The sequence below is a fragment of the Bos mutus genome, chromosome 21 (assembly GCF_027580195.1).
Source record: "Bos mutus isolate GX-2022 chromosome 21, NWIPB_WYAK_1.1, whole genome shotgun sequence".
Taxonomy (NCBI): domain Eukaryota; kingdom Metazoa; phylum Chordata; class Mammalia; order Artiodactyla; family Bovidae; genus Bos; species Bos mutus.
Genome location: NC_091637.1, coordinates 56,360,586 through 56,648,943, shown reverse-complemented (window position 1 = coordinate 56,648,943; position 288,358 = coordinate 56,360,586). Strand labels below are relative to the sequence as shown.

The following is a 288,358-nucleotide window of genomic DNA, read 5'->3' as shown; positions in this document are numbered from 1 at the left end:
GATTCAAGGGATCAGATCTGATAGACAGAGTGCCTGAAGAACTATGGACAGAGGTTCGTGACATTGTACAGGAGACAGGAATCAAGACCATCCCCAAGAAAAAGAAATTCAAAAGCAAAATGGCTGTCTGAGGAGGCCTTACAAATAGTTATGAAAAGAAGAGAAGCAAAAAACAAAGGAGAAAAAGAAAGATATACCTATTTGAATGCAGAGTTCCAAAGACTAGCAAGGAGAGATAAGAAAGCCTTCCTCAGTGATTAATGCAAAGAAATAGTGGAAAACGATAGAATGGGAAAGACTAGAGATCTCTTCAAGAAAATTAGAGATACCAAGGGAACATTTCATGCAAAGATGGGCTCAATAAAGGACAGAAATGGTATGCACCTAACAGAAGCAGATATTAAGAAGAGGTGGCAGGAATACACAGAAGAACTGTACAAAAAAGATCTTCACGACCCAGATAATCATGATGGTGTGATCACTCACCTAGAGCCAGACATCCTGGAATGTGAAGTCAAATGGGCCTTAGGAAGCATCACTACAAACAAAGCTAGTGGAGGTGATGGAATTCCAGTTGAGCTATTTCAAATCCTGAAAGATGATGCTGTGAGAGTGTTACACTCAATATGCCAGCAAATTTGGAAAACTCAGCAGTGGCTACAGGACTGGAAAAGGTCAGTTTTCGTTCCAGTCCCAAAGAGAGGCAATGCCAAAGAATACTCAAAGAACCACAAAATTGTACTCATCTCACATGCTAGTAAAGTAATGCTCAAAATTCTCCAAGCCAGGCTTCAATAGTATGTGAACTGTGAACTTCCTGATGTTCAAGCTGGTTTTAGAAAAGGCAGAGGAACACAGATCAAATTGCCAACATCCTTTGGATCATCGAAAAAACAAAAGAGTTCCAGAAAAACATCTATTTCTGCTTTATTGACTATGCCAAAGCCTTTGACTGTGTGGATCACAATAAACTGTGGGAAATTCTGAAAGAGATGGGAATACCAGACCACCTGAATTGCCTCTTGAGAAATCTGTATGCAGGTCAGGAAACAACAGTTAGAACTGGATTTGGAACAACAGACTGGTTCCAAATAGGGAAAACAGTACATCAAAGCTGTATATTGTCACCCTGTTTATTTAACTTATATGCAGAAATATCATGCATGAGAAACACTGGGCTGAACAAAGCACAAGCTGGAATCAAGATTGCCTGGAGAAATATCAATAACCTCAGATATGCAGAAGACACCACCCTTATGGCAGAAAATGAAGAACTAAACAGCCTCTTAATGAAAGTGAAAGAGAAGAGTGAAAAAAATTGGCTTAAAACTCAACATTCAGAAAACTAAGATCATGGCATCTGGTCCCATCACTTCACAGCAAATAGATGGGGAAACGGTGGAAACAGTGACAGATTTTATTTATTTGGGCTCCCAAATCACTGCAGATGGTGACTGCAGCCATGAAATTAAAAGACACTTGCTCCTTGGAAGAAAAGTTATGACCAACCTAGACAGCATATTAAAAAGCAGAGACATTACCAACAGAGGTCCATCTAGTCAAAGCTATGGTTTTTCCACTAGTCATGTATGGATGTGAGAGTTGGACTATAAAGAAAGCTGAGCACTGAAGAATTGATGCTTTTGAACTGTGGTGTTGGAGAAAACTTTTTTTTTTTATTTTAATTGGAGGCTAATTACTTTACAATATTGTATTGGTTTTGCCATACATCAACATGCATCTGCCACGGGTGTACACGGCGGATGTTCCCCATCCTGAACCCCCCTCCCACCTCCCTCCCCATACCATCCCTCTGGGTCATCCCAGTGCCCCAGCACTGAGCATCCTGTATCATGCATCGAACCTGGACTGGCGATTCGTTTCACGTATGATATTATACATGTTTCAATGCCATTCTCCCAAATCATCCCAGCCTCTCCATCTCCCACAGAGTCCAAAAGACTGTTCTATACATCTGTCTCTTTTGCTGTCTTGCATACAGGGTTATTGTTACCATCTTTTTAAATTCCATATATATGCATTAATATACTGTATTGGTGTTTATCTTTCTGGCTTACTTCACTCTGTGTAATAGGCTCCAGTTTCATCCACCTCATTGGAACTGATTCAAATGTATTCTTTTTAATGGCTTAGTAATATTCCATTGTGTAGATGTACCACAGCTTTCTTATCCATTTGTTTGCTGATGGACATCTAGGTTGCTTCCATGTCCTGGCTATTATAAACAGTGCTGCAATGAACATTGGGGTACATGTATCTTTTTCAATTCTGGTTTCCTCGGTGTGAATACCCAGCAGTAGGATTGCTGGGTCATATGGCAGTTCTATTTCCAGTTTTTTAAGGAATCTCCTCACTGTTCTCCATAGTGGCTGTACTAGTTTGCATTCCCACCAACAGTGTAAGAGAGTTCCCTTTTCTCCACACCCTCTCCAGCATTTATTGCTTGTAGATTTTTGGATAGCAGCCATTCTGACTGGCATGAAATGGTACCTCATTGTGGTTTTGATTTGCATTTCTCCGATAATGAGTGATGTTGAGCGTCTTTTCATGTGTTTGTTAGCCATCTGTATGTCTTCTTTGGAGAAATGTCTATTTAGTTCTTTGGCCCATTTTTTTATTTTTCTGGAATTGAGCTGCAGGAGTTGCTTGTATATTTTTGAGATTAATTTTTTGTCCGTTGCTTCATTTGCTATTATTTTCTCCCATTCTGAAGGCTGTCTTTTCACCTTGCTTAGAGTTTACTTTGTTGTGCAGAAGCTTTTAAGTTTAATTAGGTCCCATTTGTTTATTTTTGCTTTTATTTCCAATATTCTGGGAGGTGGGTCATAGAGGATCCTGCTGCGATTTATGTCAGAGAGTGTTTTGCCTATGTTCTCCTCTAGGAGTTTTATAGTTTCTGGTCTTACATTTAGATCTTTAATCCATTTTGAGTTTATTTTTTGTGTATGGTGTTAGAAAGTGTTCTAATTTCATTCTTTTATAAGTGGTTGACCAGTTTTCCCAGCACCACTTGCTAAAGATACTGTCTTTTCTTCATTGTATATTTTTGCCTCCTTTGTCAAAGATAAGGTGTCCATAGGTGTGTGGATTTATCTCTGGGCTTTCTATTTTGTTCCATTGATCTATATTTCTTCTTTGTGCCAGTACCATACTGTCTTGATGACTGTGGCTTTGTAATAGAGCCTGAAGTCAGGCAGGTTGATTCCTCCAGTTCCATTCTTCTTTCTCAAGATTGCTTTGGCTATTAGAGTTTTTTTGTATTTCCATACAAATTGTGAAATTATTTGTTCTAGCCCTGTGAAAATATCGTTGGTAGCTTGATAGGGGTTGCACTGAATCTATAGATTGTTTTGGGTAGTATACTCATTTTCACTATATTGATTCTTCCAATCCATGGACACGGTATATTTCTCTATCTATTGGTGTCCTCATGAGAAATGCTGGACTGGAAGAAACACAAGCTGGAATCAAGATTGCCAGGAGAAATATCAATAACCTCAGATATGCAGATGACACCACCCTTATGGCAGAAAGTGAAGAGGAACTCAAAAGCCTCTTGATGAAAGTGAAAGTGGAGACTGAAAAAGTTGGCTTAAAGCTCAACATTCAGAAAACAAAGATCATGGCATCCGGTCCCACCGCTTCATGGGAAATAGATGGGGAAACAGTGGAAACAGTGTCAGACTTTATTTTTCTGGGCTCCAAAATCACTACAGATGGTGACTGCAGCCATGAAATTAAAAGATGCTTACTCCTTGGAAGGAAAGTTATGACCAACCTAGATAGCATATTCAAAAGCAGAGACATTACTTTGCCAACAAAGGTCCGTCTAGTCAAGGCTATGGTTTTTCCTGTGGTCATGTATGGATGTGAGAGTTGGACTGTGAAGAAGGCTGAGCACCAAATAATTGATGCTTTTGAACTGTGGTGTTGGAGAAGACCCTTGGGAGTCCCTTGGACTGCAAGGAGATCCAACCAGTGCATTCTGAAGGAGATCAGCCCTGGGATTTCTTTGGAAGGGATGATGCTAAAGCTGAAACTCCAGTACTTTGGCTACCTCATGCAAAGAGTTGACTCATTGGAAAAGACTCTGATGCTGGGAGGGATTGGGGGCAAGAGGAGAAGGGGACGACAGAGGACGAGATGGCTGGATGGCATCACTGAATCGATGGACGTGAGTTTGAGTGAACTCCGGGAGTTGGTGATGGACAGGGAAGCCTGGCGTGCTGCGATTCTTGGGGTCGCAAAGAGTCAGACATGACTGAGCGACTGATCTGATCTGATCTGATTAGTGTCCTCTTTGATTTCTTTCACCAGTGTTTTATAGTTTTCTATATATAGGTCTTTTGTTTCTTTGGGTAGATATATTCCTAAGCATTTTATTCTTTTCGTTGCAATGGTGAATGGAATTGTATCCTTAATTTCTCTATTTTCTCATTATTAGTGTATAGGAATGCAAAGGATTTCTGTGTGTTGATTTTACATCCTGCAACTTTACTATATTTATTGATTAGCTCTAGTAATTTTCTGGTGGAGTCTTTAGGGTTTTCTATGTAGAAGCTGAAGCTGAAACTCCAATACTTTGGCCACCTGATGCGAAGAACTAACTCTTTTGAAGAGACCCTGATGCTGGGAAAGATTGAAAGTGGGACAAGAAGGGGTCGACAAAGGATGAGATACTTGGATGGCATCACCGACTCAACGGACATGAGTTCAAGTAAACTCCGGGAGTTGGTGATGGACAGGGATGCCTGAGTGCTGCAGTCCATGGGGTGGCAAAGGGTCAGACATGACTGAGCAACTGAACTGAACTGAACTGAAGGATATATAAAGAGCTCCAGGATCTTAACAACACATGATGTTTAAGAAAAAAAAAAGAAGTTAAAAAAATGGTGTTTGTATGTTATCATTTGTGTAGAAATATCTTTTATGAGTAAAATCTCTTTCTTTGCCTCCTTGGAAAACTTGGCTGGGCAACACACGGGAGAGGGTGGTTTTTTCTTCAATGAATCCTCTTTGGGATGCGCCCTTTGAACACTGTACCATAAGAATGTATTTTTTTTAATATTAAAGCAATTCTTAACTTTGAACATCCTTGGAGGCCTAATGCACTCCCCATGTCTTCATAGCCCTGCCTCTCAGTACCTCCTGACACCCTTCGTTTATGTGTCCTGCCCAGCCCAGCAGGCTTTCTCCAGGGATTTTGTGACCCTCATTAGAAGGTTCCTATATTCCTTCAACACCAGGTTTTTATGATTCTACTCCTTGTTAAGCAGCTCTGAAGGACGAAATTGTGAACCTCTTTGTGCATTTCTATCTTCCAGCAGCAGGAGGCACTTAATACTTAAAAATATGTACATGCATATCATATTTGGATTAACAAGTAAAATGAGGATTGGTGGACTGTTTTGTTTATAGAGCACAGAATGTAATATTTCCATAAATCTGCCCTAGATGACACCCAGGAATTTCATATTCCTGTACCTGTTTGGGAGTTCCTCCAGCTTGACAGGCCATTTCTGGCGAATTCGGTGTCATCTGGAATGCTAAGACGCTCCTGGAGATGAGTCCCTCTGCCATGGCACTCCTGATGAAACCTCCTAGGCCCCCATTTACCCCTCATTCTCAGAGTGTCATGAGCATTTTCTGCTCAGAAGCCTCCCACCCCCATTTGACCCTATGTGGGCAGCAGGGCTGGTTGGAGAAGAGGCTTTGAATTTTCCTGGAAATAACACGTGCCTGAGAGTCAACAAACAGCATGCTGTGCCTTGTTTTGGTGTCATAACAACTCCCTTTCTCTCTCAGGGCCTCAGTTTCCTCATCTGTAAAATGGGTGGTTAGTGGTTTTGAAGGTGTATATGAGTGATTTTTATACCATGGTGTTCTTTCAAGGACATCTTATGTCTATGCCTCATACATAAAGTGCATCCAAGTGAAGCACTCCTGATTAAAGACTGTAGATGAAGAGGGTGAAGATGGGGAAGAGGATATGCAGATCCCCTTTCCAGTGTTTCCCATGCCCCACCAAGAAGCCAAGAAGCTCCTGATGTAGCTTCTAGGGAGTTCAAAATGTCTCTGCACCTGTACTGGGTGTTTTTTTTTTTTTTTTGCCATGCCGTAAGGCTTGTGGGATCTTAGTTCCCTGACCAGGGATTGAACCTGATCTGTCAGTGAGAGTGTCAAGTCTCAACCACTGGACCACTAAGGGGTTCCCTGGGTGTTCTTTAAGAGCCTCACTTTGAGGTTCTGGGGTTCTGTGGAAGACTAGTCCTGCTTGGGTGCAGGGAAGGGACCTACATCTTATCTTCTTTGTGCCATGAACCCTTTTGCAGAATTGTGTGGCTATCTTTTTTTTTTTTTTATAATTTTTTTCTATTTTTAAATTTTTATTATTTATAATTGAGGGCAGGAGGAGAAGAGGGCAACAGAGGATAAGATGGTTGGATAGCCTCACCAACTCAATGGACATGAGTTTGAGGAAACTCCGGGAGATGGTGAAGGACAGGGAAGCCTGGTGTGCTGCAGTCCATGGGGTTGCAGAGTTGTACACGACTTAGCAACTGGGAAACAACGATGGCTGTGCTGAGTCTTTGTTGCTGCACACAAGAGGGCTTTCTCTAGTGGTGAGTGGGGAATACTCTCTAGTTGCAGTGTGCAGGCTTCTCCTTGCAGTGGCATCTCGTTGCGGAGCACAGAATGCGGGGTGTGTGCAATTCACTAGTTGTGGCATATGGATTTCGATGCCCTGCAGCATGTGGAATCTTCCCAGACCGGGGACTGAACCCATGTCCCCTGCATTGGCAGGAGGATTTTCAACCACTGGACCACCAGGGAAGTCTTCGTTGTTTTATTTTTAACAAGTTCATCATTTAAGAAGTCTGAATTCATTCTCATCACATGATATTATACACAGTCATCTGCTGAAACAATTCTTTTTAACAGATCACAGTTTTAAAAAGTCATAGGTATTGTAAGTTCTGTATAAACTAGTGGATAGTAAGTTGATTCCTTTGTTCTGATTTATAAGCCTCAACTTCACTATTGAATAAAGAAAGTAAAGCAAAGAAAGCATAATTGGTCACTTGTTTAGAACAGCATTATTTCTGTAATTTGAAGCTTTCTAAATGGACAGGTTCAGACCTGGTGTAACAGGATTACTTAATGAATAGGCTATAGTGAAATTGTACAAAAGGTTATTAACTTTAATCATTAATAGCTTAAGGAACACTATGTTACTAATTGCTATTCAAATTCAAAAACCTATTTTTGAATCCTCAGGAAGTAGCTTGTGTACACAATTAAGCCACCTTATACTCAGAGGAGTGTCAATATGTAGACACTCAATGTTCAACAAAAGCTTTGGCTTTAGGGAAGACAGAAACATTTAAAATAATGACTTTAATCATCATTTTAAGTATATGATAGGGCTTCCCTGGTAGCTCAGTGGTAAAGAATCCGCCTGCAGGATTTGCATGCAGGACACGCGGGGGGTTTGATTCCTGGGCTGGGAAGATTCCCTGGAGAAGGAAATGGCAACCCACTTTAGTATTCTTGCCTGAAAAACCCCATGGACAGAGGAACCTGGTGGGCTACAGTTCATGGGGTCGCAAAAGAGCTGGACATGACTTAGCAACTAATCAACAACAACAAGGGAAAGTGTGCTTTAATTAAATACATATCATACCAGTGATGCTGGCAAGGTTGAAAGTTACTCCCAACTTGGACAGCTATAAAAATGTGTGTACATGATAAGACAGTAAGATAAAAAGCAATCCTTTTGAAACAAAGGTTTAAAAATATTTTGTTCACAGCGGTTTGTATCAACAGTATGCATTTTATGATGATAACTTGTACAGATAGAGCACCCTAGGGCTCTCTTTATATCTTAAAGAAAACGAACATTCACATTATTCATGGGTTGTAGTGAATTTAAAACAGATCAGTTGTACACTTACCTCCTAGACAGGATAAACTGTCCCGAGACTTTCAGCTTTAATACCATCATTAAAGTTGTTTGCAAAAGGAACAGAGAATTAAAAAACAAAACAAAACTGTACAAAAATAAAACATTTTTTTCCTGGGTGTGGAGAGTTTCCTATTTGCTGTTATAACAAGCAAATATCATTCATTAAGTCAAAAATGGGAGGAGCAGGCTCACCAACACTATTTGAGCAAGCTGGACAATCCACATAATTTAAAAAATGAAGGTTGTACACTCTATATCACAAGTTCCAATTAAGCAGTGTCAAAATGACACCCATTTCTTTGCTTGCTTTGTGGTCACACCCCTTGGGGATGTTAATGGATCTCCTGGCATTCAGCTTCTTTTTCTCTGCAAGTTTTGAAATCTGAAAAAGACTTTGTCCACACTTAGCGTGGTATCTCCATTGTCAAACTCTCCACAATAATTGGATGCAGACAACAGAGTGATCGAATGCTTCTTGGCAAAAAATTCATACCCTTCTTCTACCACCTTATAGGCTCTACATATAAGACCCAAATCATACTTATGGAGAAGGCAATGGCATCCCACTCCAGTACTCTTGCCTGGAAAATCCCATGGATGGAGGAGCCTGGTAGGCTGCTGTCCATGGGGTCGCGAAGACTCGGATACGACTGAGGGACTTCACTTTCACTTTTCACTTTCATGCATTGGAGAAGGAAATGGCAACCCACTCCAGTGTTCTTGCCTGGAGAATCCAAGGGAGGTGGGAGCCTGGTGGGCTGCCATCCATTGGGTCACACAGAGTCGGACACGACTGAAGCGACTTAGCAGCAGCAGCAGCAGCGTGGTATCTCCATTGTCAAACTCTCCACAATAATTGGGTGCAGACAACAGAGTGATCGAATGTTTCTTGGCAAAAAATTCATACCCATCTTCTACCACCTTATAGGCTCTACATATAAGACCCAAATCATACTTATGGAGAAATTTGCCAACCACTTCTGCACCAAGTGTGAAGGACACTCCTCTGTCATTTTTATCCTAAGACAACTTTACCCAGGTCACACCGCAAAAGGTCACAAAGAAGACCTTGATCTGGTACATCAGAGGGTCACATAGTTTTCCAAATCTGCTCCATAGATTGAGGATCTGGTGACAAACCTCTAGGACAGCAGAGTATTTTCTTGACCAAGAAGGCTGCTACTGGTAAACAGGTAAAGCAGTCTGTGAAACATGTTTTCCATAATGTAACTTTATATCTTTTACATTCTTCACAAAATCCATACATTCTATTGATAATGGCACATTTGTGGTTTCTTCTGAGAAGAAAAAAGTCTCTGGATAATCAATTTTTTTCTTTAGCCAATAAAAGGCAGATAGTCTCCAAAGTCTGTGTCGGCCACTATAGTTTGCTTCCTAGTGGGAAACCACCACACTCCAAAAGTTGAGACAAATCCAAGTATTGCCTGTGGGTATCATCACTATTTTGAGCAATGCTTCAAGTTCTAGTAGGATGGGCTGACTCAGAAAGATTTGGCAGAACTTTAAGCACAGTTCTCTTTTTTTGTTTTCCTTGTAGCCAGACATCCTTGTGTGGCTTAGACCCTCTCATTTGCAGCAGTCATTGGTTGAGGCTGTTGATGTTGAGTTTATCTGTATCTGCCATCACCTACTCACAGTTGACCCTCCTGCAGGCGTGGGCTCACACCTGGGGATTTATACCTCCTTTCCCAAGGCCAGGAGCACAGAGGTGGCTGTGGTGGTGGTGGAGGTGATGACAGAAGCCACAGTGGGTCCCCTCCTTTGGCCTCATTCCCTGCATCCTCTTTCTCTCCTTATTGGAATCCTGAGGCAGAATTGTGTTTTTCGATGCATAAAATAATATGCACAGGATGATAAAAGAAACTAGATTGGAAATTATTAAAATACAGTTATCAAAAATTTTTAGATTATGTGATTCAATAATCTATGTACTTTTAAAATAACACATCAAATAACAGTGTGTAAAATGAAACCCAGCCTCCCTACTCTGGCCCACAAGGTGTCGCTGAAAATCTCGGCTCTCTATGCACCCATGCCAAATGGAAATACGGAGACAGAGGTTTGGAGGAAAGAGAAGGCGTAGCTTTATTTCTTTGCCAGGCAAAGAGGAGACACAGTAGGCTAGTGGCTCCAGAACTGTGCCTGCCCTGGAGGAGTTAGCGAGAAATTTTATAGTCAGGGCTGGCAGTCTGGAGAAGGAAATAAGGCTCAAGGCAGTGACAGGCTCGCATTCTTGTTTCTTTTGCAAAATTTCAAAACAGCCACAGCTGGCATCAGGCATAACTGGGGTTGGTCCTCTCTGCAGTGATCTGTTCGTGACGTTCCTTCTGAAGGTGTGGGGGAAAAGAACGCCAAGTGCAGGATAGAATTCACAGACTCTGAGAGTGATTAGCTTGGTGAAGGAGCAGTCTGGCTACGTGTGTTTGTTAGTAGTAACAGCGAAAGAGTAACCAAGGTTGCTTAACTCTTTTGGTCCTGTTTAAGCTGTTTCTCCAGCCTGTTCACTGTTCTCTTATTCCCTTATTTATGAGAAAAGTCTCATTTCTATTTCTCCTGCAGCAAAGGCCTTGCAGGATCTGGCCCAAGTTGCCCCTGCCATCTCCATCTAGAACTGCTCTTCCTTAGACTCACAGCGTCCGGCCATCCTACCCTCAAGAACACTGGCTTTGATGTTCCCACTGCCTGGAAATTTCCTCTCCACATGTCCCCTGTTCTCCCACTACCCACAGTTACCACTTCATATTGCCGGTTCCCTCCCATCCTTCAGGTCTTGGTATAAAATTCTCCCCTTCTGGAGGCTTCCCTGGCCACTCGGGGTCAGTTAGCTGCTGTTCTCCACATGGTACCTCATTCTTTCCCTTTATAATATTTATGCTAATTTCATTGTGTATAATTTGTACAATTATAATTATGCAAATTTATAATAATTTGTATAGTGTGTATATATGCCCAGTTGTTTATTTACTTAGTGTCCATCTCCCCTCCATGAAGGCATAGACCACATCTGTCTTTCTCTGTGTACCTAATATCTGGGACAGGGCTTTCTACTTGGTAGATGCTTCTTTCTCTGCTCTGCGTGTGCATGCTCAGTCATGGCCGACTCTTTGCAACCCCATGGACCGTAGCCCACCAGGCTCCTCTGTCCATGGGATTTCCTAGGCAAGAATACCGGAGTGGGCTGCGATTTTCTTCTCCAGGGAATCCCCCTGACCCATAGATCGAACCCGTGTCTCTTGCATCTCAAGCAGGAAGAGCATTGGCAGGCAGATTCTCTACCACTGTGCCACCCAGGAAGTCCTTGGTAGGTGCTTTCATACTTGTTAAATGAATGAATGCAGTGGTCCCACCCTGTGGATTAGAGGCGCTGGTTCCATGAGATAGGCAGATATCTCAGACAGAATCTATTGCATATGTAAGCATCCAGTATAATGCCTGGCGCACAACAAGGACTTAATAAATGGTAAGCATGATTTTTATGTCCTTCTGAGTTTTCCCCTGCATGGCCTTCTACTTATTCTTCTCCATCCACAGTCCACATCTAAAGTCCTAGTTCCATCCAGAATGAAGATGTGGGCCTTGCCATGGTCTCCCTTTCCCCTCCATGCCAGCCTGCCTAAACCACAAGGCCTATCTACCACCTTCCTTCCCACACTCATCTCAAGTAGCTACCCAACGTGGTTTTCCAGGACCCCAGGGACATGGAGGTGGTAGCTTCTGCTGCAGTGCTGGAGGCATTCCTGACATACAAGCATAGAAAAGCCTGGTGGAGTTCCCTAGGTCTGAGAGGAGGGGTCTTTACCACTCTGCGGGGGAGACATCACCTTTGCAATTGAGTGCGAATTTGGTGGAGTGACCGAGGGGCAGGACCAGCGCAGCCCCCTTGCCTCAGGAGCCAGGAGGCTGAGATGGAGGTGACGGTCTCAGGATGGAGGGATAGTGAGTGGGGGTCCCTGGTCACAGAGGGCAGAGGAAGAGAGAAGGATGCCCGAGCCTCGTGATGGTGCCCAGGAAGGGGGCACAGCTGGTCCTTGATACCATTTCCTTGTAAACTGACTGTTAGTCACGATTTGGGGATTTGCCATCTGAACACAAGTGGGGTAGCCAAATAAATGTTTCCTGTTTCAACTCATGTCCCTCTCAACTGGCTTATTCTCCCATAATTAGGGAACGCAGCAGCCTAGCAGGGACTCAGTGCCCGGATTCCCTCACCCAATGTTATTTCCCCAGTAGATACCCTCTGCTCTGTCCAGACAGGTGTCCCCACCGTTCTGAAGACAAGCCTTGTGAACGCCCCAGCTTCTGGCCTTCTTTCACTCTGCCCACTGTCTTTCATTCACCCACCCATTCCATCTTTGTTGAGTTGTCTAGTCTACGCCAGGCACAGCGAGGCATTAAGGAGACATGACATCTGCTCTCAAGGAGCTCAAAGTCTGTGTGGATAGATAAGGTAACTGACAGTTATAAACAGGGAGACCTGAGGAATGACTAAATTGGTGAGTTAATGAGTAAGTCTGGGTGTGTGAACACACCTCAATCTACTCAGTCCTGTGGCCCCCACTGCCTCAAACCACCCACCCTGGCCAGGCATGATAGTAACCACTTGCATGACTTATCTTACAACAGGAGATCCTGGGTAAGGAATGCGGATCTAACAACCAGAAGAATTTGGGAAGGGTCCTAAGGAGAAAGGAGACACAGACACCAATTGATATGTCCTACCAACCTCCCAGAATCCTCCTTGCTGGAATCCATCTTGGCTGAGAGATGCTCGCACCACCAGGAAGGACCCTGAGTCAGAATGATTGGCCAGAGACAACCCAGAAATGAATCCCATCACCGAAAACCCAAGACTGCAAGCCACATGGCAGAGCAGTTCTCCTGGCTTCCCTTACCCTGCTGTTTTCCACCCCAGGCACCGCTTCCCCGTAAAGTCTCTCACCAGCACATGTGTCTCCATGGACAATTCATTCCTGAGTGTTAGACAGGAGTCCACTCTTGGGCCCTAGGAAAGGTCTCCCTTCCTGCAACAGTGTGACCATCCATGGACAATTCATTCCCGAGTGTTAGACTAGAGTCCACTCTTGGGCCCTAGGAAAGGTCTCCCTTCCTGCAACAGTGTGACCAGTCTTATGTCCATCTTATCGGTGGGTAGGAGCACACACAGGTCTGGGACTGAATTCACAAGATAGTGCCATTCTCTTACAAGAATACATGTGGGGTTTCTAAGGCAGAGACTTAGAAGTGGAATTCTTGAAAGTTTCTCCTTTCTATGAACAATAAGAAATTTTTCTCTTGGTCAGTACAAACTCCTTTTCTTTCTTGAAACTAGCTTTTGGAAAATTCATTCACTGATTCAACAAATATTTATTGAGCATTAAGGGAGACCAATCCTGAATTTCACTGGAAGGTCTGATGCTAAAGCTGAAGCTCCAGTATTTTGGTCATCTGATGCACACAGACAACTCATTGGAAAAGTCTCTGATGCCGGGAAAGATCGAGGGCAGAAGGAGAAGAGGGCATCAGAGGATGAGATGGCTGGATGGCATCACCGATGCAATGAACATGAACTTGGGCAAACTCCAGGAGATGGTGAGGGACAGGGAGGCCTAGCATGCTGCAGTCCATAGGGTCGCAAAGAGTCAGACACAACTGAAGCGACTAACATTCTCACATGCGCTTAGTACAAATGTAGTTGCTGGGGATAGGAACCAAAGAGACCAAGGTTATATTCTAATGAGAGAAGACAGTCAAATTCTGGCATCTGAGACAGTGATAAGTTCTATGGAGGAATACAGAGCAGGGAAGGAGGGGGTGGTGTTTGGAACGGAAGTTGCAATTTTGAATAGGATGGTCAGGGAAGGCTGAATGAGGTGACAGCTCTGTTAAGACCTGAAGGAGATAAAGAAGTGAGCCCAGAGGATACAGAGTGGGAAAAAGAAGAGTGTTGCAGCCAGAAGGGAGAGTGAGTATCGAGACATGGGTCAGGGGCAAAGGGAGCCAGGACTGCAGGGGCATAAGGGGCAGAGATGCTGGAGGTGAGGGTGGAGAGGCAGGCAGGGCTCAGATAATACAGGTCCTTCTAGGCCATGTGAGAATTCTGCATTTTATCTTAAAAGCATTAGGAAGCCCTTAGAGAATCTTAAGCAGAGAAATGCTTTAACTTGTTTAGCAATTCAGTGTGCATTTTATGTGTCCACATGACTGGGTTAGGGCACGCCCAGATACCTGGCTCAACATTATGTCTGAGTGTGTCTGGGAGGGTGTTTCCAGATGCAGTTAGCATTTGAAAAGCTGACTGACTTTCCTGGGTGTCAACTTGAAGACAACCGATCACGGCACTTCAAGCCTTCATAACTGCATGAATTAATTCCATATCTTTATCATACATACATACATACTGTTTCTCTGGAGAACCCTGACCAATACAACCAGGGTCCCTCTGGATGATGTGTTGAGAATGGATTGACATGGACCAAGGACAGGAGCAGGACAACAGTTTCTGGGTAACCGTAACAACCCTGGTGAGAAAGGAGAGCACCCACCCCGGAATGATAGCTGTGGGGGTGACAAGAAGTGGTCAGATTCTAGAGCTGTTCTGAAGAGAATCAGTAGGATTTTGCTGACAGATCATGTAGGGAATAAAAGAGAAGGGACTTCTCTTTCTGGGGGTCCAGTGGTTAACAATCCACATGCTAATGCAGGGGACACAGGTTCGATCCCTGGTCTGGGAAGATCCCACATGCCACGGAACAACTAAGCCCATGTGCCTAGAGCCAGTGGTCAGCAACAAGAGAAGCCACTGCAGTGAGAAGCCCATGCACCAAACGAAGAGTAGCCCCTGCTCGCTGCAACTAGAGAAAGCCCATGCCCAGCATCAAAGACCCAGCACAGCCTAAATAAATAAATAATATACATTTTTTAAGGAAAGAAAGAGAAGTGTCAAGGATGAAGGCTGTAAGGTTTTCTGCTGGAGGACTTCGAAGAAGGACTTGACATGAATCGGAAGAGTAGGCTTGGTGGGGAACGTCAGGGGCTCAGTCTTGATCCGGACAAGTGTGACAGGCCAAGTGGAGAGGTGTCAAGTAGACAATAGGATGTGTGAGTCTGGAGTTCTGCGGAGAGTCCTGGCTGGAGAGACATGGATGGAACTTAAAACCATGATGAGTCAGTCAGGGACTAAGTAGGGACAGAGACAAGGAGAGGTATCGGGCTCTGGACCTCCAATGTTCAGAGATCAGGGTAAGGAAAACCAGGAAGCATGGGGATCCTAGCAGCCTCATGAAGAAAATGTTTAAAGGAAGAGGAAGTGATCGGCTGCATCAAATTGTGGGGAAAGAGCATGATGGCATATATACAAAATACGCAGAGCAGGTAAATAAAGACAAAGAGCAGATGGGTGGGGAGTGGGGAATGAGCATTGATTTGGGAAGAGGGTTTTCTTTTGGGGTGGTGAAAATGTCTTGAAACTCCACAGAGATGTGCTTGTACAACATTATGTGTATTAAATGCCATGAATTTTACTTTAAAATTATTAGTTTTATGTTATGTGAATTTCACATCAAAAAAATTTCTGTGAGCAATCAAGCATGATGAGCATGATAAGATAAGCAATCAAGCATGATAGATCTTGAAAATGACTAATGGATTTAGAAGTGTGGAGGTCTCTGGTGAGCTGGACAGAAGTTGTTTTGGGCAGGGGGGTGGCATAGAGCAAAAACTTTAAGGAAGCCCCATGAGGGCTGCCACAGGCTGCAGTTCTCCCAGGATCTTTTTATCTCTCTGCCCAGAGCATGTTTTCTTTCTGTCAGTTTTAGTCATTAACCTCAAGGCTCATTCGCCTCTCGAATCTGGTTTTGACCTTGCCATCAGCAGATTTCTTACACTTTAAAAAATTTTTTTAAATTCCTTTTTGTATTTAAAATGATGGTTTTGTCCAACCTCACAAATTTTGTCAATTTGGCGGGTGTCTAATGGTGCCTCCCTGTGGTTTTTATTATGTGAACATGTATTGTATGCGTACATCTTGATATTGTCAATCACAAGTTGGCACTTGCCGTGGGCACTCGCTGCCTACTTCCGTAAGGATTAAATCATGTGCTGCTGCAGCTGCTGACTTTTAACACCCCCTGAAAGGAGTTCAGGCCAGAAATGAGGCACTCTGTGCTCAGGGAGAAAAACTGAAGACAGATCTTCAGATAGATATTTTCAGGGGACGATTTTATGAGTCCAATTCTTGTATCTCTTCATATCTAGAAAAACACTGAAATCCTTCATGGTGATGTCCGCTCCTTGTGACTAGCAGGAAAAAGCAGCTCTGTATCCCCTCTTTCTTTTTTGTATAAAAAGGGCGTGGTCTTCTAGGCCTTTCTTGAGTTCCAAAGAGCAGACTTAAGCAGTTACTAATTAGGGAAGTGAAGGGATGCAGAAACAAAGGGAAAACAATCAAGAAACAATAGTTCAGCAATAGCAATGAGACAGTGTTAGTTCCTCCTCAAGGGATACGTATATAAAACAATCTGACACATATCTTTGAGCTGTTCTGCAGAAATGAAGAGCCCACCCCACCACACCCCCACCCACTCTTCCCCCGTTCAACATACTGATGGTGACCACATGCTGACCATAGCATGTTGACCCCAGACTGGTTTGAACCAGAAGGTGGATGATTAAGACTCTTGCAACACCACCCTCACCAGCACCAATCAGAAAAACATCATACACCCTGCAGCCCTCACGCCAAAAGTTGCCTTTAAAACCCCTTCCCTGGAAGCCACGGAGGAGTTTGAGTCTTTCGAGCATGAGCTTGGCCCTGGGCCCTGCAATAAATGCTGACTTTGCTTCACTATAACCTGCTGTCAGTCAGTACATCGGCCATGCTGCATAGTGGGCGAGCAGATGCAAGTTAGGTTTGGTAATACCGTACGCAGTTCTCCATCTGGTTTTTCCCGAGTTGCACCCTTTCACGATAAACTAGTGATCTAGTAAGTAACATGTCTCTCTGTGGGCCATTCTGTAAGGGGAAACACTGACTGAAGTTGCCCACCCTGGCCAGGCACCATAGTAACCGTCTGCATGAATTATTTTGCGACAGGAGGTCCTGGTAAGGAACACAGAATCAACAAGCCACCACCAACCAGAAGAACTTGGGAAAGGTCAAAAGAAGACACAAGGCTTCCCTGGTGGCTCAGGTGATAGAGTCTGCCCACAGTGCGGGAGACCTGACCCAGGTTTGATCTCTGGGTCTGGAAGATCACCTGGAGAAGGAAAGAGCAACCCACTCTAGTACTCTTGCCTGGAAAATCCCATGGATGGAGGAACCTGGCAGGCTACAGTCCATGGGATCTCAAAGAGTCAGACAGGACTGAGCAAATTTACTTTCACTTTCTTTCTTTCAAAAGAAGACACCAGTCCATATGTCCTACCAACATCCCAGAATTCTTCTTGCTAGAATCCATCTTGGCTGAGCAATGCGTACCCAACCAGGAAGGACTGAGTCAGAGTGATTGACCAGAGACAACACAGAAAATAATCCCATCACCATAAAACCCCAGACTGTGAGCCACATGGCAGAGCAGTTCTCCTGGGTTCCCTTACCCTGCTGCTCTCTGCCCAGGCACCCCTTCCCAATAAAGTCTCTTTGTCAGCATGTGTGTCTCCTCGAACAACTCATTTCTCAGTGTTAGACAAGAGCCCACTTTTGGGCCCTGGAAGGGGTTCCTCTTTTTGCTACAATTCTAGCAAATTTATCAAGGAGTGCATTTTGAAAACCTCTGATTTGTTGTCAGTTTCCTAAGAAGTCCACTTAACAACCTGGACTTGCAACTAGCATCTGAAATCCATGAAAGGGTGTTGGAAGCTCCAGTCTTTAGCTGGCTGGTCAGAAGAAGCTAAGACAGATAAGAACTTGGACTTGTGACTGGTCTCTGAAGTCGGGGGCTGAAGTGCGTGAAGGGCAGTCTTGTAGGACTGAAGTCTTGACCAGTGGAGTCTGATGCTGTCTTCAGGTAGACAGTGCCAGAATTGAGTTGAATTCCAGGACACCCAGTGAGTGTTTGAGAACCGTCTGTTACACGGGGAATACCTGCTCCCATGTTGGTGTAGAAAAAGGAACAGACTGTCACCCATCCTCCAGTTATACAAAGAGTTAATTCACAGCCCACTGTGGGCACTCACTGACTGTGCACCCTGAGGGGAATCAGAATGGAAAAGCAGGTGAGGCATCCAAGGCTTTGGATAAACAGGATGAGGTTCCAGATAGTTAAGAACAGGCCCCTGTGTAGTCAAGACACATAGCTCAGGAAAAACTTCAGTGACCACAGATTCTTGCATCTTCTCATACATAGAAAAGCACTAAAATCATTAACTTGAGATTCCTGTTCTTTTTGATGAGCAGTAATCCTTCACCAAGATGTTTGCTTGACTTCAGTTTTTCCTAGACAAAAAAAAATTCATATATACACTGGCCCCTATCTTTGCAGAGCAGATCCTCAGAGATATCAAGAGGGTGTTTCTCAGGCTACCATCCTCAGTGAAACCCTGAATGAAACCCAGCTCACAGCTCTTAGGTTGTGTGTGTGTGTGTGTGTGTGTGTGTGTGTGTGTGTGTTTTCCATAGGCACTGGAAATTGGGTCTCAGAACACCAAAGAAAGGTCTATCCCCTGTCACCTACAAATTGGCACTGGCCATCTACCCTTACAAGGATTAAAATTATGAGCCTCTGCACCTGCTGACTTCAGGACCTCGCAAAATGAGTTCAGGGTAGAGAGCAAAAATGAGGTACTCTATCTTATAGAAAAAACTAGCAGAACAGGTCTTCAGATAGATATTTTCAGATATTTCAATTTTATTAATTAAAATGAGCCAAGTTTTGTCAAAATTGTCTCAAATATGGGGCAATTTTATTAATATGAGCCTGATTCTTGTACCTCCTGATATCTAGAAAAGCACTGAAATCCTTCATGGTGATGTCTGCTTCTTGTGACTAGCAGTAACCTTCTGCAAAAAATATGTGCTCGATTGCATGTACTTCCCCTTCACCCAAATCACATGTATACTGACCTTCCCCTGTTTCTCTTTGGAGAAGTTTCTCAGAGCTATATGAAATGCTGTCTCACAGGCTATAGTCATCATTTTCCCCCAAATAAAACTTAATGCATAACTTGCACACTGTGCTTTTTTTTTTTTTTCAGTTGGCACCCTTAAATTTGCATTGCTATACCACTCAAAATTTTCCAAGCCAGGCTTCAGCAATATGTGAACCCTGAACTTCCAGATATTCAAGCTGGTTTTAGAAAAGGCAGGGGAACCAGAGATCAAATGATCAACATCTGCTGGATCATTGAAAAAGAAAGAGAGTTCCAGAAAAACATCTATTTCTGCTTTATTGACTATGCCAAAGCTTTTGACTGTGTGGATCACAATAAACTGTGGAAAATTCTGAAAGAGATGGGAATACCAGACCACCTGACTTGCCTCTTGAGAAACCTATATGCAGGTCAGGAAGCAACAGTTAGAACTGGACATGGAACAACAGACTGGTTCCAAATAGGAAAAGGAATACGTCACGGCTGTATATTGTCACCCTGCTTATTTAACTTCTATGCAGAGTACATCATGAGAAACGCTGGGCTGGGAGAAGCTGGAATCAAGATTGCCGGGAGAAATATTAATAACCTCAGATATGCAGATGACACCACCCTTATGTCAGAAAGTGAAGAAGAACTAAAAAGCCTCTTGATGAAATTGAAAGAGGAGAGTGAAAAAGTTGGCTTAAAGCTCAACATTCAGAAAACAAAGATCATGGCATCTGGTTCCATCACTTCATGGGAAATAGATGGGGAAACAGTGGAAACAGTGTCAGACTTTATTTGGGGGGGCTCCAAAAGGCTTCCCTGGTGGCTCAGAGGTTAAAGCATCTGCCTGGAATGCAGGAGACCCAGGTTCGATCCCTGGGTTGGGAAGATCCCCTGGAGAAGGAAATGGCAACCCACTCCAGTACTCTTGCCTGGAGAATCCCATGGAGGGAGGAGCCTGGTGGGCTACAGTCCATGGGGTCACAAAGAGTCGGACACGACTGAGAGACTTCACTTCACTTAAAATCACTGCAGATGGTGACTGCAGCCATGAAATTAAAAGACGCTTACTCCTTGGAAGGAAAGTTATGATCAACCTAGATAGCATATTCAAAAGCAGAGACATTACTTTGCCAACAAAGGTCCGTCTAGTCAAGGCTATGGTTTTTCCAGTGGTCATGTATGGATGTGAAAGTTGGACTGTGAAGAAAGCTGAGCGCCGAAGAATTGATGCTTTTGAACTGTGGTGTTGGAGAAGACTCTTGAGAGTCCCTTGGACTGCAAGGAGATCCAACCAGTCCATTCTGAAGGAGATCAGTCCTGGGTGTTCTTTGGAAGGACTGATGTTGAGGCTGAAACTCCAGTACTTTGGCCACCTCATGCAAAGAGTTGACTCATTGGAAAAGACCCTGATGCTGGGAGGGATTGGGGGCAGGTGGAGAAGGGGATGACAGAAGACGAGATGGCTGAATGGCATCACCGACTAGATGGACATGAGTTTGAGTGAACTCTGGGAGATGGTGATGGACAGGGAGGCCTGGCATGCTGCGATTCATAGGGTCGCAAGGAGTCGGACACGACTCAGCGACTGAACTGAACTGAACCATCTAGTTTAATTTTGTTTGTTTATGAACTTTACATCCACGGAGTCTTTGTGTATGCTTTCTCCTGTATCTGGCTCATTTTGTCAACATAAGGTGTAATATTTAGCCACATTGTTCCATGAGGAAATTTCATTATTTTATGGTATTCCATTGTACCTATCTATTATCTATCTATCTAGAAAGAAATTGGGGGGTCATGGGAAATTGGAAAGAATGAGTCTGATCATTCTTCTAAGGAATTTTGTTGTCAAGGAAAAGAAAAATGGGCAGCTTCTACAGGGGATGGTGGGGTCAAGAGATGATTTTTTTTCTTTCCCTGCTTTTCTTTTTTTAGATTGGAGAAAAAACAGATCTTTCTCTTTTCCAAGAAAACTCCAAAGGAGGAAGAAAAAATGATAATCCAAAAGAGAGAGGGAAGTTGAAGCCATGCCCTTGATTTGCTGAGAGGGGATGGTACACATAAGGCATGCGGGGGTCGGGGGGTGGAATGGATGCCTTAGCTAGGAACATGAACAATCTGTCCACCTGTCAACTGAAAGAAAAATGCAGTGTGAGGGCTGTGAGTCAAGTTTTATTCAGGTTTTACTAAGGACTGTAGCCTGGGAGACAGCCTCTTGGATAGCTCTGAGTAACTGCTCCAAAGAGGCAGGAGGGGACTTCCTCGTGGTTCGGTGTCTAAGACTCTTCGATCTCAATGCAGGAGGCTCAGGATTGATCCCTCGTCAGGAAACTAGATCCCACATGCTGCAACGAAGATCAAAGATCCCAGGAGCCACAACTAAGACACAGTCAGATCAGATCAGTTCAGTCACTCAGTCGTGTCTGACTCTTCGCGACCCCATGAATCACAGCACTCCAGGCCTCCCTGTCCATCACCAACTCCCGGAGTTCACTCAGACTCACGTCCATCGAGTCAGTGATGCCATCCAGCCATCTCATCCTCTGTCGTCCCCTTCTCCTCCTGCCCCCAATCCCTCCCAGCATCAGAGTCTTTTCCAATGAGTCAACTCTTCGCATGAGGTGGCCAAAGTACTGGAGTTTCAGCTTTAGTATCATTGCTTCCAAAGAAATCCCAGGGCTGATCTCCTTCAGAATGGACTGGTTGGATCTCCTTGCAGTCCAAGGGACTCTCAAGAGTCTTCTCCAACACCACAATTCAAAAGCATCAATTCTTCGGCGCTCAGCCTTCTTCACAGTCCAACTCTCACATCCATACATGACCACAGGAAAAACCATAGCCTTGACTAGACGAACCTTTGTTGGCAAAGTAATGTCTGCTTTTGAATATGCTATCTAGGTTGGTCATAACTTTCCTTCCAAGGAGTAAGTGTCTTTTAATTTCATGGCTGTAGTTACCATCTGCAGTGATTTTGGAGCCCAGAAAAATGAAGTCTGACACTGTTTCCACTGTTTCCCCATCTATTTCCCATGAATTGGTGGGACCGGATGCCATGATCATCGTTTTCTGAATGTTGAGCTTTAAGCCAACTTTTTCACTCTCTACTTTCACTTTCATCAAGAGGCTTTTTAGTTTCTCTTCACTCTCTGCCATAAGGGTGGTGTCATCTGCATATCTGAGGTTATTGATATTTCTCCCAGCAATCTTGATTCCAGCTTGTGTTTCTTCCAGTCCAGCATTTCTCATGATGTACTCTGCATAGAAGTTAAATAAACAGGGTGACAATATACAGCGTTGACGAACTCCTTTTCCTATTTGGAACCAGTCTGTTGTTCCATGTCCAGTTCTAACTGTTGCTTCCTGACTTGCATACAAATTTCTCAAGAGGCAGATCAGGTGTTCTGGTATTCCCATCTCTTTCAGAATTTTCCTCAGTTTATTGTGATCCACACAGTCAAAGGCTTTGGCATAGTCAATAAAGCAGAAATAGATGTTTTTCTGGAACTCTCTTGCTTTTTCTATGATCCAGCGGATGTTGGCCATTTGATCTCTGGTTCCTCTGCCTTTTCTAAAACCAGCTTGAACATCAGGAAGTTCACGGTTCACATATTGCTGAAGCCTGGCTTGGAGAATTTTGAGCATTACTTTACTAGCGTGTGAGATGAGTGCAATTGTGCAGTAGTTTGAGCATTCTTTGGCATTGCCTTTCTTTGGGATTGGAATGAAAACTGACCTTTTCCAGTCCTGTGGCCACTGCTGAGTTTTCCAAATGTGCTGGCATATTGAGTGCAGCACTTTCACAGCATCATCTTTCAGGATTTGGAATAGCTGAACTGGAATTCCATCACCTCCACTAGCTTTGTTTGTAGTGATGCTTTCTAAGGCCCACTTGACTTCACATTCCAGGATGTCTGGCTCTAGATCAGTGATCACACCATCGTGATTATCTGGGTTGTGAAGATGTTTTTTGTACAGTTCTTCTGTGTATTCTTGCCATCTCTTCTTAATATCTTCTGCTTCTGTTAGGTCCATACTATTTCTGTCCTTTATCGAGCTCATCTTTGCATGAAATGTTCCTTTGGTATCTCTGATTTTCTTGAAGAGATCCCTAGTCTTTCCCATTCTGTTGTTTTCCTCTATTTATTTGCATTGATCTCTGAAGAAGGCTTTCTTATCTCTTCTTGCTATTCTTTGGAACTCTGCATTCAGATGTTTATATCTTTCCTTTTCTCCTTTGCTTTTCGCTTCTCTTCTTTTCACAGCTATTTGTAAGGCCTCCCCAGACAGCCATTTTGCTTTTTTGCATTTCTTTTCCATGGGAATGGTCTTGATCCCTGTCTCCTGTACAATGTCATGAACCTCATTCCATAGTTCATCAGGCACACTATCTTTCAGATCTAGGCCCTTAAATCTATTTCTCACTTCCACTGTATAATCATAAGGGATTTGATTTAGGTCTTACCTGAATGGTCTAGTGGTTTTCCCCACTTTCTTCAATTTAAGTCTGAATTTGGCAATAAGGAGTTCATGGTCTGAGCCACAGTCAGCTCCTGGTCTTGTTTTTGCTGACTGTATAGAGCTTCTCCATCTTTGGCTGCAAAGAATATAATCAATCTGATTTCAGTGTTGACCATCTGGTGATGTCCATGTATAGAGTCTTCTCTTGTGTTGTTGGAAGAGGGTGTTTGTTATGACCAGTGCATTTTCTTGGCAAAACTCTATCAGTCTTTGCCCGGCTTCATTCCGTATTCCAAGGCCAAATTTGCCTGTTACTCCAGGTGTTTCTTGACTTCCTACTTTTGCATTCCAGTCCCCTATAATGAAAAGGACATCTTTTTTGGGTGTTAGTTCTAAAAGGTCTCGTAGGTCTTCATAGAACCATTCAACTTCAGCTTCTTCAGCGTTACTGGTTGGGGTATAGACTTGGATTACTGTGATATTGAATGGTTTGCCTTGGAAACGAACAGAGATCATTCTGTCATTTTTGAGATTGCATCTAAGTACTGCATTTCGGACTCTTTTGTTGACCATGATGGCCACTCCATTTCTTCTGAGGGATTCCTGCCCACAGTAGTAGATATAATGGTCATCTGAGTTAAGTTCACCCATTCGAGTCCATTTCAGTTCGCTGATTCCTAGAATGTCGACATTCACTCTTGCCATCTCTTATTTGAGCACTTCCAATTTGCCTTGATTCATGGACCTGACATTCCAGGTTCCTATGCAATATTGCTCTTTACAGCATCAGACCTTGCTTCTATCACCAGTCACATCCACAGCTGGGTATTGTTTTTGCTTTGGCTCCATCCCTTCATTCTTTCTGGAGTTATTTCTCCATTGATCTCCAGTAGCATATTGGGCACCTACTGACCTGGGGAGTTTCTCTTTCGGTATCCTATCATTTTGCCTTTTCATACTGTTCATGGGGTTCTCAAGGCAAGAATAGTGAAGTGGTTTGCCATTCCCTTCTCCAGTGGACCACATTCTGTCAAATCTCTCCACCATGACCAGCCCATCTTGGGTTGCCCCACGGGCATGACTTCATTTCATTGAGTTAGACAAGGCTGTGGTCCTAGTGTGATTAGATTGACTAGTTTTCTGTGAGTATGGTTTCAGTGTGTTTGCCCTCTGATGCCTTCTTGCAACACCTACCGTCTTACTTGGGTTTCTCTTACCTTGGGCGTGGGGTATCTCTTCATTGCTGCTCCAGCAAAGTGCAGCAATTGCTCCTTACCTTGGATGAGGGGTATCTCCTCACCGACGCCCTTCCTGACTTTCAACATGGGATAGCTCCTCTAGGACCTCCTGCGCCCGCGCAGCCACGGCTCCTTGGACGTGGGGTTGGTCCTCCCGGCCACCGCCCCTGGCCTCGGGCTTAGGGGCATGGGGTATCTCCTCCCGGCCACCGCCCCTGACCTCAGACGCGGGGTAACTCCTCTTGTTGCTGCCCCTGACCTCGGACGCTAAGTAATTTTTAACAGAAGCAAGGCAAAGCTAGTTTTTATGTGATTTTTGTTGTGAGGGAATACACTCAGTCAGCATACATCTTGGCAAAATGTTACTGCTAGTCAAAAAGAACAGGTATCTCAAGTTAATGGTTATGAGCCTTTCTATGTACAAAAGGTGTAAGAGGCGGGGTTCATAAGAATTCTCCCTGAAATGCATCAGACCATCTAAGGACCTGTTTGTCCAAAGCACAGAGCAGCCTGTTGTCATCTTTAATTTCCTCTGTCTGCAGCACAGAGTGCTTCATCCTGTTATTGCCATCATCTCTTTGTCTGAAGTACAAGTGCCCTGTTAGCTAGCAGCTGCTGCGGGTTAATGTTGGTAAATTTAAATGGAGGGTGAGATGCTGTTTGCTCTTGCTTTGTTTGCACGTCCTAACAGGAAGCAAAGCAGACTGTGCAATCATAGATGTAGGTAGCAGGGTGGATGTGCTGGGGATGCTTGCAGAAGTTCTTTTCACAGGGATTCACTTTTCTCAGAAAAATAGGAAATGAGATTACCAACTGAAGATGATTGCGGAGGAGGTCATGGGGTTTTAGGAGTGAGAGAATGTGAAAGCACCACTTGGCAGACTGGAAACTTAAATATCAGAATTTGGGTGATTTCTGGACAATCTCCAGGGCCCACTTACAGTTGGAGGTCGTGAATTTATAGCAGCCTGGTTACAGAATGCCCTGCAGTGACCTTCTGCCTCATAAGCCCTGGGCCAAGCAGGGGAAACAATGGATTAGCCATGTTCAGCTAAGCAAACGTGAGGAAGTGAAAGAGCCTATGAAAGTGGTCATGGAATTTAAAGTGGTTTAATGGGTGTGAGGGCACGAGGTAAGTAGCAGACAGGGAAACATGGTGAGTGAAATGGATTGTAGAGTCTGGAGGGTTACAAGGATGGTGAGGGCTGAGGTCCTGGAGAGAATGAAGTGGAAGGTAGGAAGAAGTGGTGGAGAAAGGGATGCTTGACATTGAGGTTGTGGAGGATTGGGAGTTTCTGGTTGCTATGAATTGTGTCCCCACCACCCCAACTCATGTATTGAAGCCCTTATCCACAATGTGATTATATTTGGACATAGGGCCTGTAAGGAGTTACTTTGGGTTAAATGAGGTCATACAGGTGGGCCCTGATGATAAAGGATTAGTATCCTTATAAGAAAAGAAACTAGAGAGTGCTCTTTCTTCCTCCCCACCCTACGTCACCACCCAGTGAGGATAGGGTGAGATGGTTGCAAGCCAGAAGGAACGCTTTCACCAGAAAACAAATCAGCTGGTACCTTGATCTCAAACTTCTAGCCTTCAGAACTATGAGAAAATAAACTTTTATTGCTTAAACTACTCTGTGTATGATATTTTGTTGTAGCAGCTTGAGCAGACTGATACGCTGGTAATGACACAATCTTCTTTAGGATATGACATAGAAATATGGGTTCAGGATGTTTGTTGGAAGGACTAGCAATGGGTATACTGGAATTATTGAGAATCATGACAGGCATTTGTGCCGGAGAAACTGACAATGAGTCAGGAGCAAGGAGTTTGGTTCTGATGTCAGTAAAGACCGTAATGGGGAGAGATGGTGGTTGTTGACTCAGTGATGGATGTTGTTAGGGAACACAAGGCAGAACAAGAAGGCTCTAAAGACGAGTTGTAGAGTAGAAATCTCATCCAAACCCTGGTTGAAATCCCAGTACAGACCCAGCTCTGTCTCCTATTCCCTGGGTTCCTGCCTTCCCAGGCTTGCTGAAGGGGTGAGTGAGTCAGTGCTGGGAAAGAATTCTGAGCATGCTGGAGGAATCATAATCTTGGCTGAGGAGCCACGGAACAGGCATTGAGCAGACAAGAAGCATCTTGTTCACCTTATGAAGGGTCCGGTTTCATCCCTGGATGGTTTGTGAAATCCCATGAAAATGCACTTGGTGAAGGGAGCTCTTCAGGGAAAAATGTACTGGATCCACAGGCTGCAAGCAACCTCCACCAATAGCAGAGCCTCAGCTGATTTCATTGCCTCTTCCATAGAGGAGAGTAAAGTACAAAGTTCACTCCCACCTTAGGGCCTTTGCACTTGTTCCCTCTGCCTGGAGATGTTCACAGAATCTGCTGAATTCATTCAGCCTCCATATCCTGATGGTCCAGTCACCAATCACTCACCATTCCCTTATTCTGCTATTTCCATGTCAACACTAGAAGGCAAGCCCCATGGCAGCAAGAAATTTGCTTTCTTATTCATTTCCAAACTCAAAAGCACCTAGAGCAATGCTCAATAAATTAAAAAAAAAAAAAAAAAATGAATCATCTTAATCCTAAGCAAAGTTATCTGGGTGGGGTCCTGAAGTCAAATTACCTTGCAAAAACAATGCCCAGAGAAAAATACAAAAGGAGACGTATACAAGAATATTCATTGCAAATTATTTATGATAGGAAAAGACTGTAAACCACCCAAAAGGCCATCAGCTGGGTAGCTGAGAAAGTTGAGCTCCATTCTCATAGTGAAAGACAATGTTCTCTGCTAAGATCCTCCATCATGAAGTTACTTGTTTTTCCTTTAGAATAAATAATTATTTTGTGGGGAGGTACTTCAAGACTATGTAAATATCCTATGTAAATTTCTCAACCCATGTTCATCTGCTAGATTTAACATTCATTGAACTCCAGGAGTTGGTGATGGACAGGGAAGCCTGGTGTGCTGCAATTCATGGGGTCACAAAGAGTCGGACACGACTGAGCGACTGAACTGAACTGAACTGATGTGTCTTACATAAATTGATTATTATTATTGCTGCTGTTTAGTCACTATGCTGTGTCCAACTATTTTGCAACCCCATGGACTGTAGTCTGCCAGGCTCCTCTGTTCATGGGATCTCCCAGGCAAGAATACGGGCTGCTGCTGCTGCTAAGTCACTTCAGTCATGTCCGACTCTGTGCAACCCCACAGACGGCAGCCCACCAGGCTCCCCCGTCCCTGGGATTCTCCAGGCAAGAACACTGGAGTGGGGTGCCATTGCCTTCTCCAAGAATACCAGAGTGAGTAGCAATGGACTGCAGCCCACCAGGCTTCTGTCCATGGGATTTTCAGGAAAGAGGATCTTGCCTTCTCCAAGAATAGCAATTTCCTTCTCCAGAGGATCTTCCCAACCTCATCTCCTGCTTGGCAGGCAGATTATTTACCACTGAACCACCTGGGAAGCCCCAATTATTGCTATGATGATCGCCAAATAATGATTTTCTGATTATTCCATTATTCCTTCTACATTTATTAGTTAGCATTCTACTGTAAGTGCTTTCTTTTCACTTCATTCTTTTATTGATATCAATGTAGAAGCATAGATTCCTGTTTTATTCAATGTAATATAATCTGCCACTCTTATTAACTGTATTGATGTTCAAATTGGCCAAGAATCTGACTTTTTTGTCCTTTGCAATGTCTCTATAAATTTTAGAGCATCTCTTTTCTTTCTGGAGCCACAAAATGTTTCAGGCTCATTTTATACTCTCTGCGCCCTTCTAAAATCAGTAATTTTTCATTTTTCTAGAAAAAATAGGATTTAGAAACCAAGATCTGGGGATGAGGTGTGTTCATTGTTACTTGCTATTTACTTCTACATATTTGTATTTTGAAAACCATCAGTTGACACCAATACCTCCAATTCCAATCCATCAGCATAAGGTTCATTCTAAACTTCCCATTTTCATATTTCTAATTCTCCCCTCTGACAGTGAGAAACCTGCCTTCCCTTATGTATTATCCTCAATATACTTACGTATTTGCTCAATCCCACTTTACATAAGTAATCTCCCAACCCTGCTTTGTCACTGCCCAGTTCGGCCACTTTCTTTGCCAAAGACTCCACTGCCAGGGCACTGACCTGCTGGGCCCATAATCTTTTAAAATATATTTATTCATTCATTTGGCTGCATGAAGTCTTGGTCGCAGCATGAGGGATCTTTGTTGCATCATGTGATCTTTCGTTGCAATGCATGGATTCTCTACTTGTGCTGCATGGGCTCTGGAGCACGCAGGCCCAGTGGTTGTGGTGTGTGGGCTTAGGTGCCCCAAGGCATGTGGGATCTCAGTTATCCAACCATGGATCCAACCTACATCCCCTGCATTGCAAGACAGATTTTTAACCACTGGGCTACCAGGGAAGTCCTGGGCCTATAGTCTTATATGAACCCTGATCCCTGTTAAGGCACCTCCAAACTTGGCTCCCTTCCTCACTTGGACCTGTTCAGTCACTTCTCAGCTGGGTTATTAAGTAAGGAAGCAAAAAAGGTAGGCAGGAAATCCATATGAATATTTCACATAAATATAAAACAAAATTGTTTAAAAATAAATCCCCCATACCAAAGGAAAAAAAAAATACATCTATACATTGAGTTGTGGCATAAGCACTCAAACAGAAACTATATCAAGTCACTTTAATGCAAAGTAATTTGACAGCACATTCCCACAGAAGAACAAAAAGAGCTACAAGAGGGAATTCCTTGGAGGTCCAGTGGTTAGAATTCCACATTCTCATTATCCACGGCCCAAGTTCATTCCCTGGTTGGGGAACTAAGATTACACAAGCCATATGGAGCAGTCAGAAAAAAAGAAAAAGAGCTACAAGAAAACTAAATGGGTTTCGATAATAACCCAGAAATTCCACTCCTCAGTGTACAAATAAGAGTAATGAAAATGTGTTTCCACAAACAAACTTGTACATGACTGTTCATCACAGCACTACCTATAAGAGACAAGTGGAAACTACCAAAATGTCCATCAACCATTGAAAGGATTTTAAAACGTGGCATATCCATGCAATTGAATGTTATTCAGCCATAATAATGAATGCAGTACGAATACATGCTACATGGGAAGGAACTTTGAAAATATGCTAAGTGCTTAAAGAATCCAGTCAAAAAGAACACATATTGCATGATTCCATTATATGATGTATATAGGCAATTTTACAGAGACAGTAAGCAGATTCAGTTCAGTTCAATTCAGTTCAGTCACTCAGTCATGTCAGACTCTTTGTGACCCCATAGACTGCAGCACACCAAGCCTCCCTGTCCATCACCAACTCCTGGAGTTTACTCAAACTCATGTCCATTGAGTCAGTGATGGCATCCAACCATCTCATCCTCGGTCGTCCCCTTCTCCTCCTGCCTTCAATCTTTACCAGAATCAGGGTCTTTTCAAATGAGTCAACTCTTTGCATCAGGTAGCTAAAATATTGGAATTTCAGCTTCAGTCCTTCAGTCCTTAAAATGAATATTCAGGACTGATTTCCTTTAGGATAGATTGGTTGGATCTCTTTGCAGTCCAAGGGACTCTCAAGAGTCTTTCCCAACACCCCAGTTCAAAAGCATCAATTCTTCAGTGCTCAGCTTTCTTCATAGTCCAACTCTCACATCCATACATGACTACTGGAAAAACCATAGCCTTGATTAGATGGACCTTTGTTGGCAAAGTAATGTCTCTGCTTTTTAATATGCTGTCTAGGTTGGTCATAACTTTCCTTCCAAGGAGCAAGCGTCTTTTAATTTTATGGCTGCATCACCATCTGCAGTGATTTTGGAGCCCAGAAAAATAAAGTCTGACACTGTTTTCACTGTTTTCCCACCTATTTGCCATGAAGTAATGGGACCGGATGCCATGATCTTTGTTTTCTGAATGTTGAGCTTTAAGCCAACTTTTTCACTCTCCTCTTTCACTTGCATCAAGAGGCTCTTTAGTTCTTCTTCACTTTCTGCCATAAGGGTGGTATCATCTGCATATTTGAAGTTATTGATATTTCTCCCGGCAATCTTGATTCCAGCTTGTGCTTCTTCCTGCCCAACATTTCTCATGATGTACTCTGCATAGAAGTTAAATAAGCAGGGTGACAATATACAGCCTTGATGTACTCCTTTTCCTATTTGGAACTAGTCTGTTGTTCCATGTCCAGTTCTAACTGTTGCTTCCTGACCTGCATACAGATTTCTCAAGAGGCAGCTCAGGTGGTCTGGTATTTCCATCTCTTTCAGAATTTTCCTCAGTTTATTGTGATCCACACAGTCAAAGGCTTTGGCATAGTCAATAAAGCAGAAATAGATGTTTTTCTGGAACTCTCTTGCTTTTTCCATGATCCAGCAGATGTTGGCCATTTGATCTCTGGTTCCTCTGCCTTTTCTAAAACCAGCTTGAACATCTGGAAGTTCACGGTTCACGTATTGCTGAAGCCTGGCTTGGAGAATTTTGAGCATTACTTTGCTAGCATGCGAGATGAGTGCAATTGTGCTGTAGTTTGAGCATTCTTTGGCATTGCCTTTCTTTGGGATTGGAATGAAAATTGACCTTTTCCAGTCCTGTGGCCACAGTTGAGTTTTCCAAATTTGCTGGCATATTGAGTGCACCACTTTCACAGCATCATCTTTTAGGATTTGAAATGACTCAACTGGAATTCCATCACCTCCACTAGGTTTGTTCATAGTGATGCTTCCTAAGACCCACTTGACTTCACATTTGAGTATGTCTGGCTCTAGGTGAGTGATCACACCATCATGATTATCTGGGTTGTGAAGATCTTTTTTGTATAGTTCTTCTGTGTATTCTTGTCACCTCTTCTTAATATCTTCTGCTTCTGTTAGGTCCAGATTGGTGTATCACTGCTATGCAATGTGTTAAGTTTGTGCTGTACAACAAAGTGAATCAGTTATATACATACATATAACCCTTCTCTCCTTACTTTACCTGCCTCCTGAGAAACCTGTGTGCGGGTCAAGAAGTAACAGTTAGAACCAAACAACAGACTAGTTCAAAGTTGCAAAAGGAGTGCGTCAAAGTTGAATATTGTCACCCTGTTTATTTAAAGTATATGCAGAGTACATCATGCAAAATGCTAGGCTGGATGAAGCACAAGTTAGAATCAAGATTGTCGAGAGAAATATCAATAACCTCAGATATGCAGATGACACCACTCTTATGGCAGAAAGCAACGAGAAACTAAAGAGCCTCTTGAGGAAGGTGAAAGAGGAGAATGAAAAAGCTGGCTTAAAACTCAACATTCAAAAAACGAAGATCATGGTATCAGGTCTCATCGTTTCATGGCAAATAGTTGGGGAAACAATGGAAACAGTGACAGACTTTATTTTCTTGGGCTCCAAAATCACTGCAGATGGTGACTGCAGCCATGAAATTAAAAGATGCTTGCTCTTTGGAAGTGAAGCTATGACAAATCTAGACAGTGTATTAAAAAGCAGAGACATTACTCTGCCAACGAAGGTCAAAGCTATGGTTTTTCCAGTAGTTGTATATGGATGTAAGAGTTGGACCATAAAGAAGGCTTAGCTCTGAAGAATTGATGCTTTTGAACTGTGGTGTTGGAGAAGACTCTTGAGAGTCCCTTGGACTGCAGGAGATCAAACCAGTCAATCCTAAAGGAAATCAACCCTGAATGTTCATTGGAAAGACTGATGCTAAAGCTGAAACTGCAATACTTTGGCCACCTGATGAGAAGCACTGACTCATTAGAAAAGTCCCTGATGCTGGGAATGATTACAGGAAGAGAAGGGGACCACAGAGGAAGAGATGGTTGGATGGCATCACCGACTCAATGGACATGAGTTTGAGCAAGCTCCAGGAGATGGTAAAGGTCTTGGAAGCCTGGCATGCTGCAGTCTATAGGGTTGCAAAGAGTTAGACATGACTGAGCAACTAGACAACAACAATCCCCTCCCTCCCGAGCCTCCCTCCCACCCCACCACCACTGCATCCATCAAGGTCACCACAGAGCACTGAGCTGAATTCCTGCAATATGATACATATATACAATGGAATATTACTCAGCCATCAAAAGGAATGAATTTGAGTCATTTGTAAAAAGACTTTTATCTTTTTAGAGCAGGTTTAGGGTTATAACAACATTGAGAGGAAGGCAGAGATTTCCCATATACCCCCTGTCCCCACACATACATAACTTCCCCCATTATCAGTCACCAGAAGAGTACATTTTTATCAAGGATGAACCTACACCGACACATCATAATCACTGAAAATCTAGAGTTCACCATAAGATTCACTTTTGTTGTTGTATAGTCTATGGATTTGAACAAAAGCATGATGACCTAAAACCATCATACAGTATCATCCAGAGTATTTCTCTGCCTTAAAAAATCCTCTATGCTTCTGCATTTTCACCTCCCCCAACCCCACCCTGGCAACCATTGATATTTTGATTGTCTCCATATCTTTGTTTTTTTCCAGAATGACTTACGATAGCTCAGTCAGTAAAGAACTTGCCTGCAGTGCAGGAGACCCAGGTTCAATCCCTGGGTTGGGAAGATCCCCTGGAGAAGGAAATGGCAAACTACTCTAGCATTGTCGCCTGGAAAATCCCATGGATAGAGGAGCCTAACAGGCTACAGTCCATGGGATTGTAAGAGTTGGACATGACTTAGTGACTAAACCACAGAATGTCTTATAGTTAAAATCATACAGTATGTAGACATTTCAGTTTGGCTGCTTTCACATAATATGCATTTGTTTTCTTCATTCTTTTAATCATACTTTTTATGGATGTATACATGCCTATCAAGAGTACAAAAGTTTACAGGAATAATAAACATTAAGTTATAACAGTAGTTACTTCTGGGCTGAGGAAGCAGGTACAGAGGGGCCTTCAGATACAAGTTTTTTTAAGAGTCAGAACAAATATGACATGATGTTATCATTTGTTAAGGCTGGAATGTGGATATATGGGCATTTGTTATTGTACAGTCTTGTCTTACATTTGAAATATTTCAAAATAACAAAGTGAATTATGTTTTCAAAAAGCCAGGATACTCACTGCTATTTAATATTGTACTAAAATTCCTAGTCAGTGTAACTAAATAAGATCCAAATATATGCCAGAGTGCTTGAAATGGGGAGATCTTTGAGTGGACTTGGGTAAAGAATTTTTTTTTTTTGTAACAAAAGAGCATTTGTTCAGGAGCAGAACTAGTATGAAGATACCAGAGGTCTTTCTCTGAATGGATAAAGGAAGGGCTTCCCTGGTAGTTCAGTGGTAAAGAATCCGCCTGCCAAGCAGGTTATGTGGGTTCGATGCCTGGGTCAGGAAGATCCTCTGAGGAAGGAAACAGCAATTGACTTCAGTATTCTTGCCTGGGAAATCCCATAGACAGACAGGCTATAATCCATGGGGTCTCAAAGAATTAGACACGACTTAGCAACTAAACAAGAAGAAGCCCTGGGAGTTTATGAACATAAAGCATCTCTAAGCAGATGAGTGTTGAATCTATTCACAACTCTGCAATACTTTCCATCGATTCAGGGTATGTTCACTCATTTATGAAAGCATGAACTTCTTTGGTAGTCTTTTGTTGAGTACAAAGCTTTGTTAGCCATTTACTGCTTCTTTTTTTAATTTCCTCACTCAGCAATCTCACTTTTAACCAAATGCTTTGTTATAGAGAAAGAAGAAAAAGAGGAACCCTGGTTAACTATTTTTACTTTTGAAATCATGTTAATTACTATCTGTGTGCTTTGCTGAACGTCACAAGCAGGTCTCACTATTTATGCAATTCATCTTTAGTTTGGGGAAATCACGAGTTCTGGGATACAGGCCAAAGATAACACTGACTTTTGCCAATGTCTTTTCATGCTCATTGGGACTGTATAAAGATGTAAGGAGAGAAAATATTGATAGCATTTCTTTTATTTACTGAACACCAAAATTGGAGAAGAATTTTTATTTGGGAAAGAAAGTATAAGAAAATGAGACACTATGATACCAGGAACTTGATTTAACAAGTGGTTTTCAGGGCTGGCTGGAGATCAGCCCAGATTCAGACCCAAATCTTATACTCTGATGTGTAACATCTGGAGAGGCATCTGGACTAGAAACCAGAAGAGCTATGTTCAAGATTGCTTCGCAGCTAACCTGCTGTACAATCTTAGCTGCCATGTTTCCTTTAGTATCTCAGTCTCTTCATTGGCAAAATCAGGGCCCTGGGCTTTATCACCTCCAAAGTTATTCTACATCCAAAAGTCAGAAAGGGATTTCACTTATTCTAGAAAGAATTTCACCAGAAGTAGAAACCATAGATTTCTTATGCTCAACTCTCATGCATTCATTTGGTATTCAGCCAAAATTTGCAAACTGTTCACAATGTTTTGAGGGACTGGATAAAAACACATAACAGCTAGTTGTCCGTGGACCAAGCAGGGATTTCTGAGCAAGATGTGGTGGAGGGAACCAGCTCTGCCAAGAACATCTTGGTAGAACGTCATTGTCTTCTTCAGTTAGGAGGCCGGACAAAGCTGTCTCAAAAATAATTTTCCAGGGAGGGGACTTTCTTGAAACTATTATCTTCACTCTAGGGGAAACCTGATCTTAAGAACTTTGAGGTTTTGGTGCGGGGGAGACAGTTTTTTGAAAGGTTTAAGCAAATTTTTGGTTTCATTTCTGGGACAGGCTATAGCTGGTCCTTTGTTCTGGGAAGACAATGTAAATAATGATAATAGAAAATAATTCTGTATATACCATATACCAGGTACTGTACTAAGTCCCAGTCATTTAATCCTCATAACAGACTGTAAGAAAGGTGCTATTATTAACCTCACTTTGTAGATGGGGAAACTGAGGAACAGGAAAGTTAAGAAAACTCACTCAAGATCACATACAGTGGTGATTCCCTGGTGGCTCAGTGGTAAAGAATCCACCTGCCAATATAGGAGGCACAGGTTTGGTCCCTGATCTAGGAAGATCCCACATGCTCCAGAGGAGCTAAGCCTGTGCCCCACAACTACGGAGCTGGTGCTCCTGAGCCCACGTGCAGCGACTACTGAAGCCCGCTCGCCCTAGAGCCTGTGCTCCACAAGAGAAGCCACCGCAGTGAGAAACCTGCGTACGACTAGAGAGCCCCTGCTCTCCGCAACTAGAGAAAAAGCCTGTGAAGCAACAAGACTCCACACAGCCAAGAATAAATTAATTAAATTTTATTATGTTTTAAAAAGATCACATCAAGTAAGTAGTCGAGTTGGAACATGAACCCACACATCTGGCAAATCGTGCTCTTAATTCCAACCACCAATATCTCCCTGTTGCTGCTACCAAGACACTTCTGTCATGTCCGACTCTATGTGACCCCATAGAAGGCAGCCCACCAGGCTCCCCCGTCCCTGGGATTCTCCAGGCAAGAACACTGGAGTGGGTTGCCATTTCCTTCTCCAATGCATGAAAGTGAAAAGTGAAAGGGAAGTCGCTCAGTCATGTCCGACTCTTAGCGACCCCATGGACTGCAGCCCACCAGGTTCCTCTATCCATGGGATTTTCCAGGCAAGAGTACTGGAGTGGGGTGCCATCGCCTTCTCTGAATATCTCCCTAAATTAGTCTGTTAGTGATGTAAAACTAGAGCTGTGCTATGCTTAGTCATCAGAGAAGGCAATGGCACCCCACTCCAGTACTTGTGCCTAGAAAATCCCATGGACTGGGAAGCCTGGTGGGCTGCCATCTATAGGGTTGCACAGAGTCGGATACGACTGAAGCGACTTAGCAGCAGCAGCAGCAGCATGCTTAGTCATTCAATTGTGTCCGACTCTTTGTGACCCCATGGACTGTAGCCCCACAGGCTCATCTGCCCATGGGGATTCTCCAGGCAAGAACACCGGAGTGGGTAGCCATGCCCTCCTCCAGGGCAGCTTCCCAACCCAGAGATTGAACCCAGATCTCCCGCATTGCAGGTGGATTCTTTACTGTCTGAGCCATCAGGAAAGCCCAAAACTAGAGCTAGGATTAGCTTATGATCTACTGTATTAGTTTCCTGTGGCTGCTGCTGCTGCTAAGTCGCTTCAGTTGTGTCCAACTCCGTGCGACCCCATAGATGACAGCCCACCAGGCTCCCCCATCCCTGGGATTCTCCAGGCAAGAACACTGGAGTGGGTTGCCATTTCCTTCTCCAATGCATGAAAGTGAAAAGTGAAAGTGAAGGCGCTCAGTCGTGTCCGACTCCTAGCGACCCCATGGACTGCAGCCTACCAGGCTCCTCCATCCACGGGATTTTCCAGGCAAGAGTACTGGAGTGGGGTGCCATTGCCTTCCTGTGGCTGCTGTAACAAATTACCACTAACTTTGTAGCTTAAAACAACACAAATGTATTCTTTTATAGTCCTGGTGGTCAAAAGTCCAAAACAGGTCTCACTTATCTAAAATCAAGGTGTTGCCAGGCTACATTCCTTCTGGAGGCTCTAGGGGTGATCTGTTTCGTTGATTTTTCAGAGGCTGCCTGGCTTTCTTGGGTTGCGGACTCTTCCATCTTCAAAGTTATCAATGGCCAGATGAGTCTTTCGTATGCTATGAGTCTTTCGTATGCTCTGACACTGTCTCTTTTACCTCCCTCTTTCCTTTATATGACCCTTGTGATTATATTGGGCCCACTTTGATAATCCAAGGTAATTTCCCCATCTCAAGATCCTTCATCACCTCTGTAAAATCTATTCTGCCACGTAAGGAAACATGTTCACTGATTCCAGGGATCAGGACATAGACATCTTTGGAGGACAACTATTCTGCCTATTAAAGCTGAAACTCCAATACTTTGGCCACCTGACGTGAAGAAGTGACTCGTTTGAAAAGACCCTGATGCTGGTAAAGATTAAAGGTGGGAGGAGAAGGGGACGACAGAGGATGAGATGGTTGGATGGCATCACCAACTCAATGGACATCAGTTTGAGTAAACTCTGGGAGTTGGTGATGGACAGGGGGGCCTGGTGAGCTGCAGTCCATGGGGTCACAAAGAGTCAGATACGCCTGAGCAACTGAACTGACTGATTCTGCCTACTGGAGCTTCCCAGGTCGTGCTAGCAGTAAAGAACCCACCTGCCAATGCAGGAGATGTAAGAGACAAAGGTTTAGTCCCCGGGTTGGGAAAATCCTCTGGAGGAGGGCATGGAAACCCACTCCAGTATTCTTGTCTGGAGAATACCATGGACAGAGAAGCCTGGCAGGCTACAGTCCATGGGGTCGTAAAGAATTGGACACGACTGAGCGACTTGGCACACACATGTGCACTCTGCTCATCACATCTAGTAATTCCACTTGTCGGTTTGTTTATACCCAAGAGAACTGCAAACATATGTTCACACAAAAACTCATATACGAATGGTCATAGCAGAACTATTCATAATAACCAACAAGTGGAAACAACCCAATGTCCAAAACTGATAAACGGACAAACAAAATGTGTATATATCCTCATAACACATACTGTATTATATTATAAAGGAATATTATATTATTGAGCCACAAAAAACAATGGAGTACTGGGATATACTACAACATGATGGACTGTTAAAACATTATGTTGAATGAAAGAAGCCAGAAATATCCAGAAAAGGCAAATCTATAGAGACAGAAAGTATATTTGTGGTTGCTAAGCCCTGGTCCTGTGAACAGAGAATGACTGCAAATAGGCATAAGGATGATGGAAATGTTCTAAAATTAGATTGTGGGCATGGTTGCACAGCTCTCTACATTTACTGTAAGTTATTGAGTTGTCCATTTAGAATGAATGAATTGTATGACATGTAGATATCTCGATAAAGCTGTTTTTTAGAACAAGAAAGACATAAAGAGTACACAGTGCACATGTTGAGGCAAAGCTGTCAGTCCCCTTCCTTAACAAAGACTCTTTTATTCTGAGATTATTTACTTCTCACTATTTTTTTTTTTAATTTATATATCCTTTCTTTCTGGAAGTGATGTGATAGAAAATGGCAGTAATTGTAGTTGGTTTTTTATTGTCCTTCCTTGGTAAGCAGTAAGTAAACATCCTGTGTCATTTCTGGAAAGTCTGCGGGAAATGTAATGATCTGTGAAATCCAAGAGTTTGGAAACGGTATACCAGCTAATCAGTATAGCTGCAAGAGGTCTTAGGGATCCCTGAGTCAGCCCTCTCATTTTCATGATGAAAAAGGGCTAGAGGCCTATGGCACTGGGACTATCATTTAAGATTGCCTAGCCAGAGTCCCTTGGACTGCAAGGAGATCCAACCAGTCCATCCTAAAGGAGATCAGTCCTGGGTGTTCATTGAAGGGACTGATGTTGAAGCTGAAACTCCAATACTTCGGCCACCTGATGTGAAGAGCTGACGCATTTGAAAAGACCCTGATGCTGGGAAAGATTGAGGGCAGGAGAAGAAGGGGACGACGGAGGATGAGATGGTTGGATGGCATCACCGACTCAACGTACGTGAGTTTGGGTAAACTCCAGGAGTTGGCAATGGACAGGGAGGCCTGGCGTGCTGCGGTTCATGGAGTTGCAGAGTCGGACATGACTGAGGGACTGAACTGAACTGAACTGAACGGAGCCAGTCTCTAGGTAGTTCATTTTGTTTCTACTCTCACTATCTCCTCCAAGGCCCCTTCTGATTCTAGGAAGTGAAGAATTTATCTATCTTCCCATCAGTGCAAACCAAGGTATGACGTTCTTGGCAGGTCAAAACATTAAGAGGTTTCAACCAGGACATAGTTCCAGGCAAAATGCCTGGCTCCACTGAGCTCAGTTAGTCTGGATCAGTGACGTGACCCAGATTAGCCCACACTGTCACATGACAGTCAAAGTCAGTGAAGTGCATCTGCCAAATGACTAAGAAGGGCTTATTGGCCAAAGGAGATGTTGACCATTTGTGCTGGTAAAGAAGGGTACTTCCCCAAGACTCAGCTGAATGAACCTGTGACTTGCAACCCCTAGGGCTGGACCTCAGCACCACAGTCTCAGTTTTACTCTTGCTGCTGAAAATATACTGCAAAGGCACTTGTGAAAATGTCCAGACCCTCAAAGATCAAGCAGTCAAAGAATGCAAAGATGAATCAGGCATTGTCTTTCTTTATTTACGTCTAGTCTTAATTCCAGAAAGGATGGAAGGTAGCTTTTAAGGATGCATAAAATCAGAGAATGTAAATTAAAAGAAAAGTGATACAGAAGAAACTGAAGTGTCCATCAACAGATGAATGAAGAAAGATGTGTGGGTGTGGGTGTGTGTGTGTGTGTGTGTGTGTGTGTGTGTATGCACACACCTTTGCAGCTGAAGATGGAGAAGCTCTATACAGTTTGCAAAAACAGGACCAGGAGCTGACTGTGGCTCAGATGATGAACTACTTATTACAAATTCAGACTTAAATAGGCCATTCAGGTATGCTATATGGTGTGCGTAGTCACTCACTTGTGTCCGACTCTCTGCGACTGCATGGAGCGTACCCCAGGCTCCTCTGTCCATGGGGATTCTCCAGGTAAGAACACTGAAGTGGGTTGCTGAAGAACTATGGATGTATATTCATAACATTTTATAGGAGGCAGTGATCAAAATCATCCCCAAGAAAAAGAAACACAAAAAGGCAAAATGGTTGTCTGAGGAGGCCTTACAAATAGCTAAGAAAAGATGAGAAGTGAAAGGCAAAGGAGAAAAGGAAAGATATACTCATCTGAATGCAGAGTTTCAAAGAATAGCAAGGAGAGATAAGAAAGCCTTAAGTGAACAATGCAAAGAAATAGTGGAAAACAATAGAATGGAAAAGACTAGAGATCTCTTCAAGAAAATTAGAGATACCAAGGGAACATTTTATGCAAAGGTGGGCACAATAAAGGACAGAAACTGTATGGACCTAAGAGAAGCAGAAGATATTAAGAAGAGGTGGCAAGAATACACAGAAGAACTGTACAAAAAGATCTTAATGACCCAGATAACCACGATGGTGTGATCTCTCACCTAGAGCCAGACATCTTGGAATACGAAGTCAAGTGGGCCTTAGGAAGCATCACTACAAACAAAGCTAGTAGATGTGATGGAATTCCAGCTGAGCTACTTTTAAATCCTAAAAGATGATGCTGTTAAAATGCTGCACTCAATATACCAGCAAATTTTGAAAACTCAGCAGTGGCCACAGGACTGGAAAAGGTCAGTTTTCATTCCAGTCCCAAAGAAGGGCATTGCCAAAGAATGTTCAAACTACCACACAATTGCACTTATTTCACATGCTAGCAAAGTAATGCTCAAAATTCTCCGAGTGAGGTTTCAACGGTACGTGAACTGAGAACTTTCAGATGTTCAATCTGGATTTAGAAAAGGCAGAGGACCCAGAGATAAAATTGCCAACATCTGCTGAATCATAGAAAAAGCAAGAGAATTCCAGAAAAAGCATCTACTTCTGCTTCATTGACTATGCTAAAGCCTTTGACTGTGTGGATCACAACAAACTGTGGAGAATTCTTAAGGAGATAGGAATACCAGACCACTTTACCTCCCTCCTGAGAAACCTGTATGCAGGTCAAGAAGCAATAGTTAGAACCAGACATGAAACAATGGACTGGTTCAAAATTGGGAAAGCAGCACGTCAAGGCTGTATATTGTCACCCTGCTTATTTAACTTCTATGCAGAGTACATCATGAGAAATGTTGGGCAGGAAGAAGCACAGGCTGGAATCAAGATTGCCGGGAGAAATATCAATAACTTCAAATATGCAGATGATACCACCCTTATGGCAGAAAGCGAAGAGGAATTAAAGAACCTCTTGATGAAAGTGAAAGAGGAGAGTGAAAAATTTGGCTTAAAGCTCAACATTCAGAAAACTAAGATCATGGCATCTGGTCCCATCCCTTCATGGCAAATAGATGGGGAAACAATGAAAACAGTGACAGACTTTATTTTCTTGGGCTCCAAAATCACTGCAGATGGTGCTGCAGCCATGAAATTAAGAGATGCTTGGTCCTTGGAAGAAAAGCTATGACCAACCTAGACAACAGACTAAAAAGCAGAGACATTACTTTGTCAACAAGGTCTGTCTAGTCAAAGCTATGGTTTTTCCAGTAGTCATGTATGGATGTGAGAGTTGGACTATAAAGAAAGCTGAGCACCAAAGATTTGATGCTTTTGAACTGTGGTGTTGGAGGAGACTCTTGAGAGTCCCTTGGACTGCAAGGAGATCCAACCAGTCATTCCTAAAGGAAATCAATCCTGAATATTCATTGGAAGGACTGATGTTGAAGCTGAAGCTCCAATACTCTGGCTACCTGATGCAAAAAGCTGACTCATTGGAAAAGACCCTGACACTGGGAAAGATTGAAGGCAGGAGGATAAGGGGGCAACAGAGGGTGAGATAGTTAGATGACATCACCAACTCGATGGACATGAGTTTGAGAAACCACCGGGAGATGGTGAGTGACAGGAAGCCTGGTATGCTGCAGTCCCTGGGGTCACAAAGAGTTGGACACAACTAAGCAACCAAACAACAACACACACACACACACATATATATAACATATATAATAAATAACAAAAACATATATATGTATGGAATACTACTCAGCCTTAAAAAAAGAATGAAATTTTGTCATTTGCAATAACATAGATGGACTCAGAGGGTATTATGCTAAGTGAAATAAGTCAGGTAAAGACAAATTTGGTATGATATCACTTACATGTGGAATCTAAAAAATACAACAAACTAGTGAATACAACAAAAAAGAATGAGACTCACAGATACAGAGAACAAACTAGTGGTTGCCCGTGGAAAGAAGGAAAGTGAGAGGGGCAGTATAAGCAAAGAGGATTAAAAGGTACAAACTGTTTTGCATAAAATAAGCTATAAGGATCTACTGTACAGCACAGGGAATCGAGCCAATATTTTATAATAACTATAAATGGAGTATAACCTTCAAAAATTGTGACTCACTATACTGTACACCTATAACTTATATAATACTGTATGTTCTTGCCTGGAAACACCAGGGACAGAGGAGCCTGGTAGACTCCAGTTCATGGGGTCGCATAGAGCTGGACATGACTGAGTGACTAATACTCATTTTATCGTGTACACCTGTCACTTATATAATATTATCCAGCAACTATACTTCAATTTTAAAAAAGTTTAAAAAGAGGGAGAGGGACACTAAAGTTATGTAAGTATGGAAGTCATGTTCTGACCTGAAACCCAACATTTTGTTATAAATGACTATAAAAATACTCGATTAAAATTTTTATACCTCTTAGGTCTAGAACACAAATTTTTAAAAACTTTATTGTGATATATATCACATATTATAAAATTTACTCTTTTAAACTGTACAATTCAAACTTGTACAAAGTTTTTTGATTTTGTTTTGGTTTTGATTTTGGTTGTGCGGTACAGCTAGGAGGATCCTAGCTCCCCAACCAGGGATCGAATCCTTGCCCTCAGCAGTGAAGGGGAAGAGTCCTAACCACTGTACTGCCAGAGAATTCCCAAAATTAGATATCTGGTTTTTTAAGATTTATTTATTTGACTGCACAGGGTCTTAGTTGTGGCATGCAGGATCTTTTGTCATTCAAACTCTTAGTTGCTGCATGTGGGATCTAGTTCCCTGACCAGGGATTGAACCTTGGCCCCTTACACTGGGAGCTTAACGTTTTATCCACTGGACCACCTGGGAAGTCCCTCTTTTTTTTTTTTTTTTTGCCATGCCTGGTGGCTCAGAGGGTAAAAGCATCTGTATGCAATGCAGGAGACCTGGGTTCAATCCCTGGGTCGGGAAGATCCCCTGGAGAAGGAAATGGCAACCCACTCCAGTACTCCTGTCTGGAAAATCCCATGGACGGAAAAGCCTGATAGGCTACAGTCCAAGGGGTCGCAAAGAGTCAGACATGACTGAGCAACTTCACTTTTACGGCTTGTGGGTCTTATTACTCAACCAGGGATTGACTCCATGACCCCTGCAATGGAAGGGTGGAATCCTAACCACTGGACCACTAGGGAATTCCCTCAGTGGTTTTTAATATACTCACAGTTGTGTACCTATCACCAATATCTAATTTAAGAACATTTTTGTCACGCCAAAGAGAAAACTCTGTACCTGTTAGCAGTCGTTCCCCATTCTATTCCAATCCCTGGCTGGGAGAAAATATTTGCAAAAGACATATCTGATAAAGAGGATAATAGTCTTCATCAAATATCTATATAACTCTTTATTAGTATATAGATATAGATATTTCTTAAAGCTTAGCAATAGAAAATTAACAATCCAGTTTTAAAATGGGCAAAAGACCTGAACAGACAGTTCACCGAAGAGGATATAAAGATAACGTGTAAATATGTGAATAGATGCTCAACATCATGTGTCACTAAGGAATTTCAGATTAAAACAACAATGAGATATCACTACTCACTTATTGGGATGGCCAACATCCCAAACACTAAGATACCAAAAGTTGATGAGAATGTAGAATAAGGACTCTTGTTCATCACTGGGGAGAATGCAAAATGGTACAGGCATAGCTACTTTGCAAGACAATTTGGCAGTTTTTCACAGAAATAAACATACTTGCTCCGTGTGGTGCTGCAATTGCACTCCTTCATATTTATCCAAGTGAGTGAAAACTTATGTCCACACAAAGTCTGCACATGGATGTCTACAGTAGTTTTACTTACAACTGCCAAAATTTGGAAATAACTAAAATGTCCTCCAGTAGATGAACAGATAAATAAACTGTGGTACATTCAGACAATGGAATATTATCCAGGGCTAAAATGAAATGAACTCTCAAGCCATGAAAAGATATGGGGAAAAAAGCATATTACTAAGTGAAAGAAACCAATATTTCTTTCACTACATAGTGAAAGAAGGCTACATAGTATAGGAATCCAACGAAATGACATTCTAGAAAAGTCAAAACCATGGAGACTATAAACAAAGATCAGTGGTCGCCAAGGGTTGAGGGGAGGGAGAGATGAACAGGCAGGGCACAGAGAATTTTTAGGGCAGTGAAACCATTGTGTATGGTTTCAGTATGATACTGTAATGGTAGATTGATATCACCACACATATGTCAAAATCCATAGACCGCACAACACCAAGAGTAAACCCTAATGTAAATTATGGACTTTGGGTGATAATGATGTGTCAATGTAGGTTCATTGGTTGTCATAAAGCACTACTCTGGTGCAGGATGTTGATTGTTGGGGTATACGGAATTTTCTGTACTTTTTTCTCAATTTTGCTGTGAACCTAAAACTACTCTAAAAAGTAAAGTTTACCAAAAATAACCAAAATAGGGGCTTCCCTGGTGGTTCAGTGGCAAAGAATCCACCTGCCAATGCAGGAGACATGGGTTCGATCCCTAATCAGGGAAGATCCCACATGCCATGGAGCAACTAAGCCCATGCCCCACAACTACTGAGCCTGTGCTCTAGGGCTGGTGCCCCACAACTACTGAGCCTGTGTGCCTGGAGCCTGTGCTCCACAAAAAAGGAAGCCACAGCCATGAGAAGGTCGTGTAATGCAACTGGAGAATAACCTCACTTGCTGCAAGTAGAGAAAAATCCCGTGCAGCAAGGAAGACCCAGCACAGCCTAATACTAGTAAGTAGATAAATTAATATTATTTTTAAAAAGATACAACACATTTAAAAAAAATAACCTAAATAAATAAGTAAACAGAATAGCACACCGAGAGACTGTCATATATACCTGACTTAAGTATTATGCATAAGCTGTGACAGTTTCAAGTGTAGGGCTCCTGTTGCCCTGCCTAGGATCCCCTCACTCAGCCAATGAGCTCCCAGGTGTTGGCTGCTAAGAACTCACTCTGCATCTTTCTTAGGTTGGTTCCTACTCTGCCTTTGGTGAAGGGAAGCTGTCCCCCATCAGGAGATGCCCAGGAGTTTATACTCTTCTTCATGACCGACAATTGGCCAATGTGGGCACATAACAGCTCAGCCCACTTGCCTCTGGGTGGGACAACCTTTCTGGCACCAAGTGTGCTTCAGAGATCCCCATGGGATCAGGCTGAAGATCACCTCTTCGTGAACCCACATCTGTGTGGAGTTCCTTCCTTTGCCCTGTCCCTTTCCCCCACTCCCCCCAGGTTCCTCCTGAGAACACGTCTTGAACAACGCACTTGCACAAGGATTGCTTCTCAGGCTTTGCTCTGGGGAACCGATCTATGACAGTTGCTACGGACTGTCCCTGTCTTCGAAGTATATCCTGATTTGTTTTGCAAAATATTATATGGAAAGTCATCTTTAAAGGGTCAGGTGATTCACTGTCCACAGCATTGCTTTGATACAAAGGATCTTTACATATTTGTTTCCGCATTGGTGGTCTGAGACACATCGCATTGCTCTTGAATCTGACTCCACAAAACCAAGATTTTTCCTCCCATGCACATGTTTTTACATTAAAAGAGTGATTTTAGAGAAGAAAAAAAAAGTGGAAGTGAAAAAAAAAAAAGGACTATGGTGGTGATATGGTGGTGATATGATGGTGACATACAATGTGGCCAGAAATGAGTCTGAAAAACTGTGGGTTTCCCTTGGGTGGGTCACAGATTTCACAATAAGCCTTGTGTTTACTAGCACACATACACGCACATGTTCATTTATATAATTCAGTATTTCCCCTTAAAGAACCTACTCTATTAAAGTCAGTCAGGGGACTTCCCTGGTGGTCCAGTGGCTAAGAATCCCCCTGCCAATGCATGCAATGCGAGTTCAATCCCCGCTGGTGAACTACGATCCCACTTGTCAGCATTTAAGCCTGCACACCGCAACTACTGAGCCCATGGGCACAACTAAGACCTAGGGCAGCCAAAAAAAAAAAAAAAAAGAACAGTCAGAATTCCTACCTTGTTGCTGTGGTTTGGTCGCTCAGTCATGTCTGACTCTGCAACCCCATGGACTGCAGCACGCCAGGTTTCCCTGTCCTTCACTATCTCCCAGAGTTTGCTCAAACTCATGTCCATCAAGTTGGTGATGCCATCTAATCATCTCATCCTCTGTTGCCCCCTTCTCCTCCTGCCTTCAATGTTTCCCAGCATCAGGGTCTTTTCCAATGAGTTGGCTCTTCCCATCAGGTGGCCAAAGTATTGGAGTTTCAGCTTCAGCATTAGTCCCTCCAATAAATATTCAGGGTTGATTTCCTTTAGGTTGACTGGCTTGATCTTGCAGCCCAGGGGACTCTCAAGAGTCTTCTCCAACACCACGGTTCAAAAGCATCAATTCTTCAGAGGTTAGCCTTCTTTGCGGTCCAACTCTCACGTCCCTACATTACTACTGGAAAAACCATAGCTTTGACTATACAAACCTCTGTTGGCAAAGTGACGTCTCTGCTTTTTAATATGCTGTCTAGGTTTATCATAGCTCTTCTTCCAAGAAGCAAACATATTTTAATTTCATGGCTGCAGTCACTGTCCACAGAGATTTTGGAACCCAAGAAAATAAAGTCTGTCATCATTTCCATTTCTCCCCCAACTATTTGTCATGAAGTGATGGGACTGGATGCCATGATCTTAGTTTTCTGAATGTTGAGTTTTAAGCCAGCTTTTCCACTCTCCTCTTTCACCTTCATCAAGAGGCATTCCTACCTTGGTCCTTCTGAAAAGCATACCCCACCAGGTAATGAAGATAACCTTGATACATCCTTGGAGGAGAAAAGCCCCAGATCAGCTTGATTCCTAACCCCTGCTCTCCAGGTTAAACTCCCTTATAGACTTTGGGCCATTTATTTAATTTTTCTGAGCCTTCACTTTTTCATTTGTAAAATGGAAATAGTTACAGCCTCTACTCCATAGATTTTATTAGTTAATTAATCCTTTAAAGGGCACTAAATGATAAACTCTGTTAACAGGTCCTGTTGTTGCTGTTAGTTGCTAAATCATGTCTGACTCTTTTGCAACCCCATGGACATAGCCCACCAGGCTCCTCTGTCCATGGGATTTCTCAGGCAAGAACACTGGAGTGGGTTGCATTTCCTTCTCCAGGGTATCTTCTCCACCCAGGGATCGAACCCACATCTCTACTTCCTCCAACTGGATCTTTGTCAGGAGAAAGGGCAAGGGATGGCTTAAAGTTGCCAGTTAGAGGCTTCTCAGATTTGATCCTCTCTGGTTTAAGTCACTTTCCTTCAGATTGTGGGGGGGAAACTGATTAGTTTCTCAGGCTGTCTTCTTGGCAGAAATGGCTGGATATCCCCAAATACCCATTTTCTCTTACTTCCTGCAATAGAACTCTTGAATTTTAGCCAGGTTCGTGGCTACCCAACTAAAGACTGCATTTCCAAGCCTCCCTTGAAGCCAGGTATGACCATGTGCCTCAGCTCTGGCCAATGTACATGTACATTTTCCAGCCAGGTGCCTGGAATATGACATGGTGTGGAGCCACTTTGGACCAGATAAAGTCAACAACCCAGGAATGGAAATGCTCAAGACAGAAGGAAATTGGGTCCCTAACACCAGGCAATCTATCAGCCCTGGACTTCCAACACTTGTGTTTCACAAGACAAACCTATCTTGTTAGTGTCACTGTCACTTTGGTCTTTGTCATAGGAGCTGACTCTGCATTCTAATTAACAAACTTTTTATTCCCTCCTCTCTTTCTCAAACAGTGTCTGGAAAAGGGCAAACTTATGTAGCCTCGTGGCCATCAGCAGTGAGCTCCATTTGGTTCTCCACTTGGAGTCTCACAGGCTGAAATCAAGATGTCGGTTGGTGTGAATGCCTACCTGGAGGCTCTGGGGAAGAATCCACTTCCGAGCTTATTCAGTTGGTTGACGGAATTATATTCCTTGTGGTTGTAGGAATGCTGTCCTCATTCCTTTGCTGGCTGTCAGCTGGAGACCACTCTCAGCTCCTCAACCTGCCTGAATGCTGGTGGCCCTTCCACCTTCAAGCCAACAACTTTCTCTAGCACTGCTGCTGCTGCTGCTGCCAAGTCACTTCAGTAGTGTCCGACTCTTTGCGACCCCATGGACTGCAGCCTACCAGGCTCCTCCGTCCGTGGGATTTTCCAGGCACTAGCCAGACCAAATTCTGCTTTTAAAGGGCTCCTACACATCTATGCTCATATGCCCAGATAATCTCCTTTTTGCCATATAACATAATCACAGGAATAATATCTCATCATATTCAGAGGTTTCACACATACTTAAGGAGGAGCAGATTAGACTTAAATGAGGGTCATTCTTAGACTACTGCCTATCATACAGGTAAATAAATGCTTATTGTTTGAGTGGAAATCCTTAAAAAAAAACAACCAAGAAGAGACAGGGCCTCCCCTGAGTAAAGGAGCACAGCAAACAGCACTTATCTGTATCATTTAATTTAATTGATAAGTTAAATTAATTTATCATTTAATTCAGTTGATTAAATTGTCATTTAATTGTCATTTAACTGTCATTTAATTCAATTGATAAATTTATTTAATGAGTATCTATTACATGACAGCTTATGCTTTTAGGCACTGTGGATATAGAAATAAATAAGATAGACTGGGTCTTGCTTTCAAGCAGCTTGTGTATTTATTTTAAAATATTTATTTCTTTGGTTGTACCAGGTCTTAGCTGTGACACTTGGGGTCTAGTTTCCTGACCAAGGATTGAACCCGGGCGCCCTGAATTGGGAGCATGGAAGCCTCGCCACTGGGCCACTAGGGAAGTCCCTCAAGCAGTTTAAATTTTACTGGAGTCACAGGAAATTTACTAACAAATATATAAAGTGAGATTGTAAAGCAAAGTAAAAGGCTAGGGAATGGTGGAGGTTTGTGTGACTATTATAGGTCTGCGGGCCCAGGATGGCATCTCTGAGGAGGTGGTGCTATTTAAGCAGAAGCTAGCTATATGTCTGGAAGGGGAAGGGCATTCCAGGAAGAGGGAGCTGCATACACAAAGGTAAGAAAGTCATTAGGCTGGAGAGGAGTAACTCATGTGGCAGGTAATGAGGTCATGGGGACAGGTAAGAGTAAGGCCATGCGAGCCAGTGGAATTTTGTTCTGGAAGGATGGGATGGTTTTTAAGCTGAAAATCAAGATGAAAAGTTTTGCAAATAGAGAGTAGTGAGGGTTGCATGCAACGTAAAGGTAATTAATGCCCCTGAACTGCACATATGAAAATGGTTAAAATAAGCACATTTTATGTTATATATGTTTTACTACAATAAAAAAAAATGGAAAAAAAAAGAATAAACAGTACTTGGTCAGAGTAAAAACAAGAGTCAGGAGCCAGAGGGAACAGCATAATTACCTGCTTAGGGGAGGCACTTCCCTGACGGTCCAGTGGTTAAGACTCAGAGCCTCCAATGCAGGGGGCACAGGTTTGATCCCTTGTCAGGGAACTAGACCTCTACATGCTATGCAGCACAGTCAAAAAATAAAAACAAACAAACAAAATTAGGTTGTTACCAAAAAAAAAAAAAATGCTTAGGGGAAGGGAGGGTATGGACCATTAAAAAAAAAAAAAAAAGACCATCTGAAGAAGGCCTAAGGGTGTCTTCTAGGGTGTTGGCCAAGCTCAGGTTTTCATCCAGGGGCTGGTTACCTGGATGTATTTGCTCTGTGAAAATGTACGGAGCTGTACATTTATAATTTGTGCATTTTCCTCTATGCATGTTATACTTTCATTGAAATATTTAAGTTTAAAACAAGTCCAGTTTGTTTGTGGTGGGAGGAATTGAATGTAGGGACCCTCGGGGCTCAGGCTAGGGCCCAGGACTTATCATGTACTCAGTGAATAGCTGACACTTGGCTGGAATCGGAACTAAGTTTTTTCATTAGCTGGCACTAGTGATAAAGAACCCATCTGACAATGCAGGAGATAAGAGACGAAGGCTGAATCCCTGGGTCAGGAAGATGCCCTGGAGGAGGGCATGGCAACCCATTCCAGTATTCCTGCTTGGAGAATCCCATGGACAGAGAAGCCTGGCGGGCCACAGTCCATAGGGTCGAAAAGAGTCAGACATGACAGAAGAGACTGAGCACACAGCACATGTTATTTCATTCTATCTTTACCACAGCTCTACGAAGCACAAAGAAGTGAAGCACTTGTCTAGGATCACACAGTCAGGAAGTGGTGGAGAGGGAACTGAAACCCAGGTGGTCTGGATTCACCATCTAGGCCTTTAGCCATCACATGCAATGGAATGAGTGAATGCTATATGCAGCTCGCTCTCTCTCTAAACTAGAGGTTCTCAACATGGGGGAAACGTTGGGCAAAGTCTGGACACATCTTTGGCTGCCACAACTTGAGAGAGGGGTGCTGCTAGCATTGGGTAGGTAGTGGTCAGCGATGCTGCTAAACATCTTAAAATGTGCAGGACAAGCCCACCTTCCCACCAACAAAAAATAACTGGGCCTCAAATATGTTAATGCTGAGAAGCATTGACAAATTTGCTCTCAGTTCAGTTCAGTTCAGTCGCTCAGTCATGTCCGACTCTTTGTGACCCCATGAATCACAGCACGCCAGGCCTCCCTGTCTATCACCAACTCCTGGAGTTCACTCAAACTCATGTCCATCGAGTTGGTGATGCCATCCAGCCATCTCATCCTCTGTTGTCCCCTTCTCCTCCTGCCCCCAATCCCTCCCAGCATCAGAGTCTTTTCCAATGAGTTAACTCTTCGCACAAGGTGGCCAAAGTACTGGAGTTTCAGCTTTAGCATCATTCCTTCCAAAGAACACCCAGGGCTGATCTCCTTTAGAATGGACTGATTGGATCTCCTTGCAGTCCAAGGGGCTCTCAAGAGTCTTCTCCAACACTACAGTTCAAAAGCATCAATTCTTTGGCAATCAGCCTTCTTCACAGTCCAACTCTCACATCCATACATAACCACTGGAAAAACCATAGCCTTGACTAGACAGACTTTTGTTGGCAAAGTAATGTCTCTGCTTTTGAATATGCTATCTAGGTTGGTCATAACTTTCCTTCCAAGGAGTAAGCATCTTTTAATTTCATGGCTGCAGTCACCATCTGTAGTGATTTTGGAGCCCAAAAAAATAAAGTCTGACACTGTTTCCACTGTTTCCCCATCAATTTCCCATGAAGTGATGGGACCGGACGCCATGATCTTCGTTTTCTGAATGTTGAGCTTTAAGCCAACTTTTTCACTCTCCACTTTCACTTTCATCAAGAGGCTTTTTAGTTCCTCTTCACTTTCTGCCATAAGGGTGGTGTCATCTGCATATCTGAGGTTATTGATATTTCTCCCGGCAATCTTGATTCCAGCTTGTGTTTCTTCCAGTCCAGCGTTTCTCATAATGTACTCTGCATATAAGTTAAATAAGCAGGGTGTCAATATACAGCCTTGACAAAACTTGCTCTAGACCTAACCGATTACTTTCACACTGTCCCCAGCTCTTGTTGTTTTATAATCATAATCTCTTACTTAATCTCCCATCATTAGATAAGAAAAGACTTTGAACCTGCCGTGGTTCCTCATGGTTCTTATCTGTGGTGACAGTTATCCACCACATCCATATCCGGCTGAGCCTCATTAACCTCTGCTTATATGGAATGGTGGCAAGAGTCCCCTGATGGTGACTTTTCCCGTGATAATTTGGCCAGGGGCATTTGATGGGGAGATCCCCATGCCCATGTGTCCACAGGGGGCCTGCCATCTTCCTGCCGCCTGTGTGCTGTTTCAGCACTGACCTCTGCTCCTGGTGCTTCCCATTGGCAGAGCACACCCCCTACCTAGGTGACATTCTGTGAGGGGGTACAGGAGCCCAGGCAGTGCTGAAATTCAGATCCCCATCTTCTTTTCCTCATTGGGAGTCTTAATTCATAGCTCAGCAGCCACAGGCATCTTATTAACACAGTGAGTAGCTAATATTAATAGGACATTTACTTGGTGCTAAGTACTGGATTAATAAATTTAATTCTCAGAAAGACCTTATGAAGTAGGTACTGTTTATTCTTTCTTTTTTTTTAAAAAAAAATTCTTTTATTTATTTATTTGGCTGTACCGGGCCTTAGTTGCATCATGTGGGATTCAGTTTCCTGACCAAGGATGGAACTTGGCCCTCTGCATTGGGAGACTGGGAGTGTGAAATCTTAGCTCCTGGACCTCCAGGGAAGTCTGGGTGCTTTCTTCCCCACCTCCCCCTGCCCCCTGCCCTGCCGTTTGACAGTTGAAGAAACCCAGGCACTGAGAAGTTAAGTGACTTGCATAGGTCACACAGCTTATAAGTGGTAACACTGGAATTTGGATCCAGATAACTTGATGAGAGAGCACACCATGTACAAGTTCCCATGCCAAGCCTCTTGCATCTCAGCCTCCTCCCCATAGCTGGCCTAGGTTAGCCACCTTACAGCATCTTCTGAGGCTCATCTGACCAACACCAGGGATCCCTCAATTTTCAGTCACCTTCTCTTGTTTCAACTCTGAGCTCTGAGCCCACACTGCTGCTGAGGAAGACTGGGGGGACTACCCTGGGCCCTTTGTTTGCCTAAACATGCCTGGCACCAAGCCACCACATTCATTCCATTTCAAGTGTGAAAACGTAACCAGCCGGAGGTCGCCATTTATTCTGGGTGAACAGAGGGAGTGGTTACGGATGCTCTGCCTCTCTTACTAGACAGTAAGTTCTCAAGTGTAAGGAACAGATTCCTATTTCTCTCCATGCTCAGTTACATCTGAGAAATGGAATATTTCCTGACACAACACATCGGTAAATATGGATGTCACGTCACCAGCAATTGCAGCTACTACATATGGTGAGCTGGTGAGCCCTGAGGGAACCCAGGAAGGAAAAAATACCTGCCATCTAGCAGACATCAGACAGCAGCTACTCCCTATGCTGAGCCCCGAGGAAGCTCAGGATGTAAAAACAGTATACTGTGCTGAGTGAGGTGCAACATCAAAGGATTGATTTCAGTGAGTCTAGATGCTTGCATCTTCCCATACCTAGTAAAGTGCTAAATTCCTTAACTTGGGTTATCTGGTTTTCTTTAACAATAACCTTTTTATGTTCAGACTACTTGTCCTTTATTGCAAAACTTCTATATAGCCTGGCTCCTCCTTGGAGCAGTTCTCTCAGGGTTACTTGAGATGCTATCCCCCGGACTCGAAGTATTAAAAATTCCCACTGAATAAAGCATAATCTTCAACTTTTAGGTTGTGAATGTTTCTAAAGCCCGCACACCTGGCACATAACATTTATGCTCCTAGAACTGGACATGGAACAACAGACTGGTTCCAAATAGGAAAAGGAGTTCGTGAAGGCTGTATATTGTCACCCTGTTTATTTAACTTATATGCAGAGTACATCATGAGAAACGCTGGACTGGAAGAAACACAAACTGGAATCAAGATTGCTGGGAGAAATATCAATAACCTCAGACATGCAGATGACACCACCCTTATGGCAGAAAGTGAAGAGGAACTCAAAAGCCTCTTGATGAAAGTGAAAGTGGAGAGTGAAAAAGTTGGCTTAAAGCTCAACATTCAGAAAACGAAGATCATGGCATCTGGTCCCATCACTTCATGGGAAATAGATGGGGAAACAGTGGAAACAGTGTCAGACTTTATTTTCTACACCATCACTACAGATGGTGACTGCAGCCATGAAATTAAAAGATGCTTACTCCTTGGAAGGAAAGTTATGACCAACCTAGACAGCATATTCAAAAGCAGAGACATTACTTTGCCAGCAAAGGTTCGTCTAGTCAAGGCTATGGTTTTTCCTGTGGTCATGTATGGATATGAGAGTTGGACTGTGAAGAAGGCTGAGCGCCGAAGAATTAATGCTTTTGAACTGTAGTGTTGGAGAAGACTCTTGAGAGTCCCTTGGACTGCAAGGAGATCCAACCAGTCCATTCTGAAGGAGATCAGCCCTGGGATTTCTTTGGAAGGAATGATGCTAAAGCTGAAACTCCAGTACTTTGGCCACCTCATGTGAAGAGTTGACTCATTGGAAAAGACTCTGATGCTGGGAGGGACTGGGGGCAGGAGGAGAAGGGGACGACAGAGGATGAGATGGCTGGATGGCATCACTGACTCGATGGATGTGAGTCTGAGTGAACTCCGGGAGTTGGTGATGGACAGGGAGGCCTGGCGTGCTGCGATTCATGGGGTCGCAAAGAGTCGGACACGACAGAGTGACTGATCTGATCTGATCTGATCTGACTGAGGAAGACTGTGAAAGCACAGTGGTCATGAGAACTGACTTTGGGCTTGGACAGACCTGAACTTGAAGCCCTGGTCACTTCCAAGCTGTGATCTTGGGCCAAGTACTTAACTCAGGGTGGGTAAGCTTTTTCTGTAAATGGTCACACAGTATACAGATTCTTTGGTGGGCCACATGGTCTCTCCTATAATAGCTCATCTCTGCCTTGTTCTCCCAAAGAGTCATACCTAAACCAATGGGTGTGGCTGTGTTCCTCTAGACTTTTATCCACAAAATAGGCAGTAGGCCCAGGGTAGTACACAGACCCAAGATTTGCAGTTTAAAAAAATATATATATATATAAAAGGATATCAGGGAGTTCCTTGGTGGTCCGGTGGTTAGGACTCTGCTTTCACTGCTGAGGGCCTAAGTTAAACTGTGGTGGTGTTAGGGGAATCACACTGATTGAAACTGCCCACCCTGGCCAGGCACCATAGAAACTATTTGCATAATTTGTTTTACGACAGGAGGTCCTAGTAAGGAACATGGAACTAATAAGCCTCCACCAACCAGAAGAGTTTTTCTGGAACTCTCTTGCTTTTTCCATGATCCAGCGGATATTGGCAATTTTATCTCTGATTCCTCTGCCTTTTCTAAAACCAGCTTGAATATCAGGAAGTTCACAGTTCACATATTGCTGAAGCCTGGCTTGGAGACTTTTGAGCATTACTTTACTAGCATGTGAGATGAGTGCAATTGTGCGGTAGTTTGAGCATTCTTTGGCATTGCCTTTCTTTGGGATCAGAATGAAAACTGACCTTTTCCAGTCCTGTGGCCACTGCTGAGTTTTCCAAATTTGCTGGCATATTGACTGCAGCACTTTCACAGCATCATCTTTCAGTATTTGAAATAGCTCAAGTGGAATTCCATCACCTCCACTAGCTTTGTTCGTAGTGATGCTTTCTAAGGCCTACTTGACTTCACATTCCAGGATGTCTGGCTCTAGGTCAGTGATCACACCAAGTTCCAGAAAAACATCCGACACGACTGAGCAACTGAACTGAACTGAACTGAACTGAACCGGAAGAGTTCGGGAAAGGTCAAAAGGAGACACCACATGTCCACCTCCCAAAATCTTTCTCTCTGGCATCCATCTTGGCTAAACAAGGTGTGCACCGCCAGGAAGGACTGAGTCAGAATGATTGGCTAAAGATGACCCAGAAACTAATCCCATCACCATAAAACCCGAGACTGCAAGCCATGTGACAGAGCTGTTCTCCTGGGTTCCCTTACCCTACTGCTCTCCAACCGGGTGCCCTGTCCCAATAAAATCTCTTGCTTTGTCAGCAGACGTGTTTCCTCGGACAATTCATTTCCGAGTGTTAGGCAAGAGCCCAGTTTCGGGCCCTGGAAGGGGTCCCCTTTCCTGCAACAGTGGTGGAACTAATTTTACACAAGCCAACACAGCCAAGAGAGTTCCAGAAAAACATCTATTTCTGCTTTATTGACTATGCCAAAGTCTTTGACTGTGTGGATCACAATAAACTGTGGAAAATTCTGAAAGAGATGGGAATACCAGACCACCTGACCTGCCTCTTGAGAAACCTATAGGCAGGTCAGGAAGCAAGTTAGAACTGGACATGGAACAATAGGCTGGTTCCAAATAGGAAAAGGAGTACGTCAGGCCTGTATATTGTCACCCTGCTTATTTAACTTCTATGCAGAGTACATCATGAGAAACGCTGGGCTGGAAGAAACACAAGCTGGAATCAAGATTGCCAGGAGAAATATCAATAACCTCAGATATGCTGATGACACCACCCTTATGGCAGAAAGTAAAGAGGAACTATAAAGCCTCTTGATGAAAGTGAAAGTGGAGAGTGAAAAAGTTGGCTTAAAGCTGAACATTCAGAAAACGAAGATCATGGCATCTGGTCCCATCACTTCATGGGAAATAGATGGGGAAACAGTGGAAACAGTGTCAGACTTTATTTTTCTGGGCTCCAAAATCACTGCAGATGGTGACTGCAGCCATGAAATTAAGACGCTTACTCCTTGGAAGGAAAGTTATGACCAACCTAGATAGCATATTCAAAAGCAGAGACATTACTTTGCCAACAAAGGGTCTGTCTAGTCAAGGCTATGGTTTTTCCAGTGGTCATGTATGGATGTGAGAGTTGGACTGTGAAGAAAGCTGATTGCCAAAGAATTGATGCTTTTGAACTGTGGTGTTGGAGAAGACTCTTGAGAGTCCCTTGGACTATAAGGAGATCCAACCAGTCCATTCTAAAGGAGATGAGTCCTGGGTGTTCTTTGGAAGGACTGATGCTAAAGCTGAAACCCCAATACTTTGGCCACTTCATGTGAAGAGTTGACTCATTGGAAAAGACTCAGATGCTGGGAGGGATTGGGGGCAGGAGGAGGAGGGGACGACAGAGGATGAGATGGCTGGATGGCATCACCAACTCGATGGACATGAGTTTGAGTGAACCCAGGGAGTTGGTGATGGACAGGGAGGCCTGGCATGCTGCAATTCATGGCGTCTCAAAGAGTCAGACACGACTGAGCGACTGACCTGAACTGAACTGAACACAGTCACAACAAAAAAGATGAAATGAGAGAACCCATGAATGTAAGTCTCAATATCTTGTGCTCGATGTCCTTGGGCAGTACTGGACTTATAGTAACTCCATTCAACTCAACTTTCTGAGCTCCACACCGTGGTACTTGTATGTATAGTATTTTACTTTTCTCTCCCTGTGAGACAATACCAAACGTTTGAGAAGTAGCATATGGATAAAAAGCACCGGATTCTGGAAGTTGACTGCCTGGCTCCGAATTCTGGCTCTGCCACTTCAGAGGTATGTGATCTTCCGAAAATTAACCTCCCTGACATAACTTTCCTTAGTTGCCCGTGTGTAAAGCTGGGATGACATTAACAGTGCCTCCCTCTCCTAGGGTTGTTACCAGGATGAAACGGATCTGCACATCCCATCACCTGGGTTTCTTTAAAGACTCCAAAACCCAGGCCACACAGGCAGACCAAAATCTTTAGGGAGAGGCGGAGGCATCAGTACCTACGAAGCTACTACGCTATGTGGTTCTAATTTGTGTACAAGTTTAGAAGCGGAGTGTTAAACGGCTTAGGGCGCTGGGGATCGATCCTTCCGGGGAATCACTGCGCCCCTGGTTCCACACACGTCAGAACCACCCTCCCACCCTCACCCCATCCCGCCCTAATTCTCTGGATACCGTCCTCCCTGCGTTCCTTTGCTTTCTGGGATCAGAAGGCCCCGCGAGGGCTCGCTGGGACTTGTAGTTCCTGCGACTCTCCGGTCTCGTTCTCGCCTCCCATTGGCTTTCGAAGACGCTCCTCCCCGAAGCTCGGCCAATCGCCGCGGCGCAGCCAACCCTCAAAGCAAGGAGCTAGGACCCTGCTCAGCAATCTCTGCAGGGAGGACGCCGGCAGCTCACTTATTTGAGGCTGCGCACCGCGAGGAGTTCCCACGGTCCCGCAGCAGGTAATCAATATCCCTGGCAGGGGACTGGGGCCCGGCCCAACGCCCCACACCAGGGTCGCCCATCGGCCGCAGATCTTGGCTTCATGTCTGGGATTTTCAGTTTCCCCGGCCTTTTTTTTTTTTTTTTTTTTTGTAAATCCATTTCTCATCGGGAGAAAGGGAGTTTTCGGCAAACGATGACTTCCGATGACCTCTCTCAGCCTTGCATCCCGTGGGGTTGGTGAGTTGGGGCTCCTTTTGTTGAGCGAGCTCTGGCTGGAAGCCCAGGCTCCTCCAAGAGCAGAGAGAAACAGGCGCGAGCTGAGAGCACATTTGCTAAGGTCCTATAGCCAGGGAATGCCAGGAGGGGGTCTCTTGTGTACTGTCTTAACAATCTAGAAACAACTCAGGTTGTTGAGGTTTGTAATGCTGAGGTTTCATCTGTTTCCAGTTAGTTCTTGGTAGCCTAAGGGGGAAGGGGTTATGTTAACCACAACAGCAAATATACCCAAAGGTATAAAAACATCCCTTCTGAGAAATCATAAAAGCTCCACTTCTCACAGGTTTGAGCTGGTGGGAGTTAACAGGATGATTCACATGAACCATGGAAGTGAAAGTTAGCAGGATTTGATCCCCTACTTCTATTAGAGTTGAGGTTTTACCCACGTGGTATTCAGTGCCAAGAATCTAGGGGCTGGGAGAAAGAAATTTTGTGAAAATAAATGTCCATGGTTTGAGACTTGCCCTGTGGTATGTAGTGAGTGGCATGGCCCAGCTGTCTTTGCTCCAGACAGTAATGTCTTTACTGCATTAGTTCGCAAACATTGGTTGAGCCTTACTAAGTTTTTTAAGCAGGGATTATTTCATAAAGGGGAGAGGCAGTTTATCGTGAACCATTCCAGTGTTCCAGGGGCAGCATCTAACCCTGCTTGTGGGAAGACGTAAGACTTTGCAGAGAAGGGAATAATTGAATGGAGTTTGAGGGATGGGCAGGAGCTAGCGCGATGAAAGAGAAGAGCCTTTCGCCTGGAAAATAGCATGATGAAGGCAGGAAAAGAGCACTGATTTTGGACCCGGAGTCCTGAGCCTGGTTGGAGCAAGGGATTTCATGTGGATAGTGGAAAACAGAGGCGCATCTTGCAAGCTTATAAGAGACTTGGATTTTGCCCTGAAAGCCCTAGAAACCGAATTTAGTAGATGTGTATCTTTGTTGTTGCTATTGTTTAGTTGCTAAGTTGTGTTGGACTCTTTTGTGACCCCATGGCCTGTAGCCAGGCTCCTCTGTCCATGGGATTTCCCAAGGGAGAATACTGGAGTGGGTTGCCATTTCCTTCTCCAGGGGATCTTTCCAACCCAGGGGAAGAACTTGAGTCTCCTGCATTGGCGGGCAGGTTCATTACCAGTTAGCCACGAGGGAAGCCCAGTGTGTATCTTAGATACTCTCTAATGTGGAAAAGTGTTGGAAAGAGGCCACACCAGGGAGCTCATTGCAGTAATTCCCAGGGGAATTGCTGAGGATTTTAAAGACAATTGCATTTGAATGAGAGGAGAGATGAGTAAAAGGTTGTAAACTCTTAAGTAAGTGAACACCATCCGTAGTATTGTTCATTAAAAATATATTGAGGTGAATGCTGTCTCTTGAATTTTCCACCTATGACTATCTTTTTTAAGGAAATGACCAGCCTTTTTTTTTTTTTCTTTCTTTAAACCACAGACATTGCTTTAGGCCAAAATTTGAGTCCCATTTTATGAAGAGGAAATCATCACAAATGTTAAGGATATTGAAATCTGGATGATTAGACATATGACTCAAATTATCTTGTAATCCAGGAGATAGAGATCAAACCCATAATTCAGTTCAGTTCAGTTCAGTCGCTCAGTCGTGTCTGACTCTTTTCGACCCCATGAGTTGCAGCACGCCAGGCATCCCTGTCCATCACCAACTCCTGGAGTTCACTCAGATTCACGTTCATCGAGTCAGTGATGCCATCCAGCCATCTCATCCTCTGTCGTCCCCTTCTCCTCCTGCCCCTAATCCCTCCCAGCATCAGAGTCTTTTCCAATGAGTCAACTCATAATTAGATCACTTTATATCTATCAGAGTAGAAATTATGAACTTTGTTACTCTCAAGAGTATCAATTGTTTGAAAGATATCAGATATTTGGAAGTATATCTTAGGATAGTACTGCTGCTGCTAAGTTGCTTCAGTCGTGTCCGACTCTGTGCGACCCCAGAGACGGCAGCCCACCAGGCTGCCCCGTCCCTGGGATTCTCCAGGCAAGAACACTGGAGTGGGTTGCCATTTCCTTCTCCAATGCATGAAAGTGAAAAGTCAAAGTGAAGTTGCTCAGTCGTGTCCAACTCTTAGCAACCCCATGGACTGCAGCCTTCCAGGCTCCTCCAACCATGGGATTTTCAAGGCAAGAGTACTGGAGTGGGGTGCCATTGCCTTCTCCATAGGACAGTACAGCTGCTAGCAAAATAGGTATATCTTAAGACTCAGTGGTTCTATTCCTAAAGTACCAGAGAGACATTTGCTTACAAGGCAATGAGTATAAGAATGCTTTTGCAACATTTTAATAGTTAAAAAAAAAAAAGGTAACAACCTACATGTTTGTTAGTAGGAGAATTTTTATAAAGTGGATATATGTATTTTAAAGTATAATAAATTGATTGGAATGAAATAATTTACAATAGTGGTTACCTTGTGGTATGCGGAGAATGGGACAGGACAATGGGGGACTGTTTTATCTGTAGTGTTTTATTTGTTTATGGGGAAAGAGGGTTAACAGATTTACAAAATATTAACAGTTGATCTGTATAACGGTAACAGGTATTTTATATTATATTTGTACATTTCTGTAGTTTAACGTGTATCCTTCAATTTCTTAAAATATAAGTTGTAACAAAATTAAAATTAAGAATTTACATCTAGTTATAAAAGTCATGCTCATTCATTTGGGGAAAGACTACAAACTATTATTAATCCTAGATTTCCAAAAAATAGTAATTTGGGAGAAACTTAAAGAAATTCAAATGCCAAATAAGCAGTGAAAATAAAAATGTAGAAAAACCATTAACCAAAAATCAAATTCTTCTAGACATTAGTAAATTAAAAAAATCTTTCTTGACTATGTGTATTTTGAAATATGTTATAGCTGCTTGTACATTTTGAAATGTTAAAAGATAATTTTTTAAAAGTGAAGGGGGCGACAGAGGATGAGCTGGTTGGATGGCTTCCCTGACTCAGTGGACAAGAGTTTGAGCAAACTCTGGGAGATAGTGAAGGACAGGGAAGCCTGGCAAGCTGCAGTCCATGGGGTTGCAGAGTCGGACGTGACTTAGTGACTGAACAACAACATCACTCTGTATATATTACTGTCAGTTGAAAGGAGATTCCAAGTACAAAGTACATTTGTAGATTAGAAATACTGAAACGTGCAACGGACAACCTGGCTTCTTTCTTTCAAAGGGGGAGTCACTTGCACCTCCACTTAATAGAATGCATTTGCGTGTTTTTAGACAATAATTATTTTCATTTCTAGTATCTACAGTTTACAGAGTTGTGGGGGAAAAAAGTTCCATAGAATCATTGCAGGTAGATTCTTTGCCAACTGAGCCACCAGGGAAGTCCTCCATAGCATCAGAATTAGGTAACTTTGAAGGACATGCTCTTATCTAGAATGTGCTTTGCTACTGAATCATACATGTTCCCTATGAAAAAACATTGATTCTCTCACTTGGACAAAATCAATTTTTTTTTTTGAGATTTGAGATCAGACTACTTGGATTTTCTTTTCTTTCTCTCTCGCTCTCTTTTTTTTTTTTCCATTTTACTCTTGAAACAGAAAATCAAAGGATATGGGAACTGAATGGGCCCTTAATAATTTAGTTCTATCATCCCGTTTGACAGATGAACAATTAAGGTGAGGCAGGGTCTCCCTGGACTTAGGAACTTAGTCCAGTAGTAACTTAGGAACTGTCCTGTATTAAAGAGAAATTTCACCTGGCATTTGTTAAAAATGACAAGACGGGGACTTCCTTGGTGGTCTAATAGTTAGGACTTTGTCCTTCCAGTGCATGGGGCACAGGTTTGATCCCTGGTTGGAGAACTAAAATCCCACGTGCCATGTAATGTAACCTTTTTTTTTTTTTAATGAGAAGATGGATTTTATTCTAGCTGTTGTATTAGAGGAGAAAGACTTCCATATAGAACTGAGCTCAACTCCAAATACGTCAAGGACAACTGAGATTTATTGTCAGTAGGCAGAGTGGGAGGGTCAATGGCTGAAAAATTGCTAAGAGGAGCTTGATTAGAGGCCAAAGATGGGAGATCCTTGCAGGATTCTTGCTAAACCTGGGCTCAGTGGGCCAAAGTCTTGTCGGGCGGAGGGCTCAGAGGAACTTGACTTTAGTTCGGTAAAAGAGGGCTCCTTGTCTCCTGTCCTTGTCTCTTTTGCATGTTATCAGCCAGGGACCACTTGCATGATGATTTTGTTGTATGCCCACAAAGAACAGAGGGCAAGATCTTAAAACCTGTAGGTTTGGAAGTCTCTTTACAGATGTCATTGTCTGCCCAGCTGCTTTGCTTGGCTTTAATGGTTCGCTGTCTCTAACCCAGAGCAAGTAGCAAGTACAGGGCTGATGTGGGAGGTCACGGGGGTGGTTAAGGTCTGGGCTTTGGTGTCAGACTTGGATTTGAATTTGATCCTGCTATTTAGATGGTCCTCTAACTGTAGCCTTGTTACTTCTATTGCTGCTGACAGTTGATCTAGTGTGTGCACTTGGGTCTGTCCCAAACCTCCCCTATTGGATCTGACCCCATTTGATGGTACTGCCTGAAGTGGAGTCCTTCAGTTGAATCAGTGACTTCATGTAGCCCTGTAACATGAGAGGGTCGCTGGACCAGTGGGAGCAGCGAGGACTTGGCATTGGAGACTGGTGACATTCATTTGTAAAGGCTTGTCCATTGACAAACCACTTTGTGTGGTTCAAGTTCTCTTTTGATGGGCTCTTGTCCAACCAGTTTGTGTGGTTCAAATTCTCCTTTGATGGGCTCTTCTTCTAAGACCTTTTTATAACCAATTACCCATAAGTGTCTTAAAATAGTGGGGTGATGAAGAGCAGGCATGTTGGGTATCCTGCTGCTGGAGGAAACTTGGAGGCCCCAGAGTGTGGGGTGTAGCCCTCCCACCTATGGTTACAGGGCCTCTGAGATACTCACAAAAACAATGCTTTTTTGGTGTGACAAGTGAGGTGGTGTAATAGAAGAAGCAATCTTTGGAAGCAGATCAGTGTGTCACCCGGCAGTACCACTTTCCACCAAGTTTCTCTACCTCTGCTAGTCTGTCTCAGCTGAAGCGGGTAATGAGCCTGCTCACAGGCTGTTGTGAGGATGGGAAAGTGTCTTGCACACTCCATGGTTCAGAGATACCGACCCATATCCCGCCCTCCCTGTGCGGCATAGCAACAACAGAACACTCCTGGGGACTTTCCTCTCTCCCCTGGTTAGAGCAACAGCTCCCTGGGTCATTTTCTCCCTGCAAATGGTTAGCAGACTAAACACATACCCCTGAGCATCCTCTCAGAGGCCTTCCCACTCTCGGCACTTTTAAGAACTACCTTTTTCTTTTAAAGTTGTCACTGTATCCCATTATAAGGATGTATTATATTTGATTTAGGGCTTCCCTGGTGGCTCAGATGGTAAAGAGTCTGCCTGCAATGCAGGAGACCCAGGTTCGACTCCTAGATTGGGACGATCCCCTGGAGAAGGGAACGGCAACCCGCTCCAGTATTCTTGCCTGAAAAATCCCATGGACGGAGGAGCCTGGTGGGCTACAGTCCATGGGGTCGCAAAGGGTTGGACATGACTGAACTGCACACACACACACACACACACACACACACATAATTGATTTGCTAAATAGTACCCTATTTGATAAAAGCCCCTGATGTTGGAAAAGACTGAAGGCAAAAGGAGAAGGGGGTGGCAGAGGATGAGATGGTTAGATAGGATTATCAACTCAGTAGACATGAATTTGCACAAACTCTGGGAGATAGTGGAGGACAGAGGATCCTGGTATGCTACAGTCCATGGGGTTGCAAAGAGATGGACATGACTTAGCGACTGGACAACAACAGACAACCCCCGTAAATGACCATTTATGTTGCCTCTGGGGTTTTCCTGCTACAAGTGGGTGAGCTCCTTCACCTTCTTAAAATCTTCCCTTTTTGAAAAAACGATACTCGACACTCCCACCAGGACTTCCTCTTCTGCTTTTATTCCTTCCCCAGCTCTCATGACCACCGCACAACCTGTCTCTTCCTGCTAGAATGTCAGCTCTGCGAAGGGTTTCGCCAGTTTGGCTCCCTGTTCAGTCTCTGTGAGCACCTGGTGGGTGTTCAGGCCCTGTGTGTTGGACGGATGAGCAGACAGGAAGAAGTAGAAGGCGGCGCCCGTGTGACTGGGGCCGTGGAGCGCCATGGGCAAGAAATAGCGGTCTTCCTGGGCCAGTTTGGCAGGGATCATTTACTTTTTTTTTTTGGCTGCGCTGGGTCTTCATTGAGGTGCTTATCTAGTTGCAGCCTGTGGACTAAGTTACCCTGCAGCGTATGGGATCCTCGTTCCCCAACCGGGGATCACATCTGCGTCCCTTGCATTGGAAGGCAGGTTCTTAACCACTGAGCCATCAGGGAGGTCCCAGAGATCCTTGTTTACTTTTTATTCATGAACTTTTCACTCTGCTGAAACAAGAATCATAGATATGCCGCAAGATGATTTGTGACTTTGTTTTCCTGCTCTCGACTTTGTCAAGAATAGTGCTGACCAGGAAATTGCTATCTGAAACGTGCTGTTTTGAGACGTGTTCATTGCTAAGGGTGATGGAAGGATTGTATTACTTCACATCTTTCCTTCGCCCCTGGCCCCATACTGTTCCCACGGTATTAATGCACGTGTTTTTTAAGTGGCATTTCCCAATCGGTGTCACATGGTGAGGGTTGTAACTTGGCGTCGTATTCAAGGAACCACAACTCTGTGTTAATAATTTTAAAAAAAGACAAGAATATTGCCAAATGTTAACTCTGAAAATGTCCCCTGTGTATGAATAAGAGTAACTTGCTAGTGTTTTAGAAGAATGAAAAGTAAACTGGAATTTGTAAAAATACCCTGGTGGTGTTTTTTGCTTGCGGATTTAGGCAGTTGAGCTGGTGGCGTCTATTCTGTTGCTCAGGCAGCCCAACCATTCGACTCTAGTATATTTTATTTAAATATGAAAGGGGGAATTCCCTGGCAGTCCAATGACTAAAACTCTGAGCCTCCACTTCTGGGGGGCACAGGTTTGACCCCTGGTCAGGGGAACTAAGATCCCACATGCCATGAGGCCCAACAGAAAAAAGAAAAGAAAAGAGAAAGACAGAAAAGAAGAAGTCAGGCACTAGAGCCTCCGGACAGATCAGCCTCTTCAGGACTGAGTCACGTGATAGAGACTCAGAAAGCGTGGTATGCAAACCAGGGAGCCTATTTTATGATTGTTGATGAAAGATAATAAAAACCCCAGACTGTACCTGTCCTGTGGGCTGAGAACACATTCTGGCTCCTGAGGGCGGGCCACAGAGACCGCCTGTTTCAGTTGCATTGAAATGTAGCCGTGTTCACTGGTTTCTGTACCGTCTTTGGCTGCTTTGTGATGCAGTGGGAGAACTGAAGAGTTGTAATGGGGATGACTTGACCTGCAGAGCTGAAAATACCTACTTTCCAGCCCTTTACAGAGACTTTGCTGACCCCTGCCCCAAGAGAAGGCTTCCTGGGAGGCTTGCCTGCAGCCAGGAGGCTGCTGGTTGCATGACCTCCAGTATCACTGGCTCACCTTCCCCTCCAGTGTGGGGGCCACTGCAGAACTCTGGGGGTGGGAGCTTGACAGTCTCTTGCCTGACCTCACTGCTGCTGATTCATACCTTTGTATCACTTCCCCTTTTATTATCCCTCGGTGAGCCCTGGGCAGGTCAAGTGGACATGAGAAAACATCGTCTCATACACACGGACATATTAATAGACCAGCGGGTTCCGGGGCTGGGTGGCCTGGGAAGTCCACTGCCCTCATCTGTGACTCATCTTGACCATTTCAAGGCAATCTTGAATCAAATCTGGGGCACATCATTGTAGTTGCCCATGCATCCATGACTTTGTAGTGGAGCTAAAGAAACCTGGATCTAGCACCAACTCAGATTCTATCTTGTTGTTATCTGGCCATGCTGTGTACCACGCAGGATCCTAGTTCCCTGACAGAACTGAGCCCCTGCCACCTGCATGGGAAGCTCAGAATCTCAACCACTGGACTGCCAGGGAAGTCCTCCCGCCTCAGATTCTTAAGTCTTACATGTGAAAAATTGAGTTCCTGGGAGAAGTCTTGCGGGGATAGAGTAGTACGGTTTCTTGACTAGGAAGCTGGGCTTCTGGGCAGAGCTGACTAGAGTGTAGTCCTGGGCATCACCCAGAGCTTGTCAGAAATGCAGAGTCTCAGGCCCTGCCCATGCCTACTGAGTCAGACTCTGCCTTCTAACAAGCCCCCCAGGCGATCTGGGCGTATAGTTGGAGAAGTGCTGGCCCAAAGTGCCTTTACTTTTTAAAACTTGTACCAGACTCAGGGCTTCCTGTTTTTTCACTTGGGAGGAAATCCCATCATTTTGAGGTTTAGCACAGTCTTAGGCACAGATGCTGAGGATGGTTTCCTAGACTTTGAGGTGTTTCGTGCCTTAGCTGGCTCTGCAGTCCTTGAGGACAGAGGCTTCGTCCTGTCCCTACTGCGTTCCCAGCCCCCAGCACTTTTTCTGGCAGGGTCAGAGCTCAGGAGACTCTGACTGAGTAGGTGAATGAATGAGTGAATACATTAATGAGTGAGTAAATGAGCACTGTTTTGTCAAAAAGCATCAGAGGCAGAGGTTAGCCTTGGAACTGTTCTGTTCCGAGTTCCTATGTCTCAACGACTGTTTTTCCTCTTATCTCAGAATGGCAGGCCTGGCTTCTGCCATAGGAAGGCTTTTTTAAAAATGACATAGTCAGAACACAGGGCATTAAAACAGCATACTTGTCTGAGTAATTTCAGGGTGGCCAGGACTCGGCCTTAGTTCTGCCTTTTGTGCTTTAAAACTCTCTTTAAAGTTTTGGCCGTGAAGTGTAAGATTGGGCGTGTAGTTCATTAAGAATAAAGTCTTGAGATGCAGAACCATGTAGCAGAAAGGGTGGGCCAGGAATTCAGAAGGCGTGGGTTCTGGGCTGTGGCCAGTGCTGACTGTCCGTGAATATTGGGTAAGTCCCTTCTCTCTTGTTTCAACCTCCCCATCCAGTGAAACAAGGATTAAAATGTTTGCCCAGCCTCTTGTACGGAATAATGTAAATGGGTTGTAAGCAGTATACAAAGACATTCATTTGGGCTGCCAGTGTTAGACGATAGCTTACCCAGATAGCTCACACACATAAATTGCCCCTCAGTATTTACATCAAGTGTATGTTGAATTTTTACAAGCTTTGTTGTATAAGTAATATATATTATTTGTAGTAAAGAGAGACAAAAAGAAAGATCATTCTTAATTCTACCTATCTACCACCCAAGAGTAACTACTGTTAGATTTTGTCTGCCTTCCACATTTTGCTATGCACACATTCTATGTCTGTTCTTTTCTTAAAACAGTTCATATTATGTGGTAGATATTTTTCCGACACAGTGAAGTTTGTCAGTGAATTTTTTTTCCGTATTCCAAGTTGTGACAAAAGCTTTAAAAAGTTGCCCCTAGAGCTTCCTCGATATTCTTGGGTTTATTCTCCTAAGTTCAGCCCGTAGTGAAGGGGAGGCGCTGTGGGCAGCCCTCTGCTCCACTCCAGGGAAATGGCAGCAGCGAGGAGAATGAAATTCTGCTCTGACATCAGTTTTATCCTCGGCGTGTTCTGTCTGGTGACCAAATAATCTTATCTTTTTGACCCATCTTCTGTGGTCTTGTCTTAGGGGCCAGTAGCGTTCTTCTGTTTTTGTCATTCTTTTTTCGCTTGACTCTGCCTTTTTCTTCCTAGATTTCTGCAGCGGAACTCCAGGGGGCAGGATGATTTGGGAAGTCACCGTGTTGCTCAGCTTGGTCCTGGGAACTGGTGCTATTCCCCTGGAGGACCCTGAGGACGGAGGCAAGCACTGGGTGGTGATTGTCGCAGGATCAAACGGCTGGTATAATTACAGGCACCAGGTAAGAAGGTGACTCACCTCTTCCTGTATGACACTGGCAGTCTGTTAACAACCCTGGACATTGTTATTAGAAGAGACTTTTTATTTATTGTTTTTTGGTTTGGTTTTGCTTTGGGATGGAGTAGAAGCTACCAAGATTTTATTTATTTTAAACTTTTAATTTTGTATTGGGGTATAGCTGATTAACAGTATTGTGATAATTTCAGGTGAACACCAAAGGGACTCAGCCATACATGCACATGTATCCATTGTCCCCTAAACCCCCCTCCCATCCAGGCTGCCATGTGACATTGAGCAGATATCCCTGTGCTATACAGTAGGTCCTTGTTGGGTATCCATTTTAAATGTGGCCATGTGTACATGTCCATCCCAAACTCTCTAACTATCCCTTCCCCCCAGCAACTGTAAGTAGAACGGATGTTCCTCTTAGGTTGGCAAAAATTAGGGTGTTGATGAGGATGTGGAGAGCAGAACACACACCCCACCCCCAGCCCCGCCCCCATTGCTGAGTGGATTATAAAGTGGTACAGTCATTTTGGAAACCATTTTGGCTGTTCCTCAGAATGGCCCGTATGTCGTCACCTCAGTCTAATGCAGGGATTCTCAGCCTTGGCACTGTTGACGCTTGGGTCCATCCAGGTAATTCTTAGCTGTTGGGGGCTGTCCTACGCATGTAAGATGTTTAGCAGCATCCCCGCCTCTGCCCTCTAGGTGCCAGGAGCATCACCCAGCTACTGTAACAACCAAAATTGTCTCCAGACTTTGCCACATGTCCTTAGTTGAGACCTACTGGTCTAGCGCCTTCATTTTAGTAAATAAAGAAACTGAGACTTGAAGACCGGAGGTGGCTCGCGTGAGGCCGCATAGGTGCAGACAGGACTCTGGAAGCAGCGTCACAAGTCTGCTTGCCCTCCACACCCCTGCCCTGCTGCTCTGCCTTCACCCTTTCCTCCTCTTCTTTCCTGGCACTCTCAGCAAACCAGCCTGGCAGAAATTAGAGAGGAAAGAATCTACATTCGGCAGCCTCCAGGTGCAAATGTAAAATGGTGTAGCTGCTTTGGAGAACAGTCTGGCAGTTCCTCAAAGGTTAAACACAGAGTTACCGTATGACCCAGCAATTCCACTCTTAGGTATATATTCAGAAAAAAAAAGAATATGTACGTCCCCCCAAAAAAACTTGTACTCAAATGATTATAGCAGTTTTATTCATATTAGCCTAAAAGTAAGAACAATCCAAGTGTCCAGTAAATGGATAAACAAAAAGTATTGTCTGTCCACACAAGGTGTTATTATTTGGCCATAAAAGAGAACAAAGGACGGATACATGGCTTCAATAGGGCTGAACCTTACAAACATTATCCTAAGTGAGAGAAGCCAGTCACAAAGGACCACAGGATTCCATTTATAGATGGAAGTCTAGCGCAGGAAGCTCTAAAAACAGAATGTAGATTCGTTAGTTGACCAGGTCTAGGCAGAGGAGCGGACAGAGAATGACTGTTACTGGGTATGGAGTCTCTTTTAGGGATGATGAAAAGGTTCTGGAATTAGAGAATGGTGGTGGTTGCGTGACTTGGTGAACATACTAGAAACGACTGACTTGTATATTTAAAAGGTTGACTTGTGTGATGTGAATTATATACCTTCATAACATTGTTATTAAAAAAGTCATTGAATCTTTCAGTTCTCAGAGACGAGATGCACAGGCAATCATAAGTAAACGCATTTGACCCCCACTGTGGGGTTATGTGCCGTCGGTCCAGTTCTTTTTCCCGATTTATGTTTACTTTCTGTTTCAACTGGTCACCTTTGAAGTGCTCAGTCACCAAGTGTGGCCAGTGGCTGCCAGATTAGACCTGGCATCTGTGCTTGTGACGGCTTAACAGGGCTGCCTCGTGAGTGTTTCGCTCCCAGGATATCAGTTTCATGATCTGTTAAAGAGGGGTTGGTTTAGGTGAACTCCCTACCAGGTCTATAATTTGATGATTATTGAATGAATTAGTTCTTGAATGCTTTTTATATGCTAGCTGAATAGGAAATTTGGCTTGATTAAAAAATTATTTTCATTGGCAGTATACCTTTTTAATACTTCACCCAGACCTGACCCTGGCTTCCCTGGTGGCTCAGATGGTAAAGAATCCGCCTGTAATGTGGGAGACCCAGGTTCGATCTCTGGGTTGGGAAGATCCTCTGGAGGAGGGCATGGCAACCCACTCCAGTATTCTTGCCTAGAGAATCCCATGGGCAGACGAGCCTGGCGGGCTACAGTCCATGGGGTCACAAAGAGTCGGACACGACTGAGCAATAAGCACAGCACACACACAGACCTGACCCAGTGAAAGAGGACTAATCCGAGTATTAACTACCCAGCTCAGTTTTCTCCTCTGCCTCTTACCACGAGTCAGAAAGATGGGGTATTAAATACGGGTCACTGATAGCAGACTGGCTGCTTCATCAGACACCCTGGTTTTTATATAACTAACTTTAAAAACCATGTATTGGTTAAACATTATTCAGTATAGGTATCTGATTACCCTTTGCTCCCAGGAAATTTTTTTAAAGTGTTGCTAGTTTCCCTGGGTAAACTACTTCATATCAAAATGGAATGAAGCAAGTAAAGCAAAAAGAAGTGGGCACAGACTGAAATTTCTGTCCCTAAAGAAGGGTGGATGCTGGTGCTAAAGATGGGCAGAGGAAGCGTGGCTGCTGAATCATGGTTGGCCTCGGTTCATATCCCTGCTGGCCAAGTTCTCTCCTTGGCCAACTGCTGACACTTGCTGTCTTGACTTTAGAGACTGAGCATTAAAAGAGTGTTTGAGGTATAGCCAGTTAACACCCCAATACAAAATAAAAAATTAAAAGTGTGAGGGGAAACAAAGAGCATTTGAAAGAACTTTTCCCATGGAACCTACACAGACTTTTTCTTTTCTGCAGAGACTTTTTTTTTAATTTATTTTATTTTTTAACTTTACAATATTGTATTGGTTTTGCCATATATCAACATGAATCTGCCACAGGTATACACGTGTTCCCCATCCTGAACCCTCCACCCACCTCCCTCCCCGTACCATCCCTCTGGGTCGTCCCAGTGCACCAGCCCCAAGCATCCAGTATCATGCATCAAACCTGGACTGGCGACTCGTTTCATATATGATATTATACGGTTTACGTTTTCCTTGAGTGAACATAGCACTTGTTATCACAAATTTGTTTAGGGAAGATTAGTATACTGGGCACAGTTAGATTGTTGCAGAGCGTTCTTATATGCTTTATGATGGTTATTTAACCTGTGTTGGTTACATTGAATTGGATTTCTCTGTTTTCCATTTGGGGCTGGGATGAATGGATGACAGCGAGGGAATTGATGGGTCTGGGCTGATGCTAGTGGGATATGTTGCATCTTGAGTATGGGCTTGGAAGGTCTTGGAGGACAAATTCCTGCAGTGGTGGAGGCAGGAGCCAGACTCCAATGCATGGATGACAGGAAGATGTCCCTTGGTGCAAACCACACAAAGGATGTTATTTACTGGCTAATTTTCCGACAGGTTTGTGATGGGGAGAAAGAAGAATATAGGTCACCAGGGGAGGAATGGGACTAGAGGAAGGTTTCTTTCAGTACAGAGATCTCAGTGCATCGAGAAGGAAAATTAAGTGGATTGAAGGTGAAGTTCACCATTGTACAAGGCATTAGGAGGATGTTGGGATATGGGGGGCGCGGTGTTGGGAGGAGAGGAGATGTGAGCCAGGAGTCACTGGGAGAAAGGGGCTTGAGGGGAGCTTTGAGGTCACTGCTGGGCAGTGGGGCTCTGAAGGAGAAGGTCTGGCATGTTGGCAACAGAAGAGGTGAGGAGCTGGAGAATGCTGACGTCCCCTCCCCTCTGCTGGTCTCGAGCTGGGGGCTGTGGTGGAGAGGAAGGGAGTGCCACCTTTTCCTGGGAAGGCTTCAGGAGCCTCCTTATGAGCATCCATGGGGCCAAGAGGAGGCAGAGAGGGAGAGGGAAAAGTCCAGAACTTGTACATGTTGAAGTTGGGAGGAAAGAATAGGCTGATGGAGGGTCTAGTGGCAGTCATTACACTTGTGAATGACCACCTTTCACTTTATATATTTAAGGGTGTGTGTAATTACCACTTTTTAGAAACAGCTTTATTGAAGAGGTATGTTTCCATGCCATACAATTCACCTATCTCATAGTACAGTGATTTTTAGTAAATTCAGATAGTTGTGCAAGTGTTACCACAGTTCAGTTTTAGGACATACCCATCCTTCTAGAAAGTTCCCCCGTGCCTGTACTCATCCCAGCCTCCTGCGCCCAAGGATTTGCCATTTGCCTTTATTGTCTTGCCCTCTCCAAAAACTTCATAAATGGAATCATACAATGTGGAGGCTTTGGTGTCTGGCTTCTTTCACTTGGCATAGTGTTTTTATAGTTAATCCATCTTGTTACAAAGTATCACTTTTATATTTTAAGAAAAGAAACAGATGGAGAGCAGAGCTGAGCAGGACTGAATTAGGGGAATGCAGTTAGCCCAGGAGGGCTGTCTTTGTACAAGCCAGACGCTGGGCCGGGCGGTCGGGACTGTCGGTTGTGGACTTGCATAGACCCCCAGGTGTAATTCCTGTTCTTCCCGAATCTGGTGTGTTAGTTTGAACAAATGATGTAATCTCACTCCAAACCTCTTGATTCTCCTCTGGAAAATCTGAGGTGGTGGTGGGCTTAGTGAGTGAAAGTTGCTCAGTCCATGGAATTCTCCAGGCCAGAGTACTGGAGTGAGTAGTTGTTCCCTTCTCCAGGGGATCTTCCCAACCCAGGGGTCGAACTCAGGTTTCCCATGTTGCAGGCAGATTCTTTACCAGCTGAGCTAGCTGGGAAACCCAAGAACACTAGAATGGGTAGCCTGTCCCTTTTCCAGTGGATCTTCCTGACCCAGGAATCGAACTGGGGTCTTCTGCATTGCAGGCGGATTCTTTACCAGCTGAGCTAGCAGCCCCCTCACCCTTGCCCAATGCCCAGACTCAGGGCTTAGCCTCAGCAGTGCTCAGAGCATGTGCCAAGAAGGGGTACTATACATATTCTCTCAATGAGCAGCCCATGAACTCTTGCCAGCCCCTGCCTGGCTTCAAGGTGGGCCCCTTGGCAGTGGCGCCAAGTATTTCAAGAACAAGTCCTTTGCCTTTGCCCCAGGTCAGCTTAGTTAACCTGGGTTGCCCAGGTTGCCCTTAGTTAGCTTACAGTTAGCCTGAAGTGGGGCGGCATGATCAGTGACTGGACAGTGACCTCCACCAGGAAATCATGGGATGTGTCAGTAATCCCATCTCCCTACGCTGAGAGTTGAGTCAGCAGTCTCTGTTCAGTGGCCCAGAGGGCTCTGCCCTCAATATCAAGTCTTGCTCAACACCTTCCTCTCACATGGCATTTCTGTTTTTAAGGGAAAAAATGCACAGAGATAAGACATGCTCCAGGAAAGTCATTCAAGTAACCTTTAGCACTGTCTCCAAGTCATTTGACTTGGCTTAACCTTACATTTATTTCTTTTGGGTGTTAGTGAGTGCTTGACTCGGACCGAAAGCCCCTTTGAATTGAGAAGGTTGGGAGGAAACCAAGTAATTCCAAGGACCCAAGAGAGGATCACTGCTTGGCTTTGAGACCTCTGTGTGGGAGGCAGAGCATGAGGCATGGTGGGGGAGCCTGAGCCCTTCCTGAGCCTGTCCCCATCTGTGAAATGGACATAAAAGAGTCTGCCTGTCAAGACGGTGGTGAGGAGCCCAGGAATATAGGGGAGCACTACCAGGATAGGCTGAATGTATTTTCTAAAATATATGGTCTTACTGAAGCATATTTTACAGATTGCATATAATTCACCCATTTTCAGTGTTCAGTGATGTTTTACTACATTTAGCAAGTTGTGCACACATCACCATAAATCAGTTTTAGAACATTTCCATCTCCCCAGTAAGATCCCTTGAGCCAGTTTCCAGTGCCCAGCTGGAGGCAGCTGCTAGTGTACTAGTCTACTTTGTCATTCTGTAAGTTTGCCTTTTCTGAACATACCATATAAATGGGGCTGTGCAACGTGATCTTTTGTGTCTGGCTTCTCTTAAGGCCATGTTTTTAAACTTTATCTGTATAGCACGTGTCAGTGCTTCATTCCTTTTATTGCCGAGTAGCATTCCATTGTGTGGTCACATCACATTTTGTCTGTTTCCCAGTCAGTGGATATTTGGGTTGTTTCCTTTTTTTTTTCTTTTGCCCATTTGAAGCATTCTGCTAAGAACATTTGAGTACAGATCTTGGTGTGTATAAATGTTTTTGTTTCTCCTGGCAGATACCTAAGAGTAGAATTCCCAGGTCATGGGGTAAATTTATACTTAACTTTTAAAGAAACTTAAACTACTTTCCAAAATGGCTGCATCATTTTACATTCACGCAGCATGGATGAAGCTTCCTGGCTTATCCTCACCTACGCTTGTTATTGTCTGTCTGCTGTGAAGTGGTAGCTCACTGTGGTTTGAGTTTGCATTTCCCTGATAAGTAATGATTGTGAACACCTTTTTATGTGCTTATCAGTTGTTTTTGATTGAACCAGTTGTTTTACTGAGTACAAGAGTTCTCTGCACATTCTACATACAAGTTCTCTCTCAGATATATGTTTTGCAAACACTTTGCTCTCACTCTGTTGCTTATCTTTTTACTTTCTTACTGGTGTCTTTTGAAGCACTAAAATTTTGAATTTTGTTGATGTCCAGTTTATCTTTTTTTTTTTCTTTTATAGACCATGCTTTTGGGGTCATATCTATGACATCTGTGCAATTACAATTCAAGATTTCAAAAATTTTCTCCTGTGTTATCTTATAAAATTTTGTTTTAACACTTAAATTTAAGTATGATTCATTTTGAGTTAATTTTCATATATGGTGTGAAGTGAGAGTCTAAGATCATCTTTTTGCATGTAAATATCCAAAATTTCCCAGCACCATTTGTTGATAAGATTCTCCTTTCCTAGGGTAGTTCTGAAAACAGGAAGTGAAAGTTCTCCAGCTTTCTTCTTCTTTTTCAGTATATATATATATTTTTTTTACTAGTGCAGTTACGTACAAATTTTAGCATTATCTTGTCAATTTCTGAGGAAATCCCTGCTGATCAGTTTTTTAAAAATTTTTTTGAGGGGGAGAGGAGAGGTATTTTAATTTTATTTTTTTATCTTTTGTCTGTACCGCACGGCATGCGGGATCTTAGTTCCCCAACCGGGGATTGAACCCATGCCCCCTGCAGTGGAGACACTGGAAGTGTGGAGTCTTATCCACTGGTGTTGTTAGTTGCTCAGTCGTGCCCGACTCTGCAACCCCATGAACTGCAGCCCATCAGGCTCTTCTGTCCATGGGATTTTCCAGGCAAGGATACTGGAGTGGGTTGCCATTTCCTTCTTCAGGGGATCTTCCTGAGCCAGGGACTGAACCCAGGTCTCCTTCACTGCAGGCAGACTCTTTACCGACTGAGCTAGTGTTTTAAAAAGTTTAAGGGTGGTATGTCTTTTAATCCATGAGCACGAGATATCTCTCTGTGTATTTAGATCTTTAATTTTCCTCAGCAGTTTTATAATTTTCAGTTTACAAGTCTTGCACTTCTTTTGTTAAGTTTATTCCTAAGTTGTTTTTGTTTTTTGGTGAACCTGCTTTTTGGTGTCTAACAGGAGAGATAAATAATAGGCTGCTTTGCACTGAGATGAGTGGGTAGGTGTGCCTGCTTACTCCAGTTTCATTGAGAAGGTTAAATCTGACATAATATTGGTTTGATTTTTTTTCTTATGAAATAGAAAACAAATATGTATATAATGTGCCTGCAATGTAAAGAATAATAATAAAACGAATACCTATGTACTTTGTACTGAAATGTTGTTGCTGAACCACGAAAGACGCTGGGATTCTTGGGCTCCGGAGGAGAAGAATTCAGTCTGGGGCCAGAGATGAGGCTTGATCACTCAGAGCTTTTGTGTAATTTTTAGTAAAGTATAAAAGAGATAGAGAAAGCTTCTGACAGAAACATCAGAAGGGGGCAGAAAGAGTGCCCCCTAGCTAGTGTTAGCAATGGAGTTAAATACCTTTTAATTAAGTTATTACAATGAATCAAAAGAATGTCTAGAGGTTGTAAGATCAGATCAGATCAGTCGCTCAGTCGTGTCCGACTCTTTGCGACCCCATGAATCGCAGCACGCCAGGCCTGTCTGTCCATCACCAACTCCCGGAGTTCACTCAGACTCACGTCCATCGAGTCAGTGATGCCATCCAGCCATCTCATCCTCTGTCGTCCCCTTCTCCTCTTGCCCCCAGTCCCTCCCAGCATCAGAGTCTTTTCCAATGAGTCAACTCTTTGCATGAGGTGGCCAAAGTACTGGAGTTTCAGCTTCAGCATCATTCCCTCCAAAGAAATCCCAGGGCTGATCTCCTTCAGAATGGACTGGTTGGATCTCCTTGCAGTCCAAGGGACTCTCAAGAGTCTTGAGAGTAAAGATCTTACTAAACCCACTCCCATAATTTACATTTTAAGATAACAGGATTAGCCAGAAGGTTTTCAGGAAGGAGAAATTGTCCTCAAGCAGGATGCATTGTTGTTATATAATCCCTAGCACAGAGTTTAAACTGAGTTGTTTGTTATATAATCATCAGTTCCAGGCTTAAAGATAAAAACCATTTTATGTGACTAAGACTGAGGAATTTAGAGGAAAAAACCTTTGTCCTTTTCTCCTCCTTGAGAATTCCAGACCCCTCTCTCCTTGGGGACCCCCGGACTTCTTATCAACCTGCCTAGGAATTGACTCTCTCAGTCCCCAACTGAAGAAAAAGAAAATTATTAGTACATTGTCCCCTGTCTGGTCCAGTCTTCACCCTGCCAGAGGGCAAGTTCCTTAGATTTGTTTTAGAGTTTACCATCTGTGTATTTAACTAAGCAACATAATGTTTACTTTAGCCTGTTTTGACCTTTATATGAATGTAATCATAAGGAGATCAGTCCTAGGTGTTCATTGGAAGGACTGATGTTGAAGCTGAAACTCCAGTACTTTGGCCACCTCATGCGAAGAATTGACTCATTGGAAAAGACCCTGATGCTGGGAGGGATTGGGGGCAGGAGGAGAAGGGGATGACAGAGGATGAGATGGCTGGATGGCATCACTGACTCGATGGACATGAGTTTGAGTGAATTCCGGGAGTTGGTGATGGACAGGCAGGCCTGGCGTGCTGCGATTCATGGGGTCGCAAAGAGTCGAACACGACTGAGCGACTGAATTGAACTGAATCATAGTGAATATTTTTTTTCTATCATTTGTTCTTTTTCTCATTATGTTCCTGAGATTCATGTATCTTGAAGCATGGGTTGTATTTCATTCATTTTTAGGTATTCCATTTGCGTGATCTTTATGGTACTCCCGTTACATGAACATCAGACAGTTTATTTTTCTGTATTTTCTGAAAGCAAGATCAGGTTCTGGAGTCAGGATGCCTGGGATCTTTCACTTTGAGCTGTGTGACTTGCACAGGTCACCTCCCCTCCCTCAGCTTTTAGGACCTCACTGTGAAATGGGAATCACTATCACAGAGGGTTGTGATGAGAATTGAATGAGATGGTACCTAGAAAGTCTGAGCATAGTGCCTGGCAAGTAGAACAAAGTCCATAAATGTATGAGTTTTCATATTCAGTTATCTATTCATCTAATAGCTCTTGAATGCCAGGTCTTGGACTCACCCACACAACATTTAGCAACTGTATTTTGAGCACCCATTTTTGCTATGAAGTCCGTTTGTTTGGGACATGTACAGGCAGAATGCTGGGTTTGGTGGTGTGTGAGCTTTATTTCAATTGCTCTGCTAAGAGCTGTTTAGAACATGATCTGTGGACATCCAGTTTCTGAAGCCCTCTTCTTTACAGAAGCAAATAACTGGGCACGGCATTTCTTTTATACTCTGCCCTAGGAAAGACATAATTAAATAAAAGCAGAAAGTTAGGTAACGTTTTCCCCTTTTGTCCTCAAATGATTTCCATGTCATGGAGTGTAGTCTGTATCATTTGAAAAAGGAAGCAAAAATTGTCTTGGCCTTTTTATGGACAAGGAATCTCATTAGCAAAGTTTTTCTTTTACCTTTACTATGGTCACCCTTGTTATTTTTTTTAAACTAAAGAACACATTCCTCATTTTAGCTCCTGAGCTGAATTTTTGAGTTTTTCACTCAGTTCTCTGAACAGCGACTGTAGCGGTTAAGGTTACTGGAACCAGAAGAGTCCTGTGTGATGCAGAACTAACCGCTAAGCTTTTAATCTGTTGGTTCATCATTCTGTCATTCTGTTCTTCAGCCCTAAATCAGTGCTTTCAGGAGACTTTTCTGTGGTGTGCAAAATGAAAATAACTTATTCAGGGCTTTCAAAAGCCCTTGCTTCCTGCAGATGTGGTGGTGGTGGGTGGTGGTGGTAGTTGTGTGTGTGTGTGTGAGAGTAGTCCACATGTTACACTAATTGCCTGATGAGAGTTTCATGGTGAAGGGTGGATTTTTAAAAATTGAACTGAAAAAGATAAATGAATGTGTTTTAAACTGATTTAAATACCTGACCAATAAGGAGTGGGACACAGCACGTCTTCCATGAGAAAGAACACGCTGCTCATGAAAACACTCAAATTGGCTTCTTCTGGACAAAATCTAACACTTGACAAAACCCCTTCTCCCAGGCAGATGCATGCCACGCCTACCAGATCGTTCACCGAAACGGGATCCCTGATGAGCAGATCATCGTGATGATGTATGATGACATCGCCAACTCCGAAGAGTGAGTATGGAGGGCTTTGAACTTGATGGTGAGGAACTTTAGAGCGTTTTAAAAAATACACATGGATTCTCAGGAATTCTTGGTTGGGCAGCCTAACATTAGAATGTAAGCTGACTCCCAGCTGAAATTCCACCCACCTATTTCATGTAGAGCTTTGACCATAACTTGGTAGAACCCAGCAATGACAGGGACATAGCAAATGGTAGTGAAGGTGCTGAGGCTTGGGCTTTGCAATGCTTTAAAGCATGAGTTCCCTCTCGGCTTGGAGAACTAATTCATTACTAGGTTCTGCGGTGCTTGTTCCTGAGCTCTGTGCCAGGGCGCTTTGGAGGCCTGTACACAGGAGGCTCCTTTGTAGCTTAGATCCTCCCACCCTTCTTTCTATACCTATTTCCTTTTTTAAAAAATTGCTGAATTTAATTTTATAAACCGTTCTCTTATGCCTGCTTATCTGATTTCTTGAGATCAGAAACAGCAGGTGTGGGGGACTTCCCTGGTGGTGTACTGGTTAACACTCTGAACTTCTGTGCAGGGGGCTCAATCCCTGGTCAGGGAACTAGATCCCATAAGCCAAGTGGCTCACCCTTTCCTCCCCCTGCCAAAAAAAAAAAAAGCAGCAGGTTCGGGTAGGACTCTAACCCATTCTAGTCTCCCAGCTCCTCAGTTCCCAACTGTGGCCTTTCCGACGATCACATGATGGTTCCTAACCCATTCTGAGCTTTAATGCCTAAGCTCTTGCATCAAAGCCTTGTTTGCTGTTCTCTCTCTGAAAGTAGTTTTTCTCTGAGAGATCTCTTGATGAGATCTCCCCTCCAAGATGCAAGCTGGTGTCCAGCAGGAGGCCAGGCACATGAGGGCCTGGGTTCCTGTCCTCAGTTTGCAGAGCTCAGCCCTTCACTGCTCCGGCCGGGAGCTCAAGACTTGTGGGACCCCAAGACCCTCGGGCTACTAAAACCACATGTTGGGGACCTGGGTGGGTGATGAGAAGTGTCTGTGACAGTCATGGCTGTTTAGTCTTTTTATGCTTAACCGGAACATATTTATGAAGATGCAGATTTCAGAGATACATCAAATTGTGTGCTTCATTGCATCCTTTGATTTTCAGCAATCCCACCCCGGGAATTGTGATCAACAGGCCCAACGGCTCAGACGTGTACCAGGGCGTGCTGAAGGACTACACGGGCGAGGTGAGGCGGAGCGCGGGGTCGGAGCCGGCGGGGTCTGCTTCGTTTCAATGATGGTTTTCCCCTCTTTCTTGAACTTCTGGAATCAGGACCTCATTAGACGGATTTCTGGCCAACGTTTCATGTTTATATTGAGATTTGTGCCTGAGGCATAATTTCTGTGAATTTTGAAAGAAAGCAGAGAGAAAAAGAAAAAAGTATTAGTGGTAGTCTGCCAATCTTTTATTTCTAGTTTTATTATACTTTAAATCTCAGTAGTTTTCTTTCCGTAATACCTGATTTTCTTAAGATACTGCCACTAATCTGATTATAAATTATTTGTGTCCTTTTCTGAAAATCAGCTTTCTCAAATGCCAGCCCTGGTACAAAGTAGTGTCTCTGGATTTTGCTGAGATAGTTTTCCACCATTATTATAATAGTATATCACTTCCAATGATTGAAAGTCGTCCGAATGGATTGGCCAAAAAGTTTGTTCGGTTTTAAGTAAAACTAAAAGACATTTTCCATTTTCACAATGAACTTTATTGAACAACATATTCATTAATTGAACAAACTTTCTGGCCAACGCAGTACATTGACACATTTTTGAAAACACCATAATTTCATTAGCCTCCTGGATTTCATACCCTCTTTTTCTTAATTTCAGTGGAATCTTTTAGGAACTAATGTTCCTTGTGAGAGAGAAACATTTCTATGAAGTTTAGCGGTTCTTCCAGTTTTATTTTTCTCTTTTAAATTCAAGAACAATTAAATCAGATACATCATTCATCTAACATAGATGATCCCATTTTTATGAAATTGTTTCCATAGATTTATTTAAGGAAATGTCCAAAATGTAGGTGGTGGAATTTCTGGTGATTTATGTTCTTTCCTCTGTGCTTTTCTGTAATTTTTTTTTTTTTAATAATCAGATATCATTTTATAAAGTCGCCTTTAAGGGGTGTTTTGGGATTCAGCCTTTGAGGAGGCAGGCCGGTTGCAAAGGTCGGCACTGAAGTCTCCGTCTCCATCTTTGTTGTCTCTCTGAGGCCACATGCTCTTCCTCTGCTCTTTGTCCCTCCCTACCAACATCTTTGGGTTTTTCCACCTGGACTTTATAATGGTCAAGAAGAAATGGCAGGCTTGCTGAACGGCATCAGCCAAAGACAAGACGATGCCTGAGACAAGGTCATGCACACGCGCCGGGAACACTGACCTTGCTCTGGGTCTTTCTTGGTGGCAGATTTTTTTGAAGGATGTATTTGCCCTTCATCCTTAAGCCTTGGAGGTGTATGGTCATGGCCTGGGCCCTCTGCTACAGACTCAGCACTCTCACTGATTTAAAGTGACTGCTACATCTGATTTCAACTCCCAATTTTTCGTAGGATGTCACCCCGAAGAATTTCCTTGCTGTGTTGAGAGGTGATGCAGAAGCAGTGAAGGGCGTAGGATCTGGAAAGGTCTTAAAGAGGTAACGTCTGTTTTATGGCTGTCCCTTTTTTCTGAATGACCTGGTACTCCAGAATCGAGAATTCATACAGGCCTTGTTCTTGCTTCTGGCCTGTTTACTGGTGAGAGATTGCAACGTGGGGACCTTTGTCCTGACAGCCTGCACAGAACCTGTGGCTTCTTTCAGCAGCCATTTCTGTAACAAATTAACCCTATGATCCAGGGTCCCTCGTTACTCTTAATGAAATGTTCCCCATCGCTTAAACCTGCTGCTAGTCTATCGGAACACCCTGAGACCAGCGTGAAGCTCTGTGGCCAGTCAGGTTGAAGGACCCCCACCCAGCCTCCCGACGACCTTGTGCTCTGATGCCAGGTCAGCCCAGCGGGAGGAGGACATTGATAAATCTCCGTGTTGGGGACAACTCACCCTGGTGCTTGCCCTGCTCTCTGTGGGTGAGGGATGTCTCGTGTAGCATCTCTTTATGAAGCATTTTGATGTGATGTCGGGGAGCTCGGGAGCATGGCCTCAGAGTCTCAGATACTAGGCAGCTGGTGCTGCTCGAGTAGCTCCTGTGAGTTAGAGCAGAGAGGGATGTCTGAGCAGGATGAACCAGGTTGCTTCCAGTGAGTTGTTACATCTCTGCCGTCTTGGAACAGGGCCCTCAAGTGAGGGAGCACCAGTGGGCATCCCAGGCTGTGTGCAGGCCAAGGGCCCTGGAGGGCACTTGGAACTGCAGGACCACGTTTGGTGGCGTGTCCTGGCTCCCTTACTCATTTGGGGGATATCTGGTAGGAGAGTGTGGCCACCTGGGATGAGGCCCAGTGGCTATAGGCCCCCACTCTCCCAATCACCCTGGGCTGTCTGCTGAGTCCTGGCCTTCCAGGCTCTGGGATATGCCTCTTGGTTCAGAGTAGCACTCAGTGGGATCAAAGGGAGCAAGCCAGACAGCGGTCTCTTGTGCTCCTCCTCCCACCTGGTTGGGAGACTGTAATCCTCAGGCTTCTCCTTAAGTGTTTTGATTGGAGTGACTTTTCAGAGTCACGGAGGCAGAAATAGGAAACGGCCCACTTCGACTCTCATGCTTGATGTGTATCTCTTGGCAGTGGCCCCAGGGACCATGTGTTCGTTTACTTCACGGATCATGGAGCCACTGGAATACTGGTGTTTCCTAACGAAGATGTGAGTTTCTTAATGTTTTAGAAACAAGCTGTGGGGAACTCCCAGAGGTTCCACCTCTGCACTCTCAATGCCAAGGGCCTGGGTTCAATCCATGGTCAGGGAAATAAGATCCTACAAGCTGAGAAGGGTAGCCAAAAAAAAAAAAGGCAAGCAGGGAGAATGGAAACAAAACCTCGGAGTTGGCAGTACACCTGTGATGTGTGTCTCTAATGTCCTACGGGGTGGTTTGTATGCGGCTGGTGAGTGTGGGGCTGCATTTAGCAGCTTGAAATCTGTCCAGAGGCGTCTCTTCTGGCAAGTTTTCCCTGCGTGTCTGCTGACATCACATCAGTCGCTGTCCCTGAACCTGGGTGCCTGCACGAGATGCAGTCATAGAACACAGCCCCTGAGTGCTCCGGACAAAGTGATGAGGAAGTACCTCTGCATGTAAACAAAGCCCTTGATGACATTCTGGGGTGATGCTGTGCACCATGATTACCTCTAAGGATTTCTAAATAAGAATTTATAAGGCATCACTAGGGCTTGATTAGTGGGTTATCCAGCACATGGTTTCTCTTGATGTGTTTGGTCTGAGTGTCCATATTCTTACCTTTCAGCTTCATGTAAAGGACCTGAATGAGACCATCCGTTACATGTACGAACACAAGATGTACCAAAAGGTAATGTTGGTGCTTGGGGCAGCTTTGGGGAAGGGATGTGAGGGAGGCAGTGGAAGCAGAGCCCGCGGTGCTGTGATGGGCTTTCTAACTCTGGATTGGCTGTGTTTTGTTTTTTTTTGGAAAAGGTGTCCTTTGTGTCAATCTTGACTTCTGGTCTCCCAGGAATAACTTTTTTGTGATTCTAAAGCTTCAGCTGTTAAGTCAGAATCACTGGCAATCTTGTTAAAATACAGTGTGGGGACTTTGCTAGTGGTCCAGTGGTTGAGAATCTGCCTGCCGCTGCGGGACATGGGTTTGATCCGTGGTCCAGGACAATCCCACGTGCCCGGGAGCGACTAAGTGCGTGTGCCACAACTGCCGCCCCGTGCTCTAGAGCCCAGGCTCTACAGCCAGAGAAGCCACTGCGGTGAGATGCCCTCCCACCTTAACTAGAGAAAGCCCGCACACAGCAACAAAGACCCAGGGCAGTCAAAAATATAAATAAATTAAAAAAAAAAAAAAACACAGTACGGACCCCACCCCAGCATTTGGCTCAGTGTTTCTGGGGGGAAGCCTGAGGGTCTGCTTTTCCAACAATGCTCCTAGTCCAGGGACCACAGTTTGGAGATTGCTCTTTCTAGGGTTGTCACCAGTCTGGGGCAGTTGGGGAGGAAAATACCATCTTATTCTCCCTTTGGCCCTCTCTAGCCCCTTTTGCACCCTGTATGGAATCTCCATAGCTCTGGCATGTTTGTGTGAGTAACGTGTTTTGCTTCTGAAAATTGTACCCTGCATTGGATAGAAAATCAGTTTTCCTTAGCATCATGTATGGCTCCATTTTCCCTGCATTATTTCGACTAATAGATCATCTTATTTTATAGCCACACACAAGGATCTTCCCTGTAGCTCAGATGATAAAGAATCTGCCTGCAATGCAGGAGACCTGGGTTCGATCCCTGGGTCAGGAAGATCCTCTGGAGAAGGGAATGGCAACCCACTCCAGTGTCCTTGCTTGGAGAATTCCATGGACAGAGGAGCCTGGCAGGCTACAGTCTGTGGGGTTGCAGAGAGTCAGACAAGACTATGCGACTACTACTGCTGCTACTAGCCATACACAAATTTAAGTCCTTCTGGTTTGTATGACAACAGCATCCATAGCCTCTGGCAGCAGCTTCTTATAGCACAGGTGTCTCCCAAAAGGGAAAGTCTCTTGAGAAATGGGTCAAGAGAGTGGCAGAGCCAAAGTGGCCTTGGTGAGAGGTCTGTGCCTGGTCAGGGGGAGTTCACTTGTCTCATTTGCCTCCTAGATGGTGTTCTACATTGAGGCCTGTGAGTCTGGGTCCATGATGAACCACCTGCCACCCGACATCAATGGTAGGTGGTGGGCACACTGACCTCTGAGCTGGGCTGGGTGAGCACTGTGTTCTGCAGTAAAAATGGACATTTGCTGATTCTGCCTATGGGAAGAACCAAGTGTCTTACAGAAGCAAGGGCCTAGGGTAGCCTGGTGCCCAGAAGTAGGGGGATACTTGTGGGCAGCTCTGGGCTTCTATTCCTGGAGGATTAATGGTCAGGGGGTGAAGTGATATTGCTCTGTGCTGCTCTGCTGGGTTCTGGTAGGGCTGCTGCTGCTGCTAAGTCACTTCAGTCGTGTCTGACTCTGCGACCCCATAGATGGCAGCCCACCAGGCTCCCCTGTCCCTGGGATTCCCCAGGCAAGAACACTGGAGTGGGTTTTTATTTCCTTCTCCAGTGCATGAAAGTGAAAAGTGAAAGTGAAGTCGCTCAGTCGTGTCTGACTCTTTGCAACCCCATGGACTGCAGCTTACCAGGCTCCTCCATCCATGGGATTTTCCAGGCAAGAGTACTGGAGTGGGGTGCCATTGCCTTCTCCGTCTAGTAGGGCTACCTAAGTCCAAAATTATAGTCTCTGGACTGGCCTCTGTCATTTGCAATGTGTTGTTTGCTGGCTATTAGTCTTGGAAAGATGACTTATCCCCTTTTACTCTCAGTTATCCCCATCTGTAAAATGGGAATAAAGATAGTGTCTGTTGGGAGAGTTACACTTTTTTTTTTTGAAGAGTTACATTTTAAGTGATGACATTTATCCAGCATAGCTCTGAGTCCATGGTAGCTAGATAGTAAGTGGTAGCTCATAGATTCAGTCAACCTAAATGTTTCTCTAATATTAGTAAATGTTCTTTTTCTCTGGAAATGAAATCAAGTCCATATCCTTCAAGATTCAGCTATTCTGATCTTTTAGCACTTTTCCAAAACAGCTTGATGTCCCATTAAGCATGCCTGGTTGCTCATTGTAGCAAGTGTAGCAAGTGTTGGCTTCTCTTTCTTCCACCTTTAATTTTAGATGAGTTACTGTAACTGAGTGAACAGGGCTGGAGGTAGGGAGGTCTCCCTGTCCTCCCTGAGCTGATCACAGGGGACATGCTTTGATTGCACCAGGAAAGGAGGGGAACTCAAGCTTCTAGGGGAATCCTCAGACAGCCGAGGATAAAACACTCCTGAAAGGTGCCTTTAATTCCTTGCAGTTTATGCAACTACGGCTGCCAACCCCAGGGAGTCGTCCTACGCCTGTTACTACGATGAGCAGCGGTCCACGTTCCTGGGGGACTGGTACAGCGTCAATTGGATGGAAGATTCAGATATGGTGAGCCGTCAGGGGGCCAGCTGCTCAGTGGAGGCTTAGCTGTCAGCTGCGATGGTCAGAGGGCTTGAAACGTTTGCATTTTTGCAGGAGGATTTGACCAAAGAGACCCTCCACAAGCAGTACCAGCTGGTGAAATCCCATACCAACACCAGCCACGTCATGCAGTATGGGAACAAGGTGAGTAGGGCCCTCGCAGGCCTGACAACACCCAAATCTTAGGCTGACTCACCGGGAACGTTCATCCCCCAGCAAAGAGAACCAGGATCCAGGCGGGTGAGGAAATGACTGAGGCAGGGCTGGCTCTGCCTCTCACGGCCACTCTGTCCTGGAGAGTCTGCCCAGGCTTTGGAATCAGACTCAGGTTCAAACTCACAAAGTTCTGAGGCTTTGGGCCACCTACCTGTTCTCTCCGGATCTCCGTCTCCTCCTTGGTCAGAGCCCTAGCACGCAAGGTGATTGGGAGCCCAAAGTTGGTGGCACATCCCCAACACTAAACACAGACCTAGTGCCTGGTGAGAGGTTAGCAAATAAGCTCGTCCTGCGAGTGTTGTGGCTTTGCTCCCTGGAACCCCACACCCTGGATGTGTCCAGCCTTCCTGCACTTGCAGGATGTTATCTTGCCCCGTAGGCTCTAAATTAGAGACGTTTATCCCCTCCAGCTGTGAAAGGACCTAGGTAGTCAAATAGGTAAGTCCATCAGGGCTATCCTGACGGAGGTCACATTAGGTGGCTGCTGAAGGCTTGGGCCTCAAGTACCGCTTGTGGGGCCAGCCCTTGGGATGTGCAGAGGAGGTGAGGGGGGTGGGGGGTGCTCCCAGTAGTCTGTATGACCAGATCCCCTCCGGTGGCCTGCCACCATCTGAGAGCTCACCAGCGGAATTCCTTCCATATAAGCATTGGCCTTCTAGAAGAACTGGTGAGCCAGTCAGTCCAGCTATTACCTTTAGCACTTCTTGGGCAGCGTGTGGATGGGAGGGCCCTGGAGCCAGTCACAGGCCATGAGACATGCACTCAGGAGGCTGTGGGCCTGGTCAGGCTTTTGAGAGGTGGGTAGTGGAGGGGAGGAGTGGAGAGAAGCCAGGGAAGGGTGACTCGGGGGAGGCAGGGTCAAAGATGGCACCACCCTGGCTTCGTTGAGGGATTGGAGGGAGGGGAAGGTACCAGCAGCAACTCTTCTGCCCTGGGCTTTCTGCTGTCTGGAGTTTCCTCAGCATTGGCCATGTCTGCTCTTGGTTGAGGAGGTATGAAGGATTTTGATTTTTTGGCTGTGCCACTTGGCATGCAGGATCTTGGTTCCCTGACCAGAGATTGAACCCATTCCCCCTGCATTGGGAGTGTGAAGTCTTAACCATTAGACCACCATGGAGGTCCCCTGAAGGATCTTTTCTAAGCATTATATTTCTATATATGTATGCCTGTGTTTCCCGGGTGGCGCTAGTGGTAAAGAACCCGCCTGCCATTGCAGCAGACAAAAGAGACATAGGTTTGATCCCTGAGTTGGGAAGATCCCCTGGAGGAGGGCATGGCAACCCACTCCAGTATCCTTGCCTGGAGAATCCCACTGACAGAGGAGCCTGGCAGGCTATATATAGTACAGGGGCTTGCAAGGAGTCAGATATAACTGAAGCATCTTAGCATGCACACATGTGCTTTATTTTTTGTTTTAGAACTGTTTCTAAATTAGTGTTTTGGTAATTAGTGATTAGTGTTGCTTGGTTTAGGAACATGATTGCTTGCAGCATTTCTTTTCCTCTTAATTGGGATCCAGTCTGCAGTGACTTCTGTGGGCAGACAGAGCCAGGCAGTCGGGCCCACTTGTTAGACCCTGATGCCAAGTCTGCCCCCTACTCTGTGGCTTTAGCGCTCCCATCTCAGTAGACTCAGATGTCAGCTCTAACCCTCCAGATGCTCTGCATCGTCCTTCCTTCCTTCTGTCACTAGGGGCAGGCAGGTGAGCGTGGGGGTGGTGGTGACACAAGCCAGCGTCACCTGTGGCTGAAATGACTCTGGTCCAAGCTCGGCGGAACTGGGGCAGTTCTGCTGCAAAGGGTGCCAGGCATCTTCAAAGTTCATCGTCGGTGGATTTCAGGTGCTCAAATGCATCACCTTGCCTACTGCTGAAGACTGAACTCAAGCTTTGAGGCTGTGGCTGTGACCCTCCTGTGGTCCCGAAACCACGTGAGGCGAACTGTGGACTCCAGGACCGGGGTGCGTTCGGCACCTCTGCTCCGCCCACTCAAACCGACTCTCTCCCTCCCCAGTCCATCTCTGCCATGAAGCTGATGCAGTTTCAGGGTCTGAAACACCAAGCTAGCTCTCCCATCTCGCTGCCCGCCGTCAGTCGCCTTGACCTCACTCCAAGCCCCGAGGTGCCGCTCAGCATCATGAAAAGGAAGCTGATGAGCACCAACGATCTGCAGGAGTCCAGGCGTCTTGTCCAGAAGATCGACAGGCATCTGGAGGTGAGTGGCGGCGAAGCTGCAGCCCCAGCCTCGCCGTGGAGCGTGCGTGAGCCCCATCTCTGCCTCCTGACCATAGTTCCATGTTGGTGGGAACCAGGTGACGGAGCTCTGGGGTCGCCCTCCTCCTACCACGGGAGTATATGGGAAACAAAACCTTCCTTTACTGTGTGAAATGGACACAAATGAGCAGGAGAGTGGCCAGCTTTATTCTTCCTTGATAAACTGGCCTTGAGCTCTTTGAAGCAGGAAGCAAAAGGAGGGGACCTGTCTCTGCCAAGAAGCCAAAGCACATGGATGTTTCTTTATTTACCCCTGGTTGCTTAGGAGACAGTTTTACTCTGCTGCTTGGTGAGTTAGTAGCTAATCATATTAAAAAAAAAAAAAGTCCAGTCCACAAAAAATTTCTGCTGGCTTAGGAAATCATAGTCACTGCCCCAAATTCTTCCTAAAATACTTGAGCAATCTTCTACGATAACTGGGTTTGTTTTCAGTAGCTCGTCAGTTTGTCTGGAACTGGTTGAATTTCTTTTGAAATTCGAGCTGTGTGAGTAGAACCACCAGGCGTGTACTCTCAAGATGCCTGGCAGAGGCTGACTGTCCTTCCAACAAAGCCAGCCGTGCTGACTCTGCCCACCTCGCCCATTACCCCACTTCCCCTCCCCCCACCCCACCCTACAGTCAGCACAGCCCAGAGACTGATGTGCTGGGACACGGCCTGAATTTTCTAAGAAAGAAAGAAAGAAAAAAAAATCTATGTAAACTGTCTTAAATGCGTATATCTCATGATTCTGAGTTAGCTACCCCAGGATGGTTTATTTTGTTGTTGTTATCACAGTGTAATACAACAGATCTCATATTTTTTTCCTCTTAGATCTCTTTACACTCTTAAAGGTATTGATCCCAAAGAGCTTTTACTTATGTGGGTTATATCAGTATTTACTGCTTTAGAAATGAATACTGAGATTTGTAAAATATTAACTCATTTAGAAATAATAATAAACCCATTTTGTGTTAATATACTTTTTATAAGAAAGAATTATTTTCTAAGATCAAAAGAATATGAGTGAGAAGAGTGGCATCACAACATGTTTTTGCAAATCTGTTTTGTGCCCAGCCTAATAGAAGGTAGCTTGGTCCCTGTTCCTGCGTCTGCATTCACTCTGTTGGGCTCTGTAGTTCTGGTTGAAATATATAAAGAAAGTGTAGCCTCACACAGATACATAGCTGAGAAAGGAAGGACATATGAAGACTCCTATGGAGTCTTCCTTCCAAGAAATCTGGGGGACCCCCGTGGTCCTAGACGACAAGTTGAAAACTGCTGGTATAAAACACAGATGGCGGGGAATGTTCGGCATGAATGGAACAAACCCCGGCTGGGGAGTGGGAGGGTCAGGGGACTCGATCGTATGTTTTGGTTGATGTGGAAGCAGCTGCCCCTTTGTGATGCTGGTTTTCATGATCCAGGAAGAAAACGATGCCCACCCCTTTTGTGTCATTCTGTCTAAGCATCTGCTGGTTTCTAGAACAGACAGAGGTACCTGTGAACACACAGCACCATTTATGGGACCACAGTCTACTTTGGGACACAATTTCTATGCAGCCCCCCACCACCACCCCTGCCGCCTCAGTCTGGGCCATACCTGCCCTTCAGGTATTTAGATTTAAATGCTCCCACCATGCCAGAAGATCTCTAAGAGGCAAGGTATTTCTGGAGGTTTCTAGCTATAAAGAAGCCTTGCGTGCACAACTTTTGCTGCAGAAAGCATCAGTTGGCATCTCTGAACATAGTGGAGTGGGGGCAGTGTGAAAGAAGCATCTAACCAGTCCAGGGTTCTAAGAGAGACTGTGTTAAGTAAAAAGACAAAAATGTTGCTTCACAGGCCAGGAACATCATTGAGAAGTCAGTGCGAAAGATCGTCACCTTGGTCTCGGGCTCCGCTGCCGAGGTAGACAGACTCCTGTCCCAGAGAGCCCCGCTCACAGAGCACGCATGCTACCAGACGGCCGTGTCGCACTTCCGCTCACACTGCTTCAACTGGCACAACCCCACGGTAAGCCCAGACCCTGGGGCCGCTGGCCTCTGCTCCCCGGTTTCCATGGGCCACTAGCTTGGCCTTCCTCTGCACCTTCAACTCCAAACCCGAGTTAGTATGGTCCACGGGTATCACACCAGGTGCGTTGTAGAAGGTTCCGTCTTGTAGAAGCTTCCGTCTTGTAGAAGCTTCCGTCTTGTAGAAGGAAACAGCAGCAGACCCGTTCTGTGGCCTTTGGTGGGATGTGAGAGGGGCAAGGTCGTCCAAATTCACTAACCAGTCTTGGTCCCAGTCTTAGTCCCAGACACTCTTAACTGTCCCATTGGCTAGGAGAGTTTACCAGTTATAGACGATTCATCTCCCATTTCTGTTGGCCTTTGAAGAGGACTTCCTTGTCTTCATACTGTGCTTTCCTTGCCAAACTCCACCCTTACCCCTGCCCCTCACACCAGCCACACAGATTTTTTCCCTTTTGGGTTTGTTCTGACCTCTTCCCAAGATTTGTTGCTGAAGTCAGGCCTTGGTGCTTGGAGAAGAAAGTACCTGGTTTCTGCAGATTGTAGAATGTCAGGGTTGGAAGGTACCTAAAAACCCCTCCGCTTTGGTCAGTACTTAGGTGATGCTTGGATCCTTCAAGGAAGGGGTTATTCGCAAATTGTGACCCACAGGCCCATTCCTGCCCACAGACTGTTGAGTTTTTTCCCTCCACAGCCTGTTTTTATAAATAAAGTTTTATTGAAATGCAGCCATAGCTGTGTGTTTTATAAATAAAGTTTTAAACTGAAGCACAGCCACAGCTGTACTCAGTCACACAGAATCTCTTGACTGCTTTCATGGCGAGGCCGAGTTGAGTAGTTCAGACAGCCCACAAAGCCTCAGATATTTACTATCCAGCCCGTGACAGAAGAGTTTGCCAAATCCTGCTTTAGACTTGTGCTCTTTGATACAGTAGTCTCTAGCCTCACTGTGGGTGGCTACTTAAACACGAATGTGCATTCAGTAAAATGAAACAAAATGTAAAACTCGGTGCCTTAGCCACAGTACCCACATTTCAAGTGTTCAGGAGCCGCATGTGGTTAGCGGCTACTGAATTGAGAATGTTATAGAATATTTTCATCATTGCAGAAAGTTCTGTCTGGGCTGTGATATGCAGACCATGATCACCCTCAGATACTTCTGGCCGTGACCCCATGGACTGTGGTCTGCCAGGCTCCTCTGTCCTTGGGATTCTCCAGGCAAGAATACTGGAGTGGGTTGCCATTCCCTTCTCCAGGGGATCTTCCCCACCCAGGGATCGAACCGGCATCTCCCGAGTTACCTGCATTGGCAGGCAGATGTTTTTTTCCAGATTGAGCCACCTGGAAATATTATACTCAGAAGATGGTTCTCCATTATTAAGAGGATCTCAGTTTTAATTTTCATTTGTTTAACAAAGCAGTCTCTGTATTTAATAACTTAAAATTTTCCATTTTTTAAAAAATACTTTATCATCGGATGTTACTTTTTTGCCCCTTGGAATCACAGAAAGCAAATCTCCTCTTTCCTCCTCCTGTGAGGTAGCAGATTCCCTTGAAGTGCTTTTCAAGTTATTTCGGTCTTGGCTGCCATCTGGTTTGGCATTCACTTACCATAAGTCTCCCTCGTCAGTTGTTCTAGACCAAAAGCCAGGGTTCCAGGAGGTTTGAGCTGACAGGGGAGCAGGGCCAGGGGTTTCTCATCCGGGAATCCTTACCTGGACTTGAAGGAGCTATAGGATTGTTGCAGAGTGCTGCACATCTCCTGCACATGTGCATTTTTCCTGGGAAATGGTCTGTAAATCACACCAGATCATCCAGAGTTGGGGAGGGGGCATCCCTGACTCAGTAAAGGTCAAGAACCACTGGCCTCAATTTTTTTTTTTTTTTTTGGCTTTGCACCAGATGGCTCATGGAATCTTAGCTCCCCCACCAGGGATCAAACCCTGGGCCCTCATCAGTGAAAGCACAGAATCCTAACCCCTGGACATCTAGGGAAGTCCCAAGAACCACTGGTCTAGATGCTGTACATATTCCCAACTTAGGAGTTGATCCTGTTATAAAGGGATGATGTCTGATCGTGTCTTTTTGGTTTGTTTTCCTCTAGTACGAGTATGCTTTGAGACATTTGTACGTGCTTGTCAACCTTTGTGAAAACCCTTATCCAATTGACAGGTAAGCCGGTACTTGGCATTTAAAGGGTCAGTGGGGGTGGGAAGGTGAGGAGGTGGGGTCTTTCTGAAAGTAGAAGGGTGTATGCAGCTCTGCTGTCCCCTTTCCACGTGGGTAGTTTGCTTCTGCCTTTCACTGTGGACGAATTCAAGACAGATGCATCCCCAGGGGTGCTGGATTGGGTGGGTCTGTCATACACGACTCCCTGTTCCCTGGCGGGTTCTCTCTGTCTTCATTTTTTCCGAGTTGAACGACTTCCGGCTCACCACCTCCTCCTTCCGGTTTCTTACAGAATAAAATTGTCCATGAACAAGGTGTGCCATGGCTACTACTGAAACACTGCCTCCTTGAAGCTTTACCGAATGTGATCACCATCCCTTACAATGTGTGCTAATCAGAGACTGGAGAGCTGCAGCCTGCGGGAGGCTCCGCTCCCCCAGCCCCAGCGGCTGTGTCCTTCTTGGGATGCCATCAGGCCACCGGAGCCACGCTCCAGGCCTCTCCCAGGATGGCTTGCTCACCTTTACCTACTTCCCCCAGCACCTACAGGTCCTGTGTGATCCTCTGAAAAGCCCAGAGATTTGGGAAGCTCTGTGTTGAGAAGGGTGTATTTGCTTTTTAAGAGGGTGTTTTGCCCTTGACGTTTAAGGAGTGAGAAGTTCACTGGGACTTATGTAGCCAGTGAAAGAGTCTTTGTTCTGAGGAATCTGACGTCAGAACCTCTTAAGTCTTCACATGATTTTCTGGAAGAGGGACATAAACCCCAAATGGAAAACTATTTTTAGAAAATAGCATTATTTTGGATTGCTTTTATATTTTATTTGGCAGTAATGGACAAGTCTAACAAATAAAGATTTATCACTGAACCTGAGTATTAATTTCAGGTCCCCGGCGTTTTCGTTTATGTTCCTGGCCCCTCCTGGTGAAGCCCTCCCCCTGTCTGTCTGTCTCCGATCCCCTTCCCCGTCCCACTGGTTGGCTCTTCCTGCCAGTTCCCCTCTCCCCCAACTTCCTGTACTTTTCGGCCTCCTGTGCCTGTGTTCCTTGCTGTGCCTTGTGCCCTGGAGTGCCTGCCCCTCCGTCTGGCCCATCCTCAAGGTGTATCTGAATGTGCCCTGTCTTCCTCAGCTTCCTGCTCTCCTCTGTCTGTTGGCATTTGCATTTCCCTTGGATCTTTTCCAGCACGTGTTGGGGTCTGCCATATACACCGCACATGGGGTCTGGGAGGTTATCTTTGAGGGCAGAGGGTGCCTGTGCTACCCTTGTTTCTCTTGGCCTGGTGTCCCACAAGCTTTGTGAAAGACTTTTAAAAGGAGCACTAACTCTCCCCAGGCAGTAGAATATTATGCGGCAACAAAAAAGAATGAAGCTGTGATACAGCTCCAGCATTTAGCCCAGGGAAAGCAGCCGGTTACCTAAGACCCATGTATTACATGATTCCACTTGTATTTAAGGTCCAAAATAAACAAGTCTATTGAAACAGAAAGCCTACCAGGCTCCTCCATCCATGGGTTTCTCCAGGCAAGAGTACTGGAGTGGGTTGCTATTTCCTTCTCCAGAGGATCTTCCCAACCCAGGGATTGAACCTGGGTCTCCCATATAGTAGGCAGATGCTTTACCATCTGAGCCACCAGATATTTAAGGTACAAAATAAACAAGTCTATTGAAACAGAAAGTAGATGCATGATGCTGGGAACTGGGGAGAGGAAATGTGGAAATAGTCAATGCTAATGGGGATGTCAGAGAAGGCAATGGCACCCCACTCCAGTACTCTTGCCTGGAAAATCCCATGGACGGAGGAACCTGGTGGGCTGCAGTCCATGGGGTCGCTGAGTCGGACACAACTGAGCGACTTCACTTTCACTTTTCACTTTCATGCATTGGAGAAGGAAATGGCAACCCACTCCAGTGTTCTTTCCTAGAGAATCCCAGGGACGGGGGAGCCTGGTGGGCTGCCGTCTATGGGGTCACACAGAGTCGGACACGACTGAAGCGACTTAGCAGCAGCAGCAGCAATGGGGATGTGGATTATTTTGGGGGTGATGAAAAATGTTTGGAAGCTGATAGTAGTTGGTTATGCAACACTGAATGTACTAAAATCCAGTGACTTGTACACAACAAATGGAATGATATGGTTTGCTAATTATGTTTCAGTAACATTTTAAAAACTAAGCCATATAGCTAGATGGCTGTTTTAAATAGAAAACAAAGAAAAAAGGAACACTAAACCAGGACACTTGTGACCACCTGTACTTACGTTGTGTCTTCTTTAGCAGTGATAGATGCCTTTAAAGTTTGGAGGTAGAGACTGAAAGTGGAGATATTGTTAAACAGGGTTAATTCCAGGGTGATGCTTCTGTTTCTAATGGGCCCGTTTTTATCCTTTCTCTGAGAGGCTCTTAATACAGTCAATCGAGTGACCAGGATAAAGAACTTTTACTGTCCTACGAATCTAGGGGAGCTTGAGGGTTTTAACAAGTATAAGAAGCATATGGTGTTGAAATGTTTATCACTAAAGCTCAAGAATGGGCTACCCTGAGGGCTGACTGATGTTCAAAAAGTAGAATTTTTAAAAGGAGTCTCTTAAAAGACCTCAAGATTCAGGTAGGAAAAACTCTATTCTTCTCTTTTCTAGAACCGTTACCTACGCTTATAACCCTGCTTCCCTGTCTTTGTCCTCCCTGTAGAACAAAAATATATTTAACTATTTAACAAGTGCAGACACTTGAATGTTCACAGCTCTAGAGGTTAAAAGAGGCTTGTTCATTTTCTCAAATAAATGGCAGTTTCCTAAGTCACACTGCCTTGACTTTTTTTCCTCCTCCTGTGGTTCTTAGGTCCCCAGCAGAAGCAACTCTCCATCCCTCGGGTTAAGCCATTTTCTATTAGATTTCTGAGAAAGGTGTCCTTTCGTTGCGTGTCACAACCGGGACCAGCGTTTTGTTCCCTAGTTACATCCAAAACATGCTCTATCGTAAGAGGTACAGAAACTTTCAAAGCAAAACATGTCCACTCCCCTTCCCCCACCCCTTCAAATCCCAAATAACAGTTTGTGTTCATCATTAGAATCCCCTTTCTACATATTTACGTACCTATGTACAAAGGAAAGTCCCATGGACAGAGGAGTGTGGTAGGCTACAGTCCACGGTCGCAAAGAGTCGGACACGGCTGAGCAACTTCGCTTTCACTTTCATACAAAGGATACTTTACATTTTCACTATAAAATAAAAGCAGATCCAGAAAATTCATTAAATTCATCATTTAATGAATGATAAGATGAAATACCCTTGTAATTACAATCCAAGTCAAGAAATAGAACTTTACCAGTTACATGAGTCAAGATTCTCCTGAGAAATAGAAGCAATGGATGTGTACACATATAGAGACATTTACCTGAAGGAATCAGTGGCTGTGGAGGCTTGGTAAACAGAAAATTGCAAGCTGGAGACCCAGAGGAGGAACTGCAGTCCAGGCCAAAGCCCCCCTGGCAGGATCCCTTCTTGCTCAGGGAAGGTCTTTGCACTTCTAGGACCATCACCTGTTTGGACGGGACCCACCCACATTACTATGGACTTCCCTCATAGCTTAGTTGGTAAAGAATATGCCTGCAATGCAGGAGACCCACGTTTGATTCCCTGGAGAAGGGCACGGCAACCCACTCCAGTATTCTTGCCTGGAGAATCCCATGGACAGAGGAGCCTGGCAGGCTGTAGTCCATGGGGTCACAAGAGTAGGACACGACTTAGCGACTAAATCACCACCACCACCCGTGTTTTAGAGGGTCATCTGCTTTGCTCTAAGTCTACTCATGTAAATGTTGACATCATCCAAAAAAATCGTTCACTACAGCATCCAGAATAATGTTTGCCTAAATATGTGGGCACTGTGGCCCAGCCAAACTGACACACGAAATTAACCATCACACTGGCCACCCTGGAAGCCCCTGCTTGTACTCCATCCCAGTCATAGCTCCTCCCTCCCAAAGTAACCACCCTCCTTGTGTTCTTTGTGGTTTTAGGACAAGTTGGCATCCCTAGACACTTTTACAGTTTTTATTCTACAGATTCTCTCATCTTTTTTTTCCCTTCTAATTTCCATTAAAAAGTCCAGGCTGGAGATCAGTGGAGTTTCTCAGTCTGGACTTCACTGATTGCATACATAAGCTGCTGCTCAGCATGTCTTTCTGATGCCCAAGTCTCTTACAAATCAGCAGCCAGATCCAGAGGATTTACATATTTCTATTGAGTTTTGATCCATTGCACTTCTTTACTGAAGCTCAAGTTGTCCATTTTTGGCTGAATGAATGAAAGTTGCTCATTTGTGTCCAACTGTTTGTAACCCCATGGACTACACAGTCCATGGACTTCTCCAGGCCAGAATACTGGAGTGGGTAGCCTTTCCCTTCTCCAGGGGATCTTCCCAACCCAGGGATCGAACCCAGATCTCCTGCATTACAGGCAGACTCTTCACCAGCTGAGCCACCAGGGAAGTCCTGGTGAACTCCCAAGGTGGACTCCCAAGCCCTTTCAGAGGTCAAACCAGTCCATCCTAAAGGATCAGATCAGATCAGTTGCTCAGTCCTGTCCAACTCTTTGTGACCCCATGAATCGCAGCACGCCAGGCCTCCCTGTCCATCACCAACTCCCAGAGTTCACTGAGACTCACGTCCATCGAGTCAGTGATGCCATCCAGCCATCTCATCCTCTGTCGTCCCCTTCTCCTCTGGCCCCCAATCCCTCCCAGCATCAGAGTCCTTTCCAATGAGTCAACTCTTTGCATGAGGTGGCCAAAGTATTGGAGTTTCAGCTTCAGCATCATTCCCTCCAAAGAAATCCCAGGGCTGATCTACTTCAGAATGGACTGGTTGGATCTCCTTGCAGTCCAAGGGACTCTCAAGAGTCTTCTCCAACACCACAGTTCAAAAGCATCAATTCTTCGGTGCTCAGCCTTCTTCACAGTCCAACTCTCACATCCATACATGACCACAGGAAAAACCACAGCCTTGACTAGATGGACCTTTGTTGGCAAAGTAATGTCTCTGCTTTTGAATATGCTATCTAGGTTGGTCATAACTTTCCTTCCAAGGAGTAAGCATCTTTTAATTTCATGGCTGCAGTCACCATCTGCAGTGATTTTGGAGCCCAAAAAAATGAAGTCGACACCGTTTCCATTGTTTCCCCATCTATTTCCCATGAAGTGATGGGACTGGATGCCATGATCTTCGTTTTCTGAATGTTGAGCTTTAAGCCAACTTTTTCACTCTCCTCTTTCACTTGCATCAAGAGGCTCTTTAGTTCCTCTTCACTTTCTGCCATAAGGGTGGTGTCATCTGCGTATCTGAGGTTATTGATATTTCTCCCGGCAATCTTGATTCCAGCTTGTGTTTCTTCCTGCCCAACATTTCTCATGATGTACTCTGCATAGAAGTTAAATAAGCAGGGTGACAATATACAGCCTTGACGTACTCCTTTTCCTATTTGGAACCAGTCTGTTGTTCCATGTCCAGTTCTAACTGTTGCTTCCTGACCTGCATACAGGTTTCTCAAGAGGCAGGTCAGGTGGTCTGGTATTCCCATCTCTTTCAGAATTTTCTACAGTTTATTGTGATCCACACAGTCAAAGGCTTTGGCATAGTCAATAAAGCAGAAATAGATGTTTTTCTGGAACTCTCTTGCTTTTTCCATGATCCAGCGGATGCTGGCAATTTGATCTCTGGTTCCTCTGCCTTTTCTAAAACCAGCTTGAACATCAGGAAGTTCACGGTTCACGTATTGCTGAAGTCTGGCTTGGAGAATTTTGAGCATTACTTTACTAGCGTGTGAGATGAGTGCAATTGTGCGGTAGTTTAAGCATTCTTTGGCATTGCCTTTCTTTGGGATTGGAACGAAAACTGACCTTTTCCAGTCCTGTGGCCACTGCTGAGTTTTCCAAATTTGCTGGCATATTGAGTGCAGCACTTTCACAGCATCATCTTTCAGGATTTGAAATAGCTCAACTGGAATTCCATCACCTCCACTAGCTTTGTTTGTAGTGATGCTTTCTAAGGCCCACTTGACCTCACATTCCAGGATGTCTGGCTCTAGGTCAGTGATACACCATCGTGATTATCTGGGTCGTGAATATCTTTTTTGTACAGTTCTTCTGTGTATTCTTGCCACCTCTTCTTATCTTCTTATCTCATCTTATCTTCTTAGCTTCATCTTATCTTCCTCTTCATCTTCTTATCTCATCTTCACCTTATGTGACAAGCCGACTATTGGAAAAGAAAATGATGCTGGGAAAGATCGAAGGCAAGAGGAGAAGCAGGCGGCAGAGGATGAGACGGTTGGATAGCATCATCAACTGAATGGATGTGACTTTGAGCAAACTCCAGGAGATAATGAAGGACAGAGGAGCCTGGCGTGCTGCAGTTCATGAGGTCACAAAGAGTTGGACACAACTGAGCAACTGAACAACATGAAAGTAGATTAGTGGTTGCAGGGAGGTAGGCAGAGGAGAATGCAGTCATGATTTAGCGACTGAACAACCCAAGCCCCTTTGACATGACGCTAAGAAACTTCCACGGCTTCCTTCCTATCTAGTGTATCAGAATGTTTCATTCTACATTTCCTGTCCCAAAGGTGGGATCAGCTATTTCTCCAGGAAACTCTGGCGTCTTTTCATGAGACATTGTCTTTCAAGACAACAGTCTAAATGCTAGGAGTGCTCACTGTTACTGCCTCCAGCCCAGCGCCTCCAGTTCTGTTCTATGTGGGTGCAGAATTTCCAGACTCGCTGTGCTGCCAACCAGGGCCATTCAAAGACCTGACCAGCCACCCCTTTGGCCTCACCTCCCACTACTCTTTGCTTCAGGCTTTATGTACACCCGATCTTTTAATGACCGGTGACTCTGCATACAGCACGCTCCTATTTCATTTTCTGTGATTTTTCACTTTCTTCCATCTTCCTTGTCAAAAACTGTCAAGAGTCAGAGATTTTACCCCATGTGCATGTTAACAAGGTCACCTGCCACCCTGTCATACGTGCTGGTAGAAGGTCTGAAGCTCCTGGGACCACCACCAGGGACTTCATAACCTCAGCACCCAGGTACGCGTGCTTCACATTTGCGGCTCCCCTGGCCTGCCGAGTGCCCTGAGGGGCACGCGGAGCTGGGCCCTGGTAGATGCTCTGCACACAGTGCGTCTGGATCAGGCTGAGAAACATCCGGCTTAGGAATAAGGTTGTGAGCAGACCTGTCCCACTTTGGCCCTGTCGGAGGAGACACGTTCTTCCAAAGTGAGAGACGCTAGTTTATTATCTTGGTCAGGAAAAAAAAAAAAAATTGCCCTCTTTCCAGGAGGAAGCAACTGTATCCTCCAAGGCTAGTCGAATACTCTTTTTTAAAAATATTATTTTGTTGTTGTTATTGCACTGTGTTCAGTTCCAGCCAGATCATTGATCTTTCCTGTGCCGTGCGAGATCCTTACTTGCAGCATGTGTGATCTAGTCCCCTGACCAGGGCTCGAACCCAGGCTCCCTGCATTGGGAGCTCAGAGGCTTAGCCACTGGACCAGCAGGGAAGTCCCAAGTCAAACATTCCTAAGAAGATAGTCTGGAATAGAAGCTGTCAATGAGTCTTCACCAGACATGCAAGGGCACCGTGGAGAGTTCCAGAAATCTTCAGGGGTTCTTCGATTCCCTTCTGCTCTAGGCCAACCCTGCATTCTTCAAGACCCACCTCAGGCATCCTCGTTGGCAGGAAGCCATCTGCTTCCTCCAGGTAGGTGACATGCCCTCCACTCCCTCAGGCACATCCTGTGCTGCCTGCTCTCATTAAACCAAAATGACGCAGAGCTGCCCCCAGGAGTGCATTCACCTGGACTCCCTGTAGACCAGTGGTCCCCAACCTTTTTGGCACCAGGAACCAGTTTAATGGGAGACAATTTTTCCATGGAGCGGGGATAGGGAGGATGGTTGGGATGGTTTGGGGATGACTCAAGGGCACTACATTTATTGCATGCTTTGTTTCTAATCTAATGCCACCACTGATCTGACAGCAGGTACTGTCAGATCACAGCCCGGAGGTTGAGGACCCCTGCTATAGACCATATGATGATGTGGAAAAGGTGTCCCTTTCTCCAGGTGGACACGGTCCTGTGCCAGGTGACAAGTGAAGCCCAGCCTGGGTTTCAGCTCCCCGGTCCCCTCAGCCATGGAACCTTGGCTATGAACAACTTCCTTGCCCTTATGTCTAACTCTGAATTTATTTCCCTCTACCAAAAGATCTGAGGCTTTGCCTGTCTGCTCCCACCTGAGAGCTGGTGTGATCCCTGAGACAAGCCTGGGAGATGGGGGAAGAATCCTTCTTATTTTAAGAATAGGGATACTGAGGCCAAAGATGTGAAGCATCTCGCTGGGCTCAGAGCTGGCCTGGGACCCAGGTCTCCTAACAACCAATTGAGGTTCCTCCTGCCTTCCAGCTGAACTTTCCAACTTTGAAGCCAGATTTGAGTTCCCTTTTGGCTTAGGGTTGTGTCAGCTGCAAAGAGATGTTTCCTGGAAGGGCATTCCTAGGAAACCTCTGTCTTCCAGCAAATAGCGTGACAACTGGGGTTGAGGCAACCCATGGCCACTGTGAGTCAGAACTTTCCTCCCCAGAGCCAGGCTCCATATGACCTTCCTGCGAAGGGAGGGCCTGGTTCCTGCCCAGCTGCTCCCTGCTTTCCAGGCCAGATGACTCTGCAGAGCAGGAGGTGGCCAGTTCTTGGATTCAGGCCAGCTGAGTGCTCGCAGAGTGCCCACAGAGTGCCCACATCTGCAAACTGGCGAAATGATCTGTGGGGGGAGGGGAGGGGGAGGGCGCATCTCCTCTGCACCCACAAGACCCTCCCGGCCTCTCTCTTTCCCTCCCCCACTTAGGGCCCCCGCTTCTCTCTGCCCACTTCCTCTGCAGGCTGCTCCCTTGTTCCCCAGCGGAAACCTGCTCCTAACTAGGGGAATGCAGTCTTTTGAGGCCATGATGGGCCAGGTGTCTGCAGGGCGGGTTTGGGACTGCTCATGACAGGCAAGGCTTTGCACCCAGCTGTCACTGCTAGGATCTGGGGACAGAGGAGCTGTAGGGCCTGGCCATGTCCTTGTCTCTGCAGATGTTCTCATAGCTTATCTCAACACCACTGGCCCAGGGGAGAGGCCAGTAAAAGCAGAGGGAGGGAGCCAGCTGGCCAAGAGCGCAGGACACGAACGCCAGGGATGAGACAATGCCCAGCCCCTGTTCTATGCCACAGCCTGTGACCCATCGCCCTCCGACACACTGATTCCTTGGGGCCCATGGAGGAGCCGGGTCACTCCACTTGCACATTGGACCTCTGGGTCAAGTCAGCCCTGTGATGCTCACCATGGCGTCAGGCAGGCTCAGGAGTGGATCTGGCAGGTGAGGCTCATCTGACTTTGGTTTTCTACAAACAGGTCACTTGGGGTGCCGTGTGGGGTGCCCTGAATTTGGGGGTAGTTCAGCTCTGAGTTCAAACCTCACTCTGGCCTCTAACCAGCTGCGTGACCTTGGGCAAGTCACCCTGTTGTTATGGGCTAGACTGTGTCCCCTCCAAGTTCACGTGTTGAAGCCCTAAGCCACATCTCAGAATGTGCCCGCATTTGGGAGACAGGGCCTTAAAGGGTTACTAAAGGTAACGTGAGGTCACACAGCTGCGCCCTGCTCCAAATAGGACCTGCATTCTTATAAGAAGAGATTAGGGGTGCTCAGGCCCAGAAAGAAGGCTGTGTGGGCAGGCAGCTGTCTGCAAGCCAAGGAGAAACCAGCCCTGATTCGGGACTTCAGCCTCCAGAACGGTGAGAAAATAAATGCTGTTTAAGCTGGCCCATCAGTGGTATTTTTGTCAAGGTCACCGGAGCAGACCAATTCTCCCCGTTTCTTTGAGCCTTCACCTCCTCGTCCATAAATACCTCCCACAAGAGGAGTCATTGACCAGTTCCAGGCACTCATGAGGGCTCAGCACTTGCACGGCCCTGTTTCTTGATCCTGGATCAGGCCCGCACACCCCACTGTGGACAGAGGCCTCCAGACCACAGGATCCAGGTAGCCCCACCCGTCCTGCTCTCTGGCCTGTCCTGACGGGAGGGGCCCCACGCTCGAGCACACACGCGCACACGCACACGTGGGGTTCTTACAGTGGTGCCCCTGGTCCAGGTCACTGATTGGCTCTGCCCGCTCCCTGGGAGCTGGACAGAAGATCCCCCTGCCCCCTGCCAGGGCTGGACTGATGCCCAATCCACCCTCTGAATTCCAACCCCACCCCAAGTTTGGGCCCCACTGGCAGGAGGGTGCTTGGGTAAATGGACTTCCATCTGACCCATCCCCACCAGTCTCAGGCCTAGTGAGAGGCAGTGGGCACCCTGCCTTACAAGTGGGGACCCGAGGCAGCACAGCCAGCTCAGCTTCGGGCTGTAGGGAGCATCGGAAGATTAGGAAGGGGACAATGTCTGTGCCAGGGGGTGGGCAGGGGTGTGGCAGAGGGAAGAGCAACCTGGGATCATGGCTGGCTAACCTCAGCTTCTGGGTATTTGCCTGTTTCCTCATGTCTGTTATAAAGATCCCTGGCCTGCAAAGTCCAGGGCTGGCTGGCTGCATCCTGGAGCCATCCCTGCATCTGCCACAGGGCTGGCCTGGAGCCACAGTCAGACAGATGTTTGTTGATCAGCTGAATGAGCTGGCTGCTTCCCAGCAATATAATTCAGGGAAGTCCAGCTGCCCTGCCTGTGGGCACAGCTCACTGCCATGAATGCTGGGGCTGCATGTGCACTTTGATTTGTTCTCTACTGTCTCCCAGGGCCTAGAAGAGTGCTGACATTGAACAGGCACTCAGCAAACACATATTTTTAATCAATGCTGAGGACACAGACTGGAAGGGTCCAAATCTGGTGGAGAAAGCAGAAGTATCAACAGACGGATGCAATTGGATGAGCTATCTCTTGTGACAGAGATGAGCCCACAGGGCTGGAGGACATGGACAAGGACTATCTGGCCAGCAGCCTAGGAAATTAGAGAAGGCTTTCTGGAGATGGGCTTTGAGGGATAAATAGGAGTTTGACCAGGCAAAGATTGTACAGAATGGTATTGCTGCGATAGGCAGGAATGATGGACGTGTGGATGTTAGGAAGAGAGGAAATGACCAGGCTGAGGGGCAGACAGGGCCCAGGGCCCTGAGAGTATTCTATGCGCGTGTGCCAAGTCGCTTCAGTCGTGTCCGACGCTTTGTGACCCTATGGACTGAAGCCCACCAGGCTCCTCTGTCCATGGGGATTCTCCAGGCAAGAATACTGGAGTGGGTTGCCATGCCCTCATCCAGGGGATCTTCCCAACCCACGAATTGGACTCGTGTTTTTCTCCTGCACTGGCCGGTTTTTTGCCACTAGTGCCACCTGAGAAACCTATAGATTCTGTCAAAAAAATAGGGTGCTCAGTGGAAAGGAGGTGCTTTTCTGAACCCTACCTTGGAGGGGGATTAGGCTGCCTGAGCAGAGCTCTAGCCCTTTGAGAAAAGAAGATGCCATTTTCAAAAGGGCTTTTATTAAAACACTCCCCACACAGTGTCTCTTGCCATGAATGCCACAGTCCTGGGGTGCCCACGAAGGAGAGGGCCCTGAACAATGTCCCCTGTGGCCAAGGCTGGGCTCGTTCACGTAGCTGTGAAGCTGGCCTCGCTCGGAGGTCCCAGTGTACACCTGGCTGCTTCCGAGGGGCTGGGGAGCTACCGGCAGCACGGAGAGTGCTGATGGCTGAAGGCTGGCTCTGAGGCAGGGGTGAGGGGCCTGTCTCCTCACACACCCTGAGATGCTCCTGAGATGCTGGGCGGGTCCAAAACATTCCAGCTCCATGGCGGGGGGGAGGGAGGGCTGGGGCAGGCCACCTCCTCCTGAGGACGGTCCTGGGGAAACCTGAGCCCTCCCGGGGAAAGGCTGGGGATCCGGGTGGGCAGGGGGTGGGGGCGCGGGGCAGACGGACTGGCCTGATGGGCTGTGTGTGAACAGGGGCCGAGCTTGGGCTCTGTGTGCTGCAGGGGTCTGGAGGGTCCTTTCTCTTTCTGAGTTTCCATTTCCCTTTCTGCCTAATGAAGGACGTGGCCTCTCCTGGCTCCCGCCCTTCTACTGGGAGCACGCTGGGGCCATGCCACGGTGGCCGAGGCGCGCTCAGTAGGCTGCAAGCACGGGGCAACGTGTGGGCATCCCTATTGGGAGTGTGTGTTTGAGTGCGCACGCGCATGTGTCTGTGCGTGTGCATGTGTGAGTGGGTGCGTGTGCATGCGTGAGTGGGTACGTCTGAGTGTGAGTGTGGGGGTCGAGGGTGCGGGCCGGTCTGCCAGCGTCCCCGCCTGGGTGGACACTGCCATCGGAGGGGCCGTGGCTCCAGGCTCACAGGAAGTTGGGCTCCCGCACCACGAGGCAGGGCGGGCCTCCACTGCCCCCGCCGCCGTCCAGGGGCCGGTACACGAAGTGGAAGTCGCGCTTGGGCTCGCTCCGCAGCAGGTAGCCCTTGATGCGGTGTGGCAGCGCCTCGTCGGCCAGCTGGAAGGTGCGGCCGTCCACCAGCACGAAGAGCCGGTAGTCCTGGGGCTGCACAACCTCGAACTTCTCCGCGCATTGGGCGCACAGCGCCTCGGCCAGCGTGTCCGCCCGCGACGCCAGCGTCCGCGACTGCTGCTCCGGCTCCAGATACGACACGCAGATGAAGTCCTGCAAGGCAAGACGGAGGGGGTCATGGTTACCGGCGGGGCCAAGCCCACGTCCTGTCTCACCCCTGCCCCGATGCTGGGAGCCTGGACAGGAGAAGCTGCGTGGCCTTGTCCTCTTTGGGCCCCCCGATTCCTCTCCATAGACAGCGGATGGATGGCAGGAGGGGTCGTGAGGCTGGCCGTCGGGGTACCTGCGGCTGACCCTGCTGCGTGACCTCAGGCAAAGACCCTCCTTCTCTGAGCCTCAGCTCTCACTAGGTCAGTCGCTTGGTCTGGACACAAGGAGTGAGCGCGCCCCCTGGTGGCCAGCCCACGGGCTTGCTGTCATTGAAAAAATCTATTTTTCACTTTCTCTTCTTCCAGGAGTCCCCCTGTATTCCAGGCACTCTGCTGGGCACACGGGGCAGCATAAATAAAATCAAAGATTCAGACCCACCCCAGCATTCCATGGCTCAGCTGGAGCAGCTAAGGCAGGCTGAACAGTTCAGGCCCTAGGGCTGGAGGGGCCTGGGGATGGGAGGGTGGTGTTCCCAGGAGGAGCAGGCTGGCAGGGAAGGGCGGGGGAGAAGACTTGGGGGAAAGAGATGGAGAGTGTTTGCAGAAAACAGCACACTCACACCTGAGTCCACCAGAGACCGTGGAAGGAGTCCCTGCCTGGCTTTGAATCTGCTCCCACTCACTGTGTGACCTTGACTTCTCTGGGTCTCCATTTCCAGTACTGTTAACTGGGGATAAAAGCAGTCCTTTCTCTGTGCCTGGGGGTGGAGCACAGAAAACTAGCTCAGAGCCTAGAAGATTCCTCTTTCTTCCAAGGGCCCAGAGGGCGGGCAGGAAGTGTGTGTGCGGGGGAAGGATGGTGACAGCACAGCGGTCTCCTGATGCCGCCTAGTTCAGAATGGAGATTATTAATGACTACAGAGTAGTGCCAGGCTCTGTGTCAATAGTCCCTGGGATCATTTCTTTTTTTTCTTCCTGGGAGGGGAAAGCCCAGCCCGCTTCCCTGGGTCTCAGTGGCTGCCTATGCTCTCCTCAGCCACCATCAGGCCTCCCCCAGAGTCCTTGACATCCGATGACTCTTAGGCTCTGGGCTTTCTCTCCTGAGGGTAGGGATTTACTGTGTGCGGTGCAGAGGACACTGGGAAGGGGGCGGACAGCGGTGCCCTCCTCAGACCCCAGAACGGTGCTGATAAGTCTCATCCCAAGCCTCTTCCTGAGCTTTGCCTCCTTAGTGGGACGCACTGGTGCTCAGCATTGGGAATCCACGAGGTAGAAGCAAGAAGGAAGGAATGAGAGGGTCACCCTTGGACCAAGGGCGCTCACATTCCAAGAGTTGGTGGAGGGGCAGCTGTCCCAGAAGGCGGGAGGGAATGCTGGTGTGCTGCAGCTGCACTCGCCAACTTATGCTGGCTCATACCAGCTTGAGAAAGCCAACTGTGTACATCTCTTCCCAACTCCAAGTTCCATGATGCCAAGTTAGTAGCTTGGAATCAGCCACAGAGGCAGTATTTATAGTAATACCATGGAAATTGACAGAAGCAAAGATCAGAGCCTTTTTTTTTTTTTTTTCTCCCCAGAGAACCAGTTACTAAACATTATCAAGACACCATTGATTAGAGGAGGAGGGACATCAGCTTGGCTGATGTTAGAACATGTACTGGGGAGGCAGAGCTCAAATGGGCCAGAGCCCCCCCTGGGCTGACAGGAAAACTGCGTCCCAGAGAGAGTTAGACACGGCTTGGGATCACACAGCAAGCTGGTACAGAGCTGGATCCATACTGTGAGCCTCTTGCCTCCCAGGCCTGGGCTCTCCCAGTTATAGAAAGGGCATGTGGAAAGCAGCCAGGCATGGGATTCAGGTCCAGTGTGCCCTAGATGCCAGGGAAGTGAGTCTGGAGACCTACTCACAGCTCTGGACTGTGAAGCTTGATTCACTGTCCCAACTCTTGCCATTGTGCATACCCCAGTCCCACTCTGTCCCAGGCCCTGAGACATGTGAGCAATAGGGCCTGCTCTCTCAGGGTTACAGCTTTATACACAGATGGTTACAGTACAGGGTATATGTGCTGCAACAGAAGCAGCAGCAGCAGGAAGCACTTCTAACCCATGCCATAGGGAGTGGGGAGGGGGCAGGCGGGGGGGTGGCAGGGAAGGCTTTTCAGAGGAGGGGCTGTTGGAGAAACTGAGGCTGGGCAGTGGCAGCTGGTGAGGAAGGGGAGATGGACCAGCATGGGCTGAGAGGCTAAGCCCTAGGGAGTCGAGCTCAGCGTGCTCATAGCTGTTCTGATGCATGAGTTTGAGTAGGCTCCAGGAGTTGGTGATGGACAGGGAAGCCTGACATGCTGCAGTCCATGGGGTCACAAAGAGTCAGGCATGACTGATTGACTGAACTGAAATGAACTGATTTGATGCAGCCTCGGAGGTGTGGGATAACGGGATGGGTGGGGCAGGAGTCTGGCCACCAGTGACTTTTGAACACTGAGTCTGTACAGACAGAAGTGAGGAAGGATGGGTGGGTGGGTTGGAGGTGGGCAGGCTGTGGGCAGGCTAGGGGCAGGGGGACCCTTCGCAGCTGCTGCATTTGTCTGGGCACCAAGTGGCAAGGCTGCAGATCAGCTCCTGGGCTTTTTAACTGGGACAAACCACTGGTCCCATCTCCGGCCCTAACAGCCTGCTCGGACATCAGAGACTCTGAGGAATGCTGGGTGAAGGTCTCCTTCTTCCTAGCTCTATCTTGTGTGCCCAACTGAAACGCCGATGCTCGCTGGTACCTTTCTCTTCTCCAGCCCTCAACTTCTCCTCCCCAGCCCCTAACCCGGCACACAATGGCAGGCTGGGGGGCTCAGTGCCATTGCTCCTGAACTGGCAGGCAGTAGGGATGGTCTGGGAGCAAGGTTCCCCCGTCCCCCCCCACCCTCTCGGTCCCAGGCCGCACCTGCACGGAGGAGCGGGAGGCCCGAGCCTTGTTGAGCGTGCGCCGGCGCTCCCAGCGGTGGATCGAGTCCTGCACCTCCACGCTCAGCTGCCGGGTCACCGTGATCTTGTCGTAGTTCTTGATGTGCTCCAGGGCCCCGTAGGTGGTGGTCAGATAGTAGGAACCTGCAGGAGGCAAGGGTGTGGAGGCGGAGCCTGAACCACCGCCTCCACCCACATGCAACCGGAGGGAGCTGGTCCCGGCTTGGTCCGCCCCGCCCACCTCTGTAAGCCCCACCCACCGCCGCTGGCCCGAGGCGCCTGCGGCCAGGTGGTTTGGTCACTTGCTGAGACTCAGACCCGCGCCCACCGCAGAATCAAAAGATTCCTCGAGTCCAGCCCTGAGCTGTACGGCTCTGCTCAAAGCTTGTCATTGGCTCCCCTTTAGGACGCAACTCTTGCTTATTTTACTCTTGCCTGGAAAATCCCGTGTACGGAGGAGCCTGGTGGGCTGCAATCCATGGGGTCGCTAAGAGTCGGACACAACTGAGCGACTTCACTTTGACTTTTCACTTTCATGCATTGGAGAAGGAAATGGCAACCCACTCCAGTGTTCTTGCCTGGAGAATCCCAGGGACGGGGGAGCCTGGTGGGCTGCCGTCTATGAGGTCACACAGAGTCGGACACGACTGAAGTGACTTAGCAGCAGTCCTTGCTTATTTCTAAACTGATGCTTTAAAGTGAGTTTTTAGTTTTAAAATGTAAAGATACTCAAGAAACTAACAGCCATGGATGTCTTTAGGGTGGGGAAAGCAGTGCCTTGGAGACATGGGTGGGCAGGAGACCTCTCTCTGTAGGTGTCATATACATTTTATTTTAAAAAAAAAACTTAAAAAATATGTGGAGAAAATGTTAATTATGTTTATATGATGACACACAACTTTTAATAATTTAAAGAAAGTTAAAAATTTGCATCCTTCATTTCTCCGTTTCTTTTTATTTTAATTCATACATATTCCTAATACCTAATGTTTCCTAAGGTAATTTAATTTTTGAAATATGTCATGCATGTGTGCTAAGCTGCTTCAGTCATGTCCGACTCTGTAACCTTATAGGGACTGTAGGCTGCCAGGCTCCTCTGTCCGTAGAATTCTCCAGGCAAGAATAATGGAGTAGGTGGCTATTCCCTCCTCCAGGGAATCCGCCAGATCCAAGGACTGAACATTACAGAGCAGAGCAGTGATTTTTGACATGAGGGTCATCTGCCAGTGAGCCACCCAAATCTCATCTTCTTTTTCTTCCTAATTAATTGCTGGCTCAGAGGGTAAATGGTCTACCTGCAATGCAGGAGACCCAGGTTCGATCCCTGGGTTGGGAAGATCCCTTGGAGAAAGAAATGGCAACCCACTCCAATACTCTTGCCTGGAAAATCCCATGGACAGAGGAGCCTGGTGGGCTACAGTCCATGGGGTCACAAAGAGTCGGACACGACTGAGCGACATCACTTTCACTTTCTTTCTCCTTGTTTGGGGTAAGTAACACAACTAAAATGCTCACTTCCCAGAATCTCTTTCAGTTTGAGGTACAGGACAAGAGACCCCATTCTGGTTGCTGCACAGATATAAGTGGAAGTCCCTGGGTGGGGCTTCCAGGAAAGCCTTTAGTAAGGGACAGACTTAGTTGATACATCTTGTCAGATTTTGGGTTGTCTCCTCCCTTCCTCCTGTCTGGAACACAGAGGTGAGCCCGGAGGCACAGGAGCTGTTTTGTGATCAGAGGTGATAGTCACAAAGACAAAGGTTCACATCCTAAAGAACAATGGAAAGAGCTGGGTCTACAATTTCTTGATGGCAGGGATAAAAACTGCCATCATTATCAGTTGCTTACCCCAGGACTTCTTTTTCTCATTCAGATCATTTATTCAGAGTGGTGTTAGTGAAATTTGGGCTGTCTCATCTGTGTGATATTGCAACATGAAAAGTCACATACATTCTAAGGAGACCCCACAGAATTGAGAAACCTTCAACAGTACAGAGTCACAGATTACAAAATTAATACAAATAATCCCCCCAATTTGGCAGGAAACACCTATAATATGAGGAGACCCGGAATGGAAGGGGTCTTGCTTTTCAATAAGGCAGTTACAAAATGGAAACAAAACCAAACAAAACCAACCCCAGGACTTCTTGATGCAAGAGACAAACCAGTCCCTTACTCTGATTTAAACCATTATTAGGTACATAGTGAGTTATTTGTAGCCCAAAGCATTCCTAACTGCTACACTGGATGAAGCTGCCTACATATTGCTACAAATTCCACAACCAATATGTGAAAAGTTCATAGCCTGCCTGGGGTGAGTAGGGGATGAGATAAAGGGGTTTGTGGCCACAGGATCACTCGCCCTTTCATGGCAGTACAGGAAGGAGACAGTTTTTGAAATAGGTGTCAAGGCCAGGGCTTCCATGGTGGCTCAGCAGTAAAGCATCCGCCTGCCAATGCAGGAGATGTAGGTTTGATCCCTGGGTGGGAAAGAGTCTCTGGAGAAAGAAATGGCAACCCACTCTAGTATTCCTGCCTGGGAAATCCCATGGGCAGAGGAGCCTGGAGGGCTACAGTCCATGGGGTCACAAAGAGTCGGACACAACTTAGCAACTCAACAACAACAAAAACAATATCAAGGCCAACACGGAACTTGGCTTAGCGTCCCTTATCAGAGAAGGGCCAGTAGACCTCCCATGGGCCTCCTATTCCAGCCCAGCTCAAAGCCTGTGTGTTCCAGGAAGACTTGCCTGCTGCCTCCAGCCCTTGCTGGCCAAGAGTCCCAGTCCTCTAGCTGGCATTCCCCACGGTCGTGTTTCCCATGGTGATCACATCCCCCTGGCTGGGAAGGGGCGACTGGCTGTAGTGCACTGACTGCGAATGTTCAGATTTGGGGCCACAGAGCAGGGTCCGGGTCTCAGCCTTCAGCAGGCAGTCCTGTGTTTCAGGTGAATTAGTGTTCTCTGTGCTTCCATTTCCTCATCCACAAATCCCATCAAATGCAGTGAAAAGAGAGGAACACACGTAAAGTGCAGTGCTCAGTAACACATGGTGGTTAGGTGACCTAAGGGAGGTGCTCCGGAGGTTCCCCACCTTCTTGGGCAAAGGGACGAACTCTAGCCCTGCCAGCACACTCCTGCTTGCTCACCACCTGCTTTTCCACAGCCTCCTGGCTCTCCTGGACCACTAATCTTGGACTTGGGGTCCTCTGCAGTTCCCACCATGACCACTAGGTGGCAGGTGACTCTGCACGTGAGTTTTGGAGCTGGGCAGTTCTCTTTAGGGAGAGTGTGCTACTGATGGAAAAAGCTCATTGCCTCTCTTAAGATATTATTAGCTCAGCATGGCCAGCTGTCAGCCAATGTGCAGAGGGCATGTGGGTAAAGGAATCTATGAGGGTGCTTCTGGGAGAGTTTGTATTTTGACCTGGCTCCAGCCAGGTTCCTAGCAGCTGCATGGGTCTCCCATCAGTCCTGTAATTGCCCAGAGTGATGGATGCTGCAGAGAGGGTGGGAGAAGAAAGGGGCCAGGGTTCCATCGGCCCAGTGTCCAAGTACTCTCTACTTCGTACAGGAAGTCCCTGATCTCTCACTGTCTAAAAGCCTGCTACAAGAAAGTGGGACTCTGTTTCTGGTTTTTGCCAAATTATAGCATGTGAAACCAGTTGGAAGAACATGAAGGTCTTACAGGTTTCTGATGAGTTCAGATCTGTCTGTTCAGCCTGTGAAATACAGGAAGGCGGAAGCCCGTTCAACCTCTCCTCCTGCCCCCATCTGCTTCTGCAGAAGGGTGGAGTGCCCAGATGGTCTGAAAACCCCAAATCTAGTCCCATGCCATCTCTTTCCCAAGCCACAGAAGTAGCTTGCCTGAGATCTCCAGCCAATCAGAGGCAGAACTGGGACCAAAATCCAGCCTCCAAACTGCTCTTTTCTATACTCTGTGTTAGTTCTCCTCTTGTATGTGTGTGTGTGTGTGTGTGTGTGTGTGTGAGCTTAGTTGCTCAGTCGTGTCCAACTCTTTGCAACCCTTTGGATTGTAGCCTGCCAGGCTCCTCTGTCCATTTGATTTTCCAGGAATTTTCCAAGAATACTAGAGTGGGTTGCCATGCCCTCCTCCAGAGGATCTTCCCAACCCAGGTCTCCTATGTCTCCTGCATTATAGGCAGATTCTTTACCCCTGAGCCATATGGAGTAATTGAAGTTCTCAAGAGTAGGGACTTCCTGGAGCCTGCTCCTAGTTCGGGCATGTCTGACTCTGCAGAGCACCAGGGGTGGGGATATGCCATCAGGGATTGAACCCGGGCCTTTGGCAGAGAGAGCGTGGTGTCCTAACCACTGGACCACCAGGGAATTCCCAGGCAAGTCCCTCTTTTTACTGAACTTCAGAGGCTTCAATGATGTGCAGCACCTTTGGGCCACCACCCGGTGAAGACAGGAGAGTAAAGCTGGGGAAACTCAGGAACCTCCCCACATCCCCTGGTGCTCTGTTGCCTGCTCTGGGGCCCAGATACATCTAGATGGAAGTCATTCCATCAAGACTGGCAGACTTGGGTTACCCATTCTGGAGGCCCCCAAACTGTCCTTCTGCCAGAGTCCAGTGCCTGTAAGGCTGGGCTGTCCTAGATGCAGAGCCTCCCACTCTGGCTTTGGGAGTAGGAACAGAGAGAGGGGCAAGGGGGCACACACGCCCCCAGTCTACTTCCTGCCATTTCTCCTTCCAGCAAACATCCCATAGAATTCCTTAGAAATTTCCCCATGGTGCCAGAGGTGGGGCAGGGGGCCCTGACTCTTAAGTCTGTAAAGGAGTAGTGTGCAGGGTATCCAGGCAGTGTTTTGGGTCAGAAACTGTGAAATGTTTAAGATCTTTGTGTATTTATTTGTATTTGGCTTGTCTCAAAAATACTTCATGTCGCTGAATATATAAAATAGGTAGGCAACAAGGATTTATTGTATATCACAGGGAACTTTAGTCAATATCCTGTAATAGCCTATAATGGAAAATAATCTGAAAAAATAATACATAAAACTGAACGACTTTGCTGTACACCTGAAACTAACAAGACATTGTAAATCAACTATCAGATCAGATCAGATCAGATCAGATCAACTATACTGCAGTTAAAAAAAAAACAAACTTAATGAAGCCCCCAAACAGACTAGCTCTCCTGACCACAGGATTTCAGCTTTCCCACCTGAACCCCTTGTGGGTTTCAGGAAGAGAAAGAAGGTATCCTAGGAGGTTATGGCACAATTGAGGTGGGAGGGTTCATGTCCATAAGTAGAGGGTAGTTGGATCAAGGATGTCTCTGGCCTGGCCCTACTGTGTGCCACCATGCCTGGCGTGGAGCCCTGCTTGGCAGCGAAGATTGAGGCTCTGGATGGAGCAGGGGTCACTGTGGCCAGGGCATGGCTGACCACTGCCGGGGAACTGGCCGGCCAGGGCTCAGACCCAGTGCAGAGCCCCACAGCCCTGCCCCATCCTTCCACTCTGCAAAGGGCTTTCCCTGACATTGTCTTTAAGACCCCCACAACAGTCCATGGGGCTGGGCCAATCTTCAGTGGCTTTACACGCTCCCCTGAGCTGCCAAGAACTCACAGGACTAGATACGTCATACTGTCACCCCAGAGACCAACACAGGCTAAAAAGGCAAACAGATGCAAAGAGGGCCAGCTTATCTCAAGAACCACAAAGCCCAAAGGGGCCACTGGGGGCCTGAGAGTCTCTCCACGCTTTGGGGGTGATGTCTCAGAGGGCGGCTTGGGGCTCCCTTGGATCTGCTATCTGGGCTGGCTGCCCCTCAGGGATTCTTGGTGGAGGGGTGGCTGAGGCTAAGTGGGTGGAAGGAAGTGGTGGGAAGGAGGAAAGGGAAGGGAAAGTGAGGGTGGGACGAATTACGCTCCCACCCTCGTCCTCCAGGAGAGTTCATGGCCTCTTGTCACAGCATCACTTTCTTCCTGCCAGAACTGGATGAGTGGAAGCCTGTGAGTTCCCAGGGCCAGCCTTAAGAACTTGACCATCATTCGCTTATTGTTTATACTGCCAGCAACGGCTGTTCCCTGTGTGAAGATGGCCTTTTGTCCTTCTTTATCTGACTGGTGTTTATCCTTCAGTGTTCAGCTCAGACATCACCTCCTCCAGGAAGCCTTCTCTGATTGCACAGACTAAGTACCGTGCTCTGGTACCCTCAGGGCCTCCCTTGACAAGCCTCGATGATGAGGTCTCTTTACTGGCGCAGCTCCCCTGCTAGTCTGTGAGCTCCCCCGGGACCGGGAATGTGTTAGGTATCGTGTCATGCCCCAGGAATCTGGTATGCAGGAGGTTTGGGTTGAGCTGCCCAGCACCCCTGGTGTGGCTGGGTCAGGGGTGGGCGAGAGGCCCCGGGGGTCCAGAGATGGGTCTGGCACAGTGACTCACCCTCCCCCAGCTGCAGGGCGGGATCCATGAGCTCCATCATGTATTCCACGTTGAGAAGCATCTCTGTGAGGTTGCTGCGGGCCAGGACGTACATGAGCACCGGCAGGAAGTCGTCTGCCCCATAGGGCTTCCCTGGGAGAGGAAGGAGGCGGAAGGTGGTGAGTGCGAGGCTCTCCTTGGGAGCTGCTCCCTGCCCAGGGCAAGGATCAGTGGTTTGCTGGGTGGGTGGGTGATGGTCACCCCAGAAGAGGAACCTTTGTGTTTTCTCCTGACTCTCAGGACACGGGGCAAGCCTAGATCAGCCTAGTCAGAAGGCCTGAGACACAGTCTGGGTTTCGGAAGAAGGAACCGAGAAAGGCGCCCTCCACCGGGTGGGCAAGACCAGCCCCTTCCCCTCTGCCAGCTCTTCCCCTCTGCCATCCTCATTCAAGTTCACGTCACACTTCACGGACCCACCCAGGAGCAGCTGTCTGTCTCAGGTCTTCTGGGAAGGCTCCCTGTCTCTGTGACCACACGTCTCCCCTGCAAAAGCGAAGCCCTCCCTCCACCAGATGCCACGAGGCCTGAAGCTCCCCCTCCAACCTGCATTCTTTGGGGCTATGTGGTCAGTCATGTCTGACTCTTTCATGGACAGTAGCCTGCCAGGCTCTTCTGTCCAAGGGATTTTCCAGGCAAGAATACTGGAATGGGTTTCCATTTCCTCCTCCAAGCAATCATCCTGATGCAGGGATCGAACCTGAGCCTCTATGGCAGTTTAGCACCGGACCTGGATCCAAGTCCCAGGGTTAGCACTCACCCGCTCGCTCACTTGTGACCCTCAAGTGAGCCCAAGCTCAACCTCGCCGCGCCTCAGTTTCCTTGACTATAAAATGGGGATAACAACAGCATCTGTGCCTCATGTGGGTGGTTGTGATGTTTCAGTAATAAGACAGAATGTTATTGCTGTCGTTTAGTCACTCAGTCCTGTCCGACTCTTCGCAACCCCATGGACTGTAGCCCTCCAGGCTCCTCTGTCCCAGGGATTTTCCAGGCAAGAATACTAGAATGGGTTGCCATTTCCTTCTCCAAGGAATCATCCTGACTCAGGGATTGAACCTGAGCCTCTCTGGCAGTTCCTGCATTGGCAGGTGGATCCTTTTACCGCTTAGCCACCTCTGTGGGAAGCCCCTCTTTTGGGTTAAGCAGTACCCTTTCCTGAGGGTTTCTTCTAAAACAAAAATACCTCTGAAAGGAATAATCCATCACTCCTGCTTTGTGTAGGCGGGGCGGGGGAGGGCGGCGCTTCCCTGGTGGCTCAGGTGGTAAAGAATCTGCCTGCAGTGCGGAAGACCCAGGTGTGATCCCTGGGTCAGGAAGATCCCCTGGAGAAGGGAATGGCTACCCACTCCAGTATTATTGCCTGGGAAATCCCATGGACAGAGGAGTCTGGAGGGCTATCGTCTATGGGGTCGCAGAGTCGGACACAACTGAATGGTCAGGGTGTGGTGGCCTTGAAAGGTGCTTTCTCGGAGCGACTGACTCACACACACACACACACACACACACTTTGTGGAAAGTGTTCCTGGGCTCAGAGCTCCTGACATGCCTTGGGGAAGGAGCGAGGTGGAGGTGGGCCTAACAAGATGCCCTGAGGGCCTGTCATGGTTTTTGAGAGACTGAAATTAGAAAGAGAATACAAGAGTACTTCAGTACCCACAGGGTGCAGTGGAAAAGTGAGCTATTCTTGGCACCTCTGTTCTGCTTTCTGAGGTGGCCTCAGTTTTTCTACCCGTAAAATGAACTGGTTGGTGGAGTTGGTAACACGCAGCACTGAAAAGCAGAGTCAGACTCGGGGCAGGAATCTCACTCCTTACCAGCTGTGTGACCTTGAGCTAATTGTCCTACCCCTCTGAGCCTGCATTACTGGCCCAATGTGAACTCACACAGACAGCATGACATCCTATGAGGTTTTGGTGAGAATTCTATGAAATGAATCACAGCGGAGTGCCCCGACACCACCTCCACGGAAATGCCCACTAAGGAAGAACACTGTTCCTCTTTTTCCAGCTCTGTGTTTAGAGGCTCTCTGATCACATCTTTCAAGATTCCCGTGTCTCTGCACACAGGATCAGTCAGTTTTGGAGAAAGTCTTTCTTTCATAACCTTTCTGAGCCTGAGACACAACTTTAGAATTCCAGGGGACACAGTACTTTGTGCCAGGAGTTGGTTTTCATGTTGATAATTTAATTATTAGAATGCTCGGAACACGGGAGATTCTTTTCTTGTTTGATTTATGAATTAGGGAACAAGGTGGGTCTGGCAACACGGATGTGAAACAGTCCTGTGCCCTTTGGAATTCACCTATAACTCATGCTGACCGAAATTTTACTCTGCCTCCAAGAATATCATTTTTTTTTCTTGGTATTGTATTATTGGGTTGGCCACAAGATGGTAGGGAAACACCCGAACGAACTTATTGGCCAACCCAATGATAACTTGCCAAACACAATAATCAGGAAAGCTTATTTGCTTTTGAGCAGTGGTTCTCAACCAGGGAGATTCTGCCCTTTGGGGCCACTTGGCAATATCTGGCATTGTTTTTGCTACTGGCGTACAGGCCAGGGATGCTGCTAAAAACCCTACAGGGCACAGAACAGCCCTCCATAGAAAGGAATTACTCAGTCCCCAAAGGTCGGCAGCGCCAAGGTGAGAAAACCCGCTTGAGAGGACAGCGACATTCAGCCAGGACTGTCCAGCTCCGGCCCGAGGTCTGAGGACTTAAGACAGAAAGGGGAGGAACCCTCTGGACTGCGGCCCCGGGCTTTGCCCTTTTCTCCTTGTCCCCACGCTCTTTTTGAGAATCTCGGCTGACCCTCAGGAAGGGCTCTGGGGCCCATCTCCTTGGTTACCATGATTTTGTGTTCAGCCACTCCACTGCACGGGACTCCTTAGATCTCGTATCTGTCTGTCCCTCCAACTATCCATGAGCAACTTCCTCTCTGTCTCCCCAATGCACAGAGCAACGAGAGGCAGGGTGTGTGCAGGAGATGGTGCTGGGTAAGTGTGAATGAATGAATGCTGAGCTCCCAGCCAGACTTCAGAGCCCGAGCCTGGCGCCGACTCAGACGGGCCTCTGCACAGACTCTAGGAGTCCTTCCCGCACCAGGGGGAACTCAGGATGACATTCCGCCACCCACTGCCACACTCTGAAGAACACCCTACTGTGCTGAATTGCAGCTGAATGCTACCGGCGCTTTCAATGATCTGCGCCTTCACACACGGTTCCCTCTGCCTGGGCCGCCCTCCCTTCCTTTCCCTCACTAACTTCTTGTCCTCCCACATCCTCAATAGATGGTCCCTGCTCCAGTGCCCAGACCCTTGACTGTTTCAGAGCCTGCCCTTCTTGTGAGCTGTGAGCTCCCTGAAGGCAGGGATGGAGGCTGTGTGAGCTTAGGCAGATCACTTAACCTCTCTGAGCCTCTGCCCCATCACGGCCTTTCCAGTCTCTAGCACGGGGCTTGGAATCTAGGACACCGACAGTGCGCTGGCCCCACGTGTCCTCCCACCAGGCCCCACTCTGTTCTCCCACAGCTGGGGTCATGGTCGAGGTCACTAGGATCCATTATTATGGCCTTAGACAGTGGTGTGCTGGGAATGCTTAACAAGGGGTTCTCCAAAGAAAAAAGCTCTGCTTTGCAGGATTTGCCAATTTTCATGGCATAAAGATTTCCCCAGTGGCCAACTTCAAGCTACCAACAAGAACATGGAGCAGGGAAGAGACGCACATGACTAGCTTCCATGAGATGATGTTCATGCCATCACTGACTTAGCACACCAATAGCTTTGGATTCAAGTCCAACCTCATTATTAGGAAACGGAGGCTCAGGGATACAGAAATTTGCTCCAAGTCCCACGGTTGGTCAGTAGAATCTGGGTCTCTCTTCTTTGATGTAGTAAGAAATAACCACACAGGCTCCCTGACCTGAGAGCTCCTTGTGGACAAACACAACTTTTAAGCATCATTTAAAGGCACTGGCTCCCAGCCAATATCCTGGAGATAGTTAGTGCTGCATTCTCCTTCCTAAAAGCCTGGAGCCCAAGGCTTTGGGCTCGGGGCTCAGCCCTGTACACAGCGGGGCCTCAAGCGGTAGGACTGAGATCCCGGGGGCACGGTTGTAAAACAACTGGCCTGTGATGAGAACATCTGTCTTGCGTGGATCACAGATCAGTCCATCAAGCTGTGCCTCTGAAAGGGCCACTGGGCTGCAGCCTGCATTTCCTGCTGATTCTGGCTTTCTTTTTTGCCAAAGACACATCTGTTTTCCATCTGTAGATGTTGCGGGGCACTGATTGCATTTTGAAGAGCTGGCTGGGGGTCTTAGGCATGTTTTCATCGGCCGGGAGACTTTGTAGAAGAGCTCTGATAAAAACACGTTGAAGTTGCACACCTGGGTCACACAAGCCATGAGGACTAGAAGGCCCCTGTCTCAGCTACTTAACCAGCTGTGCTTTCTGGGGTCATGCCCTCTGAGCCTCACTTTTCTTATCTGCAAACCAGAGATATTAATAATAACAAAACTTAGTCTGTGACTCAGAGCCCTGATGACATCGAATGAGTGGCTGGATTAAAGACAAAGTTTTGTCTTCTAGGAAGCATTTTCTAAAAGAGGAGTTGGCAAATTTTTTTCTGTAAAGGGCTGTGCATGCTAAGTCGCTTCAGTCGTGTCCAACTCTTTGTGACCCTCTGGACTGTAGCCCGCCAGGCTCCTCTGCCCATGGGATTCTCCAGGCAAGAATACTGGAGCGGGTTGCCATTTCCTTCTCCAGGGGATGTTCCCCGCCCAGGGATTAAACCTGAGTCTCTTACATCTCCTGCGTTGGTGGGCGGGTTCTTTACCACTAGTACCACCTGTGAAGCCCTGTACAGGGCTGGACAGTAGATATTTTAGTTCTACTATTTTAGTGGGCCAGATGGCAGCAGAGAGTGAGATGGTTAGATAGCAACACCGACACAATGGGCACGAATTTGAGCCAAGGAGATATTCTTCACCAGGAGATAGTGAAGGACAAGGAAGCCTGGTGTGCTGCAGTCCACAGGGTTGCAAAGAGTCGGACGCAACTGAGCAACTGAACTGAACAACAACAAGCACATGGTCTCTGTCCCAACTATCCGACTCAGCCATTGTATAGAAAGTAGCCAGAGATGCTACGTGAATGAATGGGCGTGGCTGCTTCAATACCAATTTATCTACAAAGCCAGGTGGTGGGCCAGAGTTGGCCTGCAGACCCCGATCAAGAGGAAAGAATACATCACCTTATCATAACTGCCCCTCGAAATGTGTTGACTGGGCTCTTATGGAAAGTGAGTGGCTGTGCAACAATCCTGGGGCAGCTCATGACTGTGACCTGCTTTGGCCCTAACCCTCCAGTACCATTCCCACTTGAAGCCACTTCGTTCCTCCAGGAGGTTTTAACCCAAGACCCTCACTCCCCACCAATTAGGTTCAGTGCCCTTATAACGGGTTTGCTGGCCCTGTCATTGCAGAAAATGGAAAAACAAATACACACTAACTCAGAGAGGCCTCCCCTGATGACCCAACCCAGAACAGCAAACTCCTTCACACTCCCCAGACCCTGGAGCCTATTTTATTCATTCAGATAGCCTGTTTCAGCACTGATGGCATATTTCCAAGGAAACAGGAAGCACTGGTTCCTTGTTTATTATCTGTTTCTTCCCACTAGAATGAAAGCTTTATGAGGGCAGGGACATATTGTGCTCCCTATGTATATCCAATGCCTCAACAGTGTGTGAGCGCTCAGCTGTGTCCGACTCTCTGCGACCCCATGGACTGTAGCCTGCCAGGCTCCTCTGTCCATGTTAATTTCCCAGGCAATAATCCTGGAGTGGGTTGCCACTTCCTACTCCAGGGGATCCTCCAGACCCAGAGACGGGACCTGGGTCTCTTGTGTCTCCTGCATTAGTAGGTGGATTCTTTACCACTGGACCATCTGGGAGGCCCCCTCAACAGCTGCTGCTGCTGCTAGTCGCTTCAGTCATGTCCGACTCCGTGCGAGCCCTGTCCCTGAGATTCTCCAGGCAAGAACACTGGAGTGGGTTGCCATTTCCTTCTCCAATGCATGAAAGTGAAAAGCGAAAGTGAAGTTGCTCAGTTGTGTCCGACTCTTCACGACCCCATGGACTGCAGCCCACCAGGCTCCTCCGTCCATGGGATTTTCCAGGCAAGAGCACTGGAGTGGGGCGCCATCGCCTTCTCCGAATAAATAACATTTGCTAAATGAATGAATGAACATCATTTATCTCACTGCACAGTTGTCACCTGTTGAATGCTCCATGTCTTCCACTTGAATTGTGATCATCCTAAAAACAGGCGCTGGGTTTTCCTGTTAACATTCATATTGTCAGTAAGTGTTTGTTGAACTGTTGAATGAATGAATTTATCTGATAAAAACACAGGATGGCAGGAAGTAGAGAGCATCTAGAAAGGAGGTTTTAAACTTTTGCTGTGGAAGCCTTTGGTTAAGGGGCATTTTATACAGGACTTGGCTTCTCTGGTTGATCAGAGTCGGACAGCAGGGCTGGCCTCCTATTTCCTCTCCTCTGCAAGATGTCCCCAGCACTTCGAGAGTTCTCTGGAACCAGTTTGAAAACCATCAGTCCAGTCTGAACTCCCAGCTGCACAGACGACAGAGCTGGAGCCCCAGGCAGGGAGGTTCCCTGTAGCCTGTGGCTGACGTGAGACGAGAAGCCAGCCTCTCCCACACTGAGCTTCCCAAAGCGACTCTGTTAGGCTGTTTGCGCTTTCTGCAGGCGCTGCTTACGTCTCAGTTCTGCTTTGAGCAACACCACATCCTTGAGGAAATCGCTCTGGCCTCCTGAGTTCCTCTTTAGGGAGCTCAGCCCACAAGGCAGTCGACCACGCAGGCTGTGGGTGCAGAGACCCGAAGCTGAAAGTCCCAGCCTGGCTGGAAAGCCTATGAGGCTACTGTAATTAGGTGTGGCCTCTCTGAGGTCATCTCTGGCCTGAGGGTGCCCTGGAGAGGCAGGGGAACACAGCAGGTTAGCACAGGACCTGGATCCAAGTCCCAGGGTCAGTGCTCACCCGCTCACTCACTTGTGACCCTCAAGTGAGCTCAAGCTCAACCTCGCCACGCCTCAATTTCCTTGACTATAAAATGGGGTAACAACAGCATCCGTGCCTCATGTGGGTGGTTGTGATGTTTCAGTAATAAGACAGAATGTTATTGTTGTCGTTTACTCACTCGGTCCTGTCCGACTCTTTGCAACCCCATGGACTGTAGCCCTCCAGGCTCCTCTGTCCATGGGATTTCCCAGCCAAGAATACTGGAGTGGGTTGCCATTTCCTTCTCCAGGGGATCTTCCCTACCCAGAGATTGACCCGCATCTCCTGCATTGGGAGGTGGATTCTTTACCACTGAGCCACCTGGGAAGCCCAAATAAGACAGAAAGTGACGAACATGGTACCTGCTGGGTTACTGGACTGTGAGAAATGTTAGACATGGTTATTATACAAGACAGGAGGGTAATGTGGCTTCTAATTCTCAGTGGCACTAATGGTAAAGAACCCGCCTGCCAATGCAGGAGACCATAAGGGACTCGGGTTCAATCCCTGGGTGGGGAAGATCCCCTGGAGGAGGGCATGGCAACCCACTGCAGTATTCTTGCATGGAGAATCCCATGGCCAGTGGAGTCTGACTGGCTATGGTCCATAGGGTCACAAAGAGTCAGACACGACTGAAGTGACTTAGCACGCAATCCTCAGAACATGACATCTTAGAGGTCCTGAACCCCATTTCTGTTGTGGGGCATAAGAACAAGGTTGTTCTTTGCTTCCAGGCCAGGCACATAGCTTCTCTGTCTGTCCATGTGTCTCCCTTCTGTTACCTGCATGTCAATGCCTAGGGGACTTAGAAAGCCTCCCCCAGCCTGGATCCCTGGATGACTATATGGCGTGGAGCCCACTCCCCTCTCCTCTATCCAATTGGACCTACATGTGTGAGAAATAAATTTGTATTGAGTTAGAGATTGCAGGGTTTATTTGTTACAGCAGAAAGTATTTCCTTAATTAATTATCTATTTACCTACCTGTCTATATCTATTTCAAAGAGACCAGATAGAAATCTATCACAATACTAATCATCTTTTTCTATAATAAACGATTAGTGACATTTGTCATTAGAAATCAGTTTAGGCTTTTTAAACATAGATTTTTAAAAACCCACAGCCTGCCCTCCTTCTCTGTCCTCTCTACCCTCGGTAGATGTCACGGGCCTTTTGTCCCACACACCTGGGGTCTCCCTGAACCAGCTACACAGACTACTGAAGGAAGAGGAAAAAGCAGCAGGCTGGCCTTCACTGCCCTCTGGGATGCTGCCTGTTCTTCATCTATATTAGAAGAAGGTTCTTTGTATTCTTTTAGAAAGAGTCCCCATATTTGCATACACTGTATTCCTCTTTCCTTCCCCCTCCTCTTGTGGAGGAGTTCTTGGACTTGAAGCTATTTCTTCCCAACAGCAAGGTCAGTCCTGAATGTCTGGTCTTAGATGCTGAAGAGGTGGCGACCGCTTGTTTATCAAAGTAATGGAAGGGATGATTCTACAAGTTCTAACTGCTCTCACCAGGCCTCATGCAGTCTGCTCCTGGCTGCAGAAAGGAGGGCCAGGTCGGTCCAAAGCCATCTGTCTCCGTGAACTCTCCATTCTGCCTGCTGCTGCTAAGTCGCTTCAGTCGTGTCTGACTCTATGCGACCCCATAGACGGCAGCCCACCAGGCTCCCCCGTCCCTGGGATTCTCCAGGCAAGAACACTGGAGTGGGTTGCCATTTCCTTCTCCAATGCGTCAAAATGAAAAGAGAAAGTGCAGTTGCTCAGTCGCGTCCGACTCTTCGTGACCCACGGACTGCAGCCCACCAGGCTCCTCCGTCCATGGGATTTTCCAGGCAAGAGTACTGGAGTGGGGTGCCATTGCCACTCTCTGCCTGACACGGACCCTAAACCAGCTTCATCGGAAGAAGTACTTGATCGGGATTTATGAGTTCTGGGATCTGTTCCCAGGATCTGCCAGGCACAGTGCTGGAGGCACAGGCTCTGGAGTGAAGAAATCCCAGCCTTGAATCCAGGCCCATATCACGGGCATTAAAAGCAACTGCCTTCTGGAAAAGAAAGCCTGGTCCATGATCCCAGGCCTCATGTCTGCAAGTTCCATTCCATCCCCCGCCGCCCCCCCCCCCCCCCCCCGCCGCCCAGTCCCAGCACGTTGCCAGCAGCCATGCCTTGCGGGTACCAGTTACTATTGCCAGCATTGTGTAATGGGAAAGACAGGTGGGTGGAGCTTCCTCCCTGGACTCGAGGGGCTGGGGCAGGGTGTGGTGTAGGGGATGTGGCGTGATGGGGAGAAGGGCTTTTTTCTGCTAAGAGCAGGTCAGTGGTGAAGGCCAGCAGCACCCGAGCTGGACGTGTGCCCTCCACGGGGTTGCTGATGCTCCCAGGGCTTCCATGGGGCGCTGTGGGTCTGTGGACAACACTCTGGGTAGCAAGGTGCTGGAAGCCTCTGGGTTGAATGGGGATGGGGATGAGGGGAGTCGAGGTGGGGTAGGAGGTGGGGAGCTGGGGTGGATGTGAACAGAAGGCCCGAGGTAGAGGGCCTGGTCCTAAGATCATGGCAGGTTCAAGTCAGAAGAGAATTTAAGAGATCTGGCTGAAAATGTCTACTCATGAGGAAACATCTGACAAACACAAAATGAGGAACTTTCATGACAAAGAAACAGTGAGGTGGGGGGTGGGGAGGGAAACCTGTATTCCTTAAAAATGTCAATGTCACAGAAGACAAAGAAAGGCTGTGAAGTTCCAGATTAAAGGAGACAGCGAAATGCGATCCCTGCCCTCCCCCTGGATCCTGAGCTGGAGGAGGAAGTGGTAAAGAAAGCCCCGTCAGATCACTGACTGCCAGGAGTACAGAAGGTGCCGTGGAGAAAAGCACTGTATTGATGTAAAATTATGAAGCAGACGAGTTTAATGTGGTTGTGTGAGGGAATACCCCTATTTTTAGAAGTATTTGGGGTAAAGGGCCAAGCTGTATGTAAACCTACCCTCAAATGATTCAGGAAAATATTACATATGCACAGAGAGTAAAAATGATAAAGCAAATGATGTTTAAGATATTAGCAGTCCACAAAGGGTATGCGGATGTTTCTCTTTTAATGAACTATTCCTGTTCTTGAAGTCTGGAATTATTTCCAAATGAAAGATTTTTTTTAAAAAACTAAAAAGTTTAGCAGTAGAACCGGTTATTTCAAACAGAATCCCAGATGGAACCCTGTGTGTAAAACAGCGACAAGCAGGGCTGCCTGGGGTCAAGCCCAGCCTCATGTCCCTTTGGTGGCCCCTGGGGTGCCTCCTGGAACCCAGCTTGGAAACCACTGAGTGGGTTCAGCCTCCACGTTTTAGGGGAACCTGGTGACAAGGCAGCCATTCCTGCAACCTCTCATCCACTGGACGCTCACATACATATCTGGTCGCATCTGAGCCTCACCACAGTCCCCAGAGATGTTCCCAGCCCCTTTGTAAGTGAAAAAATGGAGGCTCTGGAAGATTAGTACCTCCCTGGAGCCTGACCAACCGGGTGATTTCCAGGTCCTCTCCCAGTGCCCTGCATGGCAACCCGAGAGGCAGGCGTATCATCTACATTTTGTACACAAGCAGAGGCCCCATGAGATTCAAGTCCAGCACCGAAGCTGGGTTCCAACGCGTGTCCTTGAATGAACCCCCCACATCCCTGCTCTTCTCTTCACCTGCATCCTCCCAGGTGAAGACGCTGAGGCCCCGCGTGGGGCAGCCCGGCCTGCTCAGGGCGCAGGGGAGACGGAAAGTCCACTGGTTCAGTGGCCAGTGCTCAGGCAGCAATGGCTACCCGAACAGAAAGCCATCTGCTCCCGGTGGAGCTGTTTCCGGTGGGGAATCTTCACACGGAGCCATGACCCTGCCCTGAATTTCTGCCTGGAGCTGGCTTCTCAATCAGCAGGGATATTCTCGTCTCCCTGCACCCCCAGCCCCACACCCGCCAGCAAAGGCTGAGGACAAGGAAGCTCTCAGCATCCTTGTTCTGCTTGGTCTTTTTCAGGCTGAACTCTGACTGCGTCTCTCTAGCAACTGTCCTTCTTCTCCTTCACATTTAGCTTTTCCCTCCCCCATTCCCTGCCCGCTGCTAAGTTTTCAGTAAGTAAATTCACTGTCAGCAAAACTCATGGTGTTTGAAGTCACTGCCAAGACACTGGGTGTTTAAGCTAAAGGTTTCTGAGTCAACGGGGGACTCGCTGAGGATGCAGCTGCCCTTTCCAGGCCCAAAGCTGCCTCCTTGATAACATCTCAGGGTCTGTAGAGCCCTTGGCCCTGACTTTGCCCCAAGCCCCCGCACGGCAGGGAGAATGACTGCCCAAATGAGTTCAGGCGGGGGGAGGTAATTGTCCTTGTTAAGTGCCGGCCACTGGTCTGCATGCAAACTGCAGGCTAATCTAACTCCCACAACAGCCCCATAAAGTGATTCTAGTTGGGCCCATTTAACACGGGGGAAACTGAGGCTCAGAGCTCTGACATAACCTTGCACCATACCCCAGTCTCACACACACGCTTTCTGTTGGTCTGTGGCCATACTGGCTTGCCCTTCTCCAAGACAGATGGATAACCCCACCCTTCAAACAGCCACCACTGGGCAAGCCCACTAGGCACTATGTGTGGCAGGCTGACATTTTACACATGCTATTTCTAATATTTACAAGTGACCAAGTGTGGCTTCTGAAATGTTAGGGGTCTGAGTTTCTTTGTAAAACAGCTTCCAGAGATGAGGGAACTGGGTCCTATAAAGGAGTTAAGTAAATCATTCAAGGTCACACGGGTAGTAAGTGACAGATCAGGAATTTGAACCCATCTGTATGGCTACAGAGGTAACAGTCCTTCCATTCTCCCTTTCCATGGCTGTCATGTACAGTTACACAGGTTGCTTACTGTACAAGGACATCCAGTTGAAGGGGTAATCAGGGGATGAAATGCAGCCACAATTCTGTTCACTGAGGTGTGCACCACAGTGCAGTGATGCCTGTCCTTGTCTGCCCGGAGCAACGCTGTGGTAAACTGATTAAAAGTGATCCCAGTGATTCCCTTCTCAGCATCTGGACTCCTTGCTTTGTTCCTTTGCAGCTCTTCTCAGCATGAAGGGAAGTCTAATTCCTCACCCTTTAAATCTGGGCTAGTCTTGTGACTCAGTGAGTCAGTGAAATGGTTCAGTGTGGCACTGTGCTAGTTCAAGTCCAGACGGAGAGACTTTGCACTTGGATCCCAACTACCACCGTGGGCACACGCTTGGGCTAATCTGCTGCAGAATGGTGGCCCAGTCACCCCCTTTTCAGACCAGTCAACAACCAATCAACCACCCAACCTATAAGCAGGACCATCTTAGCCCAGCCAGCCTCCAAGTGACCCCTCACACAGACCCTCAAGCCAGCCCAACCAAGCTCAGGTACACCTGACCAGATCAGGGTAAATGCCCAACTGACTTCTGTAACTGATTTCTGTGGCCCTTAAGGGCTGAACTGTGTTCTTTCAAATCCGTATGTTGCAGACCTAGGCCTCGGTGCAGGGGACCTTATTTGGACATTAGGTCTTTGCAGATATAATTAGTTAAGATGAGGTCATCCTGGAGGAGGGTGGGCCCCTAATCCAGTATGACTGACATCTTTATAAAAAGGGGAAATCTGGACAGAGATACACGCACAGATAACACACCATGCAAAGGCTGGAGTGATGCTGCCATAAGCCAAGAATTCCCAGAAGCTAGAGGAGAGGCTTGGAACACACCCTTCCCTACAGCCTTTAGAGGGAGTAGGGCCCTGCTGATACCTTGATATCAAAAATGCCAGTCGCCAGAACTGTGGGCCAACACATTTCTGTTGTTTAAGACACTAGTCTGTGGAACTCTGTCACGGCAGCCCTAGGAAACAAAGATAGTGCCTTTTCCTAATTCATACAGAGGCACAGTGTGAGCTGGATTCCTTGCCTGCTTCCAGTGTGGCTGCCAATCACGGGTCTCCTCCCAGCCCCCAGGGAGCACAGGACGTGTCCAAGAGTTCCACTACTCCCACCCTAACAGATCTCTGAATCTGGGACAGCTTCTCCCGTGCCTCTCAATGGCTCTGGAGTTCTTGAGGGGAAGGGGTCACAGCCACACACAGCATCGCTCGTCCAGGGACCCAGAGAGAACTCGCAGCCCAGGGCCCCTCCCGGCTGCCCACCTACCTGGGTTGCCGAGGGCCATGGAGTCGTAGATGAGTTTACAGGTCTTGAGCAGGATGGAGATCTTCTTCTCGGGCGAGTAGGCCTTGTGCATGCTGGCGAACTTCTGCAGGATCTTCTCCATGACGGGCACCTCTGGCACGCTGGTGGTCACGCCCAGGTCGGTGGTAGTGGTGGCCAGGATAACCAGCTGGTTATCCTTGAGCTGCTGCAGTGAGCTGTCCTTGCTGTGGATCTCATGCAGGCATGAGTAGATGGCTTCCTTCAGGGGCTTCAGGACACACTTGTACAAGGCAGACTCCACAATGGCTTCTATAGGTGAGTGAGAGCCAGAGGGTGGGGTGAGGAAACCAGCGGCAGGGATCCCGCCCCCAGGTCTTGTTGCCCAACAGTGTGGCTTCCCCATCCCTGGTCCCTGGAAGGACACACTTACAGCCCTGGCAGGTTCGGCCCACAGTTCTGCCAGGTGAGACTGTGTAGTACATTCAACAGAAAGGCACAATGCTAAGGGCACAGGAGCCCTCTGGGACCCATACGTGGTATCCTAATACTTTTCAGAGCTTGGCACAGATTTAACTCTCATAGGGCTGCCTATTCGTATACAATCTGAGAGGGTCCTATTCACATGGGAGTTGTGCAGTCTACAACCTGTGCAACTGTACCTGGAGGGCCTGAGGGCCCAGTAAATGTTTGACATTTAAAAAGTGTCAAATGTCAAATGTAGTAAATGTTTGACATTTAAAAACTGAGTTACTCTTTTTTAAAAATTATATATATGTATATATAATTATTATTACTATTTGGCTGTACCACAAGGTTGGGATCTTTATTTTCCAACCACAAATCAAACCTGTGCCCCCCTGCAGTGGAAGCATTGAGTCTTAACCCCTGGACTGCCAAAGAAGTCCCAGTAGAGTTATTCTTAATATGTATTTTTCAATTACGAGATCCATTTGCCTCTAGTCTCAAAAATACAGTATAGCCCAAACCTGATTTCTCATCATTTGCATGGCTACCACCTGGACCTGGGCCGTCATTATCTCTTACCCGACTTACGTTAATAGTCTCTTGCCCTGGCTTCTTTTAGTCCTTTACTCAACATAGCAACAGAGAAGGCAATGGCAACCCACTCCAGTGTTCTTGCCTGGAGAATACCAGGGATGGCGGAGCCTGGTAGGCTGCCGTCTATGGGGTTGCACAGAGTTGGACACGACTGACGCGACTTAACAGCAGCAATAGCAACGGAGCAACCAGCATAATCGTGCTATGCTATGTTTGATCAAGATATTCCAGGGCTCAGAACCCTGTAATTGCCCCAATCCCTGGTGGCTCAGAGGTTACAGCATCTGCCTGCAATGCGGGAGACCCAGGTTCGATCCCTGGGTCAGGAAGATCCCCTGGAGAAGCAAATGGCAACCCACTCCAGTATTCTTGCCTGGAGAATCCCATGGACGGAGGAGCCTGGCAGGCTACAGTCCACGGGCTTGCAAAGAGTCGGACACGACTTCACTTTCTCTCTTTTTTTCATGCACAAAAGAGGCCAAAGTCTTTCCATGGCCCACAAGCCCCTCTGTGCTCTAACCCTGTGACCCTCTCACTCATTACCTTGCCTGCTCCCTGTGTTCAGGCTGCTCCAGCCACCCCGGCCCTCCTGCTATTCTGCCAACCTGCCAGGTTTGCATCTACCTCAGGGTCTTTGCACCTGCTATTCCCTTTGCCTGGAGGAATGCACATGGCTATTTGCATGGCTTATTCCTCCTCTGTTCAAACGCTATCTTATCCAAGAGGCATCCTGATCAGCTAGTAGAGTGAGAACTACTCATCTCTGATCTCACAGCATTCTGCAACATACATGTCATAATTCTTACTCAAAAGATGGATCAACTTAGGCTCTGCTGGTGCAGGTCACAGTTAGTTGGGGGCTGAGCAAGGATTTGAACCCAGGTCAACTTGATACCAAGGCAATGCTCAGCTTTGATTGACAATAGTGAAATATTCTTGGGAAGTCTTTTTGGCTCTACTCAATTTCTGGGGTAGGGTGGTGGGGGTGGTCTCGGCTATTGGCCCTGGTAGCAGAGGTCCCAAGTCCTGTCCCTGTAGAGAGACACCTAAGCTGCCTTATCTCTGGGAGTGAGGGAGGAGCCTCTGTTCTCATGACTGAGTCTCAGCAGAGGTCAGTCCCTGCTATGCATGCTTAGAGTTGGCCCATGTCTGGGCTTGGGGCGGGTTCTGGCTGTCTCGGTCCTCATCCTACAGCCAACCTCTTCTCCTTTGCTTCTCCAGCCTCGCCAACAGGAGAACGCATAGCTGCCCTTGCCTCTCTCACCCCACTGCTGTCTGTCCCTCCAAGTCCTCAGAGCCTCTGCCGCTGGAGGTGTGGTGACTCAGAGGCAGAGACCTGCGGTCAGCTTCCCCACTGCTCCTGGCTCCTGTGTGACCTTGGCCAAGAGCCTTCCCCTTCCAGGGCTTTTCCCCTCATCTGCAAAACAAGAGGTGCCCTCTCAGGTCCCTTATCTCTGAAGCCACCAGGTCTCCTGCGGAGACGGCCTCTGGCCCTCAATAGCCTCACATGTTACTGCTTCTTATGCCACTAATCGCTCCTAGCGACTCGTCTCCCTAATGAAACCAGGAGCATCCTGAAGGTGGGGGCTGGGCCAATCTATCTGGGTCCGTGGGCCGAATTCCGAAGGGAGAGGCAGAACAGTAGAGCGGTTATTCACGGAAAGGGCGGACTGTCTGGGATCATCCCTGGCCCCCGCCCGCTCCCAAGCCCTGCCCGGGACCGACCTAGCTCCTCCTCGGTGTGCAGGGCAGGGTCCACTAGCGCCTTGAGCTCGGTACTCTGCAGCAGGTAGCTCTTGAGCTGGGTCATCATGGTGCGGATTTCCTGCAGCATTTCGGTGCTGGAGGTCTGCTGGGACATCATCTCCAGGCTGTACACTTTGTAGTCCTGCACCAGGTTGCCGAAGTACGAGCCCTTGTCCTGGGCCAGCTCCACCACCTTCTTGTACAGCTTGCGGTTGTTGGACAGGAAGGCGTTGAAGACATTGCTGAAGCTCACGAAGCTCAGCCGGTGGCGCGCCTTGCCCAGGATCATGGACGGCTTCTTCTTCATGCCGGGGCTGCTGAACTGCTCCAGCTCCTCCTCCGTGCTGCTGGTCGAGTACGAGTCCTGGTCAGCGGCCGAGGCAGGCACGCCCAAGCTGTCCGAGAGGGAGGCCAGGGAGCCCTTGAACTCTGGAGCGCTCTGGGGTCGGGCCCCTGCTGGGGCATGCGGGCTCTGATTACCCCCAGCGGGGGAGGCAGGACCTTGGATCTCTCCCGGCGGGGGACCAGGCGTGGGCTTCTCGGGGGCCTCTCCTGCTGCGGAGAGCTCGGCCGTCTCCTGGGGAGTTGGGAGGACAGAGGCCAGCTGCCGGGAGACCCGTTTCTTCCTGGGAGGCGGGACTGGGGCTTGTCGGATCTTCCTCAGAGGCTCTGGCGCGCTGCCCGGGTTGCTGGCTTGGGCTGATGCTTCCTGGCCTGGCTCTGTGGTTCTCTGAGGCCTGTCCCCGGGGGTGTCTGAGGTCCGCAGGGGAGGCAGGCGGAGCGGGGATGCCCTGGAAGGACCCCCCGGGTCCCCCTCTGCGGCCGCCCCCCTGTCCGGCTTCCCTGCGCTCTGGTCTTCCAGGGAGACCTTCTCCGAGATGCGGCGTCTGGGGGGAACCGCGGGGAGGCTCTTCTTCGTGGGCACTGGCGGGGCGGGGGTTTTCAAGGGGCTGGCGGCTGCCCCTGGCTTCATCTCTTCCTCCCTGAGGGGGTCAAGGCCTGCGAGGGGGCGTGGGAGCCTCTCACAGGCTGTCATGGGTGGCTGGCTTGGAAGCCCCGGAGGGCCTGGGGCATGGGGTGCCAAGTGGGGGGCAGATGCTGGGGGTGAGGGCGGAAGAGCCTCTGGAGGCGGGGGAGCCGCCGCCGGGGGAGAACTGGGCGATGGACTGGCCGGAGGGGTAGGAGCAGCAGGAGGAGGCCGGCTGAAGCCCGGGGGGTGCAGGGGGAGTGGCGGGGGAGGGGGCGCAGGGCGGCGGGGAGCCCACCTGGAGGTGGGTGAGGTAGCGTCAGGGGTGGGGGGCGCCGGGCGCGAGGGGCAGCTTCCAGCGGGGGGCTGGTCGGCCGGCGGGGCACGGTCACAGTCCTCGATGAAGATCGGATTCACAAACCACAGGCGGCCGTTTCCTATGGACAGCTCGATTTCACACGAGCAGTTTTCGGGATGGGCGGTGGACTTGAGGCTGGAGGCGGGGGTCGCTCCGGGGGCTGGGTCTCTTGGGGCTTCCGCTGGACTCCCACCTCCTCGCCGGGGGTTCAGTGAGGAGTCCCAGAAGCCTGTCGGAGAGGAGAGAGGGAGAGGCGGTCAGTCCCCGAAGCCGGGCCCCTGCGTGGACCAGACCCGGTGGTGCTTGCGGGCAGCGTGGGGGCAGGGCCGAGGGAGGGCCCGGCGGCGAGGTGTTTGCTTCACCCTCTTGAAAGTTGTTTTCCCCTCCTGGACTGTTTTAAACCTCTCCCACCACTTCCTGCCTTGGGAGGGGAAGCCCCACGCCGTCCTCCCCTGCCGTGCCAGTGCCGGGGTGGGGCCAGGACGGTGCTGGCGACAGGCTCAGCACCTCGGTCCTGTCCCCTGGCATGTGAGAGCTGCCCGAGGGGCACCCATGACCTGGGGCACAGGGACGTGTGGACATGGAGTCGACGAAGCCCAGAGCTTCCGTTGCTGACCAGTCGGGGGTTCTAAGGCAAGTCTCCAGACCTTCCTAGGCCTCGATCTAGAATGGGGTCCCAACAGAGAAGGGACTTTGGGCCTGTTTTTGGCCACTGCAGTTGTCACAGCAGGAATAATGAATTATGGATGGTGGCCAGTGAGCTCAGACCTGACCATCCAAGGTGGGGAACGCCTGCCCACTGCAAAATGATGCCACCTCTGGTCAATCTAGCTGCTAAAGCAGGAAAATGCCCTCTTGCCCTCAGCTTGGAGAGCTTGAGCTCCTGCACTGCTGAGCCCCCAGCACACGCCTTTCTCTTGACTCAGCCCATGGCTGAGGCCACCAGAGCAGGCCTTTCCCTCTCCAGGTACTGATGGTCAGAGCCAGGCTTGTTCTGGGTAAGGGGCATGGGATGTTCAAGTCGGGGGTTGACGAGATCACAGGAGGTCCCGACCTTTCGGTACCAAGCCCTCTGGAGAACCTGATGAAAGCCTGGGATGCTCCAAGAAGGGCCCCAGGGGCACGTTTTGAGAACAAGGTCAGAGGGCTGGCAGGTCACTGCGAACTCATTCAAGCAGTCCCTTCTGCTGAAGAGGAGTAGGGAACCCAGGTCTTGTCCAAGCTATTAATTTTAGAGATCGATAGTGCCAATTCCTTGTTAATGAGGCCAGGCCTCCAGTCTCTCACCCAAGGCTCTTTACCTCCGGGAAGGAGTCATCAGTAAGAAAATTACCAAAAATAGCATCAAAGACAATACCAGGAACAAACATGTGCTGGATCCTGGGTGTGTGGGCTGCTTGCTCTACTGTCTCAGGGTCTCTGACCACAGGCCTCGGGTGTAAGTCCTCAGGTTGTCCCCATGTGACAAATGAAGACAAGAGACCCAGAGAGACGAAAGGTCACCAGGTCGGGGAATGAAGGAGCTGGGGTTTGAACTAGGTCGCACTAGTTCTGAAGGCCGGGTGCTGGGCTGATGTGTTACATGCGTGGCCGCCCTTCATAGAACTTGTGACACTTCCCATCCCTATTGCTCTCCTGGCCTGAGTGAGGGGCGAGGTGGCGTATACCCCAGAGCCAGGGTCGGGGTAAGAACACAACAGATTCTCAACACTGGAAGAAAGGAGACATTGCAAGACAGCCGAGGAGTAGGGAACCCAGGGAACCGAGGGCAGCTGTGTGTGTGTGTGTGTGTGTGTGTGTGTGTGTGTGTGTGTTCATCCCAAGGGATAGGCACTCTCAGGGGTGTAGGTGTTCACCAGCTTGCTGGCCAAGGAGGTCAGAAACCCGATCAAGGTGAGTGATATGTAATTCAAGGACAGCAGGGCTGCTGAGAAGCTGAGAGAGCGCCGTGTGCATCCCTCTGGGGTGGGGCCATCGCAGAGGAGCAGAGCAGGGCTCATGGTGCAGCCCCTTAGCGGGCAGAGACTCCATGTTTAGAAGTGCTTCGGCCAGATGTCTACACTGTATCAAAGATGACAAACTTTCATGTGACTTTCCAATGTGCGCCCCTGCCAGTCACTCCCTGAGGACACAGGGGGCCCGGCATGGGAGGGTGTGTCTTCAAGCTCTCCCATCATCTACAGGGGTCGGGGGGAGAGCTGTTTCTCATGGCCGCCTGTGCCTTGTGCTTTGCTTTCTTGGGCAGCTACTGACCCCTCCGTGACCTGTCCATTCTCCTGGGTACTTTGCACAGTATTCTTGGAAGGCTTCCTAGCAAGAAGCAAGCAGGCAGCCAGTCTGATGAAGGGACTGGGCAGCAGCCCCATAGGTGAGCTGAGGCTCCCAAGGCTCATCTCCAAGTTCCTGAAAGACCCTTCGGGAGAAGGTACAAGTCACAGGGCAGGCCATCAACAGAACTGCCCACCTGTGCCTGGACATGCCCATTACTGCTCACCCAGATCATGGCCATAGCCTGCCTCCGTGTCCCCACTCTGCCTCCAATTCTACTCCTCGTGGCTCTATACTGGGCATATCGTAGACCCTTGATTGCTATTTGTTCAGAATCACTTTCGAGCCTTTAGCCTGGCATTCATCCCCTGTGGGATCCGACCCTCTACACCTTCACCTACTGAATCTCCACCCCAGTCTCTCTGCTGCTCACTCCTTCCTGAACACGCCATGGGCAATTCCACCTTTGGGTCTTGGCTAATGTTCCCTCTGCTTCGAATGTTTTTCCTACCCTCTCCACCTGGCAAACTCCTTCCTACTCAACCTTCAAGACCCAAGTCAAATGTCACCAGTTTGGTGGAGCTTTCCTGACACTTTCAGGCCACACCTACACTCCCCTGGCTCCCCTGCCCTGGTGCACACTGATGAGGCAGACCAACCCTAGGACTGTCCTCTGGTTTCAGCCTGGGCCTGGGAGGGTGTCTAAAGACAAGGAGTAAAGAAGTGAGAAAATGAGAGGTGAAAGGCAAAAAGGAGAGCAAAGAGCTCTGTAAGTAATGGACCACCAGCCAGACCACCCACCTCAGGACAGCAGTGGCGGGGGGCAGGGGTGGCGTGGGGGTGGGCGGCAGGTGGGCGGCAGGGCGGGCATCACAAAGGAAAAAAGAACACACTTTCCACCACTCAGATCTGCATTTCTACACAAGTGCAAGAGACGTGGGGTTCAGGGAAATATGTCCAGGGGCTGGGTGACTGGGACCTGCTCCCCTGCCCCTAAGATAGGCCTGGTGGTTACACCCCGCAGGGCAGAGGCCTCAAAGCCAAGGCCGCTCTGAGAGGTGGGAGAGCTGGGATCCAAGGAGCTACACCCTGGGGTCTGGGGGCCTATTAGGGAACTCAAGTCTTCATGCTTTTTTTTTTTGAAAAAAGGAAGTAGGTAACTTTCTCTGCAGAATGCCAAGGCCAGGGGAGAAGCGGAAGGCTGTCGTGCAATCATAGTGGTTGGTTGCGGCCGTGGGCGTCTGCGCCTAGCGGCACCGGGCCAACCTCGGCTCAGGGGCCGCAGTTCCCCTAAGGGCCCGAGCCCTCTCCTCCTGTGTGCCGCCCCCAGACTGTGGCCGACGTCCTGCTGGCCCTGTGGCCTCCTGTGTCTCAACTGGAGATGCCTCCTGCCAGGCGTCCACACCTATAGTCCTCAGAGGGCCTTGGCCAGGCCAGGTGCTGGGCTCTAGACCCTGAGGACAAGTGTGACAAAGGTTTCACACTTGAGAAACCCCAGGCTACTGGCAGAATGAAGAGGGCATGAATAAAGGCAGCCAAGTGTTCCAGATGCCATGGAAACTGCTAGAAAGTCTGAGATCAGTGGGAGAATGTTTCTGTGATATCCCAAAGGTGGGCTGTTAAGACAATCATTCAAACTGGACTTTCCAATGAATTTTTGACAACTAGGAAAGTTCTCATTGTATAACATAAAGGCAAAAGCAAGTTACAGGCCAACTTGGAAGAGTTATAGCACATATTCTCTTTTTAAACATATTTTAGAAATATAAAACATATACTCACTGCGAACATGTCTGAGAACCTCTGCAAGTCTAACTTGCTTTCTCTAGATTCCTTTTGTACTGAGAAGAATTAACTGCACGCAGTTTAGTGAACTGCTCCCTGTGTTAATTCTGTGGTCCCAAGCTTCTACCTACAGAACCCTTTTGAATGCTGGCTTTTCCAAGGCCAGGCTCAGACTTTCCTATATCAGCTCAGGAGCAAACATTTTGGGCAATCACATGGTACTGAGCTTGTGAGTCAATAACCCTATTTCAGCACCATCATCTCTGTCTGAACAGCAGGCTTGTGCAATGATCTGGATATTTATGACACTCGATTCATTTTGTAAAAAGTGAGTAGAGTGCCAGAAAAAGAAACATTGCTGATACTAGTTACAGAAAGCACAAATGCCTCATAAACGTATTCCAACGACAAGGTCATCAGATCGGTATGTGGGGGCAGATGTCAGAGCCCCACGGATGGAGGAGTTGGGAGCGGGAACCAGGGGTTAAGGAGGCTGAGCTGTGTGCGGAGAAGAGCATCCGCTGCCTGCAAAGCTGGGCGGACCCTCTGCTCCTATCACGGAGATTCCCTGGCCTCCTTTTACTAAATCCCCTTTTATCTTAAGCTATTTTGAGTTGGTTTCACTTCTTTGCCACAGAGTGCCTTGCTTAGAATGTGTGATGCGCTGGGCACCGTGCCTGGGGCGTCCGGCCCTTATCTTTGCTTATTCGTCACCGCTGCTGCAGCTGAAGGCCGGGGCAGTCTGCACATCTCAGAGCCAAGGCTTCTGGTCTCTGATGGGACGTGCCCTTTCAGCTCTGGGTCTCTATCCTTTCTGGGGATGAACAGAAAAATTAGCCCTTCCTCGGCTCCAGGAAAAACTTATCCTGGTGAGCCTCACTTCCGTGCTTCAGCCCTTGGGGACACCAGGCCTGATCAGAACCCTCTGGTTCCTAAGCTGCAATGTCCTCAGGTTTCATTTAAATCCACTTCTCAAGGAAGCGGAAGCTGACACACGACCTGAACTGCCAGCTGCTTCTCAGAGGCCCCTCCCCGCTCACGTCCTCAACCTGCCCAAGAGGTCAAGCTTGCCCGGATAGAAGGGCTTGTCGATTCCAGAAAGGAATATGGTTCTCCCTACAGGAGCAGCTTGTCTTCCACATCCATCCCCAGGTGAGAGAAACCTGGGGGTCCCTGGGGCACTGGATCCCAGGGGCACCTGCCTCAACCCACCTGCAGTGAGGCTGCAAACCAACCCTCCTTTCGGTGGTAAGCCTCCCAGATGGAGTGCATGATCTCACTTGCCCTTGAACTTGACCTCAAAGTCAGCCAGCAACTGCTCATTGCACAAACAACTGAGACGCTCACGAGGTACAGCCAAGGGGCAGCGGAGAGCTGTGCTGGGAGTCAGAAAGCTCTCGGTGTACTTCCCAGCCGTGCTCCTCGCTGCCTGGAGCATCTTGGACAAGTTTCCTGGCCGTGCTAAGACTTGATTTTCTATCTTTAAAATGGGACTGCAAGGATTACCCAAGACAGCGCCAAGAGAGTGCAGGGCAAGTGTCACCTCTGCCGTTTTAGCCCTCGGGAGGGGTGTCGTTTGGACTGTATGAGTTACCAGACGCTCACCCATCCCATGGACTTCCCAGGTGGCTCAGCAGTAAAGCATCCACCTGCCAACGCAGGAGATGTGGGTTCGAGCCCTGGGCTGGGAAGATCCCCTGGAGAAGAAAACAGCAACCCACTCCAGTATTCTTACCTGGGAAATCCCATGGACAGAGGCGCCTGGAGGGCTACAGGCCATGGAGTTGCAAATAGACACGACTGAGCATACACACACACACACACCTATCCCACACCCAAGCTTCTGGAAGAGTAAGAGCCCAGCAAGTATAAAGTCTGAGGCCCAAGCTTAGTGTTTATTCCCAACATCAACTGCAAACTGGCCCCAAAGTTTATGAACTGGGTCAACCAGACCTAGGAGAACCCGGATAGAGTGACGGGGCACCACGAGCTGGCGGGTGGAGGCTGGAGCCTAAGCACCCAGCCCTCCGTGGATCCCATGACCCTAGACACGTCACTCAACTCCTCATGTCTGTTTTCTCTGTCATAAAGTGGGCATCACAATATGACAACCTGCTGTACTGGGCTGTCTGGAGATCTAATGAGTCAACGCAGGTGAAGAGGTCAGAGCACGGTTATTGCTCATTAAACCCGAGGGCCTGCCCTCCTCCTACTTCCTGGCCTTTGACCACGAGCCGCCTTGTGGCAGCTCTTTCTCTATTGTCCAGCGGCCCCCCGGGGGGTGGACAGTGATGGGCCTGAGAACCAAGGGGCATCTCCTCGGATCCCAGGTCTGCCTCTAGTTTCATCTATGCCTTGGTCCTGCCCGCTCCACCAACCTTTCTTCCATTTGACCAGCACTGCTGAAAATGTACCAGTGGGCTCAGCCATATGTAGTGCAGGTTCCTGGGTATGGTTTGGCCTTTTAAAATTTTTTTAATTAATTTATTTTGGGCTGTGCTGGGTCTTTGTTGCTATGTGTGGGTTTTCTCTAGTTTCGGTGTGCGGGCTTCTCACTGCAGGGGCTTCTCTTGTGGAGCATGGGCTCAGTAGCTGTGGTTTCATGGGCTTAGTTCCCTCCCACCGCGTGGAATCTTCCCAGACCAGGGATTGAACCTGCACCTCCTGCATTGGCAGGTGGCTTCTCAACCACTGGAACAGCAGGGAAGTCTGAGTTTTCTTTTTTTTTAAAGTTGACATTTAGTTGATTTACAATATATTAGTTTTAGGTGCACAATATCATGATTCAAAATTTTTATAGACAATAATACTCCATTAAAGTTATTATAAAATATTGACTATATTCCCTGAGCGGCTTAGTCTTGATAAGGACTCATTAACTGCTTTGTTCATAATGTGACCTGGCCTCTGCCTAAGATGGGGGCCTGCAGGGGTGGCCGGCCTGGCTTCCTGGCGGCTCCAGCTTTGGGAAGCATGGGCTTCCAGAGAAGGGCCAGCATGGTGAGGCCATGTCAGAGGTCAGTGCTGACTCAGTGAAGCCCATCGCATGGAAAGGGCCCAGGAAGTGTGAGCTCTTCTTACTATTACGTAGAAGGGCTGGGATCAGAAACACTCTTGTCTTTTACTTCCCCCTACCCCAAATCCCTCAAAAGGTCAGAAGGGTAAGTGGCAGGGTGGGTGTGCTAAGTCACGTGGTTGGGTAGGGAGCAGGCCAAGGGGGCGGGGGGCACCTTCAGTTAATGATCATGGTCATGCTGAGACGGACCCTGGTGTTTGGTTTGGCTTCTCTCAGGTCACATTCTGATGCCAGGTCAGCCTGTGTGGGCCCTAACCAGCCCCCGCTCCCTCAGACCCAGCAAGGCTGTGCATGAGACCCCCTGAAAGCTGTTAAAGCAGCCACTCTGAAAAGTGGGAGTGTCTCCCTGCTGGGGGGCTCGGCACCTGGGGCAGGGGAGCAGGTGGTCCCTTGGGAGCTGGGACTCAGGATCCAGCTTGGGCTCAGCCTGAAAGGCCCCTCGGGATCCCCGGTCCTACTACAGCCTGGTCTCCTGCTCTGACCCCGGAGGGACTTACCCAGGCCCAGATTGGAGATGATCTCGAGGTCTGTGGAGCTGCGGGCTTCGAGGATGGCCCGGGGCAGCCTCAGCGTGAAGGGCAATAAATCTCTGCGGAGACACGAGGGGTCGGAGGTCAAGTCTGGGGCGGGTTCCGTGTGTCCAGTCTCAGCCCTGCCACCTCCCAATCCACAGCCCACGGAGGAAGAACCCGGCAACCCCGCTGGCTGCTGCAATTGCCACAGACTGGAAACTTCCCTGGAGCCAAAGGATGGAGTCCTAAGGCTGAGGGAGCAACCGGTCGGGTCCCAGTCCTGTGTCTCCACTGGACCCAGAGATGCTGAGACCTTCCTTGGTCATGGTGAGGGATGGCGCGTGGAGGGGAAGCCCACGCAGCTTCCTCTACAGGAGCTATTCTGGGGAAGGTAAGGGACCCACCCCCTCCGGCCCTCCGAGTCCTGCCATTCCACACTAAGGTGTGCAGCAGGCGCACAGACAGACCCTACCTCCTGCTTCCCCCCGAAACCGTGAGCGCACAGCTTCCGTTGAGCACACAGGCGCCCCCAACAACACAGTCCGCCAGCTCTATCTGCTGCCTTTGGTCTGAATGGCAGTTCATCCCGGGATCGCTTCAGAGACCCCCCAGAAGAGGCCTATACACCCTGCCCCCCTTTATTGTACAGATGGGGAAACAGATCAGAGAGGGCCTTTATGATCCCCTCTGGGATGTTATCTAAAACGATCCTACAATTTTCTGGACAACAAAGGGATGCCCTACAAGTTAATTCTGACACTAACTGCCTGGAATTAGCACTAACTAACTACTCCTTAATATAGGCTAAGGACTCAGTCCCACCATTTCGGACACCAGTCCCAGGTCACCTGTACTTCTGAGCAACAGGCTGTAAGTCAGGGGTTCTCATGACCCCTTCCTCAGGCTTGACAGTTTGCTGGGGAACAGCTCACGGGACTCAGGGCAACACTTGCATTTCCTGGCTCATTGTAAGGATGCAGCCCAGGAAAAGCTGGATGGAAGAAGCACACAGGCAAGGTCGGGGCAAGGAGCTCCCCTCCATGCCTCTCTGGACACGGCACTTCCCGGCACTTCAAAGTGTCCATCAGCTGGGAGGTGGGCGGGTGGGGCTGGAAGTTCCCCGCCTTGGTCACTGGTCTTCCTGGTGACCAGCCCCATCCTGAGGCTGTCTAGGGGCCTCTCCTGTTTATGGGTTTGCATAACGCAGGTGTGACAGAAACTGGCACATTATGAATAACAAGAGACACCCCTGTCAACTCAGGAAATTCCAAGAATTTAAGAGTTCTGTGTCCAGAACCTAACTAAGGCCAAATACATTTTCTTCTACTATTACCTCCTAGTGGGTTGTTGGCCATGGATTAAAAGTACCAGGCACCATGTATATTATTAATACCTTATTAGCTCACACAGGCTAGCTTTCTCTTTCCCATAGGGTTTGGCACTCACCCCCACCCTGTCCAGGTCCTATAAATTTTGGGGCGACTTGGGGAGCGCTTCCAGAATGGAAGGCTATGAGACCATGTCTGCATCCCCTCCATGCCTCGTGGCTCCATCTCCTCACACGTCCCGGGTGACTGCTGTGGTTTTGAAAGTCAACCACTTTCAAAAGGAAAGTAGAGGGGAAAGCATGAATTCCTTTCCATTAAAAGAATTTCTTTAAGTGAGAGGGAGAAAGAAAAAACCAGCATGAATTCTGGAATCGAGGACGCTGGTAAACCCCAGCTCTGCCATTCCTGGTGGGTGTCATTCCATCTCCTGGTCGGACAGGGGACATGATGCTCGCTTATCGGGTTACTATAGAAACCATGCAGCACAGCAGGGGAGCACCTAGTGGGAACTTGTTTCTTCCCCTCCTGCTGGGAGCTCCAGTCAAGGGTGCTTCGGGGCCTCTGAGCTGTGTGGTCAGGCTCCTTTCCTCTGTCCCCCTGTCCCCCTAACCAGGACTCAGAAGGCAAGACCGTGGCTCCTGGTCCAGGCGGCTGTGAAGGCAGCTCCAGACACGGTGATAACAGCTTCCTTCAGAGAAGAGGCCCAGCCCACCTCCCCCAGCTGCCCAGTGGAGGACGACAGCCTCGTCACAACACTGGGTGCCTGGCCACCTCCTAGAGAGGGCAGGAGGACCAAGGGGCTCCCCACTTCTTCATTTCGGTTAATGGCACCCATTTCACAAGGCTACTGACTCCTGACCCCAGGCTGTACTGAGGATCAGAGCTTGCCATCCTTGAAAAGGGGCTTGGCAGAGCATCTGGTATGTAGAATGTGCTTCAGGAACCATCACGCCTGCTTATGTGCCTGTGCCCACGATAAGAGCCCCGACGGTTCCCCAGGCTCCCCCTGCCTCCCCACTCCTCCCTGCAGTGACCGCCCCTACCCCGCCCGGTTCCCCATCCCCTGCCTGGGGTCTGGGTGGCTGCAGAGCCCAGCTGGTATCCACATTCCCCTTGTTTCAACCTCCCAGCCTCTGCAGCCATGTGGTTCTGCTCAAATGCAATCCATCTGTGAGCTGCAGCAACTCCCAGCACCAGGGAAGGAAGCCCTGCATGCAGCTCCTGGGCTCGGCGTTTCAGGCCTTCCAGGCACCTTATCCCCCACCCACATGTCCAGCTGTTCCCAGGAAGCCATTGCCAAGCAACCTGCAGCAGGCCCGCTGCCAGGCCTTCGCCCACGCTGTGTCCTCTACCCGAATTCTCTTCCTGCCCTTCTTTGCCTGGCCATCAGTGTCACCCCTCTCACCAAGAGGGTCTAGACTCCCCACACATGGAAGGGGAGAAGCTGAGCTGGGTGAACCGAGGCTGGCCAACTCCAGCTGCAGCATCTTCATTTATAACAGCAAGAAGAACATGCTTGATGCCTCCTGGAGGATTCATTCCAGACCAGGGGCTCTGTTAAGCTCCTTGCAAAGCATGGGACAAGGGTCACAAGCCTCATGAAGTGGGTCTGTAGTGATAACACCCCCTGCCCCACCCTGCAGCACCGTTCAGGTTAGAGAGAGCTCTGTGGGCAGCATCCAGTGTAAGCCCGATTCAACAGACGCCTGGTCCACAGAGCTGACTGGAGCAGTCACTGCTGCCGCCCCCTCCAGACACTTCAGTGTTTTTTACCAGCTCCGCACCCATCGTCCAGCCTCTGCGGAGTTTGCTCCTGAGGGCCGGCACCCATGACCCCCAGAGGCTTGTCCTGGCATACTGGAGCCTCAGCGCCTGCTCCAGTGGCCCTACAGAGAGCCACACGTGCCTGGGTGTGCTGGCCTGGGGGCACAGAAGTCCAGCCCCATGGCTTATGGTGGACCCCAAGGTCTGCTTTGTGCTCCGGAGCTGCTGGAGAGAGGGATCCACTGAGGCCAGGCACCCTGGCACTGGACCCTGGCGGGACTTCTCTCCTGTCCCCGTCCTGCATCCCACTGCCCTGCTGCTTCCTCCTTCGGGGAGGCCCTTGAATGCCCCCTGCACATGGTTCTCCTCTCCAAGTATGCCCCCGGGGGTCCTCGGCTAACTGTTAGTATCCTTTTCTTAGGAGCGGTTCCCAAACCTTGGTTTGCAGACAGGCTTATTATAAATGCAGATTGTGTGTGTGTGTTATAAATGCAGATTGTGTGTGTTATAAATACAGATTGTGTGTGTGTTATAAATGTGGATTGTGTGTGTGTGTGTTATAAATGCAGATTGTGTGTGTGTGTGTGTTATAAATGCAGATTCCTGTGCCCCACTCCCAGCCTGCTAGTCAGAATCCCCAGGGTGGGCCCTGGAAGTGTTAACCAGCTCCCTGGGTGACTATGGGACTCAGACTCTCTAGAACTCTCACACCATCTACCATCCAGCCAGGAGCATCAGAGTTCCAGTGAGGTTTGGGGCGGACACCGTGAAGCCAAATCTATGCCCTCCCACCCCAAGGACGGGCTGTGGTGGACCACAGCACGTGCTCCTAAGTGAGCACTGGAGAAGGACTGGCCTTCATGAGCCCATGTGACCGAACCAGGGCTGGTCCACACTCTTGCAGGGACTGTGCTCAGTGGACAGGTGCTGAGGCCACAGGGGCCCCGAGGGCCCATCAGGGAGCAGGCTCTGTCTCAAGCCAGGACTGGCCTGTATCACCTGGGTGTTTCAGTTTAGTTCAGTCGCTCAGTTGTGTCCAGCTCTTTGTGATCCCATGAATTGCAGGACACCAGGCTTCCCTGTCCATCACCAACTCCCGGAGTTCACTCAAACTCATGTCCCTCTAGAATCGGTGATGCCATCCAGCCATCTCATCCTCTGTCGCCCCCTTCTTCTCCTGACCCCAATTCCTCCCAGCATCAGAGTCTTTTCCAATGAGTCAACTCTTCGCATGAGGTGGCCAAAGTACTGGAGTTTCAGCTTCAGCATCATTCCTTCCAAAGAACATCCAGGACTGATCTCCTTTAGAATGGACTGGTTGGATCTGCTTGTAGTCCAAGGGACTCTCAAGAGTCTTCTCCAACACCACAGTTCAAAAGCATCAATTCTTTGGTGCTCAGCTTTCTTCACAGTCCAACTCTCACATCCATACATGACCACTGGAAAAACATAGCCTTGACTAGACGGACCTTTGTTGGCAAAGTAATGTCTCTGCTTTTGAATATGCTATCTAGGTTGGTCATAACTTTCCTTCCAAGGAGTAAGCGTCTTTTAATTTCATGGCTGCAATCACCATCTGCAGTAATTTTAGAGCCCCAAAATATAAAGTCTGACACTGTTTCCACTGTTTCCCCATCTATTTCCCATGAAGTAATGGGACCAGATGCCATGATCTTAGTTTTCTGAACGTTGAGCTTTAAGCCAACTTTTTCACTCTCCTCTTTCACTTTCATCAAGAGGCTTTTTAGTTCCTCTTCATTTTCTCCATAAGGGTGGTGTCATCTGCATATGTGAAGTTATTGATATTTCTCCCTGCAATTTTGATTCCAGCTTGTGCTTTAGCAGATCTCAGAACGCGCCTCTGTGCAAGGCCCTGCCGGGAACACAAAGGCACCTAAAATCTGCATCTCTGGCTCGCCTCCCGTGACCTCTGGGCACTTGGTTCTGAAGATGGCTGCTCGTTCAGACCTCACAGAGGAACACAGCTCTAGCACTCTGGGGTTCTGTCTTGGATCCCCTTGACACGTGAGGTGACTGGGGCCGGGAAAAGTCGGGGGATTTGCCCAAGGTCACACAGCCAGGAATGGGCTCTCCACTCCTAGTTGATGGCCCCTCCTTGGCAACTTTCACTCCCGAGAGGTGGCCTTGGAGCTGATGCCCCTTCCCCTCAAACACAGGAGTTCCAGCCTCCGAGCCTTGTGACCTTCCCGTGGGTTGCCTGAGTGTCTGAGGGCAGGTGAAAAGCATCTGCTTTTCTGGAACGTGGAGAAACAGCAGCCAGAGGAGGAGCGGGTGGGAGGTGACAGTGGTGTCTGGTGACCACGGCTCCGGATCTCGCTTCATACAGATGACGTCACCACCCGAGCACACCTTCCTGTGGCCCAACCCACGGAATCAGAACCAGAGCACCTCCTGGGTGTCAGTACTATGCTGTCCCTTTATCTCATTTCTTTCTCCAGCATCTACAGCATGGGTGGTGTTCTCATTTTACAGGAGAGAAAGTTGAGACAAAAAGATTAGCTCAAATTCTGAGCTCTGCAATTACGTCACCATTCATTCATTTATTCACTCACTGGAAGCATCTATCTTGGGCCAAACTCTAGGCTGTCATCTCCACTAAGGTAGAACTTCTCAAAACAGGAAAGGGCCTGACTCTGAGAACCTGACCTGTCATAACATACAAAGGGCCAGGGAGCCCTGATGCTCGGCTTTGTGGGCCTAGAAGGACATGCTAGATCATCAGAATCACTGGAGAATGTACACAGGGGGACGGCTGTAGCAAAGACCACGGGCCTTGGCACTCCGCTTTGAATCTCCACCCTGCTATTTACCAGGCTCATGACCCTGAGCAACTTACTTCTCTAGTCTCAGCTTCCTCATCTGTAAAATGGAACTAACAAGAGCACCCCAGTGGTTAAGACTCCACACTTCCATGGCGGGGGGCACAGGTTGGATCCCTGGTTGGGGATCTAAGATCCCATGTCCTGCATAGAGCAGTCAAAAAAACCCGGGGAGGTGGTGGACTAACAAGAGCACTTAACGGGGTGGAACTGTTGGCAAGATTTAAGAAAATAACGGATATAAAACCCTAGCACCTCATTGAGTACCTGGAGAGCCCCCTACAGGCAGGAGCGGTTAGCATCTTATTATCAGCATCTCAATTCTGCCCACCGGGCCCAGGAGGGTCCTGGTAGGTGGGAGGGCTGTCCTGGGTTGAGTGAAGGCAGCATGAATGGTCTCTTTGAAGCAGGGAGAGGTGAGCCTGGGGGCCCCGGGCCCCAAGACATCCTGCCCAGCCCTGGTCAAATCCCTGTAGCGTAAGCCATTGGCTTCTGGGCACCAAAATGTATTTTTAAATTCCTGTTGACCTGCAACCAGTTCTGAATGAACAGAGCAGTTCTGAGGGTGGTTACAGACACACACTCCACCCAGCAGCTGCTTCAAAAATCACACGCTTTCTCCCATGAAGAGTATCAGCCCTTCCTGTTGCCCCTACAGGAAGTTCCTTCTAGAACTCCTCCAACAGGGCGGGTCAGGTCAGCACAGGACCCACCCCAAGCTGTCGTGAAAGCTGGAAGACAAGATGGTGATGGGCAGTGAGCCAAGGGGGCAGGTGGAGGTGAGGGGGGACCTTTAAAGAAAGAAAGCAGGAGAGCCGGCACTGCCCCCCCCTTTCATGGGTACGAGGGCGAAGCCAAGGGACTGCCCCCTCTCTGCATCCTGTGGGCTGCACCCTTCCCTTGGGGGCTCCCCTGTGACACCCCTGCCCCCACCCAAGATGCATGCACATCTGTTGCCATGAGATGCCCTCCTGTGGGGCCAGGAATACTCACCTACTGACACAGTAGAATGCGATCAGTCTGAAGATGTCCTCAAACACAAGAACCGAGCCTTCCAGGTACAGTACTGAGGAGAGAGGACAGAGGCTTGGATGAGTGTCCCTGTCAGAGGAGAGGGGGTGTCCCTAGGGAGGGTGGGTCTGCCCTGTGCTCACTTGTGGGTCACGGCACCTGCTGCAGGGCCCAGCCTGCTGCACTCACAAACACATCAGCAGCCCATTGGGCCGTAGGGAGGAGAGACGTGAACTTCTGTGGTGCTAATCCTGAGATTTTAGTGAAAGTCGCTCAGTTGTGTCTGACTCTTTGCAACCCCATGGACTGTAGTCCATGAAGTTCTCAAGGCCAGAATACTAGAATGGGTAGCCTTTCCCTTCTCCAGGGGATCTTCCCAACCCAGGGATCAGACCCAGGTCTCCCACATTGCAGGCGGATTCCTTACCACCTGAGCCACCAGGGAAGCCGATTTCAGGGGCCTCTTTATTACAGCAACTGGTGTTAACTAGTAACACATGCACCATTTTGAGTGAAATAACACTGAAGATTCTAGATTGTAAAAGCAGAACTTGAAAACGTCCCGAATTAAACATTCAGGGTCATCTCCACTTGACAATTCTGAGGACTGTGGGGGCCAGCAGAGGATGGTTTGTCCCTGTTCTGCTTTAGCTTCCAGGAGATTCCTTGGTCCAGTGCGGCCACTGGCCTTTAGCCCAAGAATCCCTGGGCCTGTCAGAACCTCACTTGATTTGGCTGCACAAGTAACCCAAGAGGGAGGGTGACACCCATATTTTCCAGCTCTGACAAGGAAGACGGATTAAGGGAGAGAGAGCCCATCCTGGGTGGATGTGGCTCCATGGAGTGGCAGGGTGCCAGGATGTGGCAGTCAGGGCCCGAAGCCGGGGTGGACTGCCCAGAGGAGAGCATGGTACCACACCATGCCCTGCAGCAGAGCACCAGGGCCAGGGGCCCAGAGATGCTGAGCTGCTCACCAGGGGTCTTGGCAGCCGCCCACCCCCACGCCGCCTGACTCTCATCCCAGGGCCCCATGCACCCGACAAGTGATGCTCTCTGCACGTGGGACCCACAGTGAACTTTCCCGGGCATCAGAGGGCCAAGAAACATGTGTGCCTCACACTTCATTTCCAACTTCCTCAGGTTCTTCTGAGCATCCACGGGGTGGAGGTAGGTATAAGGCTGGAGCTGGGTCCCAGGTCTGGCTCCAACCTTGAGGTAGACAGTATGACTATGGGTTTGCCCCTTCCCCTCTCAGCACCCCAGTTCCTCTACGTGCAAAGGGAAGAGCCCTTCCAACACTAAGCACTCTTGTGTCTAGCTGACTGCAGCCTGCTTCCAAAGCCTAGGACAGCATTCTGCTGCACTGGTGATCTACGATACGCAAACCAACATGTTTTGTTCTAATAACTTTATTTTAATACTTTCCTTCTTTCTATATGCTACTGCACTGTTCTAAACAGTTAACATGATTTTTTTAAAAAGATCGTGCTTAGTCACTCAGTCCTGTGTGACTCTTTGTGACCCCATGGACTGTAGCCCGCCAGGCTCCTCTGACCATGGGGATTCTCCAGGCAAGAATACTGGACTGGGTTGCCATGTCCTCCTCCAGAGTATCTTCACGACTCAGGGATCAAACCCAGATCTCCCTGGGTTTGCACTGCAGGCGGGTTCTTTACTGCCTGAGCCACCAGGGAATTACATTCATCATTTATTTATAGCAAAGAGATCATGGTCTCTCATTAGGATAGATATAAAAATTTTACAAGAGAGTTTAAAGAAAAACATTAAGTAGGTTACAGTTCTTGGAGGTACTGGCAAGATGCCCATAAATAACAAGTCAGAGAAACATCAGGGCATGGAATTACCACCCTTTGTGAATGAATGGACATGAGGTGGTCCACAGCACCACCTAGTGGCACATCCGTGCATCACGGACCTTAGCAGCACCAACTGACCAAGGGAAAGTGAAAGTGAAGTTGCTCAGTTGTGTCTGACTCTTTGCGACCCCATGGACTGTAGGCCACCAGGCTCCTCTGTCCATGTTATTTTCCAGGCAAGAGTACTGGAGTGGGGTGCCATTTATAGGCTGGGGTCAAAAGATCTCCGGTAGCTGGGAGAGGTAGAGTGGATGCTCCATCTGTAAACTGGAGTTAAGACCTTTCTCATGAATCCTTCAAGAGGAATTAGTGGTGATGCACGCAAAAAGCCTAGCTTCTTTATACCGGGCCTGCTCCACAATGAGCAGTTTTCCTTCACCACTGAGACATGGTCTGACCTTTGCAGACACAGACGAAACCTTTAAGATAAGCAGTCCCTTCCTCTCCTGTGCCCCTACGACTTTCTACAAAGCCCACAGTTCCTTTAGACTTAGTTTATCCCCACTCTGGTCCCTTCCTCAGGAGCAAGGACCAGGGCTCATCCATTTGTGTGGCTGGGGCCACGCACAGTTCTAGATATAGTGGCCCAGTCCCTTTTTACTGTGAAAACAGTAGATCTGTCAAAGCACAAGGGAGGATCAAGGTCATGTTTGTTTCTTTGTAACCAGGCCTCTTCTGCCCTACCCCCAGCCCCCAGTTCGTACTCCCCGTCCTGCTCGTGGGAATAGCAGAGCAAGGCCACACCCAGGGGAGCTCCTGCCTGCCAGGGCCAGGGCTTTGCCCACACTTGAGCCCTCCTCAGGGCCTATGTTGGAGAAGGCAATGGCACCCCACTCCAGTACTCTTGCCTGGAAAGTCCCATGGATGGAGAAGCCTGGTGGGCTGCAGTCCATGGGGTCGTGAAGAGTCAGACAGGACTCAGCGACTTCCCTTTCACTTTTCACTTTCATGCATTGGAGAAGGAAATGGCAACCCACTCCAGTGTTCTTGCCTGGAGAATCCCAAGGACGGTGGAGCCTGGTGGGCTGCCGTCTATGGGGTCGCACAAGACTGAAGCGACTTAGCAGCAGCAGCAGCAGCAGCAGCAGGGCCTATGTGTGGCATGCAGTTTCAGTTCAGTTCAGTTCAGCCGCTCAGTCGTGTCCAACTCTTCCCAACCCCATGAATAGCAGCACGCCAGGCCTCCCTGTCCATCACCATCTCCCGGAGTTTACCCAAACTCATGTCCATCAAGTCGGTGATGCCATCCAGTCATCTCATCCTCTGTCGTCCCTTTCTCCTCCTGCCCCTAATCCCTCCCAGCATCAGGGTCTTTTCCAATGAGTCAGCTCTTCACATGAAGTGGCCAAAGTACTGGAGTTTCAGCTTTAGCATCAGTCCTTCCAATGAACACCCAGGACTGATCTGCTTTAGGATGGACTGGTTGGATCTCCTTGCAGTCCAAGGGATTATCAAGAGTCTTCTCCAACACCACAGTTCAAAAGCATCAATTCTTTGGTGCTCAGCTTTCTTCACAGTCCAACTCTCACATCCATACATGACCACAGGAAAAACCATAGCCTTGACTAGACGGACCTTTGCTGGCAAAGTAATGTCTCTGCTTTTCAATATGCTATCTAGGTTGGTCATAACTTTCCTTCCAAGGAGTAAATGTCTTTTAATTTAATGGCTGCAATCATCATCTGCAGTGATTTTGGAGCCCAAAAATATAAAGTCTGACACTGTTTCCACTGTTTCCCCATCTATTTCCCATGAAGTGATGGGACAAGATGCCATGATTTTAGTTTTCTGAATGTTGAGCTTTAAGCCAACCTTTTCACTCTCCTCTTTCACTTTCACCAAGAGGCTTTTTAGTTTCTCGTCACTTTCTGCCATAAGGGTCGTGTCATCTGCATATCTGAGGTTATTGATATTTCTCCCTGCAATCTTGATTCCAGCTTGTGCTTCTTCCAGCCCAGCGTTTCTCATGATGTAGTATGCAGTTTGGGAGATAATAAATGTCTGCTAAAAGTCTGACTGGGGATTCCCTGCTCGTCTAGTTGAGAATTCTAGTTAAGAATCTGCCTGCCAATGCAGGGGACATGGGTTTGATCTCTGGTCCAGGAACATCCCATGGAGCAGCTAAGCCCATGCACCACAGCTACTGAAGCCCATGCGCTCTAGAGCTAGAGCTATGCAACAAAAGAAGCTATGCAACGAGAAGCCTGTGCCCCCCAACTAGAGAGCAGCCCCAACTCACAAACTAGAGAAAGCCCATGTGCAGCAACAGACTCATCACAGCCAAAAACGAATAAAAGTACAGAAATAAATAAACAGTTCAAAACATAAAAGTCTGTCTGGCAGAGGGACCCCAGAGGAGCAGAGGCCTCGGCGGGGTGAGGGGGGACGTGGTGCCTTGGCCAGGGTCTCAGGCCTCCCACCACGTGGCTCATGCCCTCCCTCCAGGGGCCCAAAGGGACACCTGGGACATGAGGGAGCCCCGACAGGCAGCCTCACATTGTTCTGGAGCAGAGGTGAACGCAAATCAGTAAGAGCTAGACAGGCCTTTGTTCCAGAGGGTGGGTTGGCGCTCAGCTTCCAGGACAGCCCTGTGTCCTGCACGGGCCGGTGGGTGTGTGCAGCGCCCCGACCAAATGGCCTGAGTGTGAACATGTCTCCATCACGATTGCTTAGCGTCCCTGAGCCTCAGTTTCTTCAGCTGTATGTGTGCCTGAATGCTCAGTCGCTTCATTCGTGTCCAACTCTTTGTGACTCCATGGACTGTGTAGCCCAACAGGCTCTTCTGTCCATGGGATTTCCCAGGCAAAAATCCTGGAGTGGGTTGCCAGTTCCTTCTCCAAGGCATCATTTGAACCCAGGGATCAAACCTGCGCCTCTTATGTCTCCTTCATGGACAGGCATGTTCTTTACCACTAGCACCACCTGGGAAACCCCTTCAGCTGTATAACAGAGTGAATAAAGTACCTGTCTGCTGTGGGCTGAACTGTGTCTCCCAGAAAGACAGACTGTGATCCTAATCCCTGGTACCCTCGAGTGTGACTTTATTTGGAAACAGGGTCTTGGCGGATGGAATCAAGTCCACATGAGGTCTGACCAGATTGGGGTGGGCCCTAAACCCAATGATGGGTGTTCTTGTAAGAAAACAGGTGAAGACCTGGGACACAGACACAGAGAGGAGAAGCCACGTGCAATGGAGGCAGATGCAGCCAAAGCCAAGGGTTGCCAGCTGTCACCAGAAGCCAGGAGAGGCCCGAACAGATTCTCCCTGGTCTCCAGGAGGAGCCAACCCTGCCACACCTCGACTTGGGATTGCTGGCCTCCAGGCCTTTGCTCCTGCTCTCTCCCCAGGCAAGGAGGACCCAGCTTCGCGCTTCCTTGCTAATCCTCCTCATTTGTCTTTTGCCTTGAAGGCAAGGACTGTAAACTTCTCTGTATAGCATGCTTGGCAAAAAGGGTATTCTATCATGATATGGCTTCCCAGATGGTGCAGTGGCACAAAATCCGCCTGCCAACACAGGAGACATAAGAGATGCAGATTTGATCCCTGGGTCGGGAAGATCCCCTGGAGAAAGAAATGGCAAATCACTCCAGTATTCCTGCATGGAAAATTCCAAGGACAGAGGGGCCTGGCAGGCTGCAGTCCACAGGATCATAGAGTCGGACACGACTGAGTGACTGAGCACACATAAACTATAAAAAACATACAATTTAGCATTTTAGTAATTTTTAAGAATACTCAGTGGCCTAAGTACATTCACATTTTACAACACAAGGCTTCTTTTTTGATGTGTTGAAAATGTTCTCAGATTGACCCTGGTAGGCTGGGCAACTGAATATACCTAAGGCCACTGAATCGTACACTTTAAATGGGTGAATTGTATGATGCTGACTACATGAAGTAAATACATCTCAACAAAGTCATGATTAAGAAAAAAAAAGAAAATGCATACACACACCGTGGACTGAATTTCACCTCCTGTATTACGTTTTTCTGGCACTTTTATAATGAGCATATGTGACGTTTATAAGCAGAGAAACTATGAAGATTCTCTAAATTTTTCTCGAATGTTCTAAATTTCTCTGTAAATGTTTCTTAGGAGCTAAGTGGTCTCCAGAGTCCTCTCGGCTCATGCTACTTGGTTCCCCTCCGAGCCCCGCAAGGGCTGACAAGCTCCCCGGGTCACCCACTGGGTGTCCCTAACAAGGATGCCGGCTCCCTCTGCTCCCCTCTGAAAACTTGAGCAGCGGTGACTCCTCCACTGTGTACAGCCTCCAGCCTCCTCAGTGGAAAGAGCAGTGGGAAAGACCAGCCCCCGTCTAAACCATCTCTCTTTCAAAGAGGAGAAAAACAGTACCAGCTAGTCCCATCTGCAATGTCCCCAGCTGACAACAGGTGCCAACAATGGGACTTGCCACTGCCTAGAGAAAAAGAAACCTTTCTCCTCCTGACTCACCATCAAGGCTGAGTCAAGACAAGGTGGAGAGTCCGGCTCCACGCACAGCAGCCTGGCTTCTGGTCTTTACAATCTCAACATCAAAACGAGTAATCCACAAAGAACCAAAAGCTGTTGGAAGATTCATTTGTTAGGAAATTCCATTTTATCACTCAGTAATACAAATGAACTGCCAAGGCAGGAATGGTGTACATATCTTTAGTTCTCCATGGTACCCTCAGCACCAGGCATGGTGCTTAGCACATCGCTAGCTCTCCAATATTTATGTAACTATTTCTTTAGCAAATGTTTTCTTTGGAAATACAGGTCCACAGGAAGTTGCAGAGATAAACAGAGAGGCCCTCTTCACTTTTCATCCAGTTTCCCTCAATGGCAATATCAGGGTGCTTAATTAGAGGACAAGATCTGAACCAGGAAACCAACCTTTGTGTGATCCACAGAACTCATTCAGAGCTTAGCAGGTTTATACTAGCTCTTGTGCATATGAATGTGTGTATGTAGAGAACTATGCAATTTTATCCCATGTGTAAATCCCAGCTGCCTGTAATCACTACCTCTATCAAGGTATTTCATATCACATCCACCCCAACCCTTGGCAACCACAATCTGTTTTCTATCTCTTTGATCACATGATTGAATGTCATATAAATGGGGTCATACAGGACATATTCTTTGGGACTGGCTTTTCCCATTCTGCTTCATTTCCTCAAGGGTCATCCAAGTTATTGAGTGAATCAATACCCAGTTCCTTTTTTAGTGCTGAGTAGTAACCTATGGTCTGGGTGTACCTTGGTCATTCACCCACTGAAGGACATCTGGGAATTTCTGGTTTTTAGTGATTATGCACAAAGCTGCTGTGGAACTTTTAGGTCCATGTTTCTGCATGAAAATATGCTTTCCTTCCTCTGGGATATATGCCCCCAAGTGCATTTGCTGGGTCACATGGGGAGTCCATCCTTTGTTTTTCAAAGGAAGGGCCGAGCTGCTCTCCAGAGTGGCTGTACCATTTCACATTCCTACCAGCTACGCAGCAGCGATGCAGCTTCTTCCCCATCCTGGCCAGCTGGGTGTGCTCACTAGTTTTTATTTTGGCCATTCCACTAGGTATCGAGTGTTAGTTCATTGTGGCTTTAATTTGCGTTTCAAAAAGATGCTGAACGCCCTTTCCTGTGCACATCCGCTCTGCTCAAGTGTCTATTCACGTCTTTTCCTGTTTTCTAATTGGACAGTTTTTCAAATGTTGGATTTTTTAAAAAACCATTTTATTAAGATATCATTCACACACCACACAACTCACCAATTTAAAGTGCACGATAGTCTTAGTATATTCACCGATTTGTGCAAACATCACCACAATCAATTTTAGAACATTTTCATTATCCCCCCAAAGAAATGTAATACCTGTCAGCAGTCACTTTCCAATCCTCCCTCCTCCTAGCTTCTGGAAACCACGAATCTACTTCCTGTCCCTACGGATTTGCCTATTTCGGACTTTTTGTATAAATGGAATCATACAACATGTGGTCCTGTGGGCCTGGCTTCTATCATTTAGCATCATTATGTTAGTGTTTGTCCCTGCCCGTGTTGTAGCAGGAGTCAGCCTCAGCACTTCACTACTGTTTTTTTTTTAAGTTAACTTTTATTGGAGTATAGTTGGTTCCCAGGTGGCGCTGGTGGTAAGAATCCATCTGCCAAGGCAGGAGATGCAAACGACTGGGGTTCAATCCCTGGTTGGGGAAGATCCCCTGGAGTAGGCAATGGCAACCCACTCCAGTATTCTTGCCTGGAAAATTCCACGGGCAGAAAAACCTGGCAGGCTACAGTTCATGGGGCCATAGAGCTGGGACACAACTGAGCGACTGGGCACCTACAGCCGATTTACAATGTTGTGTTAGTTTCTGCCGTACATAAATACACAAATCCACTCTCCTCTGGATTCGTTCCCATATAGGTCATCACAGAGGACTGAGTAGCTCTCCCTGTGCTATCAGTGGCACTTCGCTCCTCTTTATGTCTGAGTAGTATTCTGTTACATGGATGTACCACATTCTGTTTACCCATTCATCACTGATAGATATTGGGGTTGCTTCCACCCCTTGGTTACTACAAATAACACTGCTCTTGGCATTTGTGTACAAATTTTTACATGGACATATATTTTCATATCTTGAGTGTATGCCTAGAAGTGGAATTGCTAGATCCTACAGTAACTCTTCTTTTCACAGCTATCTGTAAGGCATCCCCAGACAACCATTTTGCTTTTTTGCATTCCTTTTCCATGGGGATGGTCTTGATCCCTGTCTCCTGTACAAAGTCACGAACCTCAGTCCATAGTTCATCAGGCACTCTATCAGATCAAGTGCCTTAAATCTATTTCTCCCTTCCACTGTATAATCATAAGGGATTGAATTTAGGTCTTACCTGAATGGTCTAGTGGTTTTCCCTACTTTCTTCAATTTAAGTCTGAATTTGGCAATAAGGAGTTCATGATCTGAGCCACAGTCAGCTCCCGGTCTTGTTTTTGCTGACTGTATAGAGCTTCTCCATCTTTGGCTGCAAAGAATATAATCAATCTGATTTTGGTGTTGACCATCTGGTGATGTTCATGTGTTGTGTTGTTGGAAGAGGGTGTTTGCTATGACCAGTGCATTCTCTTGGCAAAATTCTATTAGCCTTTGCCTGGCTTCATTCGGTACTCCAAGGCCAAATTTGCCTGTTACTCCAGGTGTTTCTTGACTTCCTACTTTTGCATTCCAGTCCCCTATAATGAAAAGGACATCTTTTTTGGGTGTTAGTTCAAAATTCTCCAAGCCAGGCTTCAGCAATACGTGAACCGTGAACTTCCAGATGTTCAAGCTGGTTTTAGAAAAGGCAGAGGAACCAGAGATCCAATTGCCAACACCCACTGGATCATCAAAAAAGCAAGAGAGTTCCAGAAAAACATCTATTTCTGCTTTATTGACTATGCCAAAGCCTTTGACTGTGTGGATCACAATAAACTGTGGAAAATTCTGAAACAGATGGGAATACCAGACCACCTGACCTGCCTCTTGAGAAACCTATATGCACGTCAGGAAGCACCAGTCAGAACTGGACATGGAACAACAGACTGGTTCCAGATAGGAAAAGGAGTACGTCAAGGCTGTATATCGTCACCCTGCTTATTTAACTTCTATGCAGAGTACATCAAGAGAAACGCTGGGCTGGAGGAAGCACAAGCTGGAATCAAGACTGCCGGGAGAAATATCAATAACCTCAGATATGCAGATAACACCACGGTTATGCTACAAAGTGAAGAAGAACTAAAGAGCCTCTTGATGAAAGTGAAAGAGGAGAGTGAAAAAGTTGGCTTAAAACTCAACATTCAGAAAACTAAGATCATGGCATCTGGTCCCATTACTTCATGGGAAATAGATGGGGAAACAGTGTCAGACTTTATTTTTTTGGAAATAAATAAATCCAAAATAAAGTGATCCAAAATCACTGCAGATGGTGACTGCAGCCATGAAATTAAAAGACGCTTAGTCCTTGGAAGAAAAGTTATGACCAACCTAGATAGCATATTCAAAAGCAGAGACATTACTTTGCCAACAAAGGTCTGTCTAGTCAAGGCTATGGTTTTTCCAGTGGTCATGTATCGATGTGAGAGTTGGACTGTGAAGAAAGCTGAGCGCCGAAGAATTGATGCTTTTGAACTGTGGTGTTGGAGAAGACTCTTGAGAGTCCCTTGGACTGCAAGATCCAACCAGTCCATTCTGAAGGAGATCAGTCCTGGGTGTTCTTTGGAAGGAATGATGCTAAAGCTGAAACTCCAGTACTTTGGCCACCTCATGCGAAGAGTTGACTCATTGGAAAAGACTCTGATGCTGGGAGGGATTGGGGTCAGGAGGAGAAGGGGACGACAGAGGATGAGACGGCTGGATGGCATCAATGAATCGATGGACATGAGTTTGAGTGAACTCCAGGAGATGGTGATGGACAGGGAGGCCTGGTAGGCTGCAGTCCATGGGGTCGCTAAGAGTCGGACACGACTGAGTGACGTCACTTTCACTTTTCACTTTCATGCATTGGAGAAGGAAATGGCAACACACTCCAGTGTTCTTGCCTGAAGAATCCCAGGGATGGTGGAGCCTGGTGGGCTGCCGTCTATGGGGTCACACAGGGTCAGACACGACTGAAGTGACTTAGCAGCAACAGTAACTCTATGGGCTTCCCCAGTGGCTCAGCGGTAAAGAATCTGCCTGCAATGCAGGAGCCGCAGGAGACGTGGGGTTCTATCCCTGGGTCAGGAAGATCCCCTGGAGGAGGAAATGGCAATCCACTCCAGTATTCTTGCCTAGAAAAGTCCATGGACAGAGAAGCCTGGCAGGCTACAGTCCACGTGTTTATAAAGAGCCAGACACAACTGACTGACTGAGCACACACACAGCGTGCGCAGTAACTCTACATATTTAAGAAGCTGGTAGAGTGGTTTTCAAAGCTTCTGCACCATTTAACATTTCCACTCGCAGTGGTTAAGTTTCTCCACAGGCGTTCATTGCCTGGTGGTCCAGCGGTTAAGAATCCACCTGCCAATGCAGGGGACACATTCTATCCCTGGTCCAGGAAGATTCTACCTGCCTCAGGGCAACTAAGCCTGTATGCCACAGCTATGGAGCCCTCGAGCCACAACTACTGAAGCCCACGCGCCCTAGAGTGTGTGCTCCGCAACAAGAGAAGGCATGGCAATGAGAAGCCCACGCACCTAACTAGAGAGTAGCCCCCACTTGTTGCAACCATAGAAGACCCATGAGCAGCAATGAAGACCCGGTGCAGACAAAAATAAACACACAAATAAAATTTAAAAAATAAGTTTCTTCACACCTTTGCTAATACTTTGTTACTGATTGGAATCATCTTAGCAGGTGTGAAATGGTATCTCACTGTTTTTGTTTTTAACTTATTTTGTATCGGGGTATATAGCTGATTAACAATGTGATAGTTTCAGGTGACAGAGAAGGGGACCCAGCCATACATAAACACGTATCCCTCACTGTGGTTTTGATTTGCATTTCCGCAAGGATAGTGACGTCAAGCATATTTTCATGGATTTATTGGCTATCTGCATATATACTTCGGAAAAATGTCTATTCAGATCCTTTGGTCATTTTTATTTGGGTTACTTGTTTTTTATTGTTGAGTTTTGAGAGTTCTTTTTCTGATATAGATACAAAGCCTTTATCAGATGTGTGATTTGCAAATATTTTTTCCCAGTTGTAACTTGTCTTTTCATCCTTTAACAGGGTTTTTCAAATATTTACTTGAGTGAGAAAAAAATGAATACTGTCCAAATTTGTGAAATAGTAAGCATTCATATGGTGTCACATAAATAATTCAATAGTTATATGTCCAACCTGCTTTAATGAACTCTGAACTCGTCTTTGCATTTGGTAGTATCTACTGTTGTAATTAGAGGCTTCCTGTGGCTCGGTGGTAAAGAATCCACCTGCCAATGTAGGAGATGTGGGTTCAATCCCTGGGTTAGGAAGATTCCCTGGAGAAGGAAGTGGCAACTCGCTTCAGTATTCTTGCCCGGGAAATCCCATGGACAGAGGAGCCTGACAGGCTATAGTCCAGAGGGTCACAAAGAGTCGGATACAAGTTAGCAATTTAACCACTACCACAACAAACTGTTATAATTAGGGTATGAGAGGGTCTTTAACCAGCTATTATTCTTCTCTAGACCAAAGTCCCCTGTGCCATCTTACTCTTCAGTTCCTGTGCAGGCATTTTCTTCATAGTTGGTCCAAGGGTAAACATCAGCCACACCTGGCTTAATTTTGCCACACACTCCCAGTGACTGAGGTGAATGAAACTGACAAGTGAGAACCCTCTCTCCAGCATGTTCTTTTTAAGCAGAGATGGCTGTTGGCAGGTGCCTTCTTTAGGGTCTGATTCGTCTTTACTGGTAAGTGAAGGTGAGCATCTGTTCACTTAAGCTTGACCCTGGGCTCTGATGAGGAAAAGATCATCATCATGAAAAGAATGAATATACACCTTGCCAAGGCTATTAACACTGTGAAATGTACAGATTACTCAGGAAATGTAAACTGTCTTCCCTGTTGGCAGACGGCCTTGTCAACCTAAGCGATCTCTGTTCAAACACATTCCTTTTGACAACAGGAGTCGTTAATAAATTTCCAGGTATGACCCTCATTGGAAGGGCTGGGTCCGAGTTACTCTTCAGCTAGGACATTATATATTCAACCATTGACAAATATTTATCATGCTCGCGCTCTGTGGAAATCAGGGGAAATAGATTCAGAAATTGAGAGGAAGCCTGGAAGTGAGCAGGGTGACAGGGATTTGCCAACGGTTTAGGCCACAGGACTTATCTGAAACTCCCTCCTGAGGGGGAGAGGTTCAATACAACCAGCTCATTCTTTTTTGAGGATTGAAAATGTGGTTGGGTAAGGGTGGGAGGGATGTTCATTGATTTTTATCTAAGAAAAAGCCCTGCAGGTATCAAGGCCTCAGTGTGTACGTTTAGGGAATGTGGCCCCAGATGGATGAGAACTGCCTCATAAGAGTGTCCCCATGTAAAGTAATTAACCTCCAATTAAAATAAATAAATTTATATTTAAAAAAAAAAGAGTGTCCCCAGAGGGATGAAGGAAGGATTGCTACTGGCAGGAGGGTGGGATCTCGGACCTCTCAGAAAACGGCCTCACACGTGGCTTGGGGAGTCTGGGTGGGCCCGGGAAGTGGCCCCCACCTCAAAGACTTCTGTGACACTGCAGAGCCCACCTTCCCTGAAATGTAACACCCTGAATGGGTTGCCAGACAGATTCTAATAGATTCTGATCCTGCTTCCTGAAAGGGATCCTAGATCGCCAAGCTGGGTCCCTGATAGGAAAGGTCAGGAGTGCAGAGCCTGAGAATGAAAAGCCAACATGACTAGAGGCTGGGGAGTGGCTCCAACTGGAACAGGAAGGGGGGTCACCTGCAGTGACCATGCCCATTCTTTCATGTCCCTCCCACCCCTGTCAGCTCCTTCCTCAGCTGGAAGTTCACACAGTTGCCTTCTGGCTGGAGGGACCTCTGCTGCCCAGCAACACCACAGTTGCCATGGGAACCATGACCTAGACAGTACGTGACAGAGGAGGAAAAAGACTATTTCATACTATCATCAGGCCCAGTCTTCTTTGTTAGCTGAGAATTCCTTGCCCTGTTCCCAGGGGTAGAACTGAAGAGAGTGGCAATTTCTCTGGCGTCCAGAGGACCTTGTGGTTCCAGGCCCAGCTTCAGGACCACTTGCTTCCAGATGCTGCCGCAGTGCATCTGGGTCACCCATGAAGCGAGAGAACAGCCCTGTCCCCTCCAGAAGGAAGGGGCTGCTGGACTAGGGCTGCCGGAAGCTCTGCCTCCAGCAGAGGGCAGAGCTGTCTGGAGAAGCGAGAACAAACAGACCCGTGCCGGGCAGCCGATCTCCTGTGGTCTCAGAGCAGATTCGATGCCCGACCATACAAGGACGGGAGCACAGAGCGGGGCAAATGTCTGCTCCCACTCCAGGCAAAGCCCAAACCCCTACGGTACTGACCAGGCCTGAGCTCCTGGTTCCACCCCCAATGCGCCCAGAGACCAAAACCTTCAAGTCTCTGAAACTTGCTTTCTCTAACAGCCAAGGGAGGATTTGAGTAACTGAGGCCCTCTCGGGCCCTGCACCTGCTGTGCAGAGGCTGAGTGGCGGTACCCTGCAGACAGGCCTTGAGTGAAGACTAGTAGCCTCTCCCCCAAAGGTGACACAGAGGTCTGGAAGGTCTAGGGGGGAGTAGGTGGGGGGCATCAGGGACCTGGGAGAGGACGCTGATCAGCAAACGTGCCCAAAATCGTTCCCTTTCTGTCTCCCTGGCTGTTACTGATGGTCCAGGGTGGGCATCTTGGCCCCTGGTTCACTAGCTGGCCCTGGGGTCTTTTCACTCGTCTATTCACCGGCCTGCCCTCTGTAAAGTCCCAAGCAACCCTGAAGCCTCAGTGTAAGATCATCATTCCTGAGGCCCCAGTCTCCCCCATCAAATATGGACCCCAGGGCAGGACTAGATGCGGGGCACAGCAAGCCGTTGCCCAACGCACCTTTGACTAGAGGCAATGGGAAAGGGACAGGGGAGGACCCGGCAGCCATGGTCAGGGGTCTAAGCAGGGGCCATTTCCACATGCTCCCAGTGCCCCCTGGCAGGGTTTGGCTAGGGAGCAAAGAAGGGCCTCTTCCTCCAGGTGGCTGCAGCCCTGCGAAAACTGCACAACCTGACAAGCAGAACACCAGCTGGATTTAATCCTACCAGGCACTTCTGGGCAGTGCACAAGCTGGGCTGCAGCCCTCAGTATGAGTCATCGCCATCTTTGCTGGTTGTTCTTGGCATAAGGAGCCATCTCCTCTTGATTTCATCTTAAGAATTTTAGGATGAAAAAGGCAGGAATGCCTTCTGAGTTCTCTACCAGACCCCTAGTTTGCTCAGACTAGATCCAAGTACCTGTAAGTTTGCCTCTCAATGGATGGGGAAACCACTGAAGGCCAGAACAGAAGGGCTCTTAGAGACAGCTCTTGTCCAACCTCCCTCATCGCACAGACAGGGAAACAGAAGTCCAGAGAAGGCACATTATCATCTGATGAAAGAGGGTTAGCCTGGGTGTTTCCTAGAGTTCGATTCGGGCACTCTCTGGACTCTAGATTCTAAGCCTGGACTACTGCTGTTCTGCCTCCTTCTCCCAACTTCACAGTGTGGGTTTTGTCCAGATTTGAGCTTCCTGATTAGTAATAGAGGGTTATCATTTTCAAAGTTTTAATAACAATAACATTATCTATCATTTACCACATGCCTATTATGTGCTAGCCTCTGTATTTCTAACTATCATAACTCCACTATTTTCATATTATGAGCAAATTAAGCCGAGGCTCAGAGAGCTTAAGTAACTGGACTGGGGGCACAGCCCCAGTCATGACCAGGTGTCACCAGCCCCAGGAGCCTGGTGAATGAGACACCTTTTGCTCAGCAGAAGTGACATGGGGCGGGGTGGAGGGGCATGCCAGGGCTTCATACCTACTCTCAGTGTGCCTACTTCACCCGTCAGCTAGCAGGGACACCTTCCCATGGACCACACATCCCCACCTCTGTCACTCAGCAGGCCCCGGGTTCCCCTTGGAGACGGCTTCCTGGGCAGAACGAGCTCCTCTCCCTCTGGCCCAGCACTGGACACACACTCCACTTGAGAGCGCCATTTCCCCACACCACAGTGTGTTCACGGGTCTGATGCTGGCCCGAAGCTTCTGGAAAGCAGGGGACGGGCCTTCCTTCTTTCCCAGATCCAGGGCTTTGCCTGGATCACACCATATGCTTGATGGGTCCTGCCATTATTGAAAGCATTTCCTCTGAATCCATGTTGGCAGCCATCTCTGTAGCCTCTGCCACCACACTGTCCAAGCTGTAACAAAAACTGCTTTTTTCTTGGACGGTGCACTTCCGTTTTTAACAACCGCGTCGATGAGGATTTAAGTGTGGGAAAAGGAATGCAGAACGAGCTGTCACAGAGCAGATGGGACTTTGCCGGGGAGCTATTTATAGGTTCAGACGCCAAAACAGAAGGGGAGACGGTGGACAGATGTGCGAACTGTCAAGTGTAAAGGAAGACTAAATAAAGAGTAAAGCCACAGGGAGGCGCTGGGGGAGAAGAAACAGGGAGGGGCTGGGGAGATGCTGAGCAGAGGCTAACCATCCTGGGGCTTGAGTTACCCATGGGGAGGAGCTGCAAGGCTGGGAAAGCAATCCACCTGCTCCTTTGCTCAGGCTGTAAGGGCGGGGAGGCGTCTTTGCACCCATCATGAAAAGATGCTGCTGTCTCTGGGAACAGAAAACACAGGAGGAAAAGGACATGCCCTGGGCACTACCCTGATGGCAGGACAGCCCCAAGGGCCACAGGAAGACCCAGCAAGAAACCACTGTCCCCAGAAAACAACCCAGCTTCAGCTTCAGGGGCTTATAAAGTTCATCCCACCTCAGAGTTTCAGAACTCTTATCTGTGGTCTAGGAGAAAGTGGCTGCCACTTATGAGAACTGTGACACTCAGAGAGGTTAAGTGGTTCACCAAAGGTCACAGAGCTGGGAAGTAGTACCAGGATATGACCGGAAGTGAGACTGACTCAGCTCAGGCTCCCAACCTGTGTGCTGGGCCACTGGCTCTTGAGACCTTGCTATCCCACAGAAATATAATTCAAGTCACGTGTGCAATTTAAATTTTGCCCATACTCGTTAGTAATAGTAAACAGAAACAAGTGAAATTAATCTCAGTAATGGCCTATTTAACCCAACATTTTCAAAACAGCATCATTTCAACAAACTATAAATATAAAAAAATTACTGAGACGCATCACAGTCCTTTTTTTCATATGTAGTGTTCAAAATCTGGTGTGTATTTTATACTTACAGCTCATCTCTATTCTGGAGAAGGCAATGGCACCCCACTCCAGTACTCTTGCCTGGAAAATCCTATGGACGGAGGAGCCTGGTGGGCTGCAGTCCATGGGATCACTAAGAGTTGGATGTGACTGAGCGACTTCACTTTCACTTTTCACTTTCATGCATTGGAGAAGGAAATGGCAACCCACTCCAGTGTTCTTGCTTGGAGAATCCCAGGGACGGGGGAGCCTGGTGGGCTGCCGTCTATGGGGTCGCACAGAGTCGGACACGACTGAAGCGACTTAGCAGCAGCAGCAGCATCTCTATTCAGACTCCACATCTGTAGTGTTCAGTAGCCTCATGCAGCGCGAGGTTGCTGAACTAGATGGCACAGCCTTAAGCAGTGTGCTTGGCCAGGAGCAAATCTGTCCCCAGGACATGTGTGGCAGGGCGTGGACACATCTCAGGTTGTTGGGGGGAATCCAAGGCGGGGTGAGGTGAGGGGTATCACTGACATCTAGTGTGCAGAGGCCTGTGCTTGCTCGGTTGCTAAGTCATGCCTGACTCTTTCTGACCCCATGGACTGTAGCCCACCAGGCTCCTCTGTCCATGGGATTTTCCAAAGATGTTGCTAAACTTACTAATTTAGTGCACAGGACAGCCCCACCACCACTCAAGCAAACAATGATCCAGCTCCAAATACCAAGAGTGCTGAGTTTCAGAAACCCAGCACCAGAGGGTGAACCTGCTTGTCTTCCCAGGACAACCGGCAAGAGCCAGGAGCCCTGTGGATGCCACATCTACAGCTGCCTGCACACCGCAGATGCCTGACATCAGTGCTGGGACGAAAGTGAATGCAAGACTGGAGCGTCCACCAAGACTCAGAACCCAGGACCTCAGCCTCACAGGAGTCATAATCCCGTCCCAGCCGAGTCACAGGGTATGGAATCAAGAACAAGGGATCAGGGATTCCCTGGTGGCTCAGTGGTAAAGAATCTGCCTGCCAACGCAGGAAACACAGGTTCAATCCCTGATCTGGGAAGATCCCACATGCATGCTGGGGAGCAGCTAAGCCTGGGCGCCACAACTATTGAGCCTGTGCTGTAGAGTCTGGGAGACGCAGCGAGAGAGGCCATTGCAATGAGAAGCCTCTGCACCACAGCTAGAGGGTAGCCCCTGCTCACTGCAACTCGAGAAAAAGCCCATGCAGCCCTGAAGACCCAGCGCAACCAAAAATAAATTATAAAAAGACACAAGGGACCAGTCTCGAGTCAACTGACATTTCTCTCGCTTGGAGATGCTACTGAAACACCTGCTGGTAGATACTCAGCTATCTGGGCTCAGGACACGGCTTTCTTCTCGCCGGCCCTGGTGTGAGTATCCCGGAGCAGGCTTGGCCCTTGCCAGGGGAGGCCCTCAGTTCCAGGGAACAAATTCAATGAGAGGTGTGACGCTAGGGCACTTGATTTCGGCTGTAGGTCAAACTGCATCCTTCCAATCAGTCCATCGGTAGGAAAGCTGAAAGCTGAGGTTATGATCCTTTATTCCCTCGTTGGTTCTGAAGGCAGGAGTGGAGGAAAGGAAATGGTATTTACAGAACCGCCCCCATTTCCCAAATCCTCCGCAGGCCTAGGGCTGAGTGCTGCCCTGAACGGGGAAGCGACACCAGCGCTGCTGCCTGAGGAGCATCTCTGTGGGCGCAGGGACCTTCCCGCGACCTGCTGGGGGTCAGGGTCAGGGTCAGGGTCAGGGTTCAGTGTCCTCGGGCAAGCAGATTCACAGAGCCTTGGGTTCCTCGGCCTGTCATCTAGTTGAAGGGTCCCTTTGGCTACCATGTGGCATTTTTACTGGCCAGTAAGAAGAGTGGATTGATCTCTAGGCCCAGAGGTGGAAACAGGCCTCTGGACCCCACAAGAGGTGACCACTACAGAGAGATGATGTGGGCCTAGCACCTCACCCCTCAGAGACTCTCAGAGCTTTACCTCGGGCTCCACCCTCCCTCCAGAGGCCTGGACCCAAGGCTTCATTCATTTTCATTCATCAAGTACCTTCTGAGCAGCTACTATGTGCCAGGCACTGCTCCAGGCACCAGGGTGGTGGTGGTGGGCTTCTTTCTCCCTGGCACGGTGGCCCCCCGTGTTCCCTGCTTGTTCAACCAGTCTTCCCCTGGGCCTGGGGTGACACTGCACAGGTTCCCAACATCAGGGGCCCCAGGAACCACAGAACCCTCTTCCTTCCTCAGCCAGTTCTGCCAACCGGCAGTCAGTCTTCCTCCTGGATACCTCTGGGGCCGTGTCCCCTCCTCCCCACACTGACCATCACTGTCAGGTCCAGGCCCCACATGCTGCCTCCTACTTGAATTCCTTCTGGTGTCGATCCCCTGGGGTCTCCCCTGCTGCAGCCTCCACACTGCCCCCAGTGGTGAGGGACTTCTGTTTAAAAGGTGCATCAGATCATGCCTCACCCCACCCAGCCCCTACCCCTAACGCCCTTCTGCCGGGGTTCCCCGTGGCCTGTAGGATAAAGGTTGAGCTGCAGGACATGGATACATGTCCCTCTGTGATCCACTCTGGCCAATGGTCTCATCTCTGCCTGTCCCCCACTCCTCACACCCTACGTTCCAGCAGATACCACATCCCTTGGACACATCCCAATATCCTGTAACTCCACGCCCTGCATGTCCTGTCCTACCACCTCGCGTGTTCTGCCACCCTCATTCAAACAGGACACTTCTAGTCATCCTTCAAGATACAATTCACATGTCCTCACTCCCCAGAGGTGAGCCGTGGGGTCTTACTCACCTTCCAGTGTCAGGGGTCCTTCCTCTGAGTACAGTAAAATCCTAACCTTTTCTTAATATCATCATCTCTGTATCCCTAGGGCCTAATGGCCTTAAGTTGAATAAATGAATAATTGAATGTCTCAGGTGATTCTTTATATAGTGCATGTGATCCCTGCACCCCGAGGTAGATAGAAGTTTCCCTGAGAGCAGAGCCCTATTTTCAATCCAAGAGCAGTACAGCGTTGTGTCAAGGGAGCATTGTGCTGGGGAACCAGGCTGCCTGGGTTTAAATCCTGACCCCACCACTTACTAGTGTGTGTCCTGAGCAAGATACTTAGCCTCCTTATGCCTCAGTATCCTCAGCTATGAAATAGGGATCGTACTTGTTCTGTATCTATTGCTGTGCAAAAAACTACTTACAAAATTTAGTGGCATAAAGCAACCACCTTCTTATTGTAGCTCATGATTTTGTCGGTTGGGAATTTGGGCAGGGCTCTGCTGGAAGATTCCTCTGCTCCTTCTAGCACTGACTAGGTCACCTGGTGATACTGGCTGGGGATCGGTCTGGTCCAGAGGGGCCGAGAAGCCTTTACTCATGCCTGGGCCTTGGCAGGCACAGCTGGAAGGCTAGACTCAGCCAGGCCCCCTTGGGCCTCTCTCTATGTCCATGTAGTCTCCAGGCTTCTCCAGTACAGTGGTCTCAGGGTCGTCAGACTTCTTACACGGCAACTCAGGGCTCCCAGACTCCAGGCAGAAGCTGCCAGTTCTCGAAAGTGCTACACACGGAGCTGGCATAGTGTCACTTTGGCCTTATTCTATTGCCCAGTCCGAGTGGACTCAGATTCATGGGGAGAGGCACAGCTTCCACTTCTTGATGGGAAGAGTGTCAAAAAAAGCACAGCCACCTTCAACCTGCCACACAATTGTGTCTATATTCTAGAGCTGATGTGCAGATTAAATGAATTAAAACATATAAAGTGCTTAGGGAATGATGATTGCTCTCGACGTCCTACTTCCTTAGCATTCTCCCACTGTTCCTAGCCAAGTTCTCAGGAAATATTCCGTGTCATAACTCAGTAGAGGAGGAGTCACAGAGAGAACATTCTAGGTTGGGCTGCATAAAGGGAGCTTCTGGGACCAACCCCTGACCTATACTCAGCAAACCAGGGGTTCACCTGGAATCCCAAGATGCGAAAACAGAGTTCTGAGGGAGCACAGGAGAGAACAGAACCAACGCAAATTCAGCACACAGTCTACAGGTGCCAAAACCCACGGGCCCCCTCTCCATGGGTTTCCCCAAACACACATGTCACAGATGAGGACACTGAGCTCAGAAAGGGCTCTGGAGCTTGCCCAGGTTCAACCAGCTAGTAAGTGACAAAGCAGACTTCACATCGGAGTCTGCCTGTGTATTGGTTCTTTCTACTACAGCCACTGCCACAGAGAAAACCGTGGAACATGCTCCGTCCCGTCTTCTCCACGACCCACAGGGCTTTGGTCCCACCCCTCAGGCTTCACCAGAAAGGACCTCACAGTCTCAAACATTATCCCGGGATGGGCTTACAGTCTTACATCATCCACCCAATTTCTCTGGGAATCTCTGCCACACCTGCTGTTCCACTCCCTGATTCCATTTCCTGTTTCTGCAAAGAAACAGCCCCCAACCACTTTTAAAGATACAGATTGTCATGTGAGAATTATAACAAACTACATATAAATATGCACAGCATATCTACACACACACACAGAACACATCATGCTTTAGTCTGCAAATTCTCACACATACATTCCCTCCCGACGGTTCCACGAGGTTGGCAGCACCGTCCCCATTTTATAGACAAGGAAACTGAACGGTGGTGTGCTGGTAATGTTTAACAACCAGCTTTCCAGGGAAAGAAAGCCCCAGTTTTATGACATAGTCCAATTTCCATGATGTAAATGCTCCCACTGCATTGATTTCAAGCACCGAGTTGGGAAGAGATGTGCAGTGTGAACTCTCACGGGCTGGAATGACCTGGCTCCAGCACCCCACCAAAACCGAGGCTCAGAGACAAGCCCGCCTGCAGACAGTCATCAAGAGGCAGAACCATTAAGAGGCCATGAACCCAGGTAATCCCACTAGCTCCTCTCCATAGCTGTCCTTATTGAAGCCACCCAACCCCTGTCTGCTACTTTCTTTCCAGCTCTGGCTCTGTGCAGTGAAAATAAAGCATTAGCACCTGGGTATACTCTTAGCTCAGGCCTCATGCTCTGAGGGTGGGCTTCCCTGATAGCTCAGTCTCAGTTGGTAAAGAATCCGCCTGCAATGCAGGAGACCCTGGTTCGATTCCTGGGTCGGGAAGATCCCCTGGAGAAGGGATAGGCTACCCACTCCAGTATTCTGGCCTGGAGAATTCCATGGACTGTATAGAGTTGGACAGACTGCAAAGAGTTGGACACAACTGAACAACATTCACATACTCGGAGGGTAGTTTCAAAGTTCTCATGTATACGCCATGATGGTCTGCTCGACACCCCGCTCTCTGTGCCCCCCACCAGCCCTAACTTGAAGCCCCATGCACATGAGGACCACAGGAGGCAAGACAAGAAGCAACCTGCTCAGATGAAGGTGCTTTGAACATGGAGTTGAGAGCCTGGCTTCAGTCCCAGTTTCATCCTTGGGCACAATTCCCTCCGCTGCAAAATGGGGGTCTAGCACCTGCTTCGTAGGGCTGTGGTAAAGACACGAGGAATGGCTTCCATGAAGACCGCCTCATGCCTGGTACACAGAGAGTCTGGTACACAGTCTGGTACAAGGGAGTTTCCCCAGTAGCTGGGGCCAAAGGCTATATAAGATTTCAAGGGTAGGGTCTAGTATTGAAGAACTGAGTCTCACCTGGGGGCTTCCCAGGGCAGTCTTGAACTGCAAACAACGACTACATTAAAGAAACATCTCAAGAGGGGAAGTTCCACTGCGGCGAGTTCCCTGAAAGTTTCCACTGTGTAAACCAAGGCCGAGACAGCAAAAAGCACAACAGAATGTATGTAACAGACTTGGGACTGCCAATAAAAGCAATGCAAACTATTCACTGATTCCTAACAGATCTAGAGAAATGGTGGTGGTTTAACTGCTCAGTTGTGTCTGATTCTTTGCACTGGTGGTGGTTTAATTGCTCAGTCGTGTTTGATTCTTTGCAACCCCATGGTCTATAGACCCCCAGACTTCTGTCCAGGCAAGAATACTGGAGTGGGTTGCCATTTCCTTCTCCAGGGCATCTTCGCAACCCAGGGATTGAATTCGCATATCCTCTGTCTCCTGCATTGCAGGCAGATCCTTGATATCCAGGGAGATGGACACACGCGCACACAAAATCATAGAAGTCACTAGTCCATTTCTACAGAACTTTCCAGAAGGTTTCACTTCTGACTGCTTCCTTAAATAGTTTGGGCAGAAAGGAAAAGTTGATGGGACAGGCATAATACTGTGGCTTCCCAAGTGGCCAGTGGGGTTGCCTGGGACACTGAACATGTATTTTCCTCACCTGTGGTGAGGCTTTTTATCCTAGTACTTGGGATGTCTGGGGCCAGGCAAACCAAGACGAGCACCTTCTCTCTGTATGGGGCTTCATCTTTCCAAGGCATTTTATGTCCATTTCTTGCCTGGTGAGGTCAGGTGGCCCAGAGACATTGGGTGACATGCTTAAGGTAACACAGCAGGTTACTGGTGGAGCCAGATTAGAACCCCATTCATTGACACCTGACATGGTTCTGCATAAACTCACACTGATGCTGTTCCTCTTTCTGGTGGGAAAGCTGCCTGGAAGCGTCCAGAGCCAGGCAAATCTGTGAGGCGCTTCAGAAGTCCTCAGAGGTGGACTTCCCTGGTGGTCCGGTAGCTACGACTCCGTGCTCCCAGTGCAGGAGGCTACGACTCCGTGCTCCCAGTGCAGGAGGCCAGAGTTCGATTCCTGGTCAGGAATCCAGAGCCCACAAGCCACAGCTGAGACCCCGCGTACTGCAACTAAGGCCCGGCACAGCCAAATAAAATTTTTAAAAAGTGTCCAGAGGTAAGAATCAGCTTTCCCTTTCGGGAAAGAACCCTCAAATCTGAGTTCCCCTGGAATAAGCCCGAAGAAGTCCTGAATATTGGGGGCACTCCTTCCAGAGCAAAGCTCCATACAGGGACACCATGAGAACTGCAAAGCCACTTGTAAAAAGCACTTTGCCTTGTTTCTTCCAACCCACTCAGCTACCCAAGTGATCTTTCTAAGAGTAGAATTTGGTCTCCTCTGAGCCCAGGGCTCAATAGCTGCTAGTTATGTACACACGGGAACGAATGGATGGACGGATGCAGTAGTATGCAGCTTGCTCTGGAATCTCTGTCAGGTTTTAGGTATGTTCGAATGTTTTCTTGTTTATTCCCCACAGCAATTTCCTTGGGGGCATCTTTAACCCTATTTATGGTTGATGAAAGTGAGGCCCAGGAGTCACACCTTGCTTGAGTTCCCAGAGCCAATTAAGCAGGAGTACTGAACGCAAATCCAGGTTTTCTGACTCCAAGACCTCTCTGTCAAGGGTGAAGGTGAGCAGAGAAGGGGAAGAGGCAATTAACTTTTCATGAGTACCGACTCCATGTGGTTTCAGTTAGTCATCACTCTGATTATGAGGTCATTTCACAGTCGAGAAAACCAAGGCTTATTGAGGTGGATGACTGAGTAGCATGGCCAAGCCCTCACAGCTGATGAACGCAAAGAGGTGGCATTTGATTTTGGATCCATTGGGTTCCAAAGCATACTCTCTGGGTCCTAGAGACTCTCTGCACAAGGTGAGGTGTGACTAACCGGTTGAGCAGTGGTGCTACCCTTTGCTAGGCTATGGGGACCACAGATGTTTCAGACAGAAGCTCTACCCTTCTGTAGATGAGTACAGCTGACTGGCTGAGAGGAGAGGGCTTCGAGCCCCCAGCACAGCACAGAGGCGGGGTGACACGGTGAGTGTGGAGGAGCACGGCACCAGATGGGGATGCAAGCATTAGTTGTCTTCCAGGGGCCTCGTTGTGGAGGTAACCTGGGAGAAACTGCCTCCATCAGGCAGCAGACGCGTAAGAACTTCACTGTCCACCTAAGTAGTCTCAACAGGAAGTCTGCGGCCTGGGCGGGTGATGGGCATGGGGAGGATGCCGGAGGTCAGATGAGCCTCAATGAAAGCAGGTGCCCCCTCCTCTGCTATTTCAGGACGGCCAGGACAAACCAACTCCCACTCTTTGCTGGCCAATGCCTGGCACTCCACCCCTGTAATATCAGTACAGTAACTATTCCCACTGAGATGCACGCCCTTGTGGCTGGGAGCACTACTTTATGATGGTGTTAGTCTTTCATACGTTAGTATGAATCTGTTTACTGGCTAGAGAATTTTGAGAGCAGTTTTTCATGGAAGGTGGCAGAGGGAGGCAGAAACAGCTGGAAAGGAAGGTGGGAGCCCCAGACACAAATGTTGATAATCCAAACCCATAGTTTTCTTGTGACAGGAAGCCCAGGAGGCACTGGGGCCCGATCCCTCTGGAGTCACCCCGAAAAGAGGGGTTGTAGCTATGCAGAGGCCCCTGGCTCTCTGAAGCCACTGAGTTGGACTGTCTTCTCTCTCAGACACATCTTCTGAAGCTGCAAAGCCCCTGAAGGTGGCAGTCACTGTACACACAGGCCGAGGCCACTCTCTGGGGCCTGGTGACAGTGTGACACTTCCCTTCCCCCCACAAACCACTTCCCTCTTCTCTTGCCTCCAAGGCCACGTGGCCTGGATCTTTCTCCCCTCTCTGTCAAAACCTCCCCTGGTGTTCCATTTCCACAGAGCCAGATAAAACTCCTGGTGCCCTCAAAGTGCACACTAACATTCTAGCTCTTATGACCATCTGACTTCCATTTCTGGTTAAGTGCGCGTGGGTCCGCTCAGCATTGGCCAATGTCAGGCGCCGTGTCTTACAGAGCCTTCCTAAGTGTCATTCAGCACACAGTTCATTGGATGCAAAGTCTTTGAAATGTTCAATAACACAGAGAAAGCTCATAATAAAATGTTTAAGTGAAAAAAGAAGGCTAAAAAATATGCACCACTATGATTCAAAAATCTATTAAAAAAAAAAGAAACAAAGTCAAAGATTTACAGTAAGGTTCTCGGAGTTCAATTATCTGATGATGTATTTTTTCCTAGACCAACCTCAATTCTGGAAGCTGAAAGAGGAATTACTGAAAATAGAAAGATACAAACTGCGGTTACTTTTTTTTTGCCAAAACCTGCACAGGTAATAACCAATATGAGATAAGAAGAATGAATTAACTTCTTAGAGGAGTCCTGCAAGAGCACGGCGCTGCAGGAAGTGATGGTTTTGAGGTCTGAGCTGCATGTTACTCAACCCCACAGCTAATTATAACTGCTAGAATTTATTGAGTGCTTACTACACTCAGACACTGTGACAGCTTTCCCCCATACATGACTTCATTTTGTCAGGAGACAGCACTAGGATATTATAGTTACCTCTGTTCTGACACCAAGCCCAGAGTCTGTGCTTTCCAAACCACCAAGCTATTCTCCAGCACCCACTGGGTGTCCTACAATTTAACTCAGTTCTTTATTTTCAAAAATGTAACAACATATTTTTTTTGGCTGAGCCACGCAGCATGTGAAATCTTAGTTTCCCTGACCAAACTCACACCCTCTGCATTGAAAGTGCAGAGTCTTAATCAATGGACCTCTAGGGAAGTTCCCAGTCTAACTCAATGCTGACACTATGTACCCAGAGCCAGCGTCAGATCCCACCCCACTTCAGACACTAATCACAAGTCTAGGTTGTTACCCGTGCTTGTGACCAATCACCTATGGGATCGGAGGTTCTGATGACTTGGGTTCAATTAATCTGCTAGAGTGGGTTGCAGAACTCAGGAAACCCATTTACTCACAAGATCACTGGTTTGTATTAAAAGACATAACTCAGGAACAGCCAAATGGAAGAGACACACAGGACAACATATGCAGGAAGGGGCCAGAGCTTCTCTGCTCTCTGAGCACACCACTCTCCCCAATCTCCATTGTGTTCACAAACCAGGAAGCTCTCTGAACCCGGTCCCTTTGGATTTTTATGGAGGCTTCATTTCACAGACATGATTGATCAAATCATTGGCCATTTGAGATACTCAACTTCCAGCTCCTCTCCCTTTCCCAGAGGTTGGGAGTGGAACTGAAATTTCCAACATTCCAATCGAATGATTGGTTTCCTGGCAACCAACCCCCATCCTTAGGTACTTTCCCAAAGTCACCACATTGACATAAACTCAGGTGTGGTTGAAAGGCTTTGTTACGTGTCTCAAGTTACAGTTACGGCTCTTATTACTTAGAAAATTCTGAGGGAGCTCTGTGCCAGGAATGGGAATGAAAACCGTGTATATTTCTAATTGTAGGTCACAATATCACAGGTCCGAGGCTGAGTACTTCCTATGTGCCAGGCAGCACTGCCTCTCATCCCTACTGTGTTCACTCATCAATCCTCCAACAGCCACGCTGCAGATGTTCCCATTTTGCAGACGAGAAAATTGAAGCACAGAGATGTTAAGATACTTGTCTAATGTCAGAAGATGCCAGGGACAGAATAAAAACCTAGAACTGTCAGCTTTCCAAAGCTCATGATCTCAAAAGAGGTTTGCCTTGACAAAAGCACAAGACTCACCATGATACAATGCCCCCTGCCTGATAAAATATCAAGAGCTTGCCTTCTTCATACCAACCCTGACTTTAACATAATCATTCCTTACCTTTTTATGGACTTAATATGTTTTGGCTGAAATACAGGTGAAATCTCATTCTAGGATAATGGCTCAGTTGGTGAAAGGGTCAAACCCAAGAGCACCAAAGCAAATCTTCAGTGCGGACCTCAAAGGCAATTTGTGTGACACTCTGCCCTCCAATACATACAGATCTCTACTGCCTGGGAGGACTCATCTAGAACTGCTCCCCTCCTTGGTTTGAAAGGTCCCCCAATCCAGTGGTGATAATCATCAGCACCAATCAGCACAACATTCACCACCGAGGTGGGCTTTGTTCCCAAGCGCAAGTGTATTTATCTCATTCAACTAGTTGGCCCCAAATCACAGGTCCAAGGGTGGGAGATCTGCTCAAAAACAAGAAGAAATCTTAACTGAGTTCAACAGGCCAGCCTTTCTAATGCCAGGGGTCAGTGTGGACTAGGGGACAGGCAAGAAGGGAAGTGGGGCTGCCCCGAAACAAGGCCAAGTGGCTCAGACTGAGTACCGGGCAGTCACTTCCTGTAGGGGCCAGACCACACCATCCGCTGCTGTCTCATGATTCTGCTTCTGCAGATGGGGCCAACTGACTTTCTGTTATATATCAGCCAGGAGAAAATGCCATCACATGAAGGTGTCACTGCTGCCATCTTCAAGGGTGCAGATTAATGAAAAAGATAGCTCATGTCCCCCAGCCAGCTAGTTAATTTCAGCCATAAAGGGGCGAGGCTGCACCTGGAGGCCGGTCAGACCTCCATCCATCCTGTATCCTGTCCCTTCGCCTCCTATATCCCCCGAACCAATGTCTTTTCTGCCAGTTCTCAGCCACCACCTGCCACACATACACGTCTGGCCTCTGAGTGTCCCTGATGAAGCTAAGTGGTGACACGCGTGTCACCTTGGAGCAGCACAGAGGGGAATCAGGAATGCAACAGGTGACAACAGTTGTTCAAAACAGCCGCCACCCCTCCGTGCCAGTCACACACTGGCGGGAGGATCATACTTTCCATCCCACTGTGTCCAGTCTGGCCATTCGACCTGTTTTGGCCAATGAGATGTGGTGGGAAGTGACTTCTGCCACCTCTGAATAAATCTGCCATCTCTCTCCGTCCCCTCTGCACCCTCCCCTCCCTGGGTGCTGCTTTTTCAGCCCAGACTGCAGAGTGAAATGTTTTTGTAAAGAGTCTCAGCTGACACGCGATGTGAGTGAGAAACACTCGCTTACTGTGAGTGCAGTGCTGTGGGTATAGAAGTCTCTGCAGGGCAGGGCTGTTTGTCACCACAGCATAGCTAGCCTGAGCGGACTGGTTCAGGATTTCGCCAAAAAACTCTTAACAAGGAACTAGAGGATGACCCGAGCACACAGAGGCACAGAGGGGGTCTGCAAAGGTCTCTCTCGTTCAAGGCCAACAGAGGCGGGCCACAGATGAGGCCGACTGCCCACATCCTGGGGGATCCCCTTGTCTCCTTCCTTCGCCTCAGTTCTGTGTGGGGAATCCCAACAAAAGGTCCCAGGTCCAGGCTCTGGGCCTTTCCCTTGCCCACTTCCTCCTCAGGCCACCCCCCACCGCAGCCACCACGGCCACAGGAGGATGCAAGAAGTTGGTGGCTCCTTCCTCCCACAGAGGACTACGGTGAGGCCCCACAGGCTGGGCTGGGATATACCCAGAGCCTTGGAGCGCAGTGTGCAGGCTTATTCTACTCCTCCTTGTGCCTTAGTCCTGAAGGAGCCTTAATAACAGCAGCAATAACAACAACAGTGATAATAACAAACACAGTTATTACCCTCTAGGGTGCTCTGGGTACTACCCTAAGCACTTCAGATACACTAACTCCTCCTTCCAGCCCGCTATGGCAGCAGCACCATTATCATCCCCATCTTAGAGGCCTGGAGAGGTTAGGCGAGGGGCCCAAGGTCACACAGGTGGTTAAAGGCAGAGCTCCGATTCCAACACAGGCAGTGTGGCTTCCCTGGTCTGTGCTTGACCATCATGTTAAGGAGCAGGAACCACACAGGAAGACAGCACAAAGGTGGAAGCGGCGAAGCGATGTGGCAAAGAAACACGCCGCCTGCTGCTTTCTTGCTGTTGTCTGGTTTCTCTAGAGGCAGACCTCAGGATTGAGGTTTGGGGAGCAGAGGAGTAAAATTAAAAAAAAAAAAGAGCAAAATGAAACACATACAAACCTATAGACGACATCTGTGCAGTCACAGGGAATGGATACTAATTGTGATTTAGAAGAGTTATGTTTCACGAAGGATGTTTGGTTTGGGTTTTGATGCTCTTTTCAGCTAAGCTGAGCATACATTTTTAAAGGTTTAAAAATGGAAAATGGATTCTACCACGTGGCCCCAGGAGGAAGACATGAAATCAGAGAAGGAAGCTTCCTTCATTCTGAATGCCTTGGCGTATTCCTTGGGCTCCTACTCAAGAATGAGACACACAACCAGATGTGACATCTGGTTTCATGGATTAGACCTTGTGCGTGCTTCCCAACCAAGCTCCAAAAGCCTGGGGCAGCCAGACTGTCACTGGGGTGGGAAGACCTAGAAGTGATTACCCTGGAGATGGGGCAGGGAGGTGGGAAAAGAAGCTCGGGGGCCAAGGATTTCGGAAAGCAGAGCTTCTAGACATTCCATCCATCCAGCCCAACTCCTTTTCCTCCACGAAGGCTCCCTGGTCGGCCTGCGCTTGAAACTGTGCTCCCCCCTTCCACTTCTTGCACATGTGCTGATGTGTAACCGGCTCAGCACAACACCCCCATTTTCAGCTACTTTCCCAAAGTTGGTGTTGAAATTCAAGAGCACAATTGGCTCCTGGGTTTCTAAAGGACTGTAGATACTTGATTCCTGTAGGTACTCTGGGCAGCCAAGTCCCCAAAAGCCTGGTTACTCTCCATAAGAAGCAGGACGAAATGAGTCCATAAGCAGGAAGGCTGATGGCTGTCTTTTTCCCAGATCAAAAGTGCACCCAGGGTCTGTGTAGCCACCGGGTGCCCCAAACAACCTCACTCCTTCTGTAGTTAACATGTTTGGTCTGGGGAAACTGTAACATTCTCCTTCTTCTCTGAGATCCCTACTGGATGCTGTAGGACAGCAGTCATTAAGGGTTGCTCTATAAATTAACAACCCCACACACTCCTTACCCTTTACCCAGAGAGCAGACTCTGAGCAGTTCACCAAGATTCCAGCTTTTTTTGCCTTCCCTTTCACTTTCATGCATTGGAGAAGGAAATGGCAACCCACTCCAGTATTCTTGCCTGGAGAATCCCAGGGACGGAGGAGCCTGGTGGGCTGCCGTCTATGGGGTTGCACAGAGTCAGACAGGACTGAAGCGACTTAGCAGCCGCAGCGGCAGATGACTGGACTACATATCCCAGTCTCCTTTGCAGTTGGGCGTGGCCACGTGAGGACGTTCTAACCAATGGAATGTGAGCACAAGTGTCACACCCACTTACAGGCATTGAGGTAAGACCTATCCACAAGACTCCCCTTTCCCCTTCCAGCCTACCATGTGGAAGGCATGCCATGTGGTTGGCATGGAGTCAACCACAGGAGGGCTTCTCAGGTGGCACTACTGGTAAAAGAACCTGCCTGCCAATGCAGGAGACAGAAGAGCCAAGGGTTTGATCCCTGGGTCCGGAAGATCCCCTGGAGAAGGGCATGGCAACCCACTCCAGGATTCTTGCCTGGAGAATTCCATAGACAGAGGAGCCTGGCAGGCTACAGTCCATGGGGTTGCAAAGAATCGGACAAGACTGAAGTGACTTAGCATGCATGCCTGTGCAACCACAGGAAACTGGAGGCTGCATGCTCAAGGTGGGGTCCCTGAATGAGCCTTCCCCACTGACCAGGAATCTTGCACATGATCAAGAACTAGCCACTTTTGAGTTTGAAAGTGTTGGTCGCCCAGTGGTGTCTGATTCTTTGCAACTCTGTGGACTGTAGCCCACCAAGCTCCTCTGTCCATGGAATTCTCCAAACAAGCATACTGGAGCGGGTTGCCATTTCCTGCTCGAAGAGATCTCCCCAACCTGGGGATCAAACTCAAGCTATTCCAATTTTTGTTGTTATTGCAGCAGCTGGCTAATCTTCCCGCTTACATGTTCTCCATAGCATGGCTCTCCATCAGATGATCACCTTACATCACTTACTCATTTATCGTCTCCTCTCTCAGAGCAGGGCCTGTGTTTTGTTCCCTGCTGTGTCCCTAGTGCTACAGCAGCTCCCGACACCACGCAGAGACACTTAATAACCAATTGTTAAATACACAAATGAGTAGGTGATGTTTCACCCATTCAGTGTTTGCCAAGAACAGGAATCTGCCCCTGCTTTTGCTTGCTCCTCTGCCTCTGAGCTAGAAAATTAGCATATAATTAAATTAACATCCTCACTCTTCTGGATCCAGCCTGTATTCCCTTCTCTTTCACATCCTCCCAGAATCCTTCCCACAATGGTCTGCAGCTTCTGTGCTCCTGAGCTGGAGGTCCCTGTGCAGTTACAACTGTCACACTGCACAGCAAGGGCAGGGGTCTGTGTCTCTCCCACCCACCATGTCCCCCACCCTCCAACTAGACTGGGAGAGCCTTGAGGCCAGAACTCTGTTTTTTCATCTTACATCTTCCCAGTGTTGGGCACAAGTGTCTCTTAAGAAACAAGCACCCTAAAATATTGAATAAATATTTGTAAAAATATGTACCGTATGTATATAACATTTGGGCTGCCCAGGTGGCTCAATGCTAAGGAACTCGCCTGCCCATGAAAGAGACATAAGAGACATGGGTTGAGAAGATCCCGTGGAGAAGGAAATGGCCACCCTCTCCAGTATTCCTGCCTGGGAAATCCCAGGGACAGAGGAGCCTGGCAGGCTACAGTCCATGGGATTGCAAAAGAGTCCGACACGACTTAGCGACTATGCAACAACAACATTTAACATTCAATTATGCAAACATTTGATTACCTTATGTATTTCTATCCTAAACACTTAAATATTTTATCTTTGTTTAACTGTTATTACTCTGCTGCTAACCAAGAATAAAAAGCTTCCCACACTCTTGGATCCATTTATAAGGGACCTGAGCTGGTGCTCAGAATAGTCTACAGATTTCTTCAATTAAGCTTTTCGGATCTTAATACCGGCATGGCGCATGAGAGGAGGGGGAAGCCCAAACACTTTCAGTTGCACACAAACCAACCCTTGATTGGGGTCCCCAAACATTTTTCCACAGAGGCCCAAGCCTGCCTCCTGGCACCCCTGGGCACACACAGGATTTTTGTTTTTCAAAGTGCTTGTCCATTTGACCCTCACAAAGGCAGTGGGATACACACAGGAAGAGACTATTCTGTCCATTTGAAAGATATGAAAATTGAGTCTCAGAGAGGTTCAGTGACTTGTCCAAGATCACAGTTTGTGTGCTGAGCTGTCACTAGGATCCAGGGCCCTAGACATTTCCCCTCTTTTCTTTCCCTTTCTTCAGCATGACCTAAACAAAAGGAAACTTCACAGGGGCCTTGAGGAAGCAAAGCCATCGAGCTGTGACACGGGTGAGTGCGAACACGTTGACTTTGAGTGATAAACCCGAGTTCAGAACAAACTGAGCCAAACAACTTCAGCAGATGAAAGCTTCCCCCCCTTCTTCTAACTTTAGAGCCTTCTGGCCTGAGGGGAGTGTCTGTGGTTACAGGGTGTAGCATCTGCTGCCGCTGTGTGGTTGGAGGCAGAATGGGAAGATGGTACTCACTCGATTTTTCTTCTTTAATGGTGTATTCGAGCACCTCGGATGAGCTCTCGTTCAGGGAAGGGAAGTGGACACAGAGCACCAGGTGCTTCAAGCTGCTGTCCCGGCGGACCAGGAACGTCTGCAATGGAGGAAGAGGGCACTCCATGAGTCAAAGATGTGGCAGGAGGTTGGAAGGACAGCTGTGAGATGGGAGTCATCTGGAAGGTTCCAGAAACCAAGAGGCAGGGTGGTGGAGTCTAGCATTCCCAAGGACAAGTAGGGGTTCTGTCCCAAGAGCCATGTGTCACCTGGCACATGTGGCATGGAGCCTTGAACCTCGGTTTCTCATTTGTGTATGGAAGTGGAGTTCAACTAAATCAAGGCAGATTCCTGTGTCCCCACCGTCTGAGATGCTGGTTTGTTGGGGGTGGGTCTGGGTCTGGAATCAGCTGAATCTGGTACAGGTAGAGGTCTGGGGACTACTTTTAGAAAAGCACAAACATAACGGCTGAATCTCAACTCACACCCTAGCGCACATGCTCTAGGGGAGGCTGGAAACAATCATAGATATTAGTCAAGTCACACTATTTTTTTTTCCCATGGAAACAAAAATAGCAAATAACTAATATACAGCTTGTGCTGTGACAGCAACTGTTAGGAATGCTTTGCATATGTTTACTTGCTTGATCCTCCCGATAACCCTGTGACATGAGTGTTGCTGTTATCCCTGCTTCACAGATGATGGAAGGTGCTCCCTGACCCTAACAGGACCTGGCTCTTGGGGCTGGTGTGAAGACAGACTGAGGAAATACCTGTATGGGTTTGGGCCCCAGGACACACCCTGAAGGCTGTTCCTGGCCAAAGCTTCACAGCTGATGGGGTAGAGCTGGGATTCAGCCTAGGTCACTGATACCCACGCTCTAGACCCCATGCTATGCAGCCCTTCTCTGTTCCCCACATCCCGCATGGGGGGAACTAGTCCTTTCTTCTTCTGTGGATTTACTCTAGTCGAAAATGATGCTCCTGAGCCCTGAGGACCTATTTGTGCTGTAGTAACCAAGCATTACCTGAAGTCTAAACCAGAGCCAGTGTGTTTACAGATGCCTCACTTTTACTTTGGAGAAGGCAATGGCAACCCGATCCAGTACTCTTGCCTGGAAAATCCCATGGACGGAGGAGCCTGGTAGGCTGCAGTCCATGGGGTCGAGAAGAGTCGGACACGACTGAGCGACTTCACTTTCACTTTTCACTTTCATGCATTGGAGAAGGAAATGGCAACCCACTCCAGTGTTCTTGCCTGGAGAATCCCAGGGACGGGGGCGCCTGGTGGCTGCCGTCTATGGGGTCGCACAGAGTCGGACACGACTGAAGCGACTTAGCAGTAGCACTTTTACTTCTCCTCTCCAGACGACCATTCTGCTCAGCTAAAGAGCCTGTGACTCTGAAGTTTTCCCCTGTCATAGCCACAGCCACCCTGGGGCTGTGCCCCCAACCCAGAAGGCCATCATGGGGAGGGAGCCCCTGCTTCCTTTCACAGCCTCTGTGGTTTTAAAAATGTTGTCTTTCCTCTCCATTGGCCCCACTCAGGCTCATCCCTCCTTCCAGGTGATAATAGAGGCCTTCTGGAATCTCCCCAGCCTCCAGGGCATGGTGTCCCCCTGGGGAAGAGGGAGAGGGAGTGGTCCTCCCCCCAGGGAAGGGTCAGTCCTTCCTTTCCTGAGTAAAGACTTGGTCACTGTGTCCCCCCCTCTCCTCCAACCTCAACCAGGGGTCTAAGCCCCTCCCAAGAGCCCAGGCTAGAGTTTTGAAGACCAGGAGCCTGGTCAAAGATGCTGAGAAAAATTTGGGAAGCAGGGCCACTGGGACCTCCAGAGTACATGGCCCCACACATAAGAGGCTCTGGAGGAACAGAGAGATGGCGCTTCTTCCCTTCTCTCTCCAAGGCACTGTCCCACCACCTCTTGGGAGATGCTCCAAATTCCCTGCCATTGCAACTGATTACTATTGGATTGATGTTGAAGCTGAAGTTCCAATACTTTGGCCAGTTGATGCGAAAAGCTGACTCACTGGAAAAGACCCTGATGCTGGAAAAGATTGAAGGCAAAAGGAGAAGAAGGAAGCAGAAGAGATGGTTAGATGGCATCACTGACTCAATGGACATGAAAGTGACCAAACTCTGGGAGATAGTGAAGAAGAGGGAAGCCTGGCGTGCTGCAGTCCACGCAGTTGCAAAGAGTCGGACTAGACTTAGCGACTGAACAACAACAAATTTATGATTATATTGCTATAGTATTAGAATTGTTAATTCAATGTCATTAAATTGTTGATGCATGTTAAGTTGCTTCAGTCATGTCCAAATTTTTGGGACCCTATGGACCGTAACCCCTTGGGGCTTCCCTAGTGGCTCAGTCGGTAAAAAATCTATCTGCAATTTAGGAGACCCAGGTTCAATCCCTGGGTTGGGAAGATCCCCTGGAGGAAGAAATGGCAACCCACTCCAGTATTCTTACCTGGGAAATCCCATGGACAGAGGAGCCTGGTAGGCTACAGTCCACGGGGTTGCAAAGAGTCTGACATGACTGAGCAACTAACACTTTCTGCTAATGGACCATAGCCTGCCAGGCTCTTTAGGATGGGACTGGGATCTGAGCTCAGGCCCTTTAGCTTGAGATCCTGAGCTCCGTACCCAGCCCACAGAGGGTGGTCTCTTGGTTTAAGCGTCTGCTCTCTGGAAGAGTGCTTGCTGGGAGCAGGGACACAAGGCACCCATTAGTCCTTGAACTGAGGTTAGAAATGAGGTTACCAGCCTCTCCTCACACAGGGCAGGCTGGAGAGAATCTGAGAATCCAGTGAGTGGAGGAAGGCTGTAGAGAGGCTTCTGGGGCAGAAATGGGAGGTGGGTGGGGGTGCCAGCACCCCACCTGGAAGGCACCTCCTCGGGGACCTAGCAGGAGGCAGGTTCTCCTCTAGGTGCCTCTCTGCACTCCTGGCACAGCCTCGCCTGCTGTGAGCAGCAACATCTCTGAACTGATATGTTCACTTGGACCTGAACCGCCCTTATGAATGCACCTTTCAAAGAAAAGAAAAGAGGTCACTTTGGCTCCTCTTCAGAGATATAGGTTAGCATTAGCTCAGTTCAATTGCTCAGTTGTGTCTGACTCTTTGTGACCCCATGGACTGCAGCATGCCAGGTTTCCCTGTCTATCACCAACCCCCAGACCTTGCTCAAACTCATGTCCATCGAGTTGGTAATGCCATCCAACCATCTCATCTTCTGTCGACCCCTTCTTCTCCTGCCTTCAATCTTTCCCAGCATCAGGGTCTTTTCAAATGAGTCAGTTCTTCACATCAGGTGGCCAAAGTATTGGAGTTTCAGCTTCAACATCAGTCCTTCCAATGAATATTCAAGACTGATTTCCTTTAGGATGGACTGGTTTGATCTCCTTGCAGTCCAAGGGACTCTCAAGAGTCTTCTCCAACACCACAGTTCAAAAGCATCAATTCTTCAGAGCTCAGCCTTCTTTATGTTCCAACTCACATCCATACATGACTACTGGAAAAACTGTAGCTTTGACGAGATGGATAAGGAACAAACATCTTTTAATTTCATGGCTGCAATCACGACCTGCAGTGATTTTGGAGCCCAAGAAGATAAAGTCTGTCACTGTTCCCACTGTTTCCCCATCTATTTGCCATGAAGTGATGGGACCAGATGCCAAGATCTTCGTTTTTGGAATGTTGCACTTTAAGCCAGCCTTTTCACTCTCCTCTTTCACTTTCATCAAGATCCAAGTATCTCATACCTATCAAGTCCATGGGAACCGGCATGTGTGAGGGAATGTGGGAGTGAGTGAGTGTGTGTGAGAGAAAGAGAGAATGAGTATATGTGTGTGTGTGTGTGTGTGTGTGTGAGATAAAGAGAGAATGAGTATGTGTGTGTGTGTGTGAGAGAGAGAGAGAGAGAGAGAATGAGTATGTGTGTGTGAGAATAAGCCTGTGGGTGCTATAAAAAAATACATCTGGTCTTTGTCCCCAGTTCCTGGCACAGAGATTCAGAAACCCTTGGAATTTCCTGAATGATGGGGGTCTTTCACAGTTCATAAAGAGCCCCTCTGGACCACATCTGAGTTTATGTTAACAGGTGGCTCAGGTGGGACCTTAAAGAAGGGGCTGCCCCAGAAAGACAGTCACATAATTAGAGGACTGGAACCCACAGACTCACTTCTACCTCTGGGGAGGCAAGAGGGACTGCAGACTGAGTTCAAGTCCGGGGCAATGATTTAATCTCCTGGTTCACGAACACACTGATATGTGGGGCGGGTGTTGTGCCCAGATTCCATGGGGAGAGGGTATGGAAGCTCCGCGTGGCCCTCCCCACCCAGACCTCATCCCTGTGTGTCTCATTCAGTTGCTCTTGAGTTTTATAATCAAACTGTCATCATAAGCATAGTGCTTTCAGTGAGTCCTCTGGATCTTTCTAGCAAATTATCAAATCTAAAGAGGGGGCCATGTTTGTAGCCGAGTCAAAACTGTGAGGATCCTGGGGACCCCGTTTGTGTCTGGCACCTGCAGTTAAGAGTAGTCTTTCTTTGGAGGAACCTTCCCTTTAACTTATGGGGTCTGTGTTCACTTTGGGTAGTGTCAGAATTGAATTGTAGGACAGTTGATATCAGAGAACTGTTCAAGAGTAGAGTGAATGTGTGTGAGTGTGTGCACAAGTGCATCAATGTGTGAATGAATGTGTGTGTGGGAGGGGTGGGGTAAGTGAGGAACGAAGGGACTCTAGGCTGAACTGGACTCAGGGCTCCCCTCCTGGAGCTCTGAGGCACAGGGCATGGGAAGGGTGCCCAGCAGGAGCCAGGGGTGCCCCTGGGAAGGCAGACAGCAAAGCTGGATCCTCAACCCTGAGCCCAGGCAGGAGCTGAGGCTGAGGCCCTCCTGAACTGAAACCAAACCAGCATAAATTCTAGTTGGAGGACAAGAGCTCCCTTTACAAGGGTGGTGTACATATGTGTGTTGGGGTGTGGGCAGGAGGAGACACAAGCCCAGGTCATTGTTCAGAAGCACGTGTACACAGCAGAGATGCCCCTTGCCATCCTGGAGTGCTAGGAATGGCACAGGAGGCAAGGAAGTGATTTCAAACATGACCCACTGGGGAAAATGCCACCAGCCAGCTTTTTTTTTTTTAACAAACGAAAATGAAACAAGATAATAAGGATTCCTATCAGAAGGATGGACAATTTTTTATTAGAGAGAGCAAGAGAGAGAGATCTATGGAGGGTCAGGGCCACAGTACAACATATCTTTTAATTTTTATTTTTTTGATGTGGGTCATTTTTAAAGTCCTTATTGAAACTGTTACAATATTGTTTGTTTTATGATTAGGTTTTTGGCCATGAGGCATGTGGGATCTCAGCTCCCCATCCAGGGATTGAGTCCATAACCTCCTGCATTGGAAGGCGAAATCTTAACCACTGGACTGCCAGGGAAGTCTCCAATGTAGATATCTTATTCTACTGATGGTTTCCTTCTTCCTGGACTGTTTGACCCCCACCGATCCCACCCTAGGGTGACTGCAATGACAAATCACCATTGGCAGCTTCAACTGGGACCTCCTGCAATGCCACCCTGCAACCTAACTGGCTCTTTCACACACAGCATGTAACTATTTCTAGATTTCCTTACTCTGCTGAGACATTGACCCTGTTCTCCACCCTCCTGTTCCACAGAGAGAAAGAAAGAAGATAAGAGCCCTCCGACAGGAACTCCTCCAACTGCAGGAAGAGTCAAATCTACATTTGACAGTCAAGATCTGTTACCATCTGCATTTCTTCCTGGGCTCCCAGAGGGCCCTGTGCAGCCTGCTATGAGCTCTGTGGCCCTGGGTCATTCCGTAGCCTCTCTAAGCGTCAATGTTTCTATCCGTAAATTGGGATAACACCCATGACCACCTAGCAGAAACAAGAAATGAAACCAAAGCCCTGCCCTTCTGTGTTGGAAGGAGTAACTGAGATGTTACGCAGGGAGGCACCCAGTGGGGTAAAAGGGTTTCTACCGATGCTCACTAAGAATTAATTTTCTATCTCCTTCTGCCTTCCTTGACCATGGCTGGTTTACATTCCTCAACCTCCCAGTCTCAGGCTCCATCTAGAACTGGGGCTCAGTCTACCACATGTGTTTCTTGTGAAAAAGACTCAGAACGGATTTCCTTGAGAAGGGGTTCAGCTGCAAGTAAGGAGCAGAAATTTAAACAGCAGCTGACATCTGTGCTCTGGACCAGGTACCTTACACCCTGCATCATCCAGTTCCCTCATGGCTGGGTGAGGTAGGCACTATTACCATTCCTTCTGATGGGTGAAGACTCAGGGCACAGAGGGGTTAAAGAAACCCAAGGCCATGCAAACAGGAAATGCAGAAGCGAGATGCAGACCTGGGTGTCACCGAGAACATCTCACTTATCTCTTGCCATCGAGTCTGTGTTAACTAGTCATTGCAGGGCAGGGGTGCAGACTGGGTGGAAAGTACCCCAGGCTGGGCTCAGCTTCCCAATTCTGAGTGCCCAACACCCACCCTTCTGGCATGGCCACAGAGCCTCCTGTAGCACTTCCTTCTGCCATGGCCAAGTCCTCTTATCTGAAAAACTAAGATAATGCACTGGGTGAGGGGTTTGGGGAGGTGAATGTTAGGGGGGAGAAGGGAGAAGGAGGCTTAAGGAGTCCTCTGACCCTTCCTGCCCAGATGGCAGTGAGGGAGACAGCACTGACAGGGGCCTGCTATAGGCAGAACCCCGGTCAGTGGTCTGCCTTGGTCATTATCCATTGGAGTAAGATGGTCTCTTCTGCATTCCCCTTTGGGGAGGTTTAGCTGCTCAGCTAGTCACAGGATCCCTTTCAGGAAGTATTCACAGACAGAACCTCAAAAACAGTGTCATTATACGACTCACTGTAAGAACATATGCCGAGTGGTAACTCCTGCAAAGTGTTCTAGATTAGGGTGTAACTCCTGTGCTTAAACCCAGCAGAGTTCAGCCAAAGCTGGTACCAGGAGAAGAGCATCTGAGTAAATTGCCCGTGTTCCCCTTGCCCCTCATCCTCTCTGGGTGTCCACTGCTCATCCTCTACAGAGATGCTGCCCACAGTGGTCGTTGCAGGTGAGCACCCAGAAGGCTAATGGGCTGGGTGTGCCATCCAGAGCTCCCACTCCAGCACCCTCGGGGAGGTCCATGTGCAAATTTCCCAAGCCCATCTTACTTCTTTCTACCTGCCCACCCCCTGGCAGCCCACTTTTTAGACCCCCGGGGGGACTTGAATCCCAGCTCTGATCTTTATCAGCTGTGTGTCCGTAGGCAAGTTACTTTTACTTCTTTGGCCTCAATTTCCTCATCTGAGCCTGAGTATAATAATATTCATCTCTCAGGGTTTCCATGAGAATTGTTGACCATGTATATGAATGCTTGGCACAGAGTATGTACTTAAAGATACTTATTATTATTATTATAGACTGCTACCATTTACTGAGCACTAAACCAGATGCTAAGATTTTTATTTGCAAATAGGGGCTTCCCTGGTGGCTCAGATGGTGAAGAAATCTGCCTGCAATGCAGGAGACCTGAATTTGATCTCTGGACTGGGAAGATCCCCTAGAGAAGGAAATGGCAACCCACTCCAGTATTCTTGCCTGGAGAATTCCACAGACACAGGAGCCAGGCGGGCTACAGTCCACAGGGTCACAAAAAGCTGGACACATTGGATGACTAACACTTTCACTTTCAATCTCATTTGACAAATAAATGATATTTATTAATGATTATTATTATGTATCTTTTTTTCCAAACAAAGAGCTGCTGCTGCTGCTGCTAAGTTGCTTCAGTCGTGTCCAACTCTGTGTGACCCCAGAGACGGCAGCCCACTAGGCTCCCCTGTCCCTGGGATTCTCCAGGCAAGGACACTGGAGTGGGTTGCCATTTCCTTCTCCAATGCATGAAAGTGAAAAGTGAAAGTGAAGTCGCTCAGTCGTGTCCAACCCTCAACGACCCCATGGACTGTAGCCTACCAGGCTCCTCCGTCCATGGGATTTTCCAGGCAAGAGTACTGGAGTGGGGTGCCATTGCCCTCTCTAGAGCTAGGAAGACAGAATCAAAGATCATCTATGTGGCAGATTAAAAATGGCCAGAAATTCTTTCCAGCTCCTTCCATCAAGAAGTAGAATCTAGTTCCCTGCACCTGGTAGGCTGGTCTGGGACTTGCTTTTGACCAAAAGAACGCAGCAGCAGTGGTGGTGTTGAGTTCTAAGCCTAGGCCTTAAGAGGCATGCCAGCTTCCATGCTCACCCTTTTGAACCAGAACTCATATGCAGAAGGCTGAGTGAGTCTGCTGGAGTCATGAGGCCCAGCCCACAGCTGGCACCACCTGCCGGACAGGTGGTCAAGGCCATCTCAGGCCATCCAGACCTAGTCAAACTGCCAGATGACTACAGCTGTTTGGTTGATCCCAGGAGAGACCAGCAGAAGAACCACTCAGCAGAACCCAGCCCAAACTGCTGACCTATAGAATCCTGAGAAAGTCAAATGGTGACTGTTTCAAGCCACTGGACCTTGGAGTGGTTGATATGCCACAGTAGGTAATGGTATAGCTGTGGGGTATGAGGAAATGGGGCCTCATCCTTTGGGTACCTCCCACTTTCCTTCTATTAGGTGCTGCTGAGGGGCCCCCAAAGCTCAGTGGCGAAATTTGAAAGCTACAGATGTATTCAGCTCCTCACTCTACAGCTAAAGAAACCAAGACTCAGAGATGCAAAAAGACATCCTTGTTGGTGGCAGAGCCAGAACAAGAATGCAAGGCCAGTGACCTTCAGGCTGGGATTGTGACCTCCTATGTATCCTCCAACCCAGTCAACCCACCAAGTATCAACTGATCATGTTTCTATGCCAGACACCTGGCTGGAGGTTTTAAATACCTCACAGCAACTCCTTCCCTGGGGTTTAGAATATTTTACCCCTTGTACAGATGAGAAAACAGCGCAGGAGAGGACTGGCAAAGAGAGAGAGAAAGGGGAAGATCCAGAGTGTTGAGCCTTGGGGCCCTTCTGTGTAAGACTTCAGTCCACGGGTTCTGGAGCCAGACTTATAGAGTTCGGTCCTTAGTTGGCCACTCTGAGCTGTGTGACTGCTCCAGGGCTGCTCCTTGCTCTGCAAAATGGGACTATGATAGTTCCTGTCTGTGACAGTCACTGTGAGTTAGTTCCCTGAGAACCAGTCCCCTCCATCTCTTTGGTAACTGACCTCTGCCACTCACTCCCTTCCCTAGCTACCCTCACGGTCAGGAGTGGTCAATAAGGATCTGCAAAAACATCTGTTCCCTGACAAAAAGACTGATCCTAAGAGAAGAAAGCCTTTTGCCCATGACCTCCTGCTTTTGAATGGATGAGATGGCTGGAGCTGCAGCCACTAATTTGTAACCATAAGGTGACAAACCCAAGACCCTTGAAAGCCAACCTCGAAAATAAGGGAACAGAAATGTGGAAAGAACTTGGGTCTTGAAGACATCAGTCAGTTCAGTCGCTCAGTCGTGTCTGACTCTTTATGACCCCATGAACTGCAGCACACCAGGCCTCCCTGTCCATCATCAACTCCTAGAGCTTGCTCAAACTCATGTCCATCGTGTAGGTGATGCCATCCAACCATCTCATCCTCTGTAGTCCACTTCTCCTCCTGCCTTCAATCTTTCCCAGCATCAGGGTCTTTTCAAATGAGTCAGTTCTTCACATCAGGTGGCCAAAGTATTGGAGCTTCAGCATCAGTCCTTCCAGTGACTATTCAGGACTGATCTCCTTTAGGATGGACTGGTTGGATCTCCTTGCAGTCCAAGGGACTCTCAAGAGTCTTCTCCAACACCACAGTTCAAAAGCATCAATTCTTTGGCATTCAGCTTTCTTTATAGTCCAACTCTCACATCTATACATGACTACTGGAAAAACCATAGCTTTAACTAGACAGCTTTGTTGGCAAAGTAATGTCTCTGCTTTTTAATATGCTGTCTAGGTTGGTCATAGCTTTTCTTCCAAGGAGTAAGCATCTTTTAATTTCATGGCCGCAGTCACCATCTTCAGTGATTTTGGAGCCCAAAAAATAAAGTCTCTCACTGTCATCTGTTAACTACTAAACTAGCCCTAGACCCCAAGCCTCCAGATTTTTCATTAGGTAAGCAATAGTTGCCTTATGGTTGAAGCTACCATAGGCTAGGTATTATCTGAACTGAAAGCATTCCCAGCTGACCTAGTGCCTCAAAGGATTATTGAAAGTGCCCAGGTGACTTCAGTAGAGTGCCTGCTATATAATAAGCACCCACTATATGGTATGGGGCTTTCCAGATGGCAGTAGTGGTAAAGAACCTGCCTGCCAACGCAGGAGACATAAGACTTGCGTTTGATCCTTCGGTTGGGAAGATCCCTTGGAGGAGGGCATGGCAATGCATTCCAGTAATCTTGCCTGGAGAATCCCATAGACAGAAGAGCCTGGTGGGCTACAATCCATAGCGTCACAAAGAGTTGGACACAACTGAAGTGACTTAGTATGCACACAATGTATGGTGTCTCTACCTGCCTCAGAGTCCCCTGCAGTGCGGAGGTGGCATTCCCATCCTCTCGTTCATGGATAGCTCTATTGTCAGAAAGGTAACATGCTGAGCACCAGGCACCTTGGACATGGAAAGACATCCTCACTAGCAGCTCCAGACTTCATGTCTCAGCCCCGAGTGAAAGGATGAGCTTAAGGTGAGCAGAGAGGGAACATGAGGTGACAAGTCCAGGCCCCGGGGCCTTCTCTGTCTACCTCCAGGATCCCTGAGTGTGGGGTGCCCAGAGTTATTAGGATGGAGCAGATCACACTCATGCCCACACTGGGACCCTTCCCTGGGTGAGTCCTCCCGAAAGCTTCCCCTGATTAAATGGGGCCAAAGCTTGCTGTGCCCCAGTGTCCTCACTCAACCTCTCTCCTCTACGGGTAGAAGTGTCATCTGGTGCCTTGTTGAGCCGACATCTGAGTCAGCCCACTCCTTCTGTTCCCTCTTTATTTTTTCCCCTTTTGTCAGCTCCCCCAATACACTAGATTAGGAACTTGCAAAAAAGTAGAAGAATCCTCTTCCCCCAACTGTACAAACTGGTGGGTGACACGCCCACCGCATGCTCTGAGGATCCAGTTTTCTTTGAGGAGCTAGGATTCGCTCATCCCCACCCCCCGAAGCCTACAGCAGGGTCGTGGCCAGAGCCCTGGGCCGTGAGGCAGGACACGGAGTCCCTCCTAGTGCTGACCCTGGCTTGCTGTGCCCTTCGGCAAGTCACTTCCCCTCTCTGAGCTGGCTTTTCCAGTCTAGTCTGGCAGAGGGACCAAAGGGTCCAGGACTCCTTCTGTCTAGAAGATTCTCTCCCAGCGTCAGTGTCCTGGGATCTTTCCAAAACTCAGGGTTAGTTTTATAGGTAAATCACTGCAATCCAGGAGGGCTGAGCCCCTAGCTAGCATACGAGCCCCTCCCTGTCCACCTTCAGTCAGCATGATGAATTTTGGGAAGACCAGCTGATTTCAGTAACAGCTGGGACAGAATATGCTTAGGGAGAGAATGCAGCTACTGCATGCCCTTCCTTCTCTCCAAATAAATACATAAAAATCCAAAGCTAAATACACTATAAATGGTTTTGTTTTTACTATCCCTTTTTGGCCCGGTCAATCCAGAGCTGTCTGCTTTTCCACTTTTGTTATTTTAGGACTATTTTCCAGTTGCTTGGGGAAATTTTCCAATCATGCTCTTCAAGGCTGGAACAGAAGTGGCTAGTTCTTTGTGGAGCCCACAAATGCAGGGGCATCTGTGCCCGTGGAGGTTGGGGATCCGGCGGCCGAAGCCCAGTCTGGACATGCAGCCCACCTTCGTTATATACAACGAGGTTGTAGCCTGGCAAGGAGCGGGGTTTCTCAATCCTGGCTGCACATCAGAATCACCGAGGGAACTTGAAACCATGCTGATGGCTGAGCCCCACTCTAAACCAAAGAAATCTGCATTTTGGGGGATGAGGCTGAGACACTGTGGTTTTTTATTTTTAAGTCTTTGAAGGCAGTTAGTGCAAATCACACTCTATCACTTAGTAGCCATATTACTCAGGGCTATCACTTAGTAGCCATATTTATCAGTGAGTTTCCTCACTGATAAAATAGAGAGCCCCCGGAAATTCCCTGGTGGTCCAGTGGTTAGGACTTGGTGCTTTCACTGCAGGGGCCCGGGTTTGATCCCTCGTTGGGGAACTAATATCTTGCAAGCCACACAGTGTGACCAAAACATAAAAATTAAAAATAAATAAATAGAGAGCCCGCCCCCTGTTCTGCAGGGCTGTTGGAAAGATGAGAGATAGTACTTGGCAACACAGCAGACCTGCTGGCTGTGTCTTCTTCCCTGGTCCTAGCACCCTGAAGGGGAGAAAAGCGGCTTCTCTGATGCTTTTGCCAAACTAATATTGAATGGAATTGGTATCCTTGGCCCACAGTAGAGGAAGATGCCTTGAATGTGGCTGGTCCATATCACAACTCAGGTTACTGCAACTCTTGCTAACCCCTCACTACATAAAGCAATCTCGCAAGAGGTTTCATTCATTAAAAGACCACCTTGAAGTCTAGAAGCAATGACACTCCAGTAGCAACACTGAGTGCCCAGATCTTAGTTTCTAGCATTATTCTCCAATGAGAAATGGCTGAGCCTAGAACGAGGGCAAGAAATACATAAGATAGTCTGGAGCATCTTGTAATGTAAGAAAGTGAGGAAGTGCTCCAAACAAACAAATAGGTAAAACACACACAGAAAGATGGGGGTTTCGTCAAAAGGGACACAGGAACCAACTGAAAGAGCTCCCGGTGGCCAAGGTTGAAACAATTTGAGCAACAAAATAATTATAGTAGTTTGAGGCTATATTGGGCCTCCCTGGTGGCTCAGTGGTAAAGAATCCAGTACAGGAGATGCAGGTTTGATCTGGGTCGGGAAGATCCGCTGGAGCCCTGGAGAAGGAAATGGCAATCCCCTCCAGTATTCTTGCTTGGAAATCCCATGGACAGAGGAGCCTGGTGGGCTACAGTCCACAGGGTTGCAAAAGAGATGGACATGACTTAACAACTAAACAACAATGACAACAGTGAGTTATAACTCAAAGCATAAAATAAATATCCGTGAGTCCATACTGATAAAGTAGCTGATTGAATAAATAAATAGAGGAGAAGAGCCAAATCCTTTGTGCAGAAGAATTTCAAATAATTTACATAGATGCTCTACCCTCAGGGAGGGGGAGCACATGTCCCCACTCCCTGAGTGTGGGCTGTGTAGAGTGACTTCCTTCCAAAGAGGACGGTGTGGAAGGGGGAGGGGAAGGAGTAACTTCACAGTGGAACCTGACAGGTGATCAAGGTCAACATCCACAGTGACGTCATGTTGATAATACGTACTTAGTCACCATGGGATGAGAATGGCACTTTGGCTCTGGGATCTTCCTCCCTCAAACCCATACCCCCATCTAAGTGAAAGTGAAAGGGAAGTCGCTCAGTCGTGTCCGACTCTCTGTGACTCCATGGACTGTAGCCCACCAGGCTCCTCTGTCCATGGGATTCTCCAGGAAAGAATACTGGAGTGGGTTGCCATTCCCTTCTCCAGGGGATCTTCCCGACCCAGGGATCGAACCTAGGACTCCCACACGGCAGGCAGACACTCTACCATCTAAGCCAGCAGGGAATCCCCATCTAACCATCAGACAAATCACAGGTAAGGGACATTCTACAAAACGCCTGACCAGTGCTCCTCAAAGCTGTCAAGATTGTCAAAAACAAAGAAAGTCTGAGAAACATACAGCCAAGAGGAGCCTAAGAAGACTGAGTATATATGATGTGGTGCCCTGGAGGGGATCCTGGAAACATAAAATGACATTAGGTAAAAACTAAGGAAATCTAAATACAACTGTGGGTGTTAGTTAATAATAACGTAGCAATATTGGTTCACTAACTGTGACAAATGTACCAGACTAATGTTAGATGTTAACAGTGGGAGAAACTGGGTGAGAAGTACACAAGGGAACTCTCTGTACCATCTTGGCAACTTCTTTGTAAACGGAAGACTTCTAAAATAAAACTAAAAGAAAAAACACCCCACCCTTTGGGTGTAGAATGAATAAAGGTGGCTTTTGACTGCCTTGCTCTGAGTCCATGCAAATCAAAAATGGGCCAATATGTTCCCAGCACCTTATCAGAGACGCAGGCTGCAGGAGATGGGGAGGGACTGGACGGGGGTGGGGGTAAGTGGGTGGGGATGTGGTCAAGGTCATACAGATAACTGGGACAAAGGGGCGGAATCTCCAGTCTCCTGACCACTGGCCCCAGACTTGATGAAGCACTGTCCCTCACCAGTGTCGTGAAGGCGTGGGCCGTGTGATCTCTGAGGACCCTCTGAACTCTCACAGCCTGGGGGCTATTCAGTGTCTGTATCTTTAAAAACTATGAAGCCATTGCACTGATGGAAATTCAGACAGTTCCTGAGAGTGATACTATACAGCAAAGGGCCTTCCCAGCATCCCTGCAGATCACACCGTGCAGACTCTGCACTTTCTAGCTGTGTGACCTCAGGCAAGTGACTTAACTTCTCTGTGCCTTCATTTTCTTATCTGGAAATGGAAATGCCAATAACACGGACCAGAAAGAAGTCACTGTGAGAATCTAATAAGATCATGCAAAGAACAACTTTGGGTAAAAGTGGGACAAGTTTGTATCAGGGCACGGGCCTCAGGGCTTTGCTTTCTGCTTGAAAATACAGAAGCTCAAGGGGAGAAGAAGGGGTGAGGGCAGAGAAGTGAACAGAAGGTGTCTCCTTCAGTTCTATGGTCCCCAGGGCTGCCCCAATCCCTGTGGCCACGGAGGGGGCAGTAAGGGGGCAGCAGTGGGAAGGGCCCAGCTGACCTCCTCCATCTCCCAACCTGTGGTCTTAACAGTAGCCTGTGGTCTCACTCCTGGGATCAGATTCAAGGCTCTGGACACAGGGCTCAGCATCTGCCTCCTCCAGGAAGTCTGCCTGGATCAGCCCACCCGGACATGTTCCCTCCCTCTTCCAGGTCCCTCGCTGTCCTACCTTTCACATAGCACTTAGACATCTCCTCCCCGTGCCATCTCATTCACATCCACGCACAGAACTCGCCCTCCCAGACACTCTGAGAAAACAGTGGTAAGATCATAGTTCATCCATCTTCATATGTGTTTAAGGTCATAGCTCACCCATCTTCGTACATGTCTCATACCCACACCCATCTGGTATTGGTTGAGCTCAGAAAGTCACTTCTTTTTCTTTCCTGCTACTAACTTTCACCCTTGTGAGGGGTGTGCTCTGGCTTAACTAGGACTGGGGTCAAATCTCAGCCCTGTAACTCACTACCCATGTGACCCTGGACAGGTGACTTCACTTCCAGTGGCAGATGCTGCTGGGTCCCACCCACTCTTTTTAGCAGACCCCAGCCCTGCTTCCAACAGCCAGATTGGCATCTCTTTGCCCACTGGCTATTTCTGGCCAGAGTCAGAGCTTCTCATACTGAGAGCAGAAGGGAGGTGTTGGGAACATGAAACATCACCCCCCACTGCCTGGAACCAACGGCTCTCAGGAGTTGGTCAATAACACCAGCTCCCTCAGCCCTCTGGGGGGAATGACCTTGAGATATGTGTTCTGCCCTGGCCCCCAAAGTGCCCCAGGAGAAGCCAGCTCCATGTGCCCTGGGGTAACCTGCATGAACGTGAAAGTGAAAGTCACTCAGTCGTGTCCGACTCTTTATGACCGCACGGACTATACAGTCCATGGAATTCTCCAGGCCAGAATACTGGAGTGGGTAGCCTTTCCCCTCCCCAGGGGATCTTCCCAACCCAGGGATCAAACTTAGGTTTCCCACGTTGCAGGCAGATTCTTTACCAGCTGAGCCACAAGGGAAGCCCTTTATTAGGGTTAGGGTTGATTTTATTAGCTGTCTCCACTTTCTTGTCTTATTTTCCCACTTGTGGTCGCTAGGGTCACCTCCCAAATAAACCACTTGCAATCAAACCCTCAGGTTGGGAAGCCTTTGAGGTTTTGCCTTTGGGAAGCACAAACAAGGGCAGTTCCCCTCCAGCCTCAGTTTCATTATCTGTAAAATGAGGATCATGGCAGAGTCCACCTCGCAGGACTGCTGCGACGATTCAATGAGATGACAATCTCATTGTATTTGATACAGGGCCTGACATTAATAAGCATGCTCCACACAGACCACTACTATTGTTTTGAGTAGGGTTTATCGCAAACTTTTTGAGGACTGAACCATTTGATGAAGTGGGCATGACTTACACCCAATGCAGTTCGCCTTGGGATGGGTCCTCACTCTCTGGTCCACCTCCATCTACACACAGGCTGGACACACCTCTCCTGATGACCCAGAAAGGTCCAGAAAACGGCCACCCTCAGCATTGCAACCTTGCATTTGGGCCTGTTTTTCAGCTACATCCTCCCCTCATATCCTAATAGGAGAGTGGATAACCAACCAGGCCTGCAGCCTGGGAATGCTGACCGGAACACCTGCTGGTGTGAGTCTCCAATTTTATTTTCTATGCAGTTTCATCATCTGCTCTGAAGCCTTCAGTCAGTTCAAAACGGAAAGCCTTTAGGTGGGGGAGGAATGAAACAACAAACCTAGTTTTCCTGAGGACTGTAGTCTCCCTGCCTGCCCCCTCTAACCCTGCCAGGCTGATCTGGTGCTGTGGTGGGGCTGGGAAGGCTCACAGGGCACCTGCCTCATACCTGGGGGCAGCCTCCCTTTGCTCCCTCGGATTCTGCTTGGTCTTCAGGCCGATATGGGCCCCACTCACTATGGCAGGGGCCTCTGTGGGGCTTACTAGAGGCCTCATGTTGTTGTCGCTGCCGTTGTTCAGTCCTTAAGTCGTGTCCAACTCTTTGTGACTCATGGACTGCAGCACGCCAGGCTCCCCTGTCCTTCCCTATCTCCTGGACTCTGCTCAATTTCATGTCCATTGAGTCAGTGACGCTATCTAACCATCTTATCCTCTGCCACTGTCTTCTCCATAAGTTCCAGTAATTCCAAAGTTCAGGTACAATTGCCAAGTTGATGGATTTTTATCCAGTCCATGGTAAATGAATCCACTATCCACCTGAGTCTCCTGTGTTTAGGAGCTTGGACTATTCCCCAGAGCGTAGCGATGCACACCACACTGAAGGTGAGAACAACACAAATGGCTGAAAGATGTGATTCTATCTGTGTCAAATAAACCCTGTACATGGGAGCTCCCCAGCCACCTGGGTTCAAATGCCAGCTCGGGCACTGGCTCACTGTGTCCACCTGGGGACACTCAACTGCATGGTATCTCAGTTACTTTATCTGTAAAATGGGCATAATAGTAACATCCATCTCAGAGGGCTGCTGTGAAGATAACCCGCACTGGAGAACTTAAACTGTGCCCAGAATACAGTAAGTGCTTGGTGAATGGCTTCCCTCAAGGCTCACATGGTAAAGAATCTGCCTGCGATGCAGGAGACCTGAGTTCGATCACTGGGTCAGGAAGATCCCCTGGAGGAGGGCATGGTAACCCACTCCAGTATTCTTGCCTGGATATTCCCATGGACAGAGGAGCCTGGCGGGTTACAGTCCACGGGGTCGCAAAGAGTTGGACATGACTAAACAACTAACCCTTTCACCCTTTAGGAAATGCTAGCTATTACAGATGTGGGGGTCTGAACGCGAGATGAACCGGACACACACGTTCAGCAAAAATGACTTCTGGAAGCAGACCGGTGGCTGTCAGGGGCCAGGGGAAGAAGGAATAGGGAGTAACTGCTCAATGGGTATGGGGCTTTATCTTGGGGCAATGAAATATTTTGGAACTAGACAGAAGTGCTGCTTGCACAACCTTGTGAACATACTAAATTGCTCACTTGAAAAAAGCTAATTTTATGTTATGTGAATTTCACCTCAATTTTAAAAAGCCCCAAACAAAAAAAGACTTCTGTGTAGTGGGTAGGTGGAAAAAGAGTAGGTGGCAAAGACCTTTATCAGACACTTTACTTCTTTATCATTTCTGTCCAGCTTGATTTTTTTTACAGTAAATATATATATATATATATATATATATATATATATATCGCTTTTAAAATTAAACAAATTTTAAAAATTTAAAGGAAGTAGCATGTACGGGGGTGGTGGAGGGTGGGTGGGATTTGATGAGCTCTGACTCATATTCTATCATGTACCTATCTATCTTCCTCTGTGATGTTTATACCATGGGGAGGAAAATACTATTAATGGCCCCATTTCAAAGAGAAAAGTGAGGTTCAGAAAATTTAAGCCATTTCCCAACTCACAGAGCCTGACTCAAAACCCCCCCACTAAAAAAAAAACCACTCAAACAAGAGAAACCTTTCAATTCTATCACACAGCCCCTCGTCCTCACATGTAAAATAAGGCAGATGTAAAATGATTTCTCGGGTTCCTCGGGCTCTGATACTCTCTAGTCCCTGGATGCCTGGCTGAGTTCTCGAAGTGCCAGTCCTGCTTGGGACACCCAAGTGTCCAGACACACCCCGCTGGCCACGCTGCCCGAGGCTCGGCAGCGGGACACTTGCTCTCCAAGGCAGAAACCAGACGGCCCAACAGTCCCTCAATCCTGAGTTCTGGTTGGAACGCTGATAATCCTAAGAAGAGAGCAAACGTGCAGGCAGAGGGCAGCTACTTCCGTGGGAGCTGGAGCAGCTCCTTACAGCTGTACCCGCCCACCGGCCACGAGGTGGAGAGACCACCCCACTCACCCGGCCGCCTCCCGGTGTAGGATCCTGGCCGCCTCCACCCGGCCCAGACCCAGCTGCAGCCACACCGGGCATGTCTTGACGAGTTTCTCCAGGACGCTGAAGTCCCGGCGAGGAAGGCAGTTCTTCAGAGTGCCTGGCAGGCCGGGCCCCACGCCATCTTCCTCCTCCTCTTCCTGTCTTTCTCCTTTGCCAACATCTGGAATAGGACTGCGAACAGAATAGAATGATCAGCGCATCCTGACGCAGGTCCAGAGAGGACTTGACAACAAATGGGGATTCAATTCTTATTGGATTGAATAAATCATGCTTGCTTATTCAGCATCTGCATAGCCAGGGCCTTTGGGGGAATTAAAAAATGGACAAACCATGATCTTCACCTTAAGGCATTTAAAATGAGTAAGACATACACAGAAACAAAGAGCTGTAGCACAAGATCAGACTAACATAGCAGGAGGACAGTGCAATGGAAGGAGCCAATTCCAACCCAGGGTGGGTTCATGAAAACAATGGCATCTGAGCACAGACCTGAAGAGAATTAAAAAAACACAACAACAACTTCTTAACTGAAGTGTAACTTACATACAGTAAAATGCACTAGTCTTTAATATACAATTAGACAAACTTTGACATATGTCTGCACCCAAGTAACCATCACCCAGATCAAGACAGTTGTGCTGTCCAGTATGATAGCCACCAGTCATACCAACTCTTGAGCTGTCTGAACTAAGATGCACTGTAAGTGTAAAATACACACAGGACTTCAAAGACTTGGTATGAAAAAAAAAAGACCACAAAATAGTTCATTAATAATATTTTACACTGATTGTGTATTGAAATGATCATTTTTGGACATACTGAGATAGAACATCATTAAAATTAATTTCACCTCTTTCTTTTTCCTTTTTTAGTGTGACTACCAGAAAGTGCAAAACTACATAAGGGGCTTGCGTTATATTTTGGTTAGATGTGCTGATACAGACATTTCCAGGTTTCCCTGTCTCTCTCCCAGCCAATCCTCAGGATGAGGATGTAACAGGTCAGGGCCCCTGGGAAAGGAGGAACATCACAGGCCTGAGAAATGGCAGGGCAAGTAGAAGACCGGCCCAAGAGATTCCAGGCTCTCCACAACACGCTTGCTCCACCCGACCCCCTACACACACACGCACGTGAATTTGATTCCAGAAAAGGAGGAAGAGCATCTTGGTGCCTCAAATTCTGAGTCGGGGGTAGGGTGGGGCTGTGTGGTCTGTTTGCCTGCTACCTGAGGAACGAAATCTCTCAGGGTTTGTTTGTTTTTTAGCTGCGCCCTGACCAGGGATCAAACCTGTGCCCCCTTCAGTAGAAGCATGGAGTCCTATGCTACCAGACCACCAGGGACTTCCCAGGGGTGAAAACCTTAATCAGATAGAAAGGGGCAGTTATAAAACCAGGGAGATGCAGCTGGTGCCTCTCCTTCATCCTGTATCCCTGAGATGCTGGCGACGGGCACCAGAGATCAGGGTGGCATCTGCTGTTAAGGAGCTGCCTGGGGGGTGGGGTAGGATGAGCCCTGCTAGAGGCACAGAAAAGTGGAACCATTTGCTGAGGTCAGAGGACATGGGGGACCCAGGAGTCCTGATGAGAGAACAGCATTCCCTAGAGGGGAGGGCAGGGGTCCTGGCGGTTCTCTGGGTGGTGGGGAGGCTGGGAAAGTGAGGTTAAATGGGTCCAGTTGTGCTGGATTTTGCAGAGACCAGACTAGAAAGATATGTATAGTGAGAGATCCAGCAAAGGCAGTGTACTGAAAATTCCCTCTTCTGATGCTCCTCACTCCTAAATCCTTCTAGAAGCCCGCCCTCCCTCCCTGGAAGCTGCGTGTGTCAGGGGTTCTTATGAATTTCTCCTCTGGGTCCACATAAGAGTGTGCCAGGTCACCAGGCCAACAGGAGTGTCCAGGCAGCTGCAGGTGTCATGGGGCTGGGAGGGGCAGCTGGGGGGCATCTACAGGCTGTGGAATTGGGTCTCATTTAGAGTTTGAGAGCAGGGCAGCCCAGCTCATTCGGACATGACCTCTTCCCAGACCCCGAAGTATGGTCCACATCTCCTCTGGGAAAGCAGTAAAGACAGCGGAGGCCAGAATCACCCAGAAATACACATTCTTGGTCTTCTAGGTTCTTCTAGCCTTCCTTGGAAGCACAAAAATATCTTCTGGCGCCAAAAGGCTTTATAATCATCCTAAAATCTTCTTGCTTGGCCCCAGGCTTCCCCTCAGAGGCCAATTAGGACTCTAACAGCCACTGGAGGGAGAGCAATTGGCTCCCATTTCCTCTCTGCCACTAACTAGGCTTAGGTTGCTTAGTGAAGCCTGTGAGAACATCTGTTCCCTCTTAGGGCCTCAGTTTTTGCATCTGTACAATGGGGAGAAGTGGCCTGGAAGACTCCTCTATTTGCCAGGTGGCCTAGGCAGGACCTGGACTTTCGGGACAAGGGTCCCCATTTTCTCTTGTGGAACCAAGATCAAACAAACTTTGAAAGAAATGAGAAAGTTCGCCTTGAATTCATTTATACTATGAATATTTTCTGAGGGCCTGAACACACCAGATGTTGTTTCAGGCATTGGGTTAGAGCAGAGAACAAAACAGTTTAAAAAGGAGAAAAACCCCTCATCTCTGGAAGAGGAGTCAGGCCACAGACAAGGTGAAGGGGTGCCTTGCGGTGTTAGATGGTGCTGAGCACTGGCCAGGCAAGCAAAGGGCTGGGGTCAGGGGAGCCCTCATTGAAAAGACTGAGTAACATCTGGATGCAGACAGCTGGGGAAAAGATTCCAGACTCAGGGGCACCAAAGGCCTCGAGCAGCAGGCTTGAGCTGCCTGGTCCAGGAGGAACCACGAGGAAGCCTGGGGGTGGCAGGAGGTAGAAGGGTGAGGGTGGGAGAAGGTGAGGTCAGGGACCAGGGGGCTGGGGGGGTGTCTCTCTAAGGATTCTGGATCTACTTGGAGAGTTGCCTCTAAATCCACATATATAAGCACCTTCCCTGGGCTTCTGGCTAGCAATTTGCTCTCACCAGCCCCTGGGCTTTCTTGGCAAGAAGAAATGGACTGGTTAAGATGTGGTGGGGCCTGGCTGGCCTCTGGGCCCACAGAGATGAACCCAATCCCCTATCCCCAGCCCCCAGCAGTCCCACCTGCATCTTGAGGTACAGGCTGCTGCTTTCAGGGTGACCAAGTAGAAACTCTGCCCCAGGCTCCAGCACCAAAGGGACTGTGTCATCTCTCCTTTTGTGATCATGTCGCTGCCCCGCTCTAAAACTCTCAATGGCTCCCACTGACGGAAGAGTCCAATCCAGTCCCTGATACTGGAGGCATTCCCATTGGAGCCCCCAGCCCACAGAAGGAGGCCGCTGTCCACCACCCCTGCAAACCTGCACATCCCCCCTTGACACTCTTGCTCCAGCTATTTTGTCTACCTGCAGTACCTCCAGATTCTCTGTGACTTCCTCTCAACAGGGAGGCAAACATTTATTAGACTAGACACAGAAAGCAAGAACCATAAAGGAAAAGATGGATAAGTTAGTCATATAAACATTGAAACTTGTGCCCATGAACACACCTCATGAAGAAAACGAAGATTCAAAAAAAAAAAAAACCCCTTAAAGACTCAAACTACAGGCTAGGAGCAAATATTTGCAAAGCATGTATCTGATAGAGATCACACAAATTAATTTTTTAAAGGGGCTTTGAGGATGCTTCAAAGAAGAAGACATGTCCAGGAAGCAGGTAAAAAGTGCTCGACATCATTAGTCATTAGGGAAATGCAAATTAAAACCACAACAAGATACCACGACACAACCACTAGGATGGCTAAAATTAAAACGACTGATAACATCACATGTTGGCAAGGACGGGAAGTAAACAGAACGCGCATGCTTTATTGGTGGGAATGCAAATTGGTACAACCACTTTGAAAAAAGGCAGTCTTTTCAAGTCAGCTTTCATATACACCTGCTCCGTGGCTGAGACATTCCACTCATAGATACGTACCCAAAAGAAAGGCAAAAGGAAAAGACCTCTCCTTGAGTGTTCATATCAGCTTTATTCCTAATAGCCCCAAACTGGTCCAGACATCCGTCGATCAGAGAATGAACAGACGGGGGTACCTCACACAGTGGGAAAATATTCAACAACGAACAGGAACCACTGATATACACCATCCCATGTATAAACCTCAAAAACACTGCTGAGAGAAAGGAGCCAGATGCCAAAAAATACATATGATATGTATCCATTTATATGAAGTTCAGCTGGTACACTTAGCTAAGTATATTTACAGTTTATTATATGCAAATTTTATACCAAAACAATAAAAAAGAACCATAAAGAAATACTGAACTCTAGTTAGTGATATATGTGCTAAATATTCTGGGGTGTCCAGAAGTTTCTTCAAAATGCAGAAGAAAAAATAAGGTGGAGAGACAGAGGAATAAACAAAAACATCAAGGGTAAGTGCTTACTCCAAAATTATTTTGACTCTTCTGTATGTCTAGTATATTTTTTATAACAAACCACTGGGGATAAAGTTTTCCCATCCTTCAGGGCCCATTCAGAAGAAGGCTGCCTGATGCACTACAAGCCCTAGGCTTGTGTGATCTCTGGCCAGATCCTTTACTTCTCTGGGCTTCCATTTATTCACGTGTATAAAAATACTTCATAGGATAGTTGTGAAAATTTGATGGGACATTTGTCAAGAACTTGGCAGAGTGCACACAATTCAGGAAATGCTAGCTACTGTTTCTCTTTTCAACTCGCTAATTGGAATTCTTATTTTCCTCTTCTCACTATACTTCTCCCACATTGCAGCCTTGATTTTAGGACCCAGCACATTTCGAGTGGGGCACACCTTTGTGTATTGCACTCATCTTGGACCCAAGTCAATATCTGAGCCCAGTTCAAGTTCAAGTGCCAGGGAACCATGGCTTGACGTGAACAAAAAAGCCAATTTTGGGGCACAGAAACAAATAACTTGGAGGATCCTTTTTATAACTTGAGCTCAGCTAGTGCCGGTGAAAAGACAAATAAGACCTGGGGTTACTGCAGAAACCTTCCAGACATGAGCACTGAAGGGGCTACGTGTGGCCACTCAGACTAAATGCTCAAGAGGCCAAAGGCTCTTAAGATGCTGCTTTCCAGGAATTGTCCAAGTTGTTCAATGTTCTCCTTCCCCTCTGGGTGGTCGAGGGTGGAAGTAACAAGGGTTTGCTCAGGGCCCTCTAAGTGGTGGCTTGGTAGGATCGGAGGCTTGGAGTGGAAACTCTAAGTTTCAAAGGCTACAGCAAGGACTGTAAGTTAGCGAAGGAGCAGCTGAGTCTGGGGGAGGTTTGGGCCTTGCACCAGGTCACAGGAGCAGCAGAGCCCTGGAGGGACAAAGTGGCAGGGACACCTGCTCTGACCAAGCCAAGTAAGGAAGGGTAATGGGGCCAGGAAGACGCCCCTTACCCTCTGAGTCCCTGATGACCTTGAGCCTCAGGTCACTTGAGCTCTCTGGATGCCCACTTGTGACTATTAAATGCTGGAGCTGATGCTGGAGCTCCAGGCTGGACTGTCAGGGCTCGAGCAGGATGGCAGAGGTGCAAACACCCTGAGCCAGCATCATGCAGGCTGTTGCACTGCCATGATCACGGTCATTAAACAGCTTGGCCACACCAGCTCTGACTTTGAGGGACCATCACTGAGCCCACGCGACAGCCAATATGTCATCTGCTGGCACAGTCAACCACCCCAGCACCCACACCCTCCTGCTCACCAGCCAAGCTCCAGCTGAGGGCTCTGCGAAGGCAGCCACTGGAACCCCGAGTAATGAATGGCACTGTTAGCACAAAATAATGAGCCCAGACACTTGAGGGCAATTCCACCAAAAAGAGAAATCCTTCCATGACTTGTTTCCCTTCTGCTTGCACAGGAGAAACAGATCGGCTCTAATCAGCAGTCCCAACAGCCTTTCAATTCAAGGGGTGGGCTGTCCGAGGACACCCAGGCTGCCCCACCCAGGTGCAGGGTGGCCAGACACCAGGAAAAACCCTTGCCCTGGGCCAAAGGGACCAGGCCTGGGCTCAGCATCCTGGCTTATTTGGGGACCTTCTCACCAGCATCCAGAGGAATGAGGGACTTGGCATGGTGTGTCCACCTTGGCATGCTGCCTGCATTGAGTCATGGGCCTGTTAAACCTTGGTGAGGAGAAAGGAAAGCCCTGCTCTGGGGTGGAGAGGCCACCCGAGGGGCCCACCTGGGTGTGGGGTCAGCTAAGGGTGCGGGGCCCTGGCTGGATGCTGCCTGTCTGGGAGAAGGCCCCTTAGTTCCCAGCTCACAAGGGTGCTGGCCTTGGGCTGCCTGTGTGGGCCCTGGGGAAGCAGCTCAGAAAGTTCCAATGACGCATCACTGGAAGGAGAACTAAGGCCCCCTTGTGCAGACTTGGCCGGAACTCGGGGGGTGGCGGGGCAGTGTGGGATGGAAGGGGAGGACTGGGAAAAGGCCAGCTCTGTCCCACCCACAGTCCTGACCGGGCCCCCACTCCAGGACCAAGTGAGTCTACTGAGAGAAAGAGACCTGGGCCCAGCAGTCAGTGTCATGGGATGGCCCGATCACTCTGTACAAGGGGGTGAGCACACAGACGACATGGAGGGGCCAGGGTGGGAGGGGCGGGCCCTGGAAATGCCAGTAAGGGCAGCAACGTGCCTGTTCATCCCCAATAGCCCGTGGCACACAGTCATCCTCACGCCTACTGGAGTGGCTAGCACTGTGTCCCCCAGAGAGACTGATCCAAATTCTAGCACCCAGCCCCTGCAAATGTGACCTCACTTGGAAAAAGGATCTTTGTAGATGTAATTAAGGATGACATCATTCTGGATTTAGTGTTAGTTGCTCAGTCGTGTCCGACTCCTTGCGACCTCATGAACTGTACCCTGCCAGGCTCCTCTGTCCATGGGATTCTCTAGGTAAGAATACTGGAGTGGGTTCATTCCCTTCTCCAGGGGATCTTCCCAACCCAGGAATCAAACCCAGCTTTCCTGCATTGCAGGCAGATTCTTTACTGTCTGAGCCACCAGGGAAGCTCTCTGGATTTAGGGTGGACCCTAAATTCAATGAGAGGTGTTCTCATAGAAAGACACAGAGGAATCCTCTGGCTTCAGTGGTTAGGGCTCTGAGCTTCCACTGCAGGAGGCAGGGATTCTTAGTTTAGGGAACTAAGATCCTGCATGCAGCAGCCCCCCAGACAGACACAGAGATACAAGAAGGCAGGGAAGAAAGTAGAGTTAGGAGTTTTGAACACCAAGGACTGACGGCTACCACCACAGGCTGCAGAGAGGCATGGCCCTATTCTCTTAGAGCTTCCAGACAGAACCAACCCTGCTGACCCCTTGGTCTTGAACTTCTGGCCTCCAGAACCATGAGAAAATACATTTCTATTCTCAATAGCTGGGAGGTTCGTGATGACTTGCTGCTGCAGCTCTTGGAAACTAACATATCTACCTGATGCTACTGCTGCTAAGTCACTTCAGTTGTGTCCAACTCTGTACGACCCCATAGACGGCAGCCCACAGGCTCCTCTGTCCCTGGATTCTCCAGGCAAGAATACTGGAGTGGGTTGCCATTTCCTTCTCCAATCCATGAAAGTGAAAAGTGAAAGTGAAGTCGCTCAGTCGTGTCCGACTCCTAGCAACCCCATGGACTGCAACCTACCAGGCTCCTCCATCCATGGGATTTTCCAGGCAAGAGTACTGGAGTGGGGTGCCATTGCCTTCTCCGATCTACCTGGTAGTCTCATGTAAAGATGAGGACACTGAAGCACAGAAAGGTTAAACAACTCATCCAAGGTTGTGCACGTGTGTTCAGTCATGTCTGACTCTTTGCAATACTTTGGACTGTAGCCCGCCAGGCTCCTCTGTCTATGGGGATTTTTCAGGCAAGAATATTGGAGTGGGTTGCCATTTCCTCTCCAGGAGATCTTCCCCACCCAGGGATCAAAACCAAGGTTCCTGGGGCTCCTGCACTGCACGTGGATTCTTTGCTTGCTGAGCCATCAGGGAGGCCCAAGGTCACACAGCCTCTAAGTGGCAGAGCTGGGCTTCAAATCTGGACAATCTGAACCCAGAGTCTGGGATAATAACCTCTATACTACTCTAGTTCTTGAAGAAACTTTAAAAACTTCCCATGTATATGTATCCTTATAGTACTTGGCAAAGAAAGTGCTCATTAAAGTTTGTGGCAGAGAAGGCAATGGCACCCCACTCCAGTACTCTTGCCTGGAAAATCCCATGGATGGAGGAGCCTGGTAGGCTGCAGTCCATGGGGTTGCTAGGAGTCGGACACAACTGAGAGACTTCACTTTCACTTTTCACTTCCATGCATTGGAGAAAGAAATGGTACCCCACTCCAATGTTCTTGCCTGGAGAATCCCAGGGACAGGGGAGCCTGGTGGGCTGCCATCTCTGGGGTTGCACAGAGTCAGACACGACTGAAGCGACTTAGCAGCAGCAGAAGCAGCAAAGTTTGTGGACCCATTTGGAATTTATATAAACACAGAGACAGAGAAATATAAACATACACAGAAATAATGTCCTGAAGGCTCTGTATGACATCATTCAGTTCAGTTCAGTTCAGTTCAGTCGCCAGTCGTGTCCGACTCTTTGCGACCCCACGAATCGCAGCACGCCAGGCCTCCCTGTCCATCACTAACTCCCAGAGTTCACTCAGACTCACGTCCATCGAGTCAATGATGCCATCCAGCCAACTCATCCTCTGTCGTCCCCTTCTCCTCCTGCCCCCAGTCCCTCCCAGTATCAGAGTCTTTTCCAATGAGTCAACTCTTAGCATGAGGTGGCCAAAGTACTGGATTAAGAACTGTTATTTCTGAGAAGTGCACACAGAGGGGCTGTTTCAAATTTTTATGCCAATTATGCATTACTTCTATGATTAAAATCATCTTAAATCAATGTGTTTGATTTACACTGGTTTGTCACATAAATGCATGTAGGGTGGAGAGCTGGTGGCTTTGGGATCTCCTGAGCCGGCTTGGTGGTCATTTCACACACTGCCAAGCCAGCTCTGCACTGACTCTAATTGCCTGTCCAGCCACACTCACCTCCAGTCTCCTCTTCTGTGAAATGAGGAGTAAGTGTAACAGGCGAGGGGGTTTCCCTCGGGAGTGGAGAGGATGAGATGCGCACACTGCTATTATCCCGAGAGTGACTGACAGCAAGCTTCTAAGAGCCATAACTGAATTGCCCAGTGGGGCTCCCAGGCCCAAGCTGAGCTTCCAGAAGTCCAAAGCCTCCCTCCTTTTGAAGTGACAGCTATTTCTCAAGCTGGGGCAAAACTGTCCAGAGGCCCCAGGGGTGTTTTCCTCGTGTCTGATCCTGGAGAACCAGCTGAGCCTTGACACGCCCTGGGGAGGTGGGGGGCAGTCACTCATGGCTGTCCCCACCCACTTTCTCACTACAATTAGAGACGTGGTGGTCATTTCACATTCCACGTAGCCCCATGATGAAAACTAGGACTCAAGCAGTCTCGGGCCCAGCCCTGCCACATCTGGCCATGTGACCCAGGGTGAGATGTTTAACCTCTGTGGTCCTCAGTTTTCTCATCTGTGCAATGGAGCTGGTAAGCCCTGCCACGTGTAATGTGCACGAAGCAGCATCTGGCACCCAAGAACACCTCACATATGTCACCACTCTAGCTGGCCTAACCACACATGTGGTCCTGCCCTGTTTCTCCTACGAATGCCAACATGAGAAATGGCCTGGGATAGGTGAGAACCCATTGCTCAGCCCCCTGAATGCCACCAGCACACCAAGGAGGAAAAGCACCCTCATGAGAACAGAAACAGTTGCACCTGCTCTGAAAGACTGTCAAAATCTAAAAGAGGGGTGCTGTAGCCAGGCCCCAGCAGCCCCACTCCCAGGACACACACAGGCATAAGGAGACAAGTGATAATAATGAGAGAAAATGGGAACAACCAATGTCCATCCATGAGAAACAGACATGAGAAAATGATAAATAAGTTGTGATTCTTCCACCCTGGACTATCACACAGCTGCTAAAAGGTAGGAACCAATTGCTATTGGGTGAAATCTCAAAATCCTGTCAGTTGCATTGATGTTAATTTCCTGATATTGATCCTTGTGCTGAGGTTATGTAAGAGAATGTCCATGTTTGGGAAATATTCACAGACATATATGCAAGTAAAGAAGCACAATGCTTGCAACTTACTCTCACACAGTTCAGAAAAAGTGAAGAAGAGAAAACCAACAGATGTGATAAAATGTTCATAATTGGTAAATCTGACTGAAGACTGTAATACAGAAATTCACTGTACTACTCCAGTAACTTTTCTGGGAGTCTGAAGTTATTTTAAAAGAAAAAGTTAAGAAGTTTTAAAATCAAACAAAACAAAATTCCAATGTTGAATAAAATAAGCAAATTACAGAAGGAATGAAAACACTTATATAAAGTGTAAAAGTGTACACAATAGTTCTATGTTTTCTATAAATACACAGGCACACCAAATCCAGGACAGTGGTGACCTCTGAGGAGCTGGAAGAAAATGGAATCTGGGAACTGTGTGAAGGAGGCTTTGGCCAGTTCTGCAATGACTTATTTATTTTTAAAATGTCAGAAACATGCATCTTCTCCCAAGGTCCTCCAGAACCTGCCACAAGCCCAGGCGTTGTAGAGTGGGGGTCTTAGGACTTTACTGAGTCCAAACTCGCTCTGCTTGCCGCAAGACAGGCCGATGAATCGAGGTGTTGAGAGAAGGAATATGCCTTTAATCAGAAAGCCGGCTGACAGAGAAGATGGCAGACTAATGTCTCAAAATGACCATTTGTCGGGTCTGGATGCCAGCTTCTTTTATAGAACCAGAGAGAAGCAGTGAGGAACTAAAGTCAAAAGGCAGAACAGAGAGGGGGAAGCAATGAGGAAGTGAAGTACTGACACAAAGAAAGGGCCATCAGTCTTACAAAACATCTCCGGAATAGCCAGCCTGTGGAAGGGGTGTGTTAATCTCTTCTTTCCCGCAGCGGTTCACAGGTGGGCAGGGTCAGATTATCTTCCTAAAAGCTGAACAAAAGGCTAACAATTAGTCCAACAATTGAGTTTGCCTGGTGACTCAGATGGTGAAGAATCCGCCTGCAATGCAGGAGACTGGGATTCCATCCCTGGGTCGGGAAGATCCCCTGGACAAAGGAATGGCAGCCCATTCCAGTATTCTTGCCTGGAAAATTCCATGGACAGAGCAGCCTGGCAGGCTACAGTCCATGGAGTTGCAAAGAGTCAGACACAACTGAGTGACTTACACACACATACAGTCCAACAGTCAGGCAGAGGGGCAGGGTCCTCTGAGGCAGGCCATTATGTATTGTTATAATGGTGGCCCTAGGGGTAAAGACCCTGCCTGCCAATGCAGAAGACATAAGAGACTCGGGTTTGATCCTTGGGTTGGAAAGACACCCTTGAGGAGGGCATGGCAACCCACTCCAGTAATCCTGCCTGGAGAATCCCATGGACAGAGAAGCCTGGAGGGCTACAGTCCATGGGGTGGTAAAGAGTAGGACATGACTGAAGTGACTGAGCATGCACATAACAACAGCAGCAATGAAAAAAAGTCAAAGAAACGGTTCCAAGGTGGAGTCAGAACTGGTTCTTCTCTGCAACAAGAACACCTAAGCCTGTCCCTTCTGCCAGGCCAGTTCCTCTGGGAATGACTCCCATTGTTTGTTTTCTTTGGCATTTTTAAGACCGTTCTGGAGCCTGAGGGCCTGTGTTGAAAGGTAATCAAGATGAGTCCATCCAAAGAATCAGGCCCTGGGGGACTTTAAGGAAAATCTTCTGACAGCTGCATCAGCAGAGCAGAAGCCAGAGAAGGTCACTGGGACTGTGTCTCCACACTGTGGCAGCCACAAGACTTGGGCCAAGGAGCAGCAGCTGATGCCAGAGTGAGTGACAGCTTGGAGTTCTGACTACAGGTGAAGATGAAGATGCCAACAGGAACATTCAAGACTGGCGGCAGGTATCTGGAGCTGGGAGAACTCCTTCCGAGGCCCCGGTGCTATGAACAAACATCCACTCTGGGCTCAGTGTCCCCCACTGTAAACAGGGAGCCTAGGCCACTGATGAAATTAAAACTCATATTTTAGAGCAAGATGAGAAAATTTAAAATAACCCGATCTATTTATTTTTGGCTGTGCTGGGTCATCGTTGCGCGGGGTTTTCTCTAGTTGCGGTGAATGGGGGCTACTCTCTACTAATAGCTGCAGTGCAGGGGTTTCTCATTGCAGTGGCTTCTCTTGTCGTGGAGCACGGGCCCTAGGGCACAGGCTCTGGAGTTGTGGCATGTGGGCTCAGCAGTTGTGGCAAATGGGCTTAGTTGCTCTGAGGCATGTGGGATCTTCCCAGACCAGGGATCAAAGTCATGTCCCCAGCATTGGCAGGCAGATTCTTTACCAGTGAGCCACCAGGGAAGCCCGAGATGAGAAAATTTAAACATAAATGTTTTCCTTGCTGGTTTGAGCCTCCTCCCTCCCCCTTAGTGTGTGTTGTTCAACCCCATTAAGCAAACCTCCCTAGGTGACAACATTCCTTCTTTAATTTTATAAGGGGCCACGAGGACCCATGACCCGCTACACACTTTGTAGTGCAGATCTGAACTGTGTAACCTGTCAATAACTTGACTATGGCCTTTTCTCAAAAACTTCATTCCTGGGCTCTGACCTCTAAAAGGGTGGAACAATTCTCAGAGCTTTCTGAAAGACAGTCTCCTGGATTATAATGCTCAGGTCGGTGCAAATAAAAATGTTCATTTCTTTCTAGATCAACTATTTTTTAAAAGACGTATTTATTTCTGGCTGCACTGGGTCTTCGTTGCTGCACGAGGTCCTTCTCCGGTAGCAGCAAGCGGGGTCTACTCTTTGTTGCAGCATTCAGGCTTCTCACTGCAGTGATTTCTCTCGTTGCGGAGCACAGGCTCTGGGCATGTGGGCTCAGTAGCTGTGGTGCATGGGCTTAGTTGTCCTACAGCACGTGGACCAGGGATTGAACCCGAGTCCCCTGCACTGGCAGGCGGATTCTTTACTGCTGAGCCACCAGGGAAGCCCCTAGATCAATTATTGATTAATTCTTTCATCTACACCACTTGCCTCAGAGGTCATGGGACAGGGTAAGGAAGAACTCAGCCACAGTAGACACCTAAGTGGTAACTCCTAGATGAGATGAAGAGCTCATGACCGTTCATGGAAGAAGTCAAGGCTCATCAGATCCTGGGACAGGGCAGGGAAGGCGAACCCACTGGTGAAGGAGGAGAATCTGGGAATTTTGGGGGTGGATGACCATGAAACCAAGCCCCCCGGGAACTGAGTTGCCCCACTGGGTTTATGATTAACCTCTTTATCCAAAACTTGATTCCTTTTCTTGGCCTGCCCCTGTTCCCCTCAGGATTGAGGTTTATCAAAGAAAAGGGGGAACCGAAACCAAGTAGGACACTTTGGGGCCTTCCTTGGTACAAAAGCCCCTTGCTGTGCCGTTTCTTGTTTGTAGAAAAAGGCTTTGATCTCCTAGGCCTTCCCTGAGTTCCAAAGAGCAGACTTAAGTAGTCAGTAATTAGGGAAGCGAGGGAATGTAGAAACAAAAGGACAGCAGTCCATCAAGAAAAGCAATGACAACTTAGCAGTCCAGTGATTAAAAAAAAGTGTCCTAGTCCCTCCCTAAGGGATACGCAGAACAGTCTGATGCATATCTTTGAGTTGTTCTGCAGAAACTAACATCAGCCACCCAGGTAAAGGATGGTCACTACATGGCTGACCATGAGCACAGAGACTCCAGACTGGCTGGAACCAGGTTGATGAAGATTCCCAAAACATCACCCTGTTGCCTCACCACCAACCAATCAGAAGAATGTCCCTGAGCTGCTGTTCTCACCTTATATTGCCTTTAAAACCTCTCCCTGAAAGCCACTGGGAACTTCGGGTCTGCCTTTTGAGCACTAACTGCTCATGCTGTTTGCTTGCCACTTGCAGAAAATGCTGTACTTTCCTTCACTACAAGCTGGTGTTCGTAGATTGACTTCGCTGCACGTGGGTGAATGGACCCACGTTCTGCTGAGTAACAAGCACTCCAAAAGACCTGTTGGAGCAGCTGGCTTGGATCAGTGACGTGCTATTAAGCACCTGTCCACGACAAAAAAAAAAGTCCTGACGTATAGTGAATGAGGATTGCCATGGCTGTAAGTATTCCCATCATTGCTAATAAGAAGTTATCGATGATTTAACAACTATCTTAAAATTTCTGAATATTGAACAAGACTTTGTAAGCCTATCAGCTGTCCTCTACCTCAGAGGTTCCCCTAACACTGGGAACTCTCTATACCATCACAATACGTAGCTATATCTGTTTGAAGACCTCTAATGTGAGGGAGCTCACTACCTCACTGGGCAAGTCATTCTGAGAACCAGTCCTCGATTTCTATTGGGATGAAATCTGTTCCTCTGAATCCTTCCTCTTGTTTCTTTTTCTACCCCTTATAAGGCCACAGGGACAACATGCCCCATCCCCACGCAGCCCTTCAACTATGCAGAGAAGGCCAACACATCTCCGCTGATGCCCTAGGGTCAGCTCTTCTCCAGGTTGATCAGCCCCCCTCTCCTTATGGCACCTACAGGTAACATTTAACTTTTCCCCTGTGTCTGACACTGAGCCACACATTGGTTTACACACAGTCTCCATGAATTTGCATACGGAGTGCTTTGCTTTCTAGTAATATTTTAAGGTGTACACTGAGATAGTTTTCAGTACAATCACAGAATCATGCAAATATCACTGCAATTCATTTTAGGATATCTTCATCATCCCAACAAGGAATCCTGTCCTCATTAACTGTCATTCCCCAATTCCTCCTAATGCCCCAGCCGGTGTCAACCACCAATCCATTTTCTGTCTTTGTAGGTTTGCCTTCTGATATTTCCCATACGGAATCACACAGTATGTGGTCTTTTATGTTTGGTTTCTTTCACTTGGCATGTTTTTAAGGTTCACCTGGGCTTCCCTGGTGGCTCAGACAGTAAAGAATCTGCCTGCAATCCAGGAAACCCAGGTTCGATCCCTGATCAGGAAGATCCCCTGGAGAAGGGCATGGCAACTCACTCCAGTAATCTTGCCTGGAGAAGCCCATGGAGAGAAAGAGCCTGGTGGTCTACAGTCCACGGGGTGGCAAAGAGTCAGACATGACTGAGCCACTAACCCTTTCACTTTCACGCTGTCATGACTTACATAATGCATCAGTCCTTTCTTCCTTTCTTTAAAATTTTATTTATTTATTTTTGGCTATGCTGGGTCTTTGCTGCTGTGTGGACTTTTCTCCTGTTGCAGCTAGTGGGGGCTACTCTCTAGTTGTGGTGTGAGGACTTCTTTTCTGTGGAGCACGGGTTCCAGGGCACGTGGGCTCAGGAGTTGCAGCTCCTGGGCTCTAGAGCACAGGCTCAGTAATTGTGGCACACAGGCTTAGTTGCTCCACGGCACATGGGATCTTCTCAGCCCGAGAAGATCCACGTCTCTTGGACTGGCAAGTGGATTCTTTACGACTGAACCACCAGGGAAGCTCCAGTGCTTCATTTCTTTTTAGTACCAAATAGTATCCATTGTATGCACATACCATTTGTACTTGTCCCATTAGTTGATGGATATTTGGGTTGATCCGCTTTGGGGCCTTTATGAATAACGCCACTGATATTCATGTATGAGTTTCTGTAGAGACATTGTTTTCAATTCTCTTGGGTATATACTTAAGACTAGAATTGCTGGGTCATACGGTAACTCTGTCTACGGCCATACCACCCTGAATGCTCCAGATCTCATTTGATCTTGGAAGCTAAGCAGGGTCGGACCTGGTTAGTACTTGGATGGGAGAACTCCTGGGACTACTAGGCGCTGTTGGCTTGGGCTTCCCTGGTGGCTCAGTCGGTAAAGAATCCGCCTGCAAGGTGGGAGACCTGGGTTCGATCCCTGAAGAAGGGAACAGCTACCCACTCCAGTATTCTGGCCTGAAGAATTCCATGGACTGTTTAGTCCATGGGGCCACAAAGAATCGCTCAACTTTCACAGTAACTATATTTAGCAAGTGAAGAACTGCCAGGATGTTTTTCCAAAATGGCTAAAGAATTTACATCCCACTGACAGTGCGGGGCAGGGGGGGGTCCCAATTTCTCCACATTCTTATCAACACTTGTTATTATCATTTTGAAATATTTATTATTTATTTATTTGGCTGCATTGGATCTTAGTTGTAGCATGTGGGATCTTCACTCTTCGCTGAGGCATGTAGGATCTTTAGTGGCAGTGTGAGAACTCTTAGTTGTGGCACACGGAACCTAGTTTCCTGACCAGTGATTGAACCCAGGGCCCCTGCACTGGGAGCGCAGAGTCTTAGCCACTGGACCACCAGGGAAGCCCCATTATTAGCTATCTTTATTGTTATAGCCATCTTAGTGGGTATAAAGTTGTATTTCACTGTGTTTCTTTCTTCCAGTTTTACTGCAATATAACTGACATACATCATTGTATAAGTGTAAGGTGTACAGAATAATGATCTGGCTAACTCACATCATGAGACAATCATCACAAAAGTTCAGTGAATGTCTCATCGTGATTTTGACTTATATTTCTCTGATGTAAAACTACACTGAGAATCTTAATGATTGATGATTTGTACATATTCTCTAGAAAAATTTTTTTTCAGATTCTTTGCCTGTTTTGAATTAGATTATCTTTTTATTATTGAGTTGTAAGTTCTTTATATATCCTATGTTTAAGTGCCTTATATAAAGTGTTCGATTTGCAAATATTTTCTCCCATTCTGTGGGTTGTCTTTTAATTTTCCTGATGAAAAGATGACGGTGTCCTTTGAAACACAAAAGTTTTTAATTTTGGTGAGATCCAATTTACCTATTTTCTCTTTGGTTGCTTGTACTTTCTGTGTCATAGCTAAGAAACCAACATCTAGTTCAAGATCATGAAGATTTACCCCTGTTTTCTTCTTTTACACTTAGGTCTTTGTTCCATTTTGAATTAATTTTTGCATACAATGTGAGATAGGGTCCAACCTCCTCCTTTTGCATTTGGAGATGCTTTTGAACTGTGGTGTTGGAGAAGACTCTTGAGAGTCCCCTGGACTGCAAGGAGATCCAACCAGTCCATTTTAAAGGAGATCAGCCCTGGGTGTTCTTTGGAAGGAATGATGCTAAAACTCATGTGAAGAGTTGGCTCATTGGAAAAGACTCTGATGCTGGGAGGGATTGGGGGCAGGAGGAGAAGGGGAAGACAGAGGATGAGATGGCTGGATGGCATCACTGACTCGATGGACGTGAGTTTGAGTGAACTCCAGGAGTTGGTGATGGACAGGGAGGCCTGGCATGCTGCGATTCATGGGGTCGCAAAGAGTCAGACACGACTGAGCGACTGAACTGAACTGAACTGATCCTGTTGTCCCAGCAGCGTCTGTTGTAAAGATTATTTTTTCCCCAATGAATTTTCTTTGCACCCTTGTTGAAAATCAATTGACCATAAATTATGGAGTGGTTTTGAACCCCTTCATTGTACTGTTTTTATCCTCCTGAGTGTGCTGAGTATCCTTCTGTCTTTCTACCTCTGAAATGTAGAGTCTCAAGCTAGGAAATAATCTCCCAGGTGTGGTCTGAGCAGCTCACAAAGGAGCATGACCATCACCTCTCTCATCTAGATAGTCTACTCCTGTTAACATGACCTAAGACAGCTCAGCTTTTCTGCAGCTACATATACAACATTCTTGGGGAACTATGGGCAACTCTTTTGAATTCTGAGGTTGGGATCACAATGTGGAGATGAAAGGAGACAAAAAGAGCTTAGGAGATGAGTAATTACATGTAGATACTGTTTTCATCAGGATAACAGGGACAACACAAAGGAAATGACACAGCTCAGACTCAAGAGACCATGGTCTGGTTGTGTTGTTCACGCTGAGACCTTTGGCCACTCACTCACTTCCCATCTCCAGGCTCAGCGGCTTCTTCAGTAAAATGAGAAGACTGCTGTAGATTTGGAATGGCAAGTAGGTTGAATTTCCCTGTGAACTCCAGTTGATGGGCAGCAGCTGCCCAGACTATTACACTAAAGGCTCGGTAGAGAAAGTCTGCTGGGATCGCCTACTGTTGTCAGCCACAGGCTGGGTACTGGGCTATGCATTGTCTGAGCGTGGATGAGACCTGAGACTGGGGTTTCTTCCAGCACTATGCATTCCGTGATGCGCAGACCCCTAGCTCATACCATCTGAAGTCTCTCTGCCAAGCCAGACTGGCTCTGGCCCAGCAGACAGTCTGAGAGAAGGTAGGCAGCCAGGCCAGCTTCTCTGTGGCTTCCGCTCCACCAAATGCTTTTTCCTGGACCTGTGAAAGCTGAGCCACAGCTGCCGCCTGGTTCCACCTCTGGCCCAGCCTTTGGAATCACGTGGAGACGGAAGAGAGGCAGCTAGTCGCAGAATCAGCATCGCTCACATGTATATAATCTGCAAATGCTCAACCAATGCTTCCAGCCCAGTTCCATGGGCCAGATAACTGCATGAGGCCCTGATGGGTTCCCACAGTCACTGGGGCTCCAAGAACGGTGCCTGGGATCTGTTGTGAGAGAGTTCCCTAGGTGTCTCCTCACTGGGAGACCAAAAGGCCTTCTGAGATGAGGTAGGGCATAGGGTGCAGCTTAAGCCCCCGACCCTCGGTGGGTGCCCCCTGGGAAGCTGGGACCAGACTTGGAGGGCCCCTGCCCACAGCCTCACCGAGGGGAAGTCAGCTCAAGCAAGTCTTCCGGGCCCCGGAAGTGCTGAGAACAGGTCTGGCTGTCTCAGCTCGCACGTCACAGCCCACATCAAGGGATCGAGTGGGTCCACGGCCTTCAAACTTTCCACACCTGTGTGCTGCAGGCCTCTGCTGCCCGGTGTGTGTCAGGCCCACCTGGCTCCCAGCCCTGCCTCCCGGGCTGCCTGCCTGATGCCCACAGCCTTCCCAGAACTGGGGGACAGTTCCTCCATTCTCCCTCTATAACCTTTGGCTCACGGGTCCCAGTCTCTTTCCATACCCCAGCCAGTCCCTTGAACCCAGCCTGATGGGCAGGTCAGCCTGCTCATCCTGCTGACCTCCCTCCCCCAATCCCAGCCTAGGCTAGGACTGTCCACTGCCGTCAGAACCTGCTTCATAGGTGATGGTACCCATTCTGGCCCCAGTGCTATGTGCGATTAGGCCTTGAGGGGTATGTCGACTAGCAGTTTAAGCATGGGCTTGGGAACCAGACAGCCTGGGTTGGAATCCCAGCATGGTGGCCTTGGCACATGACCAAACAATTCTGTCCCAATTTCCTCACATTTAAAATGGGAAACATAAGCATTACTGCCTTACGGAATTGTTGAGGGTAGTGCCTGACATACAGCAAACATTCATTGAGGTTATTATCATACATTCATTCATCCAGTAATTTATTGAGCATCTACTATGGACCGACACCATTCTAGACTTTTCACAATAATACTTACAATAATAGCCACACACAGTGAAAAAGCACTGACATTCCCTCCCTCCCTCCGCCCCCTTAAAAACTCCTGGGAAATTTCACTGAACATGGAAGTGGTTACTAGAGAAGACAGAATTTGGGGTACCAACTTCTGGCTGAGACTGAAGCTGAAAGCAGTGGGGACAAGAACCCAAGTCACCGAGGGTGATGGACAGGCCCTGTGCATCTCTGTGATACGTGCACGTTAAGGTGCTCTGATGCCAGGCTTTCCTCGTGGCTCAGTGGTAAAGAGTCCACCTGCCAATGCACGAGATGGGTTCCATCCCTGGTCCAGGAAGATCTCACATGCCTCGGAGCAACGAAGCCCGTGCACCACAACTCCTGAGCCTGTGCTCTAGAGCCTGGGAGCCACAAATACTGAAGATGGAATACCTAGAGCCTGTGCTCTGAAACAAGAGAAGCCATTGCAGTGAGAAGCCTGCACGCTGCAGCTAGACGCCTGCACGCTGCAGCTAGACAGTAGCCCCCACTTGCCACAACTAGAGAAAAGCCATGCATCAACAAAGACCCAGCACGATCAGAAATAAATACCGTACATCCTTTTGCACCTTTTGGATTTCAACCATGGGACAATATCACCCATCTGAAAAACGATCAAAGCAGTTTGGAACTTTGAAAAAAAAAAAATTCTCGTTAACGGGGTTTCAGATGTGAAACTGAGCTGAGTTCTGTACATGCAGATCTAGAGAACTGTGCCTTCTTGGGGTGGCTCAGTGGTAAAGAATCTACCTGTCAATGCAAGAGATGCAGGTTCAATCCCTGGGTCAGGAAGATCCCCTGGAGAAGGAAATGGCAACCCACTCTAGTATTCTTGCCTGGAAAATCCAATGGACAGAGGAGCCGGTGGACTACAGTCCACGGGGTCGCAAAAGAGTCAGACGGACGACCTAGTGACTAAACAACAGCAACAAATCAACAAACATAAGGCCTCTGTAAATACTATGCAACTTAAAAAAAGAAAAAGAACAAGGAAGCTCTCTGCATACTGACACGGAAAGGTTTTCAGGATATGTCCTTAAGTGACAAAAGCAAAGTACAGAAGAGCGTCTAGACTGTGCTCTCTGGTTGGAAAAAAAAAAAAAAGGCTTATTTGTATTTGCAAAAAGTCACTCTGAAGGAACACACAAGAAACTAACAACTCGTGGGGCAGGGGTGGGAACAGGCACGTGGGGGGCAAAGGTGGGAAGACTATTTCATTTAATTTTTTTTTCATTCAAGAAACATGAAAATATTGAAATAGTGCAGAAAAAGCCTTGATGCAGTCTGTGGCATTAACCTCTATAAAGATGTCCTTTCAATCCTAAACCATTTGAAAAAAATCACAACTTTTAAAATATATATTTTTATTTTGAATCCTGCAAATGTTTTACCTACTCAAACATAAATAATGTTTCCAGAGATTTCTGTGCCAGGCATTGCTCTAACTGCTTCACATACATTAACTAAGTTGACTTTTTCAAATGACCCTACAAGATAATGCCGGTTATTGCTCCCATTTTACAGAGGGGGAAACTGAGACACAGAGAAATTAAGCAACTCACTGAAGCTACAGAAAGTGGCACGCTGAGACTGGAACCCTGGCCATCTCAGAGTCTGTGTTCTTAATCACCCTGCGAAATCCCTCCAGACTTTTATTCACAATGTATGATTATTAAACATTATAAACATACAATACAAGAAAGAGACGGAGGGCAGATCTCGTCCACAGAGCGGAAGACTTAACACTCTCAAGGTATGAATCCTATGCAAACTGATTGAACGAATCGGTGCAATTCCAATTAGAACCCCAAAAGTGTTCTGTGAAAAGTGCCAAGATCATCCAGGACATACTTGAGGAGGGGGTAGGATTTGGGCTGCTGGAAATCAAGACTTATGATAGAGCTACAGTGATGAAGAAGGTATGGTATTGGGGCAGGGACAGGCACATAGGTCAGTGGACTAGACAAGTTCAGAAAGAGATCCCCCAACACAGTCACTTGAGGTACATATGGTCACAGTAGAACATTGAGGAAAGGACAAACTTTGCAACAAAATGTGCTGAGACAACTAGCTATTTGCATGGGAAAAAAATAAATGTGATCCATTCTTCACAGCTTATACAAAAATCAGTTCCAGGAAGACTCTGTTCTGATAAAATGTAAAAAGCAAAACAAACAAACAAAAAGCCTCTAGAAGAAAATAAAGAATACTTTCATAATCTGATGGAAAAGCGACTTCTTAAAACGGTGCACACACACACACACACCTCAACCTTAAATAAAATTTTAAGTTTGACTGCATTAAAATGAAGACTGTTTATCAAGATACCATCAAGACAGTGAAATTTATGCCCTGTGTGGGAGAAGATACTTGTAACACAAAGTGCTCAGAACTAGATTATACACAGAATTTCTACACATTGATAAGGAAAAAACAAGACAAATAATAACAAATAGAAAAATGGGCAAGAGGCTTGAGCTGGCACTCAACACAGAGACCATCCAAATGGCCAGTGAACATCTGAAAAGCTTCTCAAGAGCAGAGAAATCAGAGAATCTGGAATTAAAACTTGAGGAGCCTGTGAGAACAGTTGTCATGAGGCAGACCTACATGACCAAGGACTGGGGCCATGGAGGAACCGGAATGCTCCTGCTCTGCCTGTGGGAGTATAAACTGGTCCATGAGCGGTTCTTAATCCTGGGATTGAGGGATTTCTGTCTCCTTCTTGACACTGTTATTCCACATTCCAAATTTTTACACTGAGTGTGTATTACTATGAAAATCAGAAAATAATGGACGAACATTTCAGAGGAAACAATTAAAATGGAAGAAAAGATGGCCAGGGGAAAGACTTCCCAGATCAATGTGCCCATCAGGGTCTCTCCTTCACATACAACTGAGTGAAACGGTGCAGGGAGTTGAAAAGATCATCAGAGCCCCAGCCTGGTTGCCCCTCAGCTACCCCGAACACACCGAGGGAAGAAAAGGGCCTCTGTGCCTAGAAAACAAATGTGTTCCAACCTGTCCCTTAGCTCTCTGAGTCTCAGTTTCCTCTTTTGGAAAAAAAAGCAAAATATCATTCTCATGAGGCCTAACAGGTGGCTTGGATGGTAAAGAATCTGCCTGCAATGCGGGAGTCATGGGTTTGATCTCTGGGTGAGGACGATCCCTTGGAGCAGGAAACAGCAACCCACTCCACTATTCTTGCCTGGAGAATTCCGTGGATACAGGAGCCTGGCAGGCTACAGTCATACTTATAGGGCCAAGGAGCCGGGCAGACCAGAAATAATTGCGTCTGGGAAAGGTGAATACCCAGACATAGTTAAATACATAAAACAGGTCCAAAGGAACCAAATTGATTCCAGAATTTATTTTTCAGCTGGCAGGGTTTTCCCTGCTCGTGGTCCAGCCAATGCTGCCTGAAAGAACTGAACGCAGTGATGGAAACGTCCTGTGTCTGCACCGTCCAGTGCAGTCGCCATCAGCTGCCCTTGGTTTGAGCATTTGCACTACGGCCAAGTTCAACTGTTACTTCACTTTAATTAATTTAATTTGTAAAACAGATACATGAGGCTAGTGGCTAACGTACTGGACAATGCGGGTCTAGACTTTTCTACTGTTTAAATCTTTTCAGTGTGTGTGAATTCATATACTGTATGCGGGATTTGTTTTTAGTTAGACAGAAAGAAAAAAGATTTAAAAAAAAAAAAAGACAACTCAACACATGTCAGTGCTATGACCATTAGCCATTGCCCAATTTGGAAAGTTCTTCAGGAAGACCATGTCTTCGGTCATCTGTTCCAGGGTTTAAGGTCCCCTTCTCTCAGGAGCTGCCCACGCCCCCACGGCTGGCTGTAGGTCAAGGTCCCTTTTGCACATGGATCCCAGCCCAGGCCTCCCCAGGCTTGTCCCTACAGAGCTCCCGGGGTCCTCGCCGACCTTCCTTCTGCTGTCTTCTCCTCCCCACGTGGGCCAGGTTTGGAAAACAGGAGGCCCGTCAGCTCTGGGGAGGCCCGTCCTTGGCCCCTGCTGGCCTCCTTCCCTCCGGAATCGCCCCTGCCACGTGGCAGCCCACAAGTCCCACCGTGAACTTGGCCTCTGGCCCCGCTGCTGCTTACTCAGCGGTTCCCCCATCATCTGGGGGAAATGCAAAGGAGATCACGACCCTCGCTCCCAGGCCTGACCAGGGTTTAGGAGCGAGAGGTAGGAGGAGGGAGCAGGGGCCCCGTGGTGGACAGGTCTCAGCCCAGAAGGGGAGACGCGGGCTCTCCACGCCCTCACCCAGACCTTCCCGCTGGACCTTACCTAACTTAAGAGAAGCTTAAGTTTCTCTTTCCCTCACCCTTTGTGTCTGGGGCCTGACTGAATTTCCCTCTGAGACCGGCCTTTCAAGGTCTGTAAAATGAGACTGAGAACAGACCCCGAAAGGCCGCGATGAGGACAAAATGCCGACAGCATCTGGAGCTTCACAGTAGCTCTGTCTGTGGTCACTGCGGACACGACTAATGCTGGACAGCTCTGAGCGGTGCAGGAAATGCTCTACCCCAAAATGCTCTACCCCAGAAAGGCGGCCGGGCTCTGTTCCAGCCTCAGCCACAGGCTGGCTGTGTGTCCTCGGGCAAGCCTCCCTCCCTCTCTGGGCCTCAGCTCTCTCACTAATGAGATAAGCGAAAGGATACTTACCCTCCCTCTTTCAGAGGCTTGCCGGAAGGGTGAAACATGAGCAGAGTCAGAGGGGTGTGCTTTGACAAAATGAACCCCCATTTCTAAACCAGAAGTGGGGTCACGCCCAGGGCCTGTCCAGGGTTCAGGGGTGAACACTGACCCAACCCCTGATGCTGCCCGGCTGGGGCACTGCCTGCACCCCCAGGAGGCAGGCTCTGGACATCTGCACCTTGTAGGAAGCTGCTGCGGCGTCACATTCCTCCAGCCCCTGGCGACACTGAGTCACCCTGCGACCCACCTCACAGCTGTTGTGACCGCATTTCCTCTGCGGGGTCCTGTGCACGCCCCAGCTCGGCAGTCCTGACGCTGTCTGACAGCACACCTCCTGGGCCCAGGCCCACCTCCCAAAACAAGATGGACATCCCACCCCCGCCCCCAAAATCCCACCTCCAGGGCTGTGCCCTTTTTAGGGCTTGGGTCCCCTCCCCCATCAAACTTTACAGGGTGCACGGTCCCTGATGCCTGAGCATAAGGGAAGTTAGCCGCAGTGAGTTTTCAAGAGCGGAGGAGGCCGAGGCCTCTGGCTCATTACCTTTGGGGGCCTTTGGGAGGCACTGGAGTGGGGAGAGAAGAAACACACTCCACCCCTCCCAGGTTAAAGTGTCTCCCAGCGACTCCGGGAGAAGGGGCGGCAGAGGATGAGATGGTTGGATGGCATCACCGATTCAGTGGACATGAGTCTGAGCAAACTCCAGGAGATGGTGAAGGACAGGGAAGCCTGGCGTGCTGCAGTCCATGGGGTTGCAAAGAGTTGGACACAACTGAGCGACGGAACAACAATAACAGCGACTCTGAGGGCGGAGGTTACAGGGTGTGACTTTGTCAGTGGATGACAAGGGAGAGACTGGAAGGCGGCCCCAGGCCCCCATCTCTGCACCTCTGAGTTTCTTCACCTGGTCCATCATATATGGCCAACTTGGGGAGGGGGCTAGGAGGTCACCCCCTCTGTGGGGGTTCAGCAGGCCTGGGGAGGGTCCAGCAGCACCCCCCCGTCCAGGACCAGGCACACCTGGATCTAGGACACGCAGCAGGTCCTGGAATCTTGGGATGCAACACAGGGATACAGGGAATTCAGGGGCAAAGGCCAAGGCTCTGGACTCGGGTAAACCTGAATTCAGGTTCCGAGTCTGCCACGGAGCGCCGAGGGCTTCCACTGAGTCACTTGCTGTGCCTCAGTTTCCCTGCCTGTAAATTGGGCGCTGCAACCCCAGCCTCACGGGGCTGTGACGATTAGCTGAGAAACAGCACTTAGCAAAGGGGCCTGGGGAATTTCCTGGAAGTCCGATGGTTAGGGCTCCACGCTTCCACTGCAGGAGGTGCAGGTTTGATCCCTGGTCAGAGAAGTAAGATCCCACATGCCCTGCGGTGTAGCCAAAAAAAAACAAAAACAAACAAGCAAAGGGGCTTCACATAACTGCTGTAAGTATTAATGGCACCCCACTCCAGTACTCTTGCCTGGAAAATCCCATGGATGGAGGAGCCTGCTAGGCTGCAGTCCATGGGGTCGCTAAGAGTCAGACACAACTGAGCAACTTCACTTTCATTTTTCGCTTTCATGCATTGGAGAAGGAGATGGCAACCCACTCCAGTGTTCTTGCCTGGAGAATCCCAGGGACGGGGGAGCCTGGTGGGCTACCGTCTATGGGGTCGCACAGAGTCAGACACGACTGAAGCGACTTAGCAGCAGCAGCATGAATACCACAGGTCCCCGATTTTTATGCCTCGATCAAAACTCTGCTCCTTAGAAGGACGCTTCTGTGAGAATCACAGAATGTGACATATTAGCACTGACTGCTCCCCTCTTTGAAAACTGTTCTTTCCAAGCCTTGAATTTCACTGGAGGGAGAGAGGACCAAGGCCCGGGGACAGAGGGATGGTGCCTACCCTCCAGGACTCATGCATTTTAAAGAGAGACCATGCACGAGTTGGGCACTTCTTAATCCGGAGGAATGAACTGCTGATAGAGACATTCAGACAGTGCAGTGGAGAGACTGGGACTGACTTATCTACCCGATGCACACACAGTCCACTCTCAGCATCTGTGGTCGGTACATTCCACAAAGTTCTCCACAGACACTGAGTTAGTGGAAACAGAACCACTGCTTCTGGGGAAAACACAGGGGTAGGTTCCCATGAACCGCTGGTCACAACATTTCCATCCCCCGATCAGGACACATCTTGTTTTATGTGTGTTTCTATTTAAAGATACCTTATTTAATACGTATCATTGATTCATTAACCTTGAACTCACGGCCAACAGCCTAACTCGTGCCTGAGCGAAGCTCTTCTAACACCCCTATTTTCTCCACGGGGCCCGTCTCAGCTTTCTCGCCCTCAGGAACCCTAGACAGCAGAGAAGCACTGTACTTGGGGGACATTTTAAACAGCGAAACCATCAACCCAAAGCAGGAGAACTCGAAAAACATAACAGACCACGACGAGAACGGAATCAAGAAGGCACCTTGTTCTCAGATGAGAACGTGCATGTCAGAATATTCAGATTTTTCATCACTCTGCGCAGGGCTGTAAACAACTTCCAAAGCACTATGATTTGGGGGTTATGAATAAGCCTCAGCAAGCAGGCCGATTTGCAAATGCAGAATCTGTGAGTAATGAGGATAGGGTGCAAACGTCCCTTCGTTAGGCTGGCCCCCACTGTGGCCCACCTGGCCATGAACCCTGCTCACAACCCAGAATCTGTCAGAGCCTGGGAGCGAGCTGCTGTGTCATCTGAACTGGGACCTAGCATACCTCTTGCCCTGGAGCCCAGGCCAGGGCCCCACCTGGCATCCACCCTATAGCTGCTGAGGCTTCCCCAGCTGCCACCATGGGCAGTTCCTGTTAGGAGCAGAGAACAGATTTGGAGGGGAAAAGGGGAAGACGGTATTTGTAGGAGCTGCAGGGGAGCCTCTGGCAGTCCCCAAACCTGTGTCCTGAGAGCCTCTCACCAGCCTCCCCCGACAGTATTGTGAGCAGGACCCACAGCCAAGTCTTCATGAAATACCTACTGTGGGAGGCTGTTGGGCTACGTGCTGCTTTGCACAGAGCCTGGCACACAGTGGGGGCTCTGTGCCTCCACACTGCATGAATGCAGGAAGCAATGGTCAAAGAGGGCAAGGAGCCAGCTCAAGATCTCACAGCAAGACAGGACAGACCTGGGGACAAGTGGAGTGCACAAGAGGGTAGGCACTGAGGCCTTTCCAAAGACCACGGGACTTGGTTCACATTTCTTGAACACCTACTACGTGTCAAACTCGGTCCAAGCTCCTTACATGCATTAACTCATGTAATACAACAGCAGCTCTAAGAGTATGGAACTATTAGTACCCCATTTTACAGATGAGGAAACTGAGGCGGAGAACAGAATGGGAACCTTGACGGTTTGCTCCATGGCCTAACTGCTAAGCTGTACTCTTCCCCTCTCAACGTTCTCATATCCAGACAGCCACGGTGGGACACAACAGGCATCTTCTCCTGGGCAGGTGCAGTGCGGGCTGGCAGGAGGTAATAAAGGTAGCCTCCTTGCCTCATGATGCATACCCAACCCACCACCAGGTTCCATCCTAGATACACTCTGGGGGCGCCCTGTCTCCCCATCCCCACTGCCAAGACCCTGGTCCAGGCCTCCATCTCTGCTCACCCCGACCCCAACAGTAGCTTCTGCCCCACATGCTTCTCCCCCAAACCCCATGCCCTTCTTCACACAGCAGCCCAGTGCAAGCAATCCATGTGACTCCTGCACAAAACCTGTGCCTTATGCACAAATGTTTGTAGCAGCTTTATTCGCAATTGCCCCAGACTGGAAACAACCCAAATGCGGCACAGTGGGTGATAAACAAACTGTGATACATGCAGACAATGAAATACACTCAGCAATAAAAAGAAAGTAATACTGAGACACACAACACAGATGGGTCTCCAATGCCTTCAGCCAGAAGAAGCCAGACTCAAAGGCAGCATGCGTGTGAAGTTCTCGAAACATCAAAACTCATGGATGGAGATGAGTGATGATGCCAGGGTTTGGGCGGGAGAGGGACTGGCTACAAAGGGCACAGGGGAACTTTGGAAGGTGATGGAACTGCTCTATATCTTGATTGCAGTAGTGGTTACCTGACAGTCAATGTTTACCAGAATGTATTGAAAAGTTCACAGAAGATGCTTACTCCATATAAATGCTACCTTGTTATAGGTCGAACTGTATCCCTAGAAAGACATGTTGAAGTCCTAACCTCCAGCACCTCAGGACCTCAGAATGTGACCTTATTTGGAAATAGGGTCATTGCCAACGTTATAAGTTAAGATGTGCGTGCTAGGTCACTTCAGTCGTGTCTGACTCTTTTTGACCCCATGGACTGTGTCCCGCCAAGCTCCTCTGTCCATGGGTTCTCCAGGCAAGAATACTGGAGTGGGTTGCCATGCCCTCCTCCAGGGGATCTTCCTGACCCAGGGATCAAACCCACGTCTCTTATGGTGTCCTGCACTGGCAGATGGGTTCTTTACCATTAGTGCCACCTGGGAAGCTCCAATGTAAGTTAAGATGAGGTCATTTTAGAATGGGGGCAGGAGGGACCCTAAGTTGATATGACTGGTGTCCTTATAAGAAGAGGATTGACAAGAAGACACACAGGGAGGACATGGCCCAGTGACCAGGCAGAGACTGGAGTGATGCAGCTGCAAGTGAAGTGACCCCAAGGACCGCCAGGGCCACCAGAAGCTAAGAAGAGGCAGGAAGATTCCACCCAGAGTCTCAGAGGGAGCACAGCCTTGCCGTCACCTTGATCAGAACACCAGCCTTCAGAATGGCGAGAACAAACTCTGATTGTTGTAAGCCACCCAGTTTGTGCTGCTTTATCACAGCCGCCCTAGGAAACCAATACACAGCCCAACTTTAAAAATGGGGGGACGAGACTGTCTCAGTCTCCAGGGTCTACAGGTTCCAGCCTAAGAGCCTCAGGTGTCTTGTCCCCTCTTCCCGCACAGGTCACCTCTGGTCCATGCACAGCACAAACACCAGGCACACTGGGCCGTGGACCCACAACCAGGCCATGCTGGTTACCCCATCCCCCGTGGCTACCTGGGAAACTCCCAGATGTCACTCAGCTCAGCTCAGCTCTCGCCTCCCCGGCAAAGCTCCCCCAGATGTGCTCTAGTCTGTGTGGGACACCCCTGAGCCAGCCGGGGACCCCAGCAGTCCAGGGGACCATCCTGCATCGTTCAGGCATTGCATTGCCTGCCGCTCCTGCAGCCCCACAAGACTGGGGATTCTGGGACAAGGGTGAGTTGTCAGGTAACTGCTGGACCAATGCTGTGCAAGCTAGACAGGGGCTCCAGGACTCGGCTGGGTGGGGGTCTAAGGGCTGGGGAGGAGCTGGGGCTTTGGCAAATACCCACACTGTGCCCGCTTGGCCCTGGCCCTGCAGAGTGGAGCCAGGGCCAGGCCAGGCATGGCTCAGGTTTCTCCTGCCACAGCCTCTACCCTCAGGGCCTCCCACCCAGAGCTGAGCTCAAAGGCCTGCCCAGTTACGCTCCTCACTCTGCTGCTCAGGCTTGCATAGCCCACAGCCTCCTCTGCAAGCTCCTGGCAGGCCCCTTCCCATCTCCCAGAGGCCTGGTATGATCTATCCTGGTCAATCCCTCCCCACCTCTCTCCTGGGCATTAACCTGCCATATATTCATTCAACAAAGCCTTGTGTGGGACACTCCTCTCTAGCCCTTACTCTTGCTTTAGCTTGAGCGTTCTCTGAGTCAAGCACTCTATGCTCAGGACAGTGTGGATCTGGCAACCACACCTGTCAGGAGGAGTCACTCTCTCTGCCCTGAGAGCTTACAGTCTAGCGGAGCCACAGAGACAGAATACACCGTGACAGCGTGAGAAGCGAGGCTCGGACAGGGCTGATGGGTCTTCGCTGACCGGCGTCCTGGTACCTCTGTGTAAATTAGGAAAAGATGCTTCTTGCTTCCCATGGATGCAGACAACCCCTCCTCCATCCCACACACACACCTGACATCACACAGGGCTCGGCAAGAGAGTGAAACATCAGGGGCCCCTTGCTCCTCTCTCAGCAGGTGCCTTTGTGCAGTGAGCAACTTGCACAATTGTACGCAACAGCCCTAGAGGCTAGAGAGCCTGGAAGGCTTTTGCAGGAGGCTGGAGGTGGGGTGTGTATGCTTAGTCCCTGAGGCAGGAAAGAGCTCAGCACTACCCAGAGGCTGGAGGGAGAGGCAGCCAGTGACGCCGATGTGACTGTCCCCCCACCTCTAGGGCCTCACGTGAAGGAGCAGCCTAGGCGCCTGCACAGAGCCGTGGAAATAGCCTGGGTCCAGTTGTGAGAATCTGGGGCAACCACATCCCCTCTCTGAGCCTTATCTGTGAGCAGGGGCTGGATTATGGGGTCACCAGACCCACACTGAGCTCTGATGCCTGACAATGATAGGGCCAAGGATGGGGGCTACTTTGGCTCGTGGAAAGAAGCCACCTGCCTGCCTTTCAAACTACCTCAAAGGCAATTGCCTAGCCTTTCAAGACGGCCCACTCTGCTCAATCCCAGGATAATACCTGTGGCCTCTTAGACCAAGGCCCTCGAGGCCTCCCCATACCTGGGGGTAGATGGACAGCATGATCCTGGGCTGTGGGAGGGCAGCTCAGAGCAGGGTCTTACAGGCTCCAAATGGGTCTTTGCTACCCCTAAAAAGGGAAGGCCAGCCCTGGCCATCTCAGGGCAAACCTTTCCCAAGGCTGAGCAGAGAAGTGAGGTGACCACCCAAGACCTCTAGTGGCCAGCGGTCAGCACAAACCCAGCCTGGCACCTGTAAGTGCTCAATAAAGAAGCAATGAAAGAATGAATGAATGGTGGCAGCCATCAAGGATACAAGCAAGCACTGTTCGGAGCAGGCCCCCAGCCTTTCTTGTGCTGGTTTGGTCGGAGAACCCATCTCAGAACGTCGGCACAGGCAGGAAGTTTCTCCATCTAAAGCGCAGATGAAGGGGGCTTCCCTGGTGGTCCAGTGGCTAAGACTCTGGGCTCCCAGTGATGCAGGGGCCCCAGAGGTCGGTCCCTGGTCAGGGAACTAGATCCCACATGCCTCAACTAGAGATCCTGCATGCCGCAACAAAGACCAAAGATCTGTGAGCTGCAACTAAGACCCAACACAGCCAATAAATACATATTTTTTAAAAGCCAACATATTTGGGAAAAAGTAAAGTACAGATGAGGAAACTGAGGCTGAGGGAAGAGACATGGCTGCCTTGCTCAGCAGTATTTAGCCTTGTCAAAGTGTGAAGTTTGAGAGTCAGAACTTAAACCAGAATAACTAGTCTGAAGCTTCTGGTGAAATCTAAAACTCACAAACACCCAATGGGAAAAACAAGTGTGCAATGTAGTCCTTGAAATAAGAGTCTTAGTCTATGCAAAACATCTGTCCCCTCTCCCCCTTTTCCTCCTTCTCACCTCCACTAGGAAATAAAGGCTTGCATGTAGCCCTGAAAAGCAGCTTTAGCGTTTCTGGCATATACTCTGGTTCCATGTGGCAAGGGATAAATTTTTTTGTGTGTCAGGATTAACTTTGTCTGTGATAGAAAATTTTAAACAATAGTGATTTAAGTAAGGTAGATATGTATTCCTCTCTCATACACAAATCTGAGTAAGTAATACAGGGCTGGGATGATACACCAACATGTCTGAGAGCCTTACTATATTTATATATACTGTTGCTCTACTCTGCATAACTTCCATTCTCAAATTCACCCCAGAGTGCAAGATGGGTGCTTCAAGTCCAGCCATTATGTCTATATTCCAGCCAAGAGGAAAGAGGAAAAGAGAAGGGCATGAGCCTTCCCTTTAAGGACATCACCAAGCAAACCTTATTCCCCATATATTTTTCTGTCCAAACCTAATCTCATAGCCACATCTAGCTGAAAGGAAATTGGGATGTGTTTGCCTAAAAATTTACACCCAACTAAAATTCAGGGGGCCAATCAACAGGCTCTGCTTTACCCCTGAACTCAAATACTCCAAGATGATGGCAGATGACAATGAAATGGTCCCCAAACCCCAGACCCATAAAAGTTTTCAGGAGCTTCATTTAAAACAGAGGGAACTTCGAAAAAAAGTTGACATGTGTCTATGTCTAGTCCAACCATTAATATGATCATAATATGATGAGGTCATCAAAGATGATAGTTAGACAATATACCTCCACATACGGCATGCAGAAACACGTACAGGAAATAACACTCAGTAAACAAAGAGGAACACAAACTAACAAATACACAGTGCTCAAAACCATGGACCAGAGATGCACATGAAAGAAACATGCAGCTGGACTGGGGTAGCCTCAAAAAATGACGTGCTTGATGCTTTACATTTTACTATTTTTTATGTCTATGTGTGAACTTCTTCAGATATAAGATATTGTTTTGAAAATCAACAGCATGCGTATGCACACGGGCTCGCTCACTCACACACACACACACACACACACACACACACCATACACAGACAGGCAGCAGCCCTTACCTGGTCTCACAGCCCAAATAACTAAGAACATCCTCTCATGTAACAACCCTGTGAGGCAGGGATCATCGCTCTGCTTGGAGAGGAGGAAGAGGAAGGTGTCCTGGCAGGGACTTGCCCGGGGTTGCCCAGCTCTAAGAGGCAGAGCAGACCTGTGGTCAAATTCAGCTCCTCCACCTGTAGCCAAATGACCCCGACTCCTTTTCCAGACCCATCGCACAAAGAACCCTTCTTCCCTGTCCCCAAACCAGGCTCTTCAGAGCTCCCACACACAGCCTGTCCTTTCTACTTTCCCTCTTGGTGCTTTTCTCCTAAGATACCCTTTCCGATTTCAGTTAAAATCCCACTCATCCAGGGCTTCCCTGGTGGCTTGGTGGTAAAGAAATCTGCCTGCCAGTGCCGGAGACACGGGTTCGATCCCTGGTCCGGGAGGATCCTACATGCGGTGGAGCAGCTACGCCCGTGCACACAACTACCGAGCCTGTGCTCTAGAGCCGGGGAGCTGCGGCCACCGAGTTCACATGCCGAAGAGCCCGTGCTCTGCAACGAGGAGCAGCCCCAGCTCATCACAGCGGGAGAAAGTCTGCACAAAGCAACCAAGACCCAGCACAGCTGAAAATGAATAGACAAATAAATAATTTTTTTAAAATTCCTATTTATCCTTCAAGACCTAATCCAGATGCCACCTCTGCCAGGGAGTCCTTCCTGCTCACCACAGCCAAGTGTAACAGAGCCTCAGCACCTTTGTACACAGTGCCCTACAATTAGGTGCATATTTCGCTTACTTTCCCAAGTAGATGAACTGAAAACTCCTAGATGTCCAACCAATATTTGCTGAATGGATGGGTATGGGGGGGGGGACAGATGGTGGGATAAAGGGATGGAGAGATGGAGAGCTGGCTGCATGGATGGATGGGTGAGAATGGCTGAGATTTCACTGGTTTCCCCGATAGTTTCATTGGGGAAAAAAAAACCTGAATATATCTTAGACAGTTGCTCTGTCAAAATGACATGAACAGAAAAAAGCAAGCATAACAAATGCTGTCATCAGGTGCCACTGGTAGAGAGCTAAGTCTTTGCTTTGAACCGCAACGCGTGCGTTCTAAGCTGCATCAGTTGTCTGACTCTTGGTGACTCTATGCACTGTAGCCCACCAGGACGCCAGGCTCCTCTGTCCCTGGGGATTCTCCAGGCAAGAATACTGGAGCAGGTTGCCAGGCCCTCCTCCAGGGGCTCTTCCTGACCCAGGGATCAAACCGGCATCGCTTATGTCTCCTGCTTTGGTGGGTTCTTTACCGCTAGCACCACCTAGGAAGCCCTTGAACTGCAGCATCCCCAGGGAAATGTACAGTATCCATCTCTGTCACTGATTGAGATTAAGGGGGCTGGGGCTACGGTGGGTGGGGAAAGAAATCCCCAGTGTATTCCTTCTTGAGCGCTTTCTCCTTTAGCCAGAGATCATCAGATTGTGAATTTCATATGCAAAGTCCTTTACTTCCTTGGTCCCTGGAGGTGGGTGAAGATGCACATTTATTAACCCAGGGAACAACCCAGCCCTGGGAAAATCTGTGCAGGAGGGGAATGTATCTCTGCTACCCCTGGGGTCTCCTCTTCTTCTTCTGGGCTGTCCCTCTCCATCCCCCTTACTTCTCTTTCTGCCTTGAGGAAACAGGCCCTTTCATCAGCCCTGACACCTCGTATTGAATGTTGTTAGTCAAGGAGTTGGGATGGGGTCTGGCATTTGAAGTCCCATGTCTTAACTAGGGAATAAAAACTTCTTGGCTTTGATAAAGATCCCAGAGTCAGTGATGAAATGGGGGCCACGTTCATGGAGGTAAGTGTCCCCTAGGAGAGCCCCTCTAGGGCAGCCTCTCACCGCTCCCAGCTCCCTCTCCTGGAATCCTGAGCCTCCCAGGGCTCCAGGCTGGCGGGTGGAACCAGGTTCTAGGGGAATCGTATGCTGCCTGGCTCCAGGTAGGGGAGGCAGGGGGCCTCGACCTCGGGCAGGCGCCATTTCCCCATAGGATGTGGCCTGAGCAAGCGCTGGTGCCGCGCACAGAAGGCAGCAACAGGCCTTGACCACAACCGCTCCAGAGGCCGTTTCTTCTAAAAGGGAACCGACATTTCACAGCAGGCTGGGTGGGTCTTCAAACATTTACAGACTGAGCTAGGGGCACCCCCAGGAGCTACCGGCAAGACGGGGCAAGGGACCCTGCCTTCACTCTCAGAGCTCCTGATCACCAGGGCTGTTCTGGTCTCGGGACCAGCGTGCGGCTGCTTGGGGGGCCTCACTGGCAGGTGAGGAGAGACAGAGGCAGAGGTCATGCCGGCAGTTTCCAGATCCTTCTATTCAAGGCCTGAGGCTTACGGCCACACGGGTATGGGGTCAGTAAGGCCCTCCCACTGCCCTGTAGACATCCCAGCTAAGGGAAGGCTTCCTGGTAGCACTGTACCCATCCACCTCCTTTCTTCTAAGGTTGCCCTGGCAGGAGGCAAAGGGCTGGTTTCACCGTATAACTGTGTGTGTATGTGTGTGTGTGCGTGTGTGTGTGTGTGTGTGTGTGTGTGTGTGTGTCCTTGGGCCCCCCTCCCTCCTGCACACGGACGGCCTGGCTCTGTCGGGGCAACAGTGGGGATGCTGTGAGGAATTTGGGCCTGCCTATCAGGGACCCCGTTCCCTCAGCTGAAGGGCCTGTCCAGCCCCCCATCCTGAGCCCTTCCTCAGACCATGCCCCTCTCAAACCCTGTCAGGAGCAGCCTTCCCAGCCAGGAACCCCGTGACAACAGGCTGCCTGCCACCTGGTCCGCACCCCCACGGCTCCCACACCAGCGGGCCAGAGCAGGGCCCACTCGTGCACATCCACTCACACTCAGAGAAGCCCCTCCAAGGAGCCTTCCCAACTCACCGACCAGGCGGCCAGTGCTACCAGGAAGCCAGGGGCCTCTCCCCAAAACGGGCTCCCCAAACCAGTACACTTCTTTTTTTTCAAAATGAGTTTTTCAAAAATCACCCCACACCAGTGAAAAGACACTTTCTTCCAGGCACTTGATCAGGGTGACGACCCAGAAGTCTCCTTTCTGGGTCTTTGTTTCTTATGAAAGTATGTTCTAGAGGAAACATCAGAGGAAGGAAGAGCTGTCTCATCTCCAACTGGCACTCCTATATCACTCCAGGATACCAGCTTCTGCTGCCTGTTGGCCAGTAATTCAGGGAATCACTGAGTCAGATAGAGCAGGGTCTTAGAGATTACTGAGTTCATTTTTCAGGTAGAGAAACTGAGGCCCAGGGAGAGTAAGGGACTTACTCCCTAGAAAAAACCCCAAACCCCAGAGCAGCGTGGGACCCTAGGATATCCTCCAGCCCTACTGATGTTCTTAGCATGCAGGTCCTGAAGCATCTTCAAAATCAGCAAAGAGCCATATCACCAGGCCGACCTTCTGGAGAGTGGGTGAAGGGGGAACAAAATGGATAAATTCCACTGAAGCAGCTCAAGCAGTGTTTCTCAGACTTTCCTCCAGCAACTTCTTCTTTTGCCAAAAAGACATTAAAAACTAACAACTACCATCAATGTGCCCGATCATTTCATAAAAGAAAGGAGGCTTAATACAGCAAGAAGACCTAATCTCAGAATAAGAACAGTGCTGCCCTGGAAAAGATAATTTGGCAACCCTGACTGATAGACATGCACACGTGCGCACACACATCATTTTCCGAGCTTCTCAGTGGACCACAAGCCTTCCTGACCAGCCAGGGTCCCCTCAGATCCTGTACACCCAGCTGACCCCATTCTTTCAGCGAAGATGCATGTCTATTTGTGATCCAGAGCTGGCCTGGGTCTTTTCTGGGTCGCCTCCCCCATAACTGGGCTCTTTCTAGGCACACAGGTGCCCCGAACCCCTAGAGTATCCTGGGCAAAGAATGGGGCCCGGTGAGCAGTCCTCTTCATACTCCTGCCAACCTCTCCCTGGCCAAAGCTGGCCTTCCCTGCTCCCTTCGACTCCACTGCCTGATAACTTGGGGGGCAGATTCCTTCCCTCCCAGGCCCACTCTACACTTCCCACCTCAAAGTCTTGGCTCGGGCACTTCTCTCCCCTGAACCTGCCCCCCACCCCCTCCCCGGCTGCCCACCCACTTCCGCTTATGTGTCACTGCCTGGATGACACAACCGAGGGACGACTCTCAGGACAGAATCTCGCCGTGACAGATGGAATCTGTGAGCGGGTCTGAAGGACGGTGTTTGTGGTTGTCTGGGACCTGTTCTTCCCTTCCCTCTGCTCTGGCCCATGGCTGGGAGGCCAACTGTGTTTGCCGCAGGCCAGCCCAGATGCCTGTCTGTAAAAGGGAGCTCCTGGGAGACCCGAGGGGGGCCGGGGGTGGGTGCTCCTTCAAATACCAAGCCCATTCCTGGTTGGTTTCTGACTTGATTTCCTGATCTCTTGGATTAAAATGCAGGTGATCTCGTTGTATTTTAACACTTGCTGCCTGAGTAAAGATGACAAAATAGGGACCCGGGCCCAGGATAAGGCCCGTCAAGTGGGAGCGATAATGGGAAGGGGGCCAGGAGTAAACATGCTGAGACTCTCCCATCCTGAGCGGCCCCTGCACCCCTACTCCCTGCCCTCCTATGTGCTTCCCAGGGGTGTCTTTCCACTTCCCAGGGGTGCACTGGGGTTTCTCAGGGCCTGAAGTGAAGGAAGGTACCTTTTGCTTAAGCTGGTGAGGTATCATTTGCTTCCTGTGGGTCAGTCTTTTTTAGGGTCTGGAAGGGGGTGGGCATCCCAGCTGAGGGCCAGCCAGGACCATCTGGGAGCATCAGCCCCTGACAGCAAAGAAACCGGGGTCAGCGAGCTGAGCGGTAGCTAGGACCCTGAATTCATCACTGGACGCTGTTCTGGGTGGGCCTCACCCAGGAAAAGCCCCACCTTAGCGCTGGAAGTGGTTGAGGGGCTCCTTGAGGCGTTTGGCAGGACCCCTACAATGGATCAGGCATGAGGGAGACAGCCAGGGCTCTCTCAAGCCTGGGGCCTTGCCCTGGCAACCCCTTGCAGGCCCAAGGCTCAGGAGTCCTGCGTTCTGGGCCCAGCTCCCCTGATCTTGGGTTAAGTCACTTCCTCTTTCTGGGTCTCCGTTTCCTTGTCATACGAGGGGACTGGATGAGGTCTGTGATGGCCATGTTTTTTCCAAGAGTGGGCTCTTTTTTCAAATAAAATCTTAAACAGATCCTTAATTTATCAAACACGAGAAAGCGTATGGGCTCTGAGCACACACATCCCCAGTGACCCCGCCACTGTCTGGTGTCTGGTCGCCTGACAGTCACAGCTTCAGCAGCCTCACCTCACCTCCAACCCACCAGCGAAGCCTGGGGCTCCAGCTTCTCATGTCTCCACTGCCCACTGCCCCGGCTCCAGCCCTCTCTCTCAGCCACCACAGGGGCCCCCCTGCTTCTGCCCCTATTCCCCCCACAATCTGTCCTCAATACAATCCAAATACAAGTCAGGTAACCCCTCTGCGAACCCCACCCATGGCCCCTCTCACCTACAGCACCCTCCAAAGCCTGTACCCCACTGGCTAGCCTTTTTCTGTCCTCTTCCCTACTCCACTCCAGCCTCCCTGGCCTCCCCGTGTCAGACACACCAACCACCACCCCCACCCCCCACCCCTCAGGGGCTTGACTCACTCTCCCGACTTCCTTCAGATCTCAGCTAAACAGGGTTTTCTTGGAGCGGCCTTCCCTAACCACCTGCTCCAGAACAGCTCCCCTGGGCTCCCATACCCCTAACCCTAACTTTCTGTCTTTCCTGCTGGGAAGGTCAGCTGCAAGCCGGCAGGGGCTCGGTTTAAGGCTGGGCCCTTCCTCCATCTAATGCAGACACTACTTGTGGAATGAACACTGAATGAATAGAGGAAGAGAAGCGTCTGCATCCAGAGTACTGGGCAGCCTGTCTGCATTTTCCTTCTCCCCAGCCGGTGTTTCCAATAAGAAGCAGACGGAGCTTGCTTGCCAAAATCCTCATACTCCTGTTCCAGGGGGCTGACATCCAAGCCACCCGCTCCAAGCCCCTGGGTGTGGGGTGGGAGGCATTCCCCTAGCTGTCTGGACATCCATCTCCTGCCAGCGAGGAGGAGGGGGCTTTGGGAGCCGGGTGGAAAGCTGAGCTCAGCTAAAGACTTGGAAGCCAGCCCTGAGTGGTCGGCAGGCTCTGGGGGTGGCCTGGGGGTAAGGGGTCAAAAATGATTGCCCCTCATCATCTTTGGGTACTGTAACACGGGTAGATGTGCAGCTCAGGGGCTGACAGAGGATGCCTGGGTGAGACTGAGAACTGCCATCTAGTATTTGAGTGAAGAAGGTTTGGGTCCCTCTGAACAGGGTTTCTAATGGTACAAGTTAGAAGAAGGCAGATTTTCTCTAATATCTATTGGAAAGACTACCACAGTGGTGGTAAGTTCCCCATCACTGGAGGTATGCAAGCACCTTTCAGGAATATTGTCAATGGGATTCCTGTACTGGGGGCAAGGTTAAATGAGATACTATCTCAGAACTCTTCCAACTCCAAAGATCCTCTTAAATAAAGCAACTTTTTTTTTTTTTAGCAACAAACCAATATTCAATTACTATTTATGATGGATGGGCCCCACACAGTTTAAAGTAAGCTTGCACTGGTGTGTTAATCCTTGGTTGCCTGTGGATAGCTACTTAAATAGCTCATAACAATCCTCATAACAATCTTAAGAAGCAGGTGTTATTATTACCCCCATTTTACTGATGAGGCCAAGGCCATCCCATCCTAGTTAAGCAATCGGCAAACAGAGGTTATCAACAAATGATAATAGCCGTAATAATAATAACTATTAAAAGTTTGCCCTCCGCCCCAGGTGCAAAACTTCTTATGCATTATCTCATTTAATCCTCAAAACAACTCTGAAGGGTAGTTATTATTACTTATCTTCATTTTCTAGGTAAGTAATGAGGCACAGAGAGGTTAAGTATTAATAACTGACCCAGTAATAAACAGAGAAAGGCAAGAGGAAGTGGGTAAGGAGAGGTCAACCTGGGACAATTATGGGAAGTCACAGAGTTCGGGACCCTGGCCCCTCACCTCGCCTTCCTCCCTGGGAATCTCCTCCTAGGTCCACCCATCAGTACTGGATGTGGTAGGTATTTGGTTCTGGGGGGGCGCCCTCCCCAACAAAATTTCCAGTTCCTCCAGCGGATGACAATTGTCTTTCCACTTCCAAGGGAAAGGATCCAGGCTAGGACGGAAATGGGGGAGGGGGAGGGCGGAGGCATTCGGACCTAGTGCTCTCCGGTTCCTCTGAGACACCCCTCCCACTAGCCTAGGGCCAGTTACCTCCAGCTGCTCCCCAATTCGGGGCTGCCCGAGAACAGCCCGTCGCTTGGTTTTACCACTGGGGAAAACTGAGGCCCGCGGAGCTGAGGTCACAGAGCTAGGCCAGGCAGCAACTGGGTGCCCATCACAGAAGTCGCTCGAGCCTGGCTTCCCCCAGGGCGCCCACCATCCTTAATCCCCAGAAAGGTTCTAAGAGGTTTGCCCAGTACTTTGCCTCTGAACAGGAACCTCTTCAACCCACTGAAGCTTTCCCTGGGCGCCTGCTGGGCTGGGCTGATCGAAAGAATCTACTTCAGAGGGCAGCCCTAAGCAATGTCCAGAAGTCCGAGGGTGCGAGATGGGGTGGGGGACAAGAAACCAGACGCTGGAGACCCCTCCCGAAAGCCGGTTCCCAAACCGGTTTGGCTTCATGCATTCCAAGCAGTGCCTCCTCCCTCCCGTAGGGGATTCCTAAGGCCACGCGCAGTCCGTGCGCCCTGGACCCTCCCCAAGCCCCAGGCTTCGCAAAGGCCGGTCCGAAGGTCACTGTCCGGGAATCCAAAAGAGGGGTGGGGGAGGGGATCCCGGTGGGTCCTCGGTCTTGGCGGGCGGGTGGGCTATTAGGCCGCGGGCGTGTCCAAACTTACGGGGACCCGGGTCCTCGGCCCCACGCGCGGCCGAGCGCCAGCACCCGAGGACGCGCGCGGGACACAGGCGAAGCGGCGGGCGCGAGAGACTGGAGGGGCCCGGCCCGCGGTGATCGAATCTGAAGTTCAGGCGAGACCAGAACACGGGGAGGGGGCCGCGATCACACAGCCCCTCCGCTTCGGCTCTGACAGACAGAGACGACCCTCAGATACCCACCAACCTAGCCCCGGACATGCCGGCCGGTTTTCCGGCGAGCAACATCTGGGTTTAAAAGTTTCGCCAAGTCTTGGGTCCTGAAGAGGCACCAGGGCCGCCCCCTTCCGCGCAGTACCGGGGGGACCGGCCCGAGCCGTGGCCAGGGGTTCGGTCTCAGTCCAACACCCCGAAGTCCCGCGGCCGCGCTACTCCGGAGCTCCGAGCGCTCTCGGGGGCGGGAGGGACGCGGAACGAGAGGGGCCCGGGGACACCGAGGGAGAAGGGGGCGCCGCGGCTCCGCACTTACCCCACGGGGTCCGCGCGCTCGGGTGCCCCGGCTCGTCGGATCATGCCGCCGGCAGCTCCGGGACCGTGAAGGCAGGGGCTCAGGCGCCGGGCGGCGCGGGCCGCGGGGGCCCGGGCGCCCGCATGCCCCTGCCGCTGCTGCCCTGGGGAAGGGCCCGGGCGGGCACCGCCGCCAGCCCCGCGCCGAGTCGGAAAGCCACCGCCGCAGCCGCCGCCGCGCTCTGGGGCCCTCGCTCCCTCCACTTCCTGTATCGGAGCGAGCGGGGCTTTCAGGAAGAGGTTGGCCTTGGTGGTCAAGGGTTTTTTTTTGTCAAAAGCCTTTCGGCAGCGGCTCGCGGCCCGGAGCCCCCCACCCCCACCCCCGGGGGCCCTCGGAAGACCCCGCAGCCGCGCCCCCTGGGCTGGGCCGGGCCTTGTGGCGGGCGGCGTCGGGTCGGAGCGCCCAGCCGCGGGGTGCTGCCTGCGCCGCTCCGGCGGCTCCCGGAGACCGGGGAGAAAAACTTGGAGAAAAGTTTGCAGCTTGGTGGACAGTCCCGTGGGACGCAAGGCGCTTCCGCTCCGGACCGGCAGGTGGGGAAGCCGAGAGCTCTACGCAGAGCACTCTCGCGCTTTACCTCCTGCCCGAAGCAGGCTCAAAATGCCGTAGCACAGCTCCAGACCAGAGGCAGGGCGCCTCCTCCACGTCTCTGACAGGTGGCCACGCTGCCTTCTCTTGAATACCTCCACTGACGGTGGACTCACTACCTCACAAGGTAGTCTGTTCCTCCATCAAGCCAGGCATCTAATTCACCTATTCTAGGTACCACGCCTAGATCAGAGCAGAGGGAGAAAGCCAGTCAGTTTACACAAATACAACTACAGCTACTCTAGTGGGACCAGGAGGCCTCTCTTCTAAAGGCCTGGGCACTCAAAAATGCCTCCTGAGCCCGGGCTGCCCTCAGAATATCTCACAGCGACTGGTCAGCACTACAGAGTGACCTACAGAGTGACCTCAGTCTAATGCAGGGTTCCTCAGCCTCTGCACAATTGATATTTGGGGCCAGATAATGCTTGGTTGTTGGAGCCGTCTTGTGTCTTGTAGGACGGCCTCTGCCCACTCTGCCTGTAGCATCACCCTCTCCTTGTAATAACCCCAAAATGTCTCCAGACATTGTCAAATATCCCCCCGGTGGCCACAATCATCCCAATTGAGACCCTCTGGTCTAACATCTTTATTTCACAGATAAGGAAACTAAGACAAAGGAGGTGACTTGCCTGAGGCACATGGCAAGGTAAGGTGCCATAGGACTGAGGCCCAGGGCTCTGGTGAAAGCATTTGGAGGCGAGGCCTCTTTGCCCTCCCTACCCCTGCTTGCTCATCTGTAGAAGTGATATGTATAAACGGGAGGGGGTGAGGGTGGCACTCCAGGGTGTCATTATTATTAGTCCTCTGCTGTTGCTAAAACAAGCCTGTAGGCCACTCCCAGGGCTCCCTGGGCCCCAGGGTCCATCCAACTCTCACACCTAGTATAGTCTTCCAGGTCCTTCTAGGCTGATCTGGATCGCGAGTAACCACACTCTTCCGTGGCCTCCACAAATAAAGGTTTCCTTCAGCACCCTGGTGGGCTTCCCTGGTGACTCAGATGGTAGAGAATCTCCCTCCAAGGCAGGAGACCCGAGTTTGATCCCTGGATTGGAAAGATACCCAGGAGAAGGAGATGGCAGCGCACTCCAGTATTCTTGCCTGGGAAATCCCATGGACAGAGGAGCCTGGCGGGCTACAGTCCATGAGGTCGCAAAAAGTTGGACGTGACAGCGACTTGCACTCACTCTGCTCCCTGGACAACGTCTGAGAAACTCAGGACAAGCTCTTCAAAGCCTAGGTTCCATGAAACCATCTCCAGGGCTCTAACCATGTCCACCAGAGGCCTCCACAAGGCCTGCTCCTCACCTCCTCTGTGAAGATAGAACTCCTCCGGTGGACACCAGACGAGGCCCCACCCTGACCTTGTTGCTGCTAACTGATGGAGGAGGATGTTGCCAAGACTGGAATCTGAGCAGCCCCCTTTAGTCATGGCCTCTGCCAAGCTAGCCCTTAGATTCCTTCCTGGGTCCCCTTTTCACTCTCAAGTCCTCACACTCCCCACTTCTCTCCCTGGAGTGAATCTGAGGACTCCTGTGGGAAGTGAAAATCTCCAGCTGTTTAGCCCTGCAAACTCCTTCCTCTACCCTCACCTTTTTTGGTTAACAGTTTCCGTTTAAGGAGTCAACCCTCCTCAGTTAAGTTCATGCGAAGATAACCAGATTCTACCCCCACTTTAGAGGACATACACCAATCTAATCTGACCAATCAGAGCCCTATACTTACCAGGCCCAGTGATTGGCTCATGGATGAGCACATGACCTAAACTGGGCCAATAAGATCCCTCCCTGGGACTTTATGTTGGCACTATCAGGAAATGCCAGCAATCTTCCTCCCCAACCACAAACTGGCCTTATCCTGGGAGAACATAAGCTTGGGGCAGCCCAGTAGTTACTTGAGCCACCATGTGGTAAAATTGTGCTCAAAAGACAGTCAAGAGAGAAAAGTAATGCAGAGAGAGACTGTGCCCTAATGACATCTTTTGAGGTCTTATTCTGAGATGCTTAAAGCATCATTAGACATCTCAGGTATAAGAACCAATATAGTCCTTTATATTTTCTTTCCATTTCTAAAAACTCAAGCCAAATCTCCACCAGGTTTCTGTTAACCATCACACAAAGACTCCAAGCTGTCCGTGACTGCAGCCCCTCCTTCCACCTTCTACCCCAGCTGGGTCTGGAGGATGTTCAGGTGTGGCAGGACTGTAGGAATGCAGAGGTAAACACTTCAACTTATTGCCCCGAAAGACAAAAGGCTGCTTTGCCTCTCTGGGTCCTCCTAGGGTAGCTCTCACCTGCACAAGCTCCTCCGCTTTCCCCTCCCTCCACTCAGATGAGGGCAAATAGGCTTGATCCGGAGGAGGAATGTGTGAATGTGCAGGGGAAAGTCACCTTCAGGAGGTTAACTCCAAACCTTGGTGGAATTTCGGGGGACGATTAGCAAAGAAAAATATTTCACAGTACAGTCTTATTTTTCAAAACCATGCTCTGAGTTGGATTACAGACTTTGAGGAAACAGAGCATATTTGTTCAACAGAAATTTTCCTAGTATATGGAGTAGTTAAAAGTTACTAACTACTCTTTCCTAGTATATGGAGTAGTTAAGAGTAGGGACTGGAGTCAGGAGTTCAGTTCAGTTCAGTCGCTCAGTCGTGTCTGACTCTTTTCGACACCATGAATTGCAGCACTCCAGGCCTCCCTGTCCATCACCAACTTCCGGAGTTTACCCAAACTCATGTCCATCGAGTCGATGATGCCATCCAACCATCTCATCCTCTGTCGTCCCCTTCTCTTCCTGCCCCCAATCCCTCCCAGCATCAGGGTCTTTTCAAATGAGTCAGCTCTTTGCATCAGGTGGCCAAAGTATTGGAGCTTCAGCTTCAACATCAGTCCTTCCAATGAACACCCAGGACTGATCTTTAGGATGGACTGGTTGGATCTCCTTGCAGTCCAAGGGACTCTCAAGAGTCTTCTCCAACACCACAGTTCAAAAGCATCAATTCTTCGGCACTCAGCTTTCTTCACAGTCCAATTCTCACATCCATACATGACCACTGGAAAAACCATAGCCTTGACTAGATGGACCTTTGTTGGCAAAGTAATGTCTCTGCTTTTGTATATGCTATCTAGGTTGGTCATAACTTTCCTTCCAAGGAGGAAGCGTCTTTTAATTTCATGGCTGCAGTCACCATCTGCAGTGATTTTGGAGCCCAGAAAAATAAAATCTGATACTGTTTCCCCATCTATTTGCCATGAAGTGATGGGACCAGATGCCATGATCTTCGTTTTCTGAATGTTGAGCTTTAAGCCAACTTGTCACTGTCCTCTTTCACTTTCATCAAGAGGCTTTTTAGTTCCTCTTCACTTTCTGACAGATGGGTGGTGTCATCTGCATATCTGAGGTGATTGATATTTCTCCCAGCAATCTTGATTCCAGCTTGTGCTTCTTCCAGCCCAGCGTTTCTCATGATGTACTCTGCATAGAAGTTAAATAAGCAGGGTGACAATATACAGCCTTGACGTACTCCTTTTCCTATTTGGAACCAGTCTGTTGTTCCATGTCCAGTTCTAACTGTTGCTTCCTGACCTGCATATAGGTTTCTCAAGAAGCAGGTCAGGTGGTGTGGTATGCCCATCTCTTTCAGAATTTTCCACAGTTTATTGTGATCCACACAGTCAAAGGATTTGGCATAGCCAATAAAGCAGAAATAGATGTTTTTCTGGAACTCTCTTACTTTTTCCATGATCCGGTGGATGTTGGCAATTTGATCTCTGGTTTCTCTGCCTTTTCTAAAACCAGCTTGAACATCTGGAAGTTCACGGTTCACGTATTGCTGAAGCCCGGCTTGGAGATTTTTGAGCATTACTTAACTAGTGTGTGAGATGAGTGGCAATTGTGTGGTAGTTTGAGCATTCTTTGGCATTGCCTTTCTTTGGGATTGGAATGAAAACTGACCTTTTCCAGTCCTGTGGCCACAGTTGAGTTTTCCAAATTTGCTGGCATATTGAGTGCAGCACTTTCACAGCATCATCTTTCAGGATTTGAAATAGCTCAACTGGAATTCCATCACCTCCACTAGCTTTCAGGAGGCCAGGGTTCAAATCCTAGCTCTGCCACTTAGCGCCTGTGCAGCCTTAGGCAAACTACTTCACCTCTGTGTGACTCAGTTTCTTCATCTGTGAGATGGGACAGTAATAGCGCCTACCTCATAGGGATTCTGTGACTGTTGCATGAACTAATGTAGGTAAGGGACTTAGAACAGACCCTGGCATGTAGTAAGTACTCAGTAAGTATTAACAATTATTTGCGCTATGACTAAGCACAAATGAATCAGTCAGCTCTCACAGGTACTTCTGATTAGGATAATTTGAGTAGGGCTTCCCTGATGACTTAAGTAGTAAAGAATTTGCCTGTAATCTAGGAGAAGCAGAAGAAACTGGTTTAGTCCTTGGTTTGGGAAGATCCCCTGGAAAAGGGATAGGCTACCTCCTCCAGTATTCTTGGGTTTCTCTGGTGGCTCAGATGGTAAAGAATCCGCCTGCAATGCGGGAGACCTGGGTTCGATCCCTGGGTTGGGAAGATCCCTTGGAGGAGGGCATGGCAACCCACTCCAGTGTTCTTGCCTGGAGAATCCCATGGAAAGAGGAGCCTGGCGGGCTACAGTTGCATGTGCATGAGGAGGATTTAGTAAACGTGTAGTGGGAAGTAAAAGGGACTGTGCTACCACTCTTAGGTCTATTATCTTCCTCAGCCTGAAGACGAAAAGGAGTGGTTACCAGACCCAGAAGCAGAGAGTCCTGTCCTGTAGAATGATCACCTAGGGAGCAGACCAAGGACCCTCAGTCCAGGGATGCAGCCAGGAAAATAAATAATTTGAATCATCTCCCTCCACCTAACCTCCAGCAAGCAGTGGTCCCTTCAGTTGCTAAAGTCAGCTGGAAGCCAGAGGGCTTGGGAGCCTATTGGTCAGTCCCTGTAGGGGTGGAATCCCTCTGGGTCAGACTCCTGGGGTGTGGGGAAGGACTGGGGTCAGGGAGGCCAAAACTGTAGAATCAGATAAAATGAACTCAAATCTTACTGGACTTTGGCAGGCAGTCTTGGGCAAATCAGCCAAGGGACCAGACAGATGAGTGAAACCATCTTGGATCCTCTGGACCAGCCCATCTGCTAGCCAGATATCACGCAGTGACCTCTGTCAATGTCACATGGACCAGGAGAATCACTGGACAAGTCCTACCTGAATTCTTGACTGGGAAAATTGTGAAATAAAATAAAAATGTTTGGGGCAGTTTTGTTTTGCAAAAATAGACACAGAAAGCAGCTGTCTTCCTGAGGCTTTTCCATCTTCTTCTGACCTCCTCCCCCAACCAGAGCTCCAACATTTCTGTTCCCTGTTACTTTGGTGAAATATGTTGAAAGTGGTGGAGAAAAACTTTATTATTGCAAAATCCATCAGTACCCTTTGGGTCAGCCAGGAACACAGTGTCTGCAGCGACTGGGTAGGGGCTGAGGTGACCTAAGAACCCGGCTCTAGAGGAAGTGGCAGCCTCTTCTCAGTTCTCCCCAGCAGATGCCCAGCAGGAATGAGGGTCTGTGCATAAAGGGCCTTACAATTTTAAAAAAGAGTAAAAACTGGGACTCTGGATTTTTATAGGACTGTATCAGATTTCTGAAATATGACCCTGACTAAAGAAGCATTTCTAAAAGCCCAGTTATCCTATGGATGCTGGCTGAGGATCTGACCACACCTTCTGTACCTTCAGCCACTCTGAGACTCCATGTGGCAGGAAGGTGAATCTGACTCATGTGAAGGTGTGCCTAGTGGAACCCACAGGTGCACAGGGATTCCATAGGATCCAGAAGGGATGGGATCCTGACAGATAATGTTTGGCCCTGGTGGCTCAGATGGTAAAGAATCTGCCTGCAATGTGGGAGACCCAGGTTTGATCCCTGGGTCAGGAAGATCCCCTAGAGAAGGGAATGGCTACCCACTCCAGTATTCTTGCCTGGAGAATCCCATGGACAGAGGAACTTGGCAGGCTTCAGTCCTGCTGCTGCTGCTGCTGCTAAGTCGCTTCAGTCATGTCCGACTCTATGCGACCACAGAGACAGCAGCCCACCAGACTTCCCCGTCCCTGGGATTCTCCAGGCAAGAACACTGGAGTGGGTTGCCATTTCCTTCTCCAATCCATGAAAGTGAAAAGTGAAAGTGAAGTCGCTCAGGTCGTCTACTCGAAAGTTATACAGTTGTGTCCGACTCCTAGGGACCCCATGGACTGCAGTCTACCAGGCTCCTCCGTCCATGGGATTTTCCAGGCAAGAGTACTGGAGTGGAGTGCCATTGCCTTCTCTGCGCTTCAGTCCATGGGGTCGCAAAGAGTCAGACACAACTGAGCGACTAACACCCTTTTCTGTCCCCTAGAACCAAGCAGGATATCTTTAGTCCCAGTCTCTGGCATTCTGCCTCATTGTCCTCTCTCTGCAGGTCCCCATCTTTCTTCCCTCCTCTCTGCAGACAGACAGCCCCACAACCTCCAAGTTTCCAAGTCTCAGTTAACCCTGTATAGAGACTGACGAACATCCCATGGTCCCGATTCCCAGTTCTCTGGAGATAACATCTGATTATCGTCTTGGACGCGAGGGGTTGGCAATCCCAGAGAGCAAGGGTGCTCGTGAGCTGAGGACACACCCAACAGACTTTTAAAGCAACCTCCAATCTGGATTACTGGGGCAGCTTCTTGTCTGCTGTCCCACTTGCCCTCAGCCAGCCCCACTCATCACTGTGGCAGAAACTGAAAGCTTTCAAGATCTTTCTTAGAGAACTGCTCTCTTGCTCAGTCACTGCATTGGTTCATCTAACTCCAGGTTCTTCTCTGAAGCCTGCATGCTCCCTACTAAAGTACCCTCTTAAACCACACTTGTTACATATTTCTAGACACTACGATGTTCTCATGCCTCTGTTATCCTTAGCATGAGAGTGCCAGCTCTCTAGGAGCAGGGAATATGCCCTCTTTTTAAAATTTTTTTCTCTCCCCTCATCAATCTTCAGTGGAGGGATTTGCAAGCAGCAGGCACTTAATCTCTTATTGTCTAAATAAACAGACTTGTAACCAAGGAGAAAGCCTGCTCTATTTCTGAGTCCTGTGTCATTGTTTGACTTGTCCCTGCTTTGTTCTGTCAGGTTCCTATGCAATATTGCTCTCTACAGCATTGGACCTCACTTCTATCACCAGTCGCATCCACAACTGGGTATTGTTTTTCTTTGGCTCCATCCGTTCATTCTTTCTTGAGTGTTTTCTCCACTGATCTCCAATAGCATATTGGGGACCTACCGACCTGGGGAGTTCCTCTTTCCGTATCCTATCATTTTGCCTTTTCATATCGTTCATGGGGTTCTCAAGGCAAAAATACTGAAGTGGTTTGCCATTCCCTTCTCCAGTGGACCACATTCTGTCAGACCTCTCCACCATGACCCGCCCATCTTGGGTGGCCCCACAGGGCATGGCTTAGTTTCAATGAGTTAGACAAGGCTGTGGTCCATGTGAACAGATTGGCTAGTTTCCTGTGATTATGGTTTCACTGTGTCTGCCCTCTGATGCCCTCTTGCAACATCTACCATCTTACTTGGGTTTCTCTTACCTTGGATGTGGGATATCTCTTCACGGCTGCTCAAGTGAAGCACAGCCACTGCTCTTTTATATGTATTGGTATAAAACAATACCCAGTTGTGGATGTGACTGGTGATAGAAGCAAGGTCCGATGCTGTAAAGAACAATATTGCATAAGAACCTGGAATGTTAGGTCCATGAATCAAGGCAAATTGGAAGTGGTCAAACAGGAGATGGCAAGAATGAATGTTAACATTCTAGGAATCAGTGAACTAAAATGGACTGGAATGGGTGAATTTAACTCAGAAGACCATTATATCTACTACTGTGGGCAGGAATCCCTTAGAAGAAATGGAATAGCCATCACAGTCAACTGTCATGGTCAAGAGTCCAAAATGCAGTACTTGCATGCAATCTCAAAAACGACAGAATGATCTCTGTTCATTTCCAAGGCAAACCATTCAATATCATGGTAATCCAAGCCTATGTCCCAACCAGTAACGCTGAAGAAGCTGAATTTGAACGGTTCTATGAAGACCCACAAGACCTTTTAGAACTAACACCCAAAAAAGATGCCCTTTTCATTATAGGGGACTGGAATGCAAAAGTAGGAAGTCAAGAAACACCTGGAGTAACAGGCAAATTTGGCCTTGGAGTACCGAATGAAGCAGGGCAAAGGCTAATAGATTTTGCCAAGAGAACGCACTGGTCATAGCAAACATCCTCTTCCAACAGCACAAGAGAAGGCTCTACACATGGACATCACCAGATGGTCAACACCGAAATCAGATTGATTATATTCTTTGCAGCCAAAGATGAAGAAGCTCTATACAGTCAGCAAAAACAAGACCAGGAGCTGACTGTGGCTCAGATCATGAACTCCTTATTGCCAAATTCAGACTTAAATTTAAGAAAGTAGGGAAAACCACTAGACCATTCAGGTATGACCTAAATCAAATCCCTTATGATTGTACAGTGGAAGTGAGAAATAGATTTAAGGGACTAGATCTCATAGAGTGCCTGATGAACTATGGACGGAGGTTCATGACATTGTACAGAAAACAGGGATCAAGACCATCCCCATGGAAAAGAAATGCAAAAAAGCAAAATGGCTGTCTGAGGAGGCCTTACAAATAGCTGTGAAAAGAAGAGAAGTGAAAAGCAAAGGAGAAAAGGAAAGATATTTCCTTTTGAATCAGGAGTTCCAAAGAATAGCAAGGAGAGATAAGAAAGCTTTTCTCAGTGATCAATGCAAAGAAATAGAGGAAAACAACAGATATGGGAAAGATTAGAGACCTCTTCAAGAAAATTAGAGATACCAAGGGAACATTTCATGCAAAGATGGGCTTGATAAAGGACAGAAATGGTATGGACCTAACAGAAGCAGAAGATATTAAGAAGAGGTGGCAAGGATACACAGAAGAACTGTACAAAAAAGAGCTTCACGACCCAGATAATCATGATGGTGTGATCACTTACCTAGAGCCAGACATCCTGGAATGTGAAGTCAAGTGGGCCTTAGAAAGCATCACTACAAACAAAGCTAGTGAAAGTGATGGAATTCCAGTTGAGCTATTTTAAATCCTGAAAGATGACGCTGTGAAAGTGCTGCACTCAATATGCCAGCAAATTTGGAAAACTCAGCAGTGGCCACAGGACTGGAAAAGGTCAGTTTTCATTCCAATCCCAAAGAAAGGCAATGCCAAAGAATGCTCAAACTACCACACAAATGCACTCATCTCACACACTAGTAAAGAGATGCTTAAAATTCTCCAAGCCAGGCTTCAGCAATATGTGATTTCTGCTTTATTGACTGTGCCAAAGCCTTTGACTGTGTGGATCACAATAAACTGTGGAAAATTGTAAAAGAGATGGGCATACCAGACCACCTGACCTGCCTCTTGAGAAACCTGTATGCAGGTCAGGAAGCAACAGTTAGAACTGGACATGGAACAACAGACTGGTTCCAAATGGGAAAAGGAGTACGCCAAGGCTGTATATTGTCACCCTGCTTATTTAACTTCTATGCAGAGTACATCATGAGAAACGCTGGGCTGGAAGAAGCCCAAGCTGGAATCAAGATTGCCGGGAGAAATATCAATAACTTCACATATGCAGATGACACCACCCATCTGTCAGAAAGTGAAGAGGAACTAAAAAGCCTCTTGATGAAAGTGAAAGAGGAGAGTGAAAAAGTAGGGTTAAAGCTCAACATTCAGAAAACGAAGATCATGGCACCTGGTCCCATCACTTCATGGGAAATAGATGGGGAAACAGTGGAAATAGTGTCAGACTTTATTTTTTCTGGGCTCCAAAATCACTGCAGATGGTGACTGCAGCCATGAAATTAAAAGACGCTTACTCCTTGAAAGGAAAATTATGACCAACCTAGATAGCATATTCAAACGCAGAGACATTACTTTGCCAACAAAGGTCCATCTAGTCAAGGCTATGGTTTTTCCAGTGGTCATGTATGGATGTGAGAATTGGACTGTGAAGAAAGCTGAGTGCCGAAGAATTGATGCTTTTGAACTGTGGTATTGGAGAAGACTCTTGAGAATCCCTTGGACTGCAAGGAGGTCCAACCAGTCCATCCTAAAGGAGATCAGTCCTGGGTGTTCATTGGAAGAACTGATGCTGAGGATGAAACTCCAATACTTTGGCCACCTCATACGAAGAGTTGACTCATTGGAAAAGACCCTGATGCTGGGAGGGATTGGGGGCAGGAGGAGAAGGGGACAACAGAGGATGAGATGGCTGGATAGCATCACTGACTTGATGGACATGAGTTTGAGTGAACTCTGGGAGTTGGTGATGGACAGGGGGGCCTGGAGTGCTGTGATTCATGGGGTTGCAAAGAGTCAGACAGGACTGAGTGACTGAACTGAACTGTGCTGTCAGAAGATGAGCTAAAATTAGGGTCAAGAATGCCCTTAACTGGGACTTCCCTGGTGGTCCAGTGGATAAGCCTCCATGTTCCCAATGTGGGGGGCCCAGGTTCAATCCCTGGTCAGGAAACTAGAATCTTCATGCTGTAACAAGAGATCCCTCATGCCTCAGCTATGACCCTATCCAGCCAAATAAATGTTAAGGGAAAAAAAGAATGTCTTTAATTCATGCAGTCTACGAATTATGACACCAGTGAGACTCTGGGAGGACATGGAAGGCCTGTCCTTGAGGAGATTTCAAACTAGTGGAATGAGATATGCCATAGGAGGATGCTTTTTGGTTTGAGTTACGAAACCTTGACTCTAAGTGGACCAAAGGAAATGTCTTGTCTCATATAACTCACAGCACAGATTAGGGAAATGAATCTGGTATCTCAGTTCAGTTCAGTCACTCAGTCATGTCTGACTCTTTGGAACCCCATGAACTGCAGCCCACCAGGCTTCCCTGTCCATCATGATCTCCCAGAGTTTACTCAAACTCATGTCCATTGAGTTGGTGATGCCATCTAACCATCTCATGCTCTGTTGTCCCCTTTTCCTCCTACCCTCAATCTTTCCCCGCATCAGGGTCCTTTCAAATAAGTCGGTTCTTCACATCAGGTGGCCAAAGTATTGGAGTTTCAGCTTTAGCATCAGTCCTTCCAATGAATATTCAAGACTGATTTCCTTTAGCATGGACTGGTTGGATCTCCTTGCAGTCCAAGGGACTCTCAAGAGTCTTCTCCAACACCACAGTTCAAAAGCATCAATTCTTCGGTGCTCAGTTTTCTTTATAGTCCACCTCTCACATCCATACATGACTAATGGAAAAACCAAAGCTTTGACCAGATGGACCTTTGTTGGCAAGTAATGTCTCTGCTTTTTAATATACTATCTAGGTTGGTCATAACTTTTGTTTCAAGGAGCAAGCATCTTTTAATTTCATGGCTGCAGTCATCATCTGCAGTGATTTTGGTGCCCCCCAAAATAAAGCCTGTCACTGTTTCCATTGGTTCCCCATCTATTTGCCATGAAGTGATGGGACCAGTTGCCATGATTTTAGTTTTCTGAATGTTGAGTTTTAAGGCAACTTTTTCACTTTCCTCTTTCACTTTCATCAAGAGCCTCTTTAGTTCTTCTTTGCTTTCTGTCATAAGGGTGGTGTCATCTGCATATCTGAGATTATTGACATTTCTCCCAGCAATCTTGATTCCAGCTTGTGCTTCATCCAGTCCAGCATTTCTCATGATGTTCTCTGCATATAAAGAAAGCCAAGTGCCGAAGAATTGATGCTTTTGAACTGTGATGTTGGAGAAAATTCTTGAGAGTCCTTTGGACTGCAAGGATATCCAACCAGTCCATCCTAAAGGAAATCAGTCCTGAATATTCACTGGAGTCGGACACGACTGAGTGACTGAACTGAACGGAACTGAACTCTGCATATAAATTAAATAAGCATGGTGACAATACACAGCCTTCTTTTCTATTGCTATTATCTATTACCTCAAACTTAGTGACTTAACACAACATATTTATTATCTCACAATCTCTGTGACTCTGGATTCTTAGCACAATTTTGATGGTTGCCTCTGTAAGGGTCTCTCATGAGGCTGCTGTCAAGGCGTCAGCCAGGGCTGGGGTCTCAGCTGAAGGCTCAGCTTGGGAAGGGTATGCTTCCAAACTCACTTGACTGTTGGTAGGACTCAGTTCCTTGAGGGGCCTCGGTTCCTTGCCTGCTGTTGGCTGGAGGCCACCTTCATGTCCATTCTTGGACATGTGGAAATGTCTAATATGGCCACTTGTTTCATTAATGTGTACACACTTAGAAGGTAATGGAGAAAGTCTGCCAGAAAGATGGAAGTCTCAGCTTTGTACCACCTAATCATCATCATTGCCCTATTCTTTTAGAAACAAGTCATAAGTCCTGCCTACATGCAGCAGGAGAGGCTTAAACAAAGGTATGAAGACCAAGCAAGGACTATTTGGAGCCATCTTGGATGCTGCCTAGTAAAAAGACTCAACATTACCATCAGTAACTTAGGTTTGGTCCCTCTTTCTGCTCTGGCCTCCTCAGCGTTGACTTCAACCTCAGGCTGGTTCTCCTATGGTTCTAAGACAGCTTGCAATGGCAATTGACGTCATGCTCTATGAGGCCATCCTGAGAGAGAGGGGAAAAACCTGTTTCCAAAGCATGCAACTGAAGTCCTACAGTGTGATTGGCCAACTTAGGTCACACATCTAGCTGAGTCATCAGGAGAACGTCACACACCAGTTGGCTTAGGTTGATTAAGATCCACACTTGGTCCTGGGCTTGGAGATGACCTTCCTTCAGATCATGTTGGGGAACGGTTGAAACCCTAGCAAAATTAAGAGAAGGAAGAAGAAAACGGATGTAGGGTAGATAGCCAACAATGTCAACTGCATCTGCATAGAGATGACCAGAAAAACTAGGTCATATGTGAGGAGATATTTACATGTGGCTTACTGTTATATTCATTATCTTGATTGTGGTGATGGCTTGATTGGTATTTACATATATTGACATCAAATATACACCTTTAACATGTACAATTCTTGTATGTCAATTTTACTTCAAAAAAGCTACTTCTGAAAATATGTATTTTCTTTAGACATTATGCTATGAAAAGCACAAAGAAGTTAAGCAAATATTCTTCCAGTCTTCAAAAACTATTGTCTAGTTATGTAGAGAAGTCCTCATGTCATCAATGAATGAGTACAATTCCGACTACATATTTATTGTTTTGCTTTGGTTGTATCCATTAGTGTACATTAAATTGTGTTATTTACAGCATTCCTGTCATTCATCCGTTGCAACCATAGCGCTGGTTACAGATTCAAGAGTTTAGTGAAAAGCAGTGAAAGCATTCTGTAAGAGTCAATAGGCTCTGTGGAATTCATAGTAGAGTGTTGCCTATGTATTATTTAAGAAAACAAAGCCATGAGTTATATGTATAATTCAAGTTGCTCTGACAGTATGATTCATAAAGATTCAGCGTGGGGAATCATTTCTCAAGAAGATCGTTTTCTTTCTTTGCTGCCTCTCTGTCCGAATGAAGGACGACCCGGGAGCCCTGAAGGAGGAGGCAGGCCTTGGAGAGCCTTGAAGGATGCAGCCTTCTCTCCAGCTGCAGGCAGCTGGCTCAGGAAAGGCTCTCGCCTGCCTGGTTTGCATGTCCTTCCTCTTGGCAGCATGGGGAGTGAGGGAATGGAAAGAGGCTTTGAAACAGTGACCTCTGAGAAACGAATCCACATTTTTGACCGGAGGCCAGACCATGGAGCATTAACAGCTCATCATCTCTTAAGCTGGCTCATCTCACTAGAAGGCAAGCCAGGAGGTAGAAGATCTTCTCTGGAAAGCAGAGCTCCTACTGTGTGCCAGGTCCTGTGACCCTACTGTGTGTTAAGGTGGAGAAAGGGCTCCAAGGGTGAGGACACAAAGGACATGATTTTTGCCCTGTCCTTGTGTTCCAAGTGATAGTCTTTCACTTTGTCTGATTCATCCATGGGTGTCCAGACTGAGGGCTCAGAACAGTTGAATAAACAGACTAAACCTGTACATACAGTGTATTAGTTATTCGCTGATGTGTAACAAATTACCCCCAGATTTAACAGCTTTAAACAGCAATAAACTTTTTTTTTTTTTAGTCATACCCAGTTTCCTTGGGTCAGGAATTCAGAAGCAGCTTAACTGCTTTGATCTGACTTGGGATCTCTCATGAGGTTGTAGTTAGGATGAAGTTAGGCAGCTGTTTTGTGCTATGAGGCAGAATCTATATCCTGAGGAAGAAAGAGCTACCACAGATAAAGAGGTTAACTGCCTGGCGCCATGGAGTGCCCCAGCAGGCCAGAATGAGCACCCTTGTCTTCTTCTATATGAGACAGAAATAAAATCCTATCCTGTTTAAGCCACTGGTCTTTGGTAGTTTTCTGAAGGAAGGTTCCAACAGGCAGAAACAAGGGAAGGACATCCTAGGTAAAGCAGTATGAAGAGAGGCCTTGGAGGTGGGACCTTACTTAGCTGTCAAGATAGTGATGAGGGGAAAATGAGTTACTGCCTAAGAAAGCTGAAGTGTCCACCACTGAGAGGAGCTGGAAACGCTCACCATAGCTCATCCTCCTCATTTGTTTTTTGCCTCAAGGGCACAGAGTGTATCTTTTTAAAAATATATATTTTATTATTTATTTATTTGTGCTGTGCTGGGTCTTTGTTGCTGCATAGGCTGTTCTGTAGTTGCTGCGAGTGGTGGCTACTCTCTATCTGTGGTGAGGTGCAAACATCGTGCTGGCTTCTCTTGTTGCAGAGCAGAGTTTCTAGGAAGTGGGGGCTTCGGTAGTTCCGGCTCCCGGGCTGTACAGCACAGACTCGATAGTTGTGGCACACAGACTTAGTTGCTCCGAGGCCTGTGGGATCTTCTCAGACTAGGGATAGAACCAGTGACCCCTGCATTGGTGAAAGTGAAAGTCACTCAGTCGAGTCCCATTCTTTTCGACAGTCCATGGAGTTCTCCAGGCCAGAATACTGGAGTGGGTAGCCTTTCCTTTCTCCAGGGAATCTTCCCAACCCAGGGATCGAACACAGGTCCCCTGCATTGCAGGCAGATTCTTTACCAGCTGAGCTACCAGAGAAGCCCAAGAATACTGGAGTGGGTAGCCTATCCCTTCTCCAGGGGATCTTCCCGACCCAGGAATTCAACCAGGGTCTCCTGCATTTCAGGCAGATTCTTTACCACTGAGCCACCAGGCAAGTCCCAAAGATCATATCTTAAACCTCTGTACAGCGTGCTCAGCAAAAAAGATGGTCTATCACGATGTGGGAGAGAGGCCATGATTTATTTCTATTTCACTTCTCCCTTTGGGGCTATTTACTTCCTCTGAAAATCAAGTGTGGTGTCCTCAAGGCACCTTCCTCACGAGAAAACCCAGGGTGTGTCCTTTAGAATCATGGGTTAGCAACAAGTTGGTCAGAGTGAGAGAAACCTGAGCCAGCACTGGTCTTCTTGACCACAGTCCCAGCCTGGGCCTCTGCTGCCATCCCAGGGGAGAGTCCCCAGAGGGGTGTGTACCCTGCAGGAGGCTCCTGGGACCTCAGTTTAAGAACACTTCCCAACGTGGACTCCCTGCCTTCAGGAGATGCTGGGCGGTGGGGTGGGTGCTGAGATTATGTGTGCTCTGGCCGCTTCAAAACCGCACAGTGCAGTTCCCTTTCAGTGACACTCTTGCCCTCTGTGTGACCTTGGGGAAGTTTCTTAGCCTCTCTGGGCCCACGTTTCTTTTTCTGGAGGATGGGTGGACGCCTACCTCACAGCTGCTTGTGAAGATTGTACGGACGGTGGCTCCCTGTGTGTTGAGTAGCAGGCTTGTGATAAATGTCAGTTTCCCTTCATTGACTTTTTTTTTCCCCTTGTGCTGTGCTGTGCTTAGTCACTTTAGTCCTGTCTGACTTTTGTTACCCCATGGACTGTAGCCCGCCAGGTTCCTCTATCCACAGGGATTCTCCAGGCAAGAATACTGGAGTGGGTTGCCATGCCCTCCTCCAGAAGATCGTCCCAACCCTGGGATCAAATCCAGGACTCCCGCATTGCAGGCAAATTTTTTACCTTCTGAGCCACCAGGGAAGCCCTTTTATTTTTTTCCCTTATCAATTTTTTAAAAATTTATGTTTATTTTTGGCTGCACTGGGTCTTTGTTGTTGAGCTTGGGCTTCCTCTAGTTGCAGCAAGTGGGGGCTATTCTCTCGTTGCGAAGCTTGAGCTCTGGGTCATGCAGGTTCAGTAGTGGTGGCGCGTGGGTTTTGTGACCCTGCAGCATGTGTGATCTTCCCAGACCAGGGACTGAACTGGTGTCCTCTGCATTGTAAGGCAGATTCTTAACCACTGGACCACTAGGGAACCCCTTCCCCACTTACTGATTTTCATAAGTGAAGAATGGATGCCCAGCTCCATGGACTCTGCAGTGCCTTCCACCCCATGCTCTTCCCCTGACAGGGGTGCCAAGATGTGTGTTTAAGGAAGTTTGAGTTCAATTCAGCTGCTATTAATTAATGCTGCCTCCTTAGACAAGGTGATGATGAGGACCAGAAAGGAAGGCGTGGGGTCCCTGCCTTTCAGGGGGTGTCATCCACAGAAGCCTCGGCTACTGGCATTGCAGTGTGACCCTCACAGGGGTCTGGGCCTAGGGCAGGGCTGGCTACACGATTTGCAGGACTAAGCGCAAAATGAAAATGTGTGAACCCTTGGCTCAAAAAGTGATACAGATTTCAAGACAATGGCAGTAGAACATTAAACTGAGCACAAGAACGTCTAAGTGTAGGATCTTCTAAGCATGGGTTTTGTGAATGCACAGGCCATACACCTGTGAGCCTGGCCCCAGCCTGGGGTGACCAAGTACCTTGGTTGGTCCCAGCCTCAGGTATTTCCCAGAACAGGGGAAGGTGCCCACTTGCTCGTAGCACCTCTACACTGCCCAGCCCCTGGGAGCCTCGCTGGCCCTGCAGGCCCCTCAGCCCCTACCCCAACCAGCTCTGTGGCCCTGAGGCCCACATCAGCAGTGGTTCATGGGTCAGGAGCCCCACAGGAGGTGCTCTGGCTCCTGGATCTAGGGTGCACCCTCTCTGTGTGCCTGGCCGTGCTACCCAGCCCTGGACTCTGCTGCCCATATAGCTGGCTCTGACCATCATGCACTGCGCCTCCTCCCAGCCCCAAGGCAGCATGTGGCGAGTGGTAAAGAAAACAGTCTTCACGATCCTTGTTAAAGAGCAGGCAGGCCTTATTCAAGGAGGACCACCGCCGTGGGGTCTTGAACCTGTCCGATCCGAATAGAACAAAGGGAAGTGGGAGCAGGGTGGGAGTCAGTGGATGGGATACTGCTAAGAGGAAATATCAGGAGTCAGAGGGATTCTGACTGAGCTGACCTAACAGGATTCCTACTGAAGGCAGGCAGTGCGGTTAAATGTCACCTGGAGTCAGGGGGGATGAAAAACCGGATCAGATATCAAGAGTTATCAGGATGGAGGATGGGGGATCTGGCTAAACTGACTTAGCAGGATTCTTGCTAGAATTTGACAATGCATCGACATGTTTTATTTAGCTTTCTTTGTTCATTTATTATTATTATTTTTTTAAATATTTGGCATATGAATGAAATCATATGGTATTTGCTTTTTTCTGTTTGACTCCTTTCACTTAACGTAATACACTCAAGGTCCATTCATAACATAAATGGCAAGATTCCATCTTATGTATTGGGCTTGCCTTGTAGCTCAGCTGGTAAAGAATCTGCCTGCAATGCAAGAGATCCGGCTTTGATCCCTGGGTTGGGAAGATCCCCTAGAGAAGGGAACGGCTACCCACTCCAGTATTCTAGCCTGGAGACCTAATCCATGGGGTCGAAAAGAGTCGGACATGACTGAGTGACTTTCGCTTTCCTATATATATATTTATTCCTCCTCACTTAATGGGCAGTTGCTTCCATATCTTGGCTACTGTAAAAAATGTTGTGGTGAATATAAGGGTGTATATATGTTTAAAAAATTTATTTCTGTATTACTTTTGGCTGCCTTGGGTCTTTGTTGCTGTGTACGGGCTTTCTCTAGTTTGGGCAAGCAGGGGCTACTCTGGTCATGGGGCACGGGCTTCTCATTGTGGTGGCTTCTCTTATTGCGCAGCACTGGCTGTAGGTGCTCAAACTTCGGTAGTCGGCAGCCCTCAGGCTCGAGAGCAGGTAAGCTTGAGAAGTGGTACACAAGCTTTGTTGCCCAGCAGCGGGTGGAAGCTTCCCGGACCAGGGATTGAACCAACGTTCCATGCATTGCCAGGCAGATTATTAACCACTGGACCACCAGGGAAGTCCATAGACATCTTTTTGAATTAGTGTCTTTGTATGCTTTGAATAAATACCCAGACATGGGATAGCTGGGTTGCAGTATGGTAGTTCTAGTCTTACATTTTGAGGAGCCTCCAAGCTGTTTCCCATAGTGATTGCACCAATTTATATTCTTACCAATAGTGTACGAGGGTTCTCTTTTCTCCACATCCTTGCCAATACCTGTTATTTCTTGCCTTTTTGATAATAGCCACTCTAACAGGTGTGAGGTGATACCTTATTGTGGTTTTGATTGTATTTCTGATAGTGACTGAACTTTCTTTTCATGTGCCTGCTGGCTGTCTGTATGTCTTCCTTGGAAACATGTCTATTTGGGTCTTCTGTCCTTTTAAAATATAGGTTTTTTGCTGTTGAGTTGCTAAATCCTTTATATATTTTGGATATTAATCCCTTATTGGATACAAGATTGGCAAATGTCTTCTCCCATTTGGAAGGTTGCCTTTTCATTTTATTGATGGTCTCCTTTGGTGTGCAAAAGCTTCTTAGCTTGATGTAGTCCTCTTTGTTTGGGGCGCCCAAATGGCACCCTAGTAAAGAATCCACCTGCTAAGTCAGGAAATACAAGAGATATGGGTTCGTTCCCTGGGTTGAGAAGATCCCCTGGAATAGGAAATGGCAACCCACTCCAGTATTCTTGCCTAGAAAATTCCATGGACAGAGGAGCCTAGCAAGCTACAGTTCATGGGGCAGCAAAGAGTTGGACATGACTGAGCGAACCCACACACACAGTCTTCTTTAGTGAGCACACTGCTCACTTCCTTATAGGAGTTTCATGGTTTCAGGTCTTACATTCCATTTTGAGTTGATTTTTGTATACAGTATGAGATAGTGTTGACTGAAAAAATAAACACTACCTAAAAGCTGAGTTACGTTTTATTTGGGGAACTTAGGACTATGGGGCTTCCTGGGAGAAGGCATGGCACCCCACTCCAGTACTCTTGCCTGGAAAATCCCATGGACGGAGGAGCCTGTTAGGCTGCAATCCATGGGGTCGCTAAGAGTCGGACACAACTGAGCGACTTCACTTTCACTTTTCACTTTTCATGCATTGGAGAAGGAAATGGCAACCCACTCCAGTGTTCTTGCCTGGAGAATCCCAGGGACGGGGGAGCCTGGTGGGCTGCCGTCTATGGGGTCGCACAGAGTTGGACATGACTGAAGTGACTTAGCATAGCATAGCATAGCATGGGGCTTCCCTGGTGGCTCAGATAGTAAAGAACCTGCCTGTGATGCAGGAGACCTGAGTTCGATCCTGGGTGGGAAAGATCCCCTGGAGAAGGGAATGGCAACCCCCTCCAGTATTCTTGCCTGCGGAATCCCATGGACAGAGGAGCCTGGCGGGCTGTAGTCATGGGGTCACAAAGAGTCAGACATGACTGAGCGGCTAAGCACAGCACAGTACAGCACTGAGGACTCTAGCCAGAAAATCGGTCTTAGATTGCTCTGAGGACTGTTCCAAAGTGGTAAGAGAGGAGTCGGAATGTGTAGAAATGTTTGCTGAAAACAAACCCCTAAAACCCATCTAGTTGAACATCAAATGATTACTGCTAATCTCACACACACACACACACAAACTCAAGTTAATGATTTTAATGCTTTCCTACATATCAGAAGATGCAAGAATCTGGGCTCATTGGAATTACTCCTTTGATATGCATCTTAACTACCTGGGGCCAGTATTCCTGTTTTTTCTCCATCCTAAATTCCCCTTCTGGCGCAGCACTGGGCTGGCTGGATTGGTGTGGGTGACATTCGTGGTTTACTGAAATGGCAGACAACATTGTTTGCATCCACAAAATATTTGAACATCTCTGTCATATTTTCTCCTGGTTGTTCACTGACTCTTTTTAAACCATGAAATGTTTGCTGTGATTAGAATGTGTCCCCTTCTGCATGGTTCATGTGTGGATATGATATTTCCCAGCCTGATTCCTGACTGGCCTTATCCCTGAAGGCTCATCTTGAGTCAACGTCTCCCCGACTGTGAGGATGACTGGGTACTCCTTCTCTGTGCTCTTGCCTCCTGCGCTCACTCCCTCCCAGAATGTGGGGGCCCCTTGAAGTGACAGGCAGGAGGCCTCCCATCTCTCCAACCAGCAGTTGGCTTCTTGCTTGCTGCAGAGCAGGATTTCAATACATTTTTGCTGACTAAATCAGGGAGTGACCAAACACTCTGTGCTCTTTCTAGCTTTAAGGGCTGGTCTAAAAGATGTAGTACAGACACCCCAAAATTGGTGACCTTCAATGGTTGGTGGAGGCCATGGGCAAGTATATGAGACAGTTCTGCTGCTGCTGCTGCTGCTGCTAAGTCGCTTCAGTCGTGTCTGACTCTGTGCGACCCCAGAGATAGCAGCCCACCAGGCTCCCCCGTCCCTGGGATTCTCCAGGTAAGAACACTGGAGTGGGTTGCCATTTCCTTCTCCAATGCATGAAAGTGAAAAGTGAAAGTGAAGTTGCTCAGTTGTGTCCTACTCTAGCGACCCCATGGACTGCAGCCAGGCTCCTCCGTCCATGGGATTTTCCAGGCAAAAGTACCGGAATGGGGTGCCATTGCCTTCTCCGAGACAGTTCTAGAAAATTCCAAATGCGTAATTGTCAAAAAGTATCAATAACTGAAACAAGCTTACAGACACACACACAAAAAGATAATTAAAAACAAAACAGAGGACTTCCCTAGCGGTCCAGTGGTTAAGACTCTGTGCTTCCACTGCAAGGCGAGTGCGTTCGATTCTTGGTGGGGGAACTAAGATCCCACATGCCATGGGATATGGCCAAAAAAACCAAAAAAAAAAAAACATAGCCTGTTTCCAAGCTCTCTTTAAAAAAATCAAAAAACAAACAGAAGCAAGTGATTCATTCTGGCCTGGAGGCCTAGGTAGGCCTTGAAAGAAGAAGTGTGGGCCCTCCTCTGCAGGACAAGGGGTGGGGAAACCATTTCAAACGGAGGAAACAGTAGAGTCTCTGAGGCTAGGCAGAATCATGCAGGAAAAAGAGGAAGATAACGTCATTGTGGCAGGTCTGAGGTAATTGGGAGCCATGGTTTTTCCAGTAGTCAGGTACAGATGTGAGAGTTGAACCATGAAGAAGGCTGAGCACTGGAGAATTGATGCTTTCGAATTGTGGAGCTGGAGAAGACTCCTGAGAGTCTCTTGGACTGAAAGGAGATCAAACCAATCAATCCTAAAGGAAATCAACCCTGAATATTCATTGGAAGGACTGATGCTGAAGCTGAAATTCCAATACTTTGGCCACCTGATGCAAAGAACTGACTCATTGGAAAAGACCCTGATGCTGGGAAAGATTAAAGGCTGAAGGAGAAGGGGACAACAGAGGATGAGATGGTTAGATGGTATCACCAACTTCATGGACATGAGTTTGAGTGAGCTCCAGGAGTTGGTGATGGACAGGGAAGCCTGGTGGGCTGCAGTTCATAGGGTCACAAAGAGTTGGACATGACTGAGTGACTGAACTGAACTGATGAGAAGAGCTGATTCATTGGAAAAGACCCTGATGCTGGAAAAGACTGAGGGCAGGAGGAGAAGAGGACGACAGAAGACCAGATGGTTGGATGGCATCTTCGATACAATGGACATGAATTTGAGCAGACTTTGGGAGATTTTGAAAGACAGGGAAGCCTGGGGTGCTGCAGTCCATTGGGTCGCAAAGAGTTGGACATGACTTAGCGACTGAACAGCAACAAAATGCTTCTAAGTTCTAGAAGACGGATGAATCAGATTTCTGCATTAGAAGATCCCTCTAGCTGCCGAGAAGGAAATGGCAATCCACTCCAGTACTATTGCCTGGAAAACCCCATAGACAGAGAAGCCTGATAGGCTACAGTCCACGGGGTCGCAAAGAGTCAGACATGACTGAGCGACTTCACTTCACTTCTAGCTGCCGAATGGAGGCTGGACTGGGAAGGGACTGAGGGTGGAGGCAGGGAGACCAGCTCAGAGCCTCTGCCCTGGATCACATAAACAGTGCCAGTGGGGCTCTGAAGGCTGGAGCAGAAAGGGAGTGAGAAGTTGCAAAAATGACCGCAAGGGAGAAAACAAAAAGATAGCTCTAGGGGCGGTGGGAGGAGCTGACATTTTGCTGATGACTGCTGAGATACTGGGGAAGAGCAAAAGGTGATTGGGGGTGGGAGGAGAGTTTGGTGATTTTCCCCAACTTTTTATTATGAAAGATTTTAAACATACAGAAAAAAACACCCTGTACTGTGAACATTCATACACCCACCATCTATAATCTACCACTAACACTACCAAACTCACTGTATCACATGTCTGTCTATGACCCACCCAGGTATCTTAGTAAGTTGCAGACATCAATATCCTTCACCCCTAAACACTTGAGCCAGGATATCATTACCTGGAATTCAATATTTAATATTTTCCCCCTATTGATAACCTCAACATCTCTATAAGTTATTAAATATTCTCTTTTACTCTATCCACCTGTTGATGGACATTTGAGCTGTTTCAAGTTTTGGTCTATTATGAAAAAAATTATGCACATTTCTCTCTTTAAAAAACTGGATTACTTTTGGACTTCCTTGGTGGGCCAGTGGTGAAGGATCCACCTGCCAGTGCAGGGGACATGGGTTTGATCCCTGGTCCAGGAAGATCCCACATGCTGCAAAGCAACTAAGCCTGTATACCACAACTACTGAGCCAGTGGTCTAGAGAGCGAGAGCTGCAGCCTCTGAAGCCCATGCGCCTGGAGCCTGTGCTCCGTAACAAGAAAAGCCACCGCAATGAGAAGCCCATGCACCACAACAAACAGTAGCCCTGGCTTGTCTCAATTAGAGAAAGCCCACGTGCAACCATGAAGACCCAGCACAGCCGAAAGTAAATTTTTAAAAAATTGGATTATTTCTAATCAGACTGACAATGAGGCACTTGGGAAGCTGAATAGTCCATCAGGAGGTGAAAAGTGCCCGTGAGGGGGTCTGGAGGGACAGAGAAACTTGTGGCTGGCGGTATCTATCTCGAGGGACAGCAGTGAAGCTGTTAATCATTGCTGTGTCTCGGAAGGTTGAGTTGGATCAATGGAATCTTGGTTGCACATTACAATTACCTGGGATTTTTATCTGCAAATAAGGGCTTCTGTGGTGGCTCAGGTGATAAAGAATCTGCCTGCAATTCAGGAGACCCGAATTTGATCCCTGGGTCGGGAAGATCCCCTGGAGAAGGGAATGGCAACCCACTCCAGTATTTTTGCCTGGAGAATCCTATGTACAGAGGAGCCTGGCGGGCTGCAGTCCATGGGGTCACAAAGAGTTGGACATGACTGAGCGACTAAGCACAGCACAGGAACTTTTAAAACTCTAATGCCCAGGCCAGCTTGACTGGACAGTCCTGTATTTTAAAGCTCCCAAGATGACTCCAATGGTCAGCCAGGATTGAGAGCCACCAGGTAGAAGAAATGCTTCAGGGTGGAATGCAGGTAAACACTTTCATTTAGGGAGCAGGTGGAGGAGATGCCGGGAGAAGAGAGGGAGATATAAAGAAGTGGAGAACCAGAGTGAGTTTGTTTATTAGAAAGGACGTAATCCGCAGTATTAAAACCTGCAGGGTGACTGAGAGGAACCAGAGCCTGGGGGTAGCATGGTCTGAAGACGCATACCGGGCAGAGGTGGGTTGGGAGACCTTAAAGGCAGTGGGTGCGGGCTGAATCTCAGTAGAGAGCTCATTGGTGGGGATAGGCAGGCGTCAGAATCTCCCCCTCCCCTTGGCTCTGCCTGGGGGCACCAGCTAGCAAAGTGAAAAAGTGAAAGTTGTTCAGTCGTGTCCAACTGTCTGTGACCCCATGGACTGCAGCCTGCCAGGCTCCTCTGTCCATGCAATTCTCCAGGCTAGAATGCTGGAGTGGGTTCCCTTCTCCAGGGGATCTTTATCACCCAGGGATCGAATCTGAGTCTCCCACATTCCAGGCAGATTCTTTACCGTCTGAGCCACCAGACAATGGGCAACAAAAGCCCAGGAGAAGGCCTGCTTCTCGCACCAGCGGACCATCGGACTGCCTGTACCAGCGCAACAGTGAACTTGGAACTGCCTGGAGCAAGTTTTAGAAAACATCAAAAACAAGCTGATAGAGCCTGAGTTGTGAAATCAACTAGGAAACGAGCTCCAAGATTCCACCAACCACCCTGTCCTTTCTCTGGTCTGGGCAGTCCCAGGCCTGGCTGTTCAGGCTGGCTCTTGTGGTGAGTGGACGAGAGGCCCTGCACACAGCACACATGCCCTCTGAACCTCATTTCCTACATCTGTGAAATGGAGATATTTTCTGTCACTGTCCTGTGTTCCACTGGTTTTTGTAAACCACGCAGTGCCAGATGGACTGAGGGACAATGAGATACTGAGAATTAAGAACTTGAGGCTATAGGATCCTCAGAGCTGATTGAGCTGGAATTACCAAGTCAAAGGCCACAGTACCTTGTGGATTGACTTTTACACAGAAAAGAGTCAAACCCATCTAAATGCTCATCTGAAGTATAACTTCTCATCTGAAGTAGAACCTGTGGGGAAGACTTTAAAAAAATATTAAAACATTTTTAATTCATTATGGACAGATATTTCCATGAGTATAACAAAAATTGCTAGAAAAATGCAATAAAAAAACACGTACAGACATAAAATTACTCATCCTATTGCCATAAATGTTTATACTCTCAGTTTCTATACTTGTCTTGTGGCAGATGGACAACAGTCTGAGAGGCTGCACAGATGCCCAGCTCATACTCTGAGCGGGACTGATTCATTTGTACTCAGTCGTGTCCGACTCTTTGTGACCCGGTGGACTGTAGCCCTCCAGGCTCCTCTGTCCATGGGATTTTCTAGGCAAGAATACTGGAGTGAGTTACCACCTCCAGGGGATCTTCCCGACCCAAGGATTAAACCTGCATGTCTTGCATTGGCGGGTAGATTCTTTACCACTAGCGCCACCTGGGAAGCCCCGGGACGGATCCATCTTCTCACTCTTCAGTGTGGACCAGCAGCACTGGCAATACCTGGGAACTTGTTGGAAATATAGGATCTCTGGCCCCATCTGATCCTGCTGAATCAGAATCTGCTTTTCAACAAGACACCCACGTGATTCACATGCATGTTAAAGTTTATGGTGGCACTGAGGCAGCTGGGACTCCGGAAACATTTCAAATGAAGGAATTAACCAGAATTTCTCTGGTTAATTAACCCCCTCATTGCAATTTCTCATGACACAAGAGCTGATGGCATAACATTCTTTTCTAAAAAATTTTAGCAAGTAAATCTGTGTGATTACATTGATCAATTATATACTTTATTAATTCCAACTGGAAATAAACCTTTCAGTCAACCATGCCAGGATAAATACTGAATTATATTTCTATCCTCATAGGAAATGAGAACACAAAATCACTGTCAAATGAAGAGATGATGAAAAATACACAGCCAGAAAATGTAGAAAAACTATTATTAAGGAGTGTTAGGTGATTAATAAAAATGCTATTGTATTTTTACTGGCTTTTTTACATTTGTGAGACTTTCTAACTTTTAAAAACATATAATCTCTTGTAATTTCTTTTCTTATTCTAAAAAATATTAACATTCACATTCAGTTTTGCATTCATAGGTTTGAAGACCCATTGCAGGCAGATTCTTTACCATCTGAGCCACCGGGGAAGCACATTGAAGACCCAGCTCCCAATTTGTTTGTTTCAGGCCTTATAGACCTATGTCTCTGCATATTTTACTGTATTTAATATGTATTCCCTGCTGTGGTCAGTGAGATTGAATTTCCTCTGTTAATTAGCCATTTATGCTGCTTTGAGAATTGCTTTTTCTTTATCATTTTTCTATTGAAACGTTTTTGCCATTTTCTTATTAGCTTGCAAGAGTTCTTTGCCTGAGGATACCAATCTCTTCTCTGTTATGTATAGCATAACCTTATTCTTGATGAACAGGACCAGATTCATAATTTTCAGGGCTCAGGGCAAAATGAAAACATGTACTACAAGGACATATTGTACAATCAGGGAATTAAAACATTTTAAAAGTATAAATGGAGTATAACCTTTATAATTGTGAATTATATTGTACATCTATAACATATATTGAACAACTATAATTTTAAAAAAAGAAAATGTGAGGTGCCCTTAAAATAATCATTTAAGATTTCAAGATGGTGACAACCGAGCCTGGGGGCTTTCTGAGTGTGAGGCCCTGTATGGCTGACGCCATGGGTGCCCTGCCCATAAAGTTGGCCTTGCTGATGAGACAAGAGAAGAAGGCTGGATCATTCTGGATTTACTTGTGCTTTGCTAAGGTAAGTTATGTGGACCTCCTGGGTGGCTCAGATAGTAAAGAATCTGCCTGCAATGTAAGAGACCCAGGTTCAATTCCTAGGTTGGGAAGATCCCCTGGAGAAGGGAATGGCTACCCTCTCCAGCATTCTTGCCTGAGAATTCCATGGACAGAGGAGCCTGGTGGGCTAAGTCATGGGGTTGTAAAGAGTTTGACATGACTGAGCGACTAACTCTTTTATTTTTCAAGGTAAGTTATGAGTTTCCTGCTTCATTTTATTATCAATCATAATTAAAAAGCACCAACCCACATCCTTTTCAAAGTTTATTTTTCTTAATATTCAAATAGAAATGGTTTCCATAAATGGCTTTTATTCCAGTGTAAAGAATTCTTTCCAAAAATACAAATATGTATGTGTCTATTAAAACATGACTGGAAGCTCTCTATAGGGAAAGACAACTTGTGTTCATTTACTTTATTGACAGTGTACAGATTTTCATGGATTGCATTACAATACTGACTGCTAGATTTCTTATAAAGGTTTAGTTCGTATTTACTCTAGATTTGTCTTCACAATAAGAATAAACTCATGCCAGTGTTTAGTAATCAAGAGTAGCAATTCATTCAAATTTAATGAGTTTTATTAAACTAAGAATCTCATATCACAGAGCATTCACAGTGCAGGAGGTCACAGTTCTTGAAAAAATAAATAGTGGGACAAATATATTTATTATTTACAACTTTTCAGCTCATGGCTCCTGCTTTGCCCGTTAGAGATGATGAACAAAGATGGCGGCATGACAGAAATGTCTCACGCAGGTGACGTGTAACAGCCTCAGAAGTTTTGGGTTTTGGTTGTTTCTAAGGGGGGTTCCTTTTGGGCATGAGAGCTCTGGTTCTATCTACCTGCTATTTATTAGGTCACACCTGAGCCCCAGGAAGATCCCATGGCCCTGTGCGCCCCTGGGCTGGGTCAGGCCTCCCCTGACCGTTCTTTGGCAGCTCCTGCATCTGTGCATGGGCCCGGCCCCATCTGGCTGGCAGCCCTGTTTCCTCTCTAGGTAATCAAGGCTCTCTTTGTATTCAGACACCCAGCAACTGCTCCGGGCTGGCAGCAGCTGGATAGGAGACACCCAACAGAGGGCAGGCACCCTACCAGGGAGTGTGTGCTCTTAACTGGACACCCAGCCTCCCAGACTAGCAGCCCCCCACGGAGGCTCCCTCAGACCCGGCCACAGAGGATTAGCCACAGTTCTCTCCCTGGGCCCCCAGATATCCTTGGTCCAGGCAGGTGAAGAAAGTGCCAGGAAGTGTCCCATGGATTCAGAAGGGTACCTCTGGAGGTGAGAGCAGGGATGCCCTGGCGGCCAGAGGAAAAACCCACAAGAACATCTGATTTGGAAAAACAGAGCTGTCTGGATCACATCCCAGCCATTTTCAGTGGGGAGAAAGGCCTCGCTCCTGTTGAAAGGGGACTTAATGTTCATCAGGATACTCCCAGGTATCTGGGACCTTCTGGAGTTGGGGTGTGGGGTTCTGTTGTCTGGGACCCTGCTTTATGCACAAAGGCTGACCAGACCAAGCCACGCACCCAGAAATCAAAAGCTGAGCATACTTTCAATAGTTAAAAAAATACATTTTTCAGTGGTGGGATGGGGAGGGTACACACTTTCTCCAGGATTAAGGGCTTTATTGGCTGCTACTGTGGGTAAGTCACAACCAACGTGTTGCATAAAAAGCAGCTGTCTAAATTCTGGCAATGGAGGGAATAGGTGTGGATAGGCCTGCGTGTATCACAGGACTTTGAATAAAGCAGCAGCCCATCCCACACCCATAAACCTAATGGTGGAAACACCACATAGAAAGGGCTTGACTTTCACATGGGTTCAGGGAGCGTTTCTAACTGTCAGAGCCACCTCCCATGACCCTGGGTCTGTATCAGGGTGTCCGGGCAGCAGATGTTTTCCCAGACTAGAAGACGGTAAGTTCTTAGCCCCTGTTATGAAGTGTGTGGAGGACATACCACCTTGACAACTGGATGCCAACACCGTAAGAGGTGATGGAAAGCCTGGAAGCTTGTGCAGGTAAAAGATGACACCAAGCACGCCCCCCTGCAATGCATGAGGATTTAGCAGAGACCAGAGGAACCTGGGAACCACTGGTCAACTGAAAAGTTAGAATTTTTTAAAACCCCCATAAAATAATCAAAGCTCTAATATGACCGAGCTGGCTTCCCTGTTGTGATGGAAGAAACAGCTCCTCCTGGGTGGCGAGATGGGAGAAAACACCTCTTCTCTTGATTTCATGCAGGTACCATTTCCTTGAGGTCGGGCAGCATGTGACTCTGGACACTGACCCATTAGCTATGAGATCTGGAATTAAGCACATACTAAACTAGCATCCCAGTTTGGTTTTCCCTGTTAAGAAGCAAATGCAACAACCTAAATGGACTGTGCCCTTGGGAGAACAGTTCTCTGCGGCAAGGCGAAGGGGCTCCACAAGAGCCAAGTCACAAAATCTGCCTGATGGGCCTGTGCCAAGGTGTTCGTGTTCTACCGCCCACAGGACTGACACAGTGCAGGATAGGCCCCTTCTACATGCGCCCAGAAGGTCCTGAGAGCGTCTTTGCACTTGAGGGGCTCATGAGACCAGCTGCAGAGAGAAAGCTGGAGGGGAGCCCAGATGCTTGGGGTGAACCCACATAGAGGGCAGGGGCGAGGGGCAGCACATTGGGTTTAGGAATAAATGGGGGATGACGCTCTTCCTGATACTCAAGAGCTGCCCAGAGAGCGTTTCCAAAAATGTCTGGAATGAGCACCACATGGTGACAAAGTTGCTGAGACGTGATCCATCTCAGGGATCCTGAATGCATCTGCTAACTGCCCCAAGGGGAGGAAGACTCACACAGAAATGATGTTCAGAGGGCATTAGAGGGACCTGGAAATATGGACTGCAGCCCACCATGGGATTCTCCAGGTAAGAATACTGGAGTGGGTTGCCATGCCCTGCTCCAGGGGATCTTCCCAACCCAGGGATCGAACCCATGTCTCTTATGTCTCCTGCATTTGGCAGGTAGGTTCTTTACCACTAGCGCCACCTGAGAAGCCCATATAAAACACAGTGAAAGTGAAGTGAAAGTCACTTAGTCGTGTCTGACTCTTTGCGACCCCATGGACTATACAGTCCATGGAATTCTCCAGGCCAGAATACTGGAGTGGGTAGCCTTTCCCTTCTCCAGGGGATCTTCCCAACCCAGGGATTGAACCCAGCTCTCCTGGATTGCAGGCAGATTCTTTACCAGCTGAGCCACAAGGGAAGCCCTTAAAACACAGTAGCAGGGGAAAATCTCCTGAAGATTTTCACCCTAACCAGCAGGTTCCTTGTTTATTCAAGCAGCAAGCATTTGCTGAGAGCCTGTCATATATGCTGCACAACCATCTTTTCCTGCCAGGGAAGGAAAGGTGGGGCTGAGAGACAGGCCAAGCCCAATCCCTAAGGACGCACTCAGTGTCAGGGCGGATGGGCGGCCACGAGCAGGCCAAACCCAATCCCTAAGGACCCACTCGGTGTCAGGGCGGATGGGGGGCCACAAGCTCACTGGGCAGTGCCAGCCGAGCCGAAGAGTCTCTGCTTCTCTGTCCTGTTACAGACCTTGACTCCGCTAGCTCATTTCACACCTGGGGAAGGAGGGGAAGAACGGACCCTCTCCCAGTCCATCTTGCCTTTGTCCACCCCCACCTTAAGGACAGGGAGGGGCCCTAGAGCTCAGGGAGGGGAGATGCCAGGAGGAAAGGAGGGCATCAGGCCAGGAGGCTCACACTCTTCCTGGATTCCCAGCCTGTGTGTGGAGCCCAGTGTTTGCTGAGGGCTGAGCGCCCACTGATGCTACAAGGCATGCAAATCCTCCCCAAAAAGGAAGAGGGGGACTTCCCTGGTGGTCCAGTGGTTAGGACTTCCCCTTGCAGTGCAGGGGGTGCAGGTTCAATCCCTGGTCAGGGAGCTAAGAGCCAACATACCTCCTGGTCAAAAATCCAAAACACAAAACAGAAGTAATATTGTAACAAATTAAAAAGACTTTAAAAATGGCCCACATCAAGAAAATCTTTATAAAAAATTAAAAAAATGAAAGGTGGGGGTAGTTTCTTCCCTTAGAACCTAGACTCTGGGAAGCCCAGGAGGGAGTCTTTGGTCAGGGTCTGTAGGGGGTTGCCCCCCTCCATCCCCGGAGGGATGGGCACACCTATCTGGCTCCTGAAGGGTTATTCTTTTCAGCTGCTTGGGTGTGTAAAAGCAAAAGATTGACAAGGAGAAGCAATGTGCCCTATCGCTGTTGTGTCCAACTCTTTGCAAGCCCATGGACTGTAGTCCACCAGGCTCCTCTGTGTTCATGGGATTCTCCAGGCAAGAATACTGGAGTGGGTTGCCATTTCCTTCTCCAGGGGATCTTCCCGACCCAGGGAGTGTCTCATGTCTTCTGCATTGGCAGGCTGGTTCTTTACCACTAGGCACCATCTGGAGGAGCAAGAACGAGTCCTAATAGGTGGGATGAGGGGAGGAGGAGCAGGTAATGAACAGAGGAAAACTCACAAGGTCGGTGCTTATGGACGGTGAACACAGAGGTCGGGAGACATGGGTTACAGGAAGGATGGGAATGAGACCATTCTGATCTGCCTTTAACATCAGTCTCTCACTGCAGCTGACCTAGAGCCTTCCTCTAGGGCCAGGCTCTCAGGACACTGCATACCTTCCCCTTGACTACACTCGGCTGGCAAAGGAAAATCCAGACCAGAGATGCCAGGAGCCTCCTGCTTCTGCTTTTATAGATGTTTTCTATCTGAGTACAATGGGTTCATTTTTCTGCCCCCAATTCAAAGAGCCAAGTTTATTTTTCAGATTGCCTATTTTCATAGCAGAGTAATTACTCTGTGCTAATTAGCTTCGGGAATAAAATAAAGGAAGTAATCCTGCTCAGTGACGAAAGCATTATTTTTCAAATGAAGGCCTAATTAATCAAGCAATTCTTTAAACTTGAAATGGAAAAAATATTTAGTTACAAAAGAGACTTCTTCACCTACGACATATATATAGTTTCCTAGCTACAATAAATGCATAGATCCTTTAAGGAAGTTACATTGGCACATTAAAGTCATAAGAGGATTAGCCAGGAGGGCTGTTCTACATACTAGAAACATTAGTTTTTGTCTCAAATTGGAACTGCAGCATATTTATCATCTCAGATGGGCTCTGGTGAGGAAGAGGTGGGTGATGAGGGTGTGTTCTCCGAAAGCTACACAGGGATTCAAAGACGGAACACCAGCAGGGCTCTCATCAGGGCCCATACGGCCTAGCTAAAAATATTTTTTGATCTTTATCAGAAAATAATAGGGACATAGGATGGGGATAAATATTAGGATGGGAGACAGAGCATCCAGATGTCAGTTAGAAATGTGACGAAGTCTTGACTCAAACAATAAGGGCCAACCCCAAGGACAAGGACACATCCACACCTGCACGACCAAGGATGATCACACACTGGACTGGCCGAGCCGGGTGGCGATCTGGGGCTCGGCTCCTGTTTGCAACTTACTAGCCATTGACCTAGAGTCACCTGACCTCTCCAAGACTGAACTTCCTGTTAAATGGGGATAATCATCCCTACTTATATCACAGGGCAGTTTTGAGATTCAAAAATGGACACAGATGCACTCTGAAACCCAGATGAGGCTGTAAGACAGAGGAGACCAGGTGGCTATTCTCTGTGGGCAGAGTGGTCCTGACAACTCTGAAACCCTCTGCGTCTAAATGTTTGTGCTGATGAACCTAGGGGCTCCCTGGCCGCCCACTCGGCTAATTTCTCAGGAAAACGACCCTTGTCCTCAACTGGAAGACCACTGAGAATCTAAGCAGAGAAACAAAAGGAGAAGTCTTAACTTGGTGTAGCTACTAACACTGATGGGGATCCAGAATAGAAACCCGGTGATGGGGCTGTCACGTCTGAGGCTCATGCTAAGCAAATTTTAGGGACACGAGCTTAAACATGCCCTCCTTCTGAAATTCAGAGGCCACAGAGAGCACAGCCACAGATTCCACTGCGGGTTACAACCATTGTGTCTCGGGAAAGAATCAGCTATTGGATTTACACTCATCACCCATGATTAATTATCAGTGAATCACTAAAACCCTCCTTTCCTCATACCATCATGGGGGCGTTCCCCATACAGTCTTCTGTGCAAAATAGCCCAGTATTAAAAGTGCATCAAATCTGATAGACTCTTTGCAATAGAAACATTAAAAAAAAATAAAAAAGAACACCTCTCTATAAAATGAATTGTGCTTTCTTTTCAGAAACCACAAATGGTTTGTGTTCGTAAATCTTTTTAATATATATTTGAGAGCTAGGAAGCAGTCAAAATTGTTTAATGTTTCTATTTTTGAATTAACCTCCCATCTTTGGCCTTTCATGCATAGCAAACTACAAGATTCAAGAACCTTAGCTCTAAAAATTTCCAAGTTACGGTTTCCATACTTGCCTCCAGCTCACCAGAGAGCAATTGGTGGTTTTGCAGGAAATCTCTCTTCTTGTCATTAACCATTACCTCTGGCACACGCATTCCAGTTCAGCAGGCTATGAAATTTGTTGGGCATATAAACAATTGGGTCTTTGAACAGGGTGACTGTGAGGGCAGGGCATTAACAAAGAAACGACAAACCCAAACTGACAGCGCGTCCCAGGCCACAGGTCTGGAATGAATGGCTGTAAAGCCCTATCTCCACTGTGTCTCTGAGTTAGCACCCATTTAGATGTTAGTCTTCTACTTTCTCTATGTTCCAAACCAGACGTCTTAGCGTCAACGCAACATGATACACATAGGATTTGTTTCCCATAAGTATTACCTTTCTGGTCCCCATCAAGGTCCTTTGTATGCGATGGTATTTTTCAAGTATGATGATCTATAGCTGACATTTTATTTTGACTGTGTCATTGCTCGTTCTCTGAATGTATCAATGAAAATGAGAAGAGTATGCACTTGTTTTCTCTCTTCTGCTGTGAACAACTGTTTCTATTCTTCCAAATTTGTCCAGGAAAAGGGGTGGAGTGTTTGTTGTCACGGCCCCAAACTCCCAACAGGTTGAGCCTGCTCTCTCCAAACCTTGAGTGCTTCCAGCAGGATTCAGAAGCTCTAAGGAGTACATGCTGCCCAAGGAACCCACACCCTCTGGTCCAGAGGGGCCCCTTAAGAACAACGCTCCTATTTTGCACTTGCCCCAGGAGACCTTGTGTTCACCGACTGCCTCATTTCCGAGGCTGCCTTGCGACAGAAAGACAACCCACATACAGAAGTCCTTCTGATCCAGGCGTCCGAGAGGAGATACATGCCACGCCCCTATGGCCGGCGGCTCGGAGGTCTGCGAAGCTGCTCCAACAGCGGCCTCTGAATCTTGCCTTTTTGTGGGGGCAGAACTCCAAGGAGGAGGATGACGCCCGCAGCCTGGCCCATGACCAGACACAGACCACGATGGCGCCTTCTTCCCATGGATGAAAGAACGGACGGTGGCGGCCGATGCAGGAGAGATCTGTGGTGGGGAGGGGCAGGGAAAAAGGACGCCAGCGCCGGAGTGTCCAGAACAGCTCCCGCGCGGGGCAGTGGCTCCGTTTTAATCGTCTTCTCGGCACATTGGCAGGTTGACAAAGGTAAAGACGTTGAACTCTATCATTATGGAGAAGCACAAGAAGACGGCGTAGAGGACCAGCACGTACACCCCCAGCTTCCGGTCCAGCTTCCACTTGTTCAAATGGATGCCCAGGACCTAGAAGGAGACAGCGAGTGTTGGGCTCGGGGAGCAGAGAAATATAAATGGCACTTTTACTGGAAAATTACACACGAACGGTGAACCCCAGAACTTCCTCCAAACTGTGGACAAGAACAGAGGGGTGCTGCCGGGTGTATCATTGGTTTGATCAGAATGAGCCCTGTAGGCTTTAGACTCGTCTGATGAAAGGATGCTGACTCTAGGCAGGCACAGCAGCTGTCCTCAGGGGACAGGCCCTCCCCTGGTAGGCACGTTCCTTTTTGGGGATGCACAGGCCTCCCAAGCCTTCTTTAGTGACAGCTGGGGACTGCCACTGGCTCCTTCCTTTGCTTTAGAATTTGGCATCCTCAACCCTCTTCAGCAAAACCTTCAAGGCTCCCATTGGCCCACTGTCTGGACAGCTTCAGCTTGGACCGTGTGTGTATGTGTGACAGGGTTGGAATGCTTCCTCTTTCTACATTCGTTTCATACTTGCCTACCTATTACTACCTTCTTTCTTTTTTAAAATTAATTAATTTATTTTAATTGGAGGCTAATTACTTTACAATACTGTGGTGGGTTTTGCCATACACTGACACGAATCAGCCATGGGTATACACGTGTCCCCTCCATTCTGAAACTACCTTCTTTCTTATCCATGAATCAAGGCTCCCCAAGAGTTGAATCATAGTTACCTCCAATGCTGTGGGTCCTTACAGACAGACCAACTGGGGTTCAAATCCCAGCTTTTCCTATCCCTGCAGACTTCATGAAGGGAGTGGATATGAGTCCTCATTAAAAGGTTTTAGAAATGTGGGGTCCATGAAGAAGGGATTCCTTTCTAAGCAATAGCACTAATGGGACAGTTATGGGAAAGAACAGTTATGGCAAATAGCCATTTCCTACCCCTGTGATCTGGGACAAGTTACTTAATTCCCGAGCCTTAATTTCTTCTGTAAAGTAGAAAATCATCAGGTGCTTGTAAGGATGGAATAAACTAAGCCGAGGCATTGTTTACCACAGTTCGGGGCCTGTGGAATAAGGAGACCTCCGTGTCACCATGTACCATCCCCAAGCCCTGACCATCATGCCCCCAAGGCAGCTCCAATAGACTGGGGGTGGGGGGAACGTGTCTCCTACTCGCATCATTGAGGGGAGACAGACCGGGCAGGAAGAAGAGAGGAAATGTAAGTCCCTCCTTCTGGGGACTTCTCACCAGCTTAGGGAAAAGTGTAGTGGTGGATGCCAACATTCTTGGCACAAACTGTGTCTGGGGGTATCTGTGAATTTATATGTTTTTTCAGCTTTATCCCTCACGGCCAAGGGGAAGAATTCAGAGACTGTGCAGAATTGAAGGAAACCACGTGTGTGTCAAACTACCATTCTAGAATTGTAAAAACTCACGGTGAGAGCGACGGAGCCCAGCAGCAATGCCACGGAGTAGACCAGACCCCGACTGTTGATCTTCACCTGGAGAAATAAACACACACGCCCTGAACCTCTGGGCTGCTCAGAGGCCCATCTGTTCTGGGAGCCCACTGCACTTGGGCTTATCCTTTCCCTCCTCTGGAAGCAACAGGTGGGTGTTCACAGCTGAAGCACCTGTGAGTTCCAGGCAAACACGGGCGGCCTCTTGCAGGCACCCCCAGGCTGCTCTGGACTCCTTTACACAAAGCGGCTGCCAGCCTGCAGAGGAGACGGGGCAGCGCCCCCCCCGGAGCTCCTAGCTGCAGGGCCAACACCATGTTCGCTCCCTGTGAAGCACAAGTGTCCAGCATCATCTCACTAAGGAAGTGAGACGAACTTACCGTGGACCCATAATTAACAACCATGGTCTGCAGCCCCCACGGTATGCCAAGTCCCACGAGGATGTCAAACACGTTGCTTCCTATGGTGTTAGAGACCGCCATGTCACCAAGGCCTGCGGGGGACAACCGACAGGTTATTCCTAACCCCCAATACCTCAGAATGTGATTTTATTCAGAGACAGGGTCTCTACAGGGCTTCCCTGGGGGCTCAGATGGTAAAGAATCTGCCTGTAATGCAGGAGACCTGGGTTCGATTCCTGGGTTGGGAAGATCCCTTGGAGAAGGAATGGCTGCCCACTCTAGTATTCTTGCCTGGAGAATTCTATGGACAGAGGAGACTGGAGGGCTACAGTCCATGGGGTCACAAAGAATCGGACAGGGGTAATCAGGTTAACACAAGGATGAATCCTAATTCAGTATGATTGGTGTTTTCATGAAAAGCAGAAATTTGTGCACAGCCCTGCACACAGGGAGAACTCCAGCTGAACATGAAGACCGCCTCCTACAAGCCAAGGAGAGAGGCCTGGAGCAGACAGAAAGAACCATATTTTTCCAACAGCTTGACCTCTAGCCTCCAGGACTGTGGGACAGTCGGTTTCTTCTGTTTTCCTGTCTCCCAGTTTGCGGTAATTATGGCTGCCCTAGGAAACTAACCCAGAGCCCTTCATTATGTCTCTTGCTAGGGGTGTCAGCCTGTGTTCTGGGATGACCCACTATGTGCCTCTCCTTATTTGGGATGCCCACCTTCTCTGGGAGGGAGGGTGCCTTGTCCTCGATGCATACTTGTGACCCAGGCGATGGCAACATGAACTTGACCCGGATGACAGAGCAGCAGGTCTTAGGCCTGGTTGGTCTCCCAAGAGTGGACTCTTTGCCCCCAGCCAGACTAGAAGCATCTTAGAGGCGAGGGGCCATGTCATTACCTTCCCCCTCCTGCCCCACTGTCCTGTCTCCTACCAGCCAAACAATCTTAGGAACTCAATAACTGAGAGGTACCAAAAGTTAGAAAACAAATTTTTAATGCTGGCTGAAATCTGTTCTAACCTGGCTCCCTAGCCCAAATTCAACACGACTGTCATAATCTGGCCACAAACATCCGTGGAAAGAACAAATCTGAAATGCACGTGCCTATAACCATAACGTCACCTTGGTCACTGAGCAGCTTGCAGAGACTCAGACCAGCAACTGGACGACCGCCTCACCTCTTTTCGACCACCTGCCCCCAGGTATTAGCCAGGCTACCTCCTCCCACCCTGTTGCTGGCATCCACTGACCTCCAGAGCACAGTGTCTCCCCAAGGGCCTCACAGCTCCCTCCCTGTCTGCCTGGGCACCTAACTGAGCGCCTTCAAAATCCTGGCAGCTTATTCCTACTGCGGCCAGTATCTCTGGGAAACCCGCCTTCCAGTCTCCCGGGATCTTGTGAAACAGGAACGTGCCGCTCCTGTTTTGGGCCAGCTAGTCGTCCCTGGTGAGGAGGCAGGCCCTAGCTGGATGGGTCAGGAGGAACCAAGGTGCCCGGGTCTGGGCAAGAATAGTGAGCGTGTTCTCAGGTTGGATGCTGGGCTCTATGTGGGTGCAGCCCCCTAAGGAATCTTTCAGCAGCAATTCTCAGACTTGGAGAGCACACGACTCAAATTTCCATTCCCACCAACCATAGTCCAAGAGGGGTTCCCTTTTCTCCACACCCTCTCTGGCATGTATTGTTTGATTTTTTGAAGATGGCCATTCTGACCAGTGTGAGTTGATACCTCATTGCAGTTTTGATTTGCATTTCTCTAATAATTAGTAATGTTGAGCATCTTTACATGTGCCTCTGTGGCTATCTGTGTGTCTTCTTTGGAGAGATGTATACTTAGGATTAGGATTGACATATATATACTGTGTGTGTGCCCAGTTACTCAGCCATGTCTGACTCTGTGACCTCGGGGACTGTAGCCCATCAGACTCCTCTGTCCATGGGATTTCCCAGGCAAGGATACTGGAGTGGGTTGCCATTTCCTTCTCCAGGGGATCATCCCGACCCAGGGATCAAACCCATGTCTCTTGTGTCTTCTGCATTGGCAGGTGGATGCTTTACCACTGAGCCACCTGGGAAGCCCACGTATCTGTTACCATGTGTAAAATAGATAGCTAGTGAGAATCTGCTACAAAGCCCAGGGAGCTCAGCTCGGTGCTCTGTGATGACCTAGATGGGTGGGTTGGGGTGGGAGGGAGGTCCAAGAGGGAGGGGACATACATATACACACAGTTGACTCATTTTGTGGTTTAGCAGAAACTAACACAACATTGTAAAGTGATTATACTCCAATAAAATATTTTTTAATAGACGAAAAAGAGCAAACAACTCGCTGGGGTCTTGCTGAAAAGCAGACTCTGGTTCAGTGGGGCTGGGATGGGGCCTGAGACTTTGCATTTCTCTCAAGCCGATGCTGCCAGCCTGGACCACATTATGGGCTATGAGGCTTTAGGGAGCCCAGGATGCAGTCTCTGCATGTTAGAGCTCACTGCACTGCTTCTGCCTCATGCAGGGGGCTCTGGGCAGAGGTTTCTGCATCCTCCGCCATAAAGAATCTATGTTTAATGTTGTCTGCGGGATCCTCTGTCACTCCCATCAGCATCACCCTTAGGACAGCTATATACTCCCACCCCTACGTCAGCCTTCCTCCATTTCTGTCTTTCTACATTTCACAGGAGCCACTCTGAGATGATACCCCACCTGTTCTTGTTCCTACAGAGCCCCTTTGGACTACACTGGGACCCTCCCCTCCAAGTTCTTAATCTTCTTGTATTATGACCCCTTTCCTGACCCACTAGCCTGGACTCCGAGGCCAGTTGTTTAAACGGCAGATTCTCTTGGCCCCTTGACCTTCCACTGTGTCCACCCAACCACCCCCAGCTCTGGATGAACTCATCTGTGTGTCCTGGGAGCTGGTACAACTCCAAATTCATGCTGGAACCCCACCCAAATTCACAACCCCGAATGTCAGCCAGGCTCTCAGGGCTTATTGGCTTTCCTTTTCCTCCCTGTACTGGGTTGAATAGCGGCCCCCACTTGTGTCCACCCAAACCTGTGAACATGACTTAATTGGACAATAGAATCTTTGCAGATGTGATCCAATACAACGAGATCATACTGAATTAAGGTGGGCCCTAATTCGGTGGCTGGTATGTCTTTGGACACAGACACACACAGAGGGAAGAACAGCATGTGAAAACACAGGCAGACACTGGAGGGAGGTAGCCACAAGCCAAGGATTCCTGGAACCCCCTGAAGCTGGCAGAGAACAGGGAAGGATTCCTTCCCAGAGCCCCCAGATAAGTACAGTCCTGCCAACACCTTGACCTTGGACTTGTAGCCTCCAGGACCAGAGAATCCATTTCTGTTGTTTTAAGTCACCCCAGTTGGGGTACTTTGGTTATGACAGCCCCGGGAAATGAATACAGTCACCTCAAAGGTCACTCAGTTCAATTCCACCCCCTCTGCTGCCGTCCCCAGCTGTCGCCTTTCTCCATGAGGCTCCAGCCTCCTGCCAAACATTCTCCCACCTTTCCCTTCCCCTCATTTCATCTTTTCTCAGGACCGATCAGCCAACTAACCAAGCTTTCTTTCATCTTGAAGAAATAAAACATTTTCCTCCTTTCTGAACCCACTTTCTGTTTGGACACTTCTCTCCCCTCCTGTCTCCTCTGAGATTTCACTCCACTATTTGCCCTTCCTGCCTCCCACACTTTCACACTGCTGTCTACGGAGGAAGGTCGGTAGACGTTCAGGCATGGATGCTATCTCACTGGTAGCAAAGGAGCAGCAGAGGAAGGCTGGCTCTTCACAGCCCTTCTGTTCTGCCATCGAGGAGTATACCGCTGCTCCTTAGCCTGCTCACCCCCAAAGCACTTAGCTCCAAAGAAAATCCACCAAGCAAACCATAACTTTACATAAGTTCTAGAATTTGAAGAAGAATCAGAAAATAGTTGGAGACATAGGATATCCCCACTTGGCCTGTCTGGGATCAGAACATTAGTGCATTTGCTATAAAAATTCTGGGCTCCCACTCTGTTCAATCTCACTCACATTGGTGATGTCAGAACAAGTTCATTTTTTTTTGGCAACACAGCTAGTGGGACCTCAGTTCCTGCAGTGAAAGCCTGGAATTTTAACCACTAGGGCACCAGGGAGCTCCCATCCACACAGATGCTTCTAGAGGCCTAGAGGAGGTGATCTTGGTAGTGATTCTCTCCATGGATGGAATCTATACCATGGTTTCCAGTCATCACTGTTTCCTCCACGGTGGGACTTGGTGACTACCAGTCCTGAGAGCTATGAACCGTAACGCAGGCAGGGGGATGGGCCCACTTGGCAATGCCGACGGCTGGGGGCCCAAGACACTATTCGTACCTTGTCTCGCCACAATCAAGCTGGCCATGCAGTCGGGGACGCTCGTGCCTGCTGCAAGGAAAGTAATGCCCATGATGACATCGGGGATCCCAAGGGTGTATCCAATAATAGTCACCTGCAGAAGAGGGGGGAAACATCAACTCACAGAGGAGCACCCCTGAAAACCCTGCTTACAACTCAGAGTTTTTAACTTTAAACATAGTACTCCTGCATCCAACAGAAAAATCTGGAATATGGTTTCTTTTTTTAAAACTGTCTTTTGAGTATTCTTTTTTCCAGATTACATGAGTAATCTGGGTTTACTGTTTTAAAAAGAAAAAAAGTCAAATGAAAGTATTAGTAAAAATCACCTACCATTTCTCAAGACCTTCAGACAACCACTATTAACACTTTTTATGAGCCAGTGAGTCTTAGACTTGAAAATGTAGGAAATCCTGTAGTGAGCTATTAAAATAAGACCCGCCAGGACCCACCCCCAGAGTTTCTGATTCAGGAGATCTGGGGTAAAGCCCAGGAATCTGCATTCCTAACAAGTTCCTATTTGGTTGAGACCCTGAGGCTACTGACCTGGGAACCATGTTTGAAAACCCCTGCTTTAGAATATGGGCTTCCCTGACAGCTCAGTTGGTAAAGAATCCTCCTGCAATGTAGGAGACCCTGGTTCAATTCCTGGGTTGGGAAGATCCCCTGGAGAAGGGATAGGCTACCCACTCCAGTATTTTTGGGCTTCCCTTGTGGCTCAGCTGGTAAAGAATCTGCCTACAATGTGAGAGACCTGGGTTTGATCCCTGGGCTTTAGAATATATCCTTGACCTTCTTTTTGGTGTTTGTATTAGAAAAAAATGAAATCAGATTATACTGTCAACACATATTTTGTGACTATATGTTTCACGCAATGATACAATGTGAGTATCTTGCCATCATAAATAATCATCTACAGTCTTATTTTACACTGGTGCGTGGATTCCACTGCATAGCTGTAAAAGTTCCTGTCCATCCATCACCGGTGGATAGGAAATGGCTTGTTTTAGTTCTTAAAATATCACCGTGTTGTAACATTTACTGAGCACCTCCTATGTACCAGGTCCTTTCCATGTGTTTCACTTTCACAATCTCATCTGCTCTAGGCACCACCCATTGCTGAGGGAGGCACCGTTATTTTGCCCAAGGAAACGATGGTCAGAGGGGGAGAAGTTACAATGCAGGTGGGTGTCAGGTCGCTGAGCAGCAGAGCAGGGATTCCAAGCCAACTCTTTCTGACTCTAAAGCCTGCACTCCAACCTTGCCATCATACTTTTTTAATTGGATGATAACTGCTTTACAAAGTTGTGTTGGTTTTTGTCATTCAACAATGCAGATCAGCTGTGAGTGTATGTATGTGTGTGTTTTATATATATATATACACACACACATACATACATAAGTACATATATATCCTCCCTCTGAAGCATCATGTTGTCTTGTATGAACATCTCTGGGTTCTCATCTTACTATTATATCCTTAGGAAAAGTTCCAAGAAATAGAATCACTGGATTGAAGGGTATACAGGCTTTTAATGATCTTGAAGCATGGTCACATAACTCCTCTAATAAATGCCTGACACTCAGGAAATGGTGAGCAGCAGCTGAATGGAAAGCCCTAGAAGCACTTGGACAACCTCACTCAAAACACCCCTTAGATGGCTCACCTCCCCATCTAGAAAATGTGAACAGCAGGATCTTTCAGGGTTGTTCACATGTCAGCTGATGGCTCCAGTCCCAGCAAATGTTTGGGTAAGCTAGTTTACTTCTCTGAGCCTCAGTTCCCTCATCTGTGAAATGGGCTTTTAAATGAGGATTAAGAGAAAAGATGAGGTGACAGTGAATGGGCTGCATGAGACATCCATAGATGTGTGTTTCCCTTCACTTTCAATTACTCATCTTGCAATCTATGGGGGCACAGAAAATGTGAATGATTAGCCCAGATGAAGTGTGTTTTCCAAGGGCAGAGCTTAGCCCTGGAATGAAGCCAGAGCTTGTGGACTAAAACAATATCCTTCTTAGGACAAAGCTTGCAGATGGGTTTGGAGATGCTCGACCCCCCAAAGACAGTGCTCAGTTCAGCATTGCCAGGAACTGGGCGGTGTGTGTGCTGACTGGCCTGCTCTGGGCTGTGCAAGGAGAAGACTGAGGACACAAAGACACAGAGCTGATGTATCAGTGCTTAACCCACACTGACCAAGAGGGAGGTCTCCACAAGCACTGGCTGTGGCTGACATGTTCTTAATGGGTGATACCAGATGTCATAAGTATAGGAGCCTGGGTTATTCTGGCAATAATGAAGGTGCTTCCTTTGTTTTCCTTTCCTTATATCACTGGACTACCTGGCTAAGAAGCTGGAGGGTGGAAGGACAGAAGGAAGGCTCTATGTGTGTGCACACAATGGCAACCCACTCCAGTATTCTTGCTTGGAGAATTCCATGGGCAGAGGAGCCTGGCAGGCTATAGTCCATGGGGTCACAAAGAGCTGGTCATGACTGAGTGACTAACACTTGAACACACTCCAAGCATTCAGGACCAGAGATGCTACCTGAGTATGGCTTATCCTTGGACTCCAGCCTGGGGCCCTCTGAACTCCTGATGCTGAGGTTTCAGAAAGGGAAGCAGAGCCAAGTCCAGAGCTGGGCTGATGATCCACCTGACTTTGTTGAAGTCACACCTCCTCTTTGGTCCTCAGTCTCCCCAGTTGGGCAAAGGTGTTGCATCAGATGGCTTATTTTTGAGATTCCCTCCCTTTGGATAATGACAATCAAGAATCGTTTTCCCCAAAGCCTTAGGGGTGAGAGATGTGAAGGATGGTGGGGGAAAAATGGGCAGGTGAGACTTCAGTGCTCCCTGGCGCCCCCATGAGGAAAGTAAGCGCCTGGCCCCGGGCGTATCTTGCTTTCACAGAAATCAGGCTAACATGGCACTGTTGTCTTTACCACTTTCTACTGTGGAAACCACTCAATTACCCGAAACTGAGGCCAGCTGAAGTTCCAAATCACAGGTAAGAGTGCCGCAGCAAGGTGGTTCCTATGACTCTGGCCAAGCCACTGCCAAGACTCTTTTAAGAAGCAGGAATGGGGTTTGTAAGACAAGGCGAGGGGGATGGGAATGTTATTCAATGTCCTACCTCACAGCTAATTAGTAGAACTGATTTCACAATACTGTTGTTTTCATTAATTAAAAAGAAGAAAAAATTTCACACATTCATTAATTTGATCTTCCCTAATTCTCACACCCACTCAAATGTCATGAAATACTTTTTTCACTTGCAATATTGTTTGTGGAATGCACTTTAGTAAAAGAAATTGCTGGATCCTTTTATCAAATGTAAGCATGGGCTGGCCTTTAACCCTACTCAGTAGTCATGTAAGGATGTGAGAGTTGGGCCCTAAAGCAGGCTGGGTGCTGAAGAATTGATGCTTTCCAATTGTGGTGTTGGAGAAGACTCTTGAGAGTCTCTTGGACTGGATGGAGATCAAACCAATCAGTCCTAAAGGACATCAAGGCTGAATATTCATTGGAAGTGCTGATGCTGAAGCTCCAATACTTTGGCCACTCGATGCCAAGAGCTGACTCATTGGAAAAGACCCTGATGCTGGGAAAGACTGAAGGCAAAAGGAGAGGAGGGCAGCAGAGGATGAGATGGTTAGATAGCACCACCAACACAATGGATATGAATTTGAGCAAACTCTGGGAGATAGTGAAGGACAGGGAAGTCTGGAGTGCTAAAGTCCATGGGGGTCAGAAAGAGTTGGACACAGCTCAGTGACTGAACAACAACAACATCTTTGACTGTCATCCTTTTCGGTGGTGGGGGGAGTCTGTTAGTAGCTATTTGCAACTTCTTTTCTACATAAGAAAACACACACACACACCTTGGCATCTATGGGGATTTAAACCTCTATCTGAACAAGCTTGGAAGCAGTGTCGGCTGCACGTCATGGTGAACATAGCTGATCTTTACTGTTATGATCAATTTGCTATGTCGCTAGCTCACACCTGATGCCTGAACAGAACCCTTTCCTCTCCCAATAACCTGCAGGTAGTGGCGATCATGTCCATTTCGCAGAGGGGACAACTGTGGCTCATGGAAGCTGAGTCCCCTGTCCAGGTTTCATGGCTCCAGTGGGGAGAACCAGGATTCACAGCCAGTCCCATGTGACCCCACAGCTCTTCTTCTCCCACCAAACTGTTCCTCTTGGGTTAAGAGCCTGTTGCCTGTGTGCCTCTGAGGCTAACACACACCTGTGCCCTGTGTGTTAGGTGGCATCACGTGTTAGGAGGAGAGTGAAATGGCTGCATGGATACTACTGAGGTGTGAGTGGCTTGCAGGTGAACTTCACAATAGAAATGCAGAGGTTCTGTACCCACTTCTCTTGCTGTTCACAGGCTCCCCAGGTGGGTGAAAGGAAGAGGGGGAACCCCACAAGATGATATACAGAGTGAGAAGAAGGGGGCTCCTGTTTGGCCCCACCTAGCCAGTGAAACGTTTGCCCAGGGAGCAGTCATGTGGGGCCAGAGGGGCTAGGCCAAAGCCTCTTTTCCTGGAGATTCTAAGAGCAAACTGAGAGGCCATTCAGGGGAGTGGTTGAGATCCTAGACTCTGGGGATCAATACCCGGGTTCTAATCCCAACTCTAGAATTCAGTAATTGTGTAACTAGTTGTGCAGTAGTTGTTAACTGCCTAACTAACCGGACAAACGACTCACTCTCTAGGCCTCAGGTTCCTCATCTGTGAAATGGGCACAATAAAACTGCTTACCCCATTGGGTTGCTGTGAGGACTAGAACAGTTTACCTAAAGTTTATATCTGTGCCTGGACATAGGAAGGGGGGACGAACATCCCTGGGCAGGGGCTACAGAAAGGGCCGCCTGGTGTTTGTCTCCCTCCGACTCCAGTCTCCATCACATTCCTCTATGGATGCTGAAAAGGAAGGGGGCCTAGTGATTAGCCCTCCAGAGCTCTTTCTAGAGAGTGTCTGCCATCCCTGCCACATTCCTCTTCCCATCACACCAGGGTGGCATGTCCCAGGCTGTCCATGTGAAGATAACCTTCCCTCCCATGGACACTGTGGACCATGCTGTGTCTACCTGGGCATCCCCGATACACAGCACAGCTTCAAATGACTCTGCTGAAACCCCTTCCTGCTGAGAAATAAGCCAAGGTCTTTCAAGGTAGAGGAGTTGCTGAAGGTGATCCAGCAGTGCCTGCAGTCACTCTTGATCCTAGCTTTCCCACCTCCGGCAGGTGCCGGGCAGGGGCTGTCCGCACGGTCCACCCCCTCTCCCGCCACTCACCAGCCACACCATCAGGTAGGAGAAGACAGCGATCCACAGCGTGGCGATGACGAAGGTGAGCATGAAGAACTTCTCCCAGCGGGGCTTGCTGCAGTTGGGGATGGTGATGCACAGGAGGAAGATGAGCGGCCAGGTGAACACCCACTTGACTTTGTCCCCTCTTGCCTCTGCAGAGGGGTGGGGTGGAGCCAGAAGGGGGAGAAACACTAGGTTACACACCATCAGTCTACCTGCAGGTTTACTTTCCATGCCAAACAAGAAAATGCTACGAATATGACTCCCAGCAACGGACTCCACAGAACGCCACGCCTCCGGATTGTCAACCTGGAAGTGATCGCAGCAAAACGGTTGAGTGCTTGTTGACTGAATAACCACTGTCAGTCCAAATCCTTCATTTGACAGGGTGAGGAAAATGAGACCCAGAGCTGGAACAAATTTGTACAGGACAGCTGGAATGGGATGTTGAGTATGAATAGGCTTTGGAGTCAAACGTGCATTGGAATTCAAATGACCTTGAGCAATCCCCTCAACTCCACTTCCTCCTCTGATAATAACAGATGTAAGTGACAACCCAATAGTTGATGCAGGGAATATTTGCTACGTGAAGCAGGCATAATGCTAAGCATTTTGCATTTTAGTAGTTTTCTTCATCTGTTAAAAGGAAACAATACCTCTTTCTTGGTTGTTGCAAAAATGACATGATACAATGTATATAAAACAGCCAGCACAAAGAACTTGGCCAAGAAGGTGCTCTAGAAATCTCAGCTCATTTGCTCCAAGGTCATAAACTCCACCAGTGGCAGATGCAAGACTAAAAAGTGGTGTTCTGCTGACAGGTATGACCTCACTGACCCCTACCAAGGGAATCCACAAACAATTTAACTGAGGAGAAGTGGCCACTGAGTACAAGCATAGTGTAATTATCCTTAATAGGTGGCTTATCCTTAATAAGCCACTGGGTATTTTGAGCACATGCACGCTCAAAGCAGGCTTGTGGGTAATGCCAAAGATTTGGTGGAGGAAGGACCTCTGAAAATTCTCTCCTCCATAAAAGCAATGAAAACATTAGCAAAAAGGGTTTGAGTCAACTTGTTTTAGAACTCTGGAAATTAACCAAAGCCTTGTAGCCATCCAGGGAGTGTTTATTTAAGAAAA

General features: G+C 48.1%; 3 protein-coding genes, 1 non-coding gene and 2 pseudogenes across 5 annotated transcripts in view; 3 read left to right on the top strand and 3 right to left on the bottom strand.

Annotated features, from left to right (window-relative positions):
* Positions 1-7,155: 7,155 nt before the first annotated feature.
* LOC102281385 (serine/threonine-protein phosphatase PP1-gamma catalytic subunit B-like) lies at positions 7,156-9,632 on the bottom strand (annotated as a pseudogene).
* Positions 9,633-19,897: 10,265 nt separating this feature from the next.
* Positions 19,898-19,969, top strand: TRNAS-GGA (transfer RNA serine (anticodon GGA)). The gene has a single exon. It is a non-coding gene; the product is annotated as a tRNA-Ser (tRNA).
* Positions 19,970-58,325: 38,356 nt separating this feature from the next.
* LGMN (legumain) lies at positions 58,326-94,126 on the top strand. The gene is made up of 14 exons (XM_005907628.2): positions 58,326-58,464; positions 68,511-68,677; positions 79,387-79,484; positions 80,590-80,671; positions 82,033-82,118; positions 83,201-83,276; positions 83,873-83,935; positions 85,222-85,288; positions 86,461-86,579; positions 86,667-86,756; positions 88,841-89,041; positions 90,922-91,092; positions 93,196-93,263; positions 93,553-94,126. Exons 2-14 carry the CDS (start codon positions 68,540-68,542, stop codon positions 93,593-93,595), a joined length of 1,302 nt encoding a protein of 433 aa, XP_005907690.1. The 5' UTR covers positions 58,326-58,464; positions 68,511-68,539; the 3' UTR covers positions 93,596-94,126.
* An 11,116-nt stretch (positions 94,127-105,242) lies between these two features.
* Positions 105,243-241,146, bottom strand: RIN3 (Ras and Rab interactor 3). The gene is made up of 10 exons (XM_070357872.1): positions 240,543-241,146; positions 199,237-199,443; positions 180,416-180,534; positions 147,350-147,422; positions 140,410-140,501; positions 131,438-133,012; positions 128,654-128,962; positions 115,349-115,480; positions 108,918-109,081; positions 105,243-105,986 (listed from the first exon to the last, which is right to left on the bottom strand). The coding sequence occupies exons 1-10, from the start codon at positions 240,584-240,586 to the stop codon at positions 105,666-105,668; spliced, it is 3,036 nt and encodes a 1,011-aa protein (XP_070213973.1). The 5' UTR covers positions 240,587-241,146; the 3' UTR covers positions 105,243-105,665.
* Positions 215,074-215,192, top strand: LOC138984440 (5S ribosomal RNA; annotated as a pseudogene).
* A 27,100-nt stretch (positions 241,147-268,246) lies between the features above and the next one.
* Positions 268,247-288,358, bottom strand: part of SLC24A4 (solute carrier family 24 member 4) — a 194,960-nt gene continuing 174,848 nt past the window's right edge. For both annotated transcript variants that reach the window (XM_070357870.1, XM_070357871.1), the window contains exons 13-17: positions 287,204-287,370; positions 281,879-281,993; positions 277,484-277,596; positions 277,080-277,145; positions 268,247-275,693 (exon numbers count right to left, since the gene is read on the bottom strand). In XM_070357870.1, coding sequence (XP_070213971.1) covers positions 275,541-275,693; positions 277,080-277,145; positions 277,484-277,596; positions 281,879-281,993; positions 287,204-287,370 — 614 coding nt within the window. In that variant the 3' untranslated portion in view covers positions 268,247-275,540. The remainder of the gene's footprint in view (positions 275,694-277,079; positions 277,146-277,483; positions 277,597-281,878; positions 281,994-287,203; positions 287,371-288,358) is intronic.

Coding starts and splice junctions, on each gene's coding strand:
- LGMN (XM_005907628.2), top strand. CDS start 68,540: ATGATTTGGGAAGTCACCGTGTTGCTCAGCTTGGTCCTGGGAACTGGT. Junction 85,289..86,460: donor CCTGCCACCCGACATCAATG/GTAGGTGGTGGG, acceptor AATTCCTTGCAG/TTTATGCAACTACGGCTGCC. Junction 91,093..93,195: donor TCAACTGGCACAACCCCACG/GTAAGCCCAGAC, acceptor GTTTTCCTCTAG/TACGAGTATGCTTTGAGACA.
- RIN3 (XM_070357872.1), bottom strand. CDS start 240,586: ATGATCCGACGAGCCGGGGCACCCGAGCGCGCGGACCCCGTGGG. Junction 147,423..180,415: donor CATTAAAGAAGAAAAATCGA/GTGAGTACCATC, acceptor CTCTCTCCTCAG/TACTGTACCTGGAAGGCTCG. Junction 105,987..108,917: donor CCTCCCGCTCCTCCGTGCAG/GTGCGGCCTGGG, acceptor CTTGCCTTGCAG/GACTTCATCTGCGTGTCGTA.